This window comes from Mauremys mutica, chromosome 19 (assembly GCF_020497125.1).
Source record: "Mauremys mutica isolate MM-2020 ecotype Southern chromosome 19, ASM2049712v1, whole genome shotgun sequence".
In the NCBI taxonomy this organism is placed as follows: domain Eukaryota; kingdom Metazoa; phylum Chordata; order Testudines; family Geoemydidae; genus Mauremys; species Mauremys mutica.
The window spans coordinates 11,230,998-11,511,297 of record NC_059090.1 but is presented as its reverse complement, the minus strand read 5'-3'; the positions used below and the strand labels follow the sequence as shown (position 1 = coordinate 11,511,297).

General features: G+C 44.6%; 4 protein-coding genes across 11 annotated transcripts; 2 read left to right on the top strand and 2 right to left on the bottom strand.

Moving 5' to 3' along the window:
- The first annotated feature begins 41,931 nt into the window (after positions 1–41,931).
- CASTOR2 (cytosolic arginine sensor for mTORC1 subunit 2) lies at positions 41,932–195,548 on the top strand. Of its 4 annotated transcripts, XM_044993887.1 has the most exons (10): positions 41,932–41,987; positions 42,299–42,439; positions 119,031–119,101; positions 179,063–179,256; positions 179,727–179,859; positions 181,276–181,399; positions 182,076–182,186; positions 184,675–184,757; positions 188,655–188,749; positions 195,037–195,548. In XM_044993887.1, the coding sequence occupies exons 2-10, from the start codon at positions 42,327–42,329 to the stop codon at positions 195,100–195,102; spliced, it is 990 nt and encodes a 329-aa protein (XP_044849822.1). In that variant the 5' UTR covers positions 41,932–41,987; positions 42,299–42,326; the 3' UTR covers positions 195,103–195,548. The 4 variants fall into 4 exon arrangements, with proteins under 4 accessions (XP_044849822.1, XP_044849821.1, XP_044849823.1 ...); XM_044993886.1 differs by lacking the exon at positions 41,932–41,987 and having other exon boundaries at positions 42,014–42,439; XM_044993888.1 differs by lacking the exons at positions 41,932–41,987; positions 42,299–42,439; positions 119,031–119,101 and adding an exon at positions 124,603–124,657.
- Positions 195,549–208,429: 12,881 nt separating this feature from the next.
- On the bottom strand, positions 208,430–256,281 carry RCC1L (RCC1 like). Its single transcript, XM_044993891.1, is given in 14 exon segments — positions 208,430–209,752; positions 209,754–209,803; positions 209,806–209,830; positions 228,822–228,907; positions 230,590–230,763; positions 231,473–231,557; positions 235,701–235,882; positions 239,243–239,327; positions 241,189–241,240; positions 243,324–243,390; positions 244,761–244,889; positions 252,976–253,105; positions 255,603–255,853; positions 256,046–256,281. Coding segments are annotated over 14 exon segments (1,584 nt in total). The 5' UTR covers positions 256,188–256,281; the 3' UTR covers positions 208,430–209,626.
- On the top strand, positions 215,523–244,523 carry LOC123353096 (40S ribosomal protein S6-like). 5 transcript variants are annotated; one of them, XR_006574397.1, is made up of 6 exons: positions 215,523–217,078; positions 218,017–218,184; positions 220,081–220,203; positions 225,390–225,485; positions 226,420–226,554; positions 243,467–244,523. XR_006574397.1 is itself a non-coding variant. In XM_044993890.1 (2 exons), the coding sequence occupies exons 1-2, from the start codon at positions 218,100–218,102 to the stop codon at positions 219,033–219,035; spliced, it is 561 nt and encodes a 186-aa protein (XP_044849825.1). In that variant the 5' UTR covers positions 218,085–218,099; the 3' UTR covers positions 219,036–219,096. The 5 variants fall into 5 exon arrangements, 1 of the variants encoding a protein (XP_044849825.1); XR_006574395.1 differs by having other exon boundaries at positions 226,402–226,554; XR_006574396.1 differs by lacking the exon at positions 243,467–244,523 and adding an exon at positions 239,159–241,638 and having other exon boundaries at positions 226,402–226,554.
- Positions 256,282–256,922: 641 nt separating the features above from the next.
- On the bottom strand, positions 256,923–280,091 carry NCF1 (neutrophil cytosolic factor 1). The gene is made up of 11 exons (XM_044993248.1): positions 279,059–280,091; positions 276,970–277,050; positions 275,255–275,330; positions 270,745–270,910; positions 269,750–269,805; positions 268,216–268,338; positions 266,237–266,344; positions 265,671–265,788; positions 263,164–263,271; positions 261,080–261,216; positions 256,923–258,972 (listed from the first exon to the last, which is right to left on the bottom strand). Exons 1-11 carry the CDS (start codon positions 279,128–279,130, stop codon positions 258,854–258,856), a joined length of 1,164 nt encoding a protein of 387 aa, XP_044849183.1. The 5' UTR covers positions 279,131–280,091; the 3' UTR covers positions 256,923–258,853.
- Between the last annotated feature and the right edge of the window lie 209 nt (positions 280,092–280,300).

Here is a 280,300-nt window from a genome sequence, read left to right as displayed (position 1 = left end):
ACTGGAGTTGAAGAACCTTGGGGTTTTAATTTCAACTCTGGCACTGGTCAACCTTCTTGCTTGAGAATCCCACCTGTAAAATGGTGATCACTAGGACTCTGTCCCTCTCACAAAGTTGTTGTGAGGTTTAATTAGCACTTTGAATATATCAGCCACTAAAACAGGTGCTGCATTATTATTACGCCAAACGCAAACTTCCCTGGACATGCAGTGTGATCTCAGATTTGAGGGATGGCCTCAGTCCCACGAAATAACCTCTCAACACAGGTAACATTCTGGCAAACCTGTCAGGGGAAGGGTATTTGTTCCTGTTTGGTTTTAAGGGTTTTTGGTTTTTTGTTTTTTTTTTTGGAAAACTTTTATTAATTTACAAGTTTATTATTACTCATCATGTCTCCATTGTAACTTCCTTACACTGAACGGACCAGTTCTTCAGCTGGCAGGCTCCACTAGTCTGAAGTATATTTTGCTATTTGAATGAACAGTAGCAGTTTCCTGGAATCTGTATTTTAAAAAAGTGACAGAGACAAACTGAAAGACTCAGAGCTGGCTGTCTCACTTGATGAACACTTTCCAGTGTGTTTAAGTGGGTTTGGTCTGTTTTATCTCTTCAACTATGTCATATACCCTCCCTACACTGCCAAAAGGAGGGGGCAGGGAACAGCTGCACCATATACTATATCAATGCTATCTAAGCAGCATAGATTACAGCTACTGTTCCCAAGAATGCAAAGACATAATTGACAATAAAACCTTTTCTACTCAAGGTACTCACTTAAATCCAGCAGCCTTTTCCTGCTAAACAACATATATGGGGTGTCTATTAAGAGGCAGTATGGCCTAGTCCCAGGTCTGGGACAGTGGGGAAATCACTTTCTGTTTCTGTGTTTACCATCGCTAAAATAAAATGTAAAACACAGGGGTGTTGAGTGGATGTGTTAATTAAAGTCCATACAGCACTTTCAAGATGCAAGAAATGAGTCTCCATTCTATTATAAGGGTTTAAGTGGGTGTAATTTCATTGACCTCAGTGGAAATATGCTGGTATACAAGTGGTGCAACAGAGTGGAGAATCTTTTGCCCATAGCGCACTGTATAGACATTGCAGCAAAAGGCAGATTTTATTGGCATTAACTGTTGTGTGAGTCCCTAAGAAGGAGAGGTTAGCAAATATCATAAGATTTATTTGCAAAAGTACAAATGGTAAGATTTTTATTTGCAAATGGCAAATATTTGATGGTGGACCCTTGTGCAAGTATTATTTGTTACAACCTTTTCAAATTCTATAGGGAGTGAATATGTGTAGTGAACAAGGTAGGCTGATTCAAGAGAAGTAGTTGATGACTGCATTATTCAGACTGAAAATCTAAAGGATTTTTCATGTGTTTATACTGAAAAGAAGTTTGCAGTGCTGATCTAACCATTTTAAGTCCTATCTCCTGTAGCCAACAATAAATCTATTAATTCTGTTCTATGCAAGTCAAGCGCACACGCAACTGTCAGGTAGCATAGATCCAGTTGCTAGATCACTGATATCATTTTAATAGGCTATAAAGACCATGGTACTCACAATAAATGTTTTTGCACTGTGAAATTTTGTCTGGGAATAATATGTTTTTGTGTGTCTTGTGTAATTAAAGTGCCAGGTTGCTTTCAAATAAGATGCCCTGTGGGAGCTCAGCGGTACAGTACAGAAGGTGGTATATTTTCTGTGCGGAATTTCAAATCAATAAGAAGGGAAATTGGCTGAGTGCACGGCAGTCCAGATCTTGGGTTCCGAGCTTTTAGCAAAGATAACGCTCCCCACTTCTGCTTTGCCCAAACAAGCTGACAAGCCTGCTGAGTGGAAAGCCTTGTATTTCAAAGATTCATGGAAAGCTCAGAGATGCACTCAGCAAACATACTGTCCTGAATGCACTCGCACTATCAGCGGTAGCCTAACAGCAGCTGAGTGGTTGGTTTGCCCTTCAGAATATGGCCTTCTGAATGAAAGAGAGTAATGTAGTGATGAATCTGTCCGAGTCAGATGGGTTATCTTTACCCTACAAAGGCTGTGTCAGAAGCATAATGTATTTGTGGTACTTTTAGTATTGCATCTATTCTTTCAAAAGTCAAGTTCCTAATCTGTTTAATAGGCTCTCACTGTGTTTAAATATGAATTCCAATCTATTTAGGTTCTTGCACTCCTTCATCATCATAGTATCAGAGCAACTAAGTGACCAGTTTCTCCCTCAAAATGACAGCACAATAAAATTCTATAAAGGCAGCATTATTGTGATATACTATATTATTATAGTCTGGCCAGCCTAGGCTTCCCCCTGAAACTTCACCAGCAGCATGAGCACCCCCAGTCAGACAGGAGTGCATGCCCACCAAGTGACTGACAATGGAGAACAGGTGTCAGGTAGCTGATCCCCCTAGTGGCTGAACCAGCCAGGGCAGAGGAAACAGACACAGGAATGAGAAGTGGCCATGTGATCAGGAGCCATGGATGTTCAGAGATGGTAATTTTACTGATCTATTTCCATTCTATACATGTCTTTCTATGTGTTTATTGCATTGGATTTTCCAAATGGGATTGAGGATGGGAATGTAACAGTAACTCCTGGAGCTCAGAGATACTGACTGCTGCTGAGGGTAATTACCTTGTGCAATCCTGAGTCACATCACGTAGGACTGGGAAATAAAGATCAGTCCCTTACCAGCATGCTCAGTACAAATGGTGAGGTTTAGGAACAAATGGCTAAGAAAGAGACCTAGAGAAATCTTAGGCAGAACGTTCTTTGCAGGTTATCTGTGTTTAATGCACACCTCTTATCCCAGTGGCTGCATGGAAGATATTAAGCGGATTAACCTTTTATGAATGATGTCCAGTGGATTGCAAAAGGGCAGGGAAATAACAGAAGACTTAACCTCCACTGTCTTTCATGTCCAGGGTTTTACTGCTAAAAGATAACCCGTCCATGCAATCTTATTTTATGAGTGTGTGGAGCATTTCTGATTCAGATAAGCAGGACAATAGTATAGAATCTCTTACCTGGTTTTGTTTAATTTATTTCCCCTTTTATCTTCATTGTAATACAGACAAGTAACATTTAAACACCAGTTTAAGGTCAGAGCGTTCCATCTTCCCTATTTCCCCACCTTGCCTTCTTGTCTCTACTTTAGTGCACCTGCTTCCCTGTTAACATCTCACTAATCCATACACCTTCATCAGCCCATGCTTGGTACACCTCAATCTGCCTCCTTTCTCATTCTGCAACCTGTGCCATTTACCTGGTATTGAGTATTTAGTATAGGGACAAATGGCCGGCATCGCAGCATGCTGTAATATTGAAAGGAGTATGGACTGGTGGTTAGAGAAGAAAACTTGGAGCCAGATGTTCTGCACTATATTTGTAGCTGTGCCACTGCTGGGCTGTGTGACTCGGGTGAGTCACTTAACTTTTGTGTAACAGCTGAGGAAACCGAGGTAGAGGAGGATAGTTTATTTGAATCACCTCACCTTTCTGCACTTCAGTTTCCCCGGCAGCAAAAGGGATATGATTATATTGTATTTTTTTCAACTTTGTTTAAACAAAAACAAACTAAGCCTGGAAGTCAGTTAGTTGAGGGCTGATTAAGACTTGCAAGGGCTAAGGTTAAGCAATCCCCCACTGGCGTGAGGGAAGCTTGGCCTATCCGCCCTTATTCTGTTCTTGGCAGGGGAGCTGACTGAGCTGAACTCGTGTGCCCAAGAATGTTTCTTAAGAAATTCAGACTTTTCTGTCAGCTGGACTAACCATAGTTTCATTTAGTAACATTTAAAACTAGTATTTGCAATCCAGTGACTGGGAGGAGATTGGCTCTTTGCAAATGCAATCTGTAGATTGAAGAACTTGTGGTTAATTGATGTGTGTGCTACTGGCATGTTCCATGTAAACAGTCTGTCACCAGAGGGATTGAACATGCACCAGAGTGCAACTAAAGCTGGTCAATGTTTTTCATACAAAAAGGTTTTTAGGTTTTTGTTATCCAAAAATTGACTTCATTCCAAAACAGAAAATATTGCCAAGAACCGTTGACGTTTTTAGAAATGTTTAATTTCTCTGCAAAATTGTTTGCAATGCTTTTAAATCAAATTGGATATTGACCCCCAAGATGCAGGAGCAGAAGCTGCTTGGTTTTTGTTGGAAAATGAAAAATTTCTATCACAATTTGAACAATGTTTTTAATTAAGATTTTTTTCACAGTGGTTTTTCTTTAACCAACTAGTCTGTTTCGACCCATGTGAAATGGAAACAACTTCATAATTGTTTTCCTATTTTATAGGAAACAATTTCAGGGCAGCCTGGTCCATTTCAGAATTTATTATTTGTATTATTGTAGCACTTTATCAGCCCTGTTTATGGATCAGGACCCCGTCGTGCTACATCCCATATGAATACAGAACAAAAAGACCCAATTCCTGCCTTGCTTGCTGTCCAGGAGCTCAAGTGAACATGGATAGTGGCGAACAATTCTTCAGTATAGACTCAAAATATGGGGTGTAATCCTCCACTCTCTTTCATCTTGGGTATTCAATTACCCCTGCACAAAGTGGATATAGGACATTACTCTTCTGATTCAGTAGTATTGTCACCCCTCTCCACACCCTTGCTTGGAAGTGGTGTAAATAACTACACAAGGAGTGGAGAATCAGATTTTGGGGGGCAGGAGGCTGGATTGCCTTGCTCATGGTATAAATTGTACAGAGCTTGCATTGTAAACCTCTGTAATTGTGTAATTCACCACACAGGAAAGAAGCATTTATTAGTGTAAAGTGCTGGTCCTGCACACAAGAAGGCCCATTGAAACCAAATGAGCCATTGTGAAACATTAAAGGACAAAGACTTTGCTGATTTCTCTCCTCTTCCTCCCCCTCCCCCTCCCCCCCCACTACGGAGAGGGGACCTGCATGTGAATTCATCCCCAGCAGCTTGAACTCTGGAGGAAAGGAATAAAAATACCTGACAAGAAGGAACTGTATCACTATACTACTTGGAATTCAGATAGGACAATATTTCTAAGCATAAGCAAGGGATCCCCAAGCTGCTTGGCTTGGGTTAGCCCTAAAGCCCATATATGTGTATTACAGCAGCTACTATTACCTTTTGGAACCTAAGGCTGTGGCCACACTTAGCACTTCAAAGCGCTGCCGCGGTAGCGCTGCTGCGGCAGCGCTTTGAAGCGCTAAGTGTAGTCAAAGCACCAGCGCTGGGAGAAAGCTCTCCCAGCGCTGTCCATACTCCACCTCCCTGTGGGGAATAACGTACAGCGCTGGGAGCCGCACTCCCAGCGCTGGGGCTTTGACCACACTGGCGCTTTGCAGCGCCGCAATTTGCAAATTTGTAAGTGTAGTCAAGCCCTAAGATAGTATCTCCTTTGTGTGTGTATATTTACCTACTTTAACCTTGTAAATAACTCTCATTTCTTTTTTTTCTTACTTAATAACTCTTTAGTTAGTAGTATAGGATTGTCTACAAGTATTGTCTTTGGTTTGAGATCTGAGGTATAAGTCACTGGCCCTTTGGGACTGGGAGTAATCTGAATATTGTCGCAATTTTTAGTGTGAGGGACCATCTATCTCAGAAGTAGGCAACCTATGGCGTGCATGCCGAAGGCAGCACGCAAGCTGAGTTTCAGTGGCACTCTCGCTGCCTGGGTCCTGGCCACCAGTCTGGGGGGCTCTGCATTTTAATTTAATTTTAAATGAAGCTTCTTAAACATTTTAAAAACCTTATTTACTTTACATATAACAATAGTTTACTTATATATTAGAGACTTGTAGAAAGAGACCTTCTAAAAACATTAAAATGTATTACTGGCACGCAAAATCTTAAATTAAAGTGATTAAATGAAGACTTGGCACACCAGTTCTGAAAGGTTGCCGGCCCTGATCTGTCTCAAAGGCAGGCTTGCCCGGGTGGCAAGATAGACCAGAGTGCCCAAGGGGACTGTCTGTGGCTCCGTATTAAGGCTCTTATAGTGTTTAGGAGTTCACACTTGTTGCTTGGTGAAATCTAATCACAGAGCATACAACCGATTTAGGATTTGTGCCCTGTTCCTTGATGGCCTGCCCTGAGGTTGGCACTCACACTCATGAACTCTCTAGACCACTTAACACCTTGCCCTTACCAGCTTTTTCAGCAGAAAGTTATTGTTCTAGTTCCAAAGTCTAACCCCAGCCTGTGGCTGCCTGGACTAGCAGGGACACGTTGCCTGATCCATAAACACATGATTATGTACTAAGAGTCTGTAATACATGGATCCGTCCATGTTTCCACCTGCTGTCCTCTGTCAGAGCACGAATAATATTTATTCATGAAGTTCTCTCTCTTGCCAAAATACTTGGCAGCCACAGACACTTAAATTGCATAAATTATGCCATAAAAAAGTCAAACAAAAAAAACCCAGTTGCATCACTTAAAAAGAAGGAGAGGGGGATTTTTTTTAAAACACAGGTGTACAATTCAGTGCGGTTCTTAAAAATCCAGGGCAGATTCTGCCAACCCCTTCTCCAGGGCTGGCTCCAGCTTTTTTGCCGACCCAAGCAGTGAAGGGGAAAAAAAAAACACAATAAAAAGACAAACCCGATTGAGCTGTCGCTGAAGTGCCGCCGAAGTGGAAGAGAGGGTTTGAAGGACCTGCCGCTGAATAGGATGAGAGGGACTGAAAGATTCGCCACCGAATTGCTGCTGCAGACCCAGACGTGCCACCCCACTAATGGACGGAGTGCCGCCCCTTTCTATTGGCTGCCCCAGGCATCTGCTTCCTTCGCTGGTGCCTGGAGCCCGGCCTGCCCTCCCCCCAGTAAAAATGGCAAAGTCCAAACAAATATAACAGACAAAGATTATTTTCATAAACACTCACTCAAACTGAAGTAAGGCCATAGTTGCTGCATTGCACTTTCTAGGCCACGTAAATATCTTCACGAGAGCTTCTCCGGGAGTCTCCAACAAGAAGCTACACTGATGTCCAGAAAGAACCACAGGCAATTCCTTTGGTCACTTTCTGTTCAGTTAACTTGCTGAAGTTGTGAGCTCTTTGAAACAGGGCCTGTCTTCTTGGTTCACATGTGTACCTTGCCTACCCAATAGGGGCCAGTTCTCTGACTTGGGCCTTTAGGCTCTGCTGTTATAAATAATGTTCCCATGCAGAAGCTGTTAATTTAGAGTTAAGATTGCTGAAGTCATTCTCTTAACTCATATGCAAAACATATACCCAAGCACTACCATTAGACAGATGGTAGATAAGCATTTAGGGAGCTGTTTTTTGTTTTACCCTTGCGGCTCATATGACAGTGAGATGTGAGTTTTTGGTGCATGATTTTTTTCAAACAAAATATTTGTTTGCAGAGTTGATGTAGCCAGGTTGGTCCCAGGATATGAGAGACACAAGACAGGTGAGGTCATATTGTTTATTGGACCAATTTCTGTTGGTGAAAGGTACAAGCTTCCAAGCTACACAGAGCTTCAGGTCTGGGGAAGGAAGCAGCTAAGCATACCTTCTGCCAACTTCTGTTGGTCAAATAAAAGATATTACCTCACCTACCTCGTCTCAAACAAAATACTTGTAAACCGTTTAATAGAAACATTGTGAATATCCCTGTACATTATGAACTATGGTTGAACTCTATTTTAAAGTTAGAGGTCTGATCACAAGGTGTGTTACAATCCCAAGTTACCTGTGGACTTTGTGCATAAGAGGCTATTGAGAGGCAAAGCAAAGGGAAAGAGACTTTTAAATTGTCCCTTTCTGGAAGAAACACCTCTGACTGTAGTCAAAGGTAGGCTAGATCATCTGTCTGTTAGTCAGAGATTAAGACAGCTAACTGTAAATACAGGAGGCATTAGCCAAGCTCTGTCAGGCACAGGGGCGGCTTTAGACATTTCGCCGCCCCAAGCACGGTGGCATGCCGCGGGGGGCACTCTGCCGGTCGCCGGGAGGGCGGCAGGCGGCTCTGGTGAATGCCTGTGGGAGGTCCACCAGAGCCGTGGGACCAGCGGAGCCTCTGCAGGCATGCCTGCAGGAGATCCAGCGGAGCCGCCTGCCGCCCTCCCGGCGACCGGCAGAGCGCCCCCCGCGGCATGCCGCCCCAAGCACACGCTTGGCGTGCTGGGGCCTGGAGCCACCCCTGGTCAGGCATAAGCAGCAGAGATGAATGTTTCTCTTTAAGGGTAATCAACTGCAGCTTTGTTGTCAGCATCATATGACCTTGGAGAGCCTTCGCTCTGCAGATATCAGTGGGTGTTTTTTTGTTTTTTTTAATATCATAAAGCATGATGCAACTTGCAGATGGCGGTTTAGGGGCGGCGTCTGAGTGCACGTTCTGCAGGGAGTGCTTGAATCTTAGTCTTTCAATGCATAGGGCTAGATTGCATGGAAAGGCCAGTGTGAAGGTGGGCTGCAGGGCCCACGAGGCTCATTAACCAAATCCAGAGGACTCAGAACTAACCAAAGTTCTATTTCCAAACTTTCCTATTGTTTGATCTAAATATTGTCGTGTATTGGTATCTGCGGTTGAGCAGCTGTTAGAGCCCCGATGCACTGTTTTCTTTCGTCACTTGCTTTGGTAGCAGAAGTAGATAATTCTACACATGACCTACCAATACCAAACGAGTTGCTAATGTAAAGCATCTGACCTATCCCAAGCTCAGAGTCAGTGAGTAGTCATTTCCCTTGACCAATATCACTAACTCTGTGGGGGAAACAGCTGCTGAATGATTTTAGAATTAATAGTCTCTTATAACCTTTGGTTTTGCATCTCAGACAAATTTCTGCGTAAGAAATTGAAGGTGCATGTGCTTCATGTTAGGGCCGTCATCTGAATCTGTGGGCTGCTAAACACAGATTAAACCGGTGTCATTGTAGATACTGGATCGGTTACTCTGGCATTTTATATCTTCTTCCCCTACTACTGTACACATGTTCTCCTTCTAGCTTCCATAAAGCAATGACTTCATTTTGGTCAGCACTGGGAGATGAACCCAGGACCTGTAGAACTAAGAGCGAGAGCTTCTGCAGTTTAAATTGACAGAAAAGGTCTCCTAGCTGGGAGCTAAAGCAAGCTCATATCATCTCCGAGTCATTTACAGAGGGGGAAATGTAATAGTGGGGGACATGAACACCCTCTCTCGCTGCACTCAGCAGGAAGAAATTTAAACTGAAGGAGCTATCATGTACCCTACTGAAAATGCACTAGTGAACCTAAATAATGTAACTTGTGTAGTTACTTATCTTCCCTACAAATGTATTCTGAATTGATGAATAGGAGGGACTTTTTGCAAAATAAACTGAAAATTTTCTTTAGATAATGCTGATAACCATTGCTGTCTCATTAGGCTAATTTGTGCCTAAAAGATACTGGGAAATGTCTTTCATGAGTCCTATATTATTAATGGATTACAATTGCTTTCTGAGTCTTGCTCTGGGAAGGGCAATAGGAGCGGCTCTGAAGCAAAGGCTGAGTGGAATTTAGCTGTTGCTTGTTACTTGTTACTTGACTGTACAGGCACACTTCCTAATATGAAGACAGTAGCGCAAACAGGGAAAAGTCAAGACCAAGGATGGGCTCCAGGTGTGAAGTTTGCCATTTAAAAATGCCATAGTTCAGGCCTGTTCAGATCTGTATTGTAATTTAAACTTTCAATCGAAGTAGCACCCTGAGGACCCAGTCGACATCTGAGGATTTATATATATAATTTTCCCCACTGCCAAAGATTTAATTTCTTCATTACATTGACAGCAAGGGCTCTGGTCGTGAAATGAGTTCTGTGTGCAAGGACAAGTTGAAAATTCGCAGGACTGAGCCCTAAAATCTAAAAATACCCCTGCCAGGGGGTAGCCTCTAATTTTATTGCAAAAAAAAATTTATATTTATATCAATGGTGATCCCTTCTGAATCTGAACAGCGTTGCCTTTTCAAGATACTTGGAGAAGCTTTTCTAAATACTAATAGCAGCCCATCTTTCCACTTCTTCTGTGGCAAATAAATTTGAACAGTTGCACACAGAAACCCATAGAATCATTGGCCAGTGGGAAGACAGGCAACCAGTTTTATCTTCTACTCCGTATATTTCTTAAATCTGAACAAGCATTAGCAAGTTAATATGCCACAGATGTGTTCAGGCTGAGTTTACCTGAGGAATCAGATAAAATTTCAACTCCAATATGAGGAGAAAGAGGCTAGATATTTCTGCAGAGGAGAGATGCTAGCTAGCATTATACCTATACTCAGCAAAGTACTTGGGTTTAAAAAAATAAATCTTTAAAGGATAACAAAAGCCAGTGAAGAATATTTTTTTTAAATCCTCCCTCTTCTCCCCCCTCCCCCATACTGCTATGCGTCTGCCCCACATCAAAAAGGTTCAAGGAGCAGCTAAGACACCCTCAAGAGAGGATCAAAATGAAATGTAATATACAATCAAAGGGGAAAATGGGGGGGAGGGGCAGATTCTGATAGCTTCATTCACACTGTATGTTCTCTTTCTCTGTTAAAAGCCCATTGACTTCATTGAGAAGAAATTGGTCCAGTTCAGTCACTAGGAAATTTGTTCGTTGATCTGATGAAGTCACTTGTAGCTGGAGTGCAGAGGGAGAGGAAAGCGGATGTATATCATTAGAAGTGCCAGGGTCGTGTTTGCATGATGCGTGGAATATAGGCATGGGTACGGGTCACTGGCTGGAGGAGTCTCTGCACCTTGAGGTCTTTAAACCGCAACTTGAGGACTTCAGTAGCTCAGACACAGGTCAGGGGTTTGATACAGGAGTGGGAGGGTGAGATTCTGTGGTCTGCGTTGTGCAGGAGGTCAGACTAGATGATCATAATGGTCCCCAGGGCCGGCTCCAGGCACCAGCTTAGCAAGCAGGTGCTTGGGGCGGCCACTCCGGAGAGGGGCGGCACGTCCAGGTATTCAGCGGCAATTCGGCGGAGGGTCCCTCACTCCCACTCGGAACGAAGGACCTCCTGCTGAATTGCCGCAGATCCGCCCCCTCCGTGCCCCTATTGGACCCCTTCCCCAAATCCCCGCCCCGGCCCCGCCTCTTCCCCGAGGGCACCACGTTCCCCCCCCCCAGCGTTTGCCGCGCGAATCAGCTGTTTCGCGCCACAAGCACTGGGAGCCGGGGGGGAAAGCGGGCACGCAGTATGCCCAGGGGAGAAGGTGGAGGCAGAGCGGAGGCAGGGGTGAGCTGGGACAGGGGGGGCGAGGTGGGGAGCTGCTGGTGGGTGCTAAGCACCCACTGATATTTTCCCTATGGGTGCTCCAGACCCAGAGTACCCACAGAGTCGGCGCCTATGCTGTCTGGTAAGCTTAGTTCCACAGAACATACTCACCCCATTTATGTCTGCCCCTCACCAGATATTGGGATGAACTTAATAAGCTGATAGAGTCCTCATCTGATAGATGGACACGCTTCATATTACCACAGCTGAGACTCCCAATGAAGGCCCTCTGCTTAATAGGGCTGCAGCACTGCAAGGTGGATGAATCGGAGAACTCCCTTCTGGCTGGGTCAATTGGCCACATTTTTCTCTGCGGAGCGCGATTCTTTAAATATAGGATGGTTCTGTTAGTGGGGTCACTCAGCTAGTCCACAGGTCCAGACAAGCTCAGACATTAGATGTGAGAGGAAACCTTATGGAAGGAATGGAGACCCTGTATTTGCTGCCAAAATCCAGCATATTTCCATGAACTGAACTATCTTGTATTGCTCTGGTTTATTCAGAGATTCAGATTCTTTCCCCCACCATTTCCCACAGCTGGCAGAAATGGTCCACCAGGGCTGCTGTCCGTGCTTCCAGGGAAGACGTTGATGGGGGAAATAGTGAGGGCTGCTGAGGCAGGGCTCACAAAGGCGGTGGGAGCATGGGGAAGGAAGATGGTGTGAAACAAGGAGTGGTGGAGAGGAAGGGACTTCACGCTCCTGGGAATAAGAAGGAAAGAGGCAGTGAGCTGGGGATGGATACAGTTGGAGGTTGGACTGGAGTCTTTGTGGGGACTGGCTGAAGGATGACATCTTTTGCAGACACCAAGGGATCATAAGTTGGTAGTGGGGAGGGGCGGGTTGAATTAAGTGCTTTAACAGGGTATATTAAGGAATTGAACATGAGTATTCCCAACTGGGCCAGATTCTGTGCCGAGGGGAAGCTCTGTGTGGTTGCACAGGCTGTGCATACGCAGGATAAGGCCTCGTTACTTTATGGCAGGCTTCAAGGTATACAAAAGAAGAGCCAAAAGAAAAGGCTTGTTTGCTTGCCAAACATGCAAAGGTAGGAATGAAGTTCCAAAGATAAGTCAGTGCCCTCCAGAGAATTCATCCCTGCATCGCTCTGCATGCAAGCCAGGTAGCACCCATTAGCCACAAATATTTGAATTTGCGGCAGAGGTTTGACTCTGCATGCTCAGTACACAAGGCAGAGGGGAAGTTTCTTCAGTTTTGTTTAATGTCCTGTTCCGCATGACTGAATGGAGTCCCCATAAAGGCATTCAGAAAAGTCCTCCTTTTTAAATGAAGAAAAGGGTGTTTACCCTATTGTCAGAGACCTTGCTTTCCTGAGTATTTATTTAATTAAGTCCTTATGAAATAAATGCACAGGAAAGAAAGGCATCAGACGGTAAAGTAAATACCCAGTGCAATTCCTTCCTCATTGTCTAGCCCAACCATGGCAGAAATTAAAGCTGTTGTAGTATACATACCATAAGGAGAAAGAGTTTGAAAGACACCCCCCAGTTGAACCAAAACTAAAATTTTGGATGAAAACAAGCCTCAAGGTGTATTGTGACCTCCTCTAAAGGCTGTTTTACATCAGAGAATGGCTACCACCTAATGCAGACTCTGTATTAGTTTGCATGGGGGAAGTCGGTGCTATTCAGAATGAAAAGTCCTGGGTTTAAGCCCCACCAATGACCCGAATGGGGACACTGACTCCATGTTGATGGGTCATTTCACAAGGGTGATTTTGATCTGGATTCCACTTTATTTGAACCTCCCCCATCCAAAGTTAGTGTCCGGGGGTGTTACAGACGAACTGTTCCAGTCAAAGACATATCTGTAACTGAAATTGCTGCTGCCTCTTTTCTGGGCTCTTCCACTTTTTCTTGGATGCTTGTTCTGTCATCTGCCACCACTGAGAAAAAGCGTAGCTCCATCCTCTTTGAAACTCCCCTTCAGGTAGTTGAAGGCTGCTATCAACTCTTCACTCTTCTTTTCTGCAGACTAAATAACACCAGTTCCCTCAGCCTCTCCTCATAAGTCACGTGCCCCAGCCCCCTAATCATTGTCATTGCCCTCTGCTGGACTTTCTCCAATTTGTCCACATCTCTTCTGTAGAGGAGGGACCAAAACTGGACACAGTACTCCAGGTGTGGCCTCACCAGTGCCGAATAGAGGGGAATAATCGCTTCTCTTGATCTGCTGGCAATGCTCCTACTAATACAGCCCAATATGTCATTGGCCTTCTTGGCAACAAGGGCACACTGTTGACGAGAAGCTGGATATGAGTCCACTGTAATCCCCAGGTCCTTTTCTGCAGAACTGCTGCCTAGCCAAATGATCCTCTTTGTCCAGTAAGATTACAAAAGAAACCCCCTTCAACCTTTGGGGCATAAGGTTTCAATAATTTCTTGGGTTTTAGATTTTTTTAAATAACTATACACATTTACACAATAAGTCACTTCACCCTTCTATCTACAACAGTCCTGATCTTGAATTTTTATTTACCAGTGAAGGGAACTGCCATCATGTTTAAAAACAACAACAACAACAACAACAAAAAACCCTTTGCATTATTTTAATCATCACATCATATTTTCAGTTGGTTGGAGGAAAAAATGTGGATACTTGGCACAGAAAATTTGCTCTGTTTTTCTTGAATCCCTTTATTCTACAGCAGGATTAGTTAGTACAGTAACTCTCAAATTATTTTACTGGTGACCCCTTTCACATAGCAAGTCTCTGAATGCGACTCCCCCTTATAAATTAAAAACACTTTTTTATATATTTAGCACCATTATAAATGCTGGAGGCAAAGTGGGGTTTGGGGTGGAGGTTGACAGCTCACGACCTCCCCCATGTAATAACCTCTTGGGTCCCAACCCCCAGTTTGAGAACCCGTGAGTTAGTATATTGTGCCTGAGCTGTCTGTCTCTCTAGCTCCAGGCATGCAATGAGTTACGTTCAGGCAGACCCTCCACTGAATTCTGTGGTGCTCCACACAAGCAGAGCTTGTTGCAGTATCAGGGTCTAGATTTCTACATTGCAGGAGCTGCACAGATGGTGTCCTCAGCAGAAATTTGCATCCCTCTCTGACAGAGCCTAATTCCCGTTGACCTTCAACCTGTGCTGTTTACCAAGACTTTTAATGATGGCAGGTTGAGAGGAGATGGTGTCACATTTGCAGATTGGGAATCTTCCCCCCCCCCCCCCATGACATTGCACCCACTTACATTTCCTTGCTAAGGGTGTGTTTTTGTATTTTTGACAGGCGCATCCTATTTACTGAAATCATTCTCTTTTGTAGCCCTTCCTTTTGAGTCTTAATGGAAAGGACAGTAAAATTTTGTATTGGCTGTTTTTGTTTTGCTATTTTAAAAAATCTGTTTTCCTTGATTTTTAAAGCTGTGGAGTAATTTCTATCCATCGAGGCTTAGGAAGCTGCAGTCTGCACTGTGTCTCTGATCCTGTGCAGGAGGGTGGGTGAGGAACTCACTAGAATCTGGCCTGGCTGGGATTTTTTTTCTTTTTTTCAGAGGCAGAACTAGCAGAGGCATGCCTATCGTCCTCCTGCTGTCTGTAAACACCTGATAAGGAGGAGGAAGCACTAGCAGATAAGGAGCTGGAAGCTGCCACAGTTTTCAGCCTTGAGCATTTGAAAGGGCAGCCAAGTCTAATATTGAAAATGATGAGTTTACGTTTTGGAGGGGGACAGCCTCAGAGATGTGATACTTTTCTGTGCCCTGAACATCGTTGCTGAGTATGAAGCAGTGGGAGGTGCCCCTGCCTTACCCCACACAGGCACGGCCCACTGGCACTGCAGACCACGAGGCAGGCAAGGAGGCAGAAGGTACCATAGGCTAGGAGATGCATGTTGTGCAGCAGCAGCTGCAGCTTCCCCTGCTCTGCAAGCAGCAGGGGCGGGGGGCTCAACCCTGGCCTGCTCACTCCACCCCTTCCCCCAAACCCCCACCCTTAACCTGCCTCTTCTCCCCTCCCTGCCACCACCTCACTCCTCCCCCCTTCCTCCTGAATGCCGCAAACCAGCCGATTGCCGCTGGCAGGAGGCGGGGGGAGCAGGGAGGAAGGTGCTGAAATGTGGGGGGAGGCGCTGGGGGGGCGTAGGGGACCTGACGGGGGGCTGCCAGCTGTGGACAAAGCAGGCAGCCAAACGACATTATAGCGGAGCATTGCACAACTTTTAACTAGCATGTTCTGTCAGGGAGCAGGAACGTACGCTCGAAACAACGTTAAGCGACAGGACTATAAGTGGGGAGTTACTATATGCTAAACAATATGTTCCACCTTGCATTTTGCTGGGAGTTCCTTTCCCAGACCTGAAGAAGAGCTCTGTGTGACTCCAAAGCTTGTCTCTCTCACTAACAGAAGTTGATCCAATAAAAGATATATTACCTTGCCCACCTCATCCCTCTATTGTTTGGCATGTGATAAGAGACAAGAATTCCCTTTTTTTTTCTTTTTAATATTGCTCTTCTAACCCAATTAAACCTAATGCAAACCAGGAGGCCCAAGTCGAAGGCAATAATGTATTTAAAACATATGAGGCCTATGAAGCATTTCAGAATCTTCCAGGACTCAACACAGATCTTACTTCCCGTTAGGGATATAACTCTTCGCAAGCTTGTCACAATAAATTAACAAAGCCTTGACACTTTTTAATAGGCAAGTGTTAGCCACCTAGTTGCTTTTATTTAAGATACTCAATATCAGGAACCCAGAAGCCAAAATCAAGTAATCCATTTTTCTGTATAATATAGTGAATTCCAGATAAGTTATCCAGTGGGTTTTCTGTTGGATTTTATATAATATATATATAATATGCCACTCCAGGGGTGATTATGCTCTTCCATATGCTTAGTAATGAAATGATACACTCATTATGTTGCATGACACAAAGGCATCTACTCTCAGACATTCAGTTCCCACCCCCGTGCCCTTGCCACCTTTTGTTCCCTACCCACAATGCCATAGTTTGGTTCTAACCTTTGGTGCAGAGGGATGAGTAAAAGTCTGGATGCCCACTGTCAGTCTGGGTCAGCAGCTGCCTGGAACAGGTAGCAGTTCAGCTGAGCTGCCTATAGGATCACCACTCCCAGCAATGCATGGCCTGAGACTCCTCAGGGATGTAGCTCTGTGGCTGGGCCTGAGTGAGTGCTGATTGCGGCTTTGGAAAACAAAACGCATGTCTGTCAGTTGTACATTCTGTAGCCTGGTGGTTAGGATACTACAGGGAGATGTAGTCAAGTCCCCTCCCTGCCTGATTCCAGGCAGAGTTCTTCATCCCGGATCTCTCTCAGGGCTTGATCCCATCTCCCAGACTGGTATCCAAACCACCCAGCTATCGGGTGTGCGTCTGTCTGTGTCTCTCACTCTGACTCTAAAACTTTCCCAGATAACATCTTGTGGAAACAAGTACATCTCCATGAAACGTTTCAGCTTTGACAAAGCAGCAGATTTCAGTGAAATTTCATTTTGATGAAAATGTTCTGACCAGCTCTAATGGAATCCGAGACTATCTTAGACAGAAGATACTGATTATATAAAACTATACACACAAACAAAATAAACCAGTCTTCCACACAGCTTGAGTTCTAGCTTTATGTCCTTTGTTTACCAGGTACCACTGCCTGACTATAATTCTTAAATGAAAGGGAGACATATATAGTGTCTGAATAATATACTGCAAGTAAATCTATCATTACACCATTGATAGTAACAAGATAAGGAAGGAAATTTGTGTAGTATTTATTTTGAGGTGGGTGGTTGGGATGTTTTTTTGTTCCCTAAAATCTACACAAATATTCTGTTACTGCTTTGGTATCTGAAACAATAAAGACATGCCCTTTTCCATAAATCAGGTAATATCATTTTTCATGCTAAGTGCATCAAAAGGATAGTACAAGACTTCCTTTGAAAATAAGCAAAGATTTTGAAGACATGACAGGACTTAGCATTAATTGAGAAGTAAGAAGAGCCAAGGTCCTTTTCACAGACCAAAGCGAAAGTTAAAATCACAAAAAAGTTTAAAAGCAAGGCTGCTGGTGAACTTCATTTCTTTATTCCTTCAGTGAGTTGATTCCCTTGGGCTTTCCTTGAAGAATAGAGGCGGTGGCAGGTGCTATGCATAATGATTTATGGAAAGGGAGGAGGAAAAATGGAAACCAGCAGTGTTTGCCTCCCAATCTAAAAGTACGTTAATCAAGCTGACAAATTCAAGGTTATCCATAGTTCATTAATAAAAGAACAATGGTCATTTCAGTGTGGAGAGAGATACTGTACCTGCTGCAGCACCTGAGCTCAAAGTCTGTAGTCAAAACTATCTGTCTTTTGGGGGCCTCTGGAAATAACCACTGAGAGGGCAAGGTCGTTGAAAGCTGTTTGGATAACAGATGTTCTCATCACAGGACAGGGAAAGAAATTACTAATGTCAAGAACAGGACAGCTAATAGGTCTCTGTTTTACATGATGCTTGATAGGTAGCAGGTGAAATACTCAGGTGAGTGTTGCTTTTCCAACAGAAGGTAGCACCATTCTTCAATAGAATACTTTGTAATGCTGAGTAATATAAAACACATAAGAAAGAAATCACATGTTCACAACACGTTAACTAAATGCAATGGAGTGAGATGCAAATTCTGTGTTACACTGGCTATGTATACCTTGTAAAGATGATGTATTTTCTGGCTAATAATTAGGTTTTTGGAGAAGTTCTGTGTGACCAAGTCCCATTGAAGTCAGTGTGTGCTAGAGGTACTTAACATAATACTTGTAATAGTATTTTTGAAAATCAGGCCAGACATCCTACCTATATTAACTTCATATCTGAATAAGTTTTCTCTTTATTAACATAGCTTCTTAACCTGAGTAATAGAAGCAAACAAAGGGGTTCTTTTTCTATGCATGGTTGAAGTAAGTTTCTCTTGAGCTTTTGGATGCAATTTCTTTTTTAAAATTTATTCCCATAAGAATACCAAATTCACGAGACTGGTGAAGGAAACCCTTTTTTTAAAAAGACAAAGGATAACATTTACAGCAGTGATTTAGGAGCTTTGATCTCATTGAAAGACAATGGAACTAGCGGTCTGTCTACACTGCAATCACACGTGTGGTTACAGCTTGTGTAGATGTATACTGTAGCTTGTTTGAGTACTGCAGTCACATAGCCTTGGAGCATATTCTTCTGCACAGGCTGTACAAGCTTGCCCAGAACCCTGGGTAATTACTCATGGGGCTAGCCTGCGCCGAAGCCCAAGCTAGCTAGATTAAAGCTGGCTCAGGTAGGTCTGCTGAGCTTCAGCCACATCCCGTGATTGAAGTCAAGACCTACCCCTTGGCTCCCAAGTGACATACACACCCTCTTGAAAATGTGATCATTGCTGTTCTGCCTCAGCATCTGATTCCCCAGCCCAGGCTATTTCTGAAGTGACATGCAATATAAGCACTAGAAGAGAAAAGAGTGCAAACTAACTTCTAATACTTCATTACATTTATCATGGGGCTATCTGGCAAGTGGCAGCATAAAAGTAACGTTGTGGGAGCCAATACATACTTAGGCTTTGTTTACATGGGAAATGACCGACATAGCTATTGCATATAAGATATTCCAGAATAGCTCTCAATATGCTCTACTCTAGAATAAAAGTGACATTATTCCAGAATAAAATCACTTTTATCCCTGAATAGTGTGTCCATATGGGAGGGAGTGGTTTCTGGAATACCTAAATCATATGGGAATAGTTTATTGTAGAATTGCTATGCCTGTCAATTTCCACATGTAGGCAAGGCCTTAGTGACATCCCTATCCAATCTGTCCATTAACAAATCAAGAGTTGATTTCTTTTCCTTGCATTCCTGCAAACTCAAACTACCTGGATCTTATTTTATATTAAGAGAAATTGTGAAAAAGAAAGGGCATATAGAGTCTCTGTGAGAGAGCACAGGAAAAATATGGCTTCATAGAATCATAAAATCAGCTTCATCGAAATAAAAATTTTTTTTAAAAATAACTGAGAATTTTCAATTCATATTAAATTTCTGAAATCACTCATGATGTCCTATCCCCACCTTAACCAAAAATACCTCCTTACATTCTGGGCCTAGAATTAAGTGTCCAGAAACATCTTTATTCTAGGGATTTTTTTTTTTGGTTGCTGTCTTTAAAAGTCAAATTGAACTCCAATAATTAAGGCCATGATTCATTCAAGCACTTAAAGTATGTACTTAATTTTGTGTATGCGTAATTCCATCCCTATCCAGCATAACCTTCAAGCACATGCTTCATACCTATTGATTTCAGTGGGACTTAAACATGTGCTTAAACAGAAGCTTAAGCATCTTGCTGATTCACAGGTTAATTAATTACCAGTCTTATTGTTCACGAAAGAAGTGTAGGCTCAAATGCAGTGTCTGTGTTGTTCTTTTTGCTAGTAGCAAAGAATATAAAGCCACATGTTAGGGTGATGAAGTGAGCACAGTCTTGTAATGCACTTGAAAACACAGACAAATATTCAAGACAGGAGTTGGTTTTCAAAAACATATTGGTTGTATGTAGATTAGCAGAAGCAAAACTTTTAAAAAACTCTTACGTCTTCATCAAAACCTCAAACTAAGGTAAACCTAGATAATACTTAGTCCTGCCATGAGTGCAGGGGACTGGAATACATGACCTCTCAAGGTCCCTTCCAATTCTATGATACTATGAAACCCTTAATCTTAGAAAGAGTCTCACATTGGTTAAATTGCTGCTTTTCTAATAGAGGGGGACAGGATTTAACCCCCTTATAGCACAGAGTTTAAACACCAAAAATACTTCGTTGCTAGAAATAGGGTCCAAACTGAAACCCCAGTCTAAGAGCCGTAAACTTTTCTGGATGTGAATTGATATTACTTTATCTATTAAGGGTCTGCCATATAAACACATCTGTAAAGGTATTATTGAGGTTCAGACATAAGAACTATGCATACCAAACAGAAGCTAGAGAATACAGTGGGGAACAAGCTCCTTGAAAAACACACACATATATCTGAAGGGACATTCCTGTAAAATGCTGAGTGTTTTTTTCCCTCCAAAGTACTGGCAGTACTAGCTGCTTCATTTCCTTTCCTCTGTTTCGTGTGTGAGCTGCAGCACTGTGGCCTGGCTCTTACTTTACTCTGTGAGCCAAATCCTGGTCCCGTTGAAACCAGCAAGAGTTCTGTCCTGCATGGGAGTGGCAGCCCTGCTAATGAAAAATACAATCTGGCTCTCAGACCTGAACAGCAAATGTAGCCAACAATGTAAATATAAAACCAGAGCTCTGTATTTCCTCCCAAACTGAGTGCTGGTCAGAGGTCAGGACTTGCTACTAGGTGCACATTGTTTTTGTTTCTATCTGCTTTTATAACCTTAAAATCCCTATAAACATATTAAGAAATTCTATATACAGAGAACCCTAGTTATTTCTCTTAAGGGGTAATGTATATTTTGGAATTAACAGATGTCAGAAACAGGCAGATACAGAAAGCGGCTGCCTATTTGCTGTGCAGAGTATCCTGCTGGAAGCATTTCACACTCTCATTCTGTGATCTGCACTGGCTTCCTATTAAATTATGGGCATATGCTGGGTGTGAGCCCTTGCCTCAGCTGCATTCAGTAGAGGCTGCTGCCCCCAAAGGTGACGAGAAGGCTTCTTATATCAGAGTCTTTAATTGTGGAATTCACTCCCACTATCTCGGTCTAAAGAAGTGCTAGCAGATTGGCAATGCTTAATTTGTGCCGGGGCTGACACATAGGTGCCAACTCCCACAGGGAAAAAATCAGCTTCCCTCTAGTGCCTCCTGCCCGCTTGCAGGCCCCGCTGATCAGCAACTCCCCCTCCCTCCCCGCGCATGCCACAATCAGCTGTTCAGCTGCCTGCAGGAGGATGGGAGGGAGGGTGGAAGGAGTGAGGATGAGACATGCTCAGGGGCTGGGGCGGGGCAGGGAGAGGGCACAATTGGGTGGGAAGAGTGGGGCAGGGGCGGGACTTTGGGGGAAGGGGTAGGGTGAGGGGCAAAGCCAGGGGTAGCGCACCCCCTGGCACTTTGGGAAGTCGGCGCCTGTGCCGTCACCTCTAGGCTTGGCAGTTGATACCCCTGGCACCTCTGTACTTGCAGCATCCGTTATGAGAGTAAAAAAAAATCTGCTTGAGCCCCAGCACCTCTTTCATTACAAATTAAGCAGAGCACGTTGGCCTTCAATGCCTGCTGAAAGGCCCGTCTGTTCCCAAGAATTATGGGAGGGCTAAGAATTTTGGGGAAATGGGGCTGGTGCTGGTTTAACTTTTTTGGGCTGATGCAGCGGTCTTCTGGGTTGTTTTTAAGCTGTATTATTTTAATTCTTATGAAAACACCTTGCAGAGACTATCTTGCAGCACATTCTGCTGCGTATTGCTTACAAATGCCCAGCAGCCATTTTCAGGCTTGACAATGCTTGACTACTTGGGAGCAAATATGGCTATACATACCAAACACAAGCAAATATTGTCCATCAATCGGAGAAGATACAAGTACAAGCAAGTATTATGATTGTCTTGCACACACTCTTTTGTGTGTGTTAATACCAAAGCTACATTGAAACTGGGTGTGGTCTTGAAAAGTTTGCCGACCCCTGCTGGTAAATTATTAGAATTAAACTTGTCAGACAGAAGATTTGCCTTGGATGACATCTCCTCATGCCTCTGCACGTTTCTACTTTGCATCTTTCAAAGATTTCCACACATTGTGGACAGATGCATTGCTTATGGCCATTTGCTCTATTAATATGCACTAGAGTGGCAGAAACATCTGCATGTGCCATGAAAATTTTTTGCAGACACATCATCTTCATTTCCATCAAAATTCTTTATAAACTTTTTCCAGGTTTTTGTTGGAAAAACAGAGACCTGAAAACTGTTGACAGAACCCAAAATTTCATGAGAAAATTTCCCTTTTGTCAAAAAGTCATTTTCATTCCCCAGGAAAAGTCCAGTAAAATTTTTTTTTTACCAGCTCCAATGTGCATGTAAATAGTGGGAAATAGGTTGCAGAGAGTAATTAAGACACCAGTTCCTTTTTATTGTGGCTGCAGCTGGTAAGTAGCTATTTGTATATTTCCTCTGTTAAGTCAGTACTAATGTCACATTCAAGGTATGATCCTGAGAGCTGCTGAAAACCTTTGATTCTATCATTGTCTTCAGTGAGCAATCAGTACTTTTCCACATCCGGTCCGCAGTATGGTTTCTGAGATGAAAATATAACTTGGAAAATAGCAACACAAGATGCTTCCAAAACTGTTCATGGACCTGGCTGGCTTATTTTACATATTGATGTTTCTCTCTCTGTCTCCATAGGAGCTGGAACTAGGGGTGCTGCAGCACCTCCTGACTTGAAGTGGTTTCCATTATATACAGGGTTTATCGTTTGGTTCAATGGCTCTCAGCACCCCCACTATAAATTGTTCCAGCACCCCTGTCTCTCTCTGTTTTTCTCTTTGAATATATATAGTCTCAGATATATGGCCACTTGATCATACTTCCATCATTCATGTTCTCTTGGGGGTACACAGTCAAGGGATTGTGGGTTGGCGAGGCAAATGCCAAATCAGAGAGAGAGAGAGATGGGGGGGAAAAATGTCATGTTAGATGGGTGGAGGTTTTGAACATGGGGTTTGACTAGACATTCATGATGATACTGTCTGACCTTACCACCTATAATTTGATCTCCTCCGGTATGGTGATATCACTGGCAGCATAACTTACAACCTCACTTTTTCGGTCAATGGCCACAATCAGTGAGTCAAGTGTATTCATTATCTTCCTCGTATTTGATGTACTTGCTGGACCATCCTGATGCGCACGTGTCAAATCTGTGTAAACATATAATCCTATGGCTGTTACCACCGTTCTTTCTTACCCCCTTCCTTCCTATTCATAACCCTTTACTCATCTAATATTTTAGTGGGTTAGCTCTTTTGTCTTTTCCAAAGTTCTTAGGGCACGTTCAGGTGTTATGCAATAATCACTATTGATAAAAGTAGGCAAGCCAAGTTAGGATACTGGTAGAAATGGTCAAATCCATGTGGAGGCTCTTAGTGCATTTTATCCACCTGCTTGCAGGTGGGTTATGTGGACGCAGGAGTTGAGCCGTAGATTCCTACATTGGGGCATTGGTGGGAGTGTTTTTTTTTCCTGGACCTTGTTCTGGCCTGATGGTCAAATGCAATGCAATGTTCTGTGGAAGAGATTCATTTTGAGAGCAACGTTGGTTACATGGTCCCTTGAAGTTGAAGGAGTGAGGCATGATGCAGAGATGATGGGTGGTTGTAGCGTACATATCTAACATCTCGAGACTTTCAGGGTCCTAGATATGGAGATTTTTTTTCAAGAGGTCACCTGAGGAGGAAAAACAGGACTAATTACTGAAAAAAATCTAACCCGACAAGAAAGGGGTGTGCAAAGTATGCTCAGTTTGAAACTCTCTATAGCAAGAGCTAATTCTCAGTGCTTATACATCAGTGATCCTTGATGTGCATGACACTGGTACCTATTGCTGTAAGAATATTCACTCCCTGCTTTCTCAGGGAGAAAAGACCCTTTACTTAGCATATGCCCACTTGTGGCCTTTAGACCTTAATCCAAAAAAAAAGAAGAAGAAGAAATTCCCTCTATGGGAATTTCACCTCAATAAGGATTGCGGGTTTACATGTTCTTTGCTACTGTGCAGGAAACCTATGTTCTGTTCCTAATCTAGTTTCAAAACCAACTCATGTACACCAAGGGAAGCTCGGTGTAGTGGTGCCCTATAGATTAGTGGCCAGTATTCAGCACTACCATGACAGAGATCTGGATTAAAGGCCAAGTGGTTTGTAGATCACCAAAATCTGAAACAGTTAGGCAAAGGACATGCCTGAGGGGCAGTGACAGAAAGAAGAAAGTCATTAATTTTTAAACCTGTCACAAAACTTCCAGTTATCACATCTGTTCTATGTTATATATGCCCATCTCGATATGCAGGGAATGTGATGTTTCATTTCCCTTACTGTCACGATATTATTATACTTCTTGGTGGATGGGAAGTTGTGTCCGAGACCATGGTGGAAACCTTGTTAGTTGCCAAGAAGGATTTTTTTTTAAGAGTTCTCTAGTTAAGATTGAAGTTTTATTGATGTAGTTAGTCAAGGTACTTGTTTTCTATGCGTTGCACTTTGATTCCCTGCTGGTTTAAACTAGTATTGCTCCATTAAAGCCAGTGGAGCTACACTGATTGACACCAGGTGAGGCTATCCTGTAAGATGCACATATTTGAATAAGCCTACAATAAACAGATGCACAAAAATGACTAAGGGAAGGGACAGGGAATGTTAACAATATTCTCCCAGCTGCCCGAGTTGATTGCTAAAAGGTTCCACTAGCCACTGGAGCAGATAAGAAACAAATACGAAGCAGCAGCCTGAAAAAGGTTTCATTTGATGTTTCTTTGCAGAAGACAGTCAGAGCTTGAACAGTGTGTCCTCCATCTGCCTGTTAGGGCTTTAGGATTAAATTTACATTACAATCAAGAGCCGAGGGACAAGAGGAGGAAGACTCATCGCTTTTCTCAGGGACATGCTATTCTGTTACAAACTATAACATAGTTTTATGTTAATTTTGAATACTAGCCCCATGCAATCTCCTTGCTTCACACAATAAAATACTGATTAGGTCAATGTTAAAGACACACCCTGTAGTCCACTTATTCAGTCATTTGAAACATGCCGGTCTTTCAATATAGGACATTTTAAAATAAATTTTTAAAGCAAAGCAAATTTGCTATAATTTGTTCTTGCCATTTACGGTAGGGACATCAAAAACCTGGGATAGGATCTCCTATTTGTATCTGTACTTATCTAAAGAAAAAAAATTACACACTTGCAAAGCCAACAGGAAAGAACTGGACATGTTGATTGTATAAATCATTCAACTATTTGTGATCAGAGAAGTTAAACTTCTGACGGGTGTGCTTAATTCACCTGTCAAAATCCTGACACTTAGAGTCATCTTAGACGTCTTCACTGCAAAAAAAAAAAAAAAAAAAACTAAGTGTTTTCTTAACTTGGGCTAAAATTGCCGGGAAGGCACAAGAACTTGGCTTTTAACTCTGATTAGCAGCTCCAATTAAAGCTGGGGCTGAAGTTGAGCTGCTAACCAAAGTTAAAAGTCAAGTTACCATGCTGCATCCGACGAAGTGGCTATTCACCCACGAAAGCTCATGCTCCCAAATGTCTGTTAGTCTATAAGGTGCCACAAGACTCTGTGCTGCTTTTACAGATCCAGACTAACACAGCTACCCATCTGATACATGTTTTCATTGTTATTTTAACCCTGATTAGCTAACCTGAGCTAGCTAATCCATGCTATGAACACACATTTGATTTTCAGTGAAGATATACCCTTAGAATCTGCCTTGACCATCAAGCTGTCGTCTGTTTTTCTTGGCTCCTGCCTATCGGATGTAACCTTCTCTATTAAGTCAATTAACACAAATCTCACAATTTGTTACCCCACATTGCTGAGGTTTTGGACTTTATTTTTAGACTAGGAAATCACCAGTGTTGTAAGGCTGTAAATTTATGTCTGTGGTGTTTAAATTCTGTTTGTAAAAACACATGCAACACTGCCAAGAACTAGATTTGCAACATGAGTGCCTGAATCATATAGGGTTATATCAAGGATCTCTGTCTTTCCACAAAAAGCTATAGCCAAGCTGTAGCTTATATGAAGCTCTCAAACATTTGGATTGAATAATGGGAACCAATAGGAAGTTTCATTTGCAGAGAAAGCTAAAAGCTACTACAAGCAAAAACAATAAAAAAATAATGGTTGGGTTCATTAGGGCATATAGCACATGTTTTAGAAATGTGTTTCTTTTCATAGCATATGAGAGCCAATGGATTTGTTAATCTTTTTTCAGATATGCTGTTTGGGTTTAGGATAGACTGAAAGACAGTTATAAATATTGTTGCCCCTTTGCCAATCAATAGCAGATTTCAGTGCCTTGCAAGTGCGTTTGCTGTTGGAGGAGAAGTAGGTGTCACAATCAAGGGATTTTCTCAGTGTAATTTGTTTCTTTGGTGAGCACAACTTGCCCACAGGCTATTCCTCTGGCAAAAAACTCGGCTACAACCCATCTCTTGAGCCTCAGTTTCTCTAGTGCCTTGTGTATGCTTATGGTGGCCTGTAGATTTCAGACACTAGATGTGTAGCTTTGTGCCACAGTGAAAGCAGGCTGCGTCCACACCTGTCAGGCAGCAGGGAAAGGCTCTGGCAGCTGGGAGGCAGCAGGACACTACTGTGATGGGTTGGATCACAGAAACCCTCTTGGGAGCTGCCACCTGATGTGCCAAGACTACCTTTACCCCTGCTTTCCCTGCCAGCTCAGGATTCCAGCACCCTGTCTTGCTGAGCCAGACCCGTCTGCTCCAACACAAACCCAGGGTCTGAATTAGTTGCCCCAAAGCTGCAGGTTTACCTGAAAGCAGCTTACAGAAGTGTTCCTGTCTTTAACACTCAGATGCCCAACTCCCAATGGGGTCTAAACCCAAATAAATCCGTTTTACCCTGTATAAAGCTTGTACAGGGTAAACTCATAAATTGTTCCCCCCATAACACTGATAGAGAGAGATGCACAGCTGTTTGACCCCCCCCCCCAAGTATTAATACATACTCTGGGTTAATTAATAAGTAAAAAGTGATTTTATTAAACACAGAAAGTCAGATTTAAGTGGTCCCAAGTAGTAACAGACTGAACAAAGTAAGTCACCGAGCAAAATAAAATAAAATGCGCAAATCTCTGTCTAATCAAACTGAATACAGATAATCTCACCCTCAGAGATGCTTCAGTACGTTTTTTCCTCAGACTGGACACCTTCCAGTCCTGGGCACAATTCTTTCCCCTGGTACAGCTCTTGTTCCAGCTCAGGTGGTAGCTAGGGGATTCGTCATGACGACTCTCTCCTCTGTTCTGTTCCACCCATTTATATATCTTTTGCATAAGGCAGGAATCCTTTGTCCCTCTGGGTTTCCACTCCCCCACCCCACCCGCCTCACTGGAAAAGCACCAGGCTAAAGATGGATTTAGTTCATGTGACATGATCACATGTCACTGTAAGACCCCAAGCCTTCATTCCTCCCAGCCTGACTCACAGGAAGGCTTGCCTGCAAACAGAGCCACCCAGTCAATTTTCCTGGTTGATGAGAGCCATTAAGATTCCAAACCACCATTAATGGCCCACACTTTGCATAATTACAGCAGGCCTCAGAGTTTTATTTCATATTTCTAGTTTCAGATACAAGAGTGATACCTTTATACAAATAGGATGGCCACACTCAAGAGACAATAAGCTTTGTAATGACACCTTACAAGAGACCTTCTGCATGAAGCATATTCCAGTTACATTATATTCACTCATTATCAATTTTTTATAAAATCATATAGACTACTCAACATCACAGCTACACTGCTAAAATTAGCAGCGAAGATGGGGTAGGCATTGCGTGGGTGTGTAGAGAGCCACGTAGGTTATATACCAGGGCTTTGGAGCAGAGCCTGGAGCTGGAGCATGGAGCAGCTCCGGAGCAGTGGAACTGCAGATTTTTGCCTGGAGCTGGAGCGGAGCCGGAGCACAGCTCCAAAGCCCTGTTATATACCCTAGGGTTCAAGCACATAGGGTGTTGTGTCTACTCTCCCCTCCTCAGCAGTGCCGTGACATCTACACTGCTCTTTATATCTGTGCTAACTCGGCGTGCAGTGTCTGCACTCTACACACTGCCCTGAGCGTAACCTTTGGGCTGTCCTGGAATCTCATGGCTTCACACTTGGTACCTGTAGCTCCTTCAGCTCCTGAACTTTACGGCTGGGAAGGAAGCTCCTTAAACAAAAACTGATCAGCTCGGATCATGTGGTCTCCCTCAACCTTCCTATTGTGCAGTTGCTCAAAAGGTTCCGCTGCCCGTCAGAGTGCTTTAACCAATACAGTCCCTCCCATGGCTTTCTGTACATGGCCACTGCATGGTTAATTTTAAATCTTCCTGTAGGGAGTTTGATTCTGAGTGCGTTGACATCAATGATCCCTAATAAGGTTTCTAAAATGTCAGTGACTCAGTCTTTAATTCTAACTGACAGACCAGACTCAAGGTGGCTGTGGACTTTTCTTCATTGTTGCTTTGGAAACTCAATTTGATTCAGCTAAGCTGCCTTTTAAAGGCCTAGTACTAGTTCCCCCCGCCCCACCCCCGCAGTCCCATAGATGCAAAAGAACCCACTCTCAAGTAGTCCATCCACACACAGAGGAGTAATAAGAGTTTCACCTGAGCTTTTATACAGATGGGAATTTAGTACTGCTGAAAGATGCGGGGTTGACAAGGGCAGAGTCGAGTTTAGTCCTGTTTTTTTCCCTACAACAAATATAGCGGAAACAACAAACGTGTGATCTCTCCCTGGCCGCCCCCATGTGCATTGGTCCTGTCCTGCCCCGCTCTGCCCACCTGTAGAAGTGACAACATGGGGAAGTCTCCATAGTATTATAGTGCTTAGGTCCTGTGTTCTTTAGGACTACACAAGAAGTTATTTGAGAATAGCCATTTCTGATTAGCTATTCCTGATGAACTCTGAATTAGCTCAATCCACTGCTTTAAATTCACACCCTACCTTAGTCTGGATATTTTGGATTAACTTCCATGTGCAGACAATCTTGGCCTCTCATGGCCAGGACTAAAAACATGATTTCATACAGCCAGGATCTCTTAAAGCTAAAAAGGAATAAGTCTTGCTACAGCCAGAGTTAAACAGGGGATCAGGCATTCCAGCAAGGATCCTAAACTCTCTAAACATCGATAGAAATACCCAACAGCCTGGTCACAATAGAAAACACAATTGCCTAGTCAAAGGTCCTAACTGTCCTCTTACTTACACAGATTGGGTGAAATGGAGTGACTCTAGATTTTCAAGAGTGTGAGAAGAATTGGCCGCACAGTCATTAAATGAAGAAAGAAGCAGAATTTCTTCCTTCTGGAGTCTCAGGCCTGGCTACGCTAAATTTTTATCAGGATAGCTAATTCAGTAAAGGGTGGGATTTTTTTTTTAATTTTATTTTATTTTTTAAAAGCTAGGCTTGTGGGTGCAACTAGCCTAGCGTTTCAATAGATAGCTTCCCAATAGGGGGCAATAGACTAGGATAGTACGCTTAGGTAAAACTTAGGAACGTAGATGACTCTACTTTCAAGAAGTGTTGATGAGAGAGGACGGCATGTGGCAGGAGGAGTATTGCACTGTCTTGGCTCATACTCCTATGCTTGAACACTGCACAGGCATGAGGCACTTTATCGCAGTAAAGCTTATTTCGCTTTGCGTATTTGGAATAAACTATACAGCAGATGCTTGTTAGTAGCAACGTATTGGTGCCCTTTTGCTATTTTGCTCCTAAGCAGCTGTTGCTGTTATGGGGAGTGTCTGGCCAAAGGTGTACGGAGCGGTAAGAGTGTTTCGGAAGGAGTGAGACAGCCATATTGTAGGGAGGGGGTGGGGAACCCCAAGTTTTGGGAGAATGGGGCAGGGGAAGCCTGCGTTTGGCAGGGGAGCCTCCAGTGAGCAGAAAGACTAAGTGAGCCCAGCTGCCTGGGACAGATTGAGGATGCTCCCGCTGGCAGCTTCGTGCTCCACCCTGGCGAGGGATGGCTGGCTGGGGAGGGCACCGTACACAGCCTACAATGGAGGGGTGGCTTTTAGCACGGACAGCTGAGACGGGGGGGGGGGGGGAGGAAACAGGTCGGTGCTCTGGGGAGGCCCCAAAGCAAAACAGCACACCCACACCCTGCCGCCAGCAACTGAGCCGTTCAATGGATGAAGATGGGGGTTCCTGATACTCCCTGCTGCGTTCGTCGGGCATTCTGGGTCTGCTAGGAAACAGTTCCTTTCTCTGTGTGATTTGTGGCAATTTCTCTCTTTTCTTTAAGCTCCCCATTTCTCCCCATCTTTCCTAGTTGCTAAACATGATTACATGTTCTCTGTCCTCATTTCCATTTCAAGCTATTTTACAGTAATGTGCAAAAGTTTTGCACAGCATAACTGTTCTGAAGGCTTGCAGGATCTCCTTTCCCTCAAATGATAGGGAAAGCTGAGTTCATTAAAATAAATAACAGCATGGCATGAAGAACAGCCCCAAAGTAATCAAAACTGCAATTTGAAAGAGTGACTTTGTGTAAAGAAACCTGCCAAAGACAGCTCAGTAAGAGTGTCCTGCAAAACAAGCAGCGGTTTCATACACTCTGTTTAAACCTGTCAGCGTTTCAAATAGAAAGAGGGCAGAGGGGTGGGGGGTGATGCTTAGAACTTCTAAAAGGGGAAACTGCAATCACTTTATAGCCTCAAAAATGTAATCCCTCCCCATGCCTCCTAAAGTTGGGACATTCTTCATAGTATTGTTGTTTATCTTGGTGAAGGATACGGCCAAGCCACAATTTAACCACAGTTGCAGAAATGTCATGTAAAGTAAACGTCATCTTAATCTGCCTCCCTTCATTTGTTCCCTCTTTTTTTAAGTCTCCACTCTTCCTGCTGTATCCTAACGCCTCATTTCTTTATTCTTCTGTTGCTTTTTGTTCAGTGCCTGTAATCATCCATCTAAAAATATTTTAGTGGGCTCCCCATCCTGCAGCTGCTTTAAAACCTTCTCTCTTTCTTACTCAGATTTCAGCTTTTTCCCCCCAGTGTATTAGCATTAAAATAAATGAAGATCCACCCAGGTTTGCCAAGAAGTGGGCATGCATTTTCACACCTATGGCTGCATGTTCCATCACTGCGATTGCATGAGCCTGTCAGAGCTGTAACTAGTCATAGATTCCAAGGCCAGAAAGACCATTGCGATCATCTAGTCTGACCTCCTGCATGGCACAGGCCATAGAACTGCCCCCAAATAATTCCTAGAGCAGATCTTTTAGATCAACATCCAGTCTTGATTTTAATATGGTCATTGATGGAGAATCCACCACAACCTTGGTAAATTGTTCCAGTGGTTAATTATAGACAGTAATCAAATCACCCCTTAAACTTCTCTTTGTTAAGCTCCTTGAATCTACCCCTAAGACATGTTTTCTAATCCTTTAATCATTCTCGCGACTCTTCTCTAAACCCTCCCCAATGTTTCAACATCCTTCTTCAATTGTGGGCAACAGAACTGGACGCAGTATTCCAGCAGTGCCAAATACAGAGGTAAAATAATTCCTCTAACTCCTCCTTGAGAGTCCTCTATGCAAACCAGGATCCCAGTCGCTGTTTTGGCAGCAGCATCTCTTGGGAGCTCATGTTCAGCTGATTATTCACCAGGACCCCCAAATATTTTTCAGGGTCACGGCTTCCCAGGAATGAGTCCCTGCAGTGAGGCGGAGTGGCCTTCCACTGACCCAGAGGGGGAGGGGCCACTCGCAGAGCCCTGGTGGGCGGAGCCGGGCCATGCTCACCCCGCCCACTAGACGTCAGTGGACAGGACAGGAAGTACAAAAGGTGGATCTGATCTGAAAGCTCCCAGATGGGCTGCAGCCACTGAAGGAGCCAGATGCCTTCTGCCCGCTCCCAAACTGGGAGACTGCCGCGGACCCCTGCGATGCTGAGGACTAGTCAGTGCTGCTCCTGATCAGGCTGAGGAGGAATTGCCAACTAAGGGCTCAGCTTACTGTTTGTTTGCTGCTTGCCCGAGTGCAGGTCCGAGCCACCGACCCTTCACTGCCCTGATTGTGGGCTAGAGACTGCCAACCAGAGCTACAGACTGAGAGTGACTCCGTTACGTCCCCAGCTGTGAGCAACACCCCCACGACGTAGTGAGGAGGGGGGGCCTCCCACTCACTCAGAGGGGGAGGAGCCACCGCTAACCCACTACATGTAGTCCCCCATCCTATAAGTATGGCCTACGTTCTTGGTCCTAGATAAGTTACATTTAGCTGCATTAAAATGCATATTGTTGGCTTGTGCCCAGTTAACCAAACAATCCAGATTGCTCTGAATCAGTGACCTGTCCTTTGTTATTTACCATTTCCTCAACTTTTGTGTCATCTGCAAACTTTCAGTGATAATTTTATGTTGTCTTCCATGTCATTAATATGCTTCCCAATTTATGATTACATTTTAAGACCTATCAGTTAGGCAGCTTTTAATTCATTTATTGTGTGCCATGTTAATGTTATATTGTTCTAGTTTATTAATGAAAATGGCAGGTAGCACCAAGTCAAATGCTTTACAGAAGTCTAAATATACCAGGTCAACACTATTACCTTTATCTACCAAACTTGTAATCTCATAAAAAAAAATCAAGTTAGTTTGACAGAATCTATTTTCCATAAGCCATCTTGATTTCCATTAATTATATTACCCTCTTTTAATTCTTTATTAATCAAGTTCCATATCAGCCACTCCATTATCTTGCCCAGGATCGATGTTAGGCTGACAGACCTCTAATTACCCAGTTAATCCTGGTTACCCTGTTTGAAAGCTGGCACAACATTAGCTTTCTTCCAGTCTTCTGGAACTTCCCCAGTGCTCCAAGTCTTATTGAAAATCAACATTAATGGTCCAGTGAGTTCCTCAGCCAGCTCTTTTAAAACTCTTGAATGCAAATTATCTGGACCTGCTGATTTTAAAAATGCTTATCTTTAGTAGCTTCTGTTCAATATCCTCCAGAGATTCTAGTGGAATGTGTCACTTTTACATTTTCAAGATTCTTTCTTGCAACCGTGAGGGTTAGAGGGCTAACCGTGAGGGCTACAAATGTTTGTTTATTTTTAATAAGTGAAAAGGTGGGATTCTGATGTAGTCACCTGACTGCAGTAGTTGGGTCTCTAGGCATGGACCTATAATGTCTATGACTTAATCTAGTCCTACCTGGATGCTTTCTGTGTAGGAAAGGGTGATTTACTCTTATGCATTATACTGCTTCTAACAATATTTTTAGATGCCTGGTCTTAAAACAATTATTAAAATGTACACAACAAATATTTCTGTTTTTTATACCTTATTACATTCATAAATCTTTCTAAATTAGAAAAATCTTGTTTGGTTTGTATCCAAACGTAAAACAGAGATTTCACAGGGGTAGTAAACTATGACAAGAGGGACCCCTGTCCATCACAACTTGCTATCATAGTACCAGCAGATAGGGAAATAGTGGGTAGCAAACTGCGATAGGGCAGTAAAAAATAATACCTCTCCCTGCTGGTGGGAAGCAGTTTATATTGGGGGAACTGTCAGCAAATAGAACTGAGGGGTGGCTTGCCAGGAATTTTCCAGTGTTTGTGACACTACCTCATCCCCGGGCCTAAATTCTGCCCTGTGCTGCACCATCACACAACAGGGCATAAGGGATGTTCTTCTCATACAACCATCAAGATGGAATTTCTCCACAGGGAGTAAAACAACCCTGGGAGAGGCTACGTGCTAACGCTCTGGCCCACGTGTCGGAGGTCCCTGAAGGGGCACGGTGTGTAGGCAAGGAGTCATGGCTAGCCCATGGCGCCATAGATATCTAGCCCATGTGCAGCAGTCAGCACAGCAAGCTCTAGAAAGAAATGCTCTTTGCTTCGAGGAGCAGCAAAGGATGTATATCCAGACATCACTCCCAGCCTTCCTCATGGAGTCCTACCCCAGCTAGCAGGAGACTTTTGCAAAGGTTGCAATAGCCAATTCCTCCCTCCTGTGCCAGCAATGGCAGGATTTGGACTATACTGTTCAGCTGGTTTTCCATACAGCAGTTACATGGTGTTTCAGTTTGAACATACTCTGCAATGGCAGGGTTAAGAGGAATCTGTGGATAAATTTCAGGTAAGATTTTTATCCTAACTCTGCAGATCATTAACTTCACTTTGTAACCCTTTAAAGACAAGGTCACCTGTTTCATCTGTTGGGGAAAGTGCTCTTGCAAATAAGGTATTTGTTCAACGTCACAGATCTCTACTGATCCATCATTAATGCCACATTAGTTACTGTACCCACACATTTTATGCAATAATTCTGTGATGCATTGTGATTCAGTAAGCAACAGGAGATAAGGCAGGCTACAATCTGGATAAATTTCCTTAGGTTTGCAGAACATATTTGCAGATTTATTGATCCTTGTGGGGGGGATGAACCTTTTCTTCACTTAACTATTTCATTACAGTAGGAGAGAATATGAGGTCAGGCTTAATGTGTTCCAATAGCTGTTAACTTTTCTTTCCCACATACTGAAATGTGCTCGCTCGCGCTCTCTCTCTCTCTCTCTCTCTCTCTCTCTCACATATAAGGTCAAATTTAGCCTTGATCGACAGGGACACAGCTCTGATGACTTCAGAGCCTTTGGGTACAAGGGTGAAATTCTCCTATCTATGCCAGTGCTGATTATGGCCTATGATGTCAATGCAAATCACAGGGGGTGGGTCAGTATAGCTCACCTTATACTAGAAACTGTGTTTTCTTCATCAACGATTAGCACCTGGACAAGAAATCTTTATTGGCCTCGAAATTCTTATGCTGTACTATAAATAATGTATTGGGTTAATAAAATGCATTATACTGTTCGCCTTTCTAAACTTCCTAACTCTAAGCTCTGGAACAGGCTTCCAATGAGGGGTTGTGGAATCCCCATTATTGGAGGATTTTAAGAACAGGTTGGACAAACACTTGTCAGGAATGGTCTGGGTTTCTGTGGCCCTGCTCTAGTGCAGAGGGCTGGACTGGATGACTTTTCAAGGTCCCTTCCAGCCCTACATTTCCATGATTCTATGATTAATAGTGGTTTTTCCTCCCAGGGCTTTTGGGACATGCAAATACTACAGTGAGCGTGTGTTACAGAACCTATATAGAATAGAAAGCATTGCTAACATAGTCCTTGGTGGGAAGGGCAACGTATTTCTGCATTAGGCAGAATTTAGGGAGAGTTAGCAGTAAATAGCCCTTTTGCCATCCAGTGGGTTGGAGATACGATGCTCAATGTAGCTCTCTTTCCTCGAGTAGACCCTCTTTTCTCCATCCTTCTAGAAGCCAGCCCCTCACTGAAGTAAATGAGGGCTGGAAGCAGAGTGGAGAGGGTAGAGGTCAGGGACCAAATTCAGCAGTTCTAAGAAAGCAAGCCACCCATTGCATCCACTTATGGCAGATGTGGCTTTTTTGTTTGTTTTGTTGCTTTTGTCTACTGTGTGACTTGAGAAAGTTTTCCTCTGGGTGGGGCTAATGGGCCAACAATATTGATAGAAAAGTCTGTAGATGCCCAGCAAAATGAGTGATGATACCTAGCTCTGTGTAGTGCTTTTCATCAGAACTCAAAGCGCTTTGTGAATGGGGTAAGCAGTGTTATCCCCATTTTTGCAGATGAGGCCCAGTCTAGTGCCTTGTCCACTAGGCCTCGCACAGTGGTGCTTATTCTTTGCAATAAAATTTTGTCTTCTGTAGCGTGTGTGTGGGAAAATGCACAAAACTATGGAATTGGTACTGGGAGGGGGGGTCTGCCTACCTGTAATGTAGTGGAATGGCTTTTAGCTGACCCTACTGTGTTTTATTTAAAAACCCTCTTAGTTACTTAAGCAGCACAATAAACAGTGTGCAATAGTGGGCAAATGCAGTCCAATAACCTTTCCAGTAGTACTGCTGCAACATGAATGGGGTGCCTAAGAGAGGTATACAACTGATACTTTGTCTGGCCACAATGTGTGGCAATTAGACACCTTGATTCTGTTTCCACCTCTGCCACTCATAAACCATGTAAGTTTTGACAAGTCACTTTCCAGTGCTATTCCTTGCTTTCCCCATCACCACTTTGGGGACAATGTTACTTGCTGTCTTCTACCAAATGTAAAATGCTGTGATCCCAAACCACTCGGCACAAATCCTATCTGATTAGAGCTGTGCAAATAATGGATTTTGCTGTTCGCTGGCTATTCTGAAAAATTGAAGAAAAAATAGTTTTGAATCAAACTGGAAATAAATTTCTTGGAAATTTTTGGTGAATCAAAAGTTTAAAAAAATTGTTTCAGGTTGAACTAAATGTTTCATTTTGATTTTGAGCTTTTATAACGTATTTAATTTATAAAATAAAATTAAAGAAAATTTTGAAACAAAAAGCCATTTAGAACTGAAAAATCAAAATGAAATGTGTCCATTTTTCAGAAATTTTTAAACTTTTTTACCAAAACAATTAGACAAAATCGACAAGAATTCGCAAAATGTTTCTGGGTCACTATATCATAGAATCAAAGAATATCAGGGTTGGAAGGGACCTCAGGAGGTCATCTAGTCCAACCCCCTGCTCAAAGCAGGACCAATCCCCAACTAAATCGTCCCAGACAGGGTTCTGTCAAGCCTGACTGTATCTGCATTTGTTGCAGGAAAAAAGTTTCAGCTGAAAAACTTGGCAAGCTCTACTTTGATTGAAGGCTCTATAGAAGTTCAAAGTACAGAAGTCAGGAACTGGAGCTGAGATTTCCAAAGCTGACTAGAGAATTTAGCCAGGCAACTCCCATTTTCAAGCTGGGTTCTTAACAGTTCATTGAAGTCATCTTATCTGGCTTGCCGTTGTTTGGGGTCAGATAAAACATGATCTTAACCCAGTGTTGTGAACTGCCTCTGAACATGCTGTACCATTCACATGCCAGCTTTGCCTCCTTAAATCTTCCATTGGAATAGTTGCACGTTTCTCAAGCGGTGTTGCATCAGAGAAGTTCAGCTCTCATCTGAGCTGCCCTGGGGGCTAGAAATGCCTGACCTGTTCAACCCATTTGGTACTTGAACAGTAAATTAAAGGTCTTCATTATCTTATTGGATAGTTGAATAAAACACTTTGAAACACTGGCATATTAGCAGCAATCAGGTTTTGAAAGGTCTCTTGTTGCTGCAAGGAAATTAGCCTGATAAATGGCTCGTTTCAATTAAATGGCTATTTTTTCACAAGTAAGCCCAAAACCTATCATTTGGGGAAGATTTTTGAGTTTTTATGGAAGGTTTTTCTTAAAGGATTGATTTATTTAAAGAGGCTAATTGTAATTGTAGCACAACATTGCAGCTCATAAACTGTCCCGAATTCATTTGCCTGAGAGACACCTTCACCAAGGCCCTATGGCCTAGTGGTTAGGGCAGTGGCCCATGAAATCTGTTCCCAGAGTAAGAAACAACTCGCTCTATGACGTTGGATGTGTCATTTACCACTCAGAGCTTCAGTTTTCCCATCTGTAAAATGAGCACGATCATACTTGGATGTTAAGGGGCTTGTTTAACTTTTGTAAAGTGTTCCACAATAATGAGAAAGTACCTTTCATCTGAGAATAAACTAATTAATGCTATTAAACCACTTCGACAATAGCTTGATGGCTTCCATCTTGGCAAACATTAGGGAGTCACCTGGGGAGACCTCCTGAGCTAAAAGCATGCATTTCCATTGCCTAGCTAAAGAGCCAGGCTCTGTTACACATTTGTGTTCCCTGTAGATTGGGACATGTCAACACATACTGACCCAGGGGTTATAATAGCACTATAGAAATGTGAAGTATTTCTTCATATGCAGTGTGTATCTCCTGTACCAGTGCACAGTCTATGCATTTACCATGAAAAGTACAAAGGAGCGAATAATAATACTACTTATATGTTTGTCAGTAGATCTCAAAGCCCTTTACAAAACCTGATAAAACCTGCTTTGAGCATATTTATCCAAGATAGTAAAATTGTCATTTCATTGTCCATATTAAGATTCATATTGTTTATACTAATTTTAGATTTCAGCAGCTGATAAGTCTCCTGTTTAGAGGTCAAGACATTGTTGGTGAGATCAAAACAACACTGTTCTGACATCTGCAGAATGAGAAGGAAGTGGACACATGTTTGCAGCAATATGCTATCGGACAAATGATGTGAAAGGGTTTCATTCTAAATAATGCTTGACTTATTTCCCGAAAACAGGATTGTATTGGCTATGAATTTAGATATTGGATACTGAAATCTATCCTTAAACGGTGCCAGATAACTGCATCTCTGCTTACTAAGCAGGGTAACTTTGGTGGTTTATGACATCAAAGGGACTTCAAAGGATTGAAGTATCTACATAAAATAATAATATATCCTACAGTACTCTGGAGTAGGGGGTAGCTCATGTGATCAAAAATATTCCATTTTTAAAGAACATAGTGTTAAACCTGGGGAAATTTCATTTTGGGTAATTGCATCCTGCTTAAGGAGAATTCCTTTTTTGCAGGTTTGTGCAAGGTTGTGCCTCAATTTCCCAATTTGTGGTCTGCACAGTGCTTGGGGATGGAAGTTTCTGTGTCTTCCTTTTTTTACTTTTGTAAACCGAGATTGTAAGCTATTTGGAGCAGGAAGTGTAGGCTCTTAGCCCAAGGGATGCTGATCTCTAGCTGAGGCCCACAGATGATAGTGATATGGATAAAAAAGGACTAGGATACAATTTGAAACTGTTTTAAAATCATTTTATATATTCCACTTTTCTCCCTGAATGAAAACTCAGGGGGAAGTCTCAATTTATATGTAGCCTTCTATCTGGTCAGATGGGAGATTTGAATGCTAATGACAATAAGAGGGACCCAGAAGAGTTTTTTGGATGTGGCTAATTGCCAGTTTGCCTGCTGAGCTAGGCACACATTTTCTTTAAATATCTCCCAAAGAGAGACTTCTACAGTCAGCCATATGAAGGTTCACAGAGCTATGTGGGCCAGCATCTCCAACTGAAAAGAAACCTTCAGGCATTCTCTTAAAGGCTTGGGAAATCTTGGCAGCTGATCAGACCAAACAGAGAAACAGAGCCAGGATGGCAGTTGCAATTTTGGAGAATACTAGATGTAGAACTCTCCAACTGAGAAACTCTCTTGTTTAATGAGTCCAGGTGACTTAACTCACTGTCTCTTTTCTTCTTTCCCATAGGCAGTGTGAAAGTGTTTGATGATTCACCTGCTGCAGAAGGTCCTTCTCTGGTAGAGTGACCAGTCAGGAAGTGTGAAAAATCGGGATGGGGGTGGAGGGCAATAGGCACCCATATAAGACAAAGCCCCCCAAAATCAGGACTGTCCCTATAAAATCGGGACATCTGGTCACCCTACTCTGTGGCTTTACGTTTGGGTTTGTACTGTCACCCATCACTTCAGTATCTGAGCACCTTCTACATTAATTAGATGAGTGATAGCAAAATCTTCAGCAGATTTTATGGATTCTTTGGCTCTTCTCCTTTTTTGGATTAAAGGAAGCTGTGCTGCTTAGGACGGGTTTGTCTTTTTAAGTGGGGAAGTGCATGGTTAAAGTTATGAGTGGTGCTCTTATAATGGAGGGAAAGCATTATTGAAGAGGAAGGTTTTGCAGGATTTTCTATGGGTGATTGAGTTTCTGCATTTGTCTGATTTCCTCTGGAAGCTCATTTGCAACCAGATAACTTTGACTGAGAATGCCTTGCGTCCGACTGTTTCCTTCTGAACTTTATGATCTGCATTGTCCCAGAAGAGCTCAAGCATCTTAGTGACCATCTATGAAGTGCTGTTTGTAGCTGGGACCTCATCCATCAATGGCTTTGAGGATTAGGACCAAGCCCTTAAACTGGCAGTGGACACTCTCTCTGAGAACCTGTTTCAGCTTCCAGAAGGAAAATTTGGAGTAATATATCAGCATTAAAGAAGGAATATGACTGCAGAAGTTTGATGATGTTTTAAAATACAGAAAAGCAATGCTTGAACAGTGCTTTAAAACAAATTCTTTATAGCTGGTCAGCACCTTTCACCCCAAATGCCCTCAAAGTGCTTTGAAAACTATCTATAGGCATTTATCTGTTTTCATGTTTTATAGTGCCCATCTTAAGCCTTTCTGTGAGTTACAAAATTATAAGAGAGCCCCCACTGAAATATGGCTGCTGCTCTGGGGTGGAGTTCAGTGGTCTTATGACACACAACATGCTGCACAATGGAAAGAAGTGAAATTCTGCTCCAGGGAGAACTAAAGGGTGACTTGATTTGATTGATCTGGGATTTAGAGTCTTATCCCGCACAATTGATCTCAATAGGAGTTTTGCCATGGGAGTACAATCAGACCTTTAATGCTTAATTCATTCCAGTCTTCCTATGACTTCTGCACAGGCAGACTTCCTGTATCGATGTGTGAATAGAGCATCAGACTGGGACTCAGGAGAGCTGGCTTCCATTGCTATGGGCCTGCTTGGTGACCTTGGGCAAGTCACTTCATCTCTCCGTGCCTCAGTTTCTCTCTTTGTAAAATGGGGTAATGATTTATTCTCTCCTTTCTCAAGTACTTTGTGATCTACTGCTGAAAAGGACTGTATAAGAACTAGGTGGTGGTGGTTGTTGCAGGATCAGGGCCTGATCCAAAGCCCATGGAAGTAAATTGGAGCCGTTCCATTCAATGAGCTTCAGATCAGTCTTTGAGGCCCGGATCCCGTGCTGAGAACAGTGCAGAGCAGACCCACTGTGGGCTCTGTGTGGGCAGACTCCCGTGCCTGCCTAGAGTACCACTGAAGTCCAGTGAGTGCACTAAAATGCAACCACAATGCCCTCAGTGCAGTATGGCTTGTGAAGTGGTGCATGTGGACATGCACTGTCTGTTTTAAGGGTCCAGTCCTTCAACTCCTTCCCTCCTTGTGCTGAGGACTGACTTACCTGAGTAGTCCCATTGATTTTAATGGGGCAGTCTGCAGGATCTGGCGGAGGGGACAATGCCATGTTTTTTATATATTACATGTGTATGGACTGTAACACATGAAAGGGGACACTTCCACAATGGTTTATATGATGGATTAAATGGTTTGAAATCCAGTGTGTAAAACAATTGCTGCATCCTCAGCATTTGCTGCATCCACAGTATTTGTACGTCAGTCACATTTTTGTCTCTAGGTAGGAGCAGGTAAGTGACACACTTTAAACATGATTGTGAGAAGAAGCTGATGAGATTTGAAATATCATAACTTCTTATTTAGAGCTTCCAAATTCTTCCCACCGCTGGCTTTTCTGGTTCGTGGCATCTTCTAGCAGTCTTTCAGGCCCTGTCTTACTTTACATCAGTGGTTCTCAACCTGTTTACCATTGTGGGCCATATATAGCTCTCTGAGAGTTACGTGGGCTGCATCCTCACAATACATATACTACCTGTATGTCCCTGAGGATATCATGTGGGTCGCAGCTGTGTGCCGTTTGGGCCGCAGGTTGAGCATCACTGCTTTACATACAGGCTTAACTTGACATAAGGGAGTTGCCCCATTGCAGTCCATAGGACCACTTGTGTATTTTTTGTTGTTGTTGGATCAGGGCAATTTAGGGTGACCAGATGTCCTGATTTTATAGGGACAGTCTCGACTTTTGGACTTTTTCTTATATAGGTGCCTATTTACCTACCCCCTCCCCCCGTCCTGATTTTTCACATTTGCTGTCTGGTCCCCCTAGAAGCAGTGTTGGCAAGAATTGCCTGTGTGTGTGGTGAAAGACAGTGAGGGTACATGCACATGCATTGTCAGCCCGCTGAACACTACAGCAAAACCTAGGGGAAGATGCTTCCAAAACTGCCGCAGAATAAAACTCAGACACACTTCCCGCGGTAACTCCGTTGGGAGGTCTGGAAACACGCAGGAGACCTCTTTGCGCCCGGTCTGTATTAAACCCATGGAAGCCCAAGGCTACAGGTTCCCTTCCCCCCAATGGACTACAACTCCCAGCATGCACCAACCGGAGAGCGCATGCCCAGTGGAGGTCAGTTTGAGTGGCAAGTTGTTTGTTACACTGTAACACCAGCTGCTTTCTGCACTCTGGAGCTTTTGCTGCCTCTGAGCTCTCTTAACTCCTTTTGCCTCTAGTCCCTTGCTTAGCTGCCCCCTCTCCCCGTTTTCTCTCGCTTTAGATCTCTCTCTAACTTTCACATCGGTCTCTCCCCCCCCCCCCCCGCTCCCTCCCCTTTCCTGGAGCCTTAAAGGGGGAGAAGAAGAAAATAATTTAAAAAAAAAAACCTCCAATTTTTAAAAAAAAATTATTAATAATTAAAAAAAAATTAACCCCCAACATAGATGAACTACAAATGAGAAAAAGGAAAAGATGGAGCTGCACATTTTAGAGCACAGGCTCAAAGTAGCCAGCATAGCCAAGGAGAGCATCCAGCTGTTTACCTATGGATTAATCAAACTTGCTTTCCTTTCCTCCAAGACCAGGTAAGTGCCAGATACATAAGGGGAGCAAAATGAAAGATAAAAGAGGCTGCAAGTGAGATCAGATTCCCGTGGCTAATTCCATTGCAGAAGCCAGGCTAGCAAAGGGAGGAGGGAGGTGGAAAAACAACTTGGTTCCTTTGCATTTTTTTTCTTCCTTGTCTCCAAGCGTTGGGGGGGGGGGTGTTTTATTTTATTTTTTCTTTGCTTTTTTTTTAAATATATTTTTAAAGAAAACCTCAGTCTATCTGTCCCCTTGTTTTGTTCTTTTAACATGCATATGTCGCCTGGGAGCTGCTCCTTGTAAATGAATGGATGAATGAAAACAGGTGTGGGGAATGTGCGGGGGGAAGGGGGGGGGGAGGCCGTGGAAAGTTTGTTTTTTAATTTAAAGAAAAGTAAATAAATAAAAAGGCGATCGGTCTGGACAACAAAGACGAGAGCAGAAGCAGGAGGAGTGGTGTGGTTTTTTTGTTTTTGTTTTTTGTTTCCCCCAGCACTTATTTAAAACAAACACCCCTTACACGGTTTGCTCTTTTAAGGGTGCTTTTAAATGCTGACTACTCTGGAGTAGGAAGGGATTGAAGAGCATGCATTGTTGCAATATTACAGTCTTGTGTTTTATTATTTATTTATTTATTAAGCATTGTGGTTTGTGAGAGGTATCTGAAGGGGAAAAAAATGCAGTGGCAGGCAGTGTGAGAATATTTTTTTTCTTATTATTTTGGCCAGTCTATAAAAATACATGTGTATTCTGCCGAGGCGCCTCAGAGGAAAAACAATTTGAATTGCAAATGCATACTATATCTATATAAAAATATAGTCAGGTTGTTGACATTTGTTGGTTTAGGTGGATAGAGTGGGAGGTAAATAACCCAAACTCTTTTTTGGTTTTCTGAGCCTGATAATTTGTATTTCACTTCTCTTCACTGAATCATCCCAAATAGCATTTATGTTTAAAGACAGGGGACTTTTGCAGGCAAGAGGAGAGAGAATAAGTTAGCATTATTTTTCTAAATGGTTTCATTCCATTCTGTAATGCAATCTGCTCTCTTCAATAATGCTTAGGGATGAATGGACCTGTTTGTGGTGTAATTTGATTGCAGTCCCTTATCTCTTACAGTTAAACTTCTTGCATTGAAATTTCACTCTGATTTGTGGCTCATCCCAGTTGACTCAACACTGGCATTGTTTGCAGTGTAATGTATACCAGCACCTTGTTTACTGCTGCCTCTGAATACTCAACAGGGTATTAAAGGCTTAAATCTTAAATGTCTTTTTTAATGTACAGTTTCATTACTAATTAAAAGTGACTGCTAACCTTTGTTCCATTTAATTGCTAATTAAGTCATTGTTTTCTGATGCTTCATGTCAGCATTAAAGTCTTCCATTGTTGTATGCAGTGTTGTTGTAGCCCTGTTAGTCCCAGAGATTAGAGAGAAAAGGTGAGTGAGGTATTAATATTATTATTAATCTTTTATGTTATGTTAAAGTCAGCATTTTGAACCTTTAAATCTGTGGCTCCTAACAAACAGATTCTTTTTCAAGTTCAAAGATTGTCCAGTTGTCTTCCAGCTTAAAGTTACATTTCTTGTCCACAAAATTTGGAAACCATGAATAGATTTAGGGTTGCAATATACGTCTCTTGTGTTTGTGTGCAGTACTGTATCTTGCATTTGGGTTGTACTTTATCAATCTTCAGGTTTCATACTGTTGCCCATCACTGTGGTATTGGAGCACCTTCCATGTATAATTAGAAGCAATAGCAAAGTCCCTAAGAATCTTGATGGAGTCTCTGGCACGTGTCCCTTTTCAGGGTCAAAACTCTGCTTGGGGAGGATTTTATGCTTTGTTTTTTAAAAGATTTCATTAATTCTCTCGCTTTTTAAATATATATATTGCTGCTGTTGGTAGGGATTTAGGAATAGAAGGTGGCGCCAGTGTAGTGTCAATCTTCTGGTGACGCACTCCTTAAGTAGTGTTTTCTGTATAGAGTGTTACCATGCTTCACAGGTGCTTAGGAAACCAAGGTCCTTGCCCCAAGGAGCTTCTGTTCTGATGGAGGTAGCCCTCACAATGAAGGATCAGGCATGAAAGTGGGAGCAGATAACTGGGTTGATCTATCAACACCACTTCCTCTCCCTGTTCTGATCTTCTTTAAAGTGAACATGATGGTGGCTTGATGATCGTGAGCCCAAAGCTCTCTACTTACCCACAGGACAGAGTTCCTACTTCTTCCCACTAGTGTTACTGAACCTCATTTTGGAGTGACCAATCTGGAAGATGAGTAGGGAACTGAACCTCCACACCCATTAAGTCTTTGTGCTGAGATATTAAAGGTGCCAGTTGCTGTGGTAGCCTTTGCTATCTGTGTATGTGTCCAGTGAGACCTCAGAGTGAGTCTTCATCTTTGCTGCCATATTGCCATTAAGCGGTGATGACTTTTGGTACACATTGGTCTGGGATGGATTTGAGCCAGGGACCTAGTAGTGGAATGATCAATATCCTGAGATCAGTAGTTTTGAGCTCTTCAGACTCACCCTCACAGTTGGATTCTCATTCTGGGGGAAGATGAGTGAACGGTGGTGAATTCTGAAGCGTACATCTGACCCACTTGTAGCCCATCCCAGTTCTCATGCCTGCATTCATTATTCTTTTACTTGAGCTCGCATTACAATAAACACATTTATTTTTAAAAAGAAGTAACCGTGGAAGTAATCTGATGGCTATGAGTAAGAAGGCAGTTAATGAAAGGAAAGGGTGAGACCCAGTCTGAACATGGGATGAACTGAGGCAGGCCTTTTTTTTTTTTAAAGTTTTAAAAATTTAAAATTAGCAAATGTTAATTTTGAAATGGCAGATGGGAAAAGGGTAAATAACAGCAAAGCTCTCAGATAAAATCCAGTGTGAAAATATATTTGAGCCAAGTCATTTATGAGCCTCAGCTGATATTAATCTCTTTAGGCCTACTGTCTTCAATGGATCTACATTGAAATATGAGCCCGATTCGTAATTGGTGTAAATCGGTGCACTGCAATGAAGTTGGTAGACTTGCAGGGATTCACACCAGCTGAAGATCTGGATCATGTATTTTTAATGGCACAGTTGAGATCTGCACATACCAAAACTGAGATCAACACAATTTTCCTGCTGTTAACTTCGTTGTTTCCCCCATTGCTTGCTGTTCTCTTTTTTGCATCAGGTCTAGGCTTGGAAGAATTAGGTTTTTTGTTGGTAAACATTAATTGCACCATACACACATGAACCAATGAAAAAATATTTCTATCAATGATTATCAGAATTTACAGATAGGTAAAGTAAGAAAAATGCTGCTTGAGAATTTCTGAGTTTGATTTCAGAGTATTTACTTTGTATATTTTCATATGTGATGTTGACAGTTTGTGTTAATGGTTAGAAAACTTTAACTGTTTGAATCTGTGTCTACTGTAATTAAATAATGATTTTCTGATCTTTCCTATTGTCTGACCTCCCCCCGTAATTTTCCACAACTCTGAAAATTTAAATTGCTAAAAATTAAAAAATGTTTAAAACCCATACTTTTGTGCAACTGTGAAAATTTCAATCGAGACAAATCTTTTTTTAAAAAAAAAAGCTTAAAAATAAACATCAATATTATCCATCAAAATTATAAAACCAAAAAAAACCTGAATTCTCCCAAGCCCAATTGTATCTAAATTTGTCTTGTAAACTTCTTGGTGGCAGGGACCTTCTCTGTTTGTATTCTGTAAAGCACACAGCATGCTTTTGGGTGCTGCAAAAATCACCACCACCACTGCTAAATCACTTACCGGTAGTTTTAATATTGCACCCTTTACCTCTCTCTTTCCTTTTTGTGCATGTTGTCTTTTTCAAATGCGAGCTCTTTGGGGAGCTGGTTTCTTGTATGTCTGCAAAGCACCATGCACGTTTACCTGTGTGGTGCTGTATAAAGAGCAGCTTCTATTCCACCAGCACCAAATACCCCCCACCTCCATGTCCCATTCCTGCTGCGGTGGTAAAAATTAAACTGCTCCTTACAATGAGGTGATGCACCACGAGTGACGTATAGGAGGGCTTTCAGTTTAATAAATCCTATTCACTGGTTGATACATTGCCCCGTTTGTCACCTTCGCTTACCTCCTGATTCAGATGTTCTGATTACATCCTCCTCTCCTGTCCAGGAGTTAGAATCGAAATACCCACTTTAAGCACTAGCAAGGAAGATAACAGGGAGAAGGAAGGCAGAGGCATCTTGTCTTTAGAATGAGTTTAAAAATGCAGTCACAGAGTTGAGTTTGTCCTGTGAGACATCTGGGGGTGAGGGCCGTGGTGGTGGGTGTCTCCCAAACCTTTTGAGCAAAGATTCATCCTGGAATCATGATCATTAGTCTAAGTCCCTCCCTTCTTATCATTCATGATCCAATCCAATTTTACAATGTCTTGAGAGTTTATATATAGTGTGTGTATAGTATACATATTTGTCTACATATCTTTTATTGCTCTTGATATTTGTGGCTTCTGAACAGTGCGTCACACTATCAACTTTCTGGGGTCAATAGGTCAACATGTACCCCATCCCTTCTGAGTTGTCAAACGGCTAATTAAAAAGAGAATTTATGGGTGCTGGTTTTTCAAGAGGGGTGAAGTAAGCATAAGATGATCTTTTACCCTGCCAAACCCCTCATCTGAGACATTGGCCATGCAAAACCATGTGACAGCTCCCAAATGCAAAAACGAGAGAGACCAGAAGAAAAATGAGTTTGAGATGAGGTAGGTAACATTGATGGGATTAATTTATTGAGTCTCTGTAAAAATTTCTAAACCCACCAGTTGCCTGATTTTCTGCTGCCAAGGTTTAGTAGTAAAGAGTGAAATAAACCAGTCTGTGGGTCCAATATGGGGCTGGAATAACATTACTTTATAATCAGGGTGAAGTTGAAAGGTATTGACTTGGAGTGGAGGGTATGTTTACAAGCCAAAAGATTTATTTATTTATTTTGGGGTTTTGTTTTTAAACTTTGGCTCCTCAAAATGTAACAAGGAGACCAGTACAACAAACTACATATCTGTGTCTAAATTGATTTCTCATTGGGAAAACTAAACAGAGGCCGCTTTATAGTAGAGATGTGAGTTTGTTCTTTGAACCAATCTTAATAGGCCTGCAAATCAACAATTTGTTGGTGCTTTGGTCTTCTCTTGTTTTCTCATAAATGTCTGGGCTGGACATAATTTAATGGAAGATGGTTTAACGCTCTCTTAAGTTTCAGACCTTGTGATGGAATAGCGTGAAGAAGATTTTAAAATGTATCCAGTTATGTCATTTGGGGGAACACTACAGCACGTTATAGATGTTAGGAACTAGTATTCAAGAAATCTGTGGTCCATTTCTAAATCTGCCATTGTGTAACCCTGGGCAAGTCACTCTCTTATGTCTGATTCCCTGTTATGGGCTACATTAGTTGGGGGGTTCGAACTATTCCCGTAGCTGAAGTCAAAGTATCTTAGTTCGACTTACCTGGCCATCCTCACGGCGGCGAGTTGACTGGCGCAGCTCCCCCGTCGACGCTGCTTACTCCTCCTGCCAAGGTGGAGTATGGACGTCGATTAGCGGATTGATTTATTGCGTCCAGACAAGACGCGATAAATCGATCCCCGATGCATCAAACACTACCCACCGATCCGGCGGGTAGTATAGACATACCCAGAGATAGTGTCCAGCTTTTGTCCAATGCTAGATCTTCTAGCCAAAGGCAAGTTCTTACTGCTGCTCACCGACTCTTACTTCCAGTTCCATAATTCTGTAGGTTCTAGGGCAGTGGTTCTCAAACTTTTATACCTTTCACATACCAAGCCTCTGAGTGTGACCCCCTCATCCCCTATAAATTAACAACACTTTTTAAATATATTTAACACCATTATACGTGCTGGAGGAAATCGGGGTTTGTGGTGGAGGCTGACAGCTTGCCACCCGCCATGTCATAACCTTGTGATCCCCTGAGGGGTCCCGATCCCCAGTCTGAGAACCCCTGTTCCGGGATCACCAAAAGGTTTCTAAAGATAAGAGAGTACATTTAATCCCAAAACATTGGGAGGGAGTTGGGCTTGTTTGGGTTCTCTCTCTTTCCCCCCCACCCCCCGTGAATATTGGTATGGAGGAGATTTTTCAAGGACCTGTGTGTGACATCAGAAATGTAAGGACTGCGACTTCTCAGTCTAATCTGTCTCTGCACTATCCACTATGACCACACATTGTTGAGGCATGGGGGTAGTGGATAGGTTAGGCCTTAAAGGCTCATGGAGAAATGGCTTCTTTTCTCCTCCCTGTCCTCCTCCCCTCCCCAACCCCAACCCCCCCACCAGTTCAGCGATTTCCCCAAAGCTCTCGGCCATGTGCCTCTGCATGCTCTGACTGCTGCCAAGAGCACTGGCTGTGTACAGTACTGAACTCAGCAGGAGAGTCCCAGCACCCACTATACAGCAAGCAAGTTTGGGGTGAGCAGAAGGAGCAGAGGATGAATTTCACTTTGCCAGCCTGAGAACATGGCTCTGTAACCAGGAAGAGCAGCCATTTATGCTTATGAAGGGTAAACGCCATTGACGGCTCTTAGAGGACATTATCCAGTGTTTATAATACTTAGGACCTTGGAAATAACAGGTTTCCTCCCTGCTGATCTGGTCTTTTTTATAGATTATCTACAAACATTGTTTCTCATCCACCTCCCTTCCTCTGTTCTTCTCACATATGACCAGTGTGTCAATGTTTGTTGTTACCATTGCCTGAAGCCTTGACCTGTGAATCCTCTCAGACCTTGCAAGTTGAGCCATGTAAGGTCATGTCTATACTGGAGAGCTTACAGAGGCGCAGCTGCACCACTGTAAGATCTTGTGTGTAGCCGCTCAGTGCTGCCAGGAGAGAGTTCTCCCGTCAACATAATTAAACCACCACCACCGAGTGGTGATAGCTCTGTCTGCAGGAGAAGCTCTGTGGACAGTGACATGCCGGGAGAGGTGTTTTTTCACACCCCTGAAAGACGCACGTTTTGCTGATGTAAGTGGTAGCGTAGACATGGCCTAAGAAGTTGGGAGAACATTTAGAACCTGCATGGAATTCAGTTGAAACATTCAAATCCCCATCTTTGTGCCATGAAGCATTGCATTGTTAGAGAGAGATGCTGTCTTCCAGACATCAAGTAAACCAGAGGTTCTGACCAGTCTTTGTCATTGACATAGGGCTGTTAAACCCAGGCTTCTTTCTAGATTTGAATTTGGGCAACCACATTCTGACCATCTAAATTCCCGCTGTAGTTTCAAATGAATGTTGTATTCTTCTACGCTTTCTATCCTAAACTGTTTGCATTGGCACAGCTGCTGCTTTGCCCCACTGCATTTCCATGGTGTGTGCGGTGCAAAATTAGTAGGGTAAGTTAAATGCCCAGTGATGTGTGAACCCTACCTACCTCATTGAAATATTCTTAGGCTTAATGTTTGTTCAACACTTCGAAGTGTTCAGCTGGAAGATGGTGTGTTTGTTTGTGTGTGTGTAAATGAAAAATATGATCTCTTCTGATTTCTAGCTGCTCCCTCTGCTGGTTGGATGTCTGAATCTTCAGCAACAGAACAACAATATTGTATAACTTATCATGGACTGAATAGAGACGCTGGATTTATGACTTATTGCAACAATCTGTAACCCACTAACAACCCCTTCTTCCAGCTGCTCCCACCCCTTTCCTTTCCTTCCCTTCCTATGACGAGGGATGTTAACAGGCCACTTCACCTTGAATTGTCCCTTGAAACGTATGTTAACTACTTATGCTAAATAATCTGTTCCACCTTGTATTTAGCAGTGACGTTCTGGGTTAAGCCATGTCTACCTGTACAGCGCTGAAGTGGCACAGCTGTGCTGACACAGCTACGCCACTGCAATGCATCTGGTGAAGACACTCTATAGCGATGGGAGTTGGCTCTCTCGTCAGCATAATAAAATCACCCCCACGAGCAGCATAAGCTATGTTTGTGAGAGAAGCTCTCCTGCTGACATAGCACTGTGCACATGACTGCCTATGTCGGTGTAACTTATGTCACTCTGGGATGGTGGAATATTCACACCCTTGCATGACATACGTTTTGCCGACATAGGCAGTAATGTAGACATGGCCTTAGTTTCCCAGACTGGAAGAAGAACTGGGTGTAAGCTCAAAAGCGTGTCTCTCTCTCTCCAACAGAAGTTGGTCCAATAAAAGATATTACCTCACCCACCTTGCTCTTACATGAACTGTGACTGTTGTGTTTTTATGATGACTTCTTAGTGACAATGTTGTCAAGTTGTTTTTTAGAATCAATAGGCTATTCCCTGAATGTATTGTAGTTTTAGATTAGGTCCAGTTTTTAAGGCCTAGACCTATTTGACAATACCCCATTTCTGTTTTATAAAAATATAAACCATTCTGTTTTTTTACAGTGGAATTATCTGCTGGGCATACTAATACATTTATTTAATACCTCATTTCCTACTAATCTCGCATGCCTCAGTGTTACTGTTTTAATACCTTTGGACAAGCATTGCCATTTCTTTTTTCAGAGGAAACACAGCACGGATTTGTTCTTTTACTAATGTTGGCAATAAACAAACTCCGGCTCTGATCTGCTGATAATTGAATGCTGGTAAAGGAAGAATTACACAACAAGAATGTTAGTGAGGAAATAACTCTATTCATTTCAGTTTAAAATCAACAGAGCAAAGCTTGTAAGTAGCAGTTGTCATTTCTAAGTAGAAAGATCTTTCTTTTCCAGAGCTTAGCTTGCTTTTGTGTAACTAATTAGAAGATATCGTTATTAAGAGAGAAAACAATTAACAAACAAACATGTTTCGTTATAGCATAAAGGCACTAAAGATTATTTGGTTGCAAAAGAGATCTAATTTCCCGTTCGTTCCAGATCTTCTATGCAAAACTTACTGTACTGGCTAGGCAACTGGAATCTAAGTTCACTTTTGAGGTTTGATGTATAATAAACATCTTGTACTGCTTGATACAAAGATTTATTCTGCCATCCAAATAAAGCCATTAATGCCTTACAGGCCAGAATTCACTTCCATCTGTTAAATATACGTAACTAAAGATTAAATAAAAGCTTGCAGTTTAGAAGCAGTCCATCTTAGAAGGCTTGTGCTGGTAATGTTGAGGTGTCAAAAGTGCTGTTTAGCTCAAGCTGGCAGAATCTAGAAATGATGAAGTCTAGATTCATGCGGTAGTCAAACTATTTGGAACCATTTTTGAGGTGTCTTTTGTGAACTACACTTATGGTATTATAGAACTCTCTAAGGACATGCCTGTCTTGATGGGCAGAAAGCCAGCATGTTTCAGTCATGATAGACCAGGGGTAGGCAACCTATGGCACAGGTGCCAAAGGCAGCACATGAGCTGATTTTCAGTGGCACTCACAGTGCCTGGGTCCTGGCCACTGGTCCGGGGGGCTCTGCATTTTATTTAATTTTAAATGAAGCTTCTTAAAACATTTTAAAAATCTTATTTACTTTATATACAACAATACTTTAGTTATATATTATAGACTTATAGAAAGAGACCTTCTAAAAACGTTAAAATGCATTACTGGCATACAAAATCTTAAATTAGAGTGAATGAATGAAGACTCGGCACAGCACTTCTGAAAGGTTGCCGACCCCTGTTATAGACCAATTGAGTAAGCTTAACATGACTGCAAAGCTCCATTTCAGATGCAGACTAATATGAAACACTATATAACTGCAGGGAGATGTCGGGAGGGACCGAGGAATTGCAGGCTGTCATTGTCAGTGAACTCCACAATCAATCTGTACTGAGGTGGCAAGGAAGATAAGAAAAAGCTGCTTATATATGTGTAGATTTGTTTTTTAATAAATAAATAATAAATGTGATTCTAAATGCATTGTGGGTGTTTTTCTCGTTGCAAAGTTTGGGCACCTCTGCTAGAGATTTACTGTAATTGTGTATCCAAAATAGTGCCAGCTAAGTTATAAAAAGTAGCTTTAAAGTCTTCCTTATAAAGTACTGAAATAGGTGGGTTGATTTTTTTTTTTAATTCGTTTACTTGCTCCCAGTGGAATTTCAAAACCTAGACGTTCTTGCTGGTTCTGTCAGTCTGGGGATTCACAGGTATTAATACTAAAAATAGGAATGTTTACAAGTTGGGAGGTGGGTAAGCCAGATAAAACTCAGGTGTGGCTGTCTGTCTCTGAATGTAGCAAGTTGTAAAGAATGTACAGGCTTTATAAAACTGTATCTGGGACAACGTCACTGTCTTTTCTCATCCAGGGTTTTTTAAAATAGCAGCATGTGCCCAAAGGATCTTGGTCACAGAGACACCTGAATATTCCTCCCAGTTGTAGGTGGAGGAAGGACTGTCCATTGGTCAGGGTATCAATTTAGAATCCAGCTTCAGTTTTCTATTCTGCCACAGACTTCTGCGTGACCTTGGGCAACTAACCTAGTGCCAGATTTTTCAAGGTATTTAGGCATCTAAAATTCATTTGAAATCAATGGAAGTTCAGCACCGAGGCACTTTGGAAAATCCCACTAAGTGGCTGTTTGAACTTTCAGATGATTAAATACCTTTAGAAGTCTGGTCTTCAGTCTCTCGGGGCCTTAGTCCACCATCTGTAAAATGGGACTGATAGCACAGGAGTGCTGTGAGGATGAATACATTAAAGATTGAGATGTGCTTAGATTCTATGGGGAGGGGGCCATATGACTATTTAAGGTAGAGAGGATCTCCTATCCCCTGGTCTTGTTCACAGGCCAGACCATGTCTTAAACAGCATTTCTGGCTCGCTTATGTGTGCTCCCCTAGGCAAAGTGTGAAGTTGTGCACACTTAGCTAGTTCTCTCCTAAAGCCGCATACGGTTATACTGTGGGTGAGCGTTAGAGGCAAGGCCTTTAAAAATACTTATTTAGCTGACTGTGGACCAAAGAAAGATACATTGAAACATCAGTAAGTTTTGTATTTCTATTTTTAGGAGGTCCTAAATTTGGGGGCAAAAGTTAGCAGTATCAGCAGAGGCTGAAAATGCTTCCCGGTGAATAAAGTTGATACATTCTTCTGGATTTCTACAGTGCAGTGTGGAGTTGGGATTAACTGCATTGTGTGTAGGAAGATGGTAGTTAGTAATGGGATAGAACAATGAGAATCCTGATAACCATCTACCCGCAAAGGCAGCACATGATTCCCAGAACAAAGGATGCATCAGAGAGGCCTAGTAATTCACAAAGTGTAGTTGAGTTTCATTGAATCTATACTTACACCTTTTCATATGATGTAGGAAATATTTTTTTCTTTTTGCTTTGTATCTGACTGACATGCAGATGTCATAATAGTCTGATGGCTTGATGACTGTCTTGAACAAATCTCTCTGAAAGTACTGAGCAGAGTCATATCAATTGACTGCCGAGGAGGTTAGAGAGAATGTGGGTTGACCTGGCACCTGACTTGATTGTTTTCCTGGAAAAAACAGAGTGACGAGGTACAAGTTTAGCCAAATTGATCAGCATAAATGTCTCAGAACCACTTAGGAGTCTCACTCAGGATTTTTGACAGTGAATCCTGTAGTGGAATCTTGATACCTTGGGATCTAGTGCTGTTGTACCAGCTCCAGGTCTGGAGTCTGACCTTTTCCATACAAAATGCTATTCAAAAAAGTAGAAGTAAACTTTAATGTAACTTTGAGCTGTGTGTGGTTCCATGTTATCACACAGGCGTGTTGCGATGTTCTTGTTATCACTGGATGATATCCTAGCAGTTTGGTTCACTTGGTATTACTTTCCATCCAGTATCATTAAGTATGGCTGTTAATCTCCATTAACAAGTGAAAATATTTTCCAGATGAGATTACACAACTTAACCGTTGACTTTGGAGATGGGATATCAAAGCAAGGCTGGAGGTATAAGAATGGGGAGGGAAGCTGCCTTCTTCCTAGTTTCTTGGGTCTTTGAGTTTCCTTATAATGGTTTTGCATGACCCTAGTTCCTAAGCTGTTAAAAACTAGGATATGCTACAGAGCATTTTCAAGGCTGCTATCTTAAACTAGAGGTCAGCTCAGGCCCTAGCTTCTTGGGCATTCAACTAGTATAAAGGAGCTTTGGGACAGAGCTCTGGTGCAGAGGGTCTGTGTCTGTTTCCATACCTGTGAAATGGGGGTAAATGTTATCTCCATCTCACTTGTATTGTGCAGATTGATTGATTGATTACAACTTGGAAAGGGTCTATACTGGTGTTTTTCTTACTGCAGTTGACCACAACATTAGCCAAACTAACTAGTTAACCCTTCCTTGGAAGTTCTATTTATGTATTTGATATAATTTAGCAGCAAATATTATGTCTGCACTACGTCCTATTCTATCTTGGTTTGGCTCTGCGATGGTATGCCTGTCAGTAATAATAATCCTTTGGTTAATGCAAACTACTTGAAACCCTGGCCCTACTGTGATAACAGTCAAGTGATGAAACCACACTTTACAGAATGCTCTCCTTAGTTTTTCTATTGAAAACCAGCTACTCCATGTTCACATGTTTCTTGGTGGTTATTGTACTCCTTGTGTAGGCATTCAGTCTCCTTATAGTGAATCACAATCTAAATGAGAGTCATCAGTGTAACACTGTTGCAAAAAATGGAATATCATTCTGGGATGTATCAGCAGGAGTTTGTAAACAGGACACGAAGTAATTCTTCCACTTTACTCTGCACTGATTAGGCCTCAAGTGGACTATTGTGTCGAGTTCTGGGCACCACATTTCAGGAAAGATGTGGACAAATTTGGAGAAAGTCCAGAGAAGAGCAATAAAAATGATTAAAGGTCTAGAAATCATGAGCTCTGAGGGAAGATTTTTAAATCTGGATTTGTTTAGTCTGGAGAAGAGACGAGAAGACTGAGAAGGGACAGAACAGTTTTCAAGTACATAAAAGATTGTTACAAGGAGGAAGGTGAACATTTTCTCCATAACCTCTGAGGCTAGGACAAGAAGCAATGGGCTTAATTTGCAGCAAGGACGGTTTAGGTTGGACTTTAAGAAAAACTTCCCAACTGTCAAGGTGGTTAAACACTAGAACAAATTGCCCCCAGAAGTTGTGGAACCTCCATCATTGGGTTTTTTAAAGAACAGGTTAGACAAACACCCATCAGGGGTGATCTAGTTATTACTTAATCCTGTCATGAGTGTAGGGGACTGCACTAGAAATCAGTGTTTTCCCCATAGCCTGTCCGTGAGATCACCCTGACAGTTTAGGAAGGCAGCAAGCCTGTCCCTGGTATCAAAAAGGTTGAAAAACACTGGTGTAGATGATCTAGTGAGGTCCCTTCCCGTTCTGCACTTCTGTAATTCTATGGCTGGGAAAGCCTTGTGCCAAACAAAGAATAAGAGTCTTTAAGGAAAGGGTTTGAATATAGTTGTCACCCTACAAACCAGTAGTTCTGAAGCTGTCACAGCTCAGTAAAACTCTACTTGCGTCCCCTTTGTGCAATTATTGGAAAGGGGCCAGGAATGAATGATTCACAAGGAGTCTTCCAGCCCTACGATTTAGGAACTCATGTTGGTTCATTAAAGGCCTGAGCCTGCGCTCATTGGAAAGACTCCTGTTAATTTTGGTGGAGGTCAGATCCATCCATTAGACAATAATTTTAAATATGAAAAGGTCCCCAAACTATATGATCAGCGACAGATCACTTATTACTCGATTTTAATGGTCCCATGAAGCAAAATGGCTATTTGAATGGGCTTCAGATTGTGAATGTGATCAATGGCCATTAAAGAAAGCCATGAATGGGAAAAATAGTGCAAAATGCGAGGCATAATAAATGCAGAACACTGTGCATGGTGTGTGTGTGTGTGTGTACATACTTGAGCATATGCTTTAACTTTGATTTTTCCTCATTGTTTATAGTATTTTGAGGTGTCAAACCACATTTGACAGTGTTCCATGGCACAACATGATTATTCATCTCCTTTCCAGTTAAATCATTCCCAGTGATTAGAACAGTACTGTAATGTTCTTTTTTAAAAACTCTACTAAAATGCCATAAGTGGGTTTCTAGATGTTCACAGTTATTAGTTGTCCAAGGCTACAGCCTCGTTTGTCTGTGTCGCTGATTAGGCTCTACCGCATATGATGATGGAGGTTGTGCTTTGCTAGAATTGTAAGAAGGATGCTTTCTTGACACCTACCTACATACCTGGCAGTGTTACTAGTATAATGATTTGCGTATTGCATTTCTTCACTACTTTTTAAAAAAAAAAAATCCAATAGAGACAAATAGGTTTTCTTTCTCTTTTAAGATTGCACTATTTGGCAAACTCACCAAGAGGGCTACAAATCTTCCTGGACTCAAAATATACTGGATCAGTCAATTGGGTTTTTTTGTTGATTTGTTTTGTTTTTTATTGTGTTTAAACAAACTCTTGATATATTCTGTGCAGGACGAACATAAGGAAAAGGACAATGAGAGGATTTTGTGGTGCTACTTAAATGACTCTTGCACAAAATAAAGTTTAAAATGTGCTTTAAGCACTTGTCAAATCTTTAGTGGGAAGAAAACCCGGTATTGATAACATTTTAATGTTTATTTTATATCAAACTAACTGAGATGCATAAGGCAAAATTTTCAAAAACAACCAGGTCCCATTTGAAAAAGACACTTGGACACTTGACCCTAAGACTCCTTGAAAGCCAGTGGAACTTAGGCTCCAATGTGCCTGTCACTTTTGAAAAATGGACTTAGACTCCTGAATCACTTAAGTGTGTTGAAAATGTTGCCTGCTGGCTAAAGAATACCTCTCAACCTGCAACATGCAATGCAATGAATGATGAAGACCCAGAATGAGGGACACTCACACAGTTGTCGATGAAAGAAACTGCAAAGATGATATTTCTGCAGCCTCTGATAGGAGTAACTTAAAAGTGGGTGGAAAACTTAAATAATCATGCTTTTAAACCTATGTGTTTGTACAGAGCCCATACAATGAGCCCCTGATTGGAGCCTCTGGATACCACTATGATATACAATAATAAACGTTCTCTGCCCACCCCCACCTCTTTGACGAGCTCATGGTACATCACAAATATGCCTCGGAGAGGTAAGGAAATACTGCTGTCCTTTACAGATGAGGAAACTGAGGCATAAAGGAGGTTATTTGACTTGCCCAAACTCTCAGAACAACTCTGTGGTAGAGACAAGAACAGAACAGAGTTGTCCTGTCTCCAACTCCTACACTTTCTCCAACAGAATATTCTTTGTGTGTGTGTGGGGAGGGGTTGGGGGTGGACAGCTTCTCTATTTTCTGTTGTACCAGCCATCTGAGGTTCAAACGCTTGCCTCTTTTTGTCCCCTTTCACATTCCTAGTTCTTCTAGTTTCATTGGTTAAGTACTTTGTTCTTCTTTGCTTGCGCCTTGAGAGATACTCAGGTAGCGTTGAAAGATGCTGCTAGAAACCCAAATGGACAACAGAAACCTTCCCAAGAGTCATAAAAAACAGAGCTACAAACACACCCATGAGTCTGTCTCATTCCAGAGTGAGAATGCTCTTGAAATGGAAATTGACTCAGCTCGAAATGAGAGGCGGTGACCAATGACAAACAAAAACATGTGTTTGTAGGGGCGCTAATAGCTGTGTTTCAGGACAGAGAATGTTTCATTTCCCAATATCAGATGACAGCTGCCATCACATGGACTGAATATGAAGAACACATTTTCAGGCTGCTTTATATAAAATGCAATTAAGACTGTAGCGCTCAGAACAATAACAGAATACTGAACTACCAGCAGGGAGTCTCCAAGTGGACAAGTGTAATCATGCACTGCTCAGCTTTCAAAGGAAATTGCAGTTAGTGCATTTGACTTGCTCATAATAGTGATGCATTGTTTAGCCTAATAACTAAGCAGCTCTCCAGGTCCCGGCTGCTCAGCATTGCCATCTCACACTACTAATCATTCTGTTCTCATGTCATCCCAGAGATGAACTAATCACCTGCCACATAACCTTGTCAAACTGGCAGATTGAGTGCACTGTAATTTTTTTTTAAACTAAGGAAACAATATTTCCACCCTTTTTTGATCAACTGGTTCATTTATACACCTTTGTCTTACCATGTGTGGCTTTGCATTAATGCGTAAAAATGTGTTTTTAATATAAAGTTGAGCATGGCCTAAAAAGGACTCCGTCAAACTTATTTTTTTCACCATGCACAAAATTGTTCTTAAATCACAGTTGCTTCTAATAGCCATGTGGGAATTGAAACAGGCATCTGTTTTTTTATGACTGTTTTCCCTCCATAACACATGCTTTTTTTTATTAACATTTCTGTGGTGCTCGGTGTTGGATCTCGGCTGCTCTCAAACATTCATGGATTTAACCTCACAGCATTCCTCTGAAGCACAGAAGAATTACTATTGCTGTTATGTACACGTGGAACTTGGAAGCACAGGGAGAGTAAATGACTTGTCCAAGGGCCCACAGAGAATCTGTGGCAGAAAGTGGAACAGAACCAGGATAATTCTGAGTTCCAGTCCAATGCCTGATCCCCAAGGCCATCCTTTCATGTTGTATGTACAGTGGCTCCTTATTGAAGGTTTGTTTGTGAGAGAGGGTTGCCAGTATTGAAGGAGCACTCAAGCATTTGTTGTGAGGGAAAGGCTGCACCACCATATAAATGGGGTTTGCACACACACAAAAAGGGGGAGGCGGGAAGGGCGGGATTTGAACTTGTGATGCTTTGGAGCCATTGAGCTTGACTCTTATTAATGTTCGATCTTTCATTAGCTGGTACAGATTTAGGCCAGGGGTACCCTGTAGATTTCTGCTGCCATTGCTGTGTTGGTGAGAGTTGTGAAAAAGTGTGATCCCTGACAGCTATAGCTGTGCTAACAGAAGTCTGCAGTGTAGATGCAGCTATACTGGCAAAGTTGTGCTTTCACATGTTTTGTTCCTAGAAGGTAGTTTCGCTCTCCTGGTATGAAGCGCAGCATTGTCGGCATAGCTCCATCATCACAAGGGGTGTTTTGCCAGTAGGGTACTGGTATTCCTGTAGGGTTGAAGTGCTCCTAGTGAAGGCATGGCCTTTAATTCTCACGCCATGCCCATGTCCATTATGATCTTTCCACGTTGGAAGGAATGTCGTCTTCTGGCTAGAAGTGTGAGTGCCAATCAGTTGCAACAGGGAATTAAAATAGGAATTCTGTTCCAAGGCTTTATTGCTTCACTCACCATCTTAGCCTGATATGGCCAGGGACATGTGTATTGAACATCTGACTGTCATTGAGACATGGAAGGAGGGATAGCTCAGTAGTTTGAGCATTGGCCTGCTAAACCCAGGGTTGTGAGTTTAATCCTTGAGGGGGCCATTTGGGGAACTGGGGTAAAAATCTGGGGATTGGCCCTGCTTTGAGCAGGGGGTTGGACTAGATGACCTCCTGAGGTCCCTTCCAACCCTAATATTCTATGATTCTATGATCTTTTCATATTGTATAAGAAGGTACAGTTGACCACAGTATTTCCAAATAACACAAGAAAATTGTGTGGTCATGTCACACACTGACTGTGTTGTGTCCAGAGCTTGAGTCTACCACTGTTGCCAGCTACTGGAGTTACTCCTTTAGCTCAAATGGTAGAGGTCTGTGCTTCTGATGCTGAAGAATTGAGGCCCAGTCTCTGCTGATAAAGCATGGAGGTCAGGTTCAGTACAAAGTGGTATCTGAACTACTGTGTACTGCAGATGGCCAAGCTTCCAGCAGTGGGGAGTGTGTAGCATCTTGAATAAGTATGTTTTACTCCCGCTTTCATGAAAGGTGAAGAAATACCTGAAACTTTCGTCATCTTGTAAAATAGTCAGTAGGTTTGTGGTTTTCATTGGAAAGTTCCATATCATCTCTCAGGGAGAATTTTATTCTTTTAATATATGTTTTACTTTTGAAACACACAAACGCACAGTTTTCTACAGTGATAGAGGCTGTCAAGCCACCAGATAGTATTAGGACCCAGACCCAAGGGTTACATCAGTTAATCATCATTTCTTAGCACTGATCAGAAATAGGGTTCTAAGTGATCAAACACTCTGAGTGGGCTAGAGCATGGTCACACCAAGGAGTTATATTTGTATAACTGCTCATGTTGAAATGTTACCAGTTTATGTTAGCCTATGGCCACAGCTTCAAGTTTATACTAACTTCCATATTCATAGAATCTCAGGGTTGGAAGGGACCTCAGGAGGTCATCTAGTCCAACCCCCTGCTCAAAGCAGGGCCAATCCCCAGACAGATTTTTGCCCCAGATCCTTAAATGGCCCCTTCAAGGATTGAACTCACAACCCTGGGTTTAGCAGGCCAATGCTCAAACCACTGAGCCATTACTCCCCACCCCCCTGAAGACACCTGTTTTGTTTACCCACTCTACGGAAGCAGGAGTGGTAATGTCAGAAGAAATCTAGCCAACAGGTCCCTAAATACCTGATGCTGAGTGCACTGGAGACAGTGAGAGTCTTGCCCTTGACTTCTGTGGGATGTAGATCAGGCCCTAACTGTCAGTTTAGGTGGAACACTTTGCTCACACAAAGTGGGCATTGGTAGACTAGACTTTTCTGTAAGGTCCCTTGGAACAGGTTTACATTGTGCTAGTTAGCACTGCTCCCAGCAAGTAGTTCAGCTGGCTCCAGAATGATTTGAAAACTTCCTACACCCACGGGTACAGTAGGAAGATACTGGTTATCTGCAAAATGGTGCAGAAGTTACTTGTATCCTCGATGCTCTTCTGACTCTGTTTGTAACTCTCTTTGTGGCTGCAGGATTGGATGTTTGTTCTGAGGCTATTTATACACTTAAAAAGCGAGAGTGGCATAGCTATACCACTGTAGCGCTTCAGTGTAGATGCTCGCTGCAGTGATTGGAAAGGTTTTCCCATCCCTCTACTTAATCCCCCCCTCCAAAGGCACAGGCTGTCTACCTTGGGGGTTAGGTTGATTTCTTTGCACCCCTGAGCGACATAGCTGGGTTGACCTAACTTTTCAGTGTAGAGCAGTCCTTAGTGTGTATTAATGAAATAACATCCATAGTGGAACTATACCATATTTTCAGAGCGTGACTCCCCACCAGTCTCTGAGACAAAGTGGTCTAAATACACAGGTAGACTTCTTGGGCTTGTATAGGCCAGATAAAAACGCTACCAATACTGGAGCATAGGAGTGCCTTTGATTTCAATCTTTGGTCTCTGTTTAAGAGTCTCTACTTCTCAGCACCCAGGTTAGTCATCCCCAAAGACATGTTGTTTTTAGTCATCACCCCCAGGTAGGGGGGCAGCACCTGTTGCCCAACAGGGGGAAGAGTCCACAGGGCTTTAGAACATCTCCAAAGGTGAAAGACAAAAGCACTCATGCAACAGTCTCCTGCCACAGGAGGTAGGGATGGGGAGGGTACTTGGAGGGGAGGATGGATGCCAACCGTAGAGCTACTAAAAAGCTTGAGGTTAGCAGGGTATGCATTGCCCAGCAATATGGGGAAAGGGAGGGAGATACCTCTTAGTTTTAAATCCATTATTGGGTTTAGTTAAGGAAGCTTATTAGTCCATAACCAGTTGTGAGCGTGGTACTGTTGATCATCATAAATTACCTTTGTGTTTGATCAGGAAAGATCGTGGTTTGAAAGCACTCTAATAGAGGTAAAAACAGCATGCCGTGATTATTTTCTTTTCCTAGTCCTTATTTTGTTTATCATTTAGGAGGCACATTCAATCCTTCTATCAAGGTCGAATTACCTTGTGTCGGTAGTATTTCAGCTGGCACTGAAACAAGCTGATTTGTGTGATTTGAATAAGGGTAATTCAAGAAGGGGATTAAAGGAGCCTGGCTTGGTATCAGATGGTTTTGCTTGACAATGATGAGACTAGGCCTGTATTTCAATAAGAAGAATCTTGGTCCCATTGAAATCAATGGGAGTTCTGCCATTGACTTAATTAGGAAAGATGGGGTTGGCCTAATCCGTTGATTGTTCCATACATTGTTTCTCCTACACCTAGCACACCTAGTCAAGTTATTTACGGCTTCCTCTTCAGGTAGGCGTAGTGGTTTGTGTGGGTGCTGCCTGTTGGTTAGCTATTTCCAAAAGTACAGAAATGGAGATGAAAGATACACCATAGATTTGTACACAGCATTGAAGCCCTGTAGCAATTATAATTTGCTCACTGCAGCATTATTAAGTGAAACTGAGATTTTGTTTTTACAGAGATCCATTGAAATGTGTTTTTGTTCCACTTTTCTCATCTTGGCAGTGATCAGCTCTGGAACCTTGATACTCTCTATTAAATTTCTGATGAAAGGAAGCTTGTTTATGACTTAGGGCCATATTTTAAAGGGTATTTAGGCACCTGGTGGGATTTCAAAAGCATCTAAGTACCTAAAACCCATTTAAATTAATGGCTGTTAGGCACCTAGATGCTTTTGAAAATCCCACTAAACACCTAAATACCTTCTAAAAATCTGGCCTTTATAACATGTCCACTATACTACTGAAAATTAGTTCTAGCCCAGGAGAAGAATGATGCCTTCCTTCTTCAATGCGTACATCATTGCTAATAAATGTACAGGGGAAAATCACTACTGAGCTTATCTTCTAGATCTGCTAGCTTCCTAGCCTGTTCCCAGTGAGTTCAGCTCAAGTAACATCTCTGCAAGGTGGGCTTCAGTATTTTTACCTGTAGGTTCATATAGCAATATGGTCTCTCCCGCATTGAGAAGTTTTAAATCTGTGGAGCCCTTTGGAATGGATTCTCCCTATTTCTCTGCACTGGAATCATAGAATATCAGGGTTGGAAAGGATCTCAGGAGGTCATCTAGTCCAATCCATCTCAGGAGGTCATCTAGTCCAATCCCCTGCTCAAAGCAGGACCAGTCCCCAGACAGATTTTTACCCCAGTTCCCTAAATGGCCCCCTCACAACCCTGGGTTTAGCAGGCCAATGCTCAAACCACTGAGCTATCCCAAGGAATGTTATCCCTATAATGCCATGTAGAGAACTAGTGTGCCCTATTTGTTACATCTCCTCTCTTAAATAATACTTGACAGATCAGCACAACTGGTGAATATATTTTGAAAAGTCCAATAGGAAAACAGGACTCCTCCTTGTGTTTGTTTTTTTTCCTAGAAATTTCCAGTCCTTCAGGTTATCTGAAGTTCATCACTGTGCCAAGAACTCTGCCATCCTTATTTTGATGATTTGTTTTACCCAGAATTTCTCTTTGTTGGTATCTCTCTCTTTCATTAAAGAAGTTTGTTCATCTTGAGACCAAAGCAGATCTCCTGAAAATAGTATTTTCGACCTTGGATAAGAGAAGCCACTGATGAGTTATCATCTGAGTCTATTCTGCTTTGGATAGTACCTCTGGAGGGTCAGTCTCTTATTAAAAATTCATTCTTCTCTGGGATTGGGACTTAGGGATTTGTTTTGCAACAAAAGGGTTCACTTCCTCAACTGGCAAGTATTTTTCAACTTGCTGCAGTTTGATTGGCTAAAATTTTTTCTGTACTGACAATATATCAGTCTGATATGCAAGATGTTAAATAAGAGAGATTACCTGTTTCAACATATTTTAAAACATTTCTGATGCCCTGGTAAAGGAGGGCTATGTCTATATTAATTTTTATATTTTCTGTATGGGGGTACTTTTTGGACCATACCTCCTTTATTATTCATGGCTTTGAGGCTTTTTGTTCTTGCAGCTAGACCCAAAGACAGATGTTTCAGAGAAAGAAACGCTGCTTATGTTGATCTGGGTAAAGCGATCAGCTGCTGTTCCTGGGATTCTACAGCTCAGGTGAGACAGCTAGCGAGCATAGTGCTTATAAAATGCTTCGTTTGGATTGTAAGCTCTTTGAGGCAGGGACTTTCTTTTTGTTCTGTACTTGTACAATGGAGTCCAGAGTATAAGCACTACTGTAATGCAAATACTAAATAACAATTGTATAGTGGGCAGCATGGATGTTGTAGCTCAAATAGAAGTTATGGGTTTGGTGCAAGAATTTCAGGGAGTTCTTTGTTCATGAAGGAGATGATCAGTGTCCCTACTGACCTTAAAATATAGGGATCTATGGAGCCAAAACTCACTCACACCTCTCTCTCTCTCTCTCTCCAAGATGATCTCTTTCCTGACTACTTTTCTTAGTCTGTAGTCGGGGCAGCAGAAATTAAATTCCTGCGGAGAGATGCTTAGCATAAAAACCATGAGACTGATCACACTGGCACATGGTACTGAAGTATGAGCTGGATCTAGAACTGCTTAATAGTTTCCATGGCAGGGCACTTGGACGTGTGGGCCACATTTTTTATAGAAGGTTCTTGAGTTCAGATTTTCAAGGGCACAATGTCCTTTGCTGACTTTTTTTAGCCACATTTGCGAGGTCAAAGATCAGTTGTCTGTGTGAAGAGCATAGCAGAATCCAATGGGGGAAGTGTAGAAATTTTGCTTACTGGTAGCAGGCACTGATCGTGATGCTCTTTGGCAGTATTGTCTAGTGAGCACAGGTTTGAGAACTAGGAACTCTATGAAGGTCTAATCCTGGCACCATCATTGATGCTTCATAAGTAGGGCCCTACCAAATTCATGGCCGTGAAAAACATGTCATGGACGGTGAAATCTGGACTCCACCCTGAAATCGGGCTATTGTAGGGCAGGCCACGGTATGGCCAACCTTACTTCTGCGCTGCCTTCTGAGCTGGGTAGCTGGAAACCGGCTGCTGCTGGGCACCCAGCTCTGAAGGCAGCACCGCTGCCAGCAGCAGCACAGAAGTAAGGGTGGCAATACTGTGACCCACCCTACAATTCCCTTGCAACACCTCCCTTCCACCCCCCCCCCCACAACCTCCTTTTGGGTCGGGAGCCCTATGGTTACAATACTGTGAAATTTCAGATTTAAATATATGAAACTGTGACACTTCAGATTTTTAAAATCCTATGACCATGACATTTACCAAAATGAACCATGAATTTGGTAGGTCCCTAGGTTCCTTATGGCCTGATATTGTGCCAGTTGAAGCAAAGTGCCCACTGATGTCAGTGATGATGTGGGATCAACCTTTTAGACTCCGTTTAGGCGCCCCTAGCTGTGGAACTGGGATAATGAAACACCTCTGCTTTGCAGAGGTGTTGTGAGGCTTGATTAGTTAATGTTTGTGAAGTGTTGAGTATTCATTTCTGTATTACTGTTAAAACAACAAGGAGTCTGGTGGCACCTTAAAGACTAACAGATTTATTTGGGCATAAGCTTTTGTGGGTAAAAAAACTCACTTCTTCAGATGCAACTAACACGGCTACCCCTGATACTTGTATTACTGTTGTTATTTCTTGGAGACTGGCATCAGTTAAGGGGAGTGATTGATTGCAGTCATCAGTTGGGTCCTTGGAATGGGATTGTTGGCTCATCTCATCAGAATACAATTTTACTTGATTATAGAGGATAATGCTGAAAATGCCTCTGCTCTGGGATGACCACATGTCCAGATGGTGAGGTCAGCATTGTACGGACCCTGCTCAATTACTTTGTATGCTGGGATAAACGCTGCTATTTAATTTTTTTTTCCTGTGGGCTCAGTAATCACTGAATCCCATGATTGTCTGTAAATATAGGGAGTGGGGGGGGAAAAATAATAGGCTGCACTACATTTCTATTTTAATTGGAAGTAATCGGTTAATTTCCCACCCTTTCTGTAAACACAGACATAAGTTGAGTGGGAGCAACAATCTTGTGGTGGTTCTTCGAGTGTTGTCCCTGCGGGTGCTCCACTTTAGGTGTTCGTGCTCCCCTGTGCTGGTAATGAGAGATTTGTGGTAGCAGTGCCCAGCTGGATCGCACATGCGCGGTCCCCGTCTTGTGCCTCTTCAGGCTGTTAACTGGCGCCGTCTGACCAACCCCGCCTCAGTTCCTTCTCTACCACCTTTGGAGCACTTAGCAGCGCCTTGCTATTTAGTTAATTTTGGCCTATTTACTATCATCATTTAGTTTGGCTAGTTGGTTAGTTTTTTCTTTGTCCTCATCACCTCATTTAAAATTTTTTTAATTATTAATCTCCTTGTTAGAAATTAGGTTTCTGTTGCCCCTTTAGAATAGTAAGCCTCTCTGGGGGCAAAAGCATTTCCTGACGGGAATACCTGGTTCTCCGTGTTTAAATGTTGCCTCTCCATACCGGTTTTAGATCATAGAATCGGAAGGGACCTCAGGAGGTCATCTAGTCCAACCCCCTGCTCAAAGCAGGACCAATCCCCAGACAGATATTTTTGCCTCAGTTCCCCAAATGGCCCCCTCAAGGATTGAACTCACAATCCTGGGTTTAGCAGGCCAATGCTCAAACCACTGAGCTATCCCTCTCCCATGCTCAGTCTGTTTGCTGCCTAGGCAAAGCACAGATAACACAGACAGGTTCTCAGCCATAAGTTAACTGCTCCAACAAGAAATGCTAGAGACTTACAACTAAAACTCCTTCTCATGGAGAAGTCTCTCAGATCGGCATCTGAACCTGAGGCCCAGACCCCGCCTGGACAAGCCTCGCCAACCACGGCTTCTGACAAGGGTCTCTCCTCCAGCACCCAGGCTTCTGGTCACCCTGCTAAAAAAGTGCCCAAAAAGCAGGTAACCATGTCTACAATGCAGGAATCGACCAAGCACGGACACATAGCCTTGGCACTGACCGCACCAGCCGTTCTAGATGCTGAGACAGTGGGACCATCCAGCACCACCGGTACCATGAGAGCTAATGACTTTAAAAGAGCCAGCTCAGACACAGACACTGAGGGGAAATGAAAACACCATCCTCGGCAGCAACTCAGGCGAAGCTGCGATCGACACACAGCAGCACGGCACCGGTCCAGACTATGGCTCCCTCTTGGACCTCCACTGAATTCTCAGTCTCATAAAATAATATTGTTACTTTCTCAAGTCTGTCATAAGCCAGTAGAGCAGAATTAACAAGATTTGAGAACATGCAGAAAGTAACTATAAAATTAGCATTGTCTTATCCTGCCCTTTGCTAACTGTTGATTTAAAAGTAAGATTTTACTGTACAGGAGAGAGTTGAATTCTACTCAAGCTCTTGCATCATCTACAGAATCATTAAGTAAATTCCTTTTGCAGAATCTTCGTTATCACTGGTGATGCACAAACCAGCAGGAACCTAGCATGACTCAGTATGTCTGCACTGCAATCAGAGGTGTGATGGCAACAACACCTGTCAGCATGTAGCTTTGATCTCACTAGGTCAGGTAACTATAGCAGTGAAGCTGCAGCAGCCCAGGCAGCAATATGAGCTAGTATCTCAAGTGCATCCCCAGGATACTGGGGAGGCTTATACAGCCTGTGGTATTGCAGCTGGTACTGCTGTTGTTACTCAAACTGGCTAGATCAAAGATAGCTCAGATATGTCGCACCTGCAGCAGTCACCTCAGGCTAGGACTACGCTGCGCGTAGCTGAAGTTGGTGTATCTTAGGTTGATTTACCTGGCCGTGAGGACAGCGGCAAGTTGACCGCTTCCACCTCTTGCCACGGTGGAGTACTGGAGTCAATGGCATAGCGATCGGGGATTGATTTTTATCACGTCTACACTAGACACAATAAATTGATCCCCGATAGATCCATCACCACCCGCCGATCCGGGAGGCAGGCGATCTGATCCGCCCTGCCTGACACCCCACCCCTACGACACTCCCACCCTGAGAAAATGTTGCACTGTCCTCTGCAGCCGTCTGAGGGTATGATGGCTCAAAGGGCACTGGCAGCCTCTCTGTTCGAATCTTGGAAGTAAGTTTGCTTTGTTGCGAGCCGGATGATATACAGTTAAATACACTTACAGATCAATTTGTCTTTTGCCATTTGGCAATTTCTTGTTTTATTGGGGCGGGAGGGAAGAGATGGGTTGAAATCATGATGTTATGGGTAGGGGATATTGCCACACTGGTAATTCCCAGACCCTGTAGCATATCCCAGCAGGGTGCTCTTGTCCTCACAAAGTTCTGGAACTGCAGGAGCATCTTCTTTCCATTGTGAGCCCTAAAGGAACCCCACTTGATGTGCTAGGATTGCTATTCTGGCTTTGATACGGTGCCTATTAACCTAGTTTTATATAATGTAAAAAGTCCCCTAATGTTGTTGTAGTTAATATTTTAATGCACATCCTAAATTTTTCTACCCCTGTGGCCTAGGAATAACCTACTTATTGGCCACTCTGCAAGTACCATCTTGTTCTCTCCCTCCCGTACAGCTAGGCATGGAAGGATTAGATTTTTATTGGTAAATGTTGGTTTCAGCCTACATACACAAGCCGACAAAAAGATATTTCCATTGATGATTGAAAAACATTGAATCAATTTGTTTCAGTAATGTTGAAACAATACAATATAATTAGAATGTGCTAAATATAATATGCACCATATGAAATATGTCAGAATGAAATAAGTCAAAACGCAACATTTTTATCTTCTCAAAAGAAAATGTTTCACCTTATTGAAATCAGAAGTCAAAGTGATTCGTTTAGGCACTTTTCCTTTAGAAATGTCACTGAAATTGTTGTGTTCCCATAAAATGTTTAGTTTTCAACAAAACTGCCTTTTCTGACAGAAAACCATTCTTTTAACAAACTTTCAACCAGCCCCACAAAACAGTGAATGGCAGATGAGATTGAGTTTTCACATAGTTAAAAGGTTTTTAACAATGAAGATGAAAGGTAGGAACAGTCTTTGTTCTGAGTTTGTACAGTGCCTAGCACAATGGGGTTCTGGTCCATGACTGGGCCTCTGACGTGCTAAAATAACCTTTACTTATTATTGTTGTTTTGTATTATCTCAGCAGTGTCCCTTTAATATCTTGATTTATGGAATGGGTACAGATCCGGTCCAGGGTGGTTGAGCAGTTTATGAGCACACACAAGGCTTCTTGTTTGACTCATCTTGCTGACGATCTTTTATTAAAGCTCTCCAGGAGCTGTTTTTGAAGATTAAGGCCGTCCCCGAATTCCCAGAAAGGGGTTAGTTCTGCTGAAACTGGTTGTGTTTAACAAGTGGTGGTGACCTCACAGGTGGGTCTGTAGAGTGTAAATTGTAGGTTGTGTTCGAGACAGCATTTTACAGCAAGACTGCATGTAGGGAGCTGGATGGAAAACTTTGTTGTGGTTTAATGTTTAACCATCTTTTGCCTTCGGGTGAGCTTGCAGGTTACAATAGCTGGTTTGTTCTTCTGGGCAGAACAGGGCTGGGAATAGCAGGAAAAAACCAGCATGATACAATATGGAGTGGTGGTTGCTCAAGCAGTCAGAGAGATTTGCTAGGCCATAGGAAAAGAATATGATGCCATGTGCTTGTGCAGCAGGAAGTGTCATTGATACATGGAAAGATCCTAAGGTGGTTTCTCCCCCCTTCTTATTGTGGTGCAACCTTGGAGGGTTGAGTGCAGCCTGAAGTACCTTGGCTTTTGTTCTTCGCATCCCAGTTCAGCCTGGGGCTCAAAGGAGTGTTGCTGAAAGGGGACCTCTCATTGGCAAGTGCTTTATTTTAGAAACAGCATCCCCACAGGCTTTGAATAGTAGTAGTTGTTATATTCATCCTAGGACACCAAGATACTTCACAAATGTTGGTTAAGCCACAGAACACCTGTTTGAAGTAGGTGAGGTAGGGTTGCCAATTTTGGCTGGACATATTCCTGCATGTTTCTTTCCGGGACATAATCTTTAATTAAAGATTAATTTTTAATTCCTGGAGACTCCAGAACAGTCCTGGAGGGTTGGCAACCCTAAGGGGAGGGCATACTGTTTTCAGGGTTGCCAACCCTAAATGTTCAAAAATGATGAGTCAGGCCCTGAAAAATCTTGATTTTATTTTTAAAAATAGTAAATTGGGGGTTCTTTTTGTTTCTGAGTTTTCAAGGGGGCTTTTGGTTCACAATTTCAGGCTTGTCTCTGCAACCATAAAGGCTAGTGACTTAATATAAAAGAAAATAAGAAGAAAATTCAGATTTCTACATAATCACCTGACTCCAGGAGCAGAGGCTTTTAGGAAGATCACCAAATATCACAATAGAATTGCTAGAGTTGGCAACACTGCATTTTGCAGCTGGCAAAACGAGAGGGGGTGACATGTTCAGGGTCACAGACTGAGTCAGTGAAAGAGCCAATAATAATATTGTCATTATTATTATTTGTATTATCGTAGTACCTAGAAGCCCCAGTCATGGACCAGAATATTCTCATACAAGGCGTCCTGGGCCAAATTCATCCCTGGTGTAACCTCCATTGAGATCATTAATCTGAATTTGGCCCACTGCTTTCACAGAAGAGTGTTCCATCCAGTCATTGGCAATGGGCACTGGAGGCCATGGTGTGGGTACCATGTGCTAATATGGTTTAGGGGAAATCAAGTGGGAAGCCCAAGGATCCCATAGGAAAAGGGGCAGATGAAATGACTCCGAGACCAGAAATGATTATCATCATGGTCTGTGAGTAATGGAGAACGAAGGTTGATGCACATAGCTAAGAGGGTAACCATGTTCAGGGTGCTTTATGTGCTGTCTGAACACAAAGAGTTTAGGTTTCATATCTCAGGCTCTGTGTGAGCAAGGTCGGGACGCTTCCTTTATTTGGGATTGGAAGGATTAGATTTTTGTTGGTAAATGTCAATTTCATGCATGCAAACCAACTAAAAATATTTCCATCAATGATGATCTAAACCGACAGATGGGCAAAGTTGGGAGAATGCTGCTTGAGAAGTTGGTTTGATTTAAGGCTGTTTACTCGTTATAGACTGACACGATGTTGACAGTTTGTGTTTTAATGGTTGTGAAGCTTTAACTTTTTGAATCCCAATGTCTGCTTCCAAATCACTATCACCATTAGGTTCAGATTCTTCAGCACTAAGAGATGTAATTATTTCTGCTGTGGTGGCTAGTGCTTGGATGGATAATATGACTTCACACCTTGGACTGTGGACGGTCAATACCACTTTCACTTTACTGTGGTAGCTTTTGGGAAATCCCTGTTTGTGAGAGTCCTCAAACTTGACAAATGTTCAGTGCAGTGGACAGGGCAATTCAGGGCTCAGATTCTGTAACCGCTGGTGCCGAATGCATGACCGAGTCCTCCACCCTCGTGACTGCCATCGGGTTTTCAGTCAGCCTGCAGGGTGATGCATGTGCATTACCTGCCATCCTTCCACATTATCCTGAACACTGTCTGAGTGTTGCATTCTCTCCTGGGGCTCTCAGTTCCCCAGACTCTTAACAGGATATGTGGGATCCTTGTGGGTTTCACACTTGCTGATCCTTTGCACTTTCAGCAAACTTATAGAGCTCCCTGTGGGATTCTCTCTCTCCCCATTGCCTTGTTCTCTTCTCCCACTATTGCTCTGCAGAACTCCTGCACCCTATAGGTGGTTCTGCTGTGCAGGGCCAAGAGCCACTGAAAACTTGTCCTACCCAAGCATGTAAGTAGCAATGTACCTTCCATCTATGGTAGGGTGACCAGTTCCTCAACCTGGTCTTCTTGGAGACATCAGGCTGCTACACCTCTGTTTTTAAAATAGGGAATATAGAGCGTGTTTAAGCTCCAGCTATTGGCAGGATGTGGGGCTGGGTGTGGGGATAAGGGAGTACAGCTGCGGAAGTCAGAATATTTCAGTTCAGTAATTGCAGTTGGCTGGTACTGAGTGTGACAGGTTCCCCCCGGAGTGCCACGTGGAACTTGGGTATCACTGAGCCCCCCGACCCACCAGCCTGGGCTCCCTTTACACTGTACTGCTGTGACAAGCTGCCTAGCCCACATACAGGTAGGGACACACCCAGCTGCAGTTACCAGCCCTGTATGGGAAGGCTCCAGCGAGCAAACTTCCCAGCTCCTCAGGCACGCACCTTCCTCTGGAGTGTAAACCCAAAATGTATACCGTCTTGTGCTGCACAGGGAACTGTACTGAGTAAGCTCATGAAATTCACCCTCTCCCTCAATGTGGAGAGGATTACAAAACAGATTTCTGCCCCGAGTTATGACTCTCCCACACTGGTTTTAAACAAAGCAAAACCAAGTTTATTAACTATAAAAGTTAGATTTTAAGTGATGATAAGGGATAGCAAACCGATCAAAGTAGATTACCTAGCAAATAAACAAAAACGCAAACTGAGCGTAATATACTAGAGATTGGATGTGAAGAGCAGATCCTCACCGTAGGTGATGACACCAGCAGGCTGCAGACTCTTAAGGGGCCAGCTGCACTTGCTTATAGCTTGGAATCCCCAGGTGTTCCCTTCACAGGCTAAAAATCCCTTTCGCCTGGGTCCAGCACTTCCCCCCGTTCAGTCTTTGTTCCTCAGGTGTTTCCAGGAGTCATCTTGGGTTGGGAGTAGGGTGACCAGACAAGAAGTGTGAAAAATCGGGACGGGGTGGGGGGTAATAGGACCCTTTTATAAGAAAAAGACCCAAAAATTGGGACTGTCCCTATAAAATCGGGACATCTGGTCACCCTAGTTGGGAGTCAGTGAAGAACCACGATGATGTTACTCCCCTGCCTTATATAGCTTTTGCATCTGATGGGAACCCTTTGTTTCAAAGCTTGGTTCCCAATCATTGGAAAAATCCTGATATCCCAAGATGGAGTCCAGCACCAGGTGACCTGGTCACATGTCTCTGTAGCAGGCATTACTCCGAGGTTGTCTGCAGTGTCCTCAGAAAGGTTCCCTAGGTGGGAAATAAGCTTTTTCTAAGTTCTATTGTTCTCCGTAATAGTTGATTAACTTGAATGGGCCCTTCCCAGCCAGCCATCTAGACTGAGAGCCTTTTGTCTAGTGGGTGTTCCCCATGTATAAACACATTTTTAATACAGATTCATAGTCAATATTCCTGACTTCAAAAATGATACATGCATAGAAATAGGATAATCATATTCAGTAAATCATAACCTTTTCAATATCCTCTCCCATGAGCTATCTGGCATAAAATACATCATACTTATGCCATAATCATATCATATCTTTATGTAGAGTATGGGGTGCAGTGTCACACTGAGATTAGTAAAATAAAAAGGCAATGAATAAAAATTAATACTTAGGGAAGGCGGAGCAATATGAGCTTGAGGCAGAGTTGTCTGGTGCTAGTTCTTTACAGTTCACGGGCCTCTGACTTTGCTGCCACAGTGGTGTTTGTGTAGACCCTCTCTGGCATGTGAACTGCATGTAAATGTGACAGTTACCAATGGAGCACTACACTCGGATGCAGCAGGCGTGGTGGCGGTAGGTTGGGTGGCTAGGTTATTTTATTTTGCAGTTGCTTTGCTTGTGCGGTCCCTTATTTATTTTAAGGTCTAACCCGATCCCTTTTAGCAACTTTCACAACACTTTTTTATGGGAACATGAACTTTTATGGGTGTTCACTGTAAGTGGGAGTGGACCAGAGCATCGGACCTTTTTGTTTCCCTCTGCTGCATGTGGGCGTTGTTTTGGCACCTGATCCAGTTGTGGATCAGAATGTCATGACTTGGGCCCAGCATTAGCAAGTTTGCCTCCTACTCTTTTTGACAGGTGGTTGCGGGCGGAAGCAAGAAGAGAGGCTAACTGAAGATCTGAACATAATTTTGTGTTTAACTCTTAAAGACCCTCTTCTTGTAGATTTGTATTTCCTGTGGGATCTTCAATTTCTTCTGCAGAGTGCATTTGAATTTCTAACCACATTATGCTCATAAAGTGTATATAATCAACCCCCCCTCCCCACCTACTGTATGAACTTTCTATCAACTTGTTTGAGATTATAGCCTTAGATACCAGATAGTCTCCTTTTTAAAATTCTCACCTTTATAAATAGTATTTATTTATCCAGTACACAGATGTGTTAAGGCATCCGAAAGATCTCACAGAACAGTGAAACCTGTCTTAAAACTTCATTCTCGTAGCTGATAATCTGGAACAGAAGAGATCTTCTGTTAGGTTGTACTTGGCACTTTTGGGGATTTTTGAAGGAGGAGGTGAATTTGGGGAAATATTCTCTTAAAATAGTTTGAATTTTTACTTTTTGGTTAAATCATCAGGACACTTTGGAAGGGGAGGGAGGGATGAAAGACCAGCACTTCTCTGTAACTTGATATGTGACTTAAACTGAGGTATATGCAAAGCAATTTAAAGAGCATCCACACCGCAATAATTCCCCATCCTCCCTGGTAAATCCAACCGTCTGTTCTGTAGATCTGGATGGAGCTGCTGATGTGTGAATAGTGATTTATGGCGCAATTACACTTTGAAACATGCAGACTTAGTCCAGGTATCTGGCAATTAACTTTGCAGATGCATGAGTTCACCCACATGCAACAAGTTGCAGGATCAGGGCCTTAATGCCCGTTTGAAAAGTAGCCTCCGTTCCTATGTGCTTCCAGAGAGTACATGCCACCTCCTCCGCTAGCACAATAATCTGCAGCCAGAACTGTAGGGAAACTGCCAATGGTAGTGAAGTACAGAGAGACTCCAGCCCAGATACTGGGAAACAAGATTAAAAGGAAACAGTCCCATTTGCTGAATAAGGCCTTGATCCTACTGCTGAATCTATAAAATGATTTCATGGGGATTCCACACACGGTGGATGCCTATACCCATGAGGCAGCCTTTTGAAATCATTGCAGGTCTGCAGGTACAGATCAGATTGCAGGATCAGAGCCTAAGTGGTTACAGTGGAAGTTTGGGCAATGGGACTGTTAGGCCGTTTCCCACTTCTGCTACTAACTTTCTCTGTAACCTTGGACGTCTCCTGTAAATTCTCTGTGCCTCCATTTTTTGTCCCTTTGGGGATAATTTCCCTACCTCCACAGAGGGTTCCCTGAAATGTCTCTGAAGTACTTTGGAGATCCACCGGGGAAGGTGCGGTAAAGCCGCAGTATCCCAAACTGCTCGTGTGGACAGACTCCTGCTCCAATGCAAAGCCCCACTGACTTCACTTGGACTCTACATCAGCCCAGCTGTCTGCCCACATGGGACAGTTTGCGGAATCCAGGCCAAAGTGCTTCTTAAATAGCCGCAGAGATCAGTGTTGTTAATGTGATTAGGTGAACGGAATAAAATTATATCCTGATAACACGAGTGCTGAGAAATAGAACGTATGAGAGACAGCATCTATTAATTTCTGTTCCTAAGGAATCCGACATTGCCACGTGTGGCTCCTTTCCATCTACCATGTCAGTGAAGTCCGGTCTGCCCTTCGCACAAGTAAATGAATACACATAGCAGTCACAGTACTGTCAGTAGTTGGCCTGGGCAGAAAGTGTACCATCTAAGATGGAAACAAAAAAGGTTCATTCCGTTGAAAAGAATGTTTTAGGGTTGTTGGGTTTGGTTTTTTTTGACAAAATTAAGCAAAAAGCAGATTTGGTGGCTTCAGTTCTCTTCTCCCCCCCCCCCTCCTTTTTTATCCCGCACTGTTGAAACCGAAAAGTTTTGACCAAAATGAAAAATTTCCAGAGAGAGACCATTTTTGTCCCCCCCCCCCCCCACTCCCTCCCTCCCTAAAAATTGCTCATGGGGGTAGCTTTGGACTGCCACATTTCTAAGGTCTGGATTGTGCCATTTACGGCGTGCAGGCAAACTGCTGCCATTGCTTCACTGGGGCTGAGGGTAGTCTCAGCTGCATGTTTTAAATGGCAATATCAGCACCAAAGAATGGATCCATTCAGTGTTCAGAGACGGAGAGCCTTGTAAATACTTAGCTGAATGAGTTGTAGAGCTGGTTGAAGACCCAAGTGGGGGAAAAAACTACAATTTCCCTCCCTTGCTTTTTCATCAAAATTTTGAGGACAAATTTCAGCAGATGTGAATTTCAAAATCATTTCTGCTACCTCTAGAAGCAAGTTTTCATCATAGGGTAATGGAAAAGCTTATTAATGCTTTAAAGGGCAAGTCAAATGACTTTTTTTTTAAAAAGCAAAACAAAACCTTTTTGCCCTCTTAGTGTGCTTTGAGAAATAGGTAGTGCTCCCATAGTCTTGAGTAGATGCTCAGTCCTATTTTTCAATATTTAAACCAAAACAGTGGACTATTTTTCCTTCCATGTACATAGTAAAAATCCAGAGTCCTAATAAGTGCATTATTTTTATTTAAATAAAGTATTTTTCAAATTCCTTTAATGTGTTGTAATGTTTTGCTCAGCAAACATGTGCAACATCTTGTGGACATAGGGCTGAGTTCTGAGACAAGATAAACTGTATGTCTCCATTTATCTCAGAGTTTTAGCTTCGTGTGCAAACTGGAAAGGAGGGATTCCAGGCCAAGTAAATCTCGGGTGACTCAGCACGAGAGTGTGTGTGTGTGTGTGTGTGTGTGTGTGTGTGTGTGTGTGTAATCCAGAGGGATTACAGCATGCACAGATTAAATTATTTTACAACCCCATGATATGGGGTTGTAAAATTGGAGCAGTTAGTCTGGGTAAATAACATGGGAAGCAAAGTACGTTTTTAACCAAGTCAGTAACAAACTGTCGCTGCTCCCTAGTGCACACTTAACCTGTTCTTAAAACTACATTTACGCAAGCCTAAATACATATTTACCTGAGAAACCACACCATAAATAAAAAAATGATTCTGGTCTCTCTGGTAAAAACAAAATAACATTGCACAGATTGTTCCTTCCCTTTCTATTTAAAAGCGGGTTATTCAGGAATGAGCCAGATTTTCAAGTGCCCAGCATCCATAAGCGGGGTCAGGTTTTCATACCATGCTTTTAAAAATGTGGTCACTTATTTCAGTGCTCGAGTGGGAGCAGAGGTCTGAAACTTTGGTTTCTTTCCCCTCTATAAACTAGGGATAATAATCCTTCCTTTCTCCCACCCTCTTTCTGTCTTGTCTGTCTCAGACTGTAAACTCTTCAGGGCAGGGACTGTCTCTTATCCCGTGTATGTGCAGCCCCCAGCACAATGGAGCTCTGATCTCCACTGAAGCCTCTCTAGGCCGCACCAGAAAACAAACAACACAGTAATCATTTCAGAACCCGTTTCTCCCAGCTAGCGATGCTGCTGGTGTCGCCTGCTCTGTTATATTTGTTTGTGTTTTTTCCCATCTTTCTAATTATGCTGACACTTACTACCCGACAGCTGTAATCTGGGAAGGAAAGAGGCAAGCGGCAGGCTCTGCAGCTGACAGCCATGTTGTGCCTTGGCTGCTTGTCAGCAAAGGGCCACAGCTGATCCACTTCCCTCTGGAGACGGGCTTGAATGCCATGGGGGCTGCAGCCCCCGCTTCTCCAGCCCCCATGTTTGCAAGGCTTGTCTTGGAGCTCACCGTCCACCAGTCTTTACACCTTGGGGGGGTGTATCTCTGAGTGGATGCAGTTTAGATCTCTTCAGCTGGCGGTAACGTATTTTATGGGACACGCATGTAGCTGGTTCGTGGCTCTGCCGTTCTGTAAAGGGCAGTTTCATTTTCTTCAATGGTGGTAGCTCCTCGCTGACCTGGTAGCTGGCTGAGAAGGTGTTACAGGGAGGGAATGAGTGTCATCCCCTTCCTATGTGTAGGTGTGTTGTGGCGGGATGGAGGCAGGGGAAAGAGGGTTGCTTTGGAGAAACACCACTGAAATGACCATGCATTGGCATTTCCCCGTCAAAGCCAGACTTGATGAGTTTCCATGTAGGTGGGGTTTTCTCATGAATGTATGAACTCCCAAGCCATTTATTGCTGTCTAGAAACCTGTGGCTGATCCAGGTTCATTGCTTTATCCTGCATGAGGGTGTACTGAGTTATGACAGTGTCCACTGTTTTCCTACCACACCCTTTCTGCTGCTTTCCTGGTCTAGAAGATAATCGGAAACCCAAGCACCATGGTCCATCCTTGAACAACCTCCTGTTCAGTGTGGTTCACTCTGTTAGCTAAACCACAAAGCTCGCCAATTTCTCAAGGGCTTTGAGATCCTGCAATAAATGATGCTGTATCTTTTAAATCACATTTTCCATACCACTGCTCTTGCCGCTGGACTGTATTATAGATGTCGTCCTACTTTTTGGGCCCTTCAGAGTTGCTACACCATTCTAGAGGAGACAGAGTTCGATAGCAGACTGTAGTGCTCTGATATTTCTAGACCATGCACGCTTAGCAGGATGTTTACGGCCTGTATGAGAGAGGTAGAACTATAGCGCCGCAGGGGCTTGGGATGGGGATGGGATGGCCCGAGTACATGATTGGGGTCCAGAAGCTCCTAAATCTGAATCCTGGCTCTGATCTATGGCCCTGGGCAAATAGTGTACCCTCCATTTTTCAGTTCCCATGTATAATGATATTTACTCACCTGCTTCAGAGAGGAGATGTGAGGTTTAAGTATTCTTTGTCAAGTGCTTTTACAAATGGGAAGCGTTCTGTATTGGTGAGTGGTGGGAGGTATGATTTAACTGGTCATTTCAAGAGGGTCATGTTGAGTCATGTTGGACATTCCCTTTATTCTCTTCCATTTTGTCAGCTCCTTGCTCCCCCATCATTCCTTGTAAGCATGAGACGGGGTAGCTCTTGCTACGGCAGTCACATCCCATTCTGTAGTGTACTGCAGAGTCCTACCACTGGATCTCTGGGCTGGCAGGCAGTAGCATATTTATCTCTTCCCCTTTTTCAACCAGGACTTCTAATGCTACAGCTCTGCCACAGGGGTATAATTATGTAAACCATAGATGTGTACTTCAGTGCCCAAGCAAATGATGTTGATTTTGCCAATAGTTGAAACCTCTCATTTATTCTACTGTTGAAGTAATATAATTAAAAATGGGACAGGGAGTTAAATTTGTTTTGACCAAGCCAGTTATAACTCTGTGTTTCTGTCTGTCTGTCTTAAAGTGCCCTATAAATGGCTTGTTTGTTCTATAACGGACAAGGCACTGCAGTGCTGATATGATAAACAACCTCCAGCCCCAAACCCTGTGCTATTTAAAATGCACAGTTATTGGCATAAACATGTGCAGAGGTAATTGGAACCCTGTGTTAAAACAGAGCAAGCCTATGTGGTCTTGACGGGTGGAAAGGTTTTCCTCCTTATTCATGTCCCAATAGTGCTTTGTCTTGTTCTTTTTACTGGGTATAAATAAAGGCTCTGGTAATTCAGCAGAATAAACAAGCATTCAATGACTGCTCCAAGAATGTTGCTCTAACGCTGGGTGTCGCTGGCCAACATTTACAGTATTGGAATGGAAAATTGTTTTCTTGTGCTGTGTGGGATTGACAAGGAGGAGTTGGGGTGGGTGTATGCTCCTCTGGGCATGGAATTTTTTTTTTCCTTTTGGATTCCTAAAAGAAGAAAATCTGGAGGAGTTACTTTGCTTGACTGGTCTCAGGATTTATATGAATTAATAGGAAGCTTCTTCATTAGTTCCTGCAGTGCAGAAAGTGCTGCGCCGGTGTTTGTCTGGCTGGAAATGCGCTGCCAGTTGTTTTGTTTGCCTTTCTGGCTTTCAGGTGCTTGTGGCTGTTTTGCTGTCTGTGCAATCAGTGTTCCACTCATGCACAAGGGCTTTTCGTTTTACAGCTGCTAAATATGTAATCACTGCCGTCCCCATGGAAACACAGGGACTACATTTTTGACATGATACTGAGTTTGAAGCTTTGCTTACACCAGTAAGCTTGGCCATGAAGGTGAGCTACAGAGCAAGCATCTAGTTAGAGAGCTAAGTGGCAGCTATTGTTTTCAACGCTCTTTGACAGGGTTCAGGGACGGTACCACTTCCCCTTCCCTTTGTACGTAGGAGGGGGGTATGAAAAAAGGCGAACAAGGAGTCAGAGAGCAGAATGCCTGTGGAAAAGGCTCATCTCCACACCTAGGTTCTAAGCTTCGGTTTGAACTGTAGGCTGGGGGATGGTTTTGCAGTGCCGCATTTGTTCGTGGCATACATTGACTTGTTCTTCTTTGTGGTTATACATATTTGTTTTTGAGGAACAGCCCTTGTTGGTTCTTTCTCTTTCTTATTTCTGCTCAGTCATCCCATTCTTATTTCTGCTCAGTCAGGTTTTTTCATGTTCCTAAAGGAAATGGTCAGTATCTTTAGGCGCATGGGTGCCCAGGAGTACAGGCACTCCTCGGTAGTGCAATTTCCAAGACTCGCTCTTCAGTTTTGAATGTTAACTACCCAGTCTGCTAATTGCTTTCTAGTTGTGAGAATGCCATTCAACCCCACTTCCTTAAATCCTTTCTGGAGTGGGCTTGATTTACCCAGTTTGCTCTAAAGAATGCGTCTGGCATTGGTTAGGCCGGCAGCCTCTTAAGATTACTTTGACCAATGACGCGCCTTGGTTACACAGAGAGGAGTAAATCAGGAGTCGCTCCAAGAAGTCAATGGAGTGAAACTAGTGTGAGTGAAGAATCAGACCCTTAGTCTCTGTGGAGTATTTCCTGTTGTTCATATGCTCTCCCAAATACATTTTTTAAATTATCATCTTTGTCGACAAGTCAGGTTTTCTGAGATCAGCATTGCGTTCTACATCTTAAAATAATCTTCAAAATTCTACACATATGTTTTCCAAGCAGTAAGAATTATTTGCTTACACACAAGATTTTATGCCCCGATTTTTCCTTTTGGAGTGTGTTTGTGAAAGGTGCCGATTGACAGCACAGGTGACTATGAATTCTTCTGGGTTTTTTAATGCCCCAGCAGTGGCAATGCGAGCTTCCCCATAACTCTGTACTGGAGTGTCTATCTCTTCAGAGTCCATGACTCACTCATTCCGTGGTCTCTTTATTGAGACTGATGGCAACAAGAGGGCGAATTAGTAGAATTTGTCATCTGGACACTAAACTACAAACACCAATTTATTTTACGTAGGACAATAGCAGGTTCAGACATGGCAAAGAATGTTCATTTATTGCCAGCCTGGTCCAGATTTGAACTAATGTCCCAAGGGGGAACCTATCCATTCTATAACCTATTCTCCAGGCCATCCAGCCCCCTTTGCTTTACATGTCATCAGTCTTTGAAAGTCTTTTTTTTTTTCTTGTAAGTTACAAGCAACTGAGTCACAAGAAACAATGATGTTTCAGACTCTTTTACAGTTCTGTTTATTTAGAAGTGGACAAGAAAAGGGATTTAGTGTTGGTTTTGCCGAGAATGAGAGATGCCTTCTTTTAAACCCAGAGATTATACTTCCAATAATCTATTAAAGATTAACCACTTTAGAGATGAATATGTGCTTTAGGATTCAACTGAGATTCATTTTTATGTTAAATGTGTACAGATATAAAGCAAAAGTAGGGTGCTTTGATGATCTGTTGTTTTTTAACTCCATTAGCAGATTATTAATCAGTCCAGAATCACTCGACAGAACAGCAATATACAAAATCATCAGAAGAGGCATCTCATGAAATGTATTCTTGATATGGATCATTAATGTGTTTTATTGGATGGATTTCTCCCTGTGGGATAGATCTACTGTCCATTATCTAGCATCAGGGTTTTGTGAAATTATTGTGCAGAAGGATCTAGCAAGACTTTTATTGGACGGAAAGAATGTAAAAGGTTTAGATTTATAGAATTAATGGCTCACAGAGCTGGAAATGTTAGGAGAAATACTGCAAGTCCTACAGAGGATTTGTATGTTTTTGAAAGGGTTTTGTTCCCTGATTTTTCTTTTGGTTGAATGTACATCTCCCCTCTCTCTGGGGCCATCGTTATAGATCAAGACATCTTGTAATTAATAGCCTGTCTTTTCCACCGACCTTTTTGGATAAAGCCATTCCATGAAACTGTAAAAAGACAGTGTTTTGATAACCATATTCATGCTATTGAACATCAAATCCTAAATGGCTTGAGACCAGGTTACCTGAGAAATAGTCTTTCTCCTCATGATACGTTGCTACAGCTGAAATCAACAGACGTTCTCCACCTAGAGTCGCCTTGATCTCAGTGGGGTACGACATTTGGCAGGAAGGGGGAGATAATAGTACTGCCCTACCTCACGGGGCTGTTATGAGGATAAATACGTTGAGATGCTAAAATACTATGGGAACAGGGGCCATATAAATATCAAAATTAGATACATAGATGTGCCATCATTTTGGTAAGATGTTAAGCCAAAGGTCTCCTTTGTCACTAGACAATAAGGATAATGTTCTTAAACTGTAAACTCTTTGAGGTAGGGACTACAGTCTTTTGTGCAGTGTGTGTGTGTGTGTGTATATATATCACAGGGGGGCCCCAATCCTGATTCAGGCTTTGGAGTGCTACTGTCACATAAATAATATACTTCTCTAGTATCTGTCACCCCAAAGGATCCAAAGGTGCTTTATAAACGGTATACCTAAAGCACGACTGAAATGCAGCTGACCCGTAGGCTGCGTGTGGAAGCTAACCAACGGACACCACTCTTCAGTGGGATCAAGAGGGGAAGTTTTGATTAAGGACACTAGTATCAACTCCTATGCTTTTGAAACGTCCCGTAGGGATGTTAATGTGTACACAGAGCAGATAGGAGCTCAGTTTTTAATCCCACACTTCCTAAATCCTGGGGAGTTCCCTATATGGAGTCAGAGGGCAGGTGATAACTTTCAACATCCTGGCCAGCAGCCCCTATTTCTGTAAAATCAGAGCTAATGCCCATACTGAGTGAGAGCTATTGCTGAGCACATAATGGTGCTACATCTAAATCAGTCCTCTGTAAAGTATCTCGGGATACATAGAGCTACTGTATTTTAGAATCCGGCTCTGTTCCCCTCGGTGTAGACAGTTATTTGAGAATACAACTAGCAACGAGAATCCCAGGCCAGAGAATGTTACTGTTGCAATAGATTTTTGTTTATTTGTTTCACAACTACCAAGTACTTGGGCAGAATATTAAAAACTGGGACCAATGTTTTCCAAAGACAATGCTTAAATCAATATTGAGTCAAGTGGTCTAATTTTTTTTCCCCAGGGATGCTGAGCACCTGCAGTTCCAGCTGACATCAGGGGCATTGTTCACTGCTCTGCACCTCTGAAAAACCAAGCTATTTATCAAAAACAAGGAGGAGTCCTTGTGGCACCTTAGAGACTGACAAATTTATTTGGGCATAAGCTTTCATGGGCTAGAACCCACTTCATCAGATGCATGAAGTGAAAAAAAGTAGGCAGGTATAAATACACAGCACATGAAAAGATGGGAGTTGCCTTACCAAGTTGAGGGGTCAGTGCTAACGATGCCAATTCAGTCAGGGTGGATGTGGCCCATTCCCAACAGTTGACAAGAAGGGGTGAGTCTCAACAGAGGGGAAATTATTTTTTGTAGTGACCCAGCCACTCCCAGTCTTTGTTCAAGCCTAATTTTGATGGTGTCAAGTTTGCAAATTAATTCCAGTTGTGCAGTTTCTCGTTGAAGTCTGTTTTTGAAGTTTTGTTGAAGAATGGCCACTTTCAAGTCTGTTATTGAGTGTCCAGGGAGGTTGAAGTGAGTTTTTTAATGTTACAATTCTTGATCTCTGGTTTATGTCCTGTATATTTATAGCTGCCTACTTTTTTCACTCCGTTCATCTGATGAAGCGGGTTTTAGCTCACGAAAGTTTATGCCCAAGTACATGTGTTCGTCTTTAAGGTGCCACAAGGACTCCTTGATGTTTTTGCTGATACAGACTAACACAGCTACCCCTCTGCAAGCTTTTTATGTGCCTGAATGCAGATCTAGGGGCCTCACTAGGCACACAGGTTCGGCAGTGCTGGTCTGAATTACCAAAGTAGATGCATGTGGATAAATAGGAAGGAGAAGGAAAATAGGATGAGGAGGGGAGAGAGCTCTTCCATCTGTTGTTTCTTCATTTAAAAAACCCCCATGCTAGAATTAAATTTGTAACTGGGATTCATTAATTGTTTCCCTTTTGGGCTGCAGCTCAGCCAGTGTGAACTCCAGCTGTATTAAACTTATGTGTAATATTTAGCTCGGGAGTTAAAAGGGCATTGCCCACTGACAGCTCTACTGCATTGATCTAATTTGATCTGATTGTTCCAGATCCGTGAGTAGCAAGCTTTGACTTCTGGTTCCTCCCCATAGAGCCTGCTCCCGCTCCCGTTGAAGTTCATGGCAAAATTCCCAATGACTTTATGGGCTTGAACTTGTGTCCAGTAAAGATTTATATTTTCCTGCCACTGTGCTCTCCCCTCCCAGTCCTTGCACTGTTCTGCTTGGGTCCCGAGGAGAGAGAAGGGCACTGCCATGGAGATAGGGAGGGAATTGGACTTTTGGGGGGAGTTTTTAATGAGGTGCACTCGTTATTCTCCTCAGGCTATAAATCTGAGCAAAACTTTGTTGTGTTTCTGTGCAGAGGCTTCAGTGGGGGTGAGCCAGAAACAGGGCAATTGTAGCGGTTAGCATGTCACGTACGAGGGCTAATTGCTCTAGAGAAGAGGAATAGGAAAAAGCAGAGGTAAGAGGGGCTAGGCAGAATCTGCAGTTCTCCTCTCCTTTGTACCATCCTCATCTTGGCTTATACATCTAAGACTGTCCTGCTGACTAAGGTAATAGCAGAGTATTGTGCATATAAGTACAAGGTAAAAAGCGATGAGTAGGATGAACTCGATTCTGCATTGAGAGTGCTGCTATGTAGCCACCAAATTCCTCCTGCCTGATCATGAGAGAGAGACCTATGAGGGGAGGTGCATAGCTAACCACTTCATTAGCATGATGAGCCTCATGCCAAGCACCAGTCCCCGGCTCTTTCTGCTATACCCTGTCCTTGTTTTTTCACTGCAAGTTTACAAGTAAAGAGCAGACCTGCAGGGAAATTATGGGTTACCACTGCCTAGTGCAGAGGAACATGCCTAGCAATTCATTGTACTTTAGCGCGAGTTTGCACTTGAGCGCAACATCCTTGCATGCTCTGTCATGCGCCTGGCACGTCCATAGCCCAGGATAGTGACCCCCCACTTTCCATTCTTCTCATTAACCTGCGAGGGCTCCTTATCAAAGAACCGAGGGTGAAGTCAAAGGATTCTTCTGAGAATTTCGCAGCAGCCTTCCAGACTCAGCATAGACTTCATCATTGGAGCTGTTTGATTAAATCCCCTAGTCAGCTTTGACAATGTCAATCCACATCTGCAGAGTGTAAGTTTCATGCTGTACACATGGCAACCTTATGGCCCTCAGATTCCATTAGCCTAGACCAAAGTGTAATGGACTGCCAGCCCATCTATTGTTTTGATGCGAAATAAAAAAAAATGCAGCGGCTTTTTAATAAAGTAATGTACTGAATGGGCTTGGGGATTTTTTGATCAGCCCAAGAAACCTCTTGGTTATTTTTGGCAACTGCTCTGACTTCACATATGCATCTACTGAATTCAGCCTGCAGACCGTTTCGGTGTGCACAGCTGAGTTAGTCTGGGAACAGACGTCTCCGTCTTTTTGCTTGTAGGTTGCGCTGCTTCCATGGATATTTTGCTGCTCTTCAAATAATCTTCAGATCATTTAAAATAGAGAGAGATGCAGAAGCACATACACAAACCTCTGTCACCAAATAAATATTGACCTGGCAAATTTTCCATTAAAAGAAAGTTAGGGCTCCATTAGCTAATGACCAAGACAAAGAAAAATGCTCCAGGACTCTCCAGTACCCAGGTGCAGACAGGACACTTGACGCTGCTTAATTGTTCTGCCTAGACTCTTCAGAATTTGTTTTCTCCCCCATCCTGTCACCTCTTCCATAGCTGTGGAGTATGGGCCAGTGCTGCTCAGCTGCAGGTTTTTATTGGTGGGGAGCAGAAACAGCAATTTCTGTTAGAAGTTGGATCAAAACTTCAGGGATGTTGGGATTCTGTTTCACATCATAAAAGAAGGAGCCATTTTCAGAATTAGCATCTGGTTCCCATTTTGGATTTCAGACACTTTCCAAATGTTGGTATATTCACATGTTTGTTTTGGGTCTCTCTCTCTCTCTCTATTTCCTATCCATATGTTAACTGGAAAAGTGCAATAATAAAAATCATACCACTTAGCTGTTCTATAGGACTTTTCGTCCATAGAGCTCAAAGTAATTTACCAAGGAGATCAGTATCATTACCCCATTTCACAGATGGACAAACTGAGGCACAAGATGGTAAAGTGACTTCCTTAAAGTAACTCAGCAGGCCACCACCTGGAATGGAATCTGGGTCTCCTGAGTCCTGGTCCAATGCTGTATCCACTAGGCCATACAAAATGGATACATCTGTAGATATTTTCATAAACACAGCATGGTGGCTGAGTGGTTCAGGTGCTTGACTATAGTCCTGAAGGTCGTGGGTTTGAGTCTCACTCTATCTTATACTGAAAAGCCACCTCTTGTTCACCCAGCTGCCAAATCAGTACCTGATCCATATGGTATGGGCTGTCAAAGGCAGTTGGAAATGATGCTGGCCCCATCACAGTCTTGTGTACCATTGACTATGAAACTGATGTGCCTTAACCGTGTCAGCCCAATAAGCCATTGGCTTGGGGGAACTTTGACTTTTGACTTTGCCAACCCCAAGTATTCAAAAAGCGTGAGTCAGATCTCCAAAAATCATGAGATTTTTTTTTAAATAATTGTTTTCTTCTCTTTATTTGTCTCCTGGTTTTTAAGCCTTCAGGATTTGTGCTTCAAGGTTTTTCACCTCAAACGTGGGAGCTAGAAATGTGCTGTGGTTGGTGTGTTTGTTTTTAAAACGAAAGCTGGAAGTCTCATAATCACATGCTTCCAGGAGCTGGGACTTTAAAAACAAAACATGTCAAGACTTGAGATAAAACCATGAGAGTTCGCAACACTGAAAACATGCAAGTTGGGCAGGCCCTATTGAAGCTACAACAAATTGCGGTAACATGGCAAACAAAAGTGACGATGTTCCTCGCTCTGGTTTTCATATTTCTCCACCCTTATCATATGGTATCGAGAGTTCTTGGAATGTTACTGTTAGGCTGTGTGTGTGTGTGTGTGTGTGTGTGTGTGTGTGTGTTCAGAAGTACAAAGAAAATGAAGTTTCTGAAACCATGGTGATCTGTTAGATTTCAGAGACTTTAAGGCTAGAAGGGACCATCGTGATCATTTAGTCATTTCCCATAGAGTCTGGTTCTGGTTTACTAGTGCATGGTAAATTGCTCTCTACTGTCTGTCTTGGTTGGCTACTGTCCTTGGGACAACTTTTGATACATAATCCAGTTCTTGATTTCTTCACAAAAGAAGCTGATTGGGTAGGAAGTAGCAAGGGGGCAGGGAGTTAGGGGGAGGACATTCTTTGGACCAAACTGCAGACTCCTCAGACTCATGTCAGCAAAGGCTTTTGGCTGACCACAAAGGAAGCTGATTTTATTTAGGTTGCTAATAACTTCTGGAACATTATTGGAAACATCTGATAAGTTACTTCATTCTTTTTATATCACAGCAGGGCAGAGAAAAAGTTAGTATAAAGCTTTCCTATATGACCGAGCACAATTGGTCTCCTCACTTCACGGCAGTTGAGCCAGAATTCAGCATTCTTTATCAGTTTGGCGGAATGGCATTACCAAAGAACAACTTGTCTTTACGGTTAGAAAAAGATCAACTTGTTGATTTTTGTGTGTGTGTGTGTGTGTGTGTGTGTCTCTCTCTCTCTCTGTCTCTCCAATGGGCATCCAGGTTTGCTTGCTCTTTCTCTTTGGACAGGTGGGTGGTACATATACAGTTCTGGAATGATATATACAGCGCTCCCACCTTTACGTGTTTCTGAAAATTCCTGAAGATCAGCAAGGAACACGCACACTCATTTCAAGAATACAACAGCATGCTGTCAGCACTAGTGTTTTGTAATATGGATTGGAAACTGTTAATGTTTGAAACTGAAACACTCTAAATTAACATGATAAAATTACAACAATCTAACCCGAAGAAGTTTTATCTTTAGGAACTAGTGTATAAACACACATGCAGAATGTGTGTATTTATATATTTGTATATATAATATGTTTATATAAATACTGTAAGGGCCCTCAGATATTCCCATTCATAAATTTATCAAGATCCATCTTAAACTAGTTAGGTTCTTTTGCCCCGCTACTCTTTATTGGAGGGCTGTTCCAGACTAGGGTGACCAGACAGCAAATGTGAAAAATTGGAACAGGGGGTGGAGGGTTATAGGAGCCTATATAAGAAAAAATCTGTCTGGGGATTGGTCCTGCTTTGAACAGAGGGTTGGACTAGATGACCTCCTGAGGTCCCTTCCAACCCTGATATTCTATGAACCAGATGGTAACCTCAGTTTTCACCCATACTTTCTCTGGCACTTTTTTTTTTCTGGACAAAAATCAAGGGTTAGCAATTTGCCTTCTCTTGGACTTAAAAGAGCGGGGGAAAAAACCTTCACCAGCAGATCAAAGAGAAAGGAAGGGGAGAGTGTGTGGGATCTGAACATTCCATTCTTATCTCATTAGGGATATTTTCTCAAAGTACAAGAGCTGGTATTTTTCCCAAGGGAATTAGACTCTCCTTAGTACCTTTTTGGTGGAGAACAAGAGCTCACCCTTCACTTGCACTACAACAAGACTGAGCGTCTTAAAAAGGAAGAGCATCTTTTGTTCAATTATCTATCCCTTAAATCCGTGGGACCATGATTTTTCAGAGGGGCTGAACACCCACAGATCCAGTTGACTTCTAGCTCAACCAGATGGTATGGGCTTGATGTGAAATTCAATGGCCTGTGTTATGCCAGAGGTCAGACTAGGTGATCATTTCTTCTGGTCTTAAAAATCTGTGGCTCTGCTACTTCCACAGGGTGCCCAGTGCCTCTGAAATCAAATCCAGCATGCGTGGTTTTATTTTTATTACATTTGGCTTGAGAACTAAGGGAAGAAGCTGTAAATAAAACCAAAATAAATATGGTTGATCACATTGTGTAAAAATAGATACCGTGTTACATCAACAAAGGAGACTGGACATGTGATATATAGGGTGAATTACAAGTATCGCCATGTCAAAACCTCTTAAATTCTGCCTTTTATTCTCTTGTTTCTGGTAAGCGTTACTATTGTTCTCCTAAACAAATTGCTGCACATTTCATAGAATGGAATTGATTTTTATGTAGCACCGTTCGTTCACTGATACCACTGATTTGCTATTCAGGGGTCTCCTTTCTGGTCCAGCATTGTAATGAGAGATTAGCAAAGCAATGAGGCTGATGTAGCCAATTCCCTGAGATCAGTCACACGAGGAATTAATCTTGCTCCTAGTCTGCGATGATGCCCATCGGTAGTCGCTCGGGATGCTACGCTGACTTTAGGAACTTAGCTTTCTGGACTTCATTAAACCACTGATTGGACTAAAAGGATGTTGAAAGCATTATAAAAGGAAGGAAAAATACAGAGCAAGAGTCTTAACTGAATCATGTGTTAGTATGTATTTATGTGTATGTAGGTATACAAATATATGTGTTTCAGAGTAGCAGCCATGTTAGTCTGTATCCACAAAAAGAACAAGAATACTTGTGGCATCTTAGAGACTACCAAATTTTATTTGCGCATAAGCTTTTGTGGGCTACAGCCCACATCATCAGATGCATAGGTAACAGCTCATCTTAATTAATTAGCCTCTTACAGTTGGTATGGCTACTTTCACTTTTTCATGTTCTCTGTATGTGTAATCTATCTATCTATCTATCTATCTATCTATCTATCTATCTATCTATCTATCTGTTCCATTCTATGCATCTGATGAAGTGGGCTGTAGCCCACGAAAGCTTATGCTCAAATAAATTTGTTAGTCTCTAAGGTGCCACATGTACTCCTGTTCTTCTTGCAAACATATGTGTGTGTATTTATTTAGATGTTAAGTCCTATATAATTTATGCAAGAGGGAACTAAGTCCCTTTACTGGGAAAAGAAGTCTGAAATATTTCCTACAGTTGTTTTGTTTGGAATAATACAGAACAGCTGAGCAGAATTTCAAGTAACAAATTTGGATTCAGATTAATCTGGTGACTCCAGATGCAGCTAACTATTTGTAAATCTAAAACAGATCTTGTTGGTCACCTCTCTTGCTTGTATTTAGCGTGTCTACGAAAGAACTGCAGTTTGAGTATATCTGAAATTCATGCAGATTTAGAGAAAAGCTGCTAAAGGAGAGGATTGTGAAAATTAACCAGAAACTAAATTCTGCTCCCTTGCCTATCCCTATAATCACCATCCACAGCATGAAGGCTTTTGGCACCATGTATTAGCTTTGTCACTCTTCACTCTTTTTGCCTCCTCCCAGCCTTCAGTAGAGCAAGAACTGTGTGTACCTGAGTGTAACAACAACAGGAAAGCGGCTTTCTGTTCAGCTGAGAGTCTGGCAACACTAAACAATTCAAAGGTAGAATGAGCATTTGGGAAAAAGTTAAATTGACTTAATATTAGGGACCCAACTTTTGTGTCAACCAGAATTATATTTTGTGGGGCCTCCCCGGTTTGACGCTCCCACTTGGTGATGCTACAAAGATGTTCTTAGAAACCTCATTGTTAACAGTGTGACTGACGCATCATTAATGGAAATCCATGTACGCCTCCCAGGATAGAAAACGGGAGCAGTGGAGTAAGTGAATTCCACTCAGTTGGGAGTTTGGTGCCTAATCTGCACCAGCGCTGTTGTAAATCTTACTTGGCACTTAGCTGCATTTTAGGTGCCTACACGCCTGTCTAAATCTGGCCCTTGGTCTTTGTTTAAAGTTATTCATCTCACAGGTAATGGTTGTCTGACCAAGTCAGTCAAGGACCTAGAGACGGTTCTAAGCTGGCTTCACTTCTCTATCACTGGCTGAATCAAAATCCTCAATCCAAACAGCCCCTCAGCATTCTGGAAATTGATGTCCAGATCCAGGATTAATCAATTTTTTTGGGTCAAGGTCCAAATTTCTTGGTCAAGGTATTGGCAAGGTCCAGACTCCAGAGAAAATAATACAAAAACAATAACGATAATGATAATAATAATAAGTCAATAAAAAGATGTCACGGTCCATTTAAAAGCATCTGGCGGTCTGGATTTGGCCCACCTGTTGACTACTTTTATTTTGTAGCCTGGACCCAAGTATACTGTATAGTAAGGAAATCCCGAAACTTACCACCCAGGCTGCTGGGTGGCCATTTCTAGAGGGAGGATACTAAGAAGCCTGTCTGTAAGGGGTTTATGACAGTGTTATAATCCAGATGATGGAAACAGCTGAAAGTGAAATCTAAATACTACTGCATTTCACTGTCCCGAGCCCTTAGGTCCTATTGCTTTTGCGCCTGAGGGTGGTGAAGAGTTTCCTCGTTACCACCTAGCATGGCCCACCCTCTGCTCCCCCGTGCTTGCCCATAGGCTGGTCCCGCTCCTCTTTGCGGGCGGACGCCCGTCTTGTTGTGTTTTTTAAGCTTGCTGGGTCTGGACAGAGTCCTGCCACTGTCTCAAGCTCTGGGCCTCTAGGCACGCTCCCGAGGTGCAGATCCTCTGCCTAGCGCCCCTTCCTGAGAGATGGGGACTCTGTAGTCCACCCGCCCTGAGGCTAGTGCGGGCTCTCCCAAGCCTCCCCAACAGCTCTCGCAGACTCCCCAGAGTTCCACTAAAGCATTGGACCCTCTGGATTATGTGTTTCACCTCTCCGGGGACACGTGGCAGTTAAAGCAAGGAAATGCACACGTTATGCGTAGGAGTTCTATCTTTTTAATGGCTGGTAACTGAACCTTGAAATCCTGCCCCCTGCTCCGCCTCTTCCACCAAGCGCTGTCCTCTGCTCCGCCTCTCCCCCACCAGATTAAAAAAACTGGACACCAGGGCTTGTTAGATGGCACTTGGGGCACACAAGGTGAAACCTGGACTATCTGGGTGATAACCGGATGGGTGACAATCCTAGTGCTCCTCCTCCCCCTAGCCCCAGTTTATGCTCACCCCTTGTGTGCGTTGTTAGGCCCCGTCTATGTGTGAGGTGGGTAGGCCCCTCTTTCTGCTACCTCCTGCACAGCTGGTGGTTGATAAAGTCCAGCCCTCTCTGTTAGGTGGCCCATCCTGAGCAGGTTCGAGTCCCTTGTCGGGTGATTTGTTGCTTGGGCCCAGCCCACCTGAAATCCCAACTGCCACTGGCTCCCTTCGGCCACGGGCAGCTCGTTGTGTTAGGGGGGTTCCGTCTGAATGGAAGACCAGCCAGGTTGACAATTCTTGATTGCTCTTCGCTATTGGTCCCCTGCAGGTGGTCCCACTGTCTTCTAAAAACCCCTGGGTAGTTCAGTCTAATATGGAGCATAAAAGGGGTGATTCTAGAAATGAGGGTATAGGGAGGATTGCTATCAAAACAAAATGGGATTGTAGTTTGATCTGTCACAGGAGCTACTTAGGAAATGTGCTCTCAAGCCCCTCCTCTAGATTTCTAGCCCAGGAACTGAGCTGATCCAACCCTGCGCAGTGAGACTTGATTGCTCTAACCTTGTCCCCTACTATCTGAACTAACCAGCCTCTCCATTGGCTGTTAGCAGTATGGGACCTAAGATATGCAATTGGCAAGTTGTGATTCAGTCCAGTAGAGGGCGGTGGTGCGCATCTGTAGTAGCCAACTCATTACAATGCTAAGAGCCATATTCATATTCTCTTACACTGAGTAGCACCTAACTCTGCAAATAGCTACTACTTGTGAAGTAGAGTGCTATTCAGTAAAAGGGGTTAGGATCGCGGTCTAAATGTGTTTAATTTTCTTTTGCCTTTTGTGTTTCATGGAACTAGGGTTTTCAACAAGAAGCACAGGGAAAGCAGAAAGGGTCCTGCTGCTGAATGAATGAATGACATGTCCTCTCTGTGGGATTTATTCAACTAAATGCATTGGGGAGGGGGGAGAGGCAAATCAGTCAATCTGAAGTCAGAATTTTGATGTGTTCAAAATGTGTTTATGAAAGGCTGTAAGTGGATCTTGAAACTGCTCACCAGTTTGCATGCTAAATTAAGCGCTTGAATATTCAATAAAGGGTTTTTTTATAATTGTTTTTATTATAGGTTAACCAAACTTTAAACGTATATTTTATGTTTTATATATAAAATGAATAAAGACCATTTTGGTCATTTTTTTACTTCCAAATCAGTGCAAGTACAATAATCACCACAATCACCCACCAAATGTGTCTTCTTGACCTTTGCCACCTCTCGGCTGTAACCATTGTTTCGGTACATTCCGCAATGCTGTCGTTTATTGATACGGTGGTACCAGTGGGCTTCAGCTATGTGTCAGGACCCCATTGGGTTAGGCCAGGGGTCCCCAACGTGGTATCTAAATGTGCCTGCGTCCTGGCCGGCGGTGGAGCATCCGCTGAAATGCTGCCGACAAGTGATGTCATTGAGAGGCGTTGCCGCCGAAATGCCGCAGAAATTCGGCGGATACTCCACCGCCGCCATGGTCCTTCGTCTGGTGCCCGCCAGACGAAAAGGTTGGGGACCACTGGATTAGGTGTTGTACAGACACAGAACAAAAAGATGGTCCCTGCTCCAAGGTATTTGCAATCCTAGTACAAGGGTTATCATCATTTCCCATGATGGTAACCATGCAGTAGTCGACAATGGTTGCTCCGGTGTGGTGATCACCCAGCAGGGGTTGCTGCATCATGAAAATTTGAGCAGTCGGAGGACTTGAATTGGAATGGCATGCGGTAGAGTAGGCCAGAATTGTGTGTTGGCAGATCAGGGATGGGATTCCTGGTCCAAAATAGCAGTGAGTGCTGCAGATCTGGACTGAGGTGCACTGGCAGAATTAAATGTCTCCCTGGACTGCTGCAGGTTCGGGGTTGAGCTCTGAGGTGCCGTGGACTGGAATAGCACGGGGGTATTACAGGTTGAGAGTCAGGTCAGTGCACTGGCATTGCTGTAGAAGAAAGGGTTGCCCTGTGCTTGCTCAAATGTACTCAGTGTTTTTTAAAAGGATTGAAAAGCCTGCAAAGCATTTCTAATGATAGTTGAAGGAAGATAATACACTTGGGTTTCTGACCTTCTGATAGGTTTTGAACCTGGGTATCTAGTGATGAAGTAACCAGTCAATGTGTCACCTAGTTCCTTATCTGCCTTTCCTCTCCTTGTCTTGTAGCCAGTGCTGAGATCAAAGGTCCATTTCTGATTTAACAACTTTCTGTTCTTTGAGCTGCTTCCTCAGTTTAGCTCTCTGAGTCTGCTTGAAAAACATACTGTTTACTTGCTGCCACAGGTCAATGGCGGCAGGGGAAAAAAATTGGTGACTAAGCCAGTTAACTTGCTGCCAGAACAAAGCCTGCAGACCATATCTCGGAGCACTGGCTTTATGCAAACCTTTGGGCTCAGCATAACTTTAGAAATCTATTATTGAAGCATAGACAGATCTACCCTGCCCATATTGTCTCTGCTCCCCCCCTTCCCTACCCAAAAAGAGTGGGGACTAGGGAGTCACGTTTCTAAAACATTTTTACTCATCTATAAAGGTTTTTTTACGCCTGCATGCCTGCACTGAAAGGATGCTTGGGCAGCTGGTATGCAGCAGCGTTGGAATCTGTTCTCTACCCAGGGGAGCGATGTAGAAAAGAAAAGACGATGGCATCCGTGCATAGTGCAAATACCCCGTCTGGAACTGGATTATTCATCCGTTCATAGATTTTTAAGGCCAGAAAGGACCATTCTGATCATCTAGTCTGACCTCCTGCATAACACAGGCCATAAAATTTCACCCGGTATCATGTGAGGGAAATGTCACTGTTACGTTAGCTATTGACTCTGAAAAAAGGACTGAATCTAGATATAGTATGACTCTGTGGGAATGTGGGTTTTAGATATACACCTCTACCCCAATATAACACGGTCCTCGGGAGACGACAAATCTCACTGCGTTATAGGTGAGACTGTGTTATATTGAACTTGCTTTGGTCCCCCCTGTTCTTTGTTCCCTGACCGTTCCCTCCAGAGACCCCTGTCCCTAATCACCCCCAGGACCCCACCCCCTATCCACACCCCCTGCCCCCTGACAGGCACTCACTGGCATCGGCGGGAAGCAGAGCAACATGGCCCCAGCCCACTCCACTCCACCACCACCCAGCCGTGGCACTCTGCTTCCTGCTGCCGGTGAATGCGGGGAGGTTGGGGAAAGGACGCCCCCCCCCCCCCCCGTAGTACTCACCTGTGTTGGGAAGTGGAGTGACACGGCCCCGGCCCGCTCCGCGTTCCTTGCCCCAGCTGTGTCGCTGTGGGGGAGGGAAGGGCAAGGTCCCGCACTCACCAGTGGCGGGAAGCAGAGTACAGCAGGCTGGGGCCGGGCTGCTCCACTTCCCACTGCCGCTGAGTGTGGGGAGGTTGGGGAAAGGACGCCCTCTGCACTCACCTGCCCGGCGGGAAGCGGAGCGATGTGGCCCCAGCCCGCTCCGCGTTCCTTGCCCCGGCCCCAGCTGTGTCGCTGTGGGGGAGGGAAGGGGAAGGTCCCGCACTCCCCAGTGGCGGGAAGCAGGGTGTCAGAGCTTTACCGCCTTGTATGTGAACAAATGTTATATCGGGTTGCGTTATATCGGGGTAGAGGGGTATTGGAAAATGAGTTTATTAGAGAGAGACTTGGTTCAGAATACCCCCAAACTGTGGGAAAGATTCAGACCTGGATCTGAACTTACCATTGGCTTCTATTTGCAAAATTGGCTCGACTGAAATCTTGGATCTGGATCCAGACCCACATTGTGCTGCCCATCTTAGCAGTGAACGTATTTAATTTGTGTTTTCTGTTTATATTGAACTAGTTGGAGAAGAAGCGTGAATTGGGTGTGCTGTTGAAAATAAGGGAGTCAAAGTACTGGCTCAGACAATTGGGGCACATGCTTCTACATCTTGGCCACATTCCTGCCTCCAGCTTCCTTGAATATGGTGTACCTATTGGATCAGGTTCAGCCACAGGGCATCTCCCATTCAAGTCAAGCATTAATTTGTCCTGTGGGGCCCAATTTTGGATAACAATCTTGTGACGTGGCCTAAAGCTTTCAGAGGCTAGACTGGGACCACCAAACTGATTCTACTTCTGGCACAGTCTAGGCACTTGAGGGTAAAATTCTGTGTGAGGCCTATGTACCACTGTTTTGAGGACTTTAGTGGTGCGTCCTCTGTACAAGGCTGAATTTAATCTTAGTGAATGGTTCTCAGTATTTTTTTCATTTGCGGACTCCTAGAAAATTTCAAATAGAGATGCAGACCCTTTTGGAAATCTATTGTCTGTGTATATATAGTTGAATTCTGTTCAGTAAGTTTTCAGTCTGAGTCTTTTGCAGACCCGTAGAGTCTGCAGACCACAGGTTGAGAACAACTGTCTTAGCGCATTAGCCCTTTATCCAGCATTTACTGTTATTTAAGTTTGTCTTTGTGCTTATGTGGGGAGTTGGGAGATTAAGTGCTCGTCTTGATTATGCTTGCAGTTATTCTCGTATCTGATTGTCTATCTGGGTCAGTGACTCTCAACCTTTCCAGACTGTTGTACCCCTTTCAGGAGTCTGATTTGTCTTGCGTACCCCCAAAATCAGACACAAAAATACAAAAGTGACAGTGCGCTATTACTGAAAAATTGCTTACTTGCTCATTTTTACCATATAATTATAAAATAAATCCATTGGAACATAAATATTTTACTTACATTTCTGTGTATAATATATAGAGAGGAGTATAAAGAAGCCGCATGAAATTTTAGTTTGCACTGACTTCCCTAGTGCATTTTCTGTCACCTGTTGTAAAATTAGGCAAATATCTAGATGAGTTGATGTACCCCCTGGAAGATCTCTGCGTGTCCCCAGGGTGATGCACTAGTTTCTAAACCAGCGGTCTTTCTGACATACCAGCGCTCTACTGTTCTGTCTCTATTCCTTTCTGGCTATAAAAATGCAAATGTTGAGCTAAAAGCAAAGTAAAAGCCTCATAAATCATCAAAGGGATCCGTCTGAATGGAGCGATCTCGCCCTCCGCGTAGTCAAACAGTATCTAGGATTTAAAGAAGACTTTTGTTCCACGAGCATACTTGGTGGAAGAGCACTGAGAATTCAGATTTGCATGTGATGTGCTAGGCTGGGAAGAATTACTACTTTACACTTCTGTTCTGCAAAGCAGGGATGCCATAAAGTGGGGATAATGGTATTTACCACATTATCTTACTTTGAAATCTGTTCACAAAAAGCAGTAGGTACTGTTCTCCCTCTCAGAGATTATTTTGCTTTTGTTCGTGAAAAACTCTCATTTATTGCTCTCCTAACCAGGGTTAACTTCTTCCTTTTTTTTTTCTCTCCAGTTTTAACATTGTCTCCCATTCTTTCCACTTGTGGTGGTCTTAGCACAAGATTGTGTCTGTTTGCTTATGCTTCTTAAGGACATTTTCATGTTTTCTGTCACCTGAATACATTTTAAAACGGAATGCTTTCCAGTACTGCTAATCACTCTTGTTTGCTAGCTCTGGAGAAGAGGGTACAATGTGGGTCATTCTACACTCTTTAGTGCACTACTGGCTTGTATTGTTTCCCAGAGCTCAGCAGTGCTGCTTCCTCCATATTCCTTTGTCATTACTCTGAATGCTGATTTCCCTAGCAGAACAGATTAGTCATGAGGATTTCAGGAAACCTAAAATAAAATGTGGAGCACAGATGAACAAACAATGCTCTTTCCCATGACAATGCTAGTTAATGTACTGAAATGCAGTAGACAGAAGAGTTTGCATAGACTATGAAAGAAATTGCTTATCTGTATGATAAAGCATGTTGTTTTAAACCCTGCCTTGAGAAGAACCCAACTGTTCCTATACCTTTAAAGTGTCCCACGTTTTAAGGGACATTGCTCGTATCAGTCTCATCCTTATGTATGTTCCACCCAGATTTGGTGTCGTCCTCAATTTCGTTGCTAAAAATTTATTTAAACCAGAAATACAGAATCACAAATCTTAGGCTATGGAAAAAACTTATTACACTAAAGGAAGGAATTCCACTGCTTGTTAAGGTTCCTCCATGAATAATTTTGTGTCTTGTGTCTTTGTCATCATGGCACCCCAGCGTTTGTCCTTGGCAGGGTAAGAGGTCTGATTCTTACAGGAGAAAGTCACTATTATCTTCTGGTGGTAAATAATACAGTGAAGCTGGATAATACAATCTCCTATACAAGATTTACTGATGAAAAGCACTTGTGACAGACCCAGACCAGTGGGGTACAGGAGTCTGGTAGAGGGCAAATCCACCAATAAGCCCAGGACCCACAAAGGTAGAGGAGGAACTTTGTCACACACTATATAGGAGCTAGGCATTGTTACAGCAGAACCCCTATTTTACAAACTGATTGAGGAGTTTATAGAATCAAAAAGTTTATAAAACTGAACATTGCAACATTACAGTAGGTCTGATGCATATGTCGCAGTGCACTGCATCACATTGCTTTCTTTTTGTCCTTCAGACAATTGCAAAATGATTTCCAGTGCACTGAAGGCATCAAAATATGAAGGATGTCAACTTGTTCTTCATCTACATCACTTTCATTATGTGGTTGTTTTCCCCCCCCCCTTCCCGCCCCCCTTCCCCCCCGATCAGGTGTCTTAAGGCCAGACTGCAGGCTATACAGCATGCTTGGTGGTATGCCACCTTGGCTGATGTGAATGGTTGGTGGTAGCACCTTCTCTCCTAATGGCAGGTAACTGCAAGTGATGAATTTTTTTTTATACTTCCTAAGGTGTCCGGCCCATCTTTCACTTTCCAGGTAAATCTATTGATTGGAAAGGGATAAAAAAATGACATTCGAAACATTCACTACTTTCCAGTTAGGATAGAGACTGTATTATCAACCACCCCTACTCCGCATGCCTTGTGTTGTGCACGTCTCGTCCCATCCTCATGTAGGCTTGTATGTAGGGACACAAATAGAAAGGTCGAGGTCATTACTGGCTAATTTTTTAGCCCCTGAGGTGTTTGCTTAACAGGAGGATTATGTGGCTTTGCAGCATTTTGTTTGTTTGCTTTAAAGAGAGATCACAATCCTGTCTGCATTGCACTGATACTAGGTAGATCTGGGTTCTCAAACTGGGGGTCGTGAGGTTATTACATGGGGGGTCTCAGGCTATCACCCTCCACCCCAAACCTGCTTTGCCTCCAACATTTATAGTGGTGTTAAATATATTAAAAAGTGTTTTTAGTGTATCGGGGGGGGTCGCACTCAGGGGCTTGCTGTGTGAAAGGGGTCACCAGTACAAAAGTCTGAGAACCCCTGATAGATGGTTTGTTCACTGACATTTCATAAGGCCTGATCACGTTGCAGTCTATGGTTGGCTGTTTTCTTGGAATATCTGGACTTTGCCAATTACAAGGAGAACGTTCTCTCTCTTAAAAAGGGAATGGACAATGCAATCAAATATTAACTGAAAGGGATATTTGAATTTTTCATGTCAATTCATCTAAATTTAAAAGTAAAGTAAGGAGGGTGGGAAGTCTGTTCAGGTACTAAAACATGCCTGCAGCACAGCATCTCTTTTCACTTCCAAAATGCTTGTCCTGTTGGAGAAAGTTGAAGATGGAAAGATGAGGTCTGTGCTTGGAGGCGATTACTCTTAGAGCTACTTTACCTGCTTCCTCCCTCTGTTTGTTGGGAAGGTTTTCCCAACATGTAAGTACACTTTATTTGTTCCAGCTAAAATCTAAAGACCTTATTTAAGGTGCACACAGACTGCTGCTATACAAATGCTCTTTAATTTGACTGAGAAAACAGCCTACATTCATCTATGGTGGCTAGAGGCACTGAACTCTTACTAAAATGCCAGCTTTCCTCTTGGATTAGTTTCAGCTAGAATCATAGGCATGTGGGGCTGGGAGGAACCTCAGCTGGCCAGTCACAGCCCAGCAAATAGCTTTAGTGCAAAATAATAAATAAATATCGAGTTTACTAAATATTTCTTACCCATGATAGCTAATATACACATTCCGATTATAAGTATGAAATAAGTACGCCATGTGTACTATAGTGACTGCTCCTTTCCTGCAGGGCTGGCTGGGCTCAGCTCTCTGCTCCCAGCTTGTAACCTCCAGGCTTGCAGCATTGCTCAGGTTTGACCCTTCCGTTGAGAAACCCTGACCAAGACCACCCCGACAAGTGTTTGTCTAACCTGTTCTTAAAAAACCTACAGTGACGGGGATTCCACAACCTCCCCTGGAAGCCTGTTCCGGTGCTTAATTACCTTATAGTTAGAAAGTTTTCCTAATATCTAACCTAAGTCTCCCTTGATGTGTATTAAGCCAACTACTTCTTGTCCTACTTTGTGGGCATGAAGAACAATTTATAACAGTCCTTAACATATTTGAAAACTGTTTTTTGGGTCCCCCCTCAGTCATCTTTCCTCAAGACTAAATATGCCCATTTTTTTTAACCTTTCCTCATAAGGTCAGGTTTTTAAAACCTTTTATCATGTTTGTTGCTCTCCTCTGGATTTTCTCTAGTTAGTTCACATCTTTCTTAAATATGTGGTGCCTAAAACTGGACACACTACTCCAGTTGAGGCCTCACCAGTGCCGAGTAGAGCAGGACAGTTACTTTCCATGTCTTATATATAACACCCCTATTAATGCACCCAAGAATGATATTCGCCTTTTTTGCAACTACATCATATTTTTGGGTCATTAAATTTGTGATCCACTGTAACTCCCAGATCCTTTTCCTGTAGTACCGGTACCTATTTCACATTTTGTATTTGTGCATTTGTTGTTGTTTTGTTTTCCCCTTCCTAAGTGTGGTACTTGTCTCTCTTGAATTTCATCTTGTTGATTTAAGACCAGTTTTCCAATTTGTCAAGTTTGTTTCAAATTCTGATCCTGTCTTCCAAAGAACTTGCAACCTCTGCTGGCTTTGTGTTATCCACACACTTTATAAGCTTATTCTTCAATCTGTTATCCAAGTAATTACTGAAAATATTGACTAGTAATGGACCCAAGACAGACCCCTGCGGGACTCCACTAAATACACCCTCCCAATTGGACACTGAACCATTGATAATTACTCCTTGAGTATGTTTTTTCAACCACTTGTGTATCCACTTTATAGTAATTTCATAAATACCACAGTGTGTTATGTGGAACTGTGTCAAGATGCATCATGTTAATGCTTCCCCCCCACCCTGCCAAAGAAAGAAATAAGCCTGGTTTGGCCTAATTTGTTTTTGATGGATCCCTGCTGGCTATTCCTTATCACCCTGTTATCCTTTAGGTGCTTACAATTTGATAAACAATTTGTTCCAGCATCATTCCAGGTATCGAAGTTAGGATGACTGATCTGTAAATTCCTAAGTTGTTTTTGTTCCCCCTTTCAAAGGTAGGTACAATGTTTGCCCTTCTCCAGTTCTCCCTGTGCTTAAAATTTGTTTTAACTATCATTGGAATGAGGCACTTTTAGCAGTGGTAAAAGCCAAGCACATTGTAGGCAGAAATTGTGCATCATCCACCAAGGCACTATGTTAATGAAGATCTCCAGTCCTGGGGATTTCTTCAACAGAGATGGACAGCATGATGGAGAAATACAAATACAGAAATATCCACCTGAAGCTCAATTAAATTTTTTTTTATCTCAACCACAGTTTGAACCCTGCTTTCCCAACTCCATAGCAGCAGGCAGTTGTCGTCCCTTTACTCGGTGAAATTCTTAACCTGGGGAGACCTACGTACACTTGTATTTTAGCAGTGCCTAGAGGTCCCAGCAAACATTGGGGCCCCATTGTGCTAGGTGCTGTACGTTATAATAAGAGACGGTTGATGTGCTGAAGATTTGACAATCTAAATAGACAAAGGACGAGACGGGAGACAGCAGCACAGAGTGGTGTGATTTTTCCCAAGATCTCAGAGCAGTTCAGCAGAAGAGATGGGAGTAGAACCCATATCTCCTAGCTCACGGCCCAGTGCCCTGTCTGTTAACCAGGGGTGCCCTCCTAAGTACCTAGGAAGGGATGCTGCCTATTAAAGTAACCAACAAATAAACCCACGACCCCAGAATAAAGAAGAGAATGAGTAACTTCTTGAAATTTTGGAAGCATCTAGAACAATGTTTCTCAACAACCGATCTGTGGACCAGAGCCAATCCCCGAGATCTCCCTGCCACAGTTTGCTTCCCTGTCAGAAAGTCATTTTTCTGTGTGGGAAGCAAAGAAATCTGCAGGGAACATAAATTCTGTGCATGTGCAGTGGCACAGAATTCCCTTGGGAGTAGTAAATGCACTCATCAGTAGTCATTCTAGTCTACAGTCGTTTTGCCATGTCTTCCGCATAGCTTTACATCTCTGACCAATATTGAGAGCTTCTTGCACCCAAATGGCAAGCTTTAGTTTCTCCCATCCTAGAAACAAAAGGCACATGCTATGAACTGTCAGTGTTTTCAGTGTTTCCCACACAATGAGCCCTTGGTTTTTGGCTGAGCACAATAATATCAACTACATACCTAGAATGTTTGGCTTCATCTACTAACGTCATTCCTAATGTGTAGTAGCACAGTACTTATGAATATTCAATTGCATTTTATTGCTGGTAGGATTTCAAAGTCTTTTTTTTGCAGCAGAAGGTGTTAAAGGAATACCAGAAGAGGAAGAACAGAACACTTAAATACTGATGTGTATTACCTTATTTGGCGGGGGAGAGGAGAGGAAACGTTGTTTACTTGTTTCTGCATTGCATTGTCTGTACAAGATAATCCTACTGGATCTCGTCAGTAAATACTAAATTTGTTTGTGACTTCGTTAGATATTAGATTCTTTTGTGCTGTAAACCTTAAATCCCACAGCCATGTCTGTAATGTAGTTCTCATCCCTTTTCTAATTTGTTGAGGATATTTATGTGGTTTGGATAAATCCCATATCTCACTCCACCACCTCTTGTCTTGCACTGAGTTTACACTCCTGTGGCTTTTATCCTGAAGACATGCTCAGAGGATGCTATTATCTGCGTAAGAGAGAGGAAGCTGTTAAAATATGACCTTCCCCATAGAGAAATGGAGCAGAGTATTGCAATGGAAAGGAATTCAAGTGCCCCACCGCATCTTTTTTGTGGACATGTTGCATCCGAGTTGATGGGCTCTTTAAAATATCCGTGTAAGGGTGGGGAAAGATGTGCCTGCATCAATTGTATGAGTCTGTTAACTTTGCTAAGAAATTAATTGTCTCCCAATGCAGATGCAAACTGTTTCCTTGCCATTAATAATTCCCTAACTATTGCACCTTTGGAGATTTCATTACAATCCTCTTTGCAGAGCAAGGATAAATTGACATTTTCGCATAACCATTTGTTGTTCCTCTATAGAGATTTGAAAAAATGACTTTATGGGCACCTCCCTGTCATTAGCGGCGATACAAATGTAAACAATATATCTAAAGAGGCATTAGGAGAAAAATCCAGCCAGAAGGAACAAATGAAAATCCTTGGATCAAAAGTGATGCATGATTTTACAGTTATCCACAGGGAAGGATATTAACATCAGACAGTGTTTTGCTGCACATTAAAAGGTAGTTTTGCTTTGCAAATAATTTTGATGTTTTTTGCAACTTCTCAGACTGAAATATTCAGCTGTTTTCTGTGGTGTTTTGGAGTCGGACATGGTTCCAAAATTAGAAATAGCAACAATAAAAGACACTGAGTGGATTGTGTAGACTTTCTGAATAAGGATTTTTATATAGCCTCCATAACCATAGCATCTGAGCGCTTCACTTTTTTTGTTTTTGTTTTATTTAATCTTCACAACACCCCTGTGATGGAGCCCAGTGCTATTATCCTTCTGTTACAGATGGGGAACTGAGGCACAGAGAGCCAAAGTGTCTTGCTCAAGGTCACAGAAGAAGCTTGTGGTAGAGCAGGGGAATTGAACTTTGGTCTCCTAAGTTTCAGGCTAGCAACACAGCCACTGGGCCATTCTTCCTCTTTAGATCACATTCTGCTGTCCCGTCCTGCTGAGTAGCTCCATTAAAGTCAGTGGACCAAATTCATCACCGATGTAACTCCACTGACTTGAATGGCGTTTTGACAGGAATGCACTAGTGAAAATGCAGTCAGGCTGCAGGCAAATTATTAAAAAAAAGAGCATCTCATTTGTGTGTGTTCTTATTAGCCACATGTAGCTTGACACTTAGGATAGAGGGAGGAAAATAGATGGTGTTTTATCTAAATATCCTTTCTTTTCTGAACGTTTCTGTGACAGGCCATTGTTGGGAGTTGGCATTTCAGAGAACTGGGTATTGTAACATCGCTTTTTATGCCATGATGAGGTCCGCCCTGCAACCGGGAACAGAGACGATGTGGGGGAGAGGAGGCACGTGGGGTCATGTGCCCCCCCCTCAGATTTCTGCCAGGGTTTCGCGCTCTCTCTCTCTTACACACACACACACAGACACGACTATCAACAGTTACGCATTGCCTCTGCCCAGGAAATCAATGGGAATTTTGCAGTTGCTTTAAATGGGAGCAGGATGAGCTTCTTAGACTGGATTCTCTTTGGGGCAGATAGCTGTCACCTGCTCAGCTCACCTGTCCTACAGTACTGGGATCCCTAGCACTTTATGAAGAAGGACAGGATGAGGCTATCGCTTACTGGTTGCTGACCCCCTTCACCTTTTCCGTAGTGAGATGAGACGAGCAGCAATTTCATCGTTCTAGTCTGAAGCATGAGGCTTAGAACCTAGCTTCTGTTGCTTCATTGAATGTAAATGTTTTAGGAAACATAGATTCCAAGGCATTCCTTCTGGTTTGGGCATATTCTTTTCCATTCCGTCTCTTTAATTTGCTTGTTGGCTTTTTATCTGTTTACCTTCCGGCTGTAATGTGCACAGACGCAAACAGTTCCCCGTGAAGCCCCCAAATACACAAAGGATGCTGATGATTTATGAGTAACTGTATAATGCATCTTTATTTCATGGCAGAAGGATAGTGGAATAAGGCAGCAATTATAATTAGTTGCATATGAATTGAGAAGGGCTGGTTTGGCCTGTTGAGAATTCATGTATGGAGAAGTGGATTTTTGTCATATTATTCCTAAAAACGCGTCTCCCAAACACGCCATCTTTTGGACCTGACTCTGCAAGCTGCAGGTGACCTCCTGGGCATAGAAGTCAGTGGGAGTTCAGGACTGAGCCCAGGGCAGTCATGTCAGTTGGGGAAGTTCAGTCTAGGGTGTGGGTATTTGACAAATGAAGGGTCTAGGGCTGTGATTTTCAGAGGGACCTAAGGGACTTAGGTGTCCAGCCCTAGAGTCCGTATTTATTATTTGCATCAGCTGGTGGTGAGGGCATTTAATGTGCAACACTGTTTAGTTTTTATTGAAAGTTCCCCTTTTCCCCTGATTGCTTGTTTCTTGAAAAAGTCTCGAGGTGTGTATGTGTACAGGTATAGTTAGAGAAGTAGATATATGTGCGCAGAGCAAGTCTAGCTGACGCAGTGGTTAACATCCATGGCCTGCCTGCCTTCAGGCTACCAATGTCGCTAACATCCGTGGGACAGAATGGATGTTAGCAGCGGGTGAGACATCTGCTGCTGTAGGCAAAGCTGTAGGTCCAGTATTTTCAATTGTACTGTGGATCTTTAGAAACTGAGCAGTTAGTTGCTCTGATTGGGTTTTGGTGTGGCCGTGTGGAGTGCCAGGTATTTCATTTTAAGGTGAATGCACAGCTGTAATATCCCAGTAGTGTTGTCAACGAGTTTTTGTAATCCAGCACATTTCTTAACCAGCTCTGCAAAAAAAAAAAACCTGACCTGTAACAACTATGGCAGCCAGTTATATAAGATGTGGAGCCTCCACAGTGGAGGGTGCTCTTGAGCAAAAGGTTAAGATAGAACGAATGGGAGCGGCGTAATTCACATTTCATGTAATTCAGAGGCATGCTAGTAGTATTGTTTCCAGTGCTCATATTAAAGGCACAGTTCTGTAAAAGAAATCACCAGTTGCTTGTACCCTTTACTCATTTATGTTGGATAAAGGTCATCTCAGATTGGTGGTTTTGTTTTGTTAGGGAATTGTTTTGTGATGGGAATCGGAGCAAACTGGAACACAAGTGTTGTGTTCAGCGATCGGACAGCCTTTCAGGACTGCCTGTGAAATGGCTCATGAAACCACATTTAAAATACCTAGGATTGTTCTTGATCAAAATCTGGTATATTTGCTGTGTGCTTCAAACTTGTTTTTATATCATTTTGTTGCTTATTGGTTTAAGTTTATATTAGTATTGCGTTCTCTCTCTCTCTCTCTCTCTCTCTCTCTCTCTCTCTCTCTGAAGGTCCATTTTGTAAATTGAGTTACTGTAACAGATCATCCAAGTCTGTCTGATGTGGTGACAGTGGAGAATTCCACCAACTGTTGGAAAGCTCAGAATAAAAACATGTTGTTTGTGTTCTGCTTAGCCTCCGCAGAATATAGCTCTGTGGCCTGGTATTGTCCAAGAGCTGAAATTAGTATAAGCACGTTCCGTTCCCTCAGAGCCTGTAACTTGGCAAACACAAATCTGTCAAGGTTTCCCTTATGCTTCCCATTGACCCAGAGAGACAGGTGAATGGATGACGATGGGGTTTGCTAAACTGCTTGGCTTTGAATTCACTTCATTTTTTGCCGTAGCTTCATGAGTGTGAAAGTGAAGCAAAGCTGCCGAAGTAGCAAATGCAGTGTAGATGAGCCAAGGGAGTTTTCTTCTGGAGGAAGCTCAACAGTAGCGTCCATGATTTGTGCTTAGCAGTTTGTAAAATACGAAGAGATACAGAAAGTTGTTCTTAAGCTGCCAAGTTGGCTTCTCGGACTGACTGTGGTTAGCATTGCTATGCATCATATGAAGTGTCCTGAACAAATTCTAATTTTAAGACCAGTTCATTTTACACAGCCATGTGTCCTTTGTTTGGCAGAGAAGGAAAAGCTCCGGAAGCTTCCACATATTGGGAGACCTCTTTTTCACATGTAGGGTTTGTTACAAAGCACAAGATGAACGGTGTGAGTATAACAGCGCCTGCACAAATTGAAGGGCTCCCAGGATGAAATCCCATATTCCATATCTGGGCCAGTTGCTGGGAATGTTTCAGCCAGATGTGCCTGTGTCAACTCGGGTTCCTTTGGATGGCATGTTTGTTAAATACTTAACTGAGGCTGGGCAGCATTCAGCTTTGCTTTTCTTCCTTTTGAAGGTTGTCTAAATGCAGAGCGATACAATGGAACACAATCTAGCATCTGCTCAGTAGAACCAGAATGGCAAAACTGCTTCTGTCAGACATGCTGAAATTGTACAACATTTCAGTGGGAGTCTTAGGAGTCTTGCCAGATAGACAATGTGCCTTCTCCATAGCAGAGCTACCTGTTCCAGTTGCCAGGTAACTTCATCTCTCTCTGCCACCTCCCAGTTCTTAATAGCAACAGTCACGGACTCAGCCGCGGGAGAAAGGAGGAAACCTCTCATCTCTGCAACAAACTCCTCTTGAGTTTCCCCTTTCTTCCCTCTACAGCCCACATCTCTAATTCCTCAACTCCGCCGACTCTGACCGTGATGCTAGGTAGAATAGTGCATTGTATCCTTTCCAAGTGAACATGCCATCTTCCTGGAGATAAGGTTGTGCATTTGTAGGGGGTCCTGAGAAACCAATGTATTGGTTGTGGATAGCTGTATGTTGGCATTGAAAGGGAGGTGGTTGTGGAGCTGAGGAGGCTATGATGGATCTCAGTGTTACCATCAGTATGCTAAGGAATGTGAGCGAAGGTTGAGGCAGATGTGAGCGGTGCTTTTACTGATTTCTTTTTTTCTTTTTCTTCCTCAGTCTGTGTGTTGAGGGAAATTACTTGGGCAACATTGACTCAAAACAGATGAACTGATTTTTATGGGAAAATGTGTAGAGAGAGAGACTCACACATTCCAATGTTCTTGAAGGCAAGAGTCTTATTCCCTATTGCTTAGCTTTAGCTAGCAAGCTAACTGTGTAAGCTTCCCCTGCCTACTTTAATTTACCTCAATCAAGACCTAAAGCTGTCCTTAATTTTCCAGACCTAGACTTCCCCTCTGCAGCAGCTGCCAATCATATCAGCTTGTGTGCTGTGGTTTTGTATTGTGCGCTGATTGAACCAAGAAATCCAGAGGTGTGAGAGAGGCTTGTACGCCTTCTCCTTTAATCAAAGCTCTCCACACATTTTGATTCCTAGGCAGTTAGGAGCTCAACTAACAATTATTCCCCCCATAAAACTCAGAGGTGCCAAATTTGTGTTGTGACCAAAATAAGAAATCAAGCTGTTGGAGCAGAAGGGAGAGTTTATTATTTACCCTCAGGATTTCCTGTTTGTCTGCAAACACTCAATCCCATACTCCCCTTATAGTCTAGTGGACTTAGCTGTATGGTTCATTTAGTTTTTTGCTAACTTGTCGGCTTGATGAAGTGAGTCTAAAATTACTGCAGAGCCACCCCAAAAGACACTAATGTCTTTCAGCATGTAGTAGCTCTCGAAGCTTGTGGGGCCCGTGGAAGATGAATGGCTTTGTAATTCTCTTCCATTTTGTGTTCCCTGCCTTTGGAGCATTCAGCAATCTGCTTTTAAACACACAATAAAGAAAGCAGTTGGTTGTATTCACAGCAACATAGGACATAGAGTGGGAAGCAGTGGCGGCACTGGGCACCTGCAACCCATGCTATCAAAGGGCGCCGCAAGGCTGCAAGGGGGGCCCCCTGATACAGTGACATGATGTACTGGAGCTGGAACATGCCCTACCTCTGCGCTACAAAATGGCGTCCTCCATGTGGCATGACCTCACATGCACTGTACGTGCGAGGTCACGCTGCATGGAGTACTCAATAGTGTAGATCAAAACTGTGTCCTCCGCACAGTTAGGGGTCCCAGAATTGAGCTTTGGGGGGGGCGGCCCCATAGGACAAACACTGCCATCAACTGGATGGAACCTCTTGGGCCATCAAATCCAGTCCTCTGCTATCTCAAGCAACCCCGCTCAATTTATATTGTTTACACCTAATTAAACTAGGACATTCAAAGTGAGGTCAGGAAAGTGTACCTTACTCAACGATTCCCCACCACCACCACCCACGTGTATTCAGTGTTGTCTGCTTGTGTCAGGGACAAAGTGAGTTTGTCCCCGTTTTTACTTGTCTGAGCAATGCAGTTCCCAAATGGCTGTGGGACAGCGACCCTGGGCTCTAACATGGCTCTCGGCACGTCAACAGAAGTGTTAAACTCAGTCCAACTGCAGAATCATTAGTGCTGGTGACGTGTAAGCCAGAAAGATAACTTTTTGATTCCAGGTTAAGTTTAGCAGGTGCTAGTGGTTAGGAAAACCTGTACACTGAATGGATTTACATGGAAGTCGCTGATATAATCATTGTGAACTCAAGAGTGATGTTTTCATGGTCCTAAATGATAATAGAAACGCACTCTCTGACCTCCCTCCACCTTGAGCAAATTCTTACCCAAATGCAATATGTTGTTTCGGTAATTCTTGCTTTACAACTGGTGGAAGAACTCACTTCCGTCTGAGATTCTGACACATGATCTCTGCAATATTTTCCTATTGTAGGTTACAACTGAGATGAACATGCATTTCTGAACAATGAGGGATTAAGCATTGAGGCTTCTCCCTCGGGTTAGTTGATCCTCCAAAGTCCTGAGTGTTTCCAATTAGAGCTGGCTGAAAAACAATAAATATCTTCCATGAGCATTTTTGAAAGAAATAGAAAAACATTCCCAGACATTTTTTGATTTTGGGGTTAAATGAAAAATGTTATTTCAATTCAAAACAAAAAAAATTGTTTCAAATGTAATATTTTTTTTCTGATTTTGGCTTATTGGGGTTTTGTTTTCCCCTTTTTCCTTACCCTCTCTGCCCTCCCACCTCATCCCTGGCGAAGGGGGGAAGGGAGAAACCTCCCTTCCTCCCCAAAATGTTTACTTCATTTTGAGTCAGTTGAAATGAAAATTTATTTTGTTTCAACTACTTTTTAATTTAAAATACAAATTTTTTTCCTCAGAAATAAACTTTTCTAAGCCAACACTTCACCCAGCTGTATTTTCTGTACCCGTAGTGGGAACCTTCGACTCCTATTGACTGGAATATTACCCTTGAGAATCAGACCCTGAATAGCAAATGAGACCATAGGAGTGACATGGCTACACTGCTGTGGTCTGTCTCATACAGTGCTAAAGAGGGCTGCCAAGCAACTCGCCCTAAGAAACAATGGATAAGTGTCTGATCCATGAAGTTCAGATGTAGAGTTTTGATTCTGGCCCATCTCTAGTAGATCTAGTCTAGGAGGTAAGTGGTGGTGTTCCCAGTAGAAACCACATAGCAGAGCTTATGTGAAATAGTGTATGTGATGGGGGGTCGGCGGGGAATAGTGAGGAAAGCTTTTCAGGTCAATAAATTCTGCTGCAGGTCCATGCCCATGACAAGACATGGATAAAGCAGATGTGTTGCCTCCAGTATGTCCATGCCTAATCAACCACCACCATTTAATAAATTGTTTTCATTTACTACGTGGGAAATTGTGTACATTTAACTCATTCAGTAGTCTATGGACAAATGCGAGATGAATGCAGTAATACCTAAGGATGCAATGCATTTGTTCCCTGCAGAGTGTGCCACGGTAAGTACTGCAGGTATTTTGCCTGTTGACAGGCATGTTGTGGTTGGAGACTTTTTTGCTCATACCACTCCTAATGGATTTATTTAAAACTAAGGAAGCCAGCACTGGTGGACCCTTAGACCGTCTCATCCTTTCTTTGTGTGTCATTAAAGTTCTTAGTACATACGATGTTATAATGCTCCAGGGGTTAGCAAATGCCTTTCCTCTAATAGGTGAGCTTTATATTGTGTTTCACCTCAGAGCGTGCTGAAAATTTATTTTTTCACTTAAGGTATTCATTTACTAGGTATTTGCTAGCACTTTAATTTGGCTTCCGATTTCTCCTCTCAAATGTAGCAAGCATATTTCCTCCCTCCTCTCCCCCAAGTGATTTTAGGAATGGTAGATTTTGTGGCAGAAGGGGAGATGGAGGAAGCCTGTAAAAGCCAGAGTGGCATGTTCAAACTCTCCCTGCTAATTGCTTTTAGTGGGTATGTGTAAAAAATCTGGTGTGGTGAGTGAAACAAAGATCACCTTGTTGGCTTCACGTCAGGGGCAAAGATCTGGAAAATAGCAACACAACAGATCTTCTGCTTTGAGAGGCGAAAACACCATAATTTTGTCATGACACCGTAAGAGTCGCGACTTAAACTGAATACACATGTTGTTATGACCAAGAGAAGATTGTTTGGTACTTAAGTTGCAAAATAGGTGTTGAACTCTTCCACCATTGTAGGTTGTACTCATCCAACTTGGAAAGTCTAGGTTGACTCTGTCTGGCTACAAAATAAGAAAAGGAAATTTTATCACAGTTACCAGTCATAATCATTTCAAGCTACTATTAATCTTCCATTTGAATAAGTATTTTGATTTGCCTGGGCTTGCGAGGTCCATACCAGATGGGATTGTTTTCTTGGAGACTTGAACCAGGGTTGATATTAATAGACTAACTAGGGTCCAAGCCAGGTTGACATTTTAAAACATTTGCATGTTTGGTAGGTTAGCAGGGTCTCTTCACAAATGAAATCAATATCTTTCCTGTTTAATCCATCTCTCTTCTGAGGCTTTTTATATTGTGATACAAACATCTTTTTTTGTTTTCTATTTGCTCTTAAGGTTTTCACTGTTTTATATTTACCCTTAAGGTTGCCTCAGTGTTGTAGGTCCTATTGCTATTGCTCTGCTGTCAGTAATGTTGGAGCCTATGTGAAGGTTTAGATATTTTCCCCATCCACAGGCATGAATTACTGGAGTTGTGTGTTGATTCCTCCAATCAGTTGTTGTTGTTTATTGTTTGTATTACTCTAGTGCCTGGGAGCCTTAGTCATGAGCCCCATTGCAGTAGGTGCTATACAAAGAGACGGTCCCAACTCAGTTGTTCTCATTGACATCTGTGCTTTAAGCGCATCGGTTACTAGATTCTTAGATTTTAAGGTCAGAAGGGACCATTACGATCATCTATCCTGACCTCCTGCATAATAGACTATGCAACTTCCCTGAATTAATTCCTGTTCAAAAATTCCTGCTTTGATATGTCAGAAAATAACTAGTAGTGTTGGCCATTCGTTTGGGAAAAAGTTGAACATTTTGTAGTGAATTCGCTACTGTTATTGTAGTGACTCTCTAGGCAAACGTTACAGCCGTTATGGGTTCAGCACCTGCTCTCCCGCAGCCTTGGATGTGAGACGGACGTGTAACCAGAACATAGGGTCTGCCCCTCTTCTCCAACCCTTTTCTAATTGTGCCATGAGATCTTTAATTTTCACTTGGACAGCCATGTGGGGGCTATAGAAAGGAAGTTGATGTAGTGTTTCTTTTGATGGATGGTCCTTTTAAAAGAGTAGCAGCCTTCTAGTACTGCACAGCAGCGTAAGTTTTGGGGATCAGTAACTAAACCTGGTAAGATGTGAACCTGCAACCTTGAGGCCCCAAACGAAGTGTGCTCCCAACTGACACCTCCATGAAGGGTCCTCTTTTGCCTCTGGAGTTAGTTGAGCTGCACATTTTCTTTGTTACTCTTGCCAGCAAGGCAGATAAGTGTTTTGACTAGCAAATAAAGACGGCATTTAGAGACCGCTAATCAATTCGCTCTTTGCAATTTTCATTGACTGTACAGTATAGTAATTAGATGGTGTAAAGTACTTAACATGTAACACAAATGTGTCAAAATGTATTAACAGCATCGGTGTTCTTTGCTGCTCTAAATAAGTTTCACAGTATGTCATTCTAGAATCCAAGTCTTGTCATTATTTTAAAAGCAGTGAAAAGATTGAGATTGCCAAGAGGGTTAAGCATGAGACTCTCTTCTTGCAGGAAAAGATGTATTTTTATCATAATGTAAAGACAGATGCCAGTAAATCCCCTGTTGCAAATACATGAAGACAGACTGGAAGTTGCTACAAACAACACTTTTTTTGATTGTTCAGCTCAGATCTTCTTGCTTGCTCTTCCGTTCCCATTCAGATCTGCCACGCCTGGGCCTGCTGTCTTTGATATGTGGAGATGCTGGCAGCTCACTTAATCCTGTGAATGCTGTTTCCACAGACCAAACTGCTTGTCTCTCCTTCTCACTCTTCCCAGGCAACAAATGTGCAGCATCATTTCTTTCCGGTCAAGAAGGCTGGACTTATGACTTCCTCTTACAGCCATCTTCTGTGCTGATCTTTTGACTGCCCCACTGCTTCCAAAGCAGTGCCCCTAGGCAGGCCTGACCCAAAGCCCACTGGTGTCCTGTAGAATTCAGTGGACTTCGGGTCATGTTCTAATTCCAGGTTCCATCCTACTGGCCAAGTCGTACTTACTCTGTTTTGGATCTGGGCAGGCCGGGAGAGCAAGTATCTTGGGAACACCTCCCAAACCTAAGGCTCCCAATCCAGACCTGTTAGTAAGGCTGACAATAAACATGAATGCTTGGTTTGGTTTTCTTTCTCCTCACAAAGGCTAAGTGCTGTTTGAGAACCAAAATTATGTTGCTGCGACCCTAAGTGCGCTTTCCTAAAGCTTCAGTATTGCTTCAGCTTCCACACACAGTAAGTTGGACAGATTCAGTGATGTAATCTAATAATAGATTGGTCTACATGTACTGTGTTGCCAGAAAAAGACGTATGTTGTCAGACAGTCAGAGCCAGCAACAGTGCTGAAGTGGAAATGTGCTGAAACATAAAAATATTCCCTCTTAAATGTTTTCTCTCCGCACTCACTTAGAGATACTGATGACATGATGTCTCCTGTCTTCCTCTCCTTGATTGGCTTAAGTGTGATGTTTAGGGATGCTGCTTTTCCTCAGTTCTTCCTGAACTGGTATAAGGTGAAAGAAAGATCCTCTGTATACATTGGGTGGAGGATGTATGATGTACAACACAGCATGTGTCACTGTGCAGGAGAGGTATCCAATGTAGGGGTTCATTGTATCACTGATGAGTCTCAAAATGAAGCAAAGTCAGTCAGATGAGACTTCTGAGGGGTAAAAATGCTTACATCACACTCAAAATTAATGTAGATCCTAGTTGTAGAGTATCTAATTTAAGCAGAGCTTTTTGGTTTCTTTTGCCATTGTGATGGAACAGTTTTCTCTGTGCAATATTTATCATGCAGAGTTTTCAATTCAGAAGTTTCCTTTTCCCTTTGTACCAGCAGAGAAGGTATCATACCTTGAGCTTTGTGGATGTGCACCGTACACCACAAGACTAGTAATATCTTTGATAGAAGTAAAAAAAAAAAAAAGATCCATGTTTTAATTGTGACTGCTGTATGCTGCTGACTCTTTGAGGCTTTGCTGTGAGGGGCAGGTTGGGCTTAGGATATGGTATATGGAAATGTCAGTTTGTGACTCACAGGATGAATGATGTAAGGGCCAGGGATGGTCAGGTTTCAACTAGACCCGTTCTTTGAATATCATCACTTTATTTAGACATGTGCAGAGAAAAATGGCATCTGCCGTGTGTCAGTGCAATTTCTGGTGGAGCTGTCAATATTTGTGTGCTTGCATTAGAGAGAACTCAAGAGCAAAACTCCCCCAGAAAAGACTTCCACTGTAAGAAACTTTTCCTGCTTTATGACCATCTCTTCTATGTATTCAACGTGCACGTGTCAAGGAGGGCTGTGGGGTAGCAAAACACCAGCATGTAGGACTGGCCTGTGTGGGCCCTGAGGATACTCACTCAAAGTTCCCTAGTTAATGTTAATGTGTCCTGTAACAGGACTATGTTAACGTGCACTAGAGAACTTTTAGAATGTGCCAGCAGGCTCCATGCAGGCTAGTTAGCATGTGACACGCTGGCATGGCTAAAATTTATGCCCCTCTCGTGCAGGCTAAAGCACTGTGTTGAGGATCCCTAAGAAAGTTTGGAATTTGATCTTTTTTTGGAACAGACTTTATTTTCACGTAACGTTACTCGTTTGCTTTATGGCTCTTTCCTTTTTCCTCCTTTCCTCCCTCTTCTCCCCCTCCCGCCCCCACCTCATTCTCCTTTTGTCTCAGACTCTCGTCACCCTGTATAGCCCTCTGCCAAGAAGTCACCAGGAGACTGGAATGACTCACATGGTAATGACAAGTATTGATATCACAGATATAGGGCATGGTTCTGATGATCTGCCCGGGTAGCACTGGGAGCATACCATTAATAGAGATGGAACCAAAACAAAGCAAAATTGGTCTGATCTGAATAGAGACTTGCAGGTATGTTGCCGTTTGGTCACCCATGGCCTTAATGAAGAAGCCACCAAATTCTTCTCTTGATTTGGTGTCAGTCCAGTCGAGAAGATAGCCATGCTGCAATTGACACCAGTTGGCAATCTCTGTGAAGGACTAAATAGAAAATGGAAACTGAATTAGTATCTTCCCATCCCAGGTCTTTTCCTCCAGATCATGGTTGAGGCATACAGGCGGGGGGAAGGCAAGGGAAGTTTGTTCTCTGCCTATGTTACCTCCGTCCTGTCGATAAACAGAAAACTGATCTCCAGTCAGTTGTTCCACACGTTTTATCCGTATCAAATTCATACAGTGAATATAAGCTGAACATTTATTTAAGCTTTAGATGTAAAGTACTGTATGAATGAACCCAAAAAAAAAATCTATAAATCCAAGTTGCTGTAAAGTGAATCCAACAAGAACATCCCTTAGCTGCAAAATGTGTGTGTGTGTGTATGTATGTATGTATGTATGTATGTATGTATGTATGTATATATAGTACGTTGAGTGTGCATATACCCTTTCCAGTTTTGCTAGGTGGCGTCATAATGCAGTGTAACTTGTTGTATGCATGGTAATAAATTTACTTGGCCAGAAATCAAAAGTTTCCTTTATAAGCAAGATTAAAAAATCCTTGTGAGACGTTAATTCATGGATATCCAATGTTGTGTGACAACTCTTTCCCTTGGGGCAATAAATCTAGTCTGGGGTGATACAAAGGAGAGCACGAGGTCTCATAGGCAGGTTCAAGATTACTAATTATAGGGGAAGCTGTTAACAGCACCTATAGTTAGGCTGTCTAACACTTTCCATTTATAAAACATTATTTTTATACTCTCTCTTTTATTAGATATTCTATCGCCTCCATTGTTGCAGTAGATAGACCTTTCAGATTTGGCGGAAGGAAAGCCCTGGGGCTAGAGAAGTGCCTTTTCTTTGTCCCTCATAATTCCTTTCAAGTTTTGCTGAGCTATTAAACTTTTGAAAATCACCATTTCCTTTTGGTTGCTTGCATTTCTCAGGAAACGTTTTGGCAGCCTGTCAGAATAATCACTGACCATGAACATTCTAAGGCTGGACACCTGCCACCCAAAGCAGCAGCTGCAGATGCTCCACTGGAAATGTCCACGAATTGCCAGAGCAGCTGTTGCATGGGAAAACTGGGCCAGGTTACCCAAACAAAAATCAGCACATGCCTTCAGTGACCCATCCCTCCATCTGGGGGCACCACATGGGGAAGTGGGGAGAGAGTAGTTGGGCCTAGATCCCCCTGACCACTCAGCAACCCATCCCTATCCCGGGATAAGAGTGTCTTCTCTGACAGCTAATGTAGTTAGTCCTGCAGCTCAAGTGGAAGCAGTCAGTGCTGAAGATTCATGATTCAGATCTTTGCTCATGATGGTGCAGGATGATATGGTTCTACATAAGAAATTTTTTTTTACCTTTTTCCTAGGAAATTACATACAAAAAACTATGTTAAAAGAATATTATTGAAGAACTAGAAGTCAAGCACATGAAATTTAGAAAATGCCAGATTTAAGGTTGCTTGTGCATCCTTAACTCTATCACCTTCTGCCTATGTTCTATGACACAGTCGTTAATTACACGATCACATACTTTTTTCCCCAAAGGGTCCCGCCTTTTCCATTGCAGATGTTGGATGACTTAGAGGGTAGAAATAACTTGGCCAAACTTAATGAACATGGTCAATCTTAAATCTAGCATTTCCTAGCTTTTGAGTATTTAACTTTGCAACCTAAACAATGTTTATAGTAGGATTTTTTGTATGTAGTATGTGTATATTATGCCTAAATTGTTTAAGATTATGATGGTTAAAATCTACTTGAAAAAATATAATTTGGGACATTTTCAAACTAAAACATTAGTCTAGATTCTGATCTCGATTTATGCCATCCTAAAACTGGATTAACTACTTTTTTCAGTGGGTAGTGAAACCAAAGGAGTTACTTGAGATTTACACTAGTGTTACTGAGATCAGAATCTGGCACTGTATTTGCCAAAGTTAGCAAAACCAGCACTCTAGTTTTTGTTAAGGCTGTATAGAATATTCCATGAGAAATTAAAATTACTCAGAATTTGCAGTATTTTTGATTACTGGCAGTGTTCACAGTTATTCATACCTGGCTATACTGAAGTCTGTGAAAATATTGGGACAGTTTTTTTCATATCATAGAGCGGGTTGAAACATGTTTTTTATTTCCATGAAAAATGCGGACCAATATTTCCCCCCATATTTGGGGTCAAGAAGGAATTTTCCCCTGGGACAGATTGGCAGAGACCCTGGGTTTTTTTCGCCTTCCTCTGCAGCATGGGGCATGGGTCACTTGCAGGTTTAAACCAGTATAAATGATGAATTCTCTGTAACTTGAGGCCTTTAACCCATGATTTGAGGACGTCAGTAACTTAGCTAGAGGAAGTGAAGTTCTGTGGCCTGCAATGTGCAAGAGGTCAGGCTAGATGATCGTGATGGTCCTTTCTGACCTTAAAGTCTGAGTCTATGAGTAACAGTGTAGTGAGAGAGAATTGTATTGCTGCTCCACACTGTGATTCCTAGGGGAGGTGAGCCCCTATTTGAATGATGCAGCGTAATATGACGTGTTTCTGCCGTTGCTGGGAAGCAACCAGATGATGTCTGGATTAACTCATTGAGTCTAGAGACCATTACACGCGGGCGTGTGTGTGTGTGAGAGAGAGAGAGAGAGAGAGATCTCATTGCACGCTGTTAATTGTTTTTCATTTACGTATCCAGAATGGCAGATCCTAAAGGTCTGTTTATTTAATATACTATGCTAGGGATGACAGTGTGTTTGGTGCTGCACAAAATGGAAAGGTTGTGCATCAGATGACTCACAGAGAAGATAGGATCCTTTTGTTTGATTTAATGCTGCTGCTGTTGACTCAGCTGTGCTGAGGAGCAAATCATCAGGAGGTCCTGGAATGAGGGAAAGGAAAGTGGCTTGGCAGATGGGGTTGCCCCATGCAGAATGGCCTCCCAATGTGGAAAAGGGCTCTGAGATGGGAGGAGAAGGAGCTGTCAGGGCATCATGAGCAGAGTGGAGAGGTTCAAAGGTCCGTTTCAGGATGTAGAACCTTGAAGGTTCAGACAAGAAATTTTGAACATGATGCCTTGGACAAGGGGGAGCCATTGGAAGGGTTTAAAGAGGGGAGTTACATAGTCAGATCAATGGACAAAGAAGATCGTTTTAGCTGCTATATCTTGGCTGGCTGATGGGTCACTTGGCAGGTAAGTGGAAGATCCAGGAATAGAACCCCTGGCCCTATAGGCTGGGCACACTGACTCCTTACAAAGAGAGCAGGCAGTTTTGTGGGTACCGTTTCAAACAAACATAAATAACTCCACTCAGTCCATTGGCTAATAGAGCTGCTGTCCTGTCCCCCTATGCAGGTGCAAGTTCTTCAGTCTCACGGAAACTCCAGAGGACTATACGATCATTGTGGATGAAGAGGGGTTTCTAGGTAAGTCGCAGCACCTGCTGCTTTCTACTCCAAGCTGGGGGCAGAGAGATGCATGTTCACTGTTTTTGTCATTCTCCTGATCAGACCATAAACTGAAATGTTTGTACAACGGTTCTGTTTGTAAATACCAGAAACAGTTATGAAAGATGCTTTGATCATTTAAGCAGCCTGTCTCCGCTGCTCCGCTGTAAAAGACATTTAACATATGGAATGTGAATAATTTGTAGTGCAAGTTGCCAACTTTAAAAAACAAAAAACAAACAAACAAAAAAAGGCATATTGGAGAGCTTTTTTGAGGGAAGGGTGTTAACCAGAAAACCACCACATACAAAGCGGTGGTGGACTTCTGGAAATGCAGCGTTCAGTCTTTTACCGACCCAGAGCACCCCCTCCTGGTGTGCCATGGCATTTCTGCCCCACTCTTTTGCTCGATTCTTCTGTTGTCTGGTACAGTGGTGGCTTGGCTCTGCAGCCAGGTCACATTTCTAGTTCCACCCCTTCGGGGGTATCTGTGTCCCAAACAAATAATGTCTGACAAAACAGCGGGAATCAGCACACTGTCTTCCGCCCTTCCTGGGCTCCTCTGGAGTCTCACTCTTCTTCTAGAGCAGTGGCTCATAGGGCTCCTCCCAGGAGTAAACCAAATGAAAATGCAAATGAAGCCAATTTCCTCACCCCAGGCTTGAGCGTTTAAGGTATCCCTACAAAGTGTTTTGAGGTGAGCCACCCAAGCACGGGTTGACAGTCAGGCTAGCAGGGCTCACAGTAGCGCTGTAAACACAACTGTGTAGACAGCGCTCTGAAGTTGCAGCTCAGGCTGGAACGCGGGCTCTGAAGACCACTCCCCTCCTTTGGCTTTGGAGCCCAAGCCGCAACGTCAAAGCACTGTGTACACAGCTATTTTGAGAGCGCTAGTGTGAACCCTGCTAGCCTAAGTCTGTCAACCTGGGCTTGCTCCCGTTCGCTCCAAAATGCTGTGTAGACGTGCCCCATGTCCATATTAACTTCTCCCTCCATCTGGCTTCTCTCAGGCCCTTCCCACAGAGAGAGAACTCCAGACCCATCTCCCTCTTGGGACGACTCCTCCCAACTGCACTGATTGGATTGCTTCCTTTGAACTCCCTGAGCCTGAGGCATCCGGCAGTTGTAACAAGGCGGAGCTAATGCAGCTCTCAGGCTCTAGTTAACCCTGCCTCGATTGATATGGGGTTTATACACCTCATCACAGAAGACTACAGTTACCTGCATGTTACCTACTGAACTAGTTCATCATCAGCTCCCCATGAGCATATCTGATCTTGCGTCTTCTTATTGCCCTGAGCCCCCCAATCAAAAGAACTACTCGAAGATAAATATTTTATAGCCTCCACACCAAGAAATAGCTAGTTAACTCTAACATCCAACCCTTGCAATCATGTCACCTTCTCCATCTCTGCCATCCATAATACACACGCTGCCTCCTTCCACGCAAAATGTGCTGCCTTCCACCTGACTATGTGCACTGGGCAGAAGTGGATGTTTTCTCACTGGAATGTTCATCAACCTTGTGTTGCCAAAAGTGTGTTTGTGAGCTGCTGTAGTTTGTTTTAAGCCTGTGGTGTTGGACAGTTGCTTAATGGAGGGAACAGTTTGGCTTTGTAAGTGGAAATAATTTGTAATGGTGTTTATCATTTTGAGACGTTTTTATTTGCAGCAGTGTTATTTAGGTGATAGAATGAGGAAGTGTAGCACTGCTATTATTAATATTTTTAACAGCTGCTCTTTGTGGTTGCACTTAAAGGTTACACAATTTGCAAGTTTGAAGACAAAATTCAGTCATTAAAGTCTGAAACAGGAATTTATTCTCTATAAAACTTATAACTATGGAGTTGCTTCAAATGCCGCCATAATATTTAGGAGTTTTTGTGAGTGCTTATGGCTTAAGAATCAAAGCATTAGGAGGAAAAATTAAATTGCATGCCATTGTTATTAGTGGTAGATTAATAATGTGTAGCAAATGATTATTTCTGTGAATTACACCCTTTTTATAAAAGCAGTCATGAACAGATCACAGTTTTCTTGATTGTAAATTGTTGGTTTAAATAATTTCATTAAGTATTCCCTGGTCTGTAAAGTGTTCATGAGAGATGTTGGTTTTGATGGACGATGCAGGTCACACGGTACTATTCTGTTCCCTGATAGGAAGAATGTAACACCTCTGTTTGTGTTTCTAGAGCAGATGTTCACTGTAACTGATTCAGAACGTGTTTCATATGAATGTTCTGTAGTGTTTGTATTGTCGTGACCCCCAACTGAGATTTAACACTCAGCAGAGTAGCATATAGTCCTTGTCCCTGAGAAACAGTGTTGCCCCAGGACACCTCGGTGAGTCAGACAGTGCCACCATATTCAAGTAGCAGTTCTTTCTGATATGATGATTTGAACTTAATTTCCCCTTTGCAGGCATATTGCTGCTTTCCTGGTTTCCATACATGTGCATAACTGCTGATGACTGTCCTACTAACACTGCATCCTCTATAACGTTTTGGGTTCAATGACAATGGATTAGGTGGTGGTGGTGGTATCAAGAGGATAATTATAATGGCATTTTAGCCTACACAATCTTGCATGCATCCATCCATCCACACATACATTTGCTCTTTCTCTCTATTTGAATATGTTGTCTGTGGCTAGCTTCTCCAAGCAAGTGGGTAACTGCATTCTGTATCAGCTATTACATCTAAATGGTATTTAAGGAGAGTCATAATGCAATAATCCACAAAGCATGACTCACTCCCAGGCAAATTGCTGTGGATGTGTAACCAGTCGGAGACTGAGGAAAGGTGTTTTGGCCCCTGATCGCCCCTGCAATCCCAGAAGCAACTTTGAATGCAAAAGTATCCCCACCCTACAGTCTGTTGGATGAAGGGGGGAGACAAATGCCCTAATTTCTTCCTGCATTACTCACAAGTTCTGTCCCCCAGCTTGTTAATATCACCTCTGTCTTGTCTGAATTGAGTTCAAATACTTTGTCCTCAACCAGATTCCAATTTCAGCCAGGCACTGTGACAACAAAGACACTGCCCCATCTGGGCCTGATGAAAATGAGACCAAGCTGCAGGTAGTCATTGTATGGATGGCAATTCAGGCTGAACCGGGTCTCTCCCCCATCAAACACACAGCAAACAGGAGGGATGATGAAACAGAGCCTCGCAAAACCCAGTGGGACAGAACTCACCTTCTGCATCTCTGAGAGGAATGAAAGGGAAGCACTCCAAAGTGATACTGCCTACCCCAACCGGGGACTGGCCGCCAGTTACTAAAAACAGTATCGGCAACAGTATCCAGGGCTACTGACAGCTTGGCTGGATCGCTGCTATACCTAGCTAGTGATTGTCTATATGCTGTCAAAAGCCTGCAAGTTTCTGGCCAGTTCTCAACCCAGCACGCAAACATACTGGGCTAGTGTCTGAAACTCAGGCCTCCTTCCTGAGGTTTTCCCATTATTCTCAAGGAATAACAATAAAATCTCAGCCTAAGTTTTCCCTCTTGAGCTTACCTCTTTTACCATTGTCCCAGCTGGGTCCCGTCCTTGCTCCCAGTTCCCTTGGTCAGTTTCAAAGCCTTTAATGTATCTGGGTTGGGGCCAGTAGCACCTACCTAGGATGGCTGTGAGGTTAAGCTGGCAGAAGGGCTCTACTTTTCTTCGCAGGGTCTTAGTGCTGCACTGATACAGCCTGATCAAGGATACGTGAGGACTTCAGTTTGTCTCACCATCACCTTCAAAGGGAAGATCAAAGGCTAAAGACTTTTTTTTTTAATAGGGGCCTAACTTTCATTCATCTGGGAGATTCTTGCACCCTACCTTCCTGTAGGGGGGCATTAATAGTCTCAGCCTAAAACGGGCCCGCTACACCTCGTTTTGATTTAAGTAGCTGTGAGGTGCCTGGATCCAACTCAAAGTTGATAGGTGGAATCTTTTCCCTTGGTGAGCAGTGCTGGCAGGAACTCCCCAAAGAGGAGACGTCACGGGTTCTTTCCAGACATGGACCAACCTGCCACCAATCCCTGCTGCTGTTCTCAACAAAGTGGGAGATCTGACTCTCTGTCAGCTGCCCTGGGCGAGACTTTGCAGATGCAACAGCGAGGAGGATGTCCCATCACCCAACGCCTTTTTGAGCCATCCAGACCTCTTCCACTGCTAGTTCCACTGCTAACAGCAATCAAGAAAAAATTAGGCTGGAAAAATATTAGCAGTTTCAGCTATGCTTTAGGTTGAGATTTTTGTAGGCTGTCATGTTTGTTAGCACTCCACACTTAATGATGTGCTATAATCACTGTTAACTGCTCTGACTAAAAAAGGCATCTCAGGAGTTCGTTTGCCTGGGAGAGAGGCAGGCTAGTAAAGATGTCGTCATCATCTCTCCACCTCAGAAAATGACTGCCATTCAAAGCCCTAACCTCCTTAAGCATTCATTGTGATGGAATGAATCCGATGTAGCCTACTTCTTAGCTTTAATTCCCTGGTGGTGGCGTGGGGGTTATATAAACACTGATCCTGATTGGTTCCAGTGGTGGTTTCTTGGGTGGTTTCTTTTTACTGGGGAAAGTCCTTGCACTAGACTGGTAATGCAGGGAGCTAATGCAGAGAAAACTCTGTGCCCAAGTTGCTGCTGAGTCATATTAGCAAAAAGAGTTTGGTCATGAGCTTGTCCTGTGTGAAAACAGGTTGACTGAGTATGTCGGGCTGGAGCGCTTGAATAAGTATTGTGAAATCCTCATGCACGTCACCTACAGCATATTCAGCACATGGCAGAAGAGGAGGTGCTATGCTTGGGAATATACGTACACCATTACTGTGCTTTGCATTTTTGTAAAGGTTTGGCTGGAAGCTTCCTGAGGTTGGTACAAATTCCTATCTCCCTCAGACACGCACACTAAGGCCAGATTCTCCACTGCTGCTTCATCTCCAATGGAGCTGCACAGATCTACAGGAGCTGAGTGTGTAGCCTATGCTGTCTTTACATCTTTGTTTTTTTCTTCAAGCATTTTAGCTTTCATGTTCTCTAAAAGGGAAACAAACAACTGCACATCTGGAGGTAGCAGCACTCTTTGACATCCTGAGTAATGCATCCTGGGAATGAGTTGCTAATGTTGTGTTCTTGTCCCGGAGATACCATCAAAATAAAATAATGGTGGTTTTGGTTGGGTTGGGGTCGGGGCGGGGGGAGGCTGTGTTTCCTGAAATGGAATTTCCAGTCAGCATTCATGCTGCAGCTTTTAGACAGCCTATCTGCTTTTTACTTCTCCATATCTAATACCAGCTGGCTTGTCTGCAGTCCTGTTCACCCTTTTTCACTTGGGAGTCCACTACTAGGTTTAGTGATGGTTCTCCTTGGGTAGTTTGAATGAAATGCCATCCATCTAGCCTCCGGTTTGACAATGCTCCTTTATCATTGCACAGCATGACGTGAAATGAAGACCTGAGTCACTACCTGATCCGCCTTCTCTCCTAGATGCTTGAGCATAACTAAAGAATGGCAGTAACTGACAGGACCTGTATAACTAGAAGCCACGGTATGGAGAAGAGAGGATCTAAAGTTTCTCCCTGTTGCATTTCTTCATGGAGGGTTTCTCTCAGTTCTCTTTAGGTCCAAATATCTCTCTGACTTCCCCCTTCACGCTGACAAGGAGAAGCGATGGCATGTAGCCAGTCAGTTTTACAAGGAACTAACTTTTGCTGGCCCTTCCCAACAATTTTGACAGTGGTACTTATAGGGTCAGTATGGTGACCACTCACACATTTCCAGAATACCGAACATTTGGTACTTCCGGGAATGGTGTGGGCCCACGTACGGTTTTGTCACAGTACTATATGGGGGAACAAACCACTCAAAAAGAGGGCTGTCCAGCTGAGGGCCTGCCTAAGAATCAGAGGAACTAGTGTATAACTTCCCACTAGGTGGTGGATTTTACATCATATAGTCTATTGGTTTTCAACCTTTTTTGACTTGCAGACTCCTAAAAAATGTCAAAGGGAGGAGCAAACCTATTTGGAAATCTTAGGCATAGTCTGTGGACCCCATGGGTCTGTGGACCACAGGTGGAATACCACTGGTATAGTCACCTTGACATAAAGCCTGTCTGCATATAGGCCACACGTGCCACCTGGACTTTCACCACAAGTGGAGTGGACATGATTCCTTCTGAAGGCTTGTTAGCATCACTGTGTAATTTGGGTGGAATGATCGTGATGATGCAAAGCTGCTTTGGCCCAGTGGATAGCATATGAGACTGGGAGATGGGAGACCTGGGTTATACCCCCTGCCTCCAACTTAGCCTTGCTATGTGATCTTGAACAGGACACTTAACCTTCCCTTGCATCACGTCCGCTCAACACCTGTATCAACAGGGACTGTGATGGTCGATCACCTGGGTGGCGCAGTTTGAGATCTGGAGAACCACGCTCATCATTTTCATGATGAGATGCTGTTTCCACAGCAAAGGTGGAAGGCCTTTGAGTGTGATCCTCACCTGCTGAAGTGGTGGGCGGTGGCTTTGACCTCGAGGGAGTGTTGCAGGTGGGGGTGAGAATTGAAGCAAAGAGCTGGTGTGGGGAGTGCTCGTAGCTCACCAGAGGTGAAGGGTAATAGTGAATGCCAATTTGGGGTCAGTTCATGTGCTCCTGGGCACTAGACTGAGACCACCAAACTCATTTCATGTAGGTCACTAAAGGATAATCCTCTGCTGGCCTGGTCTGGATTTGAACAAGAGAGGGAAACGGGTCTCGTGGTTGAGACACTGGATTGGGACTGGGAAGATCTGAGTTCAGTTCCTGGCTCTTCCCCCAGATTTTCTGTGTGACCTTGGGGAAATCAGTTAATCTCCCCTATACCTTATTTTCCCAGCTGAAATGGAGATGATGATCCTCATTTTCTCCCTCCCTTTTCCTGCCATGTTGAGATAGTAAACTCTTCAGGGCAGGTCTCTCACTGTGTTTGTACAGCACCTGACACAGTGGGATCCCAGTCTCAGTTAGAGCCTTGAGGCACTACCATAGTACAAGTTAAAACAAACCAATAACAAAACAGCTATAAAGCTGGTGGTTGAAAAATCCTACAAATTTTGGAGAAGTGGGGGGGGGAAAGTGTTTTTGACATTCACAAGTCCCAGTACATGTCCTCAATGTGGAAGTCACTCTACCTGGTTACCAGTTCTCTTCAGACATACTCTGTCCCAGGTGACCTTGGAGTCATGGTCTGTCTGGTTTTTCTATTTTGCTTCCAGTGGCTAATTCAGTAACAGAAAAACATCGTGTTGCTTTCACATCCTTTCCAGTCCACTAGTAGAAAATGGACAGAAAGCCAGGCCTGTAAATTAGTACAAGCAGTAAGCATGATTAGTTCAGTTCATATTGTAAAAAAAAAAAAAAATCTTCACAAGGGGGAAACAAGCTAGTAGATGAAGAGATTTAAAAAAAATCTATCTTTTTTTTCTTCCTTTTTTTTTTTTTTGCCTGGTAACTAGCCCTTTGTATCTCAGACACAGTTGCTTAATTTGCCACCTGACATTTCTAACCATGAATTCCTTTCCCTGTTCACCACATTCTGGCCATTAGGAGTGTCTGTAAATTGCTAGGCAGAATATATTTTCTCACTTACACACTCTATCTCTCTGGTCTTTTCACTGACCTAACGTGTGTGTGTGTGTACTTTTGAAATGATGTGGTGGTAATGGTATAAATGCAAATTAAACATGTTGGGAACTGACAAGTGACTACTCAGAAATGTTTGTTTGTCTGGAAAATTACTTTCCTCCCCCTGATATTTGTATGTGTTCTGCAGGAGGCATCATGATCTAGCAGTTAAAGCCCAGTGGCGAATCAGGATAATATGGATTACATTTTGTCCTGTGTCACCTTGGGAGGAGACTTAACTTCACCCTTCCTCAATTTATCCTGCCTGTAAAACTGAGATAAACTATCCTACCTCACAGTGGGGTTGTGGTGCTTAATTAATGTTTGCCAAGATTATTTATTATGCCTGTTACCTTCCTCATAAAGTCTTTTTACCCATTTCCGCTCCTTCCCCCTATTTAAAGAAATACTGTACAAATAATAGATATTTTCACTGTTTCCTCCAGAAGATGGGTGTGTGCTGATATCTATTTTTATTTCCCAACCCCAGTGAGAAAGCCAGAGGTCTCTTCCTGAAGCACTTGGCTGGCCATGACTTCCTCCAAATCTCTGCAGCTTCCATACTCTTTCCAAAGCTTAAGATAAATAGATGCCATGTGTATCTGTTCATCTATTCACTCTTAGGAATGAAGGACTTTAAAAAAGTTGTTAGAACTGAAATGGTGGAATGATTCATTGGGAATTTAGATAAGTTTCTGGGAGAGAAAAAGAGAGAGAGAATCTTGCATGTTTACCTAGTTAGGGTAGTGGTTGGCCATTTGTGTGCTGCTCCATTGGTGGATTTTTCTAGGCAGGGATTTAGAGGAGAGCGGATCCTTTTGTTTATATTTGCCATCAGTAAAGAGGCTATGGCTCGCCAGCCTGATGGAAATGAGGCAGTCTAACACTTGATGACTAGGAAAGGAAGCAGGTAGTGTTTTAAAGACCTTTTGTAATATCTGTCTCCATTGTGTATTTATATGGCCCCCATTACTTTGGTATCCGAGTGCCTTACAATCTTTAATTAACCACTCTTCCTTGAATGTTCTCTTGCAACATTTAATAACTCCTCATGATTAGTGAGCTGTTCCACCTTGTCTTTAGCTGTGACACTCGAGTACATGTAAAGCTTGTCTCTTTCACCCACAGAAGTTGGTCCAGTAAAAGATTTATTACCTCACCCACCTTCTGTCACAGTCTTTATTATATTTATCCTGGCAGCATCCCTGTGAGGCAGAGCAGTGGCATTATCTCCATTTTACAGAGGGGTACTGAAGCCCACAGACATAGGTGCTGGAACTAGGGGTTGCCACACCCCCTGGCTTGGACTGGTTTCCATCACATAGAGTGTTTACAGTTTGGTTCAATGCTCTCAGCACCCCCATTGTACTGATTGCTCCAGCACACCTGCACGCAGAGGCTAAGTGACTTGCCCGAAATCACACAGGAAGCTGGTGTGAGAATTACATTTCGGTCTCCGAAGTATTGAGCTAGTCACATAACTGCTAGAGCATCCTCCCGCCAAAGGGCGGATTTGCAAGAGGCTCTGCCGTCAGCCCTTTTGCACAGACGGGGTTGTGTGACTATGGCAATTGCTCTAAGGAAGTTGAGGGCACTGAGCACCTTCCCTAATTTTATTTACTGGCCTGTTCTTTAGGACAGCAGTCTTGGATATGAAGGGGAGCTTCCGGGTCTTGGGCTTGCTAAGGATCAGCATGCTGTTGTGAAAGTGACAAAAACCATCCGCTGCTGGCAGACTCGGGAACCCTCATAGGCCAGTCCTCCCTTCTGTCTGCAGCTAGACGGACCCTAGCAGCACCTGCATTTCCGGAATTTCTGAGGCGATAAAACTCAGCACATTCATGCACAGTTTTATCATCAACTTCCGCTGACTTTCTTGCTGCAGTGAGGTCTGTTTTTCAGCACGTTTGGTCAGCCTAGAGTTTGCCTTTCCCTTCTGTGTGACTGAGAGCTTCTTAGCGCCATCTGATTATCCCAGTGCCACCCTTCTAGCACAGCAGGTTCTGTCTAGTCTTACAATAGAGTCAGCAGTTTAATTATTTGGGTGTTCTTGACTTCAGAAATGCAGAGGACTATGCTAGATGAATTTTGAAGTCCAGGTTAGCGGCAGGTAGTCTGTGCAAAGGCCATCAGCATGAGCCAATTCTTGTATAATAAAAGAACAGATTGGGGTGGGGGGAAATGTTCTCCTTCCCATGCACTGATTGCATGATGGCAGTATGTCATCCCTTTGGCTGACCAGCTGCCCTCTCAGGCTTTGGCTTCAGTGGTCTTAGAAAATACAGTAGAACCGCAGAGTGAGCTACAAACACCAGAGTTACGAACTGACCTGTCAGCCACACATTTAGAACCGGAAGTACACAATCACGCAGCAAGAGACCCCCAAAAAAGTGCTGTGTTAAACATAAACTACTAAAAAAATAATGGGAAAGTGTTTTTAAAAAAAGATTTGACAAGGGAAGGAAACTGTTTCTGTGCTTGTTTTGTTTAAATTAAGTTGGTTAAAAGTAGCGTTTTTCTTCTGCATAGTAAAGTTTTGAATCTGTATTAAGTCAATGTTCATTTGAAACTTTTGAAAGAATAACCATAACATTTTGTTCAGAGTTATGAACCACCTCCATTCCTGATGTGTTTTAGCTCTGAGGTTCTACTGTACTGTTTTGGTTTGGGGCTGGATCAGTTAACTGGATAACTAAGTCTTCCTTGAAAACTTTGCCCTGCAAACAGCATTATTGATTTAATGACCGAAGAAGAGTGTGTTATCCACCCTTTAGAAAAGGAACCAAAGTTCTTGGATTCAGCTCTCAGCTCTATCACTGACTTCTCTGTCTGACCCGGGACAAAGTAGAAACATTTTGAGGAGCATGGGGAACTCTGCTTTAAGAAAATAATTGCAGCGTTTCTTTTGGTTTTTATAATCTCATACCTTTTAATACTTGTATAAGTCTTGTGTGGGATTCAACCCCACAGTCCGCAAGGTTCAAGCCACACAAATGCTAAACCCCACCCTGCCAGGAATGTATTGGCTAATTCTTAGAAACAGTCTAGACTTACAGAATCTTTGTGCCAGTCCAACAACATTTTGTCTGAAATGCCATTTATTTTTTTAAAAGATTAATTTTTCGTATTGCAAAATATTTAATAGGAAAATAGAAGCTGATAGAACGGCAAGTTTTAAGAGTCAGACTGTATCTACTTCTTTCTTTTTCTTTTGATTTGTTTGCTAGAAACTCATTATGTACTTTTTTTTCTCGGCAATAACCCGAGAATATATGTCCTCAGTGTCCCTTCCCACACTGTCCCACTAAAATCTGGGCTTGTTCATTCACTGGTGCTGCAAACTCTGTGAGCAAAGCCCTTGCCAAGATATGTAGAGAAAGTTATGTCAGGAGGTGGGAAATCTGCTGATTTTTGCAATTTGCGTACCCTAATTACCATAAACAACATACTTAATCCTTTTAGACTGTGAAAAACCATTCATTGGTGAGGCACTAAATGGGTCATTGAGGGCTGGCTGCTGACTCTGATGTTGAAAAACTATTGAGCAGGGCTTTCCTGTCTAAAAGCAAATAGCAACGGACAATAGATTGGGAAGGAATTGGTATTTGATCACTGTGCTGGGTGGAGTGGGCATTTCAGAGAGGGTGTTGTACTTATTGTGCGCACACGTACACATACATCGTCCATGTGCGAGTCTCAAAGGAGGCCTTCCAGTACTTATAATCAAAGGGGAGACATTCTTTTCTGGATCAAACTCTGTCCTGGAGCTGTGGCTACAGCTACCTGGAGGATGACAATTCCATTTGCTGGCAACTTCTGAGGTTTCGAAATTTGTTTTCATTCTGCAATGGAATGAAAACAAAACCCTTTTGAATGTTTTCACAAAAGTGGAGTTGTGTCAAACTGTCTGTCTTTTTACTTGTAAAGCTGAGGGAAGAAATGTCGCAATGTCCAGGAGAGCACACGTGTGCGTGGTGGGGTCCTGGCCTAGGAAATGATCTAAGCAACTGTAGTTGTGGCTCAGGTTCCGATTTTTCAGGTTTAATTTTTAGCAGTGATACCATTATGATTAAGTTCTTTTGAGGAAAGGAAAGAGCAGCCTGTATAGCATGGCCTGGACTTGTCTGTCTTCACCGTTCTCGCAGGGTATAAAGTTCCTTTTTTTCCCCCACTGTGGACAAACATAACTATTCTGAGAACTCGCTTTGTCCCTGTTCCACTTTTTTGGCCAAATACAATGCTGATACGTGGGTCATCTTCAGAGCACTTTACAAGCCTACACGTTGACTGTCTTGTAATTTCCCTGTGAGGTAGGAATTCATTTTCCCATTTTATGTATGAGGAGACTAAATGACTTGCCACAGGTCACGCAAGAAGTGTGCGTCACACTAGACGTAGGACCCTGGTTTCCTGGTTCCCAGTATCTTCCCTTAACCACACTTCCAAGTTTCTCCCTATGTCTACATTTGAAAATTGGAGATTCCTGAAATTACTGAAAATTAAACATCTTGAAAGATGGTGTTAAGGATTTCTCTACCCATAATACTGATATTTTCCAAATATCAAGCCATGGTTAGTCATCACCTTAACCAGGTAGGAATGTTAACATTTTATTGTCAGTGAATCCCAGGTCCATAAAAAGAACTGACTATGCAGATGCACTCACTTATTTGCTAATCTGGCAGAAGTATGCCAACACGCTGGAGTTTTTGCCACTGGTGTACCTCTTACTCCAAAATTCATGATTAGAAAGTTCATAAATGAGGCCACAATAATTGGAGTTTTTTCAGGTTGAAATTGTTCCTTGTTTATTTTACATGATGGCACCAATCACATGACTGGAAACATACCCTTTTTTTGTTTTTAAAAATTAGCTGGGAAAGTATAAACCACATATTTTTCTAGGGTAGGATCAAGTTTAAAATGACAAGCTTGATAAAAGGAGAAATCATTGATGGAAATTATATCTGAATAGGGTTTTTGTGAATCTATTTTTAGCCTCAGTGCTTGATAGCTATTTGAACGTACTTTCTTTTGGAAGATGCTGAAGGTTTAAAGGATGTGAGGTATCTTAAAATTTGCATCAACTGTATGTTCATGCCAATTTCCAGGTCACTAAAGGATGGTATCTTAGACCTATCCCTCACCACTAAGTAGAAACTATTGTGTGTTACTGCATGGCATGATGCAAAACTAAAGGACCTGATCCCGCATACCTTATTTATCCTCGTCGTTCCATTGAAGTCACTGGGAGTCATTGCCCAAGTAAGGATTGCAAGATTGGGCTTCGTCCGTGGGCAGCTTCATTCCATTCCAAGTTACCTCTAGTTTCCCATCTGCCTTTTGCCAAAGTTTTGTCCGTCCTTCTGATACTCGGTGTCTAAAATGATTGCTCTGGAGCAGGGCTTCTCAAACGTCATTGCACCATGACCCCCTTCTGACAACAAAAATTGCTGCCCGACCTCAGGAGCGGGGACCAAAGTCTGAACCCTGCTGCCCCAGGCTGCGGGACCAGGGCCAAAGCTGGAGTCCCACTGCTCTTGGTGAGGATGGAGGGCAAAGCCAAATCCCAAGGTCGTCAGCCGCAGGCGGGAGGCCTGTAACCTGAGCCTCCCCGCCCCCAGCCCATTCAGGGCTCAAGCCCTTGGGCTTTCACCCCAGGCAGTGGGGCTCAGGCTTTTTGGCTCTGGTCCCCAGCAAGGTTAATGCCAGCCCTTGGTAATGGGGTCCCGACCCACAGTTTGAGAACTGCTGTTCTAGAGAATCAAGCTCATCATTCTTCTTAGACCTGATCTGCACTACCAAGTTTGCTCAGCATGGCTGTGTCAGTCAGAGGTTGTGGGGGAAAAAACACCCTCCATAGCTAACAGAGCTGTGCTGGCAAAACCCCCAGTGTAGATGCAGCTATGCTGAAAGACGAGTGCTAATGTCATTTAGGGAGGTGGTGGTACTGTGCCGACAGAAAAACTCCTTCTGGTGGCATAAGCTGCATCTACACTAGGGGGCTTTGCTCGCAAAGAGTTTGTAGACAGGGCCTTCGCCAAAAACTCAAGTGTCCCTGGGGTTAAAACACTTTTCTTTCCCTTTTGTTTATCATCAAAAAGTTTATTTTTCAGCTGCAACAGTCATCCAGAAGTGCTTTTGATTCAACATGCTCCAGTAAACGGGACGTGCTGGGTTGAGTCTGCAGTGTATTGTGGATACAAGCAGGCGATAAGAAAGCATGCAAGGTTTAGCTGTAGTTGAGAATTGCAGGTTGTCAGGGGTTATATTATACCACAGAGTTGCCCATATGTTGTCTTTCTGCCTGATGCACTTAGTACACCATCAGGCATTAATAAAAGTCAACATACAAGGCCACTGTTCTTCCAAGTCATTTATCCAATTTGGAAAGTGTGGTAGCATCGAGTTAACTTAATTATATGTGGATTTGGGATTTGTGCTTATGGTAGTTTTTAACCATTGAACTATGCAGATCAGTTATTTTTAAATTCTTTTCTGTGATGGCAGAAAATGATTACCTGGGAATCCTTCAAACCTCACACGCTCCATTTTTCACTGAACCCAATGGGGGAAGTATTAATAAATCATTTAGGATTTGTTTGTTTCCGACACGGAAAAGAAGATCCTCATGACAGACGTCACGGTGCCATTCGAAAACAGGTCACCAGCCTTCCACGAGGCCCAAGCCCGGAAGGTGCTGAAATACACCCCGCTGGCCAACACCCTGAGAGCCCAGAGCTATGAGATCCAAATCCACGCCCTGGTTGTGGGAGCCTGGGGCGCGTGGGACCCCCACAATGAGCCAGTGCTCAGAGCGTGCAGAGTCGGTCGATGCTACGCCTGGCTCATGAGACAGCTCATGGTCTCCAACACCATCAGGTGGTCCAGAGAGACATACACGGAGTACATCACAGGAAACTGTCAGTACCAGGTTGAGTAATCGAGAATGCCGGTCAGGGAAATAGCCCACTTCCTTTTGGTGACGAACCAAGGGATGCACCCCACCCATGTATTTATTCACTACACCAGTACTGACTTGGACTCTAAATACATTCCCTGGGTGGCGTACCCGAGATCACTTATCCATTGATGTTTTAAAAACTCCCGCACCCCAGTCTGGGTGTATGCTGGTTATGTGCTATGTGTATATTTTATGAACCTTGTAACCGACACTTGTAATCCCTCATAACCCAGGCCTGACCCCAGATGTACAATACCTTCCTTCTTAACTTGTGTAAATTTGATTTTAAACATTAACTTTAATAAAAATTTTTACTCCCATTGTGACTCCACTTACAGAGCCCGAACTGAAGAATACTAGTGAAAACCTGGTTCTTGCGGCTATTTCCCTCCCAAGCTGGTGCACATTTCTAACTAGTACCAGTGCAGCAAGCAGGTGCTTGGGTCGGCCAACGGGAAGGGGCGGCACATCCGGCTCTTTGGCGGCATTTCGGCGGCGGGTCCCTCAGTCCCTCTCGGAAGTAAGGACCTGCCGCCGAATTGCTGTTGAAGAATAGAATGAAGTGGCAGTGGTAGTGCTCCTGCTGAAGTGCCTCCAATCGTGGCCTTTTTTTTTTTTTTTGTGTGGCTGCTTGGGGCAGCAAAAACGCTGGAACCGACCCTGCTAGTCTTACAGCTTTCTCCGCAAGAAACATCTTCATGTCTTAAGATACAGTCACGGTTGCATAAGTGTCATGTTCCTGTATAAAAGTCATGGAAACTGAATTAAAGACACTTGTTTGCTAACTTTAAGGCTGCACCATGGTTAGATGCAAAGGGCTGCTTGCATGATTAAAGATTGCGACACTGGAGTTCCTGTTTGGCACCCATGATAGCTCTGTAAAGGGATGGAAAGCTCCTTGCACTTTCCCTTTTGCCCAACCCCCCCATGCACTGTGCAGCATGCAAGCAGAACCCTGGCCCTGAGCATCTTGCAATAGACGTTTACTATTTTGCATAAGCCTGAGCTTTGCTAATTTTCTGCTGGGCTTGTTTTCAGCAGGGTTTGCATAATTACACTTCGTAGGGCTGGTTTAAGATTGGCTGATTCATCTTCAGCTGAAGCTGCCTTGCTCCATCCTCCGATTTAAACTATGGGTCAGTTATCTAATTTCTGCAGCAATAATTACCTGTGACATTGGAATAAGAAATATAACATGTGTAGCTCTTGGAGTGTAAATGTGTAAATTAAACAGTTCCATAAACCTGGGTTCAAGTCCTCTTCTCAATGGGCTAAAGGGGTTGCTAAGAACAGCTATGTGGACTGTAGGTCCCTTTCAGGGACCCGGTCACCCTGAGCTCTAGCCCAGGGGTTCTCAACCTTTTTCTTTCCGAGTAGGGTGACCAGATAGCAACTGGGAAAAAACGGGGACAGGGGGTGGGGGGGTAATAGGCGCCTATATAAGAAAAAGTCCCAAAAAAGGGATGGTCCCTTTAAAAATGGGACATTTGGTCACCCTATTCTGAGGCCCCTCTGACATGCTATAAAAACTCCACGGCTCATCTGTGCCACAACATCTGCTTTTCCTCATAAAAGCCAGGGCCAGCACTAAGGGATAGCAAGCAGGGCAATTGCCCAGGGTACCAAACCACAGGCAGCAACGAGAAGCTAAGTTTCTCAGGCTTCTGCTTCAGCCCCAGGTGGCAGGACTCCAGGCTTCAGCCCCATGCAGTGGGGCTTAGGCTTTCAGCCCTGGGCCCCAGCGAGTCTAACGCTGGTCCTGTTTGGCGGCCCCACCTGAAAAACCCGCTCGCGGCCCCTCAGGGGGTCCCGGACCCCTGGTTGAGAACCACTGCTCTAAGCATGTCTTGCACAGCACCTAGCAGATTGTTGGCACTAATAAATAATAATCTCTCCGGTCCCAACGAAATGAGTCTGCTAGGTCTTCATTTCATATTTGTGTTTCTTTTCTGCTTTTTTCCCCTCTTCGGAGGGGTTGTAGCAAGAGTGATGATTGATGGAAAAACAAAAGGTTTTAGGCTGAAGATGGAGGTGGAACCAGCAAATGACAGGGGGGGGAAAAAGAGAGGAGGGGTCAAGAGAACACCCAACAGCAGGAGTCGGAGGACAGAGCATAATGACAAGAGAGGAGCAAGTAATGGTGTGCTACTTGGAGTCAGAGGGGTTTAGAAAAGGAGCTGGGCCTGTTTGACTGGGGCTGAAATATGCAGCAGATAGGATCCAGCCGGGATGTATGCGGCACGGGGGTGGATGTGTCTTCGGTGCTGTGTTCTTCCTCTGCCTTTTGCTGTTGTGTTTTCGGTTTGCAAGCACTGCCACCTCCCTCAGTGCAGCTGGAGGGTGTATTTGGGTCACCTTGGTGGAAAGGTCTCTGGCGATATTTGTTCTGGCACCTTCTGCCAGTGAAGGTGGGGGAATAATCAAAACAACCTCCTCGCACACACAAACTCTCTGCTGTTCGGCGTGGGCAGAAGTGCCTGTTCTGAGGATGTTTATGGTGCCTCCCCATGCTCTAAACAGGGGAAAGATATTTTTCCTTCCAGCCAAATTTGTTTTTGGAATTTGTATAAACAAATTTTGACTTGTATGAACGCACTAACATGCTGCAGTGCTTCCTGTTCTTAGTGGTTTGTATGTACTTTTATTGCCCTCAAAGCCTCAAACTGGGACATGTATTTATGAATTCAGGAAACCCAAGGCAATCTGTCAGCTACTCAGGTTGTCTCACAATGGGGTAGAAGAAAACTAGTCAGAAAAAGCTTAGTTTTAAAAGCACAGTCTGTGCTGTTTAAATACAGAGTTTGAAGGAGCTATGGAACATACTTACCAACTAGAAAGAGAGACACCCAGAAGACTGGCGGATTAATAGTAATGTTCCTTACATAGCAATTGCTTTACAAGCTGTGGGCTCCGATCCTGCAAAGACTTGTGAGCCTGCCTAATTTGAAGCATGTGAGTAATCCCATTGAGGCCAGTGAACAGCTTGCATGTAAGTCAAGACCTCGTTACATACAGCCCCATTGAAATGCAGCTGCCTCTGGGGTGGATGGAGGCAGCCAAGGGGAACAAAGCAAGACTCCTTAGAGTTGGGAGGAGGGAAAGTTAAACAAGGAAACTGAGGCAAAGCCTTGCTCTTATGAAAAGTGCCAGTGGAGTGTTTAATGTCCCTGCTGAGCAGGCAGCATTGGTTTGTCAGCTCTCTCTTAAACCCTTGCACAGATAAAGACCTAGAACAGGCAAATACTTAAGTACCTTCCAAAGTGGGATTTCCTGAATTGGCACCATGGGGGGAAGCGTGACACCAGTTGATGCTCTCTGGTAAGCACGAGGGGCTGCCTGGATTTAGGGCAGGGATTTCAACATTTAAATAAGAACAATGAGGAGTCCTTGTGGCACCTTAGAGACTAACAAATGCAAGGACTCCTCGTTGTTTTTGCTGATACAGACTAACACGGCTACCACTCTGAAACCTGTCAACATTTAAATGTTTACTTTGGGGCAAATGATTTTTTTTCATTAAATTTTGAGGGTTTTTTCCTCCATAAAACAGAATTTCAGCCTGTTCTATAAAGCAGCTGGATGAAAATGGCTTTTTAATTGGCTGAAATTTTATTTTTCCCCACTGTTTTTCAATTAGCTCATGACAATGGAGGCCTGGTCCATGAGAGGGATTCCTAGCACTACCTCAGTACAAATAGTATTTATTATTTATTAACTTGTTCCAAATACAGTTCTTCCAGTCTGTTTCTCCGGTGTCTTCCTTTGGAGTTGGTAAGTGTGTTCTGTAGCTCCTTCAAACCCTGTATTTAAACAACATGGTGCTCTTAAAACTAAATAGATTGTCTATTTAAATATGTTGGCGAGTTCTGCCTCTAAAGCAGCCATTGCAACTGGTGTGTTCTAGGTAGGGTGACCAGACGTCCCGATTTTATCGGGACTGTCCCGATATTTGCTTGTTTGTCCCGCGTCCCGGGACAGTGTTCGGTCGGGACACTGGACAAACAAGCAATTTTGCCCTCCGCTCCGGTGCATAGACGGAGCCCGGAGGGGCTTTCACCCCCCACTTCCCCCGACCGTCCCCCTCCTTCCCCCATTGGACCCCTCCCCAAATCCCTGCCCTGGACCCGCCCCAACCCTGCCCCTCACTGCCCCATTGGATCCCTCCCCAACTCCCCACCCTGGCCCCGCCTCTTCCCCAAGCACGCAGCATTCCTCCTCCCTCCCAGGTTTGCACACGGGCCATGGCCGGGGCTGGGAGCGCAGCACGGAGGCTGCTCCAGCCCTGCAGCCTGCAGGGCAGCGCGGAGCAGGCAGGGGGCAGAGACACGTGTGGGGCAGACACGCTCCTGCCAGGAGGGGCCGGGCCCGCCTGCCTGGTTTGCCCCCTGCCCGGGTGGGGGGGGTCCCCGAGTTCCCTGCAGCCGGAGCGGGGCTGCCCGGGGCGAGTGTCCCAGGCGGGGCAGAGTGGAGCAGCCTCTGCTGTGGGGCTGGTGCAATGAAGCCCGGGAGCGGCTGGGCCGGGAGCTGCAAGAGGGGTCCGGAGCGTGGCTCGGCTGCACAGCTCGGGGCCCAGGAGCGAGGGGATGGGGGAGCTGGGAGTGTATTGGGGGTCAGAGCTGAGAGTTGGGTGGAGACGGGGCTGTGCCACTGCCGCCTGGTGGCGGGGGGCCGCTCTGGCTTTTTTTTTTTTGCTCCGCCCCCCCCCCTCCCCGCGTCCCGATATTTCATGTTTGTCATCTGGGCACCCTAGTTCTAGGTGGCAGGAAAGCTATTAAAAAGAGCACATAACAAGGCATCTTATTTCAAAGGTAACCACAAGGAAAGGAGGCTTAATATACAAGTTTGTTATACACCAAGGTGCAGGCTTAAAGGATTGCTTTATAATGAGCACACAGGATAGCCCATTGAATAGTTACTAGAAATGGTATAATTTCTGTGATGATTAGATAGGATAATAAATCTGTTGTTTTCCCTGCTTATGTTTGCAGCTAATAAATGGTTTGGCTAAAGAGAGAGAGAGAAACTCTGTGGGGTTTACAGAATAAAATTAATGCAGCCTTTTTCCATTGAGGGGCCTAAAACAAGGCAGTCTATTGTAAATGTAGGTTTGCTGTGACCTGGTGTTCTCTCAGGTTTTGCAAGGTGCTGGAGTAAGAGCCCAAATCACTGAAGCTCATTAAATGAGAGGCCTAAGCCACTCTGCCTAAAATCTGTACCACTTAGCAGAATGAGGAAGCACGTGATAAAAAGAAGGCCCTTGTACTTATAAAATGCCAGAGATAAATTGTGTGGAAAATTCTTTCAACTAATGGTCTGAGAAATATTCTGCAAAGGCTATTTTCTACCCTTAGTTCTAATTGCATCTTAAACATTCATAGCCCGAGCAACCGGAGAATCACGCACACTAGTGTCATGGTTCACTTGGAGCAATTTGTTTTATAAGATAATGAACTGTATCAGCAGAAGTTTAAGACAGATGATTATAGGTGGGGCTTGTAGCACCGCCTATTATTAAGGTTGCCTGACACTTTCCTGTTTTTTTTCAGTTGCTTATAACTTTGTCAGACTTTAACTGATGTCTCTGTTGGATATCTGCCTCCGGCTGAATTGTTGTGGAAGTTTGGGGTGGGAATCTGGCGACCTTTTCTTTGAAGTGTTCTAGTGGCCCCATGCATGGGTGGCGTGTGAACCGCCAACTGGGGCCACCGCATAGGGGAATGGAGCCACACACAGAGTGGGAAGCGGTGGGGGGGGGGGTGAGTGGAGTGGAGCATGGGCGGGGCCACACCTGCCTGTTTGGGGAGGCACGGCCTCCCCCAGGCTACGGTACCCATGCTTTGGAGAAAAGACTTGAAATCTGGCTGAAAGGTGGCCTTTGTGTCAGCCACGTGCCCTTTGCCATGCCTGTGAAAATCCACCCAAAGTCGGTCAATTTAAAAGCTTTTTGAAAAATCGAAGTTAGCACATGCTGAGTAGAGACCTGCAAGAACGTAACAGCTGAAATCTCTGAGGATTCCATGCTCCATCCTCTCTCAGCTCCTCCTGCTGGCCAGACTGTGCACGTCACACCCTATAGCACAGGTCTGCAGGGACTCCGAAAGCCTTTCCATGGAGGGACTGCTGTGGGGTTGGGGCGAAGCCAGGCACTGCGAATGAAAGCAGAAAAGCCTGTCTGTCGTGAGTTCTCTGTACCCCTCGCCCTGCCCCCCTGCTGCCACGCAGGCAGCGTGGAGCAGGAAGCCCTGTCATTTGACTGCAGAGGGGACAAAAGCTGGACCAGAGGCGAAGGAAAGTAGTAGATGGGGGACAAGCAGTCCAGTGAGACTGGGATTGGGGGAGGGGGCAGGGAGAGAGAAACAGGACTGGGAGCCGGGAGGGGAGAGACTAGGAGTCAGTGAAGAAAACACGGGGCCCGCGGGTGAACTAGTTGGCTGAGGGGGGCAGCTGAGGCCAGACAAGGAGCCGGGGAGAAAGGAAATCGGCTGGGACTGGCTGGACAAGGAGACTGGGCTTAGGAGCAAGTGAGGTGGGAATAGAGCAGGGCGTGGAGAGGAGAGAGAGAGAGAGATCTGACGAGCCGAGGTGCAGGAGGAGAACGGGGACTGGGATTTGGAGCCAAGGAATGAGGTGGGGGAAGGACTGAGGTTGGATGAGGAGCCCAAGGAGGAAGACTAGAATTGGGGAGCCATTTAATTAGTGCCTGGAATGGCCCCCAGAAGAGCAGTGCCCTCTTCCTTCTCCCCATCTGCCGAGCTTCGTCTCAGAAGAGTCAGTTGCCATGTGGAAAACGGCTGTGCAAAAAGGCAGGTCTTCCAGCATGCCCTGAAAGTAGCAAAACTTGGGTCTAGCCTCCCCTTGCGCGGATGTTCCATAGCCTTGGGTCCTCCACCAGGAGCAGGGCCGGCTCCAGAGCCCAGCGGGGCAAGCACCCGCCTGGGGCGGCCCTTTCCCAGGGGGGCGGCAGGCTGGGCCGGCGGACCTGCCACAGTCATGCCTGCGGGAGGTCCACCGGAGCCCCGGGAGCAGCGGACCTGCCGCAGGCATGACTGCGGAGGGGACGCTCAGCCGGCGGCTCCAGTGGACCTCCCGCAGGCATGACTGCGGACGGTTCGCCGGTCCCGCAGCTCGGCTGGACCTCCCGCAGGCATGCCTGCGGCAGCTCAACCGGAGCCGCTGGACCAGCGAACCGCCCGCAGCTGCGGGAGGTCCAGCCGAGCCGCGCGACCAGCGGACCCTCCGCAGTCGTGCCCATGGGAGGTCCGCTGCTCCCGCGGCTCGGGGGCGCCTCCCGGGCATGACTGCTTGGGGCGGCCAAATTTGTAGAGCCGCCCCTGACCAGGAGGACACCTGTCCTTGGGCACGCTGGCAGCCGGAGCATCCCAGTTACTTAAACACAGCCTCTTGAGGAGCCATCCTGGAGATGGGTGGGCGCCAGCACAGTTAGGGCTTTGTGAAGCTGGGGCTCTTGGTACCTCCTTCAGGAGGAAAAGTCTTGCAGAAGTGGAGAATGACCAAAATGTGACCAGTCCAGTTCAGGAGGCGTCCAGACTCGTTTACCCTAACAAAGAGATTGCGTCTGCCATTGGATTCACACAATGGCTTTGTTCATCAGCACACATCATTTCTGTCCTCCCTTTCGTGCCATGTGTCGCATGGAGCTTCACAGCAGCACTGGGATACATTGGAGTGGAAGTAGTTAGCTCCCCCCCCCCCCCCCGCCCCGAGTGCTCAGGATTGGTGTCATTTTGTGCAAGTTAAAGCTTCTGCTGGCCCTGTATATTATTTGAAATAGGACAGGGAAGGATGTTGCTGGAAACCTGGGATCCGAGCATCCTAGCTAGGACACCAAGCAGAATGGAACCGTGCAGGCGGGCAGCAAAATGGTCATTTGTGATAGGTTGGTACCTGTTTCATACCAGACACATCCATCGCTCTGGCTGATGGTGCTGTCCTGCCTTCCTCTGGGAGGGGTGAAACTAATCTCAAGGCAACACTTCGGTGCTAATAGTGGTTCCTGTTCTGCACCCCCTTTACGCACCAGTCTCCATTCTTCCTCTGTAGAATCCTCTCCGTCAGTGAGTTCTAATCTTGCTGTTGAGATCCAAAGAGCACGTGACCATTTCTCTTCACTATTCCTGAGCTAGCCTTGAAGACTTGCAAAATCCCATCGTGGGACATATAGCTCTTGGTTCCCTGAAGCACATTGAAAGTAGGTGGTTTTTCCCTCCATGTTTCATCTTTTAAGATGAATTTAATCCATTCTTGTCTGCAAGAGTCTCAGTAGTGACCTAAAGCTTCATCTCGTTCTTATTTTGCTGTGGGAGTAAAATGTTCTAGTCCATACTGTCCTGCTGTGTCAGATTAGCTGATAAGAGTTCTGGGGACAGGGACCATGTTTTTGTTCTGTCTTTGCACAGCGTCTAGTGCAGTGGGGTTCCGGGCCAGGGTTGGGGCTCTGAGGTGCAACCATAATATATCTACCTGGCTGCATCTTCTGGAGTAGCTTTGGAGTGAGCTGCTCAAGTCTCTGCTTGAGGAAAATCTGTCTTCCCATCTAGGCTTTGAGGCATCTCCTGTCTTGCGTGTGCTCAATGACTGGCGTGTGGGCACAACTCAGGAATGTGCACGCGCACACATGGCTATGCATGTGTACCTTTGTGGTTGGGCCCACAAAAGCAAGGAGATAACAGAGTGCTCCTGAATCAGTGTGAGGGAGCCCTATGCCAAATCCCTCCTTTGGAGTAGCCCATTTTTGGACAGGCCCACTAGGACAGGCACACGCCCTCGATGTCTTGACAAACGAGAATCTGAGGCTGTGGAAATTAAAGTAACAAAAAGCTGCTCTGCTTTAGAACACTGAAGTTTTTCTCACGTTTTAAGACTTTTGGTTACACATAAATAATTGGAAAAACGCTTATGTCGGGCAAGTAGTACAGTTGATACAATCCAAGTATAAATCAAATGACTCCAGTGTGGTTTGGCAGGCAGCAATCTGTGCCTTCGGCTTTTCTGCTAACACAGTTCATTTGATTGCTACCTCCCGCCCTATCCAGTACCTTTCATCCAACTGTTGTAACCTGTCTGACATGTAGAGTGTAAGCTCCTGGGGCAAGAACTAACCTCTTACCTGACTGTACTGTCATTTGCACAATAAGACCCTGATTGGGCTTCATAGGTATTATTGTAATGCCAGTAATTAACAGCAGCCATCCTGATCGTTTGCTGTATTCAAAGTCTCTAGCAGCTGGGGAAGAGAGTAGGTCTCTATATGATATTTCTGGGTGTCCTTTGTACACAAGAATCACAATTATCCAAACATCCCTTGCTAAAATATTTGGCACTCAGATTCTGTGATGATAGATGATTCAATAGATGGGTGGATCTGTCTCTGTCTTTAGATTCTAGATTATTTGAATGTGTTCGGTGTTCTCCAGAAGTTTGGATACTCAGACTGTAGTAATAACACTGATTTGTGTAAGCCCTTTAATCTGAGGATCTCATGGAGCTGTACAAATATATTGGTGAGTTTGATCTCCTAAAACTCCATTTTACAGATGGAGAAACTGAGGCTTGGCAGTTTAGTAGTTTGCCCAAAGTCACACAGTGATTCAGGACCAGAATTGGAACTGGTACTCAAGAAGTCTGATTCCCAGTTCCATTCCATTCCACTCTAATCACCAGTACACACTACCTTTGAGCCCGTTATAGCTACATTGTATGCAAGCGTTGTTGAAAGTGTGTCGGTCCCGAGATATTAGAGAGACAAGGTGGGTGAGGTAAAATCTTTTATTGACCCAACTTCTGGGTCAAAGAAGAAGAGCTCTGTGTAAGCTCAAAAGCTTGTCTCTGTCACCAACAGAAGCTGGTCCAATAAAAGATATTACCTCACCCACCTTGTCTCTCTGCTGCTATATTGGCATTAGATGAGCGCTGTTTACCAGTTTACTTTTATCAATAGATAATTTTTCAGACAGACCCATTTTAAACCCTTTTAGCAGCTTAGTTTTCCAAACAGTTACATTTTACTCCCACTTAAAACATTTGCTCTTCTGTTGCCTCCAGTGATAATGCTCCGTAGCAATACAAATAGCATGCACAGCATGGCAGGAGAGAGTAAACACTGTTTTTTTTGGAGAAGGCGTTTTATTCTGCACTATATTTGTATTGTGAATATAGAGCACATTTTTAGTAATGACTTCAAACTGTCAAGTTAATTCCATATAGCTTTGCCACTAGGCAGGGTAACATTTTGTTTCTGCAACGTGCCAGGCAATTTGCTAATTATGAAAGAAATTAAGCGCGTATTTCTCCCAGCCAAATTAGCAACTGACCACTGTTTGGAAGGATACATAGACTATCTTAGTCTACATGTGCAGGTAGGTCTTAGATTGAGTTTGATGGACTGATTCTGTAGTGTAAGTCACATGCATTGTTTGTTTGAATTATGGGAGCATGTGGAGGCCTCCATGAAGATTGGGGACGCATTGTGCTAGGCTTGGTACAAACACTTAAGCTATTCCAACACTAGAAACACTACTATAGCGCTGCTTTGTAGGCACGTATTACAGCGTTGGGAAGGGGTCTTCCACCGTTGGAGAGGTGGAGTTACTACAAGAGGCAGGAGCAGGGCCGACAAAAGGGGGAGAAGCTGATACAAATTACCGAGGCCTAGCGGTCTGGAAGGGGGCCCGGTGCCCGGTTTCCCAGCTTTGTTGGCCCTGTTTAGCCAGTTGGCCCTTGCTGCTGATACTCCTCCCTTGAGTTCAGTTAGTTCATCCACTCCGTCTTTTATTGCCTTTTCAATGACGCATCCTTTTTCAATAACTCCCTACAGCAGGGAGACAGACACACTGCTCTTCGTCGTTCCTGCGTGGTTCGCAGCGGGCGGTTTGCTGCGGACTAAAACAGAGAAGCATTGCAATACCAACGGCAATCTTCTGTTTGATAAACAGCACCCAGACCATATGTTTGCTGTTGATTTTCAAGGATGCCTTTTCCGTTTCACATGCACGCACATGAACAGATACTGATACAGACCCACAGCTACGTAGTCAGGTTCGTTAAGAAGGGACATAGGGGTTGTGCTGCTTTGTGCGCTTGCCTGGAAAGTAAGAGCTTTGTAGAGAGCTTTGATCCCTACAGCAGAAGAAACCGTCCATCACAAGCTTTGTCAAATTCCTTTGTCACTGCACCTGGGGCTGTTCCCTTGCAGGTTTGAAATGACCTATGAATATTTGTTGGTCCTCAGAACTGGAAACCTTTTGTCTCTGTTGAGGTGGGTTTTTCTTTTTCATCTCTCAGTGCTGTGAGTGATCAGATATTTAAAAATCCGTTAGTGGCTTTTATAGAGGAGAAGACTACCAAGGCAAATGCAACAAAAATACTGGCCTCTTGCTTATTTTGAGACGTGCCTCTCTAATATTTGTCAGTCTCTAACAATAAACTACCTTATGATTTCACTCGTTAGCACAGACCAAGTGTAGAGTACTGTGGAATGGAAGTATCTTGCTATAATGTGTGTGTGTTACATATTTAGGTAGATAAAACCTGGGCAACTTTTTGCACCAGCTTTTGTCAAATTCTTTTACTCTCTGTTGTTGTTAATTACTCAAGCTCATAGTTAGGGCCGTGCCAAATTCACAGCCATGAAAAACGCATCACAGCCCATGAAATCTGGTCTCCCCCCGTGAAATCTGGTCTCTTGTATGCTTTTACCCTATACTATACAGATTTCATGGAGGGAGACCAGCGTTTCTCAAATTGGGCGTCCTGACCCAAAGAGTGGGTACAGGGGGGGCACAAGGTTATTTTAGGGGGGAGTCATGGTATTGCCACCCTCACTTCTGCACTGCCTTCAGAGCTGGGCAGCTGGAGGGCAGCAGCTGTTGGCCGGGCGCCCAGCTCTGAAGGCAGCACCCTGCCAGCAGCAGCACAGAAGTAAGAGTGGCAATGCCATACGATGCCATCCTTGCTTCTGTGCTGGTGCCTTCAGAGCTGGGCAGCTGGAGAGCAGCAGCTGTTGGCCGGGCGCCCAGCTCTGAAGGCAGTGCCTCGCCAGCAGCAGTGCAGAAGTGAGGGTGACAATGCCACGCCACGCTTACTTCTGCGCTGCTGCCTTCAGAGCTGGGCAACCGGAGAGTGGTGGCAGCTGACTGAGGGCTCAGCTTGGCAGGCAGCAGTGCAGAAGTAAGGGTGGCAATGTCATACCATGCCATCCATACTTCAACGCTGCTGCCAGCGGCGGCTCTGCCTTCAGAACTGGGCTCCCAGCCAGCAGCCGCTTTTCTCCAGCTGCGTAGCTCTGAAGGCAGTGCTGCCGCCAGCAGCAGCAGCAGCGCAGAAGTAAGGGTAGCAGTACTGCAAACACCCCTCCCCACTCCCCCAACACACACACACACACACACAAAACTCCTTTTTGGGTCAAGACCCCTACAATTACAAAACCATGAAATTTCAGATTTAAATAGTAAATTTCATGATTTCAGCGATTTTAAAAATCCTGTGACCGTGAAATTGACCAAAATGGACCATGAATTTGGTAGGGCCCTAATCGTGGTGGCTGGAACTGGCAGAGGCCTATTGGGCATGTCAAGTTATTGTTCCTCCTATAGTAATGTACCTCAATGCTTTTGATCTTCTTCTTCCCCGTAATTTGGCCCAAACCTGTAATTTTGCGCCCACTTCTGCTGGAGTGGGGGACTCCTTCTCTGTACACACGATGCTGCTGTCTTTGTCCTGTTCTCCTGTGCTGTTCCTTACAGGTTCAGCTGTACAGTTCTTGCTTATATAAATGACCCTACAGGACATTCCTCCTGGCAATGTGTCTTCCCTGGGCAATGATAGCTTTTAATGCCAAACAGCTTCCCTTTGGCTTTGCTCGGTGTTTACCGAGCAATGGCATCGATATTGCTCTCTCTGCTCAAAGTTAGGTTTTTCAGACTGTGTGACGACCTGCATTGTGCCTGTCTGGTCTCCTTCACATGTAGCTATCGGAGGGTTGGTTTTTATTTATAAACCTAGGGCCAGTCATTGAAGCATCAAAGCGGAAGCACTGCAAGGCTCTGGATGCGGGGAGAAGTGGGGTTTGGAGGATGGAGCAGTAGAAAGAAGAATCCTTAGCAGCTTGCTAGTTAACAACCAGTTATTTGTCATACGATTTTCTTTCAGTCTTTCTTGGAACCAGCTCATTTATTTGAAATAGGACTTGACCCTAAAAGGACAGAGTTACTCTCACTGCTGTGATTGTCAGAGAGAGAGGCTCTGTGATGTTCCGATAAACCAAAAAAAAACCAAAAAAAAAAACTCCTCACACAAGTCAGTGGTGTGATGTGAGCGCACATGTCATGCTAGTGGGCTGATTTTTATTTTTACATTCAGAGGCTGAGTTTAGCACCCGATGCTGCAGTTTTTAGGTGCAGAGATGTGAAATGATGGATAGGGAAGGGAATATTTATGGCTTTGAAAAGCTTTCTTTCTTTCTTTATTTCTTTTGGTGTGGTGGTTTTTTTGTTTGTTTGTTTTTAAATAACACCTATTTTTTTGAAGAACTAGTCCCTGTTGCTCAGCCCATTCAGCTGTTAGGAAGAATAATAAAAACTGTGCTGAGGGAACTTTTTAAAGAACAATTTGAGGAGTACACATTTGAGATGATCTTGTGAACAGGCAAAGAAGCTTCCTTCAGTAGCAATTTTTCCTCACCTCCTTTTAAAAAAATAACTTTTGTGCCATCATCAGGAGATTTAAAAACCCTTGTGTATTGAGAATTTTGGTTTATGCACAAAATCCCAGCATGTGGCTTTAAACTATAGATAAGCTTTAGTGGAATTTCTATTTTAGGAATGGTTAATTCTTTTTGAGTTTGGCCGAGAGAGGGAAGTACTAGCAAGCTTAGCAACAATATTTTTACTCCATTTGATTTTCTTATAAGGATTTGCCTCCCTTATTTGATGGAAAATGCACGTATTGATCTACTCTCCAGTAAGGAGATTTTCTTTTTTAAGCCATGCTTGGAGGAATTCTGTTTGGACAACTACATGTTATGCTTTACCAAACTAAACAGAATATTTGTGTCTGTAGTGCTGTTATATAATAGCTATTATATAATGGCTGTTGGTGCCAACTAAAAATATACTCCAAGATAACTTCCAATTCAATGAAGCATTTAACTAGTGTCCTCTCAAGGTTTTTCCTTCCAGATAAAGGTTCTTTTGCAGACTTTGAGGAATATGTATGTGATGCATGTTGGATCTCAGAGAGGCACGTGTAAAACATCACGTGGCATGGACTTTGCAAGTGTTTGTGCACTATTCGTTCAAAATTAGACCACTTCCTGTGCAATATTTTAGAGTAGATTTTCCTCCTGTATCAGAGCGAGAGTTAAAAGGATGGTGGCTTTTTCATTATGAGCCCCTCTTTTCACAACTATTTTAAGCTGTATAGAGCTGAAATTTGGCGCGCACGTGCTTAACACCCATGCAGCTTTTTTGTTGATGGTTTTCTAAACAAGTGAAAATGTAACAATGCCATTTTTAAGCATTAGAGAATTGAAGATCTATTCCAGATTACTTGTCCCCCTCTTCAAGTCAATGAAACTAAAAATGAGTGATGGTTAGAAGCTGAAGCTTTGTGTACTCTTCAGGCTCCATTCGTCCTTGACTCATACCTGCCTTCAGTGTGGCAGCACAGGGTGCTGTGGGAAGAATTTGCCCCTTCCATCTTCAGCGTTGCCCTTTGTTTTGTTTTTTTTTAATCTTAACAGCTGAATTTTTTTAACCTGTTTAAAAGTGGCACCATGCTTCTGTGGTAGCAATCGTTCATCTTCTTTATTTATTCACTCCACTATTTACACACACATGGTGAAATCCTTGCCCAAAACTCCCATTGGCTTAAATGGGGCAAAGATTTCACTCCTTGGATGAAAATTTATAGCACCCCCTTGCACTGATGTAGCAGCTGCTCTCTAAGAGTCTTATGCACGTTCCGTTAAGAGTCACTTCTAGTGCCCCTGGATCAGTGGTAGTTGGGGAAACTGAGACGCAGAGACGTGAAGCAGTTTACTTGAGATCACATAGTGATTCAAGGAATAGAGCCCTGATTCCCATACTCTTGCTGTAATCAATAGATTGTGTGCACAGTTTCATAACCAGACATTAAGGCCAAAATTTTCACAGTTGGGTGATTAACCGTAGCTGCCTAAAATCAATATTTAGGCATCTTAACATTAGGCACCCAACTTTGAAAATGTTGCCTTGAATAGGAATTATGGGTGTCAGTAGGCATTTCTACAGTAAGATCTATGTCCTCCCATTTCCACAGAAGGAACCGAGGGAGATGCATCTTGATGGTCTAAGGATCAGGATCTACTGGTGTGTCTGTTTGCAGAGGTCACTAACAATTACTCCTGCCTGTGTGCGTTAAAGACCAGCTGGCAGATGGTTCTAGAAGTGAAATACAAAATCTGTGCAGGGGGAAAAGACATCACCATTAACAATGCTGATCCGATCCAGCCATGCAGAGTTACAGCTCTATCCTTGCTGTGGCTCTTTTCCCTGGGTGACGCCCCCAGTGCACTAATTCAAGTGGTGGCCATGAATTTTTAGTGCCAGCAAAGACCTGAAAGACTGAAACGTTAGCGCCCAGAAGTCCTACAAGCGGACCCCAGAAGCCAGCAGATCTCACTCCAGCCCTTTCTAGTTTATTAAACAAAAGTCCTATAGGTCGAGTGATAGCAAGTAGAAGGAATAAAGAAGGTTTGAAAGAGTTACAAACAAACAAAAGTAAGAGTACCCTTCTAAGACTAAAACTTAATTTCAGCCAGTTACAACTGTTTGATTAGGCAGTCGCCTATAATCAATTTCCAGAGACTGTGTTGCCAACTCTCATGATTTTGTCATGAGTGTCATGATAATTATTGTTTTGCTTAAAGCCCCAGCTCCTGGAGTCAAGTGGATATGTGAGGATTTCAGCATTCATTCTTAAAAAAACCCATAAATTTCTTGCCCTGGTGGCTGTGGAGGAAGCGTCAGAATGTGATCCCGATGCACCCTAAAGGCTCAAAAAGCAGACAGCAAATAAGAACAGCAAATCTATTCTTGTTACATAATCTCATGATTTTTGGTGAACCTGACTCGTGATTTTTTTAACATTTTGGGGTTTGCAATACTGGAGACTTCAGCCCTCTTGGTTGAAGGACCCATCGTTCTACCGTCTCAAGAGCCTCTTAGTCACTCAAGTGATGGATAACTTAGGGGTTCTCTGCCCCTCCCTTTACAGTCCAGGAAACCTTTGAAAAGCATCTCTCAAAGTGCGCCGACCTTGCTTCAAGAGGCAGGAAGTCTTCCTGGAGCTGCCATCTCCGTCCCCTGGCGAGATTAAGTGGTCTTCTCCACTCGCTCTAATGATGGCTTTTTTTTAATCTGGCATGTTCATTTTCCTTCATTGTCAAATAGACATTGCTTTGTGATCTAGACAGGCTGCCTCCCCAGTGATCTTGAGAACTTTGATGGTTCTGTTTTCTTCATATGTAAATTGCATTGCCATGGTCACTGGCTGCCCTGCTTTTCTTTTTTGAGCTGGGCAGACCTGTTTTCTACTTCATTCAAATACAGAGAACATCTGTAACTCCACATAGGGTGTTAGTACATACATTTCACAATGAGATTAGTCACCAGTGTGTCTTTAGTTTTCCAGGGATATAGTACATGACACCTTTTAGATACAGATCATGATGCCAATGCGTCGGGGTGTACTGGTGAAGCCAGCTGAAGCTTTCTGTCAGAGGGAGCCCCTTGGGATGCTCTTAAATTCACACCTCCCCCTTTATAAAACTTCAGGCGAATTAGCCACTAGCAGGTCAGAACCCTCTTTCCAGGCTAGGCATCTGCCACCATATTTTCTTACCCTGTTTCGCTGTTTGTCTGTTTACAGTCTCCAGGACGTACCAGAGAATACACATAATTTCACCTAAGAATTGTTACAAGCATTTCACAGTGGCACTAGTGACCAGTGTGTTGTTAGATTTCAAATGATATATTACATGTCCCCTTTTAAATAAATATCATGACAGCAGTGTGTGAGATGTAGTGAGTATCTCGGGCCTGACAAGAATTGCTGACAGAGTAGTGAACTGCAAAGGGGCCTCTGTGTCACACCTGCATATCTTTAAGTATTCATATGAGTTCTCCAAATTTAATCTTTTAGGATTAGTCATTTTAGATGTGCAGCATCATTGATGGGTTGCCAAGGACCCAAGTTTTGTCACCATGACTACTAAAACAGTGTTATTGAGACATACAAACTGTGCTAAAGTTTAATAAACAGAAAATTCACACGGCAGAAAATGAGTGGGTGGATGCTGAAGGTGCATCTTTCGTAGCTGATGGAATTCTTGAGGGTTAATGCTAAAATTTCATCCATCAAAAGTGGGGCTTCTGAAGATGGAAAAACACATTCCTATTTTGCATCAAAGAGGCAAAGAGTATTATCGTGTAAATGTCATGTATTACATCGTTCCTCTTCAGTAGATGTTGTGTTTGGATTTGAAAAACACTACACAGAATCAAATTGGGAGAATGTGTTTTAGTTCCCCAAGGAGTACTGTATGTTTTATCACTCCTTAGGAAAACTCATCCCCAGGTTGATTGGGAGGCTGTAGGTTATTGGAATGCAGCTGAACTTTTGGGGATTTGCTGCTATGATGAAGCAGTTGTAATTATAGCAACAATTTGTTGCACTGCAGTTAATTGATGTGTCATGAGAACCACCTATGAGAACCAGGAAGACTTGCTTTTTTCCAACCAGGGAGATGATCTCTTTGGATTGAAGAGTCATGTTTGTGCCATTTGTTTTCATTGTTGTATACAACATAACAGACAAATGTTCCTTTTTGTAATCTTGCTTCACCTTCATGCATGCCTAGATCAAGAAACCAGCCCTCTGAGTGCTTCGTCTCCTGGCTGGAATTCTACCCTCTGTCTTTCTTTTTCGTATGTGATGGAGACATAATAACTTTAGAGGTGGAATCCTCAGAAGCACCCAAGTGATTTAGGAGCACAGCTCCTAGTGACTTTCCTTGAGATTTGAGCTCCTAAATGACATAGGTGCTTTTGAAAATTCAACCCAACATCATCTTCTCATTCCCTTGGTGTTGGTCCTCTGACTCCTTGTTTCTCCCTTTGGTTAATTGAATAAATATTTACACATTATCATTTGTATGCTTGGGACTTTACAGACAAGATAGGAGGCAAGTCCCCTTGCTTGAAAAGCATAAAATCTAAGGACTAGTCTACACTAGAAGCGCTCCAGCTGCATTGATGCAGCTGTGCTGCTGTAGCACATCTGGTGAAGATGCTCTGTGCCAACGGGAGAGAGCTCTCCTATTGGCATAACAAATTACCTCCTGAGAGGCCGTTGCTGTGTTGGCAGGAGAAGCTCTCCTGCCATCATAGCACGGTCCACACCGGAACTTAGCTTGGTGTAACTAATGTTGCTCAGGAGGTGGCTTATTCACGCCCCTGAGCAACATAAGTGACAGTGTGTACAAGCCATGAGCAAGATGGGTGATAGAAGGGGAAATATCAACAGGCCCTGGTGTATGTGAGGTGTTAGCTTCAACCCAAGATGTTTTCTGTGTTGGTGACATACCTGGCTACGTCTCTGAAATTGTTCTCTCCTGTCCATCTGCTGGACTTGACTCTATCAAATGCAGGTGACACATTAACTTCCTATTCCAAGACAGATGCCCTCTTTTTGGGTGAAATGTCCTCTTTGTCACATGTCAATCGCTCTCCTTAACTTCACTCTTAACACTAGAAATCTTGATGTTCTCCTTGGCCCGAGAGAAGTTTTCACGCCACATCTCTAATGCTTAGCCATGCCATTGCCAGAACTTGACCTTGGGCAGTCTGCCAAAATCTGTATCTGTGTTTTAATCATTTCCTGTCAGTAGTACAGAACTTTCTAGCCTACAGGTCACGTGGGCCATGATGCTAAGTTTTTTCACACTAAGAAGTAGGACAACTGTCACCTCATTTTCCTGTACGTTTCCAAATTCAACTGAAAATCTCCTTGCATATTTTCAAAACTCCCCATTGATTTGCCCCACTATAATTTCCTGGTCTCATTTCCTGCCCGCGGCTCCTCTCTCTTTCATTCATTTCATGTAGAAATGTATAGGTGAGGCAGCTGGCAGGACATTCTCAGAGGGAGGGGGGCTCCCGGGCTGTGGATCTTACTGTGCACATCCATAACATTGTGAGCTTGCTGAAAAAGACCTCTGTTTGATAGGGGTTTTGGAGATGGCTGAGCATGCGCTTCCTGAAACAATGAAGAGGTGGAAAGGAGTCTCTGTAGATGGCTGGCTAGTTGAGTTCCTGTTGAAATGACGAATGCTCCTGGGATTTTATTGTGTTCATAGGCGCCGACTTATATGGGGCTCTGGGGCTTTAGCCCCATGAATAAATCCCAAGCAGGGGCTCTGCCCCACCAATGTTTTTTCTCCCCTGCTTGGAGCGCCCCCCCGCCGCTGCCGCCGCCGCCGCCAGGGCTGCCCAGAGCCCTTTAAATCCCAGCCGCCGCCGGGAATCAGAGGGCTCTGGGCTGCCTGCTGCAGCGGGAAGCCCAGAGCCCTCTGATTCCCGGCGGCGGCTGGGATTTAAAAGGCTCTGGGCTCCCCGCGGTTGCAGGCAGCCCAGAGCCCTCTGATTCCCGGCGGCGGCTGGGATTTAAAAGGCTCTGGGCTCCCCGCGGTTGCAGGCAGCCCAGAGCCCTCTGATTCCCGGCGGCGGCTGGGATTTAAAAGGCTCTGGGCTGCCCGCCGCAGCAGACAGCCCAGAGCCCTCTGATTCCCGGCCGCGGCTGGGATTTAAAGGGCTCTGGGCTGCCTGCAAACGCGGGGAGCCCAGAGCCTTTTAAATCCCAGCCGCAGCCGGGAATCAGAGGGCTCTGGGCTTCCCGCTGCGGCGGGGAGCCCAGAGCCCTTTAAATCCCAGCCGCGGCCGGGAATCAGAGGGCTCTGGGCTGTCTGCTGCGGCGGGCAGCCCAGAGCCCTTTAAATCCCAGCAGCGGCTGAGATTTAAAGGGTTCTGGGCTCCCCGCCGCAGCGGGCAGCCCAGAGCCCTCTGATTCCCGGCCCCGGCTGGGATTTAAAAGGCTCTGGGCTGCCTGCAACCACGGGGAGCCCAGAGCCTTTTAAATCCCAGGCGGCCGGGAATCAGAGGGCTCTGGGCTGCCTGCTGCGGCGGGGAGCCCAGAGCCCTCTGATTCCCGGCCGCGGCTGGGATTTTAAAAGCTCTGTGCTCCCCGCGGGTGCAGGCAGCCCAGAGCCCTTTAAATCCCAGCCGCGGCTGAGATTTAAAGGGCTCTGGGCTCCCCGCCGCAGCGGGCAGCGCAGAGCCCTCTGATTCCCGGCTGCGGCTGGGATTTAAAAGGGTCTCAGCTCCCCCCGGTTGCAGGCAGCCCAGAGCCCTTTAAATCCCTGCCGCGGCTGAGTTTTTAAGGGCTGCGGGCTCCCCGCGGTTGCAGGCAGCCCAGAGCCCTTTAAATCCCAGCAGCGGCTGAGATTTAAAGGGTTCTGGGCTCCCCGCCGCAGCGGGCAGCCCAGAGCCCTCTGATTCCCGGCCCCGGCTGGGATTTAAAAGGCTCTGGGCTCCCTGCGGTTGCAGGCAGCCCAGAGTCCTCTGACTCCCAGCCGGGGCTGGGATTCAAAGGGCTCTGGGATCCCCGCGGCTGCCAGCAGCCCAGAGCCCTTTGAATCCCAGCCTCTGTCTGCTGATTGCCCCCTCCCCAGACCCCTGCCCCAACTGCCCCCCAGAACCTCCACCCCCTATCTAAGCCCCACTGGTCCTTGTTCCCCAATTACCCCCTCCCGAGACCCCTGCCCCTAACTGCCCCTTGGGACCTCAGCCCCTATCTAAGCCTCCCTTCTCCTTGTCCCCAACTGCCCCCTCCTGAGACCCCACCCAACTTCCCCCCCCAGGACCGCACCCCCTACCTGTCCCCTGATAAACCTCTTAGACTCCCATGCCTATCCAATTGCTGCCTGTCCCCTGACTGCCCCTTCGAACCTCTGCCCCATCCAACTCCCCCTGCTCCTTGTCCCTTGACTGCCCCCCGGAACTCCCTACCTCTTCTCCAACCCCCAAACTGCTTACTGTGCCACTCAGACCAGCGTATCTGGCTCCATGCAGCTCCAGACAGTTGCTGCCATGCTCCCCCATGGAGCCCACAGCCCTCTCCCACCCCCAGCACCTGCCTTCCAGATTTGAACACCTCAAAATTCAGGAGTGCTCAAGCTCGGTTTGGGCAGCTTTTACTTCATTTCTCCCAAATCAGTTTCCCCTGCAAGGTGCCAACTGAAGGTGTTGGAGAACAGAGAGATCAGGTGGCCTCCTAATGCCTGGAAAAGAGACAAAGGCCGGAGGAGGGAGTGTCAGTGCCTGTGCGGACTTCTGGGAAGTGCACGGTGTGGAAGGGGATGCTGTGATGCTTTGGAACATCTCCATACAAAGCCAGTCAGGACTCTGGGGGAGCCTCCTCTCTCGGAGCATACTGTCTCCAGGGCAAGAAGCTTACACCTTCCTGGGTCTGACCTCGGAGCATTCAGCATGCCCTTCCACGTCATGCACTTTCCAAAGTGAGTCTGCCCAGGCTGGTCCTGGGGCAACCAGAGGTCCCTGCACCCCAACTCTGCAGTCAGATGTGACTCTCAGCCAGACAGTAAAACAGAAGGTTTATTAGATGACGGGAACACAGTTTAAACAGAGCTTGTTGGTACAGAAAACAGAACCCCTCTGTCAGGTCCATCTTGGGGGGTGGGGAGCCCAGAACCAAGTTCTGGGTCTCTCCCAATTTCCCCAGCCAGCTCCAAACTGACACTCCCTCCTCTGGCCTCTGTGTCTCTTCTGGACAAGGAGGCCACCTGATCTCTTTGTCCCCAACACCTTCAGTTGGCATCTTGCAGGGGAAACTGAGGCACCCACACAGTATTCAGAGAAAATATTAAGAACATTCCCACTTCATCACAACAGATGCAACAAAATATAATACCGTATATTGAAGTAGGCAAGTGCTGCTTCTGACTTTCCACTTTTAATTGACCCTTGTAATCTTGTGGCGCTGACGCGTTGTAGCTTCATTTTATATCGGCTTACAGGGCGGGAGCGGGGGGGCACCACCATTTTGGGCCCCACCAAAAATTATACAAACCTGCCGCCTATGATTGTGTTCGCTAATGATATTAGTGTGCCTGGGGGTTGGGCATCTTTTTATTATTTTAAATCCAAATAAACAATTGTTTTAAAAAATTGAAGGCTTCTTTATTTTTGGAAGGCCAAAATCTCATGAAGATGGCTTACTTGTTGAACTCAAATCCAGCCTCAGGTGCTAATACTAACCCCAGATGTAGCACAGTCGGCATCAGGACATTGCTCTGTAGTACAATTCTATTCCGTCCCTTTCTCCACCCCCACACATGCATGTGGGTTAGCTACCACAGTGTCAGTGCTTCCTCAGTCTGAGGTTTCCCACTTAAGCCATTTTGGTTTCCCTCCTGTTTTGTTTATACCTCTAATTTCCCACAAATGGGCAGGCAGGGAACTCCCTCTACCACACTGCCCAAGATTCACTTCTCCTGCAGGGGATTTTTATTTCCGCAGCGCAGAGCTCGTTAGAGGTCTGTATGGGTGAGTAGATCCTATTTATTTTCCAGTTTTCATGCTGCTCCTTATTTGTGTGTGTCTTGGGTTGTTTTGAATGTTGTAGGGAAATAAAGAATAGGCTTTAGTTTCAAACCTATCACGGTGAAAATGAATTGCGCTGATTTCTTCGGAGGCTGGCTATGTCGATCTAATGGTTAAGAGGGCAGGGGGAAAAGATGAAGAAGCCTGGCCAACTGTAATTCTGTTTGGGTGAACTGGGTGCCTCCAAAGCATGCAGCAAGATTTTTGGAATCTCATTTTTAATTGCGAGTAGTGCTGCTGCTTCTGTGGCACTTAATGTTGGATTACCTCAAAGCTTGACTTTATTTCCATGCTGGAGGTCATAAATACTCCCTCTCTTAATTTCTTCTATACATACCCTACGTCAGAGAAGATCAAAGATGGCTTGGAAATGAAGAACAGAAAGGGAGATCCAGAGGATAAAGCATTGGACAGGACTGAAGAGCAGTTCAGTTCCTGCCTCGGCCATTGATATTCTGTGTGGCGTTGGGCAAGTCATTTCACTTGCATCCCTCCTCCTGCCCGTGCGGTATGACTATCCTACAATCACAGGGCATGATTGTCTGTCTTGACTAGACATATCTGAGCTAGTTTTACTCTTGCAAGCTTGGGTTGCAGAGCAGGGAAGCTGTGGTAGCATGCACTTCAGTGCGGGCTGTGCAAACTGGACCAGAACCAAATTATTCACGGTACCCGTCTGCACTGAAGCGGCTCTGGGATCCAAGTTCACTAGATTAACCCAAGTTAGCTAGAAGAGCGGCAATCACACTCTATTGATTACACTGGACACCTTATAGACTTAAAGGGACTTTAATGGCCAGAAGGGACCATTGTGATCATCTTATAGGCTGACCTCCTGCATATTGCAGGCCACAGAACCTCACCCACCCACTCCTGTAATAGACCCATCACCTCTGCTGAGTTACTGAAGTCCTCAAATCATGATTTAAAGACTTCTCTGTATCTGTCTTGTCTATTTAGAGCAGCAGGGCCTGTCACTCTCTAGTGCATGTGCGGCACATAGCACAATGGGGCTCGGATCTCAGTCGGGGCTTCTAGGCGCTGGTGTAATAGTTACAAGTAATAGGTTTTTAAAAAAAAAAACTGAGATCAAGGAACTAAAATGCTGAAAGTTGCAGCAGCTTTTCGCAGCCTAGGCCAGTGAACTTCACCCTTCTTGCATGGAATCACTCTGATGTTTTAGAGACCAGCTGGGTGAGGGGTAGTATTTTTTATTGAACCAACTTCTTTCAGTTGGTGAGAGAGAGACGCTTTTGAGCTACAGCCCAGACCTAATGAAGAGCTTTGTAGCTCAAAAGCTTGTCTTTCTCACTCTGCTTGTCTCTCTAATATAGTCTTTACTGCTAACTGGTGGTAATATTTAGATGGGCCATTTCATCTTCAGTGTTAGTCAGTCCTCACAGCATTCCTGAGGGGGAGGTAAGCAGCAATTCAGGGGCACTGGAATGGGAGAGGCCTGGGGGCCATGCCCCCCCCCCACACTTTTAAAAGTGGGAGAGCACTTTTACAGGCCATAAGGATGAGCAACGTGGGGGGAGGTGAGGGGCGGAGCCTTAGGGGGAAGGGGCAGCATGGGGAGTGAGGCCATGGTTTGGGGGGGCCCCCCCACTCTTGGGAAGCTTCTGCTCTTCTGCAGCAATTACATCCCAATTATAAACATGGGGAAATTTGAAGGAGGGAAGTTAGAGACAAAGTTTTTGAAAAGCGTCCACTGACTTGGGGTGTCTTCATTTTTGGAAGCCCAGTTTACAGCCTGATTTTTCAGAGGTGCTGAGCCACCCAGAACTCCCAGTGCTGTCAGGTCAGTTTCAGCATCTCTGATAAATCAGCCCATCAGTGTCTTACGTGGGGCGCCTCAAATTTGCGGACACTTTTTTGAAAATTTAGGCCAAAGACCTAGTGGAAGTTGATGTTGGAGCTAGGATTAGAACTTGCAAGTTCCCGGCTCCCAAGCTACGCTCAGATCACTAGATCGTGCTTCATATTCTTGTGTCTTAAATAATTTCCTTTAGTCCAGTCTCTTTCCTCTCTCGTGGCGAGGCTAAGGGCTTACTTTGGGATAACTTAAGTCGCTCAGGGGTGTGGAAAAGTTATACCCACCTAAGCACGGGTATGGACAGTGCTTTGTCGGTGGGAGACACTCCCACTGATATAGCTACCACGGTTCAGGGAGGTGGAGTAATTATGCCAAGGGGAGAGCTCTCTCCCGTCTGCATAGAGCATCTGCACTAGCAGTGCAGCAGCTGTGCCACTGCAGCGATTCTAGTGTAGACCTGCCCTCAGTCTTCTGGAGAAAAGTTCTCCCCAGGGAAATGACAAACAAACTCACAGGAAGTGGTAGCCGTGTGGGGGGGTTGGGTTAGTCTTGCTGGATGCCTGCCACAAAATGGAGCCATCTACCCAGGCTGGATTGGGTAGATGGCTCTTCTGCTAAGTGCTAACCAAATGCTACAAGATTGGAAAACAGACTTCTGTCTGAATTTCCTTCCCAAATCCCCCACTGGTTACAGGCATCTCTTCCTTCTTGGGGCAATCCCCCCTCCCCCCCATATAATGTGTCTGTCTCTTTATCTATGTCTGGGGGCAGGAAATATTGTAATAAAATGTTAACACTTGGGCGAGCCTAGCTGTGAGCAGGTGTTTCATTTTTCTTGTCGCAGGCGACATCAAACAGTGGTCAAGGCAGTATCTGGCTTCCCCCTGGCTGAAGGCAGCCAAATCCCCTGCCAGAGTTTCGGTAGGGAACAATGTAAACCATTATTGCTGCTTCCTCCCAGGGAGAGCTAAATATATGGAATGCCCTATCTCTAATGCTTCTTATCAGGAACCAGCTTTGTTTACCCGCTAATTCCCTGGGTGACTTATCAGATCAGCGTGATTTCAAAGTGTTAAGAGCATCTGTGCTTGCAAGAATTTTGCACTTGGCTGGCCTGGGCCCTCCCTGTGTTCAGATTAGATAGGAACACATTCCTGACATTGGACAACCACGTGGGCAAAGGAGATGTGCTTCCAACATAGCCTAATAATAGAAGTGTGGGGACCTGTCAGAGGAGTCGGGCTTAACTCTGCAGTTACCGAAGCCTTGTACATCTTTGATATCCAACCCTGCCGGAGTGAGAAGGAAAGTGCACACCTGACACGGATTCACGGGGTCTGATCTATGCCCCAGCCTGCAAACAGGCCCTTAGGAATGCTCCCCGCAGTGTGCCGGACCTCAGGCATCCACACAGTTCCACAGGGGCAGGCCCGTGGCCCCGAAACTGGGCCTTGGGGCACCAGCGATGCCTGTCTCTTTCCATGGCCCCATGCAGCAGAGTCCTGCCAAGCCTGACTCCTGTGGGAGGCTTCTCCCTACCCCTTTCAGGGCGCAATGCTCCCAGTGAGTGTTTGCAGTGACACTGGGCGGCCTTTCCAAAACAAGGTGACGGTTTATTAGTTACTTGGTGTGCAGCGGGGGAAAGTCCTTAGGTCAGCATAGAGAAACAAAGGCAAAGACCACGTTCAGACGGGCCAACGCCAGGGCTCCCTGGAGCCGGGCTGCTGGAGGAACCATCTTTGCTTCCTGTCTCCTTCTCTGTCGCGGGTGAGAACCTCCTTTGTCTGTGTGCTACGTCTACACCGTGATTAAAAACCCACAGCTGCTTGGGCTGCGGGGCTGTTTAATTGCAGTGTAGACGTCTGGGTCCCAGCCTGAGCTCAGGGATCCTCCCACCTTGCGGGATCCTAGATCCCTGGCTGCAGCCGGAGCCAAAACGCCGACCCCAGAGTTAACCAGCCCCGCAGCCAGAGCCCTGGCAGGCAGGTGTCTAAGTGCTGTGCAGACGTACTCTGTGAGATCAGCTCTTATCACGGCTGTTCCCCTTTGTTCTTCTGCTCATGGCCTGTACCCTGCTTCCGTGCTGACAGATGGAGGAAATCTCTTTCCTCTTGGCTGTTGGTTACTAGGTGTGAAAAAAGAACAAGAAGTACTTGTGGCACCTTAGAGACAAACAAATTTATTTGAACATAAGCTTTAGTGGGCTAAAACCCACTTCATCAGATGCATGGAGTGGAAAATACAGTAGGAAGATATATATGCACAGAGAACATGGAAAAAATGGGTATTGCCATACCAGCTATAACGAGACTAATCAATTAAGGTGGGCTATTATCAGCAGGAGAAAAAAAAACTTTTGTAGTGATAACCAGGATGACCCATTTCCAACAGTTGACAAGAAGGTGTGAGTAGCAGTAGGGGGAAAAGATTAGCATGGGGAAATAGTTTTACTGTCTTCCTGGATGATCCTCCATTTATATAGGTTGGTTTCAGCCAGTTCTTAAAACCCATTCATATCACTCCAGACACTTCTGTGTGACACACACACCCACACGCCTCCTGCTCTGCCCTAGGATGAGCATGCTAAGCCTTCTGCACCCTCTGAATAGCAATACCCTCTCCCATCAGTCACTGCCACGCTTGTTGTTCATAAAAATGTTACAGAAAATTCCCACTTTCCTCACAACACCCAGTGAAGCCTTCTTTAATGGCATAGTAAAAGTTGAGCTTAGTCCATGGGCTTGATCCAAGGCCAGGGATTTCAGCAGTCTTGGGATAAGGCCCCAAGGGGGCAAAGCAAGTTGTTTGCTCTTGGTAAATTTGGGGATTTGATGTGACTTGTTTTAAGGGATGCCTCTGACACCTCTAATTTAGATGCTAACCTCAGGGTTATTCCCCTCCCTACCTTGGAAACTAAAGATGAAACACGTTACATGCGTACAGACGTAAGAGGAATGTGTATAATAACCACACACAACAGCTTAGCTTATTTGCCATTAATATTCTAACCATTTTCCAAAGCGGGGTTGGACTAGCCAGACACCTCTGTAGCGCCCAGTAAAATTAACATTACAGGTTGGATGCTGTGTTACGAGCATAATTTAATAAAAAGAGGGAGAGAATTCGATGTCAGTGGGACTTCAGCACCCACTTGAGGTGTGATCCTGGGTGAGGTTGCTTTCCTCAATTAGAGCTCAGCTGGTTGTAGACATGGGCAAAGCTCTAATCAAGAGGAACTGACCTGCTGCTGTGCAGGTTTTTGATGGGTCCAGATTCCATACCCCTGATGCAACCGAGTCCTATTTACAACCCAGCGTTGTAAATGTGGTCCCCTGACTTGCTTATATATAGGTGGTATGGGGTGTCCTTAGTCCCTCATAGTCATCGCCTTGAAAACTTCCTCTGCTTTCCAAGTTTGTGTGCTCCCTTCTCTCTTCTCCTTCCCTTACCCTCCTACACTTGTAGCATCATCTTCGACAGCATCCTCTCCCTGTACCACATCAATTCTGTATCTTAGCAGCCCCCCGTCTCTGCATTCCATCTTTTTTCCATCTTGCCTGGCCAACTTGCAAGGACGTCAGACGACAAGTTTCCTACAATGGCTGGGGTTATTACTCGTATTCAATTGAGATTTCTAGAGTCAAGTATTGACTTTCATAACTGTGATGATCTATTATTATTATTATTCTCCTCTCCATCATCCCCTCGTCTTGCTGAATAATTGCAAGGTGTTAATTGCCTGCCCCAGCAATCAGTCCATTGATCTGGAACACAAACATTCTTGAAATAATTTTCTGTCTGAGCCGCTCTGTGGCTTACGCAAGTGCCAGTGTTTGTTTCCTTGTTTTTCATTTCCTGCAGAGAAAAGCTTTTGTATTGTTCTTGACAAGATGCCTGTGACTCTTTCAGCTGTCACTCCTTCAGGCCATGTGGTTTTCACGGAAGTCTGCCACTAGTAGTATCCACTTCTTGTATAATTTAAGTGTGTGGGTGGGAATTACAAGTTCTGCTCAATCGTGTTCTTTCTTAGAGATTGCTGCGCTGTGTTTATCATATGCAGTAACTGCTAGTGGCTCTATTACTCACCTAGAAACCTTAGATTTGGGTCAGGTTGGGAGGGGAATTAGGCAGTTTTTGCTGTAGGTCTCTTGAAGAAGTACCAAGATTTCTTCTTGTAAGTGTAGTACTTCCTTCCTGTGATGTACATACCATAAAAAAAGAAATGAAGGATAATTGCTGCAGCAGTTTAAAAATGTGGCATGCATCACCCGCACCAAAGGGATGATTTTCATAAGGCTAATAGTTCCGCAAGCAACCCGCAGAAGTGTTATGCTTTCACAGTTTGATCAGTCTGTGCTAGGGTGGGGTGGGGGGTGCACTTTCTGCAGCTTACTTGCGTCGTTTCAGTTAAGCTAAAGGAATTGCTCTTTTCCCTTTTCAATCAAATACTTTGTTATTTTGTGAACTTCCCCCCGGAATGTTCAGTGCCGTTACTCCAAACGTAGCGCACGCAGTTCGGGCTTGTCGTCCATTTGAAGTAACTGAGATCAGATGCACACCTGTTTGTTGTGATGGCCAAGGGGGATGGATACAAATTTCAGTAATCAAAGCAAAATGGAAAGCAGGTGAATGTGCCTGTCTTTTTGTGTTTAAAACAGAGGAATTGATGACTCGGAGGAGAGATGGCTCATAGGACAGATGAGCTTTGAATGTCGCATAACTGGACAGTGTGTAGTGTGTGTGTTTTCAATATCCAGTTCTCTTCACCAGACCTTTTAAAAGTATAGTATCCCACCCTAAAGGCAGCCTGTATTTTAAAGACACAGTACCATGGACAAGCGTGGCATTGGATCTTAGCAGTAAGCTGCTATGCTAACTCAGATGAGAGACAGCGGTGAAACTAGATAGATGTTAAGGATGGCTCTGAGGTGTACATCCGTGGATGTAACTGTGTAGGAGGGAGGGGAGATGTTTGTCATTTCCAATTCCAGCCTCCTTCCACACTTGATGGTAAAATACTATTTGGTTTGGCAGATGTCTCTCCTATGGGTTTCCATTCTCTGCCATTGGCTCTTGTAATACTGTTTCAGGGATTCGGGCACTACTGCAGTAAGTCTGTGAGCAAGTAGTTTTTAAGTGAGGAGAAACTTGGGGGTATGCAAGACCAATCAGACTCCTGAAAGGGGTACAGTAGTCTGAAAAGGTCGAGAGCCACTGATCTAGTGGTTCTGATTTGTGTTTCTGTAGCACCTGGGAATCCCAGCATGCACAGGGACCCTCTTGCAGTAGATGCTGTACAAGCACAGAATACAGAGCCATACTAAGTAACCTCTTTCTGCTTCCCTTTATGATGACCTCACATGAGGGTCATGAAGTTCGATCATGGTTTGTGAAGGACGTTGGAGGAAAAATCTCGCTTGCTGTGATGCCTTCAAAAACCGCACCAGTGGTTTGGCAGGTGGCATGCGGTGACTGTAACTCATCCTGCTGACCAGTTTTGTCTCATTGCTACCTTGTGCGTCCCAGGCTGTTTGTCACAAACCTGTTGTCTCTTGCCTTATACTTGGGTTGGAAGCGCCGTGGGGTGGGCAGGGGTTGTCTTTTTGTTCTGTGTTTGCACAGCACCTAGGGCCATCAGGTCCTGCTCCATGGCTGGAGATCCTAGGTGTCATGGTAATACAGATGAATAACGATGATTATAATGAAGGTGACACGGAAGTGTGCAGGTTGGTGATATTGGTCATGTACAAAGCTTTAGTGTCTGAGCGTAGCCATATGTGGGAGGATGCGAAACGTTGTGTCCTATGGAAAAAAGGTGTGTAACTGAGCTCACTTGGACCATTTGCGGTTTGGACTCGGCACGTGCAGACTGAACTTTTGGTGTTTGAGCTGAAGGACTAGTACCACCAGACGCATGGGTAACTGAGTGAAATTTAGGGGCCTATTATATGCGGGAGGTCAGCCTAGATGATCTAATGATTCCTTCTGTCCTTAGGAGCTATAGTAGACTCCTCTCCTCTTATATGGACTTGCTAGTAGAGTGGGACAAAGACCTATCCTCTCCTAGTGTGGGCTGCGCATGCAGGAGTTTGGCCATCCTGCATATTTTCCAGGCCACGCAGTTTTGGTGTGTGTGTGACGCAGTCCCATGGTAAGACTGCTCTATGGAGATGCATTAATTCCCTAATTCCAAGTCGTTGGGGTCGCTTCTGCTCGCAGGTGCTAGGAGGGAACAGTTAGGGATAAACAATGGTGTAATTTGTGAAGTTCAGCTCTCCATCAGGAGAGCCGAACAGTGGCTTTTAAACTCCTTCCTGAGATTGAAAATGGGGGTGGAGATGGGGAAGGAGGAGCTATTTGCAGGTGGATGAGAGACTGTAGCTTGCCTCACGTGGCTTGAGACCATATGTCTGTGAGCGGAACTCGTTCACGTTGCAAATAGGCTCTTCCCCCAGGGAAATCCTGGCCTTTCATTAATGAAACTTGGGTATCCAGCTGTTGATTCCAGGAGGCTCAGGAGCCATTTATTCTGGTGGTAGATTGAAGAGCTAGAGCTGGGGGGCGGGGAGGGGGGGACTGATTGGATTTTTGCAGCAGCTGCTGTTTTTCTGCCTTCAAGGAGATGGAAAGGGCATGGAGACCCTCACCTTAATGGAAGTGTTGTCCTGTATTAGCCGAGTATGTCTCAGCTAATCCCCTGGCTGTGCCAGCACAGACAGCTGTTCAGAAGCTGCAGGGATGGGAAGCATCAGGAAAAATATAACAGAGTTGTAACTTGGAAGTGTACTTGGTCAGATGGTTCGTCTGACTTCCCCTTCGTCGACTGAGTTCTCTGCTACAAACCCTTTTCTGGGTGCGCTTGCGTACTTCTGCTGTTCACAACTGCCGGGGTGTCCTACCAGGAGAAAGGTGATCTCTTAAGTAACCAGGGCCCCCAAACCTTTACAGGCCAAACCCAGCCGGTTAAAGTTCCCCAGGAAGTCAGTTGTCAGGCAGCCCTGATCACGGAGCATCGGTACACCGCACTCCCTATGCGAAACCCATTGATTAAGTAGGCAGCTGCAGTCTGTACTAGCTGTAATTTCTAAAATGGTTTAAAGGGTCATCTCCATGTGGAGCATGCTGTAGAATCCAGCCTGAGGTGACACATGCCAGGATAACAGCAGCAAGGGCCTGCCCCTGCTAGAAAATAGCAAATTGTTAAAATCACTCTTAGCAGCCCCCGTTATGTAGATGTACAGAAGCAGCTGGGGATCCAGCAAGAGATTGCTAAGCTGCGTAATGAATGGTGGGCAGACACTCCCAGTCAAGAATGTAGATTGCTGTCTCCTCCATTTCTTCTGGTGGTTTGTTTGTTTGTTTACTGTTTTAAGCTATATCTCTGTCTCTTCTGGATTAAGGCAGCCAGCTCTCTCTCAGCCATGTCCCATTCTCCATTAGACACCGGGAAAGCCATGGCACCACACATTTTAAGAGATGGAAACCTAGAACTGGGCATCCTCATTATACTGAAGGATATCTTCATTTCAGACCAGGTCTGCTCGCTAATGGCCCCATATGCATACTGAGCAGGAAGGGCAGCAACAGAGTTGTATGGACCCCTACACAAGAACCCTCCATCAGTTGCCCAGTGTTATAGTCTGTGATCTCCAAGAAAGAAAGGAAAAGAGCAGTTCCATTATTATTGATTATTTTGGTATTGCAGCCCAATCACAAACCCGACCCCATTATTCTACGCATTGTACAAACACAGAACAAAAAGATCCCCCTTTCCCGGAGGAGCTTACAGTCTAAGTAGAAATCTATGGGCTGCTGCTTACGTCCTTCAGTAGTCAATAATATCGATAAGAGATGAAAGAAGCTGATCTTTCTCCATTGCTGTAGAGGTCATCGTCCAGTGGAGCTGCTGCTTGGCCATGTGAAAGGTCATTTATAAAAGTTGATATTGGCCAGTAGCAGTTAGTTCTTTGTGTGCTTGCTCATGTCCGTTCCAAGTAGGTGTGCGCGCACCGCATGCACAGTCATCAGAAGATTTTTCCCCTAGCGACCTGTTGGGTCAGCTGTGGAGCCCCCTGGAGTGGCGGCGTATACAGGTCCCTGCCTACCTGTCGCCTCTTCAGTTCCTTCTTACCGCCTGCGACGGTCGTTGGAGCTGCTGCTTCTCTCCCTTGCTACGGCAAGTGGATTTTTCCTATTTGTACCTGTAAATAGTTTCTACTTAGTTGGCTAGTGTTTCAGTATTTTATAGTTAGATATGTTTCTGTTGGGGTTTTCCCCCACCACGTTCTTTCCCTCCCGAGGACCGGGGCATGCCTTGGTCTTAAGGTCAGAAGCCTATGCCCAGGGGCGACCCTCACAATTCCTGCTTAAAGTGCTTTGGAGAAGCCCACCAGACTGACAAGTGTAAAATCTGTAGAGGCTTCTGCCCAAGAACCAAGGAGGAGAGGGACTTTAGATTAAAACTTCTCCTCATGGAGTCAGCTCTCCGTCCCCAGCCGACACAGCCCATGTCGGGCCCAAAGCCCAGCACTTTGGTGCAGAGTAAGGGAGGCTGTGGCACCAACAAAGGACTCGGGGTCTAGAGACCCGTGGCACCGCCCCTCTCTGGCATCGAAGACGAGCTCTGCGGCTTCCCAGGACCGCTCACGCTCACTGGTGCCATAGGAAGCATAAGAGAGCCAAGAGGAGGCGTTCGCCCACCGTTAGAGCAGTCGAGTGCAAATGTGCCCAGGGACACCCAGCCCCTGCTCTGGCAGAACTGGCACCGTTGACTCTGGCCTCACAAGGAGGGCTGTCGAGTCCAATCTTGTTAGACTCCCCTGCACAGGAGAGCCAGATGGGGGAGCTGGATCTTCCATCCACCCCGGACACGTTTGAGGCCTTTGGATCCTGTAGCAGCAGCATCCAGGTTAAACAGCAGCCCCTGTGTAGTTCTTTATTTGGAATAGGTTTTTCGGTTTGTTTTGTTAGTGTGTTTTTCACACATTTGAAAGAGCTGGGTAGTTTATAGTGGGTTAAAATTGTTGGTTGTTCTCTTCAGTCCCAGTGATGTGCCAGACACATTCGTTTGCTGGAACCAATCCAAATTCCTGTTGGCGCCTTTAATTGGAAAACAGAGGCTGGGATAAACAGGAGACTCCAGAGTTGTAAATAGGTCAAGTGGCCACATGGCACCATCTCTGCTCTATACAAATGCAGCCGAGGACTCGGCGTTGACCAGAGATGGCCATTTTAAGAAGCTTTTCCTCCCACCGCCCCCAAGCATGAATTCATTGCCACCTCTGCTTCCACTAATCAACCCATTAGTAAAAACTTTCAGTGGAGGAGCCTGCTTTTTTCCCAATCTGTATGCCGTGCATCCATTTAAACAGGCAGGTCTGAAATGAGGAGCTCCGCTGGAAAGGAAATCAGTTGGAAAACGGAAGCTGGATAAGCCAAAGAGAAGCAGACTGTTAGTGCAGAGGGAAGCTGTGCTCCTCCTAGAGGTGCTGAGATGAAATGTCTTACACCAGGCACAAAAACGTTGTGTACTAGAAATAGTCTAGGGAATGACTGCCGCCTCCTGTTTTGTAACACTTCCAGCAAACAGTCATACCCAGAAAGCTGGAACAGCTCCTGACCTTACATTTCCGACTAGCAGAGCAAACACCAAGTACATTAGCGCGTACTGTTCTGGCTTCCCAGGGAAAATGTATTCTAGTTCTTCACCAAGACCTTTCGCCATCACCTCTCTAGATATCTATGGTTAACTGCAGCTTCTGTATTAGTGCTTGTAATGTACATTATGGTTGGTAGAGCTCATCAGAAAACAGAAAGTATTTTCCTGGAATAAATGTTCAGTTTTATTTTCAAAATGTGGTTTAGTTGTTTCAAAAACCAAAAATTTGTACAGGAAAATGCCAAATTGCTTATGGGGCCATTGAAACTTCAGCAAGTCACACTGTGCCAATACCGTGTTCTTCTAGCAACTCTCTAGGCTGCTGATGGTTTTTGTTAACCTACTTGATAATACAGGTTATGAGACACTTGTCTCTGTTTGATATCACAGCCGGGTGGAATTGATCAGATTGATCAGAGTGGTTTGGAATCAGCTTTCTTCGTCTCCTAGTTTTTATGAAATAAAGGTTGGACTAATGAGTTTATGATTCACTCAAGGGAAGGGTGTAAATAGCTCCCACGTTTGTGAAATAAGCAGCGCTCTTGCAGTCAGATGAAGATAGTAACTTGGGGTCATGGTGTGAAATTCTCTATGCGTGTAATCTGTAGTATCCACATGAGTGGTGTGAAATCCAAACCCGTTATTAGGTGGAATGTTGTTTGAATCAGACTCATGCTTTAGTGACAGACTATTAAACTGGATCTAGTTACTCGCTTTAATGTAGCCCTTCAAATAGTTTTTTCGGACGAGTTAATCCTTGGTTAATCATTTGGGGATCTTGAGACAAATTTCGCTTGAAAAAATGTACCGGATGCACCACAGACCACTAAAAATACAGACATAGTTGTTCCTTATTGTCACGGGCCAAGACGTGAGTGGTCAGGCCTAGTGGCAGTCAGTCAGAGCCAGAGTCGGGAACCAGGAGTCAAGCCAAGAGCCAGAGTCAAGAACCAGGAGGAGGGCTGGGACAGAGTGAAGGCAGGGCTGGAGCACGGCTGGAGACGAGGCAGATGCAGGAGAGACTGCAGCTGCAGATGAGTGCGCTGAGCAGCTGCTGGCCAAATGCTACTGCTGGGCTTAAGAGCAGTCCTGGCAATGCTGCTTAGCCACTTAGGGGTTTCAGCTGTGGTTAACTAGCTGATCCCAGGTCTAGCTGCAGGCCCTCATTCCTGACACTGATTATATGTATTATGGTAGCACCTAGGGGCCACAGGCATGGACCAGGACTGCATTGTGCTATGCCCTGCACAAGCACAGTTCCAAGAAACAGTCCCTGCCCCAAGGAACTTGGGAAGGGAGATGGCTGGTCATGTTTCTCATTTGTGTTTTTCCTTCATTTAAAGGTAACAAATCTTTCCACCTCTTATGGGCTGACAGTCGTGTGTTTATTACACTCCATCTTCTCTGTCTCTGATGCAAAGTTATGGGACTTTCCTTCCTGGTCTCATTATAACACTCAAAATGCACATCTCCGAAGGAAAACGTTAGGCGACTGAAGCGCATGTTATAGGTGCGGCTGGTGGTACCGTCCATTAGGAAGGTTGCCAAACGTTTCCCATTGTAAGACACTGTTTCATTCCTGGGAGAACTTCAGTGGCACCGCCGCACCCCTTACCTTCACAGTCAGGGCTGAAATTTTCCATGCTGGAAGTCTGCCTCAAACTGAATGGGGGGCGGGGCGGATTTCAGTTAAAATGTTCTCCGAAATGGCCGAACCAAGGCTAGGGGAAAATATGTTGTTTTACCCATGTTAAAAATGCTAGCAACCATTAAAAAAAAACAACCACCGCCCTCTGGTGCCTCCATGTTCAGGAGGAGTGGCCTTTGCATCAGGAATGTGACATTTCCTACTTTTTGAGTGCTTGACTTTGCAGTCTTAATAATGTTCTTTTTAACACATCTGTGTGTGTGTGTTCAAGTGTGCAATAATATCTAAATATGTTGATGAGAATTAAGATTTCACAGCTTGCTTTGGGGCGGGGGAGTTGGAATGAAAATTTCAATTTTCTGTGCTACTTTAAAAAGAAAGTATTTAAAGCACAGTGACACACATTTAAAGTTGTTATGGTTTTAAGGGGTGCGGCGGTGCCACTGAAGTTCTCCCAGGAATGAAAGTGGAAGATGTAAAGAGGTAGCGGGGAGTGTCTGTGCCTGTGCGCAAACACATACAATATAAAACTGAAATTTATATTCCACCAGGACCCTTGATAAACCTGTAGTCTCATTTGCAAACAGTGCTGGTTCTAACACCTGCTTTCTCTCTACCTAATGCTTTAAAAATTCCTAACGAGCCACTGGGTGAGAGATAACTACTGACCTGCCAAGTGCCACCTGTGTATGACTATATGTCTTTGTTCCCATTTGGGAAACTGGAGTGCCCACCACTGTGCAGAAATGTGATTCCAAGACTGTTTCTCTTGAACAGCGAAAGGGGCCTTTCACATCACTACTTTCATGGCTCACACTCAAGGTGCTATCTCCTAGAATTGATTGTGATTCATTCTGTCTTGACTGTTGCCATTAGAAGAGAAGTGAGGGTGACAGATGACCAAACGGACGGAATAAATTTTTGTGGTTCGCTTTAATGGAAAAAATTGCAGAACCTGCCTGGTTGTGTAAGAATTGATGCATAGCAGTGGAATACAGAAATCTTTTCCCAGAACCAAGCCACTGATGAAATCAGAATTAGAACAAGACAGACAGGGGATAAGGTGATTTTTAGTTGATCAAAGTTGTTGAGGGTTTTTTGTTTTCCTTCCTCTTTCCTTCATGCACAGACACGTTTATTCTTTGGATATAATCACTTTGTTTTCTAGCCCTAGATCAAATTAAGTCCTTTCATCCATTCGAGCTATTGTGTTTGGGTAAGACACTCGCTAGAGGAGCTAAATACGGCACTCAACTCAAACTGAAGCCAGGGACTTTTCTGCCTAGCAACCGATTTGCATCACATTGGTGCCTGGAAATTGCCAACTGTGTTCATGTATAGTTTGTCTGGCAAGTAAAATGTCTTTGGTGACCAATTATTAAGCTAGAGGCAAGCGGACATTAAAAATAAAGAATGGGGGAAAGCTTTGCTTCCCCAAAAAGGTTATTATTTGAATTGTAAAATCCCTGAGGTACTTAATTCGCTGTTAGATCTTGTACAGCTGCCCCGGTGGAGTCCCTGAGAAGTGAGCTGTAGCCCATGAAAGCTTATGCTGAAATAAATTTGTTAGTCTCTAAGGTGCCACAAGTACTCCTGTTCTTCCTGTGAGGAGACTGGCTGGTGGGTTGATTTTGCTTCTCTTTGCCTGCTTTTCTCTCTCTGCTACGCTACATCGTACAGCAGTAGCTGTTTCCTGAACGGTGAAGGCAAGCTCAGAATCCTGGCTGTGAACGTCCTTCTGTGTACAGCATAGAAACCTTTCTTCACTTCCCTTGCCACATAGAACCTTTTGCATCCCTTTTATGGCAAGGGCAGAACAAGCTGCTTCATTTCCTAGGTCAAAGTAATAATTGGTTTTTTTCCTCCCCTTGTTGTGCATTCAGGAGTGGCTCTAGGGATTTTGCCGCCCCAAGCACGGCAGGCAGGCAGCCTTCCGAAGCTGCGGGACCAGTGGACCCTCTGCAGGCAAGCTGCCAAAGGCAGCCTGCCTGCCACCCTCCCGGCGACCGGCAAAGCGCCCCCCACAGCTTGCCGCCCCAAGCACGCACTTGGTGTGCTGGAGCCTGGAGCCGCCCCTGTGTGCATTCTTCACAATTGTACCACGTTGCAACCTCCAGCAACCTAACAGGCCTTTCTCAGTGTAGGCCTTATCCAACACCCATTGAAGTCAATGGAAAGACTGCTGGGTGTTGAATCAGGCCTTAGAACCAAAGATAATCCCTCACTTCGTTATGAGCCAGGATTTAAAACTGCAGAAGGATGGGGGGAAAAAAAAAAGGAAGATTAAGAGCCTTTTTATTGAAATCTGCAAAAAAAAAAATTGTGCTTTCAAATAAAATCCATGGGAGCGGTCCACATTTTGTATCATGAGTCTTGCAATTATTAATGCTTTTCTTAAAGCTCCAGCTACCAGAGTTATGATGATGCATGAGAATCTGAACATTCATGGTTAAAAAAGTAGGTTTCTAGCCCTTGTGATTGCAGAGAGAATTTTGAAAACGATGCAATTGTGCCCTAAAGGCTCGAAAAACAGAAGGCATTTAAAAGGGGGACAAAAATTATTTTAAAAAACTCATGATTTTGGAGGGCCAGACTCATGATTTTTGAAGATTTAGAGTCTGCAGTACTGCAAATAAGCATTCTACCATATAATGAGGAATCAGTTGAGCAGTCATTTACTATTGGGTAATATCATATAACATATGCAGTTCATCAGTGTAATAAAAATTATTCATACACTGCATTAAGATTTGACTCTCACTGCTAGTACTTATGAGATGAGCCAGTGTATTAACCCAAATAAAAAAATTATTTATGTGTAAACAAACAAAGCATCTTTGCTTCTCTCCCTTCACCAGTACAGATCTGTTCCACGTGTACATTTTCATCACTAACTAACATGACTCTTAAATGGGTATCTAATTGAAGAAAGATTGAAACCAATGCCATATAAACCAGCCCACAATTTACTCTTTCTAACAAGGGAACATTTTCCTATGTGGCTGTATCCAACACAGACTCATCCAATTTTCTGTGTAAGCAGATGATATGTACAAAACTATTTATTTTCCAGCTACCATTGTGGCCCCTTAATTGTAACCCTTTCTAGAACATTTGGAACAATTTATATCTTAACTATAGGAAGAAAAATTGATGCATTATTATAGTCCACTTTCTAATATTTTGTATGTGTACAGTGGCTTTGCTGGAAGGACAGTAGTGTGCAGGTGTTTTCCAAACATTAAGTAAGCCCTGCAAGTTTCTCTTTGGGGTAGGCAACAATTTATTATGTGCATTTTCCAAATTGGGGACACCAGGGGAATTAAAGTACAGAAAGATTGACTTGGCCAGGGTCACAAAGGAAAGCCATGAGAGTGTGAGGAAGAACTTTGGTGTCTGTGTAATGAACTGCAATAACTTATTTCCTGGCAATGAATACTCGAAAGTAATTGTCATGGTTGTCTGAAATTGTCCCAAACATATTTCGGAAGAGTATCATTCCATCTATGAATACGTGCTGCAAGAAGAAGCAATTTTCACTCATGCTTCTAAGCCAGTGCATCAAAGTTGGTGGTAAGTTATTCATTTTTTTGTCTCTGTGTGGTCAACATCTGGTGTTCCTTTAACATCCTGCTGAGGGGAAATCACGTATTCTGTGTTTAATCTGTCTGTACTCGGTGGCGGTTGCAGATTTCAGAAGATCTGGTGAGAGTTAGAGGAGAGAGACATAGGAGTCTGTTATACCAGAACAGAACATAGATCTGTCTAGTCCTATATCCTGACCCCAGTAGTGGGTCATAACTGGTGCTTCAAAGGGAGATGGAAACTGGTGCTGTGTTCTGCTGAATGACCATGTGGGTGGTGAGTTCTTGAAAGCGCATTATTTTCCACAGCAGTTCACTTAACATGAATGAAAGTGACGATGTGAACCCTTTGGCTCATCCACGCGTGCCAACAATTAGTGGGTTACACAGTGAGCTTTGTTTAATGGGGACATGGGCAGCTGAACTGAAAGACTGTGCCTTGCCCAGAGAGCATGCCCTGCCCTGCAGAATGTTACCCTATACACACAATTCAAACCTTATTGGGAGCTTCATTTAAAAAAAAAATCCAGCCATTCCCAAACTTTTCTAAAAATTATTAATTGTCACATTCCTTACTCATCCTTGTTCCGGTCGGGAGTGGTAAGAGAGGTCATTGTTTTGATTAGACGTGGGAAGCATGGGACATCTGGTAGGAGCAAGGGAAATATGATTGAGATTTCCATGCAAACTTGAGAACTTGGAGGTAGCATCTGAATTCCTAGGTGTTTTTCCGGTCTGCGCTTGCCAGGCATTCACTAGTGAGATGTTGTTGCTCACCTCTATTCAAAGCTTTGCAGGTTACCGTTTGGGGTTTCTCTATAGAATCATAGAATATCAGGGTTGGAAGGGACCTCAGGAGGTCATCTAGTCCAACCGCCAGCTCCAAGAAGGACCAATCTCCAACCAATCCATCCTTGTTCCTGTGCAGGGAGAGGCATGGTTAGGGTGACCAGATGTCCGATTTTTAAAGGGACAGTCCCGTTTTGGGGGACTTTTTCTTATATAGGCGCCTATTACCCTCCACCCCCTGTCCTGTTTTTTTTCACGGTTGCTATCTGGTCACCCTAGGCGTGGTTGGTTGCTGACTTTCCACTGGTGGTGAAAACCAGCACTGCTTACTTCCCTTTTCACTTATTAGCTTATTCTGCCTCATTGAGTCTTTGTTACTGTTGCATTTGGTGTTTCCAGCACCCTTTGGACCTCGCACATTTTACAGCTCTTTGGGCCAGGCACTTCTCTCCACACCCCCAGCTTATTTGATGCTATTTAGAAGAAATTGTCAAGCCTCCCATCCGTTTGTTTCATTCAAACTGGGGTTGCACTTCTACCTCCGGCGGCCTATTGTCCAGAAGTGGTCATTTAGCCATTTTCCATACTCATTTTTTTAATGTTAATTGAATTACGAGATGCAGGTTACTTAGGCAAAGAAAATGACTGTACGGCACGCTTCATAGAGTTTGTTAAACCCAATTAAACTAACATCATAAACACTTCACAGTAATTACAAACATAAATGGCAAATGGCCCTCTTCCACCCTTGAGGAAAAGGTTGTAGAGGGATAAGAGGTTCGGTCTTCCCCACTGCAGCTCTCTGGTTCACCTTCCCTGGTGACTTGCAATATGCTTTTCAGATTCATTTCACAGAACTCAAAGCTCGTAGATCCATAGAGTTTAAGGCCAAAAGGGACCACCAGATTCTCTAGTGTGATCCCTTGTATGTCACAGGCCACGAACGCCACACGGCACCTGTACGTTAAACCCAGCAACCGAAATTAGACCAACATGTTACAGCCTTAGGGATCCCAATCCCAGAGTGTGTCTGGCCTGGCTCAGCTCTGTCCCAGCAGCCCGTTGAGCCCATCAGGGCAAGATGTGTGGCATGATTGCTTTATGGTCCAAGTGTTTGCATGGGACTGGAGACTTTGGGAAAGAGGGGGAGTAGCTTGACTTTTCCATGGCTTAGTGAGATCCAGGGGGACGTCTCTGCTTTAATGGCTTGGTGATGTCAGAGCAGAGCTGTGAATATGCATGACATGACCTAATTGCCTTCTATGACATGGATTCACCAAGGGCAAGTCATGCCTGACTAACCTAATTGCCTTCTATGAGGAGATAACCGGCTCTGTGGATGAGGGGAAAGCAGTGGATGTGCTATTTCTGGACTTTAGCAAAGCTTTTGATACAGTCTCCCACAGTATTCTTGCCAGCAAGTTAAAGAAGTCTGGGCTGGATGAATGGACGGTAAGGTGGATAGAAAACTGGCTAGATGGTCGGGCTCAACGGGTAGTGATCAATGGTTCCATGTCTAGTTGGCAGCCGGTATCAAGTGGAGTGCCCCAAGGGTTGGTGCTGGGGCCGGTTTTGTTCAATATCTTCATTAACGATCTGGAGGATGGTGTGGACTGCACCCTTAGCAAGTTTGCAGATGACACTAAACTGGGAGGAGTGGTTGATACGCTGGAGGGTAGGGATAGGATACAGAGGGACCTAGACAAACTAGAGGATTGGGCCAAAAGAAATATGATGAGGTTCAACAAGGACAAGTGCAGAGTCCTGCACTTAGGACGGAAGAATCCCATGCACTGCTACAGACTAGGGACCGAATGGCTGGGCAGCAGTTCTGCAGAAAAGGACCTAGGGGTTACGGTGGACGAAAATTTGAATATGAGTCAACAGTGTGCCCTTGTTGCCAAGAAGGCTAATGGCATTTTGGGTTGTATAAGTAGGGGCATTTCCAGCAGATCGAGGGATGTGATCATTCCCCTCTATTCAGCACTGGTGAGGCCTCATTTGGAGTAGTGTCCAGTTTTGGGCCCCACACTACAAGAAGGATGTGGATAAATTGGAGAGAGTCCAGCGGAGGGCAACAAAAATGATTAGGGGGCTGGAGCACATGACTTACGAGGAGAGGCTGAGGGAACTGAGATTGTTTAGCCTGCAGAAGAGAAGAATGAGGGGGGATTTGATAGCTGCTTTCAACTACCTGAAAGGGGGTTCCAAAGAGGATGGATCTAAACTGTTCTCAGTGGTACCAGATGACAGAACAAGGAGTAATGGTCTCAAGTTGCAGAGGGGGAGGTTTAGGTTGGACATTAGGAAAAACTTTTTCACTAGTAGGGTAGTGAAGCACTGGAATGGGTTACCTAGGGAGGTAGTGGAATTTCCTTCCTTAGAGGTTTTTAAGGTCAGGCTTGATAAAGCCCTGGCTGGGATGATTTAGTTGGGTTTGATCTGCTTTGAGCAGGGGGTTGGACTAGATGACCTCCTGAGGTCCCTTCCAACCCTGAGATTCTATGATTCTATGCAGGTGGCCTTAGTGTGAGCTTGTCTGCTTTGCGCTGCCAAGAAGTAAATACATGTCCTAGAAGGAGCACTTTGTTTCTGGAGAGCAGAGCTGGGGTGGGAATAGAGGAAGAAAATGCATCAGTGGCTTATTAAGTCAGACCGGGTAATTTTGGGACCTGGTTTCTCCCTGTCAATTGATGTGTTGGGATTTGTTTTGTTTTGCTCTGTGATGCAAAGCGTTGTCTGATCAGAAAACAAGCTTGGATACATGGCTGAAATAATTTTCCATATGCGGCTGGTGCTGGGGTCTGAAAGGTGATTGATATGCCAACTTATCCCGCTTCCCTGGTGCCTAGTTTTGATGCTGTGCAGCCAGCCTTAAACTCTGCTATCTCAGTAATTGGCCTATGAAGCTAAATAGCAAAACACAAGAGCAGAGCTCTCCACGCCTTGTTTGTCATTTGTTTGTTCAGGGTTGTTTTTTATGTTACGTACAATTGTGGCTGTTCAGGGAAGCGAAGTTAACACAGGATTTGTCGATGGGGCTATTAAAGATTTGCAAAGCTCTCCCTTACTTATCATGGTAGTACTGTGTATTTATTGCGTTACAGTGGCCCTTTTGTGCTACGCGCTGTGCAAACACACAGTAAGAAACAGGCCCTGCCCCAAAAGAACATACAATCTGAAAAGAAAAGACGGACACTGAGTGGGATGGGAAACCAAGGCATGGGGTGAAGGGACGTGACCAAGGTCACTCAGCAAGGTCAGTAGCAGAGCTAGGAATAGTAGAGTTTCAGCCCTGTGCCCATAGCCATTAGACAGTGCTGCCTCTCATACGAGTGATTGGTCTTTGGAAGGTATCCAGATGAAGTAGATGATTTTGCATTTTGCCAAGGACACCGTAAGAAGGCTGTGAGCCTTCACTGCTCCTGTTTCTAAAAATACTGCCGTTAACAGAGCTGAAAATGTTGGCCAGCTGGGACCACTTCTACTGGCCACCTTATTTGTCACCATTGACAACAAAATAAATACTCCTAAGGCTGAGAATTTCAGAATAGCCTGAGAGATTGAATTGCTCAGTTCCCATTGAAATGAAGGGGAATGGAGTGTCCGAAGCCTGTTGGCATCTTTGAAAATCCTACCTTCTACTTAGACATTCTGCAAGGCTCTAGAGAACATGCATGTATGCCTGTTACCTTGCCATCCTCTCTTCGTTTGCTTCACTCACGTGTTACATCTTGTCTTAAATGAAGACTGTAAGCTCTGTGGGGCAGGGCCTGTCTTTCACTGCATGTCTGTATGGCGCCTCACACAGCGGGGCCCTGGCTGCTTTTGCGGCATCTGGGTGCTGTTGTGATGCAAATAATCTGAATCCCACATACAAACACAACTCAGCTTTGGGTCCAGGTCTGAACATTGCAGCAGACCCTTTTATCCCTCTGACTGCTTGAACTGAAATCCTGAATCTGAGCATTCCAGGACTACGGAGAAGTTCACAACTCAGTTGCTGAATCTTTCCCTAGTCTGATGAACTATTACATTTTTTGGAAAATGAATGAATAAAAAAGACCTATTAATTAAAAAACTTCACCATGAATTAAAAAACAGTATTAATGAATTTTAAAAAATGTAAACTCACCAAACTAGAAGTAAATAAAAAGGAATAAATGAGAGTTCTCTGTCTCTTAGGTACTTATATGGCATCCATTACTGTAATATCTGAGTGCCTCAATCTTTAATGTATTTATCCTCACAACAACCCTGTGAGGTAGGGCAGTGGTTTTCAACCTGTGGTCCATGGACCCCTGGGGTCTGCGGATTATGGCTAAGATTTCCAAAGAGGTCCACACCTCTATTTGAAAAATGCTTAGGGGTCTGCAAATGAAAAAAGGTTGAAAACCACTGAGGTAGGGAAATTCAATTACCCCCATTTTACAGGTGATGATAATACCTGGTTCTTATATAGCCATTTTCATCAGTAGATCTGAAAGCACTTTACAAAGGAGGTCACTCTCATCATATCCCCATTTTACAGATGGAGAAATGGGGCACAGGCAAGTGAAGTAACTTGGCCAGGTCACTCATCAGGCCAATGGCAGAGCTGGGAGTAGAACCCAGGTCTCCTGAGTCCCAGTCTAGTGCTTTATCCGCTAGGCTATACTGAGGCAGAAAAAAAGCTAACTCACTTGCTCAAAGTCACACAAGGAAGTCTGTGATAGCTCAGGGAGTTGGACCTAGGTCTCCTAGTTTCTGGGCTTGTGTCCAAACCACTGGATCATCCTTCCCCTCTAGTTAGGGGTAGTTATGTATAGAAAGAACTCGAGACAACTTCAAAAAAACAAGGGAAAGAGAAATTAACTGAAAGAGATCAGAGAGAGAACCCAGTAGTATTACAGGGAATTGATGCCACCTTTTATGTCGCAGCATCAGTGCTGCATCCCACCAGTGCTTTAGCATATGTCTTAGGCTCATAATAAACTTTCTCCACATCATTCCATATGGATTCAGAAATGGAAATGGATCTGATGGTCACATAGTGACCTAGGTTTCTCTGGGGCTGAAATTTACGTCTGTTTTCTCTCCATCTCTTTTCAGAGCTCCCTTCATCAGAACACTTGAGTGTGGCAGATGCTACGTGGCTGGCTCTCAATGTGGTTTCAGGAGGAGGCAGCTTCTCCAGCTCCCAGCCCATCGGGGTGACCAAGATTGCCAAGTCAGTAATAGCGCCACTGGCTGACCAAAACATTTCTGTGTTCATGCTGTCCACCTATCAGACGGACTTCATCCTGGTAAGACCAAATGAGATGGCCAGGGCTGCTTGTGATTCCATGTTCCCCAGCAGAATTTGCTGGAATGGAGGCAGAGGAGAGGTTCCAACTACACCTTAAAAAAAAGGGGGGGGGGTTGCAATCATTAAATACTTGACGTAATGCTAAATTGGGGGTTCACCACTTTATTGTTGGCAATGTCCTTGGACACCTACAACCTGATGTGAATGCCGCTGAAGTCGTTAGGAGTCTTTCTGTTGATTCCAGAATCAGGCCCACCAGTAGTTGGACGGAGGCCACCACATTCATTTAACCCAACACCCATCGGATTGCGACAACCTCCAGGTCTTGTTGTTCTGACCCTGTGTTGTGTGTACGTTTTCCTACGGCTCAGCAGCACATAAGGACACTTGTGATCTGATCCATTCTCCAGTTCAGACAGTGGGGGAGTGGGTGCATTGTCACACCCCCGTCTCTGTCCCTGTCCTCAGATACGTGAGCGGGATCTGCCCTTCGTGATGCATACGCTGGCTGCTGAGTTCACCATCCTTAGGGTCGTGAACGGGGAGACGGTGGCTGCTGACGACTTCGGGATAACGAATGGGTTTGTCAAGCCGAAAATGGGTAAGGACCTGCATGAGCCGTGCTCATCGGCGCTTTTGTGGCGGCGTCAGTAGGCTCCAGAGCTACTGCGGGTTGGGAGCATGGGGGTGCATTTTCTGTATTTCTCAAACTTCCTGTGGAATGTTCATGCTATTTCAGGCCATTAATCCCCCTTTTCGGCATGTAAGAACACAAATAAAAAGTAAAATCTAAAAATGCATATTCCATATTCTGGAGAAAGCAATTTAGCCTATTTTCGTTAGGTCACTTCAGAGCATGGGGGGGTGGGGGCAAACTTTTTGCATACAAATAGGATAATCATATTCAGAAAACCATAACTTTTCCAATGACACCTCAGATGACCCCATCTTGTGCAAAATGCATCCTAATTATGCCATAATTATATCATCATCATGTCACTGTGAAGAATTTGGGGTGCAGTGTCGCATCATCAGTGATCCACAGAGCTGTCAGTTTTCCCCCAAAATGGCATTTTTCATTTTCATCATGAGAACGTTTTAGTTTGGTTGGAGTTTGGGTTCCAAGGCCTGTGAACACTCATCAGTCAAATGTCATTTGCGCCCCGGGATTACGAAAGATCAGAGAACAACACTTTTTTTTACAGTATTACCATTTTCAGTTGCCACCACCTCTGCCTGCCTCTTACCTCATTTGAATCCATCTGATAGACAGTATGTGCCTCAGGGAAGGGGACTGTCCTGGTGTCTCATACCAGGGGAAGCACTTACACAGGGCTAATGTGGCCCACCCCTACTCTGTGTGGTGCTCTCTCTCCTTCTAGTGGTGTCTGGGCCACACAGAGAGATCAGTTAGCCAAGGGTGTAGCTGAATGAGTCGTGATGCTGAGCAAATGAATATTGATGATATAGTGACATCATCATCTAAATAGTCCCACTGCCCTAGAAAGCCCTTGCTACCCGTCTTGCAATTTGAGATTCCTGTAACTGTCGAAATTGACACACTGACCAGAAGTCCCCACTTGTTTCCAGTGTGCCCAGCACTGTAGCATTTAGGCTCCATGGGTCAATTAGGAAGAGGGTGTTAATATTCAGATGACCTTGTCCTTCTCCCGCTGCTCCCTAACCCTGGTAACTGATTACTCTCAATGGCTGTCTGCCAAGAGGAATATTGCCAAGACCTTGTTGATGTGGGGATGCCTGACTGAAGAAAGCAGTTATCTTTGGGCCTTACCTGTTCCTCGGTTTACCCTGGTTTCTAGTGGTAGGCAGTGCAGCAGCCAAGGGCCTTCCACCAAGAAGACAGTGTCCTCCCTTGCCTGAGGGTCATCCTGTTGACCTTACAAAGACTGGAAATCTGGTCTGTGGCACTGAGGATAACAACATTGTCCGAGCGGATGTGACCTTGATACCAACTTGGCTTTATATCTGTGTGTGTGTGTGTCTCTCTCTCTTTCAGTTCAGAGGCCTGTTATCCATCCTCTTTCCAGTCCCAGTAATATGTTCTGTGTCACCAGCCTGGATCCAGATACCCTTCCAACTGTCGCTACACTCCTAATGGATGTCATGTTTTACTCCAATGGGTACGTTTACACCAGGGGCCAGGGCACACAACACCCATCTGTGCATGCATGTGTGAACATACAAATAGGCATCACTCTCTTCAAGACTGGCAGGAATCCAGGGCTTGCGCTGTGCAATATAAAATGCATCCTGTATAGTGCAGGCTTCTTGAGGGTGCAACCGTCAGTTGAGATTTTTTTCAAAAGCCCGTGGGAGATTAGGATGCCTAATTCCCATTAATGGACGCCTGCTTCCTGTTTAGGTGGCTTTAATCATTTAAACCAGCAGGACTAGCTCATGCCATGAGCTCGCGTGGGCATATTGCAGTGTGACAGCATTGGAGTGCTTACCACCCATTAACACCTTGCAAGCTAGGCTTGAACGGCATCAGATTTCTCTGCCAAAAAGCAGGCCAATTCCTGGAAAAGTTGGACCTAAAAATAGAACCCTTCTTCTCAAAATGCACCTGATAAAATTAGCACATTTTGTGGCAGGAACGAGAGCGTTAGTCCATATAAAATGTTTGCCCCGTGGCGGAGGGAGGGAAAAGCACAAAACTAGGCACAACTTGCTCTCTCAGAATAAGCTGAATGCATGAACTGCTTCTGATTTCAGTGGCTGGGTCCTCTTTGAAAGGTTACGGTTGCCAATACACTGCTGGCTGGTGTTAATTCTGTTTTTGTTCTCTTTCTTCAGAGTAAAAGACACGGTGGTGGGCAGTGAAGACTCTGGACACATTCGCTTTTTCTCCTTCTCTCTCATTGAGGGTTACATCTCCTTGGTGATGGATGTACAGACTCAGCAGAGGTGAGGCCCAAGGCTGACTTCTGCACAAGGCTGATCTGGACCCCAAAAGACCACAAGCAAAATTTTCAGAAGCACCTACGTGACTGAGGCTCCTAACTCCCATTTTCAAAACCGATGAAGGCACTTGGGAGCCTGAAAGTCTCACTGAAAGTCAATGAGTTTTAGGCTCTTAATTGCCTAAGTCACTTTTGAAAATGGGACTTAAGCTCTTAAATTTCTTAGGTGCTTTGGAAAGTGTTAGCCCATCATTTGCAGGTTGAACTTGTGCAGACAAGAAAATCTCTCAGAGGAGAGTCAAGATTCCCAAAGAATAGGAGCAGAATGCCGGCACCTTTAAATGACACTGGCATCGCTTTCACATGCAGTTAGTCAGTGCTGTGTCTCATTGTCATGGTAATGCCCTGCATCTTGCCAGTGCAGCCCCAGCTCAGAACACGTTTGTCCCGCAAGCCAACAAGCTGACTCGAATAAAAATACTATCCTGTAATGTTTGTATTATTCTCCAGCTTCCAGTCCCAGATGAGAGCACACAACTCTTAAAGGGCTGAGGGGCTAAAGGCTGCACCAGATGTTGAATTCAGAAGCAGTTTGAGGTGTTGATCACAACCTACGAGGCCATGTCTGATTTGAGTCATGACTGTTTTAAGGCCTGATTCTGCAGGGTGCTAGTTATCTCCTGGGGAAGCTTCTTCAGCTTCCACTGACTACAAGCCTTCTGTGGCTGGCAGGATCGAGCTCCTAAAGTGAGGAAGGATATCTAGGGTACCAGGAGAGGGATAGCTCAGTGGTTTGAGCATTGGCCTGCTAAACCCAGGGTTGCGAGTTCAATCTTTAAGGATTTGGGGATTTAGTTGGGGATTGATCCTGCTTTGAGAAGGGGGTTGGACTAGATGACCTCCTGAGGTCCCTTCCAACCCTGATATTCTGTTCTATATTCTGTGATTCTAACTTGTGACGCTGGGGACCTGGGCACAATTCCCTCCTCTGCCACAGACTTTCAGAGTGACGGTGGACAAGTCACTTCATCTCTCTGTGTCTCAGTTCCCCATCTGTAAATTGGCAGTAATAGCACTTCCCTACCTCGCTGGGCATTGTGAGGATAAACACGCTGAAGACTGAGGTGCTCAGACACCTCCTGGGGGCCACCTAAATACCTAAGAGAGACAGATGGAGGGCAGCTTCTCTCCAGGTGGTTCCATGTGTCAGCTAGGGCCCTTGAACTAACGGTCCCTAGATTTGGGTATTTGGGGAGCAGAATTTTTTTCAGAAAGCCCCTTCTGTGACTCCTCCCACTTTTCCATGCACGTTCTCTCTCGCTCACACACACGGCTTTCCCGATTCAGAGTAATGTTTACAGTAGAAAACCTGAAAACATAGCTTCGTCTGTACCAATTGCCTTGTTTTGCCTCATCAGTTTTTTAATCCTGCTGTTCCTTGTCCATTTCAAACCAGGCAGGGCTATGGCAAAATTCCATATTTTTTAAAAATAATTTTGACAGGTAATATCAGTGTATCAATTGTATCGATTTAAATTTTCACAGATCGCACACAGTTATGGGATTTAAGCATTTTTTACTGATTTAAACTTTCACAGTTGCAAAAATTGTCAGATAATTGTATCAGACAATAACTATTTAATGACAGTAGATGTTGAGATTCAAAAAGTTAAAAGCTTTATAACCTTTAAAACACAAATTGTCAATGTCACGTATCAAAATGAACAAAGTAAACTTCAATGAAACTCTAAGTTCTCAAGCAGCATTTTTCTCGTTTTGCCTGTCTGTAATGATCATCGGTGGAAATAGTTTTACATCAGTTTGCGTGTGTCTGGTGAAATCGACGTTTAGCAATAAAAGTTGAATCCTACCAGGCCTAGTTCTAGAGCTGGAAGAGCCCTTCTATAAACTCTATAAACCAGCATTTCTGATCTTCACTGAAATATAGGTTTATAGTCCAGTTGGCGTAGGGCCAGCTGGGGATATCGAGCGCGGGCTCTGGGAGAGAGTTTTGGTGCAGGAGGGGATGCATGGTGCCGGATCTGGGAGCCGCTCACTTCGGGCAGCTCCCTGCAAGCGACAACCTGTCTCAGCTGCTCCTAGGTGGAGGTGCGGCAGGTGGCTCTGCGAGCTGCACCCACCCCCTCCTCCCGAGCACTAGCAAAGCAGCTCCCACTGACTGGGAACCACGGCCAATGGGAGCTGTGGGGGTGGTGTCTGCGGGCAGAGGCAGCATGCAGAGCCGCCTGCCACGCCTCTGCTTAGGAGCAGCCAGGGCAGGTCACCACTTGCAGGGAGCCGCCTGAGGTGAAAACCCTCCCTGGATCTGACCTCTCACACCCCAACCCCCTCCCTCGTAATTAACCGGCATTTTTCACTTACTGGCATCCTCCCCCCCTCCCCCCTTTAACTTCGCTTCCCAGCATGCTGGATAAAACAGCTTTTACTGTACTTTTAATTGCAGTCTTTCCCTTTCCCTTTTTTTCTGATAGGTTTCCTAATAATTTGTTGTTTACAAGTGCATCTGGAGAACTCTGGAAGATGGTTCGGATTGGCGGGCAGCCACTTGGCTTTGGTATGTAAACACTCGGAGAATCAATTTAGTGCAAATATAGCCACTCCCACGTAGAGATTGATGACGAGGAGGGAAAACAGTTGCGTTGGCTGAGCCTGTTTTTTAAGAGCCTTCAGCCTATTGTGGAGTTGAGGAACAAGATTTTTAAAAATAGTTTAGTTCCAACTAAACCCAAGGATAAATGGTCTGATTTTCAAATGGACTGTGTGTCCGGTATCTCTTGTTGCGGGCCTCCCTCCTGATCAGATTGAATTGCTGGGCTATGGAGTTAGCTAAATTTAGGCCCCTGGTTTCCAAAATTTTGTCCAACAAGCTTTCATGTCATTGCGAAACAGGAAAAGGCTAGGCTGGCTCAGTCCATTTTAGAAACCAATTAGGAGACAGATATTACTCTGATTTACACCAGTGTAAATCCAGGGCAATTGCGTGGATTTAGTACGAATGCTCACAAGTTATGAGAGCAGAATTGTGATCCTAAATTCCCTCTTAGCTCATCCCATTTTGAAATCAACATGGCTTTTACAAAGTGTATCTGGCAGAAACAGCATGGAGAAAGTGCCCAAGCTTTTCAGAAGTAACCTGTTATTTGGGGTGAATTGTCCAACTTGAGATCTTTTAAAGGGGCCTGCCTTGCAGAAAAAAACTTGGTCCTTTAAAAATGTCTCAAGTTGGGCACCCAGAGATGAAGACACCCGAGATTACACGTTTGAAAATTTTGGCCATTTGCTTAAATAACTGACTTTTGGTGGTGGTCATGTCAGCTTAGAGCAAGTGTTCTTGGGGCTTAGGACCAAGTGACAAGAGTCGCTCTGAGCTACTGGAAGTTGGCTTTGATGCAGCAGTGGCTTATCCTTGGATTTCAAGTGAGCAAGGTGCCTGGGTCACTAGGTCAGCATGACCACCAGTCACTGTGGCAGATCCAGGGTTCATGTGAGTAGCGCCGAGGGAGGTCCAGCATTTACTCCTCCTCAGGTGCAGGTCAGAGGGTGTGTTATCTGCCGCTAATGAGGGAAGGAGGAAGACAGAGCGAAGGGCACGTGCGGGAGCCTGAATCTCATTAGTGGTTTCTCGTTAGACCCCTACAAATACTTCTGAGTATTAATGTCCTGTGCATACATTTTTGGGATTTATATTGATCCAATAGGAAAAAGAGGAGGTGTGGCAAATAATGCAGTAAGTTGTTCCTGCTTATAGGGCCTGATCCTGCAGCACTTACTCCCGTGAACAGTCCCGTTTATTACATGAGCTGAACAGGAGCATTTTAGCATAGGTGGGCCCAATTCTGCAACCCTGCTCAGTTCTGATTCCACACAGGAAGAAAATGGTTGGCTGAGATTGTGCTGCAGGTGTTTGTCTGATAGGCAATCACTCCGTAGGTCAGAAGAGAAGGGTTCCAAGTTACAATGTCCCTTTTGATCTACTGTTACCTTCCACTCACCTCAAACCAAACATTCCTAAACCGCTTCTGGCCTGGGGATAAGAGCTTTAGAGATGATGGTTATGGGTTAGAGTGTTGACGTGCCAAAATATTTCCGAGGCAAACCTCAGCCGTCCATGACGCAAAGCAATGCCTGCAGTGCAAGCAGTCAGGAAATGACGGGAAAGGGCAGACTTCACTAATGATTGAATAGTGTATGATTCAGGGCAGCCGCAGCTGGTAAAGAGAAGGGATGAGAATTAGCACTACAGATTGGTTGGGTGCTCAGGCTTTCCCTTACTGAAAGGCTGGAGTTCCACCTCCATTTACCATTTCTTGGAATGGCGGCTGGATACCAGGGGCTTCGCTGTGTCTGTGGATCTGTCTATACTGCAGTCCTGGGGTGATTGCGGCTAGTGCAGACACACCTGAGCTACCTTTAATCTAGCTAGCTCAGGTCCTGGAGCAGCGACGCCCTGGCACCGCGTGGTTCGGTGTGAGCCATCCCTGCTAGCCACAGCTTCACTTCTCCAGGATCCAAGCTAGCTCCAGTGCATCTGCTCAAGCTGCATTCATGCCCTAGGATTGCAATTTAGACACACTGGCGGCCTTTAGTCAGTCAAAGGGCCTTGGAAGAGGAGATTAGGTATGCGCTGGGGCTGCTGTGTCACTCCCATTCTTATTCATGATACAAGAAGGTCACAGCCTTTTACTAGTGGGAAGTGTGTCCTCTTGGAGCCCAGTTTATTTTCTCTCGCTTCAAGCATCTGCCGTCTCACCTGAGTTGTTAAACAGGCCGTAAATACTCATCCAGCCAGTGAAGGGCCTTATGCTACTGTGTGTTTGGGGGAGGAAAGAGCCTGCACACCGAAGCGAAGGGTATCGTTTTTTGCGCGCACACACTCACACACACACACACATGGTCAGGTCACTAATTACAAAGCTACAGGGAGAATAAAATCGGAAGGGAAATAGCACCTAAGAAATGATCAAACAGCCTAATCAATGGAAATGGGTAGAATGACAGAAGCAAAGTGAAAGATTGATATGGGCTCCCCTTTTATAAGGGAAAAAAAATACTCCGTGAGTCTGCAGCAGGAGTCCATCATTTTGGCTCATAATATAGAGCCCTGCAGTGCTGTCTTTCACAAAGAGTGTGTGCCTGCCAGACCCACGCTTGCGCCTTAGTTCTTGTTGTTCAGGGTTTGTCAGTCCCAAATAGATACTAGGTCTCTGCCCCCAAAGGGCTTGCAATATAAAGGGCTTACAACATTTTGCAATTTGTAATTCTTTGGTGAGGCTAGCTAGAGGAAAGACAGGAATGGTTGGAGGTTTGGGCGTGGCATTCTGTGATGGACGCCATCACAACAAAGAGCCACCAACGTTCCTGCTTCAGCACAGTTGTCAAGCCGTTGTTTGGCGCGCTGCAGGCCTGCAGAGAGGTGGCTGTTCGCATGGGTCTGGCTCCTCCTCGCTCCATCTGTTGAGTCTCATTAAAAGCAGCTGAAAAGAGGTTAAATACTTCCCTGATGTCACTATTGCATGTAAGCGATTGCTGTAGATGCCACAGGTATGTTACAATGAGAATAAAATCGGAAGGGAAATAGCACCTAAGAAATGATCACCAGTGTGAGTGGGCACTAGCCAGTGGACAGGGAAGTCATGCGTGGATGATAGCCCAGGGGAGGTGTGTTCCATGCTAAAAAGTTCCCTGCCTTTAGCATGAGGAGTTGGTCATTCATTTTTCAGATCATGTCCTGTCAGCAGAGAGATACCCCTTCAGTATTAACATGGTATTTTGAGTCGGCACAATATGTCCACAGTGTAATTCAGCAGCTGTCTGAATCCAGATTAAGTGAAAATCCACAAAACACAGTCGAATGAAATAGCCATATTAGCGCAGATGCTTAACCCAGATTCCTCCAGGAAACCCTGGGATTCAAAGGCCAAGCAGTTGGAATTAAGCAGCTGTTTAGGGAATCGTATATAACTGTTGCATTATCCTCGGTATTTCTAATTCCTTTTCTCACTTTTAATCACCCTCCGGCAGTGGCACTGGAAGGCCTGCAAAAGTGAGGGGACCAAGCAACCAAACTGGGCCAAATTTGAGTGTCATTGAGACCTCGCACATGGGGTTGCAACGCCACTCGCTCCCATTTGGCCTGCTGCTGCACTGGTCCTACCAGCAGGGCAGGGGCTCCACCGTCATGCCACCCATCGCCCAGGGCCAAGAAGGGCGCTTGGGCCCCCATTCTCTTGCCCCTCGTTGCCCTTCTGGCAAGTTCAGGTTCTCAAACGTTGCGGGGGGAGGCATGGCCCTTGGCTCCCCCATCCCGTCTCCAGCATCTATGCCCAGAGTTAATGCTGGTGGGTTTCTTAGCTCCTTTGGCATCATTACCAGGGGCTAGTCAGACCTGCAAGTGCTTTCCCATGGTGGGGCTCTGTTGGGAACATTCTTTTTGTTCTTTGTCTTCCTCTAGATGAATGTGGAATTGTCGCTCAGATTTCTGAGCCTTTGGCCGCCTCCGACATCCCAGCCTATTACATCAGTACTTTTAAGTTCGATCACGCATTGGTAAGTATCTGAGTAGCTCAGAGGAGTGGGGAGGAGGGCAGAGCTAGTCCTTTTTCCCCCACCAGAGAAAATCCTTGGCGTTTCTCTTTACAACTGCTTGTTAAAGTGACTCGGGCCTGGTGTAGCCGAGTGCGGAGGGGCCTGAAACTTCTCTAGTGTGTCTTGTCGACTATAGACTGCTTGAGCGTGATCTTCCTGATGATTTTCATCCACTGCTGAGTGACCATTTAATTCAAGTCAGTGTCAGAGGGATGGGAGCGTGTGGGGTGGGGGAATGAGGGGTGCCTCATCTCTAGTCAATTTTCACTCTTCCACCTCGCTGCACCCCCACATCGAAGACTTGGCTACCACGGCTGGTCAGCAGGGCACATCAGCAGCTTGAGGGCTGTCCATTGTTTGAGCCTGGCTGAGGCTGATGGTGGCCTGTAGTCGGCACGCAGGGTAGTTTGTACCCCTCTTTCTGCCATGCCCGCTCGTCTTCGCCCAGTTCCCTCTGGTCCCAGGTCCAGGTGCACGCTTTCCATATGTGGCAAAAGATGCCGAGTGCTTCTGATTGCAAAGGCAGCTATTTCTTCAAGACCCTTTAAATTGTACATTTTACTACCAACGTAGACCGACAACCCAAGCGCTCCTTAACGAGTGACACCAGGGCTTGAGCTGCATCATCTGATTACCTGCATCCAAAAGCCCTCCTCGTTTTCCTGTAAATCGGGTCTGACTCGACACGCCAGGCAGATGATACGCAGGTCTTTGCAGCTGGGTTTCAGCTACTATTTGTCAAACGCAGTGTAAGTGCAATGAGGGTTCGGGCAGGAGGTTAATTCCTGTAATGTGTCGTACCTGTTGGGATACTGTTGAGATGGCTCATCCTCAGGAAAGGGGGAGAGAAGCCAAAGCTTTTGTTAGAGTAGGGACACTGTGCTCTGTATGCCCAGTGTTAGCCCAGATACCCTGACTCAAGTGGGGAAGACTGTACCGCTTTTATTTCCATCTGTATTTTTGCAAATTCATGTGAAAAAAGCTGCCACCTTGGGCCAGTGCAGAAAGAGCCGAAAGAGACGAAAGCTCCATTTCTCAGCTCCCGAGCTGTCCTGGGCCACGTGATCTGCCACCTTGCAGGCCAGATTTGAAAACCCACCTCCGTTTGGTTTCTGTTTGAAGCTGTGCAAACAGTGGGGAGGGAAAATCCGGGGTTGGGTTTTCTAGAAAACATGCACGCAGTTGTGTGACTGCATGCACAGTTGCTACAGTTGCATGCACAGTCACCACAATTGTACGTACAAAGTAGGTGCAGTGTACAAAGTTTGAATAGTGGTGCACCTGCAGGATGCAAGCAGGATGGAGTTTGGCTTGGATTGGTTCCTCAACAGGGCAGAAAATCAGCAGTCCCTGTGATAATCTCAGCTAACATAAATCTGTGACTAGGAGTTGGGTTTTTTTTTAATTCTGTCCTTTATTGTTTGCATTACAGTTCCCATTACATCACCAGACACTTATTACACTGCCCTGACTTTTGACCTGTAAAAGCTCAAAGAGCAGATTCAGGGTTTTTTTAAAAAACTAATTACTTCAGCCTTTCACAGTTGACACAACCCATTTACAGCCCACAGGCCGTATGTGTACAGAGTAAAAGTAAACATTATTCCAGATAGCAAAGGTCAAATTGTTGTATACATTTGGCTTATTTTCTTGAACATTAACTACACTGATAAGATAAGCCAATAAAACGCCATTTTAAAGTCAATACTGTTAGCTTTGCCCTGCATTCCTGGTTGTCATTGGGGGGTCCAGGTGCATGCTTTCTGTATGTGGCAAAAGATGCGGGGTGCTTCCAATTGCAAAGGCAGCTATTTCTTCACGACCCTTTAAATTATACATTTTACTACCAGTGTAGACCTGCTGGCCACTTGCAGCCATGCAGTTGCAGTGATTCTGCAGGCAATTTGCTCATCTAAAAGTCTCTCGCCACTTGCCCCCTCAAACCACCTTTAGGCTTTCTTTTCTTGGCCAGGATTAATTCAGCTGCTTAAGCTCCCCACCCAGAGAGGCCTACTGATCACTCGTGCTGGCCAGCATAAGTTAGTGTTCTCTCATTTTCCTTGCAACGTTTTCTTTCATAACATTGTCCAGAGCCCCTTTTCAACCAAGGAAAATTGTTCCATTTGGCCCCTCAAAACTCTCTGCCAAGCTGCATTATTGCAAGTTAGCCCTTACTGCGCCACGGGAAAGCTTACCAATGACTCAGCTCCAGACGCCTGGGCATCCAGCACTGAGTCTTCTGGCTTGAGATGGCCTTTGATTGGCAAGGCCTCACCTTGATTCCCGGCCCTACTTCTCTCGCTTGAACTCCACCCTTTGATAACTTGCAGGGTTGCAGGGGCTTTGAGGCCTGGAGACTGATTGGCTCTGAGGTCCTCCGACTGTGCAAACACTTCGAATGGCTTTTCAGTGCTCTGTTGTTTTGGACAGCTCTCCTAGACCCACATCAGCTCCAATCGACTACAGGGATTCTTCAGGCCCAAGGGGAGATCCCTCTCTAAAGGCTTGCCAAAATATTTGGTATTCTCCTCAAGAGCACCTCTCATCCTCAGTCAGTTCTTTTTATTTGGTGGAGTCTGCCAGAGCTATTAAGATGAAATAGGAAAAAAAACCCAGCTAATTCCTTTCCCTCCTCTTCCTGATTTATGAAACAACTGCCTAATCCTACCGTCGCCTCCTGGCTCTGAATGGGGGCATCCTACCTAGGGAGAAGGGTGAATCATCTCCCCTCTCTGCCTGCCAAAGGCTGAAACGGTCTTTAGCAGTTGCTACCCCGTGTTCTGAGTTGCTTTGAAGCTTGTCTGTGTGAGCAAAGCTCTGAGTTTGTTCCTTGGAAGAAAGACTTTCTCTATAATGGGGAGATTTGGACCCCGCTCTCCATTATGTCGACGACCCTCCTCTCCCTAGATGGAACATTCGCACCGGCCTGGCCAGGCACCGCTGCATATAGATGATGTTTCTCAAGGATTAAATTGCATCTTGTGTCCTTTCCCCACTGCCCCCTTCCTCCCTTCAAGGTCTCTCGGTATCGGAGCACCTGGCAGAAATGAGAACGTTTTAGAACAGCAGATTGTTCCTTGTTCGACCTTGCTCCTTTTTCTCCCCCCACGTACCATAGTGAGAGAAAACTTGGTCATTCGAATTGTTAATATGTGGCTGAATGTCTGTGTCTAGATATGAATAGAAAATCAACTCGTATCTCTTCCCATTAGCTATAGAATCTGACATGACTGGGAGTATTTGTCCAGTCCTTGGAATTAAAGAGCCTGAGGAGAAAACCACCCTGGGAAGGGGTGACAAGGCTTCAAAGTGCTCTCTGAGCCCTGGCATGTCAGGGGTTACAAGGGCCCAGCCTATCCCTTCGATGATCTAGGGTGGGGCTATGAAAGCCATAGGAGCACCTGCTGCAGGGGCAGCTGCTGGGGGAAAGGACGTATCCTCTACCCTCCCAGCCTGCTGACAGTTGTTACCAGGGGTTGTAAATCGCTTTGCTCTTGTTTTGAAGCTGCTTCGTGGTGTAAAGCCAGTGCTGAGGAAGGGGCCTTGAACAGAACGATAGCTGGGGCTTTCTTTTGCCTTCCCTAGCCGGTTTATCTACCTACAGATGGGCTTGTTACAGCTATCAAACTTGTTCCTGCAAATGAAGCTCTTGCAGGCCAGGTGAGAGGTTAAAAAGGCTACACCAATGGAAACCTGGATGCCCGTGGGGGCAGACCCTTCAAACTGGGACTGTTCGTATTCCTGGCCAGTAGAAAAATTTAGCCTGCCTCTTCAGTTGATGACTGGCATCGCTTCAGTGGACGTCTTCGTTTTTAAGCCAAGAGATAAACCAAATGCATGTCCTCAAAGCCCCCTGGCCAAAACTGGGGCTGGCTCTGTCTTCTTGTGGTTCTGCCTTGCACAGAAAACCGCCTGATGTGAATTTTACTTGCAACAAATCTGGGGGAATTCATTGTTCATTTTTGCCTCTGACAATTAGCCTATTTGCATTTTCATAACAATGAAGCACTTTCTTGAAGGAGGTGTAAAGGAAAACATCCCACTACAGATCTTGCCTGTGACCCACCTAGGGTTAAACTAAGGGCATGTCTACACTGCAGTTGCTGCTGTTGTTGCAGCTTGGGTATGTCTATGTAAGGCAATTGCCCCCATGACTGCAGTGCAGACATACCCCGAATCGGTGGGATTGGGCAAGAAAATCTACAGGGTGGCGTTTTCAAAGGTGCCAAGGGAGTTGGGCACTCCGCTCCCATTGGTTTTCGTGCATTTCATGAAATGCAGATCTCTCGCCCTGCTGATATTTGAGCACTGATCATAAACTAACCTGAAACAGTAGAATCAACACTTTGGCTGTATCTTAAGTTAACCATGGTGGCACAGAAACTCATCTTATTTCTGTGCAAGGGTAATGAGACCCTTCCATAACAGGGTATTGACCTGGATGAACACTTTGCTTCCAGATCAAAGTTAAAAACATAGGGGTAGAAGTAGCAGAGCATCCAGTGTCAACAGGAGAAATAAACACCTTCACAACAAACAAAATAGCGCCACGCCCTTCCAAGACTAGACAACGCATCCGAGCATGAAGAGGAGGGAAGAGGTTTTGAGTTAGGATTTAAAATGACAAGTGCTCTTTTAAAAAAAAAAAAAAAGTGTGGGGGGGAACCCTGATGGAAGGGAAGGGAGTTGGGAGAACAGCATTAAATGTCAGAGTGCAAATTTTAAACCAAGGACACAGATGGATGGAAAGCTGAGAGCATGAAAATAGTGCAAAGCTGCATGGTTCTGGGCTTATTTAAAGAGGATTTTGGAAGAGCAGCATAGACAACATTGCAGAAATCGAGGTGTCCTTTTGTTGTAACCAAAGGAAGAAACTCGCCTCACCATCAGTAGGGGCGTAGCATTTCCTTGAAAGGATATAGGGGAAAGCCAGAACGTTTCAAAAGACTATAGCAGGTTTCTCATCCTGCCCCACTCCCCCCTCCTTTTACCCACTAATTTCATTGCAACCTAATTCCAGTCCCACTCTCCCCAGCGCTAAACAAGCAGTGCAAGACCCACTCTGGCCATTATCCTCCAGTTCTAGACAGGATATTTAATATTTCACTAGTTCCCCTCCTAAAAAAATACTGCGAAGGCCTCAAAGGTGCATGTACTGCTCACCAAAGCACCCACCTGTTCCCATACGTTACCCTCATTTTCTCTTCCCTCTAGTGTTTGCCGCCATCTCTCATTTTCTCATGTTCGCTTAGGGCCCGATCCTGTAAGATACCCTGTGCAACTTCACCGGGCTCCCCATAGGTTTAAGGATCCGCCAGCACCGGCCTGGGCCTTTAGAGCGCAAACGCTTTGAGACAGGGACATTGCCTCTTTCCATGCCTGTAAAGCCCCATGCCTCTCTGTGGTGAGAGATGAGCAATAAAAACTCTGTTAAGGCCCTCGGAAATGTACCCACATTTATGTGTCCCTGCCCTTTCCAGCTCTTCTGTGAAAGTGGTATCGTTAGCCGCCTGAAGTGAGGCATAGACCATGATGTTGCTGGTGGGACTGCAGCCCCCTTTGGCCAGACACTGTGTAGGAACATTGACAGAGTTGTCAGCTGCATTCCCCTTAGGGGGTCATCACTTTTCTCTTTTCTTTCTCTCCCCCATTCCTCTGCGCTGGCTGGTGCTATCAGCATCTGCTCCTCCATCTGGCAGTGCCAAGAAGCATGTGGTGAGAAGGAGAGTTGTCTGCAGCTGCCAGTGGAGTCACTGCTGATTGCCCAGAGGAAGTGCTTTTAAAAAAACAGAGCGGCCAACGTGCTCTTCTGCTTGCCAGTTGTCTCTGTCACTGCTGGGAAAGACTCAGGAGGGGATGTGGGGGCAACCAACCTGGAACCTAAGAAAAACCGAGATCCTTCTTTTCCTGGGACTTCCTCAGCCCCAGTACAATGTGCAACCCCACTATTTACTGCCTAGTCATTTGTAGGCAGTATTGAGAGCCACCTATCCCAAGCTATCCAGCTGTAACACATAGGACAAAGCAGTTTGTTACTAAGACCACTAAAAACCGGACTAAGAACGTAAAATGGAAACATCTGTTTTGTATTAACTGTGGAGCTCAAGTATCCTGCCCAAGGTAAATATGATGTTCCCCGTGGTTCACATTAGCTTTGTGTGCTGCCTCCTTTAACTAGCCTCTCTCTCCACAGTCGCCCTTCAGTGGCTTTTACTGGAAACATTCCCTCTCTCTTTGGTTTTCCACAGGTACCCGAAGAAAATATAAATGGCGTAATCAACGCACTCCAAGTCAGTCAAGCTGAAAAGCATTAGACATCTTCTGAGCTGGTTGCAGATGCTTTTTTATTATTATTCCTTTTCTCACAGTATTTCTTGAAAAATCTGACTCCAGAGAGAGAGATTGAGGTGCCATGAAAAGAGACTGTGAACTGATGAGCAAAAGTAGCTCCAACAAGCTTTTTTTTCTTTCTTTCTTTCTTTCTTAAAAGTGGGAGGGCGGGGAGTTGTTATGATGGTTTCCTGACATTAGACTCCAAAGCAAAATGCTTTCTTGCTTTTTTGGTGTGAAAGGAATTGCAGGTAGAGATGTAGCCTCTCACTGAAATGCAGAGGTATAGACAGGTTGCATACACAGCAGCTTTAGGGAGAGCTTCAAAGCAACACCTGAGGGGGAAGAGCTGTTTGTTTGTTTGTTTTTAGCAGAAAGCATGAAAAGCATAAAGGAAAGAAATGTGGAATTAAAAGGAAAACAAAATGTTGAACTGTATTGATCTTTCTACTAGCATCAGATATATAAAAATGGTAACAATCCCTTATGAGCTATGTTCAGATTGGATACTGTTTTCCTTCACAATTCAATGTTGTGAGAGGGTGGGAAATAAACTATTTTTTTTCTTGTGCAATTCAGAATTGGCTGCATAGAGAACATTGCAGCATGGTTCTTTATTAAGGGCTGTCTTCTGCCGATCTGTACTTCAGGGGTCTGTGTGAGCCATTGGAGTTTATATATATTAGCTCCATTTTCCACAGTCCCCTAACATCCTCTTGCTACAACGTTGTGCCCAGGCATCCTTCCAAGCTCAAGAAAGTTTGCCATTCTCTGATGTCTGTTATCTCATGCCATCCCTTCCCTTTTCCCCGATCCCTAAACTCTTTAACATGTAGGGATTGAGGATGGTTGTCATGAGGCCCACTTGCTTAACCAGCCTCGTAGATGCAGGTGATGTACGCTCAAATCCACCCCCTTCCATTCCTACTGAGCCACTCTCGCTCCCTGATGCTTTCCGCCAGTCTCTATTCACAAGGGTAAGGAAGCATCTGAAAGTCCTGAGCTCATGGAGGCAGCACTGGTTTTATCAGTATAGCTCAGGGCTCTGTTGCCTTTCTACACCCACTCATGGCCTTCTACAGCCAAGGCTCTTGGTGAATGTGTTGCCAGCCAGCAAAACAGTTGGCCAAGAGCTCTGTGCTTTTGTCCTAAGCAGGGGATGTTAATACCCAGGCCCTTGGGGTCCTAGTTATTTCACCTGCTACGTAATTTCTTTGGTGAAACATGGTTCTGGCTTGGTTTGGTTTAGCTGCAGAGCTGGGTTCCAACCCAGTGGGAGTCTTTTCATTGACTTAGTGGCTTTGAAGCAGGGCCTCAGGGCTTTGTATTTAGAAAAGGCACCGAGTTCTACAGAAATGTGCTGAAACATTGACCTGGTTCCTTATCCCAGTGTTATCAGCTCTTTTGGAGGAAAGTGATGTTGGTCTTTAATAGAGAGCCCTACCGCCTGCAGTCCCGCCGGGAGCTGCTTACATTTTGACAGCCCCTTGCAAAAGAAGCGATGAGCCCGTGGGAATGAAACTCAGTAGCCCAACATTTTACCTGGTGCCATGCATCTTCTTCAGCCCATTTCAGAACTGACCCACGGTCAGGACGGGGGTAAAGCCGAGGGTGAGCGTAGAGCAGGGAAGGGCAAGCATTGCACAGGAGTCTGCAATGAATGCACCTGAAATGCCGTATGTCCGCAACAGCCCACTCTCTAGTGAGACTCAAGATCTGTGAGGAGGAAGGCCACATTCAGAGATCTTGTTTTATCGGTGGGAAACTGAATTTCCCTTGCATCTTTTAACCTGTTTTACCTCTCCCCCCCACTTTTTTTTTTGAATTAAGAAATTGTGGATTCTGTAGCTTTAGTGAGGATTTACAATCCCAGTGTAACTTGAGAAAGAACCACCTACACAGACCTGCATCTTGCAGATTTTCTCCAGGCATATGACACACACACACACATTCATATTCATATGTGTGTGTATATGTTTATGGTACAGACGTAGATACACACATGCTGCTTACTGTGTCATTCAGATTACACAAGGTTTGGGGTGGACTAGGCATTAAGAGCTTGATGTTCGGTTTATCAGAAAGCTCGCTCTAGACCTGATGTTGCAGGGCCCACAAAGTTAATGGAGGATTCTTTGGGGATTTTTTAATCAATCTGTTAAACAGTTAATGGAACTAGAGCATCTTTAGGCGATAACATGGATCGCTTTCCTTTTTAGACCCTAATTCAGTCCACCATCCCTATTTCGTTAAGCGCTTCACTTTAAACACCTGCTTACATTCCATTGACTTAAGCACATGTTCAGGGTTAAGCAGGTATTTAAGTGCTTTGCTGAACTGGGACCTAAAAAGAACATTGTGGTTTCCCTTTAGGCAGCTTTTTAACCGCCCCATGGAGAACTATAGTGACTCTAGCCTTTGGGGGTTAATGCTAATTACAGTTACGACACCCTGTGTCTCTGGATATTTGCTCGAAAAGCTGCTTTCCTCATGCTCTTTTGCAGCATGTACACAGACATGGTCTCAAGTTGTGTAGTGTGATTTTTTTTTTTTTAAATATCCCAGCTACTGAAGGACTAAAATTGGTAAAACTGTTCTATGCCTAAAGAGCCCTTATATCAAACCACAAGTCCCAACTGAAGCCTGACTGAGCTGTTGGAAGGTTACGGGGGTTTGTTTAGTTGCTTTTCACAGTACAGATGCTGTAGGGTTTTCCTCCATTGGGACAGTGGATGTGTCCCTTTGTGGGACTATGGTTTTCTTTAGCGATGCACAGGCTCCTCGAATGAGATCCAAACGGCCATGCACTACTTGTCATCCAAGGTTTTTGAGCAGTAGAGCTGCAGACTTTTTTGCAGTGTTGTGGGGCTAGAAAATGTTGCTCATCAAGGGTATTAGCTATTGGAAAACTATTATTAATTAGTTTACACACTGGAGAGCAATTACATTTGTTACCCTCTCCATGTGATATTGCTGCTTCCTAAGGATGAAGATGTTTATATGAAGGGATTACTTGAAATGAGCAGCAAGTTTACTGAGCCTTAACAGAAAGAGAAAAATAATGATCTTGTTATAATTGTTATTTACACTGTACACTCAGGCTATTCTAGATGACAATATTTTTTCCCGAGGGAGAGGGCCTTAAGTTTATGATGTTTACGGATGTCTCTAGTGTGCTTTAAAACTCTCTTCACAAGGCAGGTCAATATGCTGTCGTAAAAACGTTAGCCTGGAAAAGTGACGTGGTGTGGTATGACATTGAGTGAAGTATCTCTAAAATTGCCATAGGATTAGCTGTTCCCCCCCCCCTCTTTTTGTCTTTGTAACCCCAGAAAACCTCGATTGTTTTGGACAACTGTCTGGATAATTTGACGTGATAGCTAAGGAGCCTTTGAAGAGCCAGTGCAATAGGCAAGTTGCACCCTGATGATGAGAACTAAGCTGTAATTTCCAGCTTGGGGAATCAGACCTGTGCTAACTCTGATCAAGTTAATATGCTAAAATTAGCCATGTAGCCAAGGTGGTGCAAGTGGCAGGATGGGCTTGCCACCAGAGTATGTATATAGGATTTCAGCCGGGATCTTACTCAAGGCAGCTAGCCTGTCCGCTGCTTCTGCAGCTTCACTGCTCTTTGTAGCATGCTAGCTTGACTAGCGCTGAAGTGGGTGTGTCAAGCCAAGCTGGACACAACACCTCCAGCACCAGTATAGACATACCCTAAGAAACTAGTAAAACAACCAGGTTTGGTGCCAGGATGGCGCCTTGAACACCCTAGAACTAGTTCAAGATGTGAATGGGATCTTCATGGCTTCAGCATATCTCCCTAATTGGCTTGACCCAGGACCTCAGACCCAAATTTGGGGAGAGTTCAGATTGGGATCCTGCTCTGGCCCATCTCTAGCTGGGAAAAGGGCTGTGCGTTGCTTGTATGTTAGGGCAGCTATTAACTCTTCAGGCTACGCTTGCTGGGTGGGCTGGTAACAAGAGGGGGATCCCCGAACCAACATGTCAGAGCTTTGTTTTAAAAAAAACCCCAACCCGTTCAGAAAACCCTTTCTTTTAGCACCTGAGGAAATCCAAGTGGATGTACCTTCCTCTCAGTGCTGACCCAAGCTACACCGCGTACTGCAGTGCTGTGCGCTTTGGAGCCCTGCTGCAAAACCCTTTTCCCTCCTGCACTGCAGAACGCTCCTGCAAGAGGCAGAGCAAGGAAATTCAACACACTCTGAACGTGCTCAGGATGAGTGGAGTCGCAGCAGTGGGGTAAGGAAAAGAATCCTTTCCTGAGTGTGAGCTGGATTGCCACATCCATTTGGCCCTGCTGCCGCCTCTGCAGTCTTTAGCACCTGATTTTGTGCAAAAAATATGTATTTTTAAGGGTTGGGTTTTTTTCTTTTAAAAAGCCTTGTAACAGTTGTGTCTCTGTGTAAGGATCGGTGGAATTGCACTATTCCTTTAACATTACATATATGAGGGAAGAGTGGGCGAAAAGCGTGTAAGAGTGATTCTGGATTCCTTCCGGCGTTCTGCATAAATAAAACCATGGCTCTGCCTTTAACCCGCCAGGTCTGAACCTAACTGTGTGAGGCTCTCTCTGACCCTTTTGCTGTGGAGTTTTATTCAGCTGTGGTTGCTGATCCAGTTGGGTTTTTGAAGCTAACATTAACTGCATGGAATCCTCTTCATTTCCTCCTCTCCTGCTCCCATGTTGGTTCCGTTGCACAAAAATTCAACCACCACCAGAATGTTTATGCGCATCTGTTTCTAAAAGGAGACAGGGGAGAAGCAGTTCTCAGTCTCCTTCCTTATTTCTCGGAGGCCTTTGTTTTCTTAGCTACACACATCAGAGATTTATACTTCTATGTAGCAATGACTAATTTTTGTCATTTTTCTATTGGATTTCAGCTGCAAATTCCTTTTCGCTGTGCAAGTGTGCGAGCGCATGTGTGTACGGTCATATAAATGTAGCGTGTTTACAGAGAAATACTAGTATGTATCTATTGTACACATGTATAAATACCTGTGTTTTCTGTTTTTATGGATATATACTATACATAGCAGATATTCTTGAACAATATAGGTTAATATATACTGTGTGCATGTGTGTATATTCTAGATACACACTTAGCATGTGTATATGTAATAAGTACTGTATACACACATATATTCACCATATATTTTTAATTCAAGTATATAGGCAATATGAATATTTAGATATGCTGTCTGAATTTCTCAAACATTTTTAAAAAAAGAGAAGGAGCTAATGAAGCAGTGGCTTTTTTCACTTGTCGCCAGTAGGCAGAGACCTTTAAAAATGTACAGGGCAAAGTATCTGCAGGCTGATCTTGGTTTTGTCAGTTACAAAAACACTTCTTTTCTTTTCAGTTTGCTGCCTTGGGTGGAAAGCTTTCTAGAAAAGATTGTGTGGTTTGTTTTAATTGCTGCATTGAATTGCTTTAACAAGTAAAACGTGAAAGTTGTGTTTCAAAGTGCCTGTTCAAACCCCAGAGTCCACGTGGCGTAGAACAGGGCGTCCACCCAATTGTGTGAAGAAGTGCAGGACTGGGGTCTTGATTTTATTTTATCTTTTCGAGTTCATAAACAATTTTTGTTTAAAGCAACCAAGCAGCTTTCTAACTTCAGCCTGTAGGAGGAGCACAGTCTGGAAAGCTATGAATGAAAACTTGTGAAAACCTGCTGCCTTTTGAGCCTGTGTTGACTAAAAAGTCAGTCAGTTCAGTGTGAAATTCTCACAGCACTCTGTGCTAGTGCACATGTGTTTCTTTGCTGGTGCTTGGGGTTTTCTAACTAGATTTTATCATAAAGGGTTTTAGCTTTTTTAGAAATAGGCAGTTTGGGGGAGATCTGGCTGCTGCTGACTTAATGGCATAACAAGTTGCTGTTAATACAGGTGTTGCTATTTATTAGAACCTTAGTGTTCATTGCCCTGATTGAAGGTTTAAATCAATGCATAATTTTATAACAGGTTGAAGTAGGAGGAGGGTTTTTTAAAAATAAGAATGAAAAATCTTGATGTGGTATTTGAAAGTTTGTTGTTCTTGCATCTCATCATCAGAATCTCCTGGCTCCCTGGAGTGGTGTTTGTAAGAACCCAGACGGGAAAGGTACTTTACCAAAAACATCAACCAGTTTTATTTCCTTGCTTCTGTAAGCAGATCCTGTCTAAACCACTTTGAGCTACCAACATTTGTCTGCCCCATAAGTGCATAATTGGATGTCCTTTTGGAGGTTTGGATGTCTGTCTTTTTGCATCCTTTAAGAAACAGGTTTGGCTTTTGAATAATTCTGGATTGTTGGTGTCTAACTCAAGATTGTTATGGGATTATCTCCTCTTTTCCTTCCTGTGGGGAGGTTTAGTTCAAGTCTCCTATTTTGTATGGGATTTTGAGGTTTTGGAATCTGTGGTAGGCCTTGTTAGAATTAGGATCATCTTAATAGAAATGTGGTTTCAAGAGAGTGATTCTCAGGCAGCTATTTCCAATGTATCTAATTTTATTTTCCCTCCTAGTTTAGTCTGATTATTCCCAGGGGCAGCCAGAGAATGTTGTTGAACAGAGATGAACTGGGCCTTCTCCCTAACAAAGAACGTGCTGATGTTAGACTCTGCCGAGGGGTTGCAAGTGAAGTCTAGCAGTAATTTACTCTTTAGGACCTGCCATACAAAACACACCGGGCTCTTCGAGGCACGTTGTAGAAGAGAAGTGTTACTGGAAGTGAGGCTCCCTGGAGCCAGTGAAACCGTCCTGGAGTCATTAATCAGGTTCAGTTTATCTAGAATCTTAGATTTTATTTTCTTGGCTCTTCAAGGAACATAAGGGTGTCAAGCAGGGCACCCTAAGCATGCTGTCTCTGCAGTATGCTTTTGCTAGATAGTAACTTGGAGAGTCACCCCGAACCTGGGGTCAGATTCTGATACCATAAAACAGTCACATTATCGTTACTTCACAAATCCTATTAATAATTGAGTAGTCCCATTGAAGCCCAGGAAACTATTTGTGGAGTAAAGCGCTAATCAGCGTGAGTGATCAGCATCTGGCCCTGAAAAAATGTACCATTTTTGTCTTCTTAAATCTTCCATAATACATGGGCATTTTTTTGCTCCTGCAGATGTAGATGACATCTGGTGTTAATTGATAGAGCACCATTGACTTCAGTGTAGACCTGGCAACTTGCGCCAGGTTGGGGTCCTGACCTGGGATCTTCCTAGTCCTTTTGGAATCCTCACGTCAATGGCAGTAGTTTCACACGCGGGTCCTGGCCCCACACTCTCCCCAAGATAAATCAGAAGTGAATGCAGCTGCCAGTGTAAACCCATTGCCGGTGAGATCAGAACTGGGCCCTTGACTCAATAACCAGAACGAAAGCATGTACTGGATGGTTTTAGGTCAGGCAGTGTGTGTGTGGGGGGGGGACCCCCTGTGGGTGATAAATGGTGTCAAGGATTTGTTTCTGACTCTACAAGGCAGGTGACGGATCTGGGCATCAGGGTTTTGCTTCTGTCTGTGCAGGGCAGGTGAGGGCTCCTGGCATCAGGATGTGAGGCATTGTTGAGGAGCAAACATGGAAGGTTGGTCCCTGTTGCGAGTGAGGGTGTCTCAGAGTTTGCAACAAGGAGAGGTGAGGTGAGATGCAAAACCGAACAACACAAAAGAAATAATTTTGGTTTTATTAATCTTGCAAAAAGAACAAATACGTCTTTGCTTTAGTCACAAATCGAAGCTGAATTGCATTTTTTTAAGACAATTCCCCTCCCCCCCCAGCCCAGTGGAGACCCCAGTCAGAATCAGGTTGTTTTGTCTCTCAGAGCCAGCCTTGAGGAGAGAGAATTAGCCCACCCGAAAGTGGAAATATTCAGTAAATCATTCCAATGCTGCAACCTCTTTCCCAGGAAAAGCCTCAGAGCATCTCTGAGGTAAGATCTGGGTCACAAACGCTGGTGCCTACGCAGAGCTTATTGCAGGATCAGGGCCTCAGTTAATAGCATTACCTCAGTAGTCTTCTGACCAAAGTAGAGTGGGGGGTTGGCACACTAGTTTAGGCCATGGGACTTGAGGGGGAGGAGAGAGAGCTCCCTCAGATTGATTTGTTTTCTATCTGGTTGCCCCCACTCTCTATCTGGGGTTTTTTGTTTGAGGGACAACCCCATCCCTCCTGCCTGTGCATTGTATCTTCCTGACAAGCAGAACCTTAAAAACAGAGTGAAGAAGGCAGAGATGTGGCAAGTAACATCTCATGCCCTGTAGGCCGTGGTTTCAAGAGCGCCTCATTCAACAGCTTAGCAATGTTATGGGAATGATGGAAAATGTATGTGGGGGAGGTTGGTTGCCCTGCTAGCCGTTGGAGTGACTGCGGGGGAAATCATAGACCAGCCGAGTCCAAACATCAGCAGCTGGCTCACAAGCAAAAATGTCTCCTAGAAGAATTCATTGACGGACAAGAAGCCATTTTCTGGGGGAGCTATTTTTTTTTTATTCTTAACGGTAAGCAGCTTAAGGCATCTCACTTAGCTGTTATAGTGCAGTCTATAAATGTTGGAATGGATTAAACTTTTATTACCCACCAGATAGTAAAATCTAGTACTTCTTTTGCCAAATACAATTGTGTGTGTGTGTCTATGCACGCATATGTACTGGCTGAGATTGATGGATGCCCACTTCCCATCTCTCCATGTACATATGCCTCTATAATGTGTCCATTATACAGACACATTATATTAATAGAAATCGAGCATACAGATCCCTTAGACAGCTTTGCATGTAAACGTATATGCACATGCATATGTGTGGTTGATTCTTTCAATCCTGTATTCCTGTGGACTGCTGCTAAACTAAAAATCTAGTATTTTTAAATGATCTCTGCTTTACTCTTTCCCATGCACCTTCCCCCCGCCCCCCAATCTAATCTTTGCTTGGCGCAGCTTAGTTTAAACCAATAAACATGTGTGCAGTATGTATGCTAATAGCCTTAAATGGGCCCCACTAGACTGTATGCCAGTAGAACTGGCCATTTCCCTGTATCCAGAAAGATGATGACGGGCTCTGTTCCCATGCCGCTGAAGTCCATGGGAATTTTGCCATTGAGTATGATGGCTCCCTAAGCTAGAACTGAGTTGCTGCTTGCCGGTAGTGACTGGAGAACCAAGCTGAAACCGCAGAGAGGAGAGTTGGGAGCTGACGAGAGGGTTGGGGCCAAAAGGAGGCAGCAGTGGCCTTGCCAGCAACGGGAGAGAATTGTACGAGAGGAGCCAGAAAACACTTAGCAAAGGCAGGAGGAAGGGAGCATTCTTTTGCTCTTCTTTTCTTACATGAAAAAATAACTCTCTTACTTTAACAAGCGTCAAAACCAAAGCCCATAGACTCTGTAGAGATTACATTGGCCAGGCATGGCCATAAATCTCATAGCAAACGCTCAAGCCAAGATGCAGTGAAACTGGCTCATCTCACCCCCCCCCACCCTCTACTTAGAGATGCAATTCACCCCATGCACAGGGTCATCTCAAGGCTACATAGCACTTCTGATCCACTTTAAGTGACACACAGGAGATGGACTGGCCCTGGACAAAGGGGCAAATGTCACCCTCAGTTTGTACTATATAGGAGGCCAGTTTTCACATGGGCTTCGGTGGCTGTAGCAGGTTGGTTTTGTTCCGTCTCTCTGGTTTTGGTCTGAGTTTGTCTTTGGTCCACTTGATACGTTTTTTATCTCCCCTGAGCTCTGGGGGTAAAATGAAGCTATGGCTGAGTTTTGTACAGCTGCAAGCAGGCTGCCACTGCTTACATAGTAATACCTCAGACACAACAGTTACGATAATATCTGCTGAAGGAGTATGAATGGTTGCAAATGCTCAGGACCAGGGGCATAGCCATGGTTGTGCATAAGCATTTCTAGCTAGAACTCACCCATCTTCTTTCACTGGCTACTCAAAACCCCCATCGTATGCCACTAGGGCAATATCACAAAAATGGCTTCATTCTTTTTTTTGTTTCCAGTTGCTGCATTTTATTGATCAGTGAAAGGCAACGTTTATGCAGTAGGGTTTTTTAAGCCTTCCGGTGGGATATTGTGGGTTTGATACCAGCCTTCATCATTTACAATAATAGCTGCTTAATAATAATAATTCTTACCAGTTATTTTCTAATCTGAAAATGAACTAATACCAAGTTCCTAGTTCTCTTAGGCTTCAAGGGGGATGCCACTGTGCTAAAAAGAGAAACACCGCCGTCATTTCCCCCAGTCTGATTTTTATAGAGAGAGAACTGTTCTGAACACCAATGTTCTTTAAGCAAAGCATGTGTGTTAGCCTATTTGCATGCTTAAAACTACGCTCATGCTTAAGAGTGGATGCTGGATTGCAGGGAAATGGGGGGTGGGCTTTGAATTGAGTGCATCACATGTGAATATGTACCTCCTTCAAAATGAACCCGGTCTCTAAACCTCATACACGTTATTTTCACATGAGCTTGAACGTGAGAGAGGCTATTTCCCCTCTCTTGGCCCAAGCTTTTAGGGGCATTTAACTGCTAGAAAACTCTTAATTCAGGCACTGGTTTGACAGTGGACTTGTAGCTTTGTTTCTCCTCTGTGCTTCTCAGCCTGTTGTTGCAGCCATGTCAGTGCTGGGCCAGGCTAGCTGGAATATGTTGCACTGCCAAAACAATGGTGTGGAAATTCATCCCAGCTGTGAACAGTTGGGGGGACTCTCTCAGCGGGTCCCCTGGCCTATATACGTGAGGGGGTGCACGTGTTGGCAGTCAGCTGTCAAAAGGCTGAAGTTGGTGTAATTACACTGGAATGTGGCCTGGTATCTTCAGGTTTTTCATTTCCCGTGATGCAGTACAGGGGAGCCAAAGAGGGGCAACTCGTGGAGACCACGCTTCCCAAAATACAGGGGTTCTGGTTTTAATCCCAAAGCAGAAGGTCACAGACCAAGCTGGGTCTGATCATCTCCACAGGCTGCAGTGACTCCGTTAAAGATTAGGGTCAGATGTTGTCTTCTCCTTTTTAGGCAAAGTAGGCTGATGCGCTTGGCAAATTGTCAGTATAGCCCTTGCGTAGGCAAAGCTGGGGCATCAATTATCTACCACCTTGGGCTATACACCCCTGACAACACTGAGACTCAAAACATAGTATTAAATGCAAGATTTGGTGACAGGACCGTTCCCCTTTGCAGTCGCCACAAGATCCCTCTGTTTAAGAGCTGATATCTTTCGACCTGCAATATCTAAAACAGTGTTGCCAAGCTCTCCTGATCTTGGGTGGGTTCATAAAGCCCTAGCTGCTGGATTCATGTGAATACATGAAAATCTCAGCTTTCATTTTTTTTTAAATATTTACCAGTCTTGGTTGAGCAGAAAAGCTTGTAAAGGTGACCTGAGTCCACCCTAAAAGCTCTGAAACCAGAAGGCAAAGAAAAAGAACCCCAAATTTATCATTTTAAAAAAAATCTTGATTTTTTTTAATATTTTTTTTTGAGTCCAGATTCATGATTTTTGAATGCTTTAGGTTTGCAATACTGCTAAAGCAAAAATCCTTATGTAAAAAGCTGGCCTACCAGTATACCTCTTGAAATCAGAGAGCTGTACCCTTGGTAAGACTAGGATGTGTGGTAGAAGAGAGAGATCCTTAAGCATAACACATCGTCTTGAGCATACACGGGTGTGCCAGGGCTGTTCTACACAGTTACTGGGTTAACCTGCAGCACTATGCATAGATCGTCTATTTAGCTAGTCTTGTCTTGAAGAAATAATTGAATTTTGAATGTCTCCTTTCTGCCAGCTGTTCTCCATGTTTTCCTTTTGTGTTTTTGTGTGTGTGTGGTGCCATTTCACATAGGCTGAGGTGAAATCCAGTCAGTCAGTATTCAGGAACATCTCGTTGGCAGATTTTTGCTTGTAGGCTAAGTTTGCAAAAAAAAGACAGTTCTGCAAGAGAAGCTTCCAGTTCTTCCTTTGTACGTTAGGAACAGGTAATGTCTGCTTTGAGGTGAAGACCTAAGCTTTACTTCTGTTGTGTATTTCATTTAAAAAAAAAAAAACCTCCTCCCTCAATATCATCATCACCACCGCCACTGCATCCCTCCGCGGTCGCTCGTTCTCAAATTGGCAGGTTTTGGTGACTAGAGAATGTTCTGTCTGAGCAGGACTGGGCTGGGCTGACAGTTAGAACTGCAACGCTCCAAGGGCCGGATTCTCATTTACACCAAAGTCACTTTACGCCATTCTGGCAGAGTCAAGGGAAATTCAAGTGGGTGCAGACTACATTCATGCCCACTTTAAAGCCTCTTAGTCCTGCCAGAGCAATGAAAAAAGGGGCCTTTGTATCAATGAAAATGAGACCCCTTTGCTATTCCTATCTTCCTCTGGGCTTTTATTTGCTCTGACTTAGTAAATGTATACTGTAGAGTAGGGGGAAGGAGGGAGAATACATTTGTTGGTTTTGAGGTGGGTTGTTTGTTTTTTTTTAAACTTCTCTGGGTGTGGGTAAGAATGTCCATTTTCCCAGTGTTTTTGATGGCCTCTTCTGAGTGCAATTCTGAAAATATTTCCCAACACAAAGGCAATCCTTGGGCGTCAGCAGATTTCCTCTAGGGCGTGGGACTACCTGCTGCTGCTATTAATAACAACATAGGTCTTAATCCTGCAGTTGATGGTAGGTAGGTGACTGCTGCTATCAGTTACAGGAACTGTGGCTTTAGGCTGCAGTGCAAGAGCAGAATACTGACTGCCTCTCCTCCACTTTTGAAGTCAGTAGCAAAATTCCCATTGACTTCAGCCCTCTGTCCCATTGACTGTCTCTCTTCATTCATAACCCCCTGTGCGTTACCTGTAGTAACTGGAATTCGCTGCGGTCATTAGAGGTGCTCAGGAAGGACTGGGGACTTGTTTCAGCACATGCCGGATACTGTGCTGGCCTTAGATTCAGAGTCTGTGAAGGGGCAGTCTTAGATGCTGATAGTTTGCTGGTGGAGGCTCTAATTTGGCAGCGTTTCCTTCCAGCGCAAACTCCTTTCTCTGTTATTTTTTAGGAGGTCAACCAAAACTAGGCCCTTGAGCCCACAATGACAGTGTCAGACTGTAATGACAGTGCTCCCATTTAGCGAATGGGCCGTACCTCTCCAGTGTTCTCGAACGCTACCCTTGGAGGTCATGTATTTAACCAGCTCTCAGTGCCGGATGCTGTAAACCCTTACTCACACGAGTGGTTAACTTCGATGGCTCCAGTAGGAATAGAGGGCCAGGCCTGAGCTCCTTGGTGGGCCCAGGCCTGGTGGATGGAATTTTGAACTGTGGGGACTCTGAAATCCTGTTTCTGGGTCTGAGGCAAAGAAGCCTGAGAGTGAGGTTTGTGGAGCGGGCTGTGTGTTGGACTTTCCCAACAGCTTGATTGGCATCAGGGTCACTGTGCTTCAAACAGCTTGACCCTAGACTGCACCTTGAGAACTTTCATTTGGATGGGCTCTTTTAATGGACTGACTGGGCCAATTCTTAGCTGAGCATTTTGGGACAGACTCTGGTGTGGAACTTGAGAGAACCCCCTTGCAGCCAGAGATTTATGCCAGTGTAAACTCTGTTGCAGTTAGCAGAGTTACTCCAGATTTACCCTACTGTAACTCACATCAGAATCTGGCTCTTTCCCTAGGGCCCTTTGCTGCTAATGGCCATTTCATTAGTGTTTTGACTTGCTTGAACAGGGCACCGATTACTCTCTTTCTTGAATTAAAAAATCCAACCCTGGTCCGAAGTACTGGTAAGCAGACTGACGCAGATCATAGTCAGGAGGCTGTTGTATGGCTCAGGTTTTCTGGCAAATAACCAGATCAGAGCCGTGCTTGGTCCTAAGCTTTGCTGACCCTAGGACCTCCGGCCAGTCACCCTTCCCACCTTGTGCTTCATTCAGCCCAGTTGGAAAATTGGAGATTTCAATTATGTTTATCCCAGAGACTCCTTGACTCCTCACATGGCATTTGAGCTGAACTTTCCTCTGTAACTTAATCATAAGTATGATACGTTCAGACCCCAAATGGCATCTGAATTTCTGGCAAACGCTCCTGGTGCTGAAAGCAAAATTGTTGCTGTTATCTTACAGTGGGGTGTGAGGGGCTGGGGGTGTGTGAAAAGAAATATTTGGTAACACGGCCTTGTTTATTTCCATAGTGTTCTGTCTTTGCTAGTGTCATGCAGATACAGGAATTTACAAAGCCGTTCCTTAATTGGAACCATCTTTTTTTTTTTTTTAAATTGGGATAAATGATGTGATGGAGGCTTTTCTTTATTTAAAAAAAAAAGGCTACAGAAAGCAGCTAACTTAGGGGGCAGTTCACCCCTATGCAAGGGACTGGGACAACACCTATGTTCCCTGAGACTTCAATCCTGCACAGACTGACACACATACGCACGCTGAGTGACTCAGCTGAAGCCAGTGGGGCTGTTTGCAGTACACAGAATTACGCCCATGTATCAGTCTTCGCTAGGTTGAGGTGGAAAGGCTTCAGTCAGATTGAAATGGTTGGTAGCTCTTGTGCCAGTCCTCTGCACAGAGGTGAATTTCACCCTGTCGCACTGCAACAGCAGCGAAGGATCTCGTTCTCATACGAAGCGTGGAGCTGGAAGATGGGATGGTTTTGCTTTACACGGAGAGTGCACATGCTTATTTTACTTGCTGGTCTTTTGCTGAAACTCGAGATTTATTGTACTGTATGGAAAAGAAAAAAAACAAACAAAAAAATCCTAATGTTCCAAAACAAATGACAGTATATTTTGTACTTTGTAAAGTGTTAATTAAAATGGAAAAAAAAAAAGCGAAACATACGCTATCTGCTTTTGTACTGATCAAACTGATTAAAATAAAGCAGAGCTTGGCATTGTCTTTATAAGATGTAACTCTCCTTTGTTAAGCCTTTTCTAAAAGGCAACAAATGCCAGGGAAAGAGAAGTTTGTACTAGGTCTTATCCCAGTACCCAGCTGCTTGCATCAAATGGTGACTAGGCAGCTAAGATCCTGAACATCATGTTTATCCTGGTACTCACACCAAGCGCCAATGAATTATATGGGCCTCTAAACAGTCGCGAGGGCCTGTTCATGTAGATCCGATTGTAGGGTCAGGGTTTAGGCAGTAGTAGGCACTGGAAGGCCACTAGCCAAATCCGGCCCTGATGGGTGTAGATGTGACTCTGCTGAACACCTGGAGGGCAGTTCCAACTCTGAAATCAAGCCCTCCGTCAGGACGCCGAGTGTGCAGGGAGGGATGCCGACATTCTTAGTGGTGCCGTCCTCCAGATTCACTGGTGATGCAGGGCTCACTCAGCCGGAAGGTAAGCGATCCATCCCACTGCACTCTTTGAAAGGAGGAGCCAGTAAGCCTGGCGCCGTTCCTTACGGGGTGGGGGGGACTGCAGAACTGCCTCCAACTATTGCATTGTACAAGTGTCATGAGCACCTTTTGGACCATTGTTATTTAATACTGCAGCACTTATTAATAAGTGCTCGGAAACATTCCCTTGTTCTGACAGGTATCTCCCAGGCTATGGGTGTGTGTGTGCCTACACAATCACTGCCCCCTCTGCGCTGAAGTCTGTGCTTTGGGAGGAAGAAGGGCACCACACAAACCCAAATCTGAGCCTCAACTTGCCACTCTGGCTCCATGGAAGGTCTCCACCCAACAGGACTCAGCCCCATATCGATGGGCCTGAGTGGAGGTCTGGGTAAGGGGAGTTGAGGCCAGTTGCTTTACCATCCAAAGATCCAAATTACACTGATCTTCTGCCTCGTTCCCTTGACTTAGGCCCCCCGCTCGATGTGCTGCCGACTCCCTTAGGCTAGCTTTCCTCACAGCAGCGCACAGGCCAATAGTTCTCCAGGCAACTTTTGAAGTACGCAGCTGAGGTCTCCGTCCAGGGATGAAATCCAGTATGGATACGTCACCATCCTTCAACCCCACGCCCCGGCTGGCTGCATTTGCTGTGGTCATTGGAAGGCAGTGCATTGCTCTGTTCCCGCCCTGGCCTGGGTGATCGCTTCAGAGATTTGAAGACTGCGAGATGGAGTTGAGTACTGTTCCCAGCTAAGAAACTGCCTTTGTTCAGGAAAACAGTCATGCTATGCACCATGTAGTGCTGCGCTTTAGTATCCTCTCTCTTGCCGAGCAATCCAGGAAATCCCCCATTACAACTTACTGTATTCAGCCAGGGTGAAGTTTTGAGGAGGCTGGAGATTCTGGTTAAATTCACAGGAAACACAACACCCGTGTCTCTACTGCAACATGCTGCACAGTTGGGCGTCATGGAGCAGAGGTGTAGTTGGTCCCCACTGAATAAACAGCGAAGCATTTGTAAATGGATCCTTAACGAGACGCTTTGCCTTAGTAATTTAGTGCATTTAAAACTGACAGCAAAACGGTTCAGTGACGCGCCATCGCATGAGTTACCTTGTAAGGTAAGTCCTGCTGCCTGACAGCTTTTAACTTAGGGCCTCATCCTGCATCGCTGAAGTGAATGGGAATTAGATGGGACCTTAAGGCAAACGTTTTCAAAGTACCTGGGTTGATGTCTATACTAGCAGTGCTTCACTGGTATAGGAATACCGTATACTATCCCAGCAAAGTGCTCCAGTGTGGATGCAGGCTAAGCTGCTTTCAGTGCTCGTACAGTAAAACACCCTGCAGGAGCAAAATAAGCTTTACTGGCAGCTTCGCCAGTACAGCTGCCTCTACACTAGAGGCTTCAGCTGGCACAGCTGTGTCGGCCAGGGATCGCCCCTCTTCACACCTGACCGACGTAACGATGCTGCCAGAAGTCTGTAGTGTACACCTGGCCTGAGTGATGTAGGAGCCAAAACCCGATTTTCAGAAATGACCTTGACACGTAAGTAATCCAAGTCCCACTGATTTTTCCATGAGACTTGTTATCTGACATGCCAGTGGCACTGCTGAAAATGGGACTTAGGCCCTTCAGCTCTATTCCCCCCCTTTACACACACCCATATTCTCATGCACACACATAGGGGCGTGAATATGGCTATAGTTGAGTATACGATACGTGTATTCGTATATGCGCATATTGTGCACACTCAAACTTTGGCACCAGTTAACAACTTGGTGCAGGTGGGTCGTTGCGCCTAAAGCTGAAGGCCAGATTTTGCCCTTTGGAAGATCCCATAGTGTGTGTGTGACTTTTCTGCAGATATTTGTGCAACGCAAGAGTCGTGCGAGCTACTTGATCTGCTACTGCCTTTCATGTCACCGCGGCTGTCAGTGGGGAGGTTCCTATCTGCACGTTTTGATACCTAGACCAAACCTGATCTTTTTTTCCCTCCGTGCATGCTTAGCATTTATGTATTCATTTACTTTCACCTCTTTGCTAAGATACCATGCCGCCTTCAGCCACAGAAGTGGCTGTTTTCCCACTGGTACTGATGAGCATGGGCCATGTTAACTGGGAACAGTGTTGTCTGACAGATCGTCCGCACTGGAGTGGAATGCCAGGATCCCAGCATCGTCTTCTCCTGAAGAGCATCACTCAGTGGAGGGGAACGTCGAAAACAGAAGTGTGGGAAAGAGGCATCTCCCCTGGAAACCTTGTCCTTCCATTCAAGGTAGAGCCGACTTAAAAAGAGACATGGGGTAAAATTTTCAAAAGTGACTCTACATCTCATTGGCTTTCAATAGGCCAGAGGGCTGGTCTATGCGGGGAAAAGCCTGGAGTAGTTAGTGCAGCTTAGCTAGTACACCCTAACCTGCACACAGACACTCTTGGGGCAGGGTAAGAGTGTTCACACGGGGAGTTAGTGTGCTTTAATTCACACCCTAGCTATCTGTGCACTAGCTTCCCTGTGTAGACAAGCCGGGAAGCTCTGACATCATATAGGACCTATTGAAAGGGTTACCCATGCAACCAACTGCCCTCTAGCAGCTAACTATCCAAGTAGGTCCAAAGGTTTTATTTGCAAAGCTGCAAGAGACCTGGATGCATCCCTCTCTGCTTGCAAGAGAGCTAGCATGAGCTATCGCCTTGCAGAGCTCTTTCAGCTGCTCCTGGAATCAGACTAAGGAAAGAGCAAAATTAATTTCCCATGTAAACACCCTGGTCCTAAAAGCAGCTCACCTTTTTGTTTCTAACCACTAAATTGTTCCTCATTGTATCCACAGTGAAACTTTAAAGCAGACCATAAAATATTTTGCACCAAATTCAGAGATGTCTAGGGATCTTGCAGCTGTCACACTATGTTGCACATGATGGACACACAAGAATTTCAATCAGATCTTCGTGGTCTTAAAAACACAGGTCACCACTATGTGAGCTAATGGAGAATCTCCATTAACTGTTAGCCGTATAGAGCCTATCAAACATGCTTGAGTAGTTCTGAGTCCCTTTAGTAGAAGACAGTGATGCACAGCCTCATGCCCGGTTATGTTTAAATATGCACAGATGGTAGGATTTGGTTTGAAATGTATCCACTTTAACAAAAATTACAGATCCCTCAATAAAATAAGAATTGATTTGTCTGTCAGCTCTAATGCTCTTCCGATCAGGGACCATAGTGTCTCCTGTGTTTGCAGAGCGCCTAACATAATGAGGCTCTGGGTGCTACCTCAATACAAATAATAAGAAATGTATTTGCTAAGAGGAGGTTTGGGGAAAGAGTCCAAACTCTTAACAAATCAGGCCTGATCTACTGTATTTTAGGATGTCAGTGGCTGGTAGAAACTCCTAGTTTTGTTGCAGGTTAGTTCGACCACTCTGCAGTATATTTATAAGAATAGAGGACGGGAAGTCAAACCAAAGCAGGACTATTTTTGAGGTCTTCAAGTTCTAGTTCTCAGAATCATTTGTATCAAAGGATCCTTGGGGGGGTGGGGGGGGAAAGATAGTTGGGATCGGTGTTGAGCGAGCCTAAAATTATCCTGGCTGTAATAGACTTTATTTACAGACACATGGTTTAACATACCCAGGACCATATTTTGCTTTCCGACAGCCCTAGTATGAGGTCAGGGATATCGCCTGGATCTAGCTAAGGGCGGAGCATTAGCCGTCCCAGTAGGATTTGCAGGTGTGGAAGTGCAGAAATGAATAGCTGGAAGAGAGCCCAAATGAAACAGTCTTTCCACCTAGGCACTAGTCATTTTAATAAAAATCCTGAGGTTGACGTTACGAGCTTTCCGTGTCTCAGCTCATTCGCCGCAGGCTGCGTGAGTCAGGGAGACTGAATTCCCCCTCACCCTCAGAGATCAGCTATTCCGACAACAGACGCAGCACGTGGACGAAGGACCTGAGCTTATCGGGCTATCATCCCATTGTCTTACCCAAGTATTACATTCAGCTGTGCAGACCCTGGGTAGCACAAGCCAGGATTTGGATTTTCAAAACCAACTGATGTCTTTGGGCTCTTCAAGTTGTTGGTTACAGTGTAGTATTAATGGTTAATAACTCTATCAGTGGATAATCCAGATTGGGGCCCTGTTGTGCTCGGAGCTGTACATGCACAGGGGGAATTGTTTCCTGCCCTTAAGAGTTTTCACTCTATTTTCAGCCAAAGCTGATAGCACAGTGGAATTTGTAAGGCAAATGACTCTTGCTAATCAATGCAAATCAAGTAGGTTATTTTTGTTCTAATTTAAGATGCTCCCTATGTGCCTTCCCTGTTCTCCCTCCCCCTTTACTGCAGGTATATTTATGGCTGTCTAATTTACTACTTTGAAGGACAAAGTGATGCAGAGATTCCTTCCATTGTACTACTACTCAGCTCCCTACCCTGGGACTAGATTGTTAATTATACTGACAGCTGTGTTCCTAAACAGAGGTAATCTATCAGTCATGGGGGGGGGGGGGCGAATGTAAACTTTGCAACCCCTGGGTGCCTCTGACAGGTAAAATCTTTCCTATTTTCCTCTTATCCAGCATTTTTAAAAGGCTGATCCTGCATGGGACAGTAGAGAATAGAATACTGAAATGAAAATCAGCCATTTTAGTTAGAGTGGGTGGACGACTGAAGGAAAGAAAAGGAATCCTCTGTAAATGTGTTTATAACACATACCCCGACAGGATATGGGATTTACAGGAGGCTATAAAGCCCAATATATAATCATGGCCTGGAGCTTGTGCTGTGGAGGAAAGTGCTGGATCTGCAGATAGATGCAACCTGCACAGTATGCTCTGTGATGTGGGGAGGGGACTGTGCGTGTGCAAATCAAGTGTGGCATGTCTCAACTCAGCAAGACACTAGGAAAGGAATTTACCTTCTAAACATCACCTGAGCCATCAACTAATGCCGCCCTAGCCAGAGTTGGCAGAGACCGTGCCAACAGGCCTAATGGGGAAAGCACCATTGCAAACGACCCGCCGGTCTGCAGCAAGAAAGAGGATTTCTCTTTCCAGGTTAGTTTTGTTTTATTCTGCACCTTTAACTCCTTTGCCTGTTAACACGCTGTAGTGGGAGAACAACTTGCCTTGTTCAAGTTTAACCCATAACTGGTACCGTAGATGCCATGACTCAGCTGTTCATTCTAGTCTGGAAAGCACAGGCTGGCTTGTTACAAATGCACCTCCTGAAAACTAGAGCAGAAGCCAGGTTGTCTAGAGGTTAGACCAAAGGATGGGGAGTCAGGAATTTGCTTTTCCTGGTTCTGTCACCTACAGACTGAGACACCCTGAGTTGGTCACTCAGCCTCCGTTTGCTGCTTCCATACTTCACAAGGGCATTGTCAGACTTTATTTGTTAGTGCTTTAAGATCCTCCATTGAAAGGAGCTATAGACGCGCAAAATTGTGGTGTTCTATTATTAAGCAAATCTCTGAACTTCAGCCTGGAATCAACACAGATACATGCAGTGACTTCAACTCATAGGTCCTGCCAGAATCCCACTGCAAATTTGAGAAAGCTATAACTGCATCCTTTGTGTGTCCCAACGAGTTTATTTTGAGTTGGTCTGCCAGCTATTCAAGCTCAGTCAGTAGCAGCTTCGGCGCGAACCATTAAAGGCATCACTTTAAGGAGCACAAGTTTTAAATGTTTAACCAGATTCCTTCAGTTCACTGAAGTCGGGTTTTCTTGGAGCAACACTTTTTAAAAGATTCCTCCGCATACCTTTTTCAGTCAACGCCCCCCCTCCCGTCGCATATGAGCAAAACTTGCTTCTAACAGCGTTTTAAAAACATCTTTTTAAAAAAAGTAAATGGCCAGATTTTACAGATGCATCTGTGTGAAATCCTTCCAAGAGTTTGAGATACCTGCACTAAAGAATTTACTGTAAAGCTTTTGGGATGGAATGGATCTGATTTATGTGTGTGTAAATTTAGTGGGAAAGGTGCCGCAATCAACAGCACTGGGAAATGATGCCCTAGTCTTCCACAGAAGATTTCATACAGCATGCGGATCAGCAATAAGAGTGGCATTGAGCTACTCTCATTTAGAGGTACTGCCTCGTTATTAGTTTATGGCTTCATGTTTATAGTAGCAGCTAGATTAAGGCCCCATCATGCAGTGTGCAATGAAAGCTCATAGTAAGAAACTGTGCCTGCTTCAAAGTGCATAGACTGTAGGTAGACAAAGCCTCAGAGAAAAGTAATATGACATTTCCTGTTATGCAAATGGGGAAACGGAGGCACAGGATGATTAAGTGACTTGCCCGGGGTCACACAGGAAGTCTGTGGCAGGGCCAGGAGTTGAATCCAGGTCTCCTGAGTCCCACTGTACTGCTTTAACCACAAGACCATACTTCCTCACTACCTCAAGGCCATTCAGTGCCCAATGGCTGATGAGCATGGCAGTTCGGATAAATAATGGTTTATGTGAGGTGGACACCTCTCCACTAGGTATCAGTCTGAAACCTCAATCCATTTCACACAGGCCAACACACCTGGGTCGGAAGGTAACAGCTCTCATTCCTGTAGACCTGCGGGTAGCGACCTGAAGCTAGCATGAGCTATAATCTCTGTGAGCCATCCAGGTGGGTACAAGTGTGATCTCACTGATTCAGAGCCAAGTTCACAACTGCAGGCAAGGGGCAGAGAGGAGGAAATGGCAGGGCTACGCCCGCTCTCTCTCCCATTAAGGAAAGGCTTCCCTCACTCTGGGGTTTCTTTGCACTGTCTCCACATACATGACCACATTAGCCAGAAACACCAAAGAAGCTCTTCCAATATTTAGAGCCATCATCGCTCTTTTTCAGGCACGTTAACCCCAAGACAGGTCCCCCTGCATCTTAGCTGCCAAGTCCTGTGGCCCCCCTGTGATGTTTCATAGACTTTAAGGTCAGAAGGGACCATTATGATCATCTAGTCTGACCTCCTGCACAATGCAGGCCACAGAATCTCACCCACGCACTCCTGTAACAAACCCCTGACCTATGTCTGAGTTATTGAAGTCCTCAAATTGTGGTTTGAAGACCTCAAGCTGCAGAGAATCCTCCAGCAAGTGACCCGTGCCCCACGCTGCAGAGGAAGGCGAAAAACCTCCAGGGCCTCTGCCAACCTGCCCTGGAGGAAAATTCCTTCCCGACCCCAAATATGGCGCTCAGTTTCCCATCCTTTGTCCTCCCTTCTCCTGCATGACGCAAGTAGGGGACCCTGGGTCAGCTGTGAATGGTGTTTCACAAAGATGTATCCGTGTTTATCCTGACAGTGTATTATTATGAAAAATTGCTCTCCACGGGCAAAGCAAGTCAGTGCAACACTCAATTCAGCTATTTACCAGAGGTCTGTAAATGACCTGACACCGCAATGTATATATAGCCTTATTCTCTGTTCTATTAATCATTCATAATCACTATCTGTTTGGGTTTTTTTAGAGACCTCTGAATTATGTGACACTGGGATTTAACCAGCCTGTGGCTTTTGTGATCAGCTGATACAAACTAATAGCTGCTTTTCCACATCTGACTGGCAGGTCTGTATCCAGATAACCACAGACGACATGTTCTTGTTTTAACTTCTCCTGGTGTGATGTCTTGCACAGAGCGACACCGCAGCATGGGGAGAAAACAAACCTCATCAGCAAGGGACTGGCAGTTCCTTCAATGCCTGGCCAAACACACCCTGCTCAGAGAGGAACCGGGTAAGAGGCTTATCCCCATTTTGAATTCCTATCTCATGAAGGCAGCTTGCAGCAGTGGTTAGAGCAGATTATGGCAGATGGTTCTCTTCCCAGCTGTGCTACTAGGCTTGAGGGCCCATTGTGCTAGGCCATGTACACGCACAGACAGTCTCTGCTGCAGAGAGCTTACAATCTCAGTGCATATTACAGCAGTATTATTTGTACAGCCTGGGAGTTCCAGGCCTGAGCGAGGGTGCCATGGTGCCAGGCGCTGTGCAAACACACAACAAAAAGGAGCTTATAGGATTCTAATAAATTCTCCCTGAAAGTGTTTTGCCAGACAGGAAACAACTCCTGGCTCGCAATGACTCTCACACTTTGCCTTGTTTCCGTCAGACAGAACAGCAGCAGAATGGCATCATGCACCCAACAGAAGAACTGGAGAAAGAAAACGGAAATCTGTCCGGGGTTGCATTGTTGATGCCAACTTAAGTGTCCTGAATTTGGTTATCGTAAAGAAAGGTGAGAAGGATATTCCTGGACTGACAGATACCACTGTGCCTCGTCGACTTGGTCCCAAGAGGGCTAGCAGAATCCGCAAGCTGTTTAACCTCTCCAAAGAAGATGATGTGCGTCAGTATGTGGTGAGGAGACCCCTGAACAAGGAAGGCAAGAAACCCAGGACCAAGGCTCCTAAGATCCAGCGATTGGTGACTCCCCGAGTTCTGCAACATAAGCGCAGACGTATTGCTCTAAAGAAGCAACGAACTCAGAAGAACAAGGAGCAAGCGGCAGAATATGCTAAGCTTTTGGCCAAGAGAATGAAGGAGGCCAAGGAAAAACGCCAGGAGCAGACAGCCAAGAGACGATGACTGTCCTCATTGAGGGCCTCTACATCTAAATCTGAGTCAAGCCAAAAGTAAAAGATGTAAATGATTAAGAAAATAAATCTTTTATGGTGGAAAAAAAAAAACAAAAAAAACTGCAGTTCTGTGGCTCTGTTTCTGGAGGTGCAGTACCGAGCACGGCTCTAGGGGGACCTTACTGAATGATATATAGCCAGTAAACGCATTGGGTGAAATTCTTGCAGGCATACAGAAGATGTGACAGTGACAAGACCACTGAGCCCCCACAATGAAGTCTCGTTGACTTCACTTCTCTTTTGTAACTCTTTCCCAGCAGGTTTGTTGCCACAGATTGTGCTGTAGCAGCTGGATAAATTATTCCAGGCCTTCAGTTATTTGAACAACACCCAGAGGAAAAGGATTTTCTTCTTTTTTTAGATGTTTTGGTTGAAGGAGGGAGGTGTCCTTAGCTTTATGGATTTCTACCCCTGCCTGCCTTCCCACAGATCCACTGCCCCCTGGGAACTTGCAAGCATCTTTATAAAGGCCGACTCAGAAAGATCTGAAGAGTCTGTACACAGAGAATTCTTTCTGATGTCATCAATGCAGTTTTAGTCAATAGCCTCGGGTAAATCTGAAGCCCTTTGGCACTTGATGTCTGAAAAGGCAGAACATGCAGAAATGAGACATCTTCAACCTCAGTGGCTCAGCCTACAAGATTACAAAGGAAAGGTAGAGTCAGCAGTGTCAGAGTAAGAACCCAGGAGTCCTGACTCCCAGCCCCTCTCCCTACCCCCCCAACTGTGTTCCCTCCAGAAAATAACTCTCCTACAAAAAGACTTTTAAACTAAACTTTGCTAAATATTTAAAAACAGTAACAAAGTCAAACCCACCCATTTCCCTCAGGAATGAAACTCAACATCTTACGTACCACAAAACAGATGGTAGTTTAGAAAACTGGCAGCAAAATCAAGCTCATAGTACTGCAGGAATAATTGTTTAATCTTCAAGAGCTGCTCTGCTGGTGGCATGGGGGCCTTTTTCAGATGATTTATGCTTGTGTTCTTTGCAGAGTTTCTCTAGGATGAAATATAACAGCACTAGGAAGGAGACGTCGAGTAACACAGACAATGGCTGGAATGAGCGAGACGTGCTGAGGAGAGATGTCCAGATCCTGAAGTGATCTTGCAACCAAGTTAGTAGAACAAGAAAAACAGCTTTCCTCTTTCCTGGCCTCTTCTGATGAAACAAGCCCATAGTCACATCCCTTTGTGGGGACAAAGGTTGGTCCTAGCTCAGTGAATAGGCGGGTGTGGTCTCTCTCACATCTCCCCTCCAGCGCAGCCAGTCTCCAAACCACTTCAAAATAGCAGTCTGGAGAGAGATGGAGGCTCTTTCGTTCTCTTGCCCTATGAGGACACTTAAGTCTGTGAAATGTGTGTTGAACCGTTCTTGTCTGAGTGACATTTCACTGAATGTTCTGAAAAGAGCAATTCCAACAGGTTCTGAGGGCAGTAACGCAGAGGGGGATTTGTTGAAGATGTAGCGAGGAGGGGCATAGAATTGGGAAGGGGAAAATACTCCCCTTGTCCTCTCTGCTGCTTGCTTTCTTCCTTTGCCCTTTATTTCAATTTTAAAAAAAAAAGGGGTGGCTCCTGAAGGCGAGGCTTGAGCCAGTCACAGCTGGTTGAGTTTCCCACCACACAATTTGCTTTTAACCATGAGTCATGCTGCCCTCCTAGGAGTGTGTGCATTACAGAACTACCAGCACAAGTGGCGGATAGGATGAGGCCCAAGCTCTCTTGCGTGTGTTGAGAGAGGATTTGAAGTGAAAGGGGATGGTCACGCTTTTGGAAAACTTTTCCTATTCCTGGGACTAGTGCCCAGGAACTCCTCAAAACCCCATGTTAATCACAAAAGTGCAGGACTGGAAGGGATCTCAGTAGGTCATGTAGCCCAGTCTCCTGCACTGAAGACAGGACTAAGTAATAAACAGACCCATCCCTGACAGGCGTTTGTCTAAACTGTTCTTAAAAACCACCAGTGTGACAGCCGTCTGGAATTTGCTCAGTGCTGTGGTTGAGGAGCCTGAGCATGATTCAGGGAGCCAGAAATGGTGCAAGCCATATTTTCTGAGTCTCAGTTTCCCTATTTGCAATATGCAGATATTTACCTCCATCACAAGAGTGAGGCTATATTATCCACTGTCTCCAATGGTCAATGACAGCCACACTTACATAGCATTGGAGACAGTCCTTGATCCAAACACCCCTGTCCTTTGGGAAACTTTGACTCTAGAGCAGAAATTTGTGGTGCCAGTAGTTATTACAGTCGGTGATACTGAGGATGACCTGCTGAAATGTGCTCCTGCTAAACATGAAATATCCTATTGTCCCGATCCTGGAATTCCAGTTGGCCTGGCTTTGCTGTACCACTCCCAGAGCAAACTGTATGGCTCTTCCACCTCTCCCCTTTTACAGATGTCTTTGAGAAGTGTGGTCATGCCAGAAATACCAGTGTGCAAATATTTGCACTGACCTCCAGCTTGGGAGGGGAAACGCTCCCCCCGTTGTGAAAGGCAGGTCTTCCAACTGTCTCTCTTGGCAAGTTGTTGGTTTCAATGCCCCACCTCTGCAAGGTGACGAGTGTCTTTAACTTCCACTGATGGGAATATGTGCTAAGGATGTTCTGCTACTTTCAGGAAGCCTTCCAGGATCAGATCTCCAGACTGGAAGGGAGCTAGGTGATTTGAGTAAAGGAGACATGGAACCCTGAGAATCTCTGCTGGTCTCCATGGGAAAGGCCAACTTTCGGAGGCAGGGGGGCGGAAAATCATTCTGAGTTGAAACGAAAAGCGAGAATTTCTTCATTTCCCATGCAAGGAATATTCTGAATCTTTTTTTTCCGATAACATCAAAATATTACAATATGAAATACTAAATATATATTACGTAGAATATTAAATAGAAGGGATAGACATTTAATATTAAACTCTGTATTTTAATATGGTATAAAAGTAGAAATGAAACTAATTTAAACAAAAATTTTTTGCCAAACAAAATGTTTCAACATTGCTTCAAAAATTTCCCATCAAGAATGTTATTGAAATCAACAGTCCTCTGATTTCAGCAAAACTGCATTCGCCAACAGCAAACTGTTCCATCATTCTAGTGAGTATCTGCATGACTTTTTAAAATGAGTCTCTGCACTCACTAGCGGAAGCAGAGCTGGGGCTGTGCAGTGGCATGGGGAATGTCAGAGGGCTGTTTAAGGTGCTGTGTTCTAAGATATCGGCACGTGTTGGACTTAGTGCAATGGGTTGAAATCCTGGCAGCATCCCTCCACCCTTCATAAACGGAGATCCATGTGTTTTGCTGTATGGGGAGTATTAGATGAACCCTTAAAAACCAAAGTCTTGTCTGCACCCATTTCGCATTGACTGTGTTGCCCTTGGGGATTCTATAGCTTGTCTCCTAAGAAAAGGGGGTTGCCAAGATGTCTTTGGCCAAAATGTCCAATCTCCCATTGCTGTCTGACTAACTTCACAGTCTGCCACTTACTGCTCTAGCAACATCCCCCGAGCCTTGGCTGTTCAGGCGAGCAGCTGTCCTCGGAGCCCAGCTCCATTAGTAACATGCCTTTGGATTTTACATAGTGAGCTTGAAGGCTCCAAATATAGATGTTCCGGTTCACTGGCAGCTCTCCCTGCTTGTCTCACAAAGCTATAAACTAGTGTATCGCATCCTCCCCCCACCTGTAGTTGGGCTGCCATGGGAGCAGGATGATCCTTCACACATCAGCCTCCAACCAGGACTTTCCTTTCCTCACCTGCATTTCAATAGTCACAGCATGATGCTGTTAATTAGAAAACAAGGAATTCCAAAAAGAGGACCCAAGCTATCTTCCACTCAGGTAACCACCTAGATTTATTCCCCCAGCAGGCTGACTAGAAAGCTTCAGTGTTTCCCCAGCACGGCTGTCACTGCTGTTTCACGCTCCCATCAGTACAAGACACCAGCATGATGAGCAAGTGACCTAGGAAATGCAGATCCCAGCCTGGAAGTCGTCAGCTTCCACTAGTAATTCCCTTTCTGGTACGTAGGAAACTGGTCTAGGTAGACAGTAAGAGGCTGGAAGGGCACTGCAAGCTTAGACACAGTTACCTTGCCTGTGTAGTGTTGCTTTGTGTGCTCGTATCTGAATGCTAGCTTGGCGCTTGGATGCTCCCTCTCTGTCAGTGCTGCCGTCTTATAAGCTGATCTATTTTACTGCTTGCTTGTATTCAGTAAAGGGAGGGGAGTAAGGAAGAGGAGTGGGTTCTTTGCCTGTTGAGGTTACAACCAGCTAGTACGCAAGAGAGAAATTTTAAAATCCAGGTTAAAGAGAGACCCTGAACGAAAAGATCTTGTTAAGGCTTAAAGATAAGTTCTGGGCCACTTGTGCTCATTAAAGATCCAAAAAGGAAAGCTTGCTCATCCTGGCATCCTTCCTAAATTCCCCTGTAGCTGCAATAACCTTTAGTATGCTGCATGCTTCCTGGTGTGTACAGTTGCTGCACACTGGCAAGAGGTGCCTGTTTGAACCCAGAGCAGGCTGCATTTTAGCAGTGAAGGAAATGACCCTCCCAGAGAGTTTGCATATCAATTCATTTGCAAAGTGCAGTGACACTCTTCAGCCTGAAGAGAGCTATCTATGAATGTACAGGGAACAAAAGCAACCTCTGCCACCAGCTACTGTGGAGGGGTATCTGGGAGATGGCACTGTTTCCCTGTATTTAGAAAAGGAAATAACGGAGGTATTTCAGATAGTGCGGTGGGGTGATCACTGGATTGTTGATGGGGGAAGCTGTAAGGATTGGTCTACGTTTGATTTTTCAGTAGTGCTTAATTAACACAAGTGTGAATTCTAGTGTAGCTGAACCACCAAGGTTAGTGCCAGGATGAAAACATTTGTTGCTTGTTGTTTTTAACCACAGACTGCAGCTTAATGCTAGGTACAGGTTAGGACAGTACATGGATAGCAAATCCTATTGAAAATACAGGGGAGTGTAGGAGTGTGGCTTGTTAGTTACCCTAATTCAAACAGCCCAGGGTTAGCTATGACTAGCAATAAACATGGGTCTCTAGACTTGAATTGTCAGTCATATGTTAATACAAGTGTAGACACAATGGGTAAAATTTTCAAAAGCACCTAAGTAAGTGACCTAGAAGCCTAAAACCCCTTGCCTTTCAATAGAGCTTAGTTTCTTTTGAAAATTTGAACCATCCTGTATTAGTTTTATAAATGTATGTTTATTATTTATTTGTATTACCATAGTGTTTAGGAGTCCTAGTCATGGACCAACTCGATGCTGTATAAACACACTGTTCCTGCCCCAAAGAGCTAACAGAGCTCCCCTATATATAAAAAAATTATACTGAAAAAAATCCATCATCTTGCTTTTCCTTTTTTATGTACTAGCACTGATGGATGAACACTACTTTAATACAGTCCCTGGATCTGTACAGCTCCACTGGATCAAACCAGCGCAGCTTTCTGCATGGAAAAACTGTGCTTGGCTAAACTGGTTAGAGCATTTTTTTTAAAAGTTAACCGAAAAGAATAAATATAGACTCATTTACCTGAAGTTTCCAAAACCTTTCATCATTATGAAGGATCGTTAAAGATGATGAATAACTCCATATGAGTAGGAGGCAAAGTTTTGTTGTGGATTATAAACTGGATAATGGGACCCTACCAGATTGTGTCTGTACCAGCACACCAGCAGGGGGAATACACTGCTGTAGTCTAGTATGAAAGGACCTACGAGAATTTGTCATTAAAACTCCCATTGACTTGCAATGGGAGCTGAGCACTTAATCAAGACATTTTCATCTGGGAGTTCAAAGGAGCTTAAATTAATTGCCTGATGCTTCATTACCATTCTTGAATGGTAAAGCCCTGTTTTCCTACCAAGGCGAGAGGCAATGTTAATTAAATATAGCAGTAGACGTCTGCATCTCAACAGTTCTTTCTGAAAGCTCTCGGTGGTGCCTGGACTCTCTTTTCCCATTATGTCAGCTGTGCGCTGAGACCTTGCCTATCATGCTGCCCAATACAGTCTCATTGTTACCGTGTCAGTTTGTCTCCTACTCAGATTGTAACTCCCTCCTTTGGGCATGGAGTGTCTTTTTGCTCTGTATTTGTACAACGCATAGCACAATGGGATCCTGATTCATGACTGGGGATCCTAGGTACTATGATCTATTATTGTTATAATTTTACAATAGTGTCTTGATGGCCCCTTCTGAACTTAAAGACTATGAGTTATCTACTACTAGAGAGTTCTGGTTCTTGTCTCTCTCAAACCTACTCCTGTAATATCATCTTGTGCCCCTCTAGGATTTTCACCCCGGTTGGAGATGGCAGCATCTGTTGTTCTTCATGTTTCCTAACTGTGCCACCTTTGGTTGGCTGCCACCGAAGGACTGGAATGTGGTGAGTATCCCCATTGGAGGGGGTGTTATGATATATTAGCCATTTATGCCTTGCTGCTGGACTCTGTTTACCTGCAAAGAACTGAGAGGCTGATGCTGTTGGCTAGACAAGTGCAGCTGCAGTTGGGTGTCCCACAGACCCCTCACAGCTTTTTGAGGTGCTGTACGAAGAGGGAAGGCTGGGGTATGCTGGACACTAGCAGGCAGGTGGAAGTATATGGAGTCCATGCTGACAGGGGCAAATAAGCAGTCAGCATCCCTATAAAAACTGGAGCTGAGAGAGCAGCTTAGATGTGGGCAACAGCGGGATGGACAAATGCATGATTATTTACTGGGCAATTCCCTGAAGGGATACAGGGTGTGTAGGGTAGAGACAGGAGCAGTCAGCTGCAGAAGGGACTGTTGAGCTCATGGCACATCCTGGAAGAAGTCAGGTGATGTCATGTCCTGCCACCTCCCTCTGGGTCTGGTGTGCCCACTGTATTCTAGGCTCTAGCGGGGCCAGACGTACAAAGGTTGTGTCTTTGCTACCCCCAAGTCCTGGCCCTGGGTTCATTCCCTCACGCCTGGACTTTTGCAAAGATACTCCTGCCAGGTTTCCCAAATGCACCCTATTCCACTACATTGGGGACTCCCCTGCCAATCTCTCCGTCTTGGCCTAGATTTTCAAAAACAGGAGCCTCAAATCTCACAATCTAGTTAGGTTTCTAAGAGTGTTTAGCTCCTGTCAGCCCCCACGAGGGAAGGAGGGCAGAGGCCATGCACAGTTGGCACCACTCTCAGCAGTTGTGTGTGGAGGAGTTAGAACCGTATACTCATCCTGAAACCCAAAGCGTCGTACCTGTGCTGCTGTAGTATAGACATACCTAAAGGTATAAATTAATGTAAATCACTGCTCCCTTCTTCCCACACCTCAGCATATAAATCACACACAGGGGCTCCCACTCCAATCTATCTGTGGCAGTGAAGGAACATAAAGTCCAATGGTGGAGCGTTAACTCTCTGGAGGAAGGAAACCTTTGTCTACCTACACTGGAGCAAGACTGTGCTCTGCCTTCATCTACTCACAGGTGAGTGAGACATAGTGCAGCTCTGCTTCCTGTGTAACACACAAGGACATGGGTCAAACAGTGCATGACCGGCACCAGATGCTGAAGAATAGTTCTGCCAGAGTGTATTAGTCAGCACTTATTTATTTCATCCCATAATATAACTTTTCCTTTAGGAAACATGGTTGGCTAAGGCCATCACCTCCTGAAAGTGACAGCAGTGATGTATACCCGTTTACAGCTCTACTGCCATCTGTACGAGTAAGTGCACATAATACTAGGTACTGCAATTTCCTCATGGAGGAACACAGTAAAATGGTCATAAAACAGCTCCCCTTCTTGCCTTAATCCTTACACATTAGCAGAGCATTGCTGCCTGGGGGCTTGGCGGCAGGACGGCTGGACTCTTCTCAGCAGCCAATTAAAAATGTTTGATATGCTCATCTCTTCACCATCCCTACGGGAGGAATGCAAGGCTCTCTCCCAAAGAGTAACTGGAGGCTCTGGACATGAAAAAAACAGTTAACAAGGTTCCAAGCATAGCAGAGGTTCTTCACATGCTGCGTGTGTGCAGTATTATATTACTGAACTTGAGTACAAAGAGTTCTCCTTAATGAAAGTGATCATGGGTTCATCTTTTACCAGCCATTCCCCATGCACAGCTGAGGTACAGCACAGCTGTTAGATAAATGATTTAACCAGAGTTACCATATGATCAACTCCACAAGCCACATCAACTACCTCGCCAGGGATTGTCACCTGGAACAAGAAAAAAAGAAAATGTGCTTTCAGGCTCTTTCTGTCACCTGTGTGCATGCACCTATACCAGCCAGGCTGAGTTGCTTTTAACGTGCAAGCCTACAGAACAATTTGGTGACAAGGTTCAGTCTGGGGAATTGAGATTAGATTGAAGCAACGTCAGCGCCAACCTCATGGAATTCATCAACATGCTGTAAAGCGCAGACTCTAGTAGTTTTCCATGGAAGCACATAATGCATTTATGGAGCGAGCCGAAAGCTCTAAATCAGACCTGGTTTGTTGGGAAATGCAGGGGATTGTAGCCCCAGCCCATCTGTTCTGAAAGCAGCACTTTGAGTGGAAGGGGCATAGACTAGAACACAGCAAGATGATTTGTTTAAGCATCACACCGGTTGGCGTAGCTAATCACTGAGAACAGACAGAACAGTTAAAGCCTGGGAGACTCTTCATGTTTGGTCTCAGTTCAAGGACAAGGGTGGATTTTTGAACTGGGAGCACAAGCAGGTTAGTCATGTAAGTATATTGAGGTCTTTAAGAAGAGCTGAAGACTAGAGTTTCAAATGTGCAGTCCTCAATGAGGAATGAAATAGCTGCTAATGGCTGATTGCCTTTTCCCCCTCCTAGCATAATTTATCCTTCTAAGGGTGGATAGTAGCTAACAGATCCTCTACACTAGATATGGTGGAGCTCATGCTGCTCCTCTTTGAAAGAAAGGGTAAGCTACCATCTACTTTCCTAGTAGCTATGTCCAGGGAGAAATTGAATTAAAAGACACAAATGCCAAGTGCATAAATTAGTTAATTACTGTAGAGATTTAACTACCATAGTTAAGATGTGCTACAAAATTATACTATCAAAGTTGTAAATACTTTATTTAAACTGCACTTCTGCACAAAATGGTCCCTGCTTTAATGTTTTTTCCTTCTCTCCCTTATTCTGTTTTTAAAAAGGATATTCTATGTGCCAAAAACTCTATGCATGTCACATGTAAGTTGAGAATTCAAATGCAAAGTTAATTGCCTGACCACTAAGTTAGACAGTTGTGCCATGTGCCTGGGTGAGCTTTACTCGAGTTACCTTAAAGGAGCCTGAGTTTCAGAGGGTGACAGCTTGAAAATCTTGTCTGAAATGTGCAGACACTTCCAAACTCTATGCTCCATGAACATAGGTATGAGGATTTTTTCTTTAATTTAAATGAACTTTCATAGCATGTTTGACAATCTTGGGTTCTGACATTTGATATATAGAACACTTAACTAGAGCCCAAATCTCTCAGGTCTCCTGCTACAGTACAGGCTAATTATAAAATGTCAGAACAACTGGAGACAACATATCGCTCTTCCTGACCAGAAGGGATGGAGTCAGGTCAGTCTGAGAAGGAATTGATAAGATCATCTTGCATTTGAAGTTTTCATGTTACTTTCAGTGCCAAAATCCACAACTAGGCACGGAGTGGGTGAGGCGTCACTCCCCCTTGTTACAGTACACTACCTCTAGGGCATGGTTGTGCTTGAATGCGGTGTACTTACCCTCCATGGGAAATACTGGTCTTCCATTCTTCCAATCCCCAAGCACCCCCTTATATTCTTGCCCCACACGAACAACTCTCCTCTGTCTGCAACAAGCAAAAAACCTGCGTCAGATTACTTCATATGTGAAGACCTTTTTAAAGGCAAATAATTTTATGTACAAAGAAAGGGATTGGAGGTATGGCCTTCTAGTCAATAACCAGAGAGTTATAAATCCAGGATGAAAAACCTGTAGGTCCTGTAAGTTTAGTTAAGAGAACACTGGATAGAGCAATATTGTCTTCACATAGGCAAACAAGTTTTTGGTCTGAATCTTTTCTCCACCACCCACCCCACAGCTCTAAGTGCAGGATTTTGTTTAAAGGAACAGCCTAGCAGAGTCCACTAGAGAATTCTGGAAGCTCCAGGTGCTCATTTTCAAAACTCAGGTTCAACATCCTCAGTCTGGGTGCACAGCTCTTAGAGTCAAAGCAGGAGCTGCAAGGACAGAGGGCAGTGATGTGACCTTCAAGATGTTTAACTTTACGCATTGGAGCAAGAGCTCGAGTGAGCCCCGTAAGCGAAGATAGTGCAATCCAGCATAAAGCCACCACTCCAAGTCTGATAAATCTGTTCCTTCAGAGTGGTGGCTTCCAATCAGGGCAGAGCAAAACTGCATTCAGTACATTTAGGTAACATTTTCAAGAGCACCTACAGTGAGTGAGAAACCTGAGTCCCCATTTCAAAAATGATTTATACCAGTGAAAGAACTCTGGGTAAACAAGGCCTAACTATTTCAGCAAGGGTGTGATTTTTTTTTTTAAACTGAAATAGTTACAGGAAGAACCCCCTGTGTGGACACAGTTCTACTGGTATATGGCTTATAGCTATTCCCATATGAGACTGGAAATACCCTGCACCACTTTATCTATAGCAGCAGCAAGAACAGTACAGCCTGTGAGCATAGACAAGTGCTTAGGAGCCTAAATCCCATCAACTTTCAATAAGACATAAGGTCCTAGGTCCCATTTTCAGAAGTGGGTTAGGTGCTTTTGAAAATGTTATCCACCTCAGTGCAACGACATGCACTCTCCCTTTCTTCGGTCAGTGTGCTCCCAGCATTATGGAAAGTCACTTGAAGGAGATGGTGTAAATTTTCTCTAATCCTTCCCATTTGGCTACAGCTCAAGTCCAAAATTCAGCCTAATATCAAGTTATTTTACCTATCATTGAGGGAAGCTTTTACTCTTGACATAGAGTAGCTACATCAGTTTCCGTGGTGCTGCCCTCTGCTGGGCGTTTTCACTGACCTTTGTGAGTTAACAAGTCTTCATTTTCAGACTACAGTATTTTCTTCACATACAAGCTTGATTTATTATAGTTACAGCTGCTCTAACAGTGCTGCTGAGATTGTCATGTCAGTATTTGCACAGCAATGCTGTGATTTTTCTGCTTCAGTTACTTCAACTTGCATATATTTGCTGTGGTCTGTACCTTAAGTAAATCTGGGCTGGCTGCAATTTAGAAAGCAAAGGGAAGGGGCACAGATCTGTTTTACTGAACACAGATTAGGAATTTATCGCAGCAGTGTCTGTAGAGGCCAGGCTGCCATCTGTCATTGAGATGGTCTGACTGAAAACCCATTGCATTCTTTCAGCATGGTATTTTAGAGGTTCACATTTCACGTTTAAGGAGCGTGTTTTAGAAACCGAAACATCTCAATAAGATTTTAAAAGGGGAACAAATTGAAGAGACAGTTTCACCACCGATCCATGGCCTGGAAACTTACTGTTAAGTGCAGCAAACTGGCTGAGTCCGCAGCGAATGCGAGAAACACGGGTGTCCGGACTGAAGTCTGACAAGCCAAAGAGGGTGGGTGGGATCATTTCTGGAGTTGCTGTTTCCATCAGGTTTGGTCCTTTCCCAAGAATTCCATATCCCCAGACAAAGACATTTCCTCCTTCTGTGTTACAATAAAAACAAATGCTGTGAGTACGTTCACTCTTAATACAGCCTCAAACCTAATTAGACCCAAATAGCTATTTTCTTTTTCTTTGGGCTTGGCAAGTCATTCTGACTATTTAAAAAAAACAACAATATGTTTCCATTTGGCTCCTTCCTGCATGTGAGTTCTCTCTGCCTTTGCCATCAAAGCCAATTTGCCTTGGATCATGTTTCCCAAATGTAGTTCTGCCTCCGCATTATTAAAACTGAGTGTTTTCAGTTTGTCCCTGAGATAGAACAGGGCCGCAGTGCCCAAGGTATAACATACAGAGACACTTTTATGTCCCAGCATTCCTACCCTCTTGGATTTGTGACGAAGCCCTGCACTAGCCAGCTCTCTGACTTCAAAAAGAATTCTTCAAGTTCAGTACTTGTGAAAGCTGCCAGATGGACAGTGTGGGAGAATTAAATCAAATAGACACAGCAAAGGCAACAGCAGTGCACGCTCCCTCTGCCAATATGCCTCAACTCTGACCTTCAGGAACTTCTAGGGCTAAGTATTTCATTCCTAACACCCGATTCAAGCCCTCTTAAAATAACAGCCTGTAAAAAGTCTGAATGTCAATCGTGTCAGACATCTGTAAAAGACGTAGCAATAGTGTAAATCTGTCTCCTCTCCCACCGTATTAAATCCAGCTGGAGCCCTGCAACAGCAAAAATGAACTCACCGTTTACAACAGCATTGCCTGTCCCTCCACATGCAGCATCCTTTATCTTCCCAATCTTGAATGGTAAATGCCTTGGAACATTCACCTATTGAGAAAAAACCAAACAATTCTGACCTCAGAGAAGGCGTACACCAGCCATCAGAACCTGGACAGTCACTGATGGTTTTGGAAGTTTCTCTTAGGGCAAAGAATGTAAACAATGTATACAGGATGTCTGTTGTTGTACAAGTCACCTTTCTCCCCTGAATCTATAGGATTGTTCAGGCGGTTACGTAAACTATGGATGCTTCCGCCGTCTGCTGGACAATGAACTATGTTCAGCTGAATGAGGCCAAAGGAGAAGACAACTGATTGGGAAAGTGGCAAAGCTGAAACAATCCACCTTGCACTACAAAAGTGAAGAATTTTAAGAGGTACCTGCCTAAAGGAATCCAGTCATCCCAGAGCTGAACTACTAGATATGACAAGACAGCCAGCCACTCAGCAGGTGTGTTTGCAAACACTCACCAGAGAGACCAGAAGGCCATAGGCTGTAGCCCTTTTGTGACAGAGTTTATAAGACACTGGCAAACCTATAGTTTAGTGGGTGTGACTGCTGAATGTTAGATAGATGAGCATTTCCTTTTCCAGAATAGTCATTACCCAAACTTGGCTCTAAGAGCACATCTGTGGTGACCAAGCGCTCTAACCCCATTTCCAGTCGCTCTCAGTAGCCTCTCCAGGAAGCCGCAGATTGGAACAGTCTGACCCCAGGCTGTTTAACCTACTAATTATCTCAAACATCCTTCCAAACTAGATAATTAGCCATAAACTGGGGAAACATCAGGATTAGCAAAGGGAACTAAACTAAACATTTATTAAAATGGCATTAATTTGATGGTCTGCTCTTAATTTTCCTTCAAATATAGCTGAATATTAATGAACTATTAGAATACGACCTCTCCACTGAGCTGAATGAGGCAAACATCTGCTTAATTACCACAGTGCCACATTCAAGGTTGAGTCAGCATTTCAAATCTATTTACCATAAACATTTGTGAAATGACCCTGGGGGATTTTTGTAGAAGTCTGTGTTAGAGCCAGTAGGGAGGAATGGATGCAATTTATATGCTTCTGGTACTCTCAGACTTACAGTGCACACCTTGTATCCCAGAAGTTTGAGTGAGGCTAAATTTGTCAGATTACTTTTCGCTCATGTATTTGAAAGCAGATTACAAATAAATTTGAAATGGATGATTTTTTTAAAAAACCTGAACAGTTCTAAGTATAATAAAGTACTCTTCATCAACAGGTCTCAAAAGAGGTGAGTGTCATCCCATTTTACTGCTGAGGAAACTGAGGCAGGACATGCCTTGCCCAGTTATCCAGCAGGCGAGTAGCAGAGCCAGGGATAGAACCCAAGTATCCTGAGTCCCAGTCCAGTGCTCTATGCAGTAGGCTACACTGCCTCAGAAGTGACCTAGTATTTCTGTTTCCTGACTGGATGCCAAAAATACACACCTCACACATGACTTTGAGGCTGAGCTTTCTGCAAACCTTCTTTTCTGTAAAAGCCATCAGCAGAAAGCCAATGCCCATGAGGAGCAAAGATGACAGAAGCAAGTTAAATTTAAAAAAACAATTGAATGTCTGGACTGTGTTTTTTGCAGTATTCACTCAGGTCCCTGCTGTAGACTCAAACCTTAATAAAGAGATGCATTATTTGTACAAGTAATATTTTTCAAAAACTACAGATTGCCTACCCCATTTAAAAGAGATTTAGAAAACATTCACCATGAGCCCTTATGGCCCACTGAGTCATCAGTTTGGAAAAGAGAAGACTAAGGGGGGACATGATAGAGGTATATAAAATCATGAGTGATGTTGAGAAAGTGGATAAGGAAAAGTTATTTACTTATTCCCATAATACAAGAACTAGGGGTCACCAAATGAAATTAATAGGCAGCAGGTTTAAAACAAATAAAAGGAAGTTCTTCTTCACGCAGCGCACAGTCAACTTGTGGAACTCCTTACCTGAGGAGGTTGTGAAGGCTAGGACTATAACAATGTTTAAAAGGGGACTGGATAAATTCATGGTGGCTAAGTCCATAAATGGCTATTAGCCAGGATGGGTAAGAATGGTGTCCCTAGCCTCTGTTCGTCAGAGGATGGAGATGGATGGCAGGAGAGAGATCACTTGATCGTTGCCTTTTAGGTTCACTCCCTCAGGGGCACCTGGCATTGGCCACTGTCGGTAGACAGATACTGGGCTAGATGGACCTTTGGTCTGACCCGGTACGGCCTTTCTTATGTTCTTATGGTATAATGAAAAATCGTTGTTTGTGAGCTTCTGTCACCCTGCAGCGATTGTTTATAATCTGACAGAGGAGAATTCCCCACTCTATGGCAGGCAGTAAGTGCCAATTCATCTTCTGTGGGGATTTCAGCAAGCCAGTGTCAACATTAAGCTATGACGTTATCAGCTGTGGCTATTTTAAGAGATGACTGTACTGAATTTGAAGTTGACTGACACTATTATTTCCTGCCTTAAAATTAATGATGGGATATTGGAAAGGATTCAGGGTTATATATAAAACATGGCTTTTAATTTAATTTATTTTATGCTTAATGGGTTTTGGCAGCTATATTTTAAAATGTTTAAGTATATTTAATCACAAGGAGTCTATGCATACTACACTCATCTAGGAAACTATCAGCCCTGACATCAGACTGACAAGTATAAAACAGAAAAAAACATGTGTAAGTTGAACACTTAGAACTTCTCTATCTGCAGATTTCAAAGAGTTTTACAATAACTGATCCAGTCCCTGTGCGATTGAGTCTCATCCGTGTCATACGTATGGAGAGAAGGGGACTGCAGCACACACACAAGTGACTTGTCAAAGGTCACGCAGTGATTCAGTGGCAAAAATAAAACGAGTCCAGGGATTTTGCTTCTTGCCAAGGCAACTCCATTAGGCCAGAGACTGCTCTGAATCACCCCAGTGTACATCCAAAATCTATCCAATGAAGTTGGGCCCACACAGCCCCATCCTCATATGTTGTCCTATAGGTATAGCATGCAGTTACCTGTGCTGTGTCTCTACCCTTTATGGCTGGGAGTTTCAGAGTTGCCTGAGGGAATTAGGTACCGGACTCTTCTTGAAATTCCCAACACACAGCCTTCAATCAACTCGCCCTCTGGGACAAAGCAACAGCAGGGCTTTGCAGAAAACTCAAGGCCAGTGAGACACAACTCATTTGACAGACTTAGGAATTTAAAAACAGAAGATTTTAAGAACATTAAATTGGCTCCTTTGAGTGGGGCCCTCTGCCACTTGTTATTTGGTTCACAATGGGAGGGGTGTGGCTGAATTCCCAGCCAGACCAGGAAGCAGCAATGGTCAGGACAAGTTAAAAATCATTTGCTTCAAGCCAGGGGGTCTCACAACTGTTATCTTTGGGGCCTTTGTCCTCTTGTGATTTGACTTAGTGCAAGTGGAACTACACCTTAAATCCATTTAGAGATTGAAGCTGGAGCAGAATGTGGCCCCCTATCTCCTCTGGGAGGGATCCTGCACTGAGCACATGATTCCAGAGTTCCCAACTGCGGTGGCTACCTATTAGATTTCTGAGGGGAGTTCAAGGTGTTGCTTTTTTTCCTATGAAGCCCTAAATGGTACGTACCTGCCTACTGGAAGGACTGATTGCTGCCAGAGCTGCAGACAGAAGAGGCACTCCACTTGGAGCACCCTTGGTTTGCAAGCTGGCAGAGCCTTCTCCAGGACAGGCCCTCAACTTTAGCACATACTTCCCTTGCTTGGCCTGAAACAGCCCTAAACTGTGGGCTTTCAGGGCAAAACACCAATACAAGCAATACAAATTCCTGGATGGTAGGACTTAGTAATTGTGGGTGAAGATACACCGCTAGTTGTGTCACTTTACAGTGATTGTGTTGTCAAAGGCCCCTGGAGCAGGGAATAGCTACTTATTTTATAGCTTCATGTACAGAACAGTTACAGTGAAGCAGGTCAGGCTTGACAAAGCCCTGGCTGGGTGATTTAGTTGGGAATTGGTCCTGCTCTGAGCAAGGGGTTGGGCTAGATGAGCTCCTGAGGTCCCTTCCAACCCTGATATTCTATGATTCTGTGGAGCATCTCCATAATGCCCAATGGCTAGCAGGTGAGTTGCAGATAGAAAATCATTTTAAAAAGTCATTTAAAGTGAACATTGGAACATCTGACCTAACCTGTGTCTTCTCTGTGATGGATGCCAGCTGCATGTATTCGGAGTTTCCCCACCCAAAGAGGTCTCCTTCATCAGATACAGCCAGACAGCTGTCCCCATAGGTGGCAACCTGCACGATATTTACTCCAGCAATATCTCCGCCCAGTTTGGTGGGCACACTGGTGATATTGTAATGGCCAACACCTGGCGAGGAGAGAGAGAGAGACGTGCTGTAATGAAATGCTGTACTTGTTCATGTTAGAAATAAGGCAGACACCATGCATCTTATGGCGCCAGTCAACACCAGTCATCCAAAGACTGGATCTTTGGAAGCAACATCAAAAAGAGAAAAAAGTGCACCTGCTTCTGGAGATCTGTTATCTCAAGGCTAAAGCAAGGATTTGAGTGACGAGTCCCTAGCATGCCCCCTGTGGAGACCACAGCTCAAATCCTCTGTTCGAGCAGTTTGGTGGCATTATTCAAGAGCCCACCGTGTATATTACAGAGATCAAACAGTTTGGTTCCACTGTCTGTCTCTGTAGAGATGTTCTGCTGTTACAGGCCACAAAAACAACAACGAGTCCGGCTGCACCTTAAAGACTAACAGATTTATTTGGGCATAAGCTTTTGTGGTTAAAAAATCCATGCATCTGAAGAAGTGGGTTTTTTTACCCACGAAAGTTTATGCCAAATACATGTTAGTCTTTAAGGTGCCACCGGACTCCTTGTTGTTTTTGTGGATACAGACTAACACGGCTACCCCCTGATACTTGTTACAGTCCAGTGTATTTCAGAACAAGATAATGCTACACTAAAATACTTGATCTTAATAGGATGGTTAAACAGGAATTAGCTCAGGGAAGCCCTATGGTCTGTGTTATGCAGGAGGTCAGATTTAGATTATCACAATAGTCTCTTCTAGCTTTAATCTATGGAACAGCTGTTGAGAACCTGCATTTTCAATGGGAGTTGCAAGTGCTCAAAATCTCCCAGGCTTTTGTGCTAACAGGACTATTTTTTAAAAAGGCCCACCACCCTTTACCCATCTCAAGTCAACAGTGGTGAGCCTCCCAGTGATCTTTTTCTTATGACTGGGCTGTTATGAATCATTCTAGTACCAGCCCCACACTCTTCTTTCATGTTGAGCAGACAAGTTAGTTTCTTACCTTGGTACCCATGATCCAAGGCAAGGCCTATTACCCAAAAACATGCATTGGGAACTAGCAGCAGCTGTAGCTAATGCACCTATCCCGAGCAAAGTATGTTGCAGCAGTTCTTCCTCCATCTGCTACAAAGCCAACCAATTCCTACCCTCTGACTGGTGACTATCAGCTCTGATGTAAGGCAGAGGAATCTTTCTGCTCACATTTGGAATCCACCCTGTATTTTGGGGGTGGCTTTTAAAAACACTGAGGCTACCATACAATGGATTACGTAAAGCATGCATACTCCAATTCACCACTTTCCCTCCCCACTTTACACTCCTAAAGGTCCTTCATTGCTATCACCAAACACTCAGGTTTCCCCCCAGAGTCAATTAACTCCCCTCCTGAATCAACCAAACAGGTCACTACTGAGTGGAAGAAAGACCTGTTCGCCTGTCCTGTGGGCTGAGCACATTGAAACAATACTAACTGCACAGAACTCCCATTCCTCACAACATCTCACAGACCAATTGCCTAGAAGAAAGTAAATGAGCTTTCTTGATAGCATGGGTCTGGACAATTCAGGAGTGAGACTAGGACCTGGATCAAAAATAAAATGACTCAACATGACAACTCCTGGGGCTTGATGTGACCAGTCATCACGCTGCTTCATTGCGCTCATTTACCTCAGCAGGCTCCTGAGCTAATGCACATGCCAGCACATCTAGGGCTCCCGGGGAACCTGTCCCCCTGCTGTGGAACAATTTGTTCACACACCACTTGTGATTAATGCTGTGTGTGTGCGTGCGCTAATGAAAAGATGCGAACAAACAGACAACTTCCACTTAGATGTCTGGTCCTGCTCTGCAGAAGTGGCTAAGACACAATCCACACTACCTAAAGAACCATGTTCTAACACAGCTGTGAAATATATTGTGACCACCCCTCCCCTGTGTTAGAACATGGTTTTATCTTGCCTCTGCAGACAGATGTGTTAGCGAATGCTGTTTCAAACCCAGCTGAGACCCAGGCTAAAACAGTTACATTTCCTGTCCCCTCAGAAACACAGGTGGGTCACAACATATTTCACAAGTGTAGGTGGGGCAAGGCGAAGAGGCAGGCTGGTATGCTGACAGGCTGCCTGGGGCCAGATGGAAAGCTAGTTTGGGAGTGGAGACACAAACTGGGGAGAGCAGTAAGAGGAAGCAATAGGCAGCATGATGCAGCCAAACAGGAGGGATAGAAGAACCACCCAGCTTAGAGGGCAGCAGGAGCAACTCAGAGGAAGGCCTCAGAAGAAGCCCCCAGAGACAGGAGAAGCTCTCAGGAGAAGGACCTTGGCCACGGCTCCCTGCCTAGGACAGCAAAAGCAGCAGTCTCAGTCAAGAACAGCAAGTTGAGGGATTGGGCGGGGGAGCGAAGAGTCTGGAACAAGGACAGCAGCAGTAGGTAAAGGCAATATAGAGCTGGACAGGTAACCCCGCCCTGTGAGGGGGCACAGCCTCACTCCAGTGGAGAAAAGGCTAATGAGCAATTCTGGGCTCAGCCAGCACTGAGCAGACACGTGTGAGGCTTGCGGTGCCTGGAGGGAAGCAGCTTGGGAAAGTCTGCCACAGGAAGGGGTGGTGACCGGGGGGCCAGAGTACTGGCTACAGGGACAGATCAGCATAGAAGACGACAGTTGCAGACCTTGATGCCCCCGAGACTGCAGGGACCAGGTACAAAGTGGGGGTGACCAAAAGGAGGAGCAGATTTTCCCCCTCTCAGGGGAAGAAGAGGGAGAAGGACCTTTTTGTTTGCTTGGAGAATCCCTCATGTGCCACGAACAGGGGAAGGAATCTGTAAGCAACTTAAATCGAGGTCTGGTGGAGACACCCACCCACCACACCCCAACTAGAGTCCTTCCCCATTGCCACTTCTCATGTCTCACCATGGATGTGGGGGGAGTCTTAAGATCAAACAGGGCCTAAAACTTAGCAAGGCCAGAGGACATTCAAATTTCCCTTCTAGCTGTTCCACTACCCTCATCCCCCCCAAAAATAAAAGGAATAGGCTCGGCTCATTCACAAAAGCAGCGAGTGTGTAGGGTATTGTCTATATACTGTATATATAACATATTTGTATCTTGCCTGTGTGGACAGAAAAGCGTTTCATGTCAAGGCGCACCAATATGTTGAGATGGGATCGCTATGACTATTTCAAGCACTATATAGCAATCCCATACCTATGCACTGGAGATAGAAATATTCTCAAACAGGTTTTAACACAGGTGAGTTGCAATGTACCGTATCTCTACTTGCTACCACTATTAAATATCTGGCATTCTGTCTTACAGTCAGTTGAGCACAGCAAGCACTGTTCCAAGCTTTTACTAGTACTTGTTGGATTTACTCAGCTTCCACTTTTCTGAAAGGCCTACCTGTTTGTCCATCAGCTCCCCATCCACAGGAGTAAACCTCGCCCCTCTCAGTCCTGAACAGACTGTGATCCTGCCCACAGACGATCTACAGGCAAGTGAAAAGCTACGTCAGATCATGTTGAGAATTAGTGCACTGTGACATCATGTGCGGACCTATGAATGTGGACCTCTTGTACTCAACATGCCCGTTCTCTTTAGCCAGAACTTGCCAATTTTTTGGCCTTCCGTCCAGAGCAAATACAACAGCTGCACGTGTGAGAGGGAAGGTCAAAACCACCCCAATACCGGCCTTGGTGAACACAGCAGAATTTTGGCTTTTGTCTGTAGGGAGCTCCTGAAGTGGAAATCTAATTTGTTATGGAATTCTAAACAACACAGTGAACAGAGAGGCCCAAGCATGCAGTACCCCAACATCATAAAATGGCCTCAGCGAATGATAGAAGAGAACTCCATCGCAACTGCTAAGACACCTCCCCCAGAATGGTATTTTCTGGCTCATGTAATGTCAGCTACACCGTGAAATTTGATTCTTTGACTTAAGAACTACGGCAACCTGGAATGTCCCTTTGCCACTCCACATCTGTTCTGGAACTGATACTGTTTTACTCACGCCTGTCATGGGACTGGTATGAGCTATTCCAGTGATACTCAGACAGAGGCTCGTGAACCGCAAGTGGCTCTTTAATGTGTCCCCTGCCGCTCTTTGCGGCACATGACATTAAACACTGTGTGATTTAATTATTAACCAATCTGGATGCTTTTACTATTATTAACCAATTAAGTTATCAATTTAAACTAAATTATTATTTTGTTTGCTGTGAGAAAATATATTTATTTTTATTTTATATATATACACACACACACACTAAATATACACACACACTAAGTATTTTATTTCCCTGTCATACTGTTTAAATTTGAATATCTAGTACTATAGTAAATTAAACAATGAATTCACACAACTGTGGCTCCCTTGGGTAATGCTAATCGCTAATTTGGCTCCTGAACCACTGAGGTCTGAGTATCACTGAGCTAGGGACAAAATTTCCAAAGGCGAAGCCTAAAGTCACTCCTAAATCACTGGGTAAATTTTCAAGAACAGTGAGCACCTAAGAGCTGACACCAATATCACAGGGAGCTAGGTGCTCAGGACACCTGGAAATCTGGCTAGTGATTAAGAGTCTAAATGAGGATTTAGGCTTTTAACATTAAAGGACTTATTTTTTTAAAAAATTGGCCAAATATAATGGGGTCCTCTCCCACCCCACTGGCCTGGATTAGTTACCTTGCTGTCTAAGCGGTCACTTGGTGGATTTTATGGGGCAAACTTTCCCAAGTGCACACATGCAATCCAGGTACATGGCCATGCAAATGGCCAGCTGTGCAGGTGAACTGACCACTTTGTGCATGTAATTACTGCAGTTGCATGAAATAGCAGGCCGCTCATGTGTGCTCATTAGGTTTCACCCAATCCTAGAAATCCTCATCTAGAATCTGATCTTATGTGGAATCTAGTTGGCAATTTACAGGGAGAATGGGCTCATGGTTAAGGCGCTGGATAGCACTTGGGACTTCACAAATGAAAGGTCTCAGTGCCCAATGCTGCAAACTGATGGTGGTAAAAGGAGAGGCAGCAGACACAAAAGAGAAGGCCGAGATGACTGAGAAGTGGTCAGGGATAGGCCTCTCACAACAGATAATACTCTTAAATGCAGCCAAAGAAATTCAGCAGCAGAGGGTGCCCATCAACTAAGGTCTCATGTTTCCTGCTCCTATCTGGTCCTCCCAGGTATTCAGACCCAGCAAGGTCAATCACACTAGCTGGGCAGTGGGGAATTGCTCAAGCCACAAAGAATCAAGCAGTAGGGGCCCTTTCCCATTTTAGAAGACATCAGTTGACCGACCCCCATCCTCAGACAGGTTTTAGATTGAGAAAAGGCTCTTACCTGCACAACCCTGCCGTCAAACTTTCGCAGTCGGTGAATTAGATGGCTCTCACTACATCACCGGCAGAGAAAGAGGGGAAGATTTCAAGGGTTTGCAACTGAAACTTCCAGAGGCTTGCTCTCTGTCATAAACGTACAGCTACGGGTAGCATAAAATCCCTCTTTACCATGTAAAGGGTTAAGAAGCTCAGATAACCTGGTTGGCACCTGACCAAACGGACCAATAAGGGGAGAAGATACTTTCAAATCTGTGGGGGGGGGGGAAGGTTTTTGTTTGTGTCTTTGTTTTGTTCTCTTCGAGTCAGTAAGGAACCAGGGCAGGAAAAATACATCTCCTTAAGCATATCTGGACTAAGCCTCTAGTATTGCAGAAATAGGTTATCTTTTGTTTTAGCTTGTGAATTTTCCCTGTGCTAGAGGGAGGCTTATCCCTGTTTTTGTAACTCTAAAACCCTGTTTTTTGCCTAGAGGGGAAATCCTCTGTTTTTCTGAATTTTTTGTTATTCTGTAAAGTATTTACCATCCTGATTTTACAGAGGTGATTCTTTTACCTTTTCTTTAATTAAAATTCTTCTTTTAAGAACCCGATTGATTGTTTCATTGTTCTATTGTTCACCTATACCAATTGGTGAGGAGATTATTCTCAAGCCTTCCCCGGGAAAGGGAGTCCTATTTCCCCCAAAATATTCCCCCAAGTGGTCCTTTTCCTGATTCTTTGTCTAAATCACTTGGTGGTGGCAGCATACTGTTCAAGAACAAGGTGGAACTTGTGCCTTGGGAAAGTTTTAACCTAAGCCGATAAAAATAAGCTTAGGGGGTCTTTCATCCGGGTCCCCACATCTGTACCCCAGAGTTCAGAGTGGGGAAGGAACCCTGACACTGTCTTTGCAAAACATCTGGTGAAGACTCCCTTTCCCCGTGTACTCAGAACACTTAAGACTATAGAGCACTTTCCATCTTCTGAAGGGAGGGAAATGATTTCCCCTTTTTATAGATTAGTTTAAGGGACTACTCTAAAGCAATAGGAGTTCTACTTGGTAGAGATGGTACTTTTCTCTCAGGAGCTCCTGATTCCAGTCCCTAGATTATACCGCCTCTCCAAATTAATTTAGCACTAATCTACCTGTTCTCACAGTACATTACCTGGCACTACATTGGTAGGGATGGAGAAAAGCTGTACTAAAAACCTCCACTGGGGAAAGGAGTATAAAGTAAAGAAAATAGACCTGTAAGGGTAGAGAATGATAGTCTCAACTGAGGAGCCAAGCAAGGCAAGGTCGGTTTTGATTCTGTCACAGCTGGTGAATAGAATTTTTAAGTACCCGTGAAGTATGGTTACCATCTAATGCTGGGAAGTGACCACTTTCCAGCATGAAGGCATCAAAGAACAACAAGCTAAAATACTGATTAGGCTTCCTTACGTTTACCGAGAGCATCTTACTTTGTGGATTAAGCACAGAATTAGGCATCAGCAGCTGCTGAGTTCCAGTCCATGCTCTGCCACAGCACCTGTGACTGTGAGTGAGAGAATCCCTTTGGCTCTGTCTCCCTGTCCACATACGGAGGGATAACAATACTGCCCTCTCCTCCCAGGGGGGTTTGGAGAATTACTGTCTGTATGGTATGTTTCACTCCATAAAGCCCTACCTAAGTGCCTATTACTATTGCTCCTTCCCCAGCTGTAGATTCAGACTGTGCTGTAAAAGGACTTGCTGTTCAGGATCAAATGCTTGTTTCTACCATTTTGATTATATACACACTGACACACCTGGGCACTATCACCATCTGGGAGGCTAAAGATTGAAAACTGGCTGCAAATCACACTGGTCTTGAACTGTTTATGTAATTTGGTATTTTCTTGCTAACGTCTGTGGAAAAGGAAGCCAGCTGCTTATGCCTGTTTTATATCTCAAGAGCATGGTGACCCCACAGTGCTCGGGCCCTGTGAGGCTTTACCCACAGTCCCAGTGGAGGGTTAGACCTCCCAGGCATGAATGGTTAGTTTTTGGACCGGGCAACCTTGACCAATGTCCTTTCACAGTCACCTTTCCCCACCTAGCTCTAATTGAAAATTAATGATAGGTTATTTCTATTATGCAAAAATAAAGGATATGAATTTGGAGGGGTATTCTCACCTGTAAATTTCACCTTCAATAACTTTTCGGCCACACTGCCCATAGGAATTGTTGCCCATGCTGAAGACTGAAAAACAACAATTGCCTTTATGTGACTTCCATTTAGCTATGAGAGTTAATATCAAGCATTTATTCTCTCACAGATGTTGGCTCCTAACTGCAACATGGCCTGCAAAATCCCAACATACACCCAAAATGCTTGGCTCTCAAGCACCCACAAGATGATTTTGAACCATCTCACCAGGGTTCACCTAAATATGAGAGATTCAAGACATTTCAGGCAACAATGTCTAAGCAGTAATGTCATATGCACCGTACTGGTACCTGGAGGCTAGTGGCCATTCCTTCATAATTGACTAGCTCGTTCCACTGTTGCCTAGGAGATTTAGAAATAAGATCAGCATTTCCACAGAAGCAGTAAATCAAGTGATCAATTCTCCCAGGGATCAACGGCTGCACTGGGATGCTAAATATTGCGCTGAAGTTGGTGTGCTAAAGAATTCTCAGGACAGTTGAGAGCCAGTCAACACAGGCATTCCTCTATACAGAGGCATATTAATTCATTACATTTATGAATGCAACATTCTACCCAGACAAGTAGCACTTAGAGGTTTCACAAAGAAAATGCCACAGCTGTTCGAAACCTGAATTAGAAAATACATCCAGCTGAAAAAGACAAAATACCCTACACTTAATAAGCCCCAGGGCTAAACAAACCAACCATATTTTAGAATACTTGCAGTACAAAAACATCTACATCTCATGCCAGATGGAACGCAGAATGCAAAGAAGATTTAAGCTTAGAGCTTTTCCTCCACTGAACAATCCTGCTTTAAGGGTTGAAAACACACTTCCACGTGCCATATTTATACAGTCAGGTGTGGGTTCAGCTTTTAAGGAAAGAAAAGAGAAAAGGCTTGAGCAATCTGTGGAAGCAAGGAAATAATTAACAAGGATTTGAAGGGATCTTAATGCATGTCAGTTAGTTAGCATGAGTTAGGCTAGCTGTGACCCTAATGACGTGAGATTTGTAGAAGCAAGATAATGTGAGACAGACGAATGAACTGTGTAAAAGGTTATTACGACCTTGCAATGAAAACCAAATATGCAGGCTTGCTTTTTCTAGTAGTGAGACAAATAAGACAGCAGAAAGGCTTATGTATAAACAAATGCAATTGTTTCTCTTTTACTGTCTCCATTATTGCTAGCTATTGTCTGTAACAAAGGTATAAATGCTTGTTGTAATTGTTTACCAATTGAGAGAGACCTGTCCGGGACAAGGGGCAACCCTGTTTCCTAGGACACTCCCTCCCTCTATTGTAATTACTAGAGAAAGAATAAAGTATTTGATTTTGCTGTACCCAAACAGAAAGCGAGAACTGAGTTTTTCTCCGACAAATCTGTTGTCCCTTGCCACCACTATAAGTGATACTGTACCTCCTTCCTTGTCTGTCAGGATCAGGGAATGAGCTCTTCCGCAAGACACCTGCAAGATCCGAGTCTCCTGGGGAGTGTCCAGTGGTAATGGAATGGGAGATGGTTCCAAGACATACTCATAGCTTTTAGCTTTAAGAAGGAACAGACAAATCAGAAATTAACAACTTCTACAAACTGAACTTGGTGTGTGTTTGCTGGCGGATTGTATTTATAAACACACATTGCCAAACAGGCGCCTATGATAGGTAAAAGACAATTTATGATCCAGAAAGCAAAGATCCTAACCAGAGTCAAGGGGTAACCTGGATCTATCTCATACTAATTGCTAATAGGAAAGGCTTGGAAACAGCAAGCACTGGATTCTGCTCAGTAAGCAATTCACAGAATGCAGGAGTTTGGTGGCATTAGATTTTAGGCGGCCACATTCAGGGAATTTGAAATTTTCATTTCAGCAAAGCAGTAAAGCTTGAAGTGATGAGCTTGAAGTTAAGCATGTGCTTAACTACTTTGCTGAACTGGGGGCTTTGTGACTCCGACACAATGGGAGAAAACATCCAAAGTCAGTGTGGAAGGTGAATAGGGAGCCTCATGACACCATACTTAAAGCATAGCAGATTAAAATTCCTCTAGGAAAAAGGAATACAAGGAACAGGCAGCAGCAAATGTGGCTTCGCAAGGAATCAAAGATGTAAAGGTTTTTTTAAATATTGTACTAGAAATGAAAGAGTTGGTAACTCAACAAAATATACAATTAGTTTAGGCCATAAGGGAAAAGAAAAAAGCAGCAAAAATGCAAAATATAATTAGTGCTAGGCAAAAGGTTAAAGGGAGATGAAGAGCTTTTACAAATGTATCAAAGGAAGAAATTATACTAGAGGGAAAATGACTCCCTTAAGATCAGACTGCGATATCTTTACTCACAGTGAGTAGAAGTACCTTACGCCACAAGTCATCCCACTGATTGACTAGGATCTCTTGTACGGACAGATACCCTCTTTGTAGGTATCAACAATCTGGATCTTAGTGACTGGAGGGGGCTTGCAATGCAAATAGGAAATGCAATACAGGAGACTGCCTACACAATAGCCATTCTATCGCTCTCTAATGCGGCCACATCAGCATCTAAATACCAGAAAGATATTGACAGGCTGGAGGGAGTTCTGAGACTTAAACTACACTACAAAGCTAGGTCAGCCAGAAGTGTGTTTAAAAAAAAAAAATCACATCCCCTAATGAACGTCGTGATGCTGGCAGAACAGGTGCCGGCTCATGCCAAAATCCCCATGTCTCAATTGAACACTGACGCAAACATAGCTGGAATGAGGCTGACTCACCTGTATGTTAATATTGTTAAAATCATTCTAATACCTATAAGAACATGTTTAGTGTTTAGGCTTTATTAAATGGTTGAGAGTTGCTGCATGCATTAATCTAACTTACAGCATCTGTATCCCATACAGTAAGGTAATATTTGTAAGCCTCTGTGACTCTATGTAAATCACCAGACAGGAGAGAGATATTAATTAGTATGAAGTGCTGATCTGCAACACAAGATGTTATGTCCTTCCCAACAGGAAAGGTCCATCAACACCAGACAGACTATTGTGGGATGTTAAAGAGGACAAAAAAGACTACTTCTGCTCTCCTCCCATGCAGACAGAATCAGAGATTATTAGAGCTGAAAGGGACCTCAGGAGATCATCTAGTCCAACCCCCTGCTCAAAGCAGGACCAATCCCCAACTAAATCCCCAAATGGCCCCCTCAAGGATTGAACTCACAACCCTGGGTTTAGCAGGCCAATGCTCAAACCACTGAGCTATCCCTCCACCCATGAGTCATGCAAGTGGATTCCTCCTGTCAGCTGAGTTTGCAGCTCAGAGCACATGGCAGGAGGGGATGAAAACACCAAACAAAAGGAACTAGGCATCTCTATGCTGCTTCAACTCTGGGGGGGGGAGGAGAAGAGGGCAAGGATCGTCTAGGCATAAGAGAGCCTGAGCTGCTTAGCCTGGGTTAGCTCTAACGGATATACAGAGCTTGCTTATTGTAGAAGCGTCTATTACCTTTTGAAACACATGACTGTTTCTCATGTGTGTGTATGTTCACCTGGTTTCACTTGGTAAATAACTCATTTCCTTCTCCTATCTAATCAATCTTCTTATAATTTTTATAGGCTTGGTTACAAGTGTTGTCACTGGTGTGAGATCTAAGGTGCAGGTGACCTGGAGTAAGCGACTGGTCCTTTGGGACTGGGAGTAACCTGAATATTGCTGTGACTCTTGCTGTAAGGAACCATCTGTCACAGAGAGACGCTCACGTGGGTGGCAAGATAGATCAGAGTACCAAGGAGACTGCCTGTGACTCCAAGTTAAGGCTGTTATAGAGCCTGAGGAGTTTACACTTGACAACTGAGTGGTGAGATCTAAGTATATAAGTCACAACCAGTCTGGGGTTTGTGTCCTGGTTCCTAACAGTCTGCCCTGAGGTTGGTGCTCCCACTCTTGAGCCACTACAGGCAGCATTACAGTTATGTCAGCTAGAAGCGGGGGGGGGGGGGGGGTGTCACATGCCCTGGTCAGTATAACTTTGCTGGCAAAACCTGTGGTGTAGACACACCTACCGCCAGAACAGTGCTACTGATGGTTTAGTGAATATTGTTCAGGGAGATGTAGCTAGACCTGCGCACACACAAAAAAACCTTTTGGCCTCCACTAGGGGGCTCTGTCAGCAAAGCTATACCAGCAAAGGCTCCGTTGTGCACACAAGCCCAGAGAAGAGCAACCAAAGTGATCAGATAGCTGGAGAGGAAAGAGTACGAGGGCTAAATATTGATAGCTTGCCCTGGAGTTTGGGGGGGGGGGGATGATATCAGTCTAATAAAATTGAAGGATGTAATTACCCAGGATGGAGAAGAATCATTTAGTGTGGTAACTGAGGCATAACTAGAAGTAATGGGATGAAGTTAAAGGGAAATTTAGGCTGAATATCAAGAGAAAGATTCCTAACTGCGAGACCTCAGACTGGGGTGCTTCAGTCATCAGCCACGGGAAAGCATACAACTCTGCATTAGAATCCCCCAAACTTATGAATGAGGCAATGAACCAATGAAATGGATGGTACTTGACGATTCCATGAACAATGATGTTTTCCCAGAAGATGAGAAGAGACGCATCTTAGAAAAAGCTCAAACATGCCTGGAAGCATTTGAAGATGGAGTTAAGTGAGTAGGTGCCTAGACTGTGGTGTTTGTTTTGTTTTGTTTTAAAAAGACTTTTAGGTACCGGCCTAATGCCCCCCAAACCAGCTGAGGGACAGGGGAAAGGAGGCAGAGGCCTCCTGTGAAACCTGTAGCTTGGCAGTTTGGATACTCAGCCAGGCTGTAGGCAAGGCTGGTGTAATTCCCCCACGTGCCTGAGGAGAAGGGATTTGAACAGGCATCTGTCAAGTGAGTGCCCTCATTACTGCACTAAGGATCACTCCATCCCCAGCAGCACAGCTTAGTAACCAGACCTCTACACTCTAGGGGACTGCTCAGCATTTACTCTTTATTTGGACCAATTAATTGCTAATTAAAGTGGAACAGCTTCAAGAGGAAAGCCTGAGGGAGCCCCACACCAGGACCCCACCTAGCCTAGAACTTCGGAGATGGCTGTTGACATCCCACCAGGCAGGCAGGCAGAAGGAGAATTGAACAAGAGAAGAAGAGCAACCCACATCACAAGATCCCTTAGTTCAGCACTCAGGGCATGCACTTGCGAGACAGCAGATCCCAGTTCACATCCCTTCTCAGTCGGTAGACTGGGGAATCAAAGCAGACTCACCCCCACCCCAGGTGAGTGCCCTAACCAAAGGGTAAAAGTGAGGAGGCAGAGGCACCTCTGCTGAGGACACTGATCTAAGAAGAAGTGACAGATCGCTGTTCAAATCCCAGCTCCTCCTGAGGCCAGGAGAGGAAACTGACCCAGGCTCTGCCAGATCCCAGGTGAATACACTAACCATTAGGCTAAACATTATAAAAGAGGCCCTGGCCTCCCCAACTGCCTTGTGTGGTATTAGGCGCCCACCCAATTGAGCCCCCAAGGGAAGATAAGCAGCACAATGGTTTGAGAATCAGGCTGGGGCTCAGGCATGAGGCTCACAGGATAAGAGGAAAGGTCGTCTCACAGATCAGTAACTGGCTAAAAGATAGGAAACAAAGCGCAGGAATAAATGGTCACCTCTCAGAATGGAGAGGGGTAAATAGTGGCATCCCCTAGGGGTCTGTACTGGGACCAGTCCTAGTCAATATTTTCATCAATGAGCTGGGAAAGGGGGTAAACTGAGGTGGCAAAATTTGCAGATACAAAAATTACCCAAGATAGTTGAGTCCAAAACAGACTACAAAGATCTCACAGAACTGTGTGACTGGGCAACAAACTCACAGATGAAATTCAATCTTGATACATGCAAAGGTACACACATTGGAAAACATAACCCCAACTATACGTATAAAATGAAGGGGTGCAAATTAGCTGTTACCGCTCAAGAAAGATGTTGGTATCCTTGCAGACAGTTCCCTGAAAACATGCACTCAATGTGCAGTGACAGTCAAAAAAACAAACAGAATGTTGGGAACCATTAAGAAAGGGATAGATAATAAGACAGAAAATATCATATTGCCACTATATAAATCCATGGTACACCCACATCTTGAATGCTGTGTGCAAATGTGGTCACCTCATCTCAAAAAAGATATTGAAATTGGTTCAGAAAAGGGCAACAAAAATTATTTGGGGTATGGAACAGCTTCCATATGAAGAGAGAGTAAAAAGACTGGGACTTTTCAGCTTGGAAAAGAGACCACTAAAGGGAGATATGATAGAGGTCCATAAAATAATGACTGGTGTGAAGAAAGTAAATAAGGAAGCGTTATTTACCCTTTTACATAACACAAGAACTAGGGGGTCACCAAATGAAATTAACAGACAGCAGGTTTAAAAACAAACAAAGGGAAATATTTCTTCACACAACGCACAGTGAACCTGTGGGATTCTTTGCCAGAGAATGTTGTGAAGGCCAAGACTATAAAAGGGTTCAAAAAAGAACTAGATACGTTCATGGAGGATAGGTCCATCAATGGCTATTGGTGTCCCTAGCCTCTGTTTGCCAGAAGCTGGGAATGGGTGACGGGATGGATCACTTGATGATTACCTGCTCTGTTCATTCCCTCTGGGGCACCTGGCATTGGCCACTGTCAGAGGACAGGATACTGGGCTGGATGGACCTTTGGTCTGACTCAGTAAGGCCATTCTTATGTTCACGTGCACAGAGGCAGAAATGCAGGGGCTAGGGAATTTTTAGAGCAAAAACTTAGGCACCGACAGGGTTGGGAAGCAGCTGTGCAGGGGTTTTGTGAATTGCGGTGGTGCCTAAACCTGGGATTTAGGCACCCAAGTCCCTTTATAGCTCTAGTTACGTGCGCTCATGGTGTGGAATGAGTGTACCCACTCCTAGCTCCTTGAATTCCACTCTGAGTGCCTCTAGCAAGAGCTGAGCACACGCCCCAGCTCAGCACTGCAGGCCTGCTGCATCAGCGCTATCTGTAGCTCCAACTGCTGGAGTTCTCAGGCTAGTTTGACCCATTGCAAAAACAGATCGGGGGAAGTGCAGGCTCTAGTCACCAAGGGACCCCAGAGCTGTAGCCCAGATGCTGCTCTGGGTCTTCATCTGGCAGAGCAGTTCTCAAGCCAACCTGGCTCTGCGTTTGCATGTTGGAGCACTTTACCGTTAAATACAGCTCATTTGCTGGGAGAGGGAGGGAGCTGGGTCTCAGAAGTCCCTTAACCGTGACTTTAAATTTGCACCACAAACGGTACCCAAGACCTTCTACTAGCATACAAATTTCCAAGCCAATCTGACTCTATGAACTTTAGCACACTTTAAAAGTTTACCCTTAAACAGCAATGCTACTGCAGCCTGTGTGGGGCTCTGGCACCCGTTGGCGTTCCCTGTCTTGCTCACAGGAGCACCACTTTGTAAAACCAAACTGAAAATCTACTAATGTTTGGATTATTGGAGTTGGAGCTATGGGTTGGCCAGCTCAGGGGAAGGCTAGTAAGATACGTTCATTGTGCACACTGATAATTTTCCCCTAGCTTTGTGCAAAAATGATTTCTTTCCATCCCAAGAACAAGCATGAAATATCAGCTGCAGATATTTCAGGTTACAGAATTTCAGTAACCTACCTGCCTGCTGTCATTTATCTACCTGCTCCCATTGCCTACACTGGGCAGAAACACTCAGACCTGATCACTCCTCAAAGATGATACAACTGTCTAGAAGGGAACCGAATCTCTGCCTGTTGGTGATTTATACATTAGGACCATTACTTTGAATTCAGGGCATGGAAAGACCTGATGTAACCAGAGGGTTAATGAAGGGTGGAGGGATAGCTCAGTGGTTTGAGCATTGGCCTGCTAAACCCAGGATTGTGAGTTCAATCCTTGAGGGAGCCACTCAGGGATCTGGGGCAAAAATCAGTACTTGGTCCTGCTATTGAAGGCAGGGGACTGGACTCGATGACCTTTCAGGGTTCCTTCCAGTTCTATGAGATATATATTATATATTAACTAAGCAGTAGCTGAATCAAGTAGCCTTTGCTCAGTAGCACTAGCAAGATTTGAAGGTAGGTAACTGCAGCTTTTTCAGTCAGCAGCCTACGTCTCAGTGGTGTTTTTATTTTACAGTGGTAAGAAGCAAGCATCTCTGCATAATGTGTATTATGAGTTGTTTGCTAAGAACAAAACCAGTGAGAAACTGCCACCAACAACGGTTCCTTCAGGCAGCACCTGAAATGTGCAAATTATCAGTCAGGCTCATGCAACAGTACAATATCTTTATGTGTCGTGTCAACAATGGATGACTGATAACTAGCCCAGGACATCTTGTTCCTAAAATGATGGTGCTGCCACCGGCACCAGAAGCCATCCTTACTTTTGGACAGTGTAGCTGTGAGAGTACCTGTGCAACAAGGAGGTGCAAAGGCCGCAGGGAAGATTTCATGTGCTCCAATGCATGCAGCTGTGACGGTGACGAGTGTAGCAACAGAGTACTGAACACACCCAGCACAAATTCTGAGGGGGAGTAAACATGTTTCAACTATCTGCAAATTACTGTGACTATTTTTGTGAGTATGAAGGGGTGTTGCATTAGACATTCAGTAGCCAATAGTCAGATGCATGGGTTACATAAGAGTACGCGGTTATACTTTGTTACTCACGCGATATATTCATACAAGACATTCTTCAGCCCTTCTATTGAGAGTCTTTACTGTTATATAAGAAGTTTACACGTATTGTCATTGTATTCAGTGCTAGTAAGAAGATCATTACAGTTGTACCATGTGTGCTTTAGACTTTCATCTCTGGCCAGGCAGACAACATCAAAAATATGTTTTATAATTAGGGAGCAGGGGGGTCTTGTCTGCGTAATTTAATAAAGACAGCAGAAAGATAAAGCTTTTGTCAAATCAGACCATTCTCCAAATAACGACAAGCTCATACTGTCATATGACTAGCCTTTTGCTTTAACGAAAGACCAAAAAAAAAGTATGGGAAACGTGCACCAATACATCATCTGGGGCTAAATATTTACCAAGCCTTCCAAAGCAGTACTATTTTGAGTACATAGTTGCAGTCTCAATTGTATTTAGAAGCTATCTGCCAATTTGGGGCAACATTAAACTATGTTTCCATGAGTTAAGGCCCTTTTTGTGATTTTATGATTTGTTCGGATTGGATGCCCAATAATGTTAAAACATGACATGACACAGAAAAACGGCACCACTTCCAGCATCTACAACCACCCTGGCAATGACCACCAAATATGTGCCTAACGGGTGGTAGCAAAGAAATTTTCCTAGCTGATGGGTTTGCCCAAAATGGGTCTGGGCTGGTACGCTACAAATACAAAATACATTTATAAAACCACTCCATGGACAGAACTAAATTCTTTACATGACAGAATTCTGAAAAACCCTCTCAGCCACCAACACTGCAACTCAATCATAGTCTCCTCCCCATCCCCACTGGCTCTCCACCCCCCAGGAAATGCCTAGGACACTCTTTCTTAAAGGTCACCCAACTCCCTTGCGATTTAGACTTCTAGAAACACCTGCAAGTTTTCCAATAGCTTATTTCTGACCCCTCAAATCCCTACAAGAGCCGAGATGCTTACTTTGATCCTTTCTGCTTCTCTGAAAGCCAAGCTGAGAATCCTTGTTCAGCCCCATGCCCCAAACTTTAGTAATGTCAGTGGTTTTTGAGGATATTAGCGTGAAGCCATAGCCACATGCTGCAGAGGATATCTTTAAGAAAGAAGCAAAACATTGAGTTATAAATCTGCTTTGGAAAATTGAAGCTAATTTGATTTTATAAACTCAGAATCATGTTTATTTAGACCACTGCCCCCAATTCATGGCAAAGGAGTCTTCTGGGTACAGCCCTTACCAGAGGGTCATCAATAGTCCTTATGCTGTTGGGGTTTAAGAATAAAACTCAAACAGCTGCTAGACAAGCTTCTAAACCAGGGGTTCTCAAACTGGGGGTCGGGACCCCTCAGGGGGTCACGAGGTTATTACATGCGGGGGGGAGGGGGTCGTGAGCTGTCAGGCTCCACCCCAAGCCCCGCTTTGCCTCCAGCATTTATAATGGTATAAAATATATAAAAAAGGATTTTTAATTTATAAGGGGTTGGGGGGGGTCGCACTCAGAGGGTTGGTATGTGAAAGATGTCACCAGTAAAAAAAAGTTTGAGAATCACTGTTCTAAACACTTCTTCATTTTAGCAACTAGTCCAAGAGTACTGTTTGTTGTTAAAGACACAGCCTGATCTAAGCTTAAAAATTAGATCAACCTAGCTATGTGGCATTGGGCTGTGAAAATTTCTCACCCTGATCACTGTAGTTAGGGTGACCTAACTCCCAGTGTAGACACGGCTAGATCAACAGAATAATTTTTCCATCATCTTAGGGCTAGTCTACACTAGCAGCACTTGGGGAAAAAAACCACCTTCATGAGGGGCGTAGCTCCCAGCGCTGATGCCCAGTCTACATCGGCGCTGAAACTTGCTTTGCTCGGGGGGGGAGAGGGGAGTCACACCTCTGAGCGAGAAATTCAACACCCCTGAGCAGCGTTCTAAATTGCCAGTGTAGACATGCCCTTTGCTACTACCTCTTGATGGGTAAAAAACCATTCCGTCAACATGGGAAGCATCTATACTACAGTTCTATTGTGGCACAGCTGCACCACCATAGCTCTGCCACTGTGGCAGCTGTAGTCTAGACATGACCTAAGCAGTACGTATAAATTTTGCTAAGTCATCGTCATGTCTGTGGAATGTACGAGACAACCCCAAAGTAGTCCAGACTAAGAGAGATTATGCACTGCTGATTCTTCTTGCTTCTTTTCTGAATAAAATCGAAGATGAAAATTAATTCTAAACTTTTTTTTTATGCTTCAGTAATAGCACTGTATGGACACAGTACTCAGGTGCAAGTTTAACACTCTAGGAAGTAATGACTAGTGCCAGATTCTGGACAGCCCAGGCTAGATTTAAGACCAAAAAGCTGTTCATCTTGATAAGACTAGAGCTCTATCAATACACCTAAATTCACAAATGCAGCAACCCCTGCAGTCCAGTCTTGGAACACTTGGTGGAGCATCAGTCATGCAAACAAAAAAATGAGAAGCAGGACACAGAACATCAAAACTCTTCCACTTAAGCACAATTTGAATAGCAGAAACTAACAGGATTTTGTTTTCTAAACTAGTATGTAGTTGGATTTAAAAATAAAGACTAAAAAACCATGTACATAAATTTAAGCCCTCCTTGGGCAGAGTGCAAGCCAACAAGCATTAGGCTAAAGGAGATGAATGAATTTAAACAACTTCTTTAAGATGGGTTTCTAATTTCTTCACAGTGCAAAGGTACAAAAAAGTAACTGACTATGGGGATACTTTTCTTCTGGGGGGTTAAAGGAAACCCTGAGCTCTCTAGCACTGCCATTTCCCGTGTCTCTGTTATGGCTCTGGCAATATAATATATACCATGCTAAAGCTCTCTAGACAGTGTACAAACTCCATGGGGCACGTACCATCATGTGTGTTTCCACAGGTCCAAGAACAATGGAATCCCATTCCTGATGGGAGTCTCTAAGTACTATCCCAGTGCAAATAATAAACAATGATAGGTATGACACAAACTCTCCTTAGGCATATTGACTCAGCTACGTTAACAACAATGGAATTAAGGTAAAACTGTTAAATTATCCCCCAAAAGCTTCATATTTTAGGCCAGACACTGCCAAGTCTGATTCACTGAGATACAATCCATCCACTGATTGTACCATTTTAAGGAAGTTTTTAAAATCACTTTCTTATAATGAATATGTTGTGCTACATTTTTCAACATGGCATTTAAAACCTTATCGCTTTCATTCAAACTGGCTGAGAGTCCTGTTACACTGAGTTAGCATTAACGGTCCTTTGACCTTAGCAATTATGTCTCACTAAACCACAGAAAATATCCTCATCACCAGAGAAAAGGTTTTACTGCTACTTTAAAATAAATCCCCCTAAAGAAGGAAAAAAAAAAAATCAGAGGCAGGAATAAACAAAATGATTACGCCAAAGCCTGAGGTGCTAATTTTGCAGCTGGTCCCTCCCACTACAATGAGCTGAGCCAAACAATCAAGACAAAACACCTGTGATCATGGGGGAAGTTAGGATCTGAACACGTTGACTTGGACACATCTCCACCCCAGAGTAGCCTTCCAAAGTGTCCTCCCAGCTCTTACCACTCACCTTCTCAGCTGTGTCCAGGCGGTAGGGTGTGGGCTGTATCCTCCGGCGCTTTTTCCAGCCTGCATCAGGCTTAACAAAGCTGGGGATCCCGAGGGCCCCAGCATGACAGAAACCCCAGACAAACACCCTCTCCTTCCGCTTGGACCTCTCCCCCACGTACTGAAAAACTGGGGCAGAGTCCTCAGCTTCTCTCACTTCTCTGCTGCTCCTGGTCTTGGCTGCCTTGGCAAAGCCTCTGGAGAGACCTTGCAGCAGCAGCTCCCTCTGGGGCCCCAATAACCCCCTCTGGGGCCCCAGCGCCTGCAGCCCCCTCTGGGGCCCCAATAACCCCCTCTGGGGCCCCAGCGCCTGCAGCCCCCTCTGGGGCCCCAATAACCCCCTCTGGGGCCCCAGCGCCTGCAGCCCCCTCTGGGGCCCCAATAACCCCCTCTGGGGCCCCAGCGCCTGCAGCCCCCTCCGACCTACCGGGGACCCCAACAGCCCCCTCCGAGACCCCTGAAGTCCCTGCACCAGCAGCTCCCTCTGGGGCCCCAGGAGCCTCGGCCAGGCCCGGCTCCCAGTGAGGAGCGGCGGAGCCGGGGCCATTGTCCCAGCGGAGCCCGATACGCCCCCGCCCCCGCTAGGCCGGCAACGCCACAAGCTGCGCGGGAGCAGCCATCTTGGCGACCCTTCACCTTTGACCCGCCGGTGCCCTCCCCCGAACACAAGAGGACGGACTCGCAGGGCGACTTCAGCGCAGCCGCGCGTGGGTCACGTGGACAGAACGTGCGGCGGCCATGACACCAGAGGCAAGAGCTCTTCAGCAGCCCCGTTCGAGACCTGCCAAATCTCGCGATGTCTGATTTAAAGGGGCCATGCCCAAATGTTGGGGCCCCAGACGAGAAGCCCAAAAGCATCCTGCAGGGGCCCTGTTGTAACCACCCCAAGCAAGCCCTGGGTCCCTATGGGGGTGGTGCTGGCCCCACTGCACTGGAACTGGCACTGTGACGTAACCCCGCTGAGCACGCCTACCATGGCAGGAGCCAGCCCCTCTGTCCAGGAACAAAGGCGGGAGGCCTGGGCCCAGCTGCCCCCATTCCCCCGTGCACCCCAGACCCCGTTTTCTCCCCGATTTAACCCAAACCCCTTTGCTTCTGTTTCACATAGACGGTGACTGCGTCCATTGCTGCTGCTCTGCGCCCCGGAGACACCCTATCCACTGAGCTTCTCCCTCATCCCATTCCAGCCCATCTCGCTCCTGGCATCTGATGCCAGAGCAGCTCGGAAAAAGAGCCTGGGCATCAGGGTCTAAAATATGGTGGAAAAGAACCAATGCAGGAAAAACCTCAAAAATGTTTTAATAGGGAAGAAAAACAACACACTGAATAGAGACTGAAAATCCTTGGAAAGATCTCCCTGGCCCTCTCTCTCAGACGCACATAGCATGGGGAAGAAAGGACCTACATACTAACACTGCAAGCTCAGCTGGGCAGGCACTGTCTTTTTGTTATATGCATAAAGCAGCATCTATCACATTAGCTTACCCTGTCTGTAACTGAGCTCTGTAGGTGCTACCATGCAGTTCTGCCAACTCTCTCACCAATTTATCACAAGTCTCATGATATTTGGTGTTTGGTATTTTTTAATGAAAGCTGAGGTTCTTATGCAAAGTTAGTTTCTAGCCTTCGTGGCTGCAAAGAAAAGCTTGAAAACTCAAAGCCTAAAGCCTCAAACATCAGAAGGCAAATCAAAGGAATCGCAACATTGTGGTTTAAAAATCTCATGATTTTTAAGACAATCCGGTGATTTTCATGGGGCTGACTCTCTGTTTTTAAACACGATAGAAACAATAAATAAGAGTCTCTACAGGTTTTTCTGTTTTCCCACTAGAAGGCAGGAGGGAGCCAAATTTTGTTAGACCATAGCAGCCCTTGGACACTTACCAAAAGTTATCAGTTACAACCATAGATTGCTACTGTAGATTGCCAGATTGAATTTCCTCTTTGTTATCAACATCTTTTGCAAGAGGCCTGTGGTAAACCCACTGTGCAATTGCCACTGCATGTTGGGAAGGGTCCGTCAGGAAATCCCTTTCTTCAGCAACTCTTGCAATATGTCACACAACTTCTGCTGAACATGCAGCATCTCTTGGCTGCAGGAGACCGACTGCAATTCAGCAGCTCTTTTCTCTGACTTGTTTATTAATCAGTCATTTGGCCAACACGAATGTATTACACACACAAAATGCCTTTTCAAACCACAGACATATTTAGCTAGTAAAACACTGAACAGGATTAAAAGAGATTTATGTATTAACTTTACATGGGGGTCTCCTACAATAATGGAGTCACCAAAAATGGCTATATTACAAAGCAAGCTAATAAGTGCAAACCATATCATCTAGGTTCCAAGTACAAATGGTGGGGAAAGAATCAGTTAAGAATCTCTCTTATTGCTCAATGGAATGCTGAACACCTTCATCTACCATGAAAAAAAGTCATTGAGAGAGGAGTTCACTCAACAGCTCATATGATCAGTGCCTTGATCAACTGTAACGAGGACTAAAGTCTAACAGATTTATTTAGGCATAAGCTTTCGTGAGTAAAAATCCTCACTTCTTCAGATGCTTGGAGTGAACCTCCTCATCAATTATTGGGAGAGGACTACATGCCCCCTGGCTAAATTGGCCTTTAACATTGGTTCTCCGCTTGTAAGGTAACTCCCTTCTCTTCATGTGCCGATATATATTTATGCCTGTATCTGTAATTTTCACTCCATGCATCTGAAGAAGTGAGGTTTTTTACCCACGAAAGCTTATGCCCAAATAAATCTGTTTCTCTTTAAGGTGCCACCGGACTTCTCATTATTTTTGTGGATACAGACTAACACAGGCTATCCCTCTGATACTTGATCAACTGTATTTTGTGTAGCAGTTCGTAGTAAACATTAAAAAAAAATGTGATCAGTTACTGAGAATATCTTGCCGAATTCTGTCCTTGTGTGCACCAGTGCAACCTCATTGTACTCCCTGGGATTGCACAAGTATAAATGAAGACTAAATTTGGCCCATCAAGTTTAGAACAATTCAGATTTGTTGAGAGACTGAATTATATGGGGAACCTTAATTGAAAGTGCCATAACCTGTAGCTCTGAGAAACGCTATGAGAACTGCCGCTCTTGTAGAGGTGCTGAAATTCACCAGAACTGTCCAGTCTGGCTACGGAGTCCTGGCAGAGAATAAGCATCAGCTTTATATTTTTTCCCCAATGGGATCATTTGATCTTGCTCTTCGTGCTCTCTGTACAACGATTCAGGATCAGGTCCTTACTGGGTCGTGGCGGAACAGCTGGTTGGGCCTTGGACACGTTTTCCACCATTTCATTTCTCTCTCCTACAAATGACAAGACATAAAAATATGTGAAAGTTCCATGCCGGGCCCACTTTAATATCTGTGCATATTGGTCTGGGACTTTCAGAGGAGGCCGAGTGACTTAGGTACCCTACTCCCAATGGATTTTGATCCCAGCATAAGTGTTTGATGTCAGTGGGTCCAAGATCTAGTACTAAATCGGATCCTTCTAAAAGGAACATGGGGGCTGAAAAAATGGTTTAGAATCTGTGAGGGATTTGTTAGTATCAACTCCCATAAAGCCATCACACTCTTGTTCTAAACATTCAAACATTTCCATCTGGGGAAGGTATTTTTCCCTTCCTCCTCTCTATGTTTTTCTTTACTCCTGGATTTCAAGGCCGGACAGGACCATTAGTCTGACCTCCTGTGTAACAAAGGCCAGAGAATTTCATCCACTTATATCATATGATAATTTACTAAATATGGGCCTGATCCTATATGAGGTGAGAAGTGTATCTTGAGAGGTGCTGAGCATCCTCAATTAGCCCCTAGTCAAAGCAAGAACTAAGCACATCCTTAACTTTAAGCACCTCCATTAAGCAGGTGCTTGGAGTCAGGCTCATGTTTATATGTTTTGCTGAACAGGGATGGACACATGCTTAAAGCTCTTTGCTAAATCGTGGCTCTAAAGAGGTGCTCAGCGCCATGTAGGATCAGGCCCTAGATTAGTTGAGGGGGCTGATGTCACAACATTTAGATTCCATACTACTTTTTGATTCACCAAACTGCAGGCAAAGGAGCCAGCAGCAGAGTTTGGATCGAGTTTCAAGTTGTATCTCAGGTAGCTGGCTGGCTCTTGCTCAGAATCTAGCTGATTGCTGGATGTGGGATCGGGATTCGGGAAGGAATTTTCCCCCCAGGTCAGATTGGCAGTAACCTTGGAGGGTTTCACCTTCCTTTGCAGCATGGGGGTACGGACCATTTGCTAGGTTCATCTGGGTATATCACAATCAATTCTCTGCCATTGCAGGGGGCTCAGGCACTGGGTGCATCTGGGTCCCTCCTGTTCTCTCTCTGTGGCTCATGATAGTCTAGTCTCTCGAAGGCTGTAAAACGTTTTGGTTTAATTTTGGTTGTTGTGTATGGAGTGCAGGTGGCCTGTGTTAGGTCAGATTAGACGATCTGCTGATCCCTAGGCCTGTAAAGTTTGGATCCAGATGTTTGGTGTGGGCCCCTCTCTGGCTAACTCGATGTGCTATTTAGCTTGCTGTGTTGCTCCACGCTCATTGTATAGCTTCCCATTCACTAGGAATGTCCCAAATGCATCACTGGGCTTTCCATATATTGCCTCCCATTATTTGCAGGCATTTAAGGCATTTTAGAAATCGGAAATCATTAGTTTCCGCCCTTCGGGGGTTAGTACCGGCCCTTCTGCGGCCTGCCCTACTTCCACCTCCATGATTTTTCATACCCTCAATGCCTTGCTATTCCAGAAACCAACTTAAGCATCTCTTGAACTCATTCCATCTGTAGTCTTTGCTTCAGTGGCCTTTCCCTTTTACTCTTTCCATATATGTCTAACTCTTCGTATGAAACCCACTTCCCTATTTACTGCTCGTAGAAAACTGCTTTGTCAGGATTGCGAGAGACTGTAACCACCATCAGATTCATCAGGCCATTTCATAATGAAGACAATTTCTCTAGAACCCCTCAGTCTGTACTGTTCTAAAGAGAATAAACCCAACTCCTTTGTAGCCTGATGCTTGGAAGTGCTGAGCACCCATAGCCATCAGTGAAGGCAATGGGAGGTGCACATGCTCGGCTCCTTGAAAACCTGATGCTTGGCCATTCCTTACAGTCTGGATTGACCTGCCATTGATTTGGTTGCCTGGCACCGCTGTAGAAGTGCTGTCTGCAGCTCAAAAGTGGCCGTCACTAGCTCTGGTGTGTGGATTCTCCCACTGCCACAAACACCCCTGAGCAACCTCAGCAAGGTATGAGGACTTGCAATGTGGTGGGTAGACTAGGAAGCGTAGTGGCCCGGAGGCCTAATGCACATGACGGTCTCCTTGAGTACAAGCATCCTCACCCCTGCTGTACATGACACAGGCTTTCAGTCTAGTGGGTATGTCAGATTGAAACTTACTGATCACGTTGGACTTGCTCTGGAGATTGCTCTGCGTCCTTGTCTTCCTATACTTCATGCTGTTCCGTCTGTATGTCTCCTGGCTGATCTGCTTCCGGTTTTGGTTGTGGATGCTCTTGACATTTCGGATGGTCGACCTGCGTAGAGAAAGAATGAATCTTTCAGCTTTTGCCATTTTAACTATCTATGCTTTCTTACTTACAGGTCCCCACCGCGGGAACCTTCCCCTCTTGTAGGCCTGGCAGAGTCTCATCCCGAGGAGAGCGTTCTCATTGGATTTAACCTACAATTGCTTTGGATTATCCCAGGCAAAAGGACCGTGGATTAGTGTCAGCAACCTTGTGTGATTTGTTGTGTAAAATCAGTCAGGCAGCATCTAGCTGCTGTGAACGAATGCTTTAAAAATGAATAAATAAGTGTGATGCTAGGATAGAATTACAGTAAACAACAGCAACGCTTACTTAGCTTTTCCATCGATCTCAAAGTACATTGCTGAGGAAGGCGATGTAGATCACATAGCAGGTGAGTGTCAAAGTGCCCCATCCATTGGGCCACACTGCTCACCTATGCCTATTTATATCAATTGTTTCTGATATATCACCAGTGTAATTCCGATGTAGGAATTTATGGCTATCAGGGCTATCAGTGTGTCACACACACTCTAAAATACTGGTCCCTTTGATATCAATGGCAAAACTCTCATAAATTTCAATGGGATCAGAACCTGGCCCATAGACAGATCAGATTACATGATTTAGGAAACATGTTTTCAACCTGTTGTTTCCCGAGCTACACCTATCACACGCAACTAAAGTACTGTACAAAGAGAAAATAAACATGAACACGAAGACATGGGGCCGGATTCCCAGCTGGAATAAGATAGCATGCTGCCCCTGGGAGTTCTGAGCAGGTGTTTGCCTCTCTTCTGGGATCTGAATTAAGACCAACTCATTTTCATAACCGGTCCATCAAACAGCTATGAGCAGATGGCACTACTATCTATCCCGGCTATTTTTTCACACTGGGTTCATACTGTTTACCTAAGTGGAAGAGGTTTCATACTCCATTACCATGCCTCCACTCACTCCTAAAATTTCAACACACTACGCATCTGTGAAATTACATGCACCCATTTCAGAGCTGCCCTAAGTAGAAGCAATTTTCTTCACAATGGGAGGTATGTGTACCTTACAAGGGCTACTTTGTTTGGCTAATGCAAGTGAACAGCAGAGCTTTTGGGTGCTTATCCAGACTGAACCCAAAGTCACTGCTTTTTGTGGTTCATCCCTCACTCATAATATCTTTAGAGTCTCTCTCTCTCTCTCTCTCTCTATATATATATAGTGACAACTGCATACTCCAGTGACTGGTGCCCTATAGATATCTTAGCTTGACTAGATATTTACTGCATGGACATCAGTGGAGCTATGCCAATCCACACCAGCTCAGAACCAGACCACAAGCTGGATTTGGGAGCTTATGTATGAAACCTGGCTTGGGATGAAATGAAGAGCCACAGTTCAACTCTGCACTTTCCAGCAGTTGTTGCTGCATCAGCACCAGGGAGTTTAATTACCTTTTATCTTTTCAATCAAAATAAAATCCCTTCCATTAGCTCAAATCCTCCCAACAGATTAGCTAGTTTTGGCAGCTCCGATTAGTCAAATCTCTGCTCGCTTTTCCAAGACTCAGTGAACACAGTTTGAAAACAGAATCCAGTCTGAAAATTAACCAAGATTATCCCCAGAAAAGAAACTTTGCAGGCAGACACCTAGAAATAAATCCGAGTAGAGACAGTGCTCAAGTGAAGTCTGCATAGGCCTGTGCTGAAAAGAGTTTAGCATCCTCATATCCCAATAACGTCAATGGGAATTGAAGTTACTCAGCAGGCACCTTGCAAGATTCGTTCCTTTATCTTTCTTTTCAGGAAGGAAGCCTTTTAGCAACCTTCTTCCCCCACCCCTCACATAGCACTTAAGCAGTTCCTCATTTCTAGGGCAAGCGATGGGCATTCCAACCCACAGCCTGGTTGGCTTCATCACACTTTCTCTACGGGACAATCAGACCCCGTTTGCCCACCCTACCTCCGAGGAGGGGCGCCTCTGTTTCTCAGCTCATTCTTCACAGGGTTGTTCTCTTCCCCAGATTTCTGCAGATACATGGAGGGGTAGTAACCGGTGATTTCTTCCTTCCTGGGGTGTAAAACAACAATCACTTACACGTACAGCTCCTTAGTCATCACGACAGCATGTCTATCCAAATCAGGGGAACAACTTACCAAGGGTCTTGGAGGATTCTCCATCACGGACAATTTTAAAATCGAGATGGGATGTTTGTCTAACAGGTCTGCTTGAGGAATGATTTTGGGGGAAGTTCTGTGTTCAGGGTTCTACAGGAGGTCAGACTAGATGGTCCTTTCTGGCCTCGGAATCTATAAATCTACCTTCCTGGCAGCTTAGCAGTTCGGGGGGGGTTATTTTTAACCTCTAGTAGTGGTGACTGCTGACAAAGCAACATGCTCCTCTTCTCCTCCATCTCAAAACCTGCCTGCAGATACCTCAGAGAGTCTGTCCATTCTAGAGAATGAGCGGGTAAAATCACTACACTGAGAAATGGCTCATATCTTTTAAGGCCTGATCTAAATTCCATTAACTTGAAAGGGAGTTGCATTAAGCCCTTCAAACAAAGCTCATTGTGTCTTAAAGCATCTGTTTTATTTAAGCAGTAACAATTAAGGCAGAAAGTATCGCCTGAGGCTTAAAGACCAGCAGGGAGCCGCTGATGCTCTATGGCAGAAAATGCCCTGCGCCAGGATTGCTATAGCAAACCAACAGATGCCTCCCCCCACCCACCACAGACAGTTACAATACTTGACACTTCTATGACACTTTACATCCTCATTGTTTGTAATCAGCAACTAATGAATTATCCTCACAACATGCCTGTGATGTGGCTTTTCCCGGTCCCATTTTAAGAGTGAGGAACCAAGGCAGAGCAGTTAGGTGACTTGCCCTGGTCACAGGGGTAGTGGGTATTAGGAGCCGGCATTAGACTCCAGCATTCCTGCTTCACAGGCCTCTGATCTGAGCACACAGGACCTCTCTCTGGATTGGGTGATACAGTTTCAAAAGGCACCTAGTGGGTGCTTTCAATGCCCTAAACGTTAGCCAATCAGCTGGCTAGAATCCATCTCAATGTATCATTAATTCTATGGCATACAATAGATTATTTCATACACACAAACTATGTTAGAAGAGCATTATTAAGGTTGCAAAGGCAAGCACTCAAAGGTTAGGAATTGCCAGAATTAGGATGGCCTGTGAAGCCTTAATTTTGACTCCCAAATGCAGTATGATACAGTCTATAATTCGGTGCTCACATCCTATTTTTCCCACAGGCCCCCTGCCTCATTCAGTGCACAGATGGATGGTGCTCACTGAATGAACAACTATTCAGTATTGTTTTCTCTCCTCGTCGTTGAAATGTGTGGTGCCAGGCCTTGTTTACTGCACACTATTCAAACCCGCTCTGAAGACAGAATGACTCATTTCCCTTTCGGCTTTTCTCCCTACTGGCTCCTAGTCCCAGTCTCCCTCCTCACGCTGCCCCTTTGCCCAGCCAGGTTCAGTTCTCCCCCTGAACCGTGTCTCTTTGTCAGTTCTTATTCTCCACCTCCCACACAGACCCATTCTCCTTACCCAGCAGGTCCCCATCTCCCTCAGCCCCTCACCAGCCACCTTCCCCAGTTGTGATTTGCACTATCTGAGGAGCTAAACCTTCATGCTTCTTCAACCCCACCCCCTCGGCTCTTTCCTCCTGTGCAGTTAAGTCAGGCAGCTTCCTCCTCCATGCAACTTGGCGCTAGCCACAGGGTTACTGAAAATACTTGAGACAGCCTCCCTGCTTCCCATTCCTATGCCTTGCCCCCCAGCATGACCCACAGCAGAGCTGCGGTTGCAGGGGAAGTCCTGCTCACAGGAGGCTGGAATAGGCTCACTGTGAATGGAATCTTCAGGGCTTTTAGCTGGGCGATAGCAAGTTTCCTCCGCTGAGCAAGTGCCAACTGCTAGTTTTGAAAGGCTTATAACTTGGCCCAATGTGTCACAGGGATGGCAAAAGGCACATCCCTGACACAAAGGCGACACACGTTTCAAGGTCCTGCTCCAAAGCATGGAGGCACTAAAGCTTTTCAAGGAAAAGGTCTCCCAAATAGTTAAATATGGAGTGGGGAGGGAAATCTATGTATTTTTTTCCCCAGCCTCATTCTTGGGAACAGCTGAATGTTTGGGGTGAAATTCCCCATCCCCCCAAAAAATCAATCAATCTGAGGCAGACACCTAGCATGGCAAATTTCAGCCCCAATGATTAAAGTTTGGCAAAGTTATAAACAACCGAAAACAGGGTCTTATTATGGGAAGTGTTAGCCAACCTTAAAAATGGGTGATGCTACCAGCTTCATCTATAAAAAACCACCCTATAATTCATGTTGGTAATTAGATTGAATGGCCAGGTTCTCTCTCTATCCCTCCCGCCGAGTGGCCCAAAGAACCAAATCCCATTTACCCTGACATGTGATTTGGATTTCTCTTACCTGACAACCCACCAGCCATCAAGTAGCTTATGGATAACCTCTATGGCGTCTCCTTCTTTCAGCGTCAGCTCATCATCCTCAGCAGCTGTGTAGCCTTTTCTGACAACATAGAGCTCCCCTGAGCACAAGATAATAGAAACAAAGGCTTAAAGGGTGCATTAGGTGTTAATATCCAAAGAAAGGCTCCTCAGTGATCCAGGCCACAGCTCCGGAATGACAGAGACAATACACAAACAATTTATCCCATTTTAAACAAGACCCAGTTTGGATCCAGATCTGGACTTCCTTAAAGTTTGGGGAGGTTCAAGTGCTGGGGTTTGATTTGCGCCCTGAGGTCAGTAGTGAGGTACCTAAACTATAAGCATCATTGATCATGGTGCCACTGCATGGGAATTCGCACAGCACTGGCTATACTCCTGAAGTCCGGCCCTAGAACATACTGGCTCACTGTAAATTCGGAGATGAATCATCTAAGTGCAGTTTCTCCTAGGATAACTCCAGAATCATGGTCAGGAACATGGAGATGTCCAGTGTGGATCTATTGGTGTGGGTTTGGGGTTTTTTACCTGCATAGTTAGGATCCTGCTCTTCAGATTCATCAGGACCTTCCATAGGCTCCAGGTAAGCAGCTGGGACCCAGCCACGTTTATTCTTTAACTGACAGAACCACCAGCCTGTAACAAAGCCAGCAGCAAACAGCACAGCAGTCAATACCATTCATTGTACTCTGCAGGCTGCAGCTCCAAAACCTGTACAAATAAACTCTCACCCCAGGCCTGTGAGCTAGGGACATCGTCATTAACCCAACTGGACAGAGAGGGGAAAGAGAGAAACTGAGAAGTTAAGGGACTTCTTTGAGGTCACTAGCAGGGTAGAGAATAGAATCCAGGTCTCCTGGCCCCGTTCTTTATTTGTGGGACAACTAAACTGCAGAACCATGGGACAACCTATCTTGATATTCATTTTCAGGGGTTACTGTTGTGCCTTTCCTACCAATGAAGCATCAGCAGCATAACTGGAACTGTCTATGGCTTCTGGGCCTAGAAAATCTGATAAGATTCCCTAAGTCCCTGTCTACATCTGGAGGTTTATCTAAGTAGCTGTTCCAGAATATTCTAGAAAACATTGACGGCAACCTAACAAAATCCAAACCCTGGCTCTTTTAATTGACTGTTGGACTGGTCATTAAGGAACCTCTGTGTGGAAAGCAATAGGATGCAAAGGAGTGGAAGGTGCACTGGGAAGAGCTGTTGTAAGGATCATTGGGGTAAAGAGGCTACTGTGTATGTACAAATAAGTCGTGCATCTGCCTCTGAACTCTTCACAGTGACTTGACTGGGCAGGATGGGAAGCAATCAGTGCTTCCCTGAGTAGCTCCTGTATGTCTCCGTTTAGAAGTGGTTCTTTGTGTCAATCACCATGACAACAGGAGAGGGGAAGTCCACTTTTGTTTTGCAACCATGCGGACCGTAAATTTTGAATGTTATTTCCTCGCTGGGCACCAATCCCAGGAGTCATGAGGGAAGCTCAAAGGGCTTTCTAGGATTGCATCACAGCCTCACGAAGAGATGTCCCCTGTCATGTGACTCCCCGTTGTCCTCACTCGGGGCAGGATTGTGATCATAGAGTGCTTGCTGTCTTTACATGTGTGTGTATATATAGAAATGCTCTCAGCTTCCATACTTAGGGCACGGAATTTCTTAAAACCCATTTTGATATACAGATGCTCACTTTATTGCTACCTTATTATCATCTCTTTGTGCTGTGGTAGCACCCAGGAGCCCCAGCCCTGGACCAGGACCCTCCTGTGCTCGGTGCACAGAACGAAAAGATGGCCCCTGCCCCAAAGAGTTTCCCATCCACACACAGAGTATGTTGCGGGTCTAAAGCACCGTGCAAGTTTTCACTAGCTGAGCCACCCCTCAGGAGGGAGGCAGGGGCTGTGATTTACGGACACACTGGAAGGAACTCCTCCCTGCACTGTGGCTATGTTGCAGTGGTTGCACCTGTATAGGCTGGCTGGAACAATTTGTATAGTGGGGGTGCTGAGAGCCGTTGAACCACACTGTAAACCCTGGATATGATGGAAAGCACTTCAAGCACCCCTAGTTCCATCACCTCTGCACGGGGGCCACAGAGCAGCCAGGCGGCTTCCCTGCGGGGGTACCTCCAGCATAGAGGCCTCCCTGGTGGGTGCAGAGATTCCCCCATCCCAGCAACACCTGCTGCCCCAACAGCCCCAAGCAGTTGGAAAGGCACATTGCCTCCCCACTTGGTCTCTGCTGTGGGCTCAGGACTGGCGCCCACAAAACTGTCACAAAATGAATCCGTGGCAGAGCCAGGAAGGGAACCCAAGTGTGCTTAGCACTCAGGCCTGTTCCCAACCCACTAGGCCTGGCTACTTCTGTGAAAGCAGCTCTACAGACCTAGAGATAGGCCCAAAACAAAAATCCCTGTCTCTACAATGGGCTGAAACCACAAGCTGGATCCAATCAGCCCTGAACTTTGGAGCCAGGGCACATCCCTCCAGAGCAATGGGCTTTACCACTTTCACTCTTCTCCACAACGTCCACCATGTCCCCCGTTTTCAGAGCCATCTCGGTGCTGGAGTTCTTCTCGTAGTCGGCAATAGCTCGGTACGTCTGCAGGATGATGGGGCCAGTAATGTCTGCAAGAGAGAAGTGGCGACAGGATTTCATGAGCTCCTTTAATCGTTTTCCATCCAGCAGTAAAGCAGCACATTTCTGTTGATCACCCGGGGAGAGGTTGGGGAAACTCCACAGAACTTCAGTGGAAAGTCCAAAAGTTTCTCACTCCCTAAGAGGTAGCAGTTCTGGTGTTCTCACCACCCTCAGCAGCAATGGTCTTGGAGTTCCTCTAATAAGGATCAAGAAAAACAGCAGCAAGAATTATAACTGCACTAACAAGACAGCCACTGCGGCTTAAAGGCCCCAAATGATTATATTCATAACAAAGTAAGCAAGCAGTAGTATTTAGCATGTTGCATAAGTGTCCCAGAAAACATTTGCCTATCACAGGCTGCCATCACTCATGCATGAACCATCACTAAACATTTGCTGCCCCAGGCAGGCTGGTTCTGCTGTAAGGTTTCAGTTCTCCAGTTGACAGTAAATTCTCTGCAGGCAGCAGTAGCAATGGAACAGCAGGTAAGGTGACCCTGTAAAATATGCACTGGCCTACAGATCCACCATTATCAGCCGGGTGCTGAGTGGGAGATGGCATTTGCAGAAGGGAGGGGCAGCCCCACAAGCTGAGCAGGCCCCTGGCTGAAGGTTTGAAACCTTACAAGGAAAGGAGAATGGGTTTGACTTTCAAGGAGAACTAGCCTATCCACTCCAGTCATGCATGGGAAGCGTCTGGAATGAAGACGGATTCTGTACGAAAGGAGAGAGGGCAGCGTATCCATGTTCTATCGGGTGCCCCAAGCACAAAGAGAGGAACTTGGTTTCTGTCAAGTTCTATCGAGAAATAACACTACTGCAGCATAAGGCCCCAGTTCTGCAAACAATTGAAGCACGTGTTTCAGTCCATCCTTACTGGGCATATGCGCTTTGCTGGATCAGGGCCGACCGTGCTGTTGGACGGCAACCTCCAATACAATGCGTTCGCCCGAGTTTGGTGAGAGTACGGCCTGGAAGCCCCGTTGACTCCTTCCGGGTGCATGAGTCCAGCACTTAGTGCCACAGTGGGTCTATATTGGACCCGCTTTGGGGCTGCCATCCCTGCAGGCTGGCTTGGAACCCTCCATTCGCCACTCCAGGAGCAGCTTCTCAACTCACTACACCCACCCTACAGGCCACTTCCGCAGAGAAGGCCGTGCTGCTCTGCATGCAGCTGGCACCTCCTGCTCCATGGCTGAGGAGATTTGCCTTGCAGCAGGGCCAGCCCTACTGTACCAAGGGGCAAGGAAGCTGGTGCCCCGTGCTGAACACTGTCCCACCCTAGAGATTATTCTTCCTCTGTAGATATTTTCCCACAGTGCTGACGGAACCATGTGCTCACTGTGGCTAGAATGGTTGCTTACCAGCATCAGAATAAAAACCACAACTACTTCTTACCGGCGACATTTTTCTTGGAGTCCTTTGGCACTAAATAAGTCTCTGGTTTCTTGATGCTAGATAAACAAGAGTGAAGTCAGTTTAACGCCAGTGGATCTTGACCCTTTGTTTTCTCCCTGTTCCTATCAGCAACAGGGTTCCCTTCCCTCCATACAAAGAACATAAGAATAGCCATACTGGATCAGACCCATAGTCCATCTAGCCCAGTACCCGGTCTCAGACAGAGGCCAGTACTAGAGCATCAGGGGAGTGTACAGAACAAGGCAATTTGGAAAGATCCATCCATTTTCCCCTCCCCGATTCTGGCAGTCAGAGGTTTAGGGTCACCCTGAGCATGGGGTTACATCCCTGACCATCTTGGCCATCATCCCTGCACCTCCAGGTCCAGTGTAGATGTATCCTTAGAAGACAGGGAAGGCCATTAGAGGGCTCATCAACTATTTAAAGAGATAGTACCCAATTCCTATGCAATAAACAATGAAAATAACCTCATCTTTGGGCAGAGGCCAGGCCTGAAATACTTCAGCCCGATAGTCACTCAATCTTTCTGAAAATTTGACCTGAAAATAGGGGCTTAGAATGGAAATGCGCAGGCAACCTTAACTATAGCTGTTATTAGTGCTCTGGCTATGTAATATATTATATCCTATCATATTATTTATATGTTCTAGGATATTAGTCTCCTATTATAGTAATAGAAGAAATCTGATCATGTTAATCAGAACATCAGCAATTGAGTAGATGAGAATTCTTCCCCTTCTCGCTGGGGTAAAGACAAACATAAGAAAATTGCATAGAAATGTGTATGTTACAAATTTAACATCAGTTTGAGTTAGATTTATAGGTTATAAAGCCAGACGGGACCACTGTGATCATCTAGACTTCCCTGCATTAACTCCTGTTTCAACTTGAGCAGATCTCGTAGAAAAATAGCTAGACTGGATTTTTAAGTGGTTAAAACAACCCTGAGTTCTGGTGGAAGTGGCCATACTCACTGGCTGTCTGTGGGTGGGTTCAAGTCGTCAGGCTTGACTTTGAAGAAGTTCAGAACATGGGAGCATCGGGAAATCTTGTGCGGCAGATTCAGCAAGGTGTAGCAGTATTCAGTCAGCGTGCCTTGTCTGTTCTGTGTAGACCGGTGGCCATCAAACCATTTGGGTGCTAGAAAAGAGCAAAACCAGGGAGACTTATTTTTTGTGACTAGCGCTTTTGGTAGAGCTGCCCACGCAGTCACTTTGATACCGAATATCAACCTGAAAAAGAGCTGAGTAGAACCCAAAAGGGTCTAATCTATAGTGACTGTTACTCAGATGGCTTCTTGCTCCCTTCTAAGGTAACGGAGTTTGGGAGCATCTCAAAGCATCCTTAGATGCCACAGGGGACATTTTTGAAAGCGGTGGCTACTGCTGATACCAAACGGGTGCCATCGGTGCAGCTACATCCCAAGGGTGCTTCGGAAAAACGTGTCCTTGGCAAACATTTTGAAAGGCCCATCGTAAATACAGACCTAAGTTTTTTTAAAAGTTCTGCTGCCGGAGCACAGAGTTCCTCCCTTTGTCAAGCCAGCAGCAGAAGCCCAGTGGCAGCCAGTTGCACACCCCGGATCTAAGCAGAAGCTCTGCAGTGAAGACAGACAGAGCAGCTTTGTGGAGAGAGTACTAATCTGAGCAGATTGCTTCCAGCCCTCCAGCCCCCGCAAGGGAACAGGCTGGAGAGAGGATAACCTCATGTTAGTGCTGTGGCGCTCTAACATAATCCCCATAGCCATCACCAGGGTAAGCTCGCCTGGGTCAATAGATTAGAACAAAGCTGCCAGCCTTTGTTCTAAATGGTTCTGCTTCACTTCTGTGAGGCTGAGAGATCACCTCTCTCTCTCTATCAGAACGCACGCTGAAGCGTCATAAACACAGTCCTGGAGGAGGAAAAATATCGACCACCACTTCTGAGCGACATCATTACACCAACCTTACCACCCCTCCCCCCTGCCATCGTAGACTGCGCTACGTGGAGGCGGAGTAAACATGCCCAGGGGAGAAGCTCTCCCGTTGGTTTAGGAGCATCTTTCTTTAAGCACTTCAGTGCCGACGCTGCGTTTTAAGCAATGACCTGCTCTAAGGTCACCTGGGAGGAATGCAGCCAAACAGAGAAGTGAATCTGGGTCGCCCAAGCCCTAGTCGAGTGCCCTAACCACTGGCCCATCCCACGTCTCAATTTCAAACAACTTCCCTGTGCAGCAGGACCGTGCTATTGCCACCCTTTGACAGGCAGAGATCTGAGACACAGAGAGGCTAAGGGGAGCTCTAGTCTTAGAACGCTACAGCAGTGCAGCTGCAGTGTTAGACACACCTACGCTGATGGAAGGGGTTCTCCTGTTGGCACAGGTAATCCACCTCCCTGAGAGGTGGTCGCCAGATCAGTGTAACAGTTCTTCTGTCTACCTAGCGTTGTATGCTCCGGAGGTTAGGTCAGTATAGTTACATCTCTCAGGGGCGTGGATTTTTCACATCCGCAAGAGACGCACCTATACCGATGTAAGTTCCCAGTGTAGACCAGGCCTAGGCAACTCTAAGTTCACACAGGAAGTCTGTAGCAGAGCAGGGAACTGAACTGAGTCCCAGGTAGTGCCCTAAGTAGGGCCATCCTTCCTCTCAATTCCACATGCCATTTAATTGCCATGTGTCTCTGAGAGCAGCAGTGATCACACCTCAGACTCAGCGACAAGAGATGCCCTGTTAAGAGAAGCCCTACACCTACTGAACAGAAGCCTACAGCTCTTGGATTTAATAATCCAATTTAATCAACTGGAGGGAAAAAACCTCCTCAAATCAGAAGATGACCAGGAGTGGACAGGTGAAGCTAGTTACTCAATCTGAACTAGAATTCATTGTTACATATTACATTGTTTACAGATTGTTCACACAGGAGAGAAAAAAGATGGGGTGTATGGGGAAGGAAGGAGATATGAGGATGTGCATTAATTCTTTAAATCTGCAGTAGGAAGACCGGCAGCAGGGAGGCTGGGCTAAGTTCCTGGCAGAAGCTGGAGAGAGAATAAACAAACTATGTTTCTGCAATTTTTACTAGGTCACCTCACCCAGCATGTTTGCGTTAAATAATGAAATAATCAGTACATTGTCTTGAGCACTCTGAAGAACACAGGTGCATGCATAAGTTACAATCCAGTGCAACCACTAACTTCACCCATTAACAAGGGAAATTCTTTCAGTTCCTCAAATCAATACTACTATGTGCTCGTTCTGGAGCACACCCATGTGCCTTTAGGCAAATCAACACTATAAATATACGGCTGGTTACTGCGTTCAGGGGGCAGGCAGAGGAATGAATCTCAGCACTGTTATGGAGGGGTGCAGTTTGCATTTTGATTCATTCTTTCCAGGGAAATAAAGGTCTATCTTGATGTAGGTCTTTTGAAGGTCACCTCGGTACCTCACTGTCAAATGTTATGGGAACCCGTGGTTTATTTATGTAGGTGGAAGCCAAGAAAATTCCCTTCTAACTATAGGGTCCCCACCCATAAACATGTATTAACCCCTAGCCAGAGACTGTATTTCCCTCCCCCACCCTATGGGCACACAGACAAAGAGCTCAGCTCCCACGTGGGGCAGATTTTCAGACATGCCCAGCATCTAGCCGCTCCCATCGTTCTCAGCTGTTCCTGCTGTACTAATAACTTCATGCGTATCCTGGCACAGACAACACACCACAGGCGTCATGCTATCTGCGTCAGGCTTATATTCATTTGGTGTCTTGTGCACCGTACGGCACATTAAAGACTGCACATTGCTGTGGCAATTGTAACTCTCCAGTGAGTCCTTTGAATTTTATAATGGAGAGTGGTTTCCTGCTGTTTATTTTGCACACATACAGGCCATATGTAAGACAGCGGGCCAGAGCTTCAGCCGTGGCTCCCTAACACACTATTAACGATTTCTTAATGGAGTTTTTTGTCTGTTTCTTTAGTTTATTGAGAAAAGTGGAACAACGAATTTTTCCTGCTCGCGTGACTCAGAAAGGTCTGAATGGATTTCATTCAGAATTTCAGCGAGTCCTGTGTTTCACCAGAACTGCTATGAGGGTTACAAGCAGCTCTCCTGGCTATGCTGGTGGATCTTACAACTTCCTCAAAATGTACAGCTGTTGTTTCTGGGGCCTTTCAGCAAAACCAAGACACAGCCGCTACAGTCTGACTATAGCAACAACTCTGCAATGGGGGAAAGAATTTTCATGCCCCAGGACAGGAGCCAGATGAACATACCACTTCATCTTTCCCTTTACGACCACCATCTTTCACTGCTAAATCCAGCAGACCAGATGTTGGGTGTTCCTCATCTCAAAGAGATTTCTTCATTAAAAATAGAGCAACAAATGCTGACAGAGAAATATGACCCCACCTACCACAGCTATTACAGTAACTAATGTCAGCAAAGTGAAATCATCTTTGAGAAACTACTTGTGTTTAAAACTGCTTATGAGAACAGGGGAAAGTACAGCGGGGACTTTGGGGGCATTCCCCAGCCAATGGCAGTTAGTAGGTTTGCATTTACCCAAAGGTTACTCAGATCAGTGATAGGGACAAATGCCAAATCCAGCTCCCAGTAAAGTCCATGGGCAAATACCTCTTTATTTCAGTGCAAGCTTGATTGAGTTCTAAATCCTGCTCCACTTATTCACTCAGGTAACCCCAAGGAAGTATTATTAATGGGTATTTCTATGCATGCATTCCCTCAGAAGCATTCATGAATTAATCCTCATAATCACTCTGTGGGTGATAGATAGCATTATCCCCGCTTTACTGTGAGGGGGAAACTGAGGCACACAGCGAGGTGCAAGGACTTGCCGAAGACTGGGAACGGAACACAGATCTCCCGACTCTCACTGCCTTAACAAGTAGCCCCAGGACCTGAAAAGCTTTCTGCCTGCCAAGGATGGTGCTCAGGCTGACATGGGTCTTTTCAGCGGTCGCTCATCTCATCCCTAGATTGCAAGAGGGAAACGTGGCTGGGATTGAAAATGGGTGTACGTTAATGTACAACTTCAGGGGCAGTTAGGCCACTTTCCCTGCATCTGCCAGAAGTTGAGCAATAGGCGGTTACTGATTTGTGATCTGAAACAGTAGGTGAAGTGACAGTTTTATTTACAAAAGTGACAAAGAGTCTTGTGGCGCCTTATAGACTAACAGACGTATTGGAGCATAAGCTTTCGTGGGTGAATACCCACTTCGTCAGACGCGTGTGGTGGAAATTTCCAGAGCCAGGTATAAATATGCAGGCAAGAATCAGTCTAGAGATAACGAGGTTAGTTCAATCAGGGAGGATGAGGTCCTCTTCTAGCAGCTGAGGTGTGAACACCAAGGGAGAAGAAACTGCTTTTGCCAAGACTGTGAATGGCTAGCCAACTACAAAAGCATATTACAGGGGGGCTACCATCCCTTTTCATTCCAGCTTCCTGTTTTGAAGACATTGACTGCACTATACATCTGCTTACCTGGTAAGTGAGGGATGATCCTATTCTCAATGTTGATGTCCCCAGATTCAATGGGAAACATTTCCTTCAAGGATTTCTAGCATGAGAAGAGAAACCAGTATTAGGTGCACAATCCAGTCAGCATATCCAGGCCAAATTCCATCAGACTCCTAGAGTGCTCATCACTCGGGCTCAGACCAAGGACACCGGTAGAAGAGACCCAGGCTCTGGTTTTCCAAAGGCCTCAACTTGGCCTCTGGCTGCGCATCCAATGGAGAGCTCAATTTTGCATCCCATTTTATAGCACCTAGACAGCTAGCTCACTGGTTGTGCTGACAAGTCAGGTAGTTAGCATTAAAAGGTCAGATCCTGAGAGCTGATGGCACTCAGCACCTTGCAGGATTGGGCACCCATCAAAGGACTTTAGGTAAAAAAATTCAAAAGTGCCCAAGTGACTTAGGAGCCAGCTTCCATTTTTTCAGAAGTGACTTTTAGGCACTTAGGTGCCTCCGTCCCATTGCCTTTCATTGAGATTTTGGCTCCTACGTCTTTTGAAAATGAGAAAGTTTTACCCTTTAACGCTGAGTTCTTAATATAAATTGTAAATAAAGGCAAAGAAATAATCATCAAATAATAGTCTGCCTCCATCTGGGCACCGGAATACTTTCCAAACTGGAATAAAGCTTCACAACACTTGTGAGGGAAGGATTGTTATCCAGGTGTTACAGATGGATAAACGCCGTTCATGATTAAGTGAACCTGAAACCATTGACATACTGCAATGGCAGATGGCTCTTCTGGTGTGTGGCACTGGAGATACTGAGATAGAGAAGCCACTCTCCCAGTTCTCCTGAGGGCAGTTTGTATCCAGCTTAACTTCTCACTTCATTGCAGTAAAACCTTGCTAGAAAGAAAATTAGTTCCAGACTCCTCTGTCTAGTGAATGGCAAACCCCTGCTTGGAAGGTGCTAGAAAAAGGGCCCAGAGCCTTCTTCCAAATCAACCTAGTAAAGGCTGCTACTTAAGTGGCTGATAGGGTATCTAGGCCACTCAATTCCTGTCCCTCTCCTGAGGAAATCAGATCACATATGCTCTGAGATCACCTGGCCCAGACTGAATGTTACAAGTTTTATATTATGGTTCTGAAAACATATGTGCAACTTCCACTGAAGTCACTGTGAACCTTCCCTCACCACACATAAAAAGCGTAGGCATCCCCATAGTATAGTGATGAGCCTGTTATAATGGTCCATCTAGACAGAATATAGCCTCAAGCCTTTGTAACTTCAACTACCTGAAGGGGGGTTCCAAAGAGGATGGAGTTCTCAGTGGTGGCAGCTGACAGAACAAGGAGCAATGGTCTCAAGTTGCAGTTGGGGAGGTTTTGGTTGGATATTAGGAAAAACTATTTCACTAGGAGGGCGGTGAAGCACTGGAATGGGTTATCTAGGGAGGTGGTGGAATCTCCTTCCTTAGAGGTTTTTAAGGTCAGGCTTGACAAAGCCCTGCCTGGGATGATTTAGTTGGGATTGGTCCTGCTTTGAGCAGGGGGTGGGACTAGATGACCTCCTGAGGTCTCTTCCAACCCTGATATTCTATGATTCTATAACCATACCAGAACCACCTGCAGAGCACTCTCCAAAACAGACAGAATTTGGCCTTTGTTTTTGCCTTTTAAGCTCCTCCAGCCCGCTGCCCCCACAAGCCAGACTTAGCTGAACCAAGAGTTGACTTACATGAAAATCATATATCTCGGTAAATTTTCGATAAACTAGTTTTTCGGTTAGGTCCTGCCATTTCACCAGGAACATGTAAACCTATTGAACAACAAACAGAGTTCAGATTCTGCAGTTTATTCTGTGGGACCCCAATTTTTACTGCCATGTAGAAACAATCACTGTTTGCAAACCATTTTCCAAGAGACACCAGGTAGATAGCCTTGTCTGCTGGAGCATACACACACTCACACACTCAGCATGTCTAGCTACAATCCATCTCCAAACCTGTATCAGTGACAATCCTCATTTTTCTCTATTCACAGAAAGCATATACAGTAGAACAGTTTCTAGCACAGTCTGGTACAAAGGGCCCATTTCCTATAAACATAGCCATTCAGCAGATACCACATAGGACTCCCCTGTCCCCCACTCCATTCACACCACCCATGGTGCCAGTCTAGACTACCTGCTTGTCTGCTCCTCTCAAAAGACCCCTGTGCTTTCTTCTATACTGCCCCCACTAATGGAATGCCCCCCAGAACTGATCCCTGAGACTAAAGTCCCATTCTCTTTCATATCACTTCTCAAGAAGACCTTCTGCTGCGATGCTTAGAAGAAAATCAGCCAACTCTGTGCCAGGGGCTCAGCTGAAGGGCAGTTGAGTAGAGGCAATATTTAATTACAAAAGCCTAAAAGAAAAGTAGAACTGGTTGAAAACTCCTATTTTATTTCTATTAAAACTTTCAATTTTTTTCCATGACAAATAATTCAGAATGAATTTTTAAAAATTTTCATTTTGGTTCATCAAAAAATTGACAATTTCATCAACGCGGAACTGTTTTCACAGAACATTTTTATTACAGCAAAACTTGTGTTCCAACCCTCAAAAAAACTGTTGATTGAAAAATTTCAACTAGCTCTGCTGTATACAGAGAAGAGATTAGGGATTGAAAAGGTTAGCCAGAGAACAGAAATACAAGAGAGACTGGGGAGAAACAGAGCCAGGAGAATTGCTTTTCCAACAGTGGCAAGTGATCACAAACTCCTCGTGACACGCTCCATATTAAAGCTAGAGGTGATGTGAGCCATGGCGTTCAGTTCCAATTTGCCCCAAAGTTCTTGGTTCTGAGCACCCCTCATTTTGTTTCAGCCTATTACAGAAGTGGCCAACCTGAGCCTGAGGAGGAGCCAGAATTTACCAAAATACATTACCAAAGAGCCACAGTAATACATCAAGTATCAGAGGGGTAGCCGTGTTAGTCTGGATCTGTAAAAGCAGCAAAGAATCCTGTGGCACCTTATAGACTAACTATAGTCTTGCATCCGACGAAGTGGGTATTCACCCACAAAAGCTCATGCTGCAAAACATCTGTCAGTAATACATTAGCAGCCCTCCAGCCTAGGGTGACCAGACAGCAAGTGTGAAAAATCAGGACAGGGTGGGGGGTAATAGGCACCTATATAAGACAAAACCCCAAACATCGAGACTGTCCCTATAAAAAAAAAATAAAAATCAGGACATCTGGTCACTCTACTCCAGCTCCCAGCACCTCCCGCCTGCTGGCAGCCCTACCATTCAGCACCTGCCACAATCATCTGTTTTGCATGCGCAGGAGGCCCTGGGTGGGGAGGGGAGTGAGGGCATGGCAGGCTCGGGGGAAGGGATGGAGTGAGGGCAGGGCCTGGGGCAGAACAGTGAGCACCCCCCAGCACATTGGAAAGTTGGCACCTGTAGTTCCAGCCCCCGAGTCGGTGCCTATACAAGGAGCCGCATGTTAACCTCTGAAGAGCCGCATGCAGCTCCGGAGCCACAGGTTGGCCACCCCTGGTCTATTACCAAGATAGGAATCAGCCAAGCAGGTGAGATCTGGACCCAAACTCCCCTGAACACTTGGGGTTCAGGTCTGGAACAGACATTTCTAACGACAATCCAGCCTGCTGTCTCAGCTCAGAAGAGCAGCAGCATTCCCCCAAAATGTTACTTTTAGAATCTCTCTTTCCAGGTATTATTTAAAATTGAAGGTAAAACAAAGCCAAGGGGAATTATACCTAAAGGAAAAAAAACCCTTCAGCTTATTGTTCTGCAGTGTAATCTCCAAGTACTTACATAATGTTGGCTGGGAAAAAACCTTTTCTCGAAGCCCAGCAGCTCAATGTGTCTGATGTACGTCTCTTCCATGGCTGAGGCTGGCCCCTGTACTGAATGCTAGAATCTGGCTGTTTAGCTGGTGGTAGGACAGAGCTGTTTGTCTGGACGCTCACTGCTGCCCTCTCCGCCTTCTCTGCCTGTGCATCGGGCAGCTTCTTGTATCCACGCTGAAAAGGGGAAGTTGCACTGAATTGCTTCACCAATTGTTGGTTTTATTAGTGGGCTGTTTCCTGCTGAGAGTCTCAGGACCAGGAACTAAATAAATCCCTCTAGGTTCAGCTCTCTCCTTCCTTCTCATCGCCAAAAGTCTGCAGGCACCGTGGGGAAAAGCGGAGATGCTGTGAGAATCAGGATCCAGATGCCTCAAGAGGCGAGTGAGGGGGCCTGAACCCCATAGAATAAGCAACTGAATGAACAGGCTGTCTACCATGTTATTGTGTAGAAAGAGATGTCAAGTAAGGTCTTTTGGGAAAGCACGTGATGGTCATTAGGAGATCTGTGTGCAGGTTTGGATTATGAACGTAAGCAGGTGTCTATGTGCAGAACATTGCCACTGGAACCAGGGTGCAATGCAGCATCACCGTGCAGCTGCTGGGGGAGAACGGAGGGGCCCCTCCCATGCTGGTGGTTGACATGAAACTAACTCCAAGCATCGAGCATTGTACAACCCAGGGAAAGGCAATGGGGGAGCATGAAAGTTCATGGAAAGTCACTGACACTGACGAGGAAACCTGTCTTGGGAAACTAAGGAAGGAGGGAGCTTCCCCCAGTCTGCGTAAGCATGAATTGCCGTGGGCCGAGAGAAAGAAACCACCCACTACCTCTGTTACAAGGGAAGGGTTTCTTTGAAGTGAAGGCAATCCAGAAACACCTGAGCAGGGGGCTGTCTGGGAAACTCTGGCTCCCCTCTAGGGCAGAGGACATGCTGAGAAACTGCTCAGAGGCAACAGGTAGCTTGTACTAGAAAAGGGAACTGAGCGAATACAGCGGTGTAACGCCTGAGGTTGCATCTGTGTGTTTATTTTCTGTGTAACTTGGGTGTGCTTTTCCGCACTATTTCATCTCTGAATTGGTGACATTTCTATTACGTAAACTGTTTGTTTGTTTTTACCCTAAGCAGCCCTGTTGTGCAATCTACAGCCTCCCAGGAACTGGTAAGTTGGGGCAGGTTTACTCCCTCAGGGGTGATGAACCAGAAGG

Bases quoted from the DNA above. Each gene is read 5' to 3' on its own strand.
- CASTOR2 (XM_044993887.1), top strand. From the start codon at position 42,327: ATGGAGCTGCACATTTTAGAGCACAGGCTCAAAGTAGCCAGCATAGCC. The intron at 119,102-179,062 runs GTAAGTCGCAGC...ATCTCTTTTCAG, and splicing joins GGATGAAGAGGGGTTTCTAG to AGCTCCCTTCATCAGAACAC. The intron at 184,758-188,654 runs GTATGTAAACAC...GTCTTCCTCTAG, and splicing joins CGGGCAGCCACTTGGCTTTG to ATGAATGTGGAATTGTCGCT.
- LOC123353096 (XM_044993890.1), top strand. From the start codon at position 218,100: ATGGGGAGAAAACAAACCTCATCAGCAAGGGACTGGCAGTTCCTTCAA. The intron at 218,185-218,559 runs GTAAGAGGCTTA...TGTTTCCGTCAG, and splicing joins CCTGCTCAGAGAGGAACCGG to ACAGAACAGCAGCAGAATGG.
- NCF1 (XM_044993248.1), bottom strand. From the start codon at position 279,130: ATGGAAGAGACGTACATCAGACACATTGAGCTGCTGGGCTTCGAGAAA. The intron at 275,331-276,969 runs GTAAGTCAACTC...TTCTCATGCTAG, and splicing joins CCGAGATATATGATTTTCAT to AAATCCTTGAAGGAAATGTT. The intron at 268,339-269,749 runs GTAAGAAGTAGT...TCTCTCTTGCAG, and splicing joins CTCCAAGAAAAATGTCGCCG to ACATTACTGGCCCCATCATC.